Raw genomic sequence first — 272,545 nt, 5'->3', positions numbered from 1 at the left:
GAGAGTGGGGGTTTTCTTAAGATGTTGCTTTTAAATATCTTAAAATTTGTTTTTGTGATACAAAGTCCACCCAACAGACTGAAAGTTTTGTGATAGTGTCCATTACAACAATAAATGACCTCAAAGATGAGATGATGTCTTTCACTGAGAGGCATGTAAGGGAAAGGGAACCAGTGCCACCATTCTGACAGCAGGAGAGAAGATGAGGTTTCAGCAGTTCATTGAAAGAAAACTCTCCCCCTGTGCCCTCTTCTATCTATGTGCATTGAACACAGAAGGCAACAGAGCAGAGTTATCTGACACTTTATATAACTCCTGATGATACAGTCTAAAAAACATGGCCATTATTAATTTTGTTTAGTAGAGGATGAAAGTCACGTATACATGCTAGTGCACAATTTCCTTGGGAACTCATATCCTATTTCAATAGAGCAGAGCTTGGCTGCATGGGGATCCATGCTTGGCATTGTATTGTCTGGAATAGCTTCTTGAAGCTTCACTGTTGAAACTGTAGGAACTAGAAATCAAAGATCTGTGCAACAAAGGCACCTCTCATCAGATGCTTTCTGTAAATTATCCAGGATCAAAAATACATAGTTAAGCATGAAGATTTTGCTACCAAGGTGATGTGTGGTTTGGATTACATTTAATTGGGCAATGCTATGCACCCTCAGCAAGTCAGTTAACTATAATTATAGTACTTTCAGTAGATACAAAAATGGGATGTTAACTGAAATACCCCTCCTTAGTCTAACAGCTCTGTGATTGTATTGGCTACATTGCCACTTAACTGTGTTTAACATTATAAATGTACAGTCATGACATTTCAGTTTACCGTTTTGGTATGAAAGTGCTATTCATTAATGAAAGAATGAATTGAGAAGCGTTTGTGGTGAGTTCAGGGCAATTTTCTATTACCTTGTGAATGAATGAAACCTGCTGTTTCATTCATTGCAGGTTTAACCTGTTACTCCCCGTATATGTAAGTACCAAAGGAAATTGCTCAACTGGAGGTGCAATTCGTCTTTAATTTCTTGAGAGAGGACATCACACTAAAATGTTTGTCTGGATTCCTGCAGCCAGGAAGACCCTTGAAATCCAGGCCTACTTCTGCAGCTGCTAATGCAATGCGAGGCCGTGTGGTGCACCTGCCTCAGGATCCTCTCATTTAGGCTTCTGTAGAAACTTCATGAATACTCCCTGCTTGAAGAAGGTAAGCCTCCAGAAAAGCAAAGCAAGATGCATTCAGAAAATTTGTATGTAAAAGGATGTGTATTTAGCACATACGATTAAGATTGAAGAGAGACATTGATAAACTGGAGTGAGTCTAATGGAGATCCACCATGATGGTTAGGGCTGAAGCACACTCCTGTGAGGAGAGGCTGAGGGAATGGGGCTGGTTTAGCCTGGGGAAGAGAAGGCTTTTAGGGCAACCCAATAGCTGCCCTCCAATACCTGTGAGGAGGCTATAAAAATATGGAACTAGGCTCTTTGACTTGTGTGATAGGAGACAAAGAGATAGTCATAAATTGATACAGGTGAGGTTCTGACCTGGCATGAGGAAAAACATTCATTGTGAGAAAGGGAGCAGGTTTCCCAGAGAGGCTGTGCAACCTCTCTCCTTGGAGTTCTTCAAGACCAATTAGACAAAGTCTAAGCAACATCGTCTGAATTCACCATGACCCTGCTTTGAACAGGAGGCTGGACTTCAAACCTCTTGTGGTGTATGTTTTTATTTAGCTTGATTTTGACCCCAGAGAAAATCACCAAGGGATTCAGGTATTAAGGAATACCAAACATCCAATCTGTTTGACTTAAAATCAATTATCTGAAACTAAGGAGATGCTCATTTGCGGTGTATGGGTCATTTGTGCTGAAGTAGACCAAACCACACCTCAATAATGTTGTTCCTCAGTCTGCCTGTAGATTATCTTAACTATGCAGTAGTGCACTCTGGTGTTTTCTGAGAGAATTGTTTTGTTTGCTTTGGTCATTCTTGTGTCGTTTGTAGTCGTATGTTTTGCATTGTTGATTTTTCAGTGTCTTGGTTGATATGGCATGGATTTTAGGGAACAAGATATTCCACAAGAATAAGAAGATAAAGGAAATACTAAAAATTTCCCAGAAATGCCTGTTGCCATTTCTGCTTCTTTAGGAACTTAATGGCTACTGATCTCATTGTTGTTGTTTCTCCTGCTGTGTTACTTCTAGTCTCTCCTTTTTTGCTCTGAAGATGAGTCAGATGCAGTATGAGAGATTTCATTTGGCTGCTTCTGCCTTTACAAACAAGAAGATTACTCTCATCAGACTTCGCAGATCATTTTACAGTGACAAAAAGTCTGTGATATGCATATAAAAACAAGAATAAAAAAATAAATCAGAAGAGCTGCAGTCAGTTTGATGACAAGACATTATCTCATGAACATATATCCGACATCCTGAGGATTTATTTATTTAGTTTTCACGTCTTGTGTACAAAGTTGACTCCATAAATACTTGGCAGGAGGCCAGTGACTGAATTTTCAGGATAGCTCCACTGCAGTACTTCCAAGAGCAAGAAAAAAATGAAGCCGATGCCTGAGCTACAGCGGAAGTTCAGGTTCCCCTCCCTGCTTCCCTCTCCTCAACCATGTTATAAAAGTGTTTGCACAGCCAGCTACTTGCCATGGGTGTCTGTGCTGCGGTATGCTTCCAGTGCCTGCAGGCTTACAATGATTGTAGTCAGGAGAGAAAACAGAGGCGTCCTGTTAGGTCTGCTGGCTGCTGAGCTGAAGGAACTGCATTACTCTGTCACTGCTGCTGCCACCCCTAAAAATTAATGTGCAAATTGTGAAATTTGTTACCCCCTTTATTTGTCTTACTGGCCTACGTGGTGTGAGGAGGCCCTCTCCAGAAACGTGGTGGTAATAAAATTAGGAATTCACCTAGGACCTGAAGTGGGCTGGAAACTTCCCGCTGAAGGAAATGGTTAGCAAAACCCAGGCTCAGTCTTGCAGACTGCTCTGTCGAAACAGCCCAGCAGTGGGGCAGGAGAGCAGCCGACCACCCTTTTCTCTCGCCCTGCTCTTAGAGCAGATGCAGACCACACGGGTGCCGTCAGTGAGGTACTGAGCTTATCCCCTGTCTTGTGTATCCCAGAAACTTAATGTGAGAATCCCAATATTAGTGTTTGCAGGCTCGAAATGTTATTTGATGCCCATACAATTGCGCAGGAGGCTTGGTCAGTGTTGGAAGATCACAGGAGGGAAGCACAAAGTAGGGTTTCCATACGTATGTGAAGGAAGCATTACCTAAGACCAAAACTGCTCTCAGACACAAGAGAAGCTGGAGCTCAGGTGTTGAACAGCACCCATTCTTGTGTGGGCAAGAAGTGGCATGGCCTCCATGAGGGTCATCTCCTGACTGAACCCTCCATGGCATGGGTCTGAGGCCTCTGTGGTGCTGTGGGGCCATGTTGCCAATTTGTGGGGTTGAGGGCTAGGCTGGGGCTCTGGGGTCCCAAGCACCAGTGAGAACGATGGTTTGCCTGCTGATGAAGCCATTTGGGCTGTTCTGCAGGGTCTGGCTGGGAGCAGTGGTGCTTGGGGCAGGTCTGGCTCGTGGGACCCTGCCAGGGGCTGGAGGCCAGAGCAGATGTGCTGATGAACTTGGGTTGTGAGGTGAGTGGTGGTTTACCCTGAGGGTATGTGCCTGAGCAGGCTGTGGAGATGTGGTATGTCAGGACAAGGTCTCTATCTTCCCCTGAGCCTGCCTCAAGCTCCCCTATGCCCCATGACCCATCCTGCACTGCTTTCCCTCTTCAGAAAGATGTCTCAAGACCAGCCATTGAAACTCCTCTGTAGAAATCCATACCACATCTGCTGTGCTGGTAAGCTACACCAGGGCGGCAGGTGATGTTTTCTACAATAAGATAAGAGGTAAGAGCCATTCATGAGTACTGACAATGAACATCATCTGTAGCCATCTGCTTTCCCCTGCCTTCTTGGGCCTGAAATCTTTTAAATAGTCAGAATCAATTCAATAGCTTTGGGTTTTGCTTTATACTAATCGCATGATCTTTATTCAGAGTGAGCCAGCAACAGAAAGAAATCAAAAACACTGTTTTCCTTCAGTGGAGATAACTTTTTATATAGCACTTATTTCACCTCAGCAGCAGCAGTGTCCTTTGGCAGGACACACTTCATCTGAATTACGATAAACCAATCACAGTGATTTGATGCAGTGGGCAAACTCATTTTTCTTCCTCGCTATTAATGATTTTTTTTTTTTTTTTTTTTTTTTGTAGAGGATTGCAATGTTAATGTTTCTGGCTCAGGGAAAACCCAGGATCCAAAATGGAAGATCACCTTATATCCTTATCATCAGACACATTATTCTTCTGCATATATAATGGTCCTTCTTAAACATCCACATACTTGGTTGAACTCAGATAGCAAAGAGCAGAGTTCAACTACTTTACAGTTTCCACAGGATTTCAATAACCAGAGAAAATATACTGTCAAGGACTAGAAACCTGTGTAGAAGTGTGCTTTGAGTATCTGTGAGAAGAAAGGCACACTGTAAACATCTCAGAGAAAGAAATCCATCGGAAAAGGAAATTCTCAGGTAATTAATTTTCTGTCATCATCGTTCCTGTGTTTTCCCCTGTATTGTCTGAAGTTATTCAAAACTAAAATAATTGTGGCTATTTAAAGAGACATATAACAATATAATTACTAGGGTGCTATCTGCAACTCTCTATAAGCATATCACTTATTGGCCTGTAGACCTGGGAAGGGAAACAACACAGCAGGATACTGAATTCAACAAGAAGTTAGTTTCTCAGTTGTATAAATTGTTTAAAATTGTAATGCATTTTATTTCTGCATTGCCTGCTATTCATATATTTCAGGATATTAAAAAAAAAAAAAAAAAAAAAAAAAAAAAAAAAAAAAGAAAAGAAAAGAAAGAAATACAAAATTAACTTCCTTACATCTCTCTGACGTAGACAAGTATTATTATCCACCTTTACAAGGTTAGGAAACACAGAGACATATAAGGGGGCCTCTGAGAGCCGGCATTTAGACAGAAGCTAGTATATTAAATAGTACTGCATGTGTATTTAAGCAAAAATGAAAATTTAACACATTTTTGTAATTCTGCTAGCTGGGTGTACATAGGAAAATAAAGTCAATCCGTCACAGGCCCCAGCTTCAGAACTTGAACGTGTTCTCAAGCAGAGCCACCCTTTACCTGTATGTGTGTGCCTGTGTCAGTATTCAACAAATAAATTAATACACACACATGTTTTTGCTGGATAAAGTTGGCCATAGATAGAGTGAGCTCTTAACTTCTATGTGGATAGGATAGATGCTGTCTGGTGGCAGATAGGGCCCTGGGTGATGCCAACGTGAAGCATCAGGTCTGTTCGTTCCCAGAGTCCTGAGAGTTCATGAGGGAGCTGAAAGCGATCTGTGTTGGCGAAGGGGACAGGCTGATAGGAGAGGCCAGCAAAGCACAGCTGAGTCCTGGTGCTTTGTGAAGATCCTGAGGGGGTGCGAAGAGGGATGGAAAATGAACAGTGCAAGCCCAATACGTCTATACCCTCCCTCAGCTCCACCAACAGCAAAAGCAACATAGTCAGTCTGCTAATTTTGCACCTGAGTTAGCTCTTAAAGCAACTAGGATCACAGCAGTGCCTAAAGCCTCTTCTCATTGCACAGTGGCAGTTTTGCCACTATGTTTGGCCTGGATCAAGTTTTTGCCAGTGGAACCTTTGGAAGAACCATAAACAATCTAATTCTGATCTGTAGTTAAGACAGGGAACAGATTTCCTCATTTCAACATATCGGTCTTTGACCTGGACCTTCTGAGGCATTAGGTGTCAGGCATTGGCAAGCTGGGGAGATTGTCAAACTGAGATAGAAGGGCAAGTCTTCTATCAGGTATCCCTCTGCAGTTCTCCCCTGGAAAAGTTATTTCTGATTGTCTCCTTAATACACTTCCACTGCTTTCAAAGATACCTTGCTGCTGTTCTGTGGGAACACTCTGGAAATGAATAAGCTTTCACAGTTTTACTGTTTTTGTAATCAATAGGCTAAGTGTATTAGATAATATAATCAAATTCTGCACCACAGGCTCCTTCTCTTTCTCAGGTCTTGCTGCTTATAATTGTATCTGCATGCATATCTGTTTGTCTGCATCTCATTAATTCTTCCAGCTGTAAAACAGTCATGCTGCTAAGTACAGATTAATATATACAGTGTGCCCAGTGAATTCAGACTGGCCGATGTGTGCCAGCACAGTTTAATGTAAATCTCCCATCTGAATGCAGCAGTGTTTCTCTGGTGTGGTTATGTTTATATTTAATTAAAACCATTACTCCTTTAGCTTAATGCTGGAGTGAAAGAAGCCTGTCTGATGCACCCTATCTCACTCCCTACCATACTGATGGAGCAACCATAGAGCCCTTTTGTTCAATAGACCATAGTTATGGAGAATGTTTCAGTGAGCATCTTACCCTGCTTTGGGGCAGCTTTGGGTTTTTAATGGTGCTGAAATGTGGAAGGACTAGGGTTTCTTTGCTGAGCTCAGCTGTACCTCAGAAGGCTATAAAATTCTGTTCTCAGAAGGAATTGGCTAGCTCCGTTTGTTTTAAAATCTGTGGTCAAAACATGACCACAGTTAACAGCATGAATCCTAACACCTACCTATTCTGAGGACTAGCTTAAAGAAAAAAATTTGCAAAAGCACCAGGAAAGACACTTTTACCATCAGTAGTGGAAGTGAGTTCAGACCATCAGACATTAATAAGGTGGCTTTCAGGCCAAATCTAGCAGTATCTGAAGTCTGTCTTCTTTCTATATTTTATTCTATTTTCTACTGAGCCTCAAACATTCAGTCAAAATTGTTAAAAGATAACCTTTTCTGAGTTACAGGCACGTGCCAGATGTTCTTGTGAGGAATGAGAGATATCTGGAGTCTCTTTGAGAACACTGCTGGTTTCCAGTTCAGCTGTGAGAATGGACAGGGGACAAACAGTTTCTCTTCATGTTGCACTTGTTCCTCCTGAAAAGATGAGAGGATGGTGTCATAAATAATTGTTTTAAATATTGCATGAAATAATATCGGACTCAGTATATGAAAGCTGTGGATAGGCAGTGTGGGAAGCAGTTATATGAAGACTGTTCTCTACTAGATACAGCCGTCAGCCCTCTTCCCACCCAGGTTAGCTAACTAGGATAACGATCCTCTTCACCAACACAGAGGAGAAAATCACCAAATTCCCTGACAGCATGAGGTAAAATGTAGATGTGAGATTCCCATGCAGCCACACAAGAACAAATAGAATTAAGCATGGGTAAAAAGTTAATTCCAGTATTTCATATGACAACAGGGGGGAAAAGGGTAGTTTTAATGTTAATTGGAATTGTAACACTATAATTGTAACACCACGGCATTAGCTTTGGTATTCTGATGTCCTGTCATCTGTTTTCAGAAAATGGTTTGACTTCAGTCTGGCTAAAAGTGTTAAATTTCTCTTTAAAATGTCCTAAATATTTAGAATACTGCTAATCCTTTGCAAAACCAATTAATAATAATAATAAAGTATTAATAATACCTAGTATTTAGGATTATTCATTTCTTGTTTGTAAATGATCTCCACATGGAGGAGCTGTAGAGTTAAAAATGATCCAAGAAAAACAAGCTTTTCAAGAACAGCATCATCAGAGATGTCATATCTTCTCTCAGTTAACTGAGCAAGCCCTAAATCTATCAAAAATGCTGAGGGATGTGTCCTTTTAGCTTTTGCTAACCATACAGGTTACACTAGACCTTGGAAAAATGGGTAAAAAAAATAAATAAATTATTTGTTGTTAGCCTCTATTTGCTATATATCCAAACATCCTGATCTCAGTATGAAGAAACAGAAAGATTTAAAAGAAGACTTGTCCATTCCCTTTTTCCCTTATATATGCTTTCAGAGAGATGTGTTTGTGGAGGCATTGCTTGTGTTAGCCCAAGAACACTTTCTCCACATAGCTAAAATAATTTCTTCAAATACAGTAATCTAAATCAAAAAAGGAATTGTCACAACTGCAACTGTGACTGTATCTTATCACTGTCCCTGCTGATGTAACTGTGGTGGTTTAGAGGCATGGAGCCAGGGCACTATCAGCATGACTTTACCATCATATTTTTAGTCAGGAGAAGTTCTGCACTTGGAGTGAACTCTTTGTCAATTCCTTTCCAGCTGAAATCAAAAATTTTGTTATGTATTTGCAGGATTGAAGTCTCTGTGGTGGACGGAGACCCAGCCAGGAGCTAAGCACCTACTGCTACCAGCCTCCTTTCCTTACCGCAGTGGGATGGGGAGAGAAATGAAAGAGCAAAAGCAAGAAAAACTTGAGGGGCAAGATAAGCACAATGTAATGAAGGAAAGAGGAAAAGAAAACCACCAAGTAATGCAAAGACAGTCACTCTCTACCCCTCAGAAGCAGGCTGATGCCCAGACGCTTTCCAAGCAGTAGCTACGCTGGAAAGAACCCTCTCCAGTTTTATGGCATAGGATGGCATTTAAATGGTATGGAATATCAGTGGGTCAGTTGGGGTCAGCTGTCCTGGCCGTGTCCTCTCCTGATGTCTTGTGCACCACCAGCCTCCTCGTGGCTGGGGGCAGAATGAGAAACAGCTAAACCTTAACGCTGTGCAAGCACTGCTCACTAGTAGCTAAAACTGGTGTGTTATCAGCCTTGCTGTGGTCACAGATCTAAAGCACAGCACCACATGGGCTGCTACAAAAAAATGACTTCCATCCCAGACAGACCCAGCACCGTTTCATACACCTCAAAGTCCCTGGTTTCCATTCCTGCTTTCCTATTCACAGAACAATTTCCTAGTTCCTGATTTCTGTTTCCCCACTATATTTAAAAGATGTACTTGAAATAAATGCTTATTCCTTATCAAGTGCTAGAAATGTCTTATTGTACTTGGAACCAGTGCTAAAGACCACAAAATTGCCAGGCACTGATAAGCTCATAGGAGTTTATGCAATATATTTTCTCAGTTAGGGTAAGTTCATCTATTCTTCTCACTCCACACACAAATAAATACACCCTTTATTTGAACAAATATATAAATATAATTACTAATATTAATGGACTACAATGAAAGGGAGAAAACTATTCAATGTTATTGTATATTGTATATAATATTGTATATTATATATATGTTTGTGTGTATGCACAAATATACAAATTTACGGATACAACTTACTTTATTCACAGACCAGCTTAAAGCTTTATGGAAGGGATCTAGAGAGCAGCCAAAGCCTGGAGCTATCCCTGATAGCAAAAATACACTATTGAAAGCCCAGCTGTTCTGACCAGGGCTGTGATAGAGAAAAACTGGGAAGGAAGTCCAAATCACTTTGATTTCTTGAAGTCAGTGCTAGAAAAGATAATTGCTCCAGCTTGCTTGAAAACAAACAAACAAAACCCCACTGTTGATTGTATCAGTTCAGATCACAGATGGTTTATAGAAGCCTAAGGACAACCTTGAAAAAGTGGTCAGCAGCTAGGAAAGACTTCTTTCTAATGTACCATGTCCTGGCGTGTACACACTCTAACTCCATTCACGTTCATTCTGTATCATGCTGCAAGCATGCCGAGGTGCAGGTGAATTTCACTGCCGATCTGGTCAATACTTGAAATGTTCCAAACCACACCGTAGCCCTCACCTGATCTTGGCTTACTTCATCTGTGCAGGATCGATTAACAGCTTTGCTGCCTGTAAAAAAGTAATTCAGTAGAGACTGCTGTGTGTACCAGAGAAAAAAAATAAAACAAGTGCTTAATTCAAATGTCAAGGACTAAGAAAAAATCTTACTTTTACGAGTGGGTGGATTACAACTAGAAGAGGTTGAATGTCATTTCTTACCCTTGTCTTCCTTTAGCAACACCACCAGCATTGCCATTGCCTTAGTGCAAAGGCTTTTTTTGGCCATTCAGTTGGATAATATTTTCCTGCAATGCTTTAAAGAGAGATCAGGATTCATGACAGCTGAAAGATTTTTTTTGGTTGTTGGAATGTTAAATTCAGTGCTTATGGTAAAGAGAACTGCTCGTAAAACAGTCCCTTGTGTCCCAGTCAGACCTGTGTGATGATTTCATCTGAGCCCAGTTCTTTCTTCTTGTTGACGTGCTTGGCTCACCATTACCCTGGGTAGACTCCCATCTGCTGGCAGACAGTAATTTACAATGGCATCTTTTTATTATTTTACTCATTTTATGGTTCTTAAGAGAATAATCCTTTGTCTGATTGTATCTCTGAAGCTGTTTTGGTCAGACAGACAGGCTCTTGCATTGCTCTAAGCTATAAAAATCTTACTAGACAAAAGTTCACATGGCAAGCAGTCAATAGTTGTTTTCCCTGGCTGCCAAGACAACTTGAGTGTGCCCTGAATATGGTGAATCAGTGCTAACAAATCAAGCAGCCAGCTCACTCAAATAAAAACACAGAGAATTGTATGATTGCGCTTGGCGAATCCTTAGCCATGATTGAGATAATGGAAGTGTTAACTTCCATTAAAGCCAAAATTAAACAAAAATATGTAAAATTCAGTGTTTGAGGTTAAGTTCTTTCTGACTTCAGAAAAATCAGTATGAAGAACACATTTCTATATAGTATCACTCCATTTTAAATGATTTTTTTTTTTTTTTAATCAAGTATAGCCTTAGTATTCTATGAAAGCTAAATTTAAAGAAGAGGAAAAACTTTTTTTTTTTTTTCTTTTGTAGTAAAGGACACTTAAATTCTGTGATTATGTCAGAATAAGAGAGAGTAGCCTAAGAACTCCAGGATTTGTATCAATCTAATCCTATCTCTTCTTTGGTGACCCTGTAGCATTATCAGAAGCAGGGATCAAAATTTTAGGACCTGCTTATTTCGGGATATGTTTTTCACTAACCTTTGTATAGTAGCAATTATCTTTATTAAAGAGTATTTAACAAATGTGTAGATGAGAGTAGTTAGCTAGTAATTGCAATTATTTATAAATATTGGTTTGTCTTTGAATTGTCTCAAAGGAAAACTTTCTTGAAGTTCAGTTCAACATACATTTATAGTAAAATAATGGAGAGCAGGCACCTCAGCTTTTACTATCCTTTTTTGAATTTGGGCAGCCTCCTCCTGACAAAACTAAAAGTATCTGTCAACTCCATTTGGCAGCAAACTATTCCATCCTATGTGTGCATGTGGTTCTCAGAATTTTCCTCCATGTTATCTGATGAAATTTCCTCAACATCTCTGAAGCACATTCCTAACAGCCATGCTCCATCCTTGGCATCCTTGGCTCAAATTCATCAAAACCATTTATATTTTTTCAAACAGCCACCCTAGCCTAAGAGATAAAGCAATTCTCTGTGGATCTGAAAACAAACTCACCCTTCTCTCACTGTGCATGAGTTCATGTGAACACTCAGTGGGTAGTTGGTGACCAGCACTGGTGGCCAGGGGTGAGCTGGGAGCCCATGGGGGCCAGGCTGAAGAGAAACAGCACCTTGGCAGTAATGAATTTCAGGATACTTTAATCAAAATCTTGCCAAGATGACGCAGCAAATAAACAGAGACTAACCCTGTTTAAAATGGTAGTGGGAACCTTTGTGTGAATGTATGCTGTGCTGTTTTGCTATAAAAGAACTTTGCCTTTTAGTGTTGCAAGGTGCTCTGCTTTTATTGTCTTATAATTATTATACAACTCTCATACAGTTTCTGCTGTTCTCTCAGTAACTTAAAGCTAACATTTGTTTGAATCAGCTAGTTTTTGTTTATTCATCATTTGGGTTTTATGATATCAGTTTTCACCAGGATGTTCCTCTTCCGATTAAGATTTTAGTTTGAGCCAGTTTGTGAAATAATTGGGCACTGTTGCACCAAAGAGTGAATCTAAGCCTTTTTATATAGTTATTTTACTAATAGGAATTTAACTCTAGGTGAGAAGTGGATGAAAATTATTGTTAGCTGATGAGTTTGCTTCTGCTTCCTTTCAAATAGTTACGCCTCCATGTAAAATAGTGAGCAGATCTCAAAGCACTGAAGCTGTCAATGTGTTTGTGATGAAATAGTATCTTCCAGAGGTGTGCCAATAAGCTGTGGATTATTCCGACCTGTTGGGCATGGACGGTGAAATGCAAAAAAGCTGTCATTGATGCCACTGCCTGTGTGACAACTTTCTTGCTGCTATGTAAGAGAGCTTCAGTGTTTAGGGCTGCTGTCTTCCTGTCTTTTGTAGATACTACATTCACATAATGAAAAAGGAAGTAAAGTTATACCTGAATTTTTTCAGCTGGGAATGGAAGTGAGGAGCCAGAGAGCAACCCACCATCATGCTGAACGGGATATTGCACTTGGAGGTATGGGTATGATTGTCACATTTGTTAACATACTGAGTCTTTCAGCAGATATTTTCAGCAATATGATGTACCCCTACAGGCTGTGAATGATGAAATGTCATTAATAAACTGTGCAGGAGCAGACTAGTCTGTTTTAATTATAGTAAGAAGTGCGTGTTCATAACTTGTGTGCCTATACACTGAAACTCTCTGATTTACATGTATTGATGGTGTTCCTTTACTCAAAGGGAAAACCTTGAATGCTAGTCACATAAAAAGATAAAATTAAAAATAAGTAATAAAAAATAATAGTAATAATAATAAAACCACTGAAAGTAACTGCAGCTTACCATCATCCACATGGTCAGGTTGGTAATTTTTAAAAGAACTCTAGCCTGTAGAGTGCTTAATGTCATTCTTTCTTCAGGTCATGCACAAAATATATACTCACTTCTAGTCTATATTTAAAAGCGTGAAGTGAGGTTTGTAATACACATGCCTGATCCCGTCCTTTTAACAAAGTTTGCAACGTACTGCAGGGAACTGCTGCGGGGCACATTGTGCCAGGTGACACAGTTTTCAAGGAAGCCTGTGCACTAAAAGGAAAGTTGTGACAAAGGGATTGATCCTTCAGATGTCCCTTGAGCACCATTGAAATAAATTATTCCTTTTATATCCTTGGAACATTACCTGGTGCTGTGAGTCACTCTCCATCACCAGAATTGCTTCAATGCTGCCGAACCATACTCACAAGCATTAATTTGAAGTGTAAGCAACTGTTCCCTTGCTGAATCTATTTTAATTCATTCTGTCTGAGCATTTGCATGGAGAACAAAATCCTAGTGCCCACAAGTGTGACTGGCAAATAGCTAATATTCTGTATCAGGTAGATGCGATACATCTAAATATAGCTAATAATTATAGCTGTATTTTCACATGGTCAAGGAAATTCATCAACTATTTACTGTTTGTAAGCAACCTTTTATTCTTTGGGGAAAAGTGTCTCTATATGAGCAGGAGCCTCACAATGGTACACAGATGACACCACAAGCAAATTGCACTTTGCAATTAATGCACCAGCACAAATAACAAATGGTTTAAACAATAACAATTTCTTATGTAAGACCTGTATTTATTTGTGGATAATATATGAGCAATGTTAGGACTAAATAGAAAATACTGTGCATCTTCCAAGCCTATGAATCACAATCAAGAATATGGATAAAACCTTTTTGCTTGAACAGCAGAAAGACACCAGCTAGATTTAATCCTATCAGTTCTAATGAAAATAAAATGCTGATTAACTACCCTGATTCTCAGTCAAAAAGGCAGCAGGGATACAAGTGGTTGAAGATTCTTCAATATAAAACTCACATTGGGATTTCAGCATCCACAATTGTAGTTTTCAGTTACTGCTTTTATTTCCTACTACTGCCAAATGTTTTATGTGCCCGTCTTTTGATTTTAGTAAGTAAACAGGTACCCATAAATCTGACCTTGGCAAATCAGCTGTTCAGATTTGCCATATGTTGCATGGATCGAGCAGTTTTCCAGTTATTAGTCTGCACTGTTTGTTCCATGGCAGAACTGTGCTTGCAGCTTACAAGCAAACAGCATTTCAGCTCAGCAGAGGGCAAGATAAAGACATACTTTAAAATGTGCATGGATGAAAGAAAAAAATACTTTCATTGAAAATCATGTTGCAAACAAGTTTTTTAGCAGGTTTTTTTATTGTTGTTGTTGTTGACAGTTAGGTGCTGATTAAGCATAATTAATTAGGAAATGAAAATCCTATTTTAATTTTGTGTACTTTCTTTTCCTGATGAAAGCCGAGGAAATCAAATATTCTGATCACCTGAAAGTGGTGATGAGGCAGCTCCCAGCAGGATAACTGGGGTGAAATGTGAGTAGATACTACATGGTCAGGTAAGTTAAAGCAGCCATAAAACACCAGTCCATGCCTAATTTAAAAAGTAAAGAGCAATATTCTGGGGACATATCAATGAAACTGGAGGGTATCCAGGCCAGCCTCCACAGAATGAGGCTACATTTCATGCACCACAATAAATAAATCTTCTTTTACTGGGATTTTGAAATCATCTAAGCAGGTTAGGCAAGAAGTCCATCTGTCCAGGACAGATCATCTCGAAGATGTAATCACCCATATCAACAAGCACTTGGCTGCAAAACTATCTAAAGACATTTCCCCATGCTGGAGGAGCAAACGTGTCCAGAATGCCATGACCTCAGGGAGGGAATATTAAAGCAGCAGAAAGGCAAATGTGCCTCTGCCCAGCCTTTTCTCTCCCCATCTTCCCCATTATTTATGAAGCAGGAAGATATGTACCATCAACAATGGGGCAGCTAACAATGACTGACAATTTGGCTAGGCAAAAACTGTCAAAATAGGCAGTTTTCAAAGTGACGAGTGGTGGAAGGCTCCAGTATTTTCAATACATTGTGATTAGTTTCTCCAGTAAACAATATTTTATGAATATCAGAAAAAAAATGATAATGATATTGTAACATCATGTACAAGATTAAGCATCATATTTCCTTTCCAGGTAAGGAACATCTGGTGGACAGGCGTTTCCTGATAGACATCTCAGAGAAAGCCTGTGGCAGAGCCAGAGCAGGAAAGCATAATTCCTCATTTTAACAGTGCCTGAGCTTCCTTACATACTTCTTTGTAACATTCCTCTCCTCTGTCTATAGAAGTTGTTTAGCCAAAGTAGATTCAGACAACTATTTTAGATACATCCTAATTATACCATTGCTCTTAAGGACGAAGGTAGGCAATACCTTTGGAAGAAACAGAAAGAACATCTCCAGTATTGATTACATTTCACATTGTTTTCCAGGTTCTCATGAAGGGAGAGAGAGAAATGAAGGAAGGAGAGGCTGGAGGCAGAGATTAGAAACAAAGAAACTAGAAAGAAGTTAAAAACTGAGGCCATATCTGTCATGTCAGATCATTCAAAGAAATGGATTTGCTGATAAGGGCATAGAGATTGCAGGCTTCAAAGGTTAATGCTTTATTGGTTTGTTTTGTGGTTTATTTTTGGTGATATGCCCAAACCAGCTCCTGAATCTGTCACCCAAAAATCAATTTGTACTGTGCTTACACAAGGCAATGGAGCATGATAAAGACATACCTGAATTCATGCCAGAACCTGAGGTAGTGTATGTAGCCACTTTGGCTTGATGCTGTCCCTTGAGTAGTTAGCCCTGGTTTGGGCACTTGGCCACACTAATGCAGCTGCACTGTTTGATGATCCAAGCTAAAGCCTGCAGACACTACTGTGCATGCTGTGTGGTGTCAGTTTGGGACTCCTGAGCAGGATAGTCCCACCCTGTCTTCTCTCCTACATTATCTTTGTTCTCTGATTCCCATCCAATCTGGCTTGCTGTCAAATATCTTCTGATCTCCGAGTCACCCCTGCCCCCATTCATTAGCCCTTGGCAGTGCTAATCACAAATCTTCCACATTTAGTGGACTTTGCAAATAGTTTCATACCACCTCATGCCAGTCAAAGGAGCACACAGCAGGTCCAGTGCCTCAACTTGATGAGAAGCACCCCAGGGAGCTGAACATATACAGAAGGCTCAGCAGATAGTTGTGGCACACAGGTCAGACCCTTAGTATTTCAAGTACATGAATCCTCTTCCCCACTTTTCTGTCACTCACACATTGCAGAGCTACCCATTTTCTTCCTTTTTTGGCTTCTGATTTTTTTTTTTTTTTCCAGAATATGAACAGTCTCCTCATTGCCAGACCAGCTCAGACAACGCCGTCCCTATAGCTTAGTCCCTTTGTCTCATTCTATTTGTACCCTACGGGAGAGCTGAAGAGTAAGACCTGCTTATCTTACACCAGTTTCTACTTTCACCTCTTCTGGCATCCCACCTTTTAGTCTTGGAACTATTTCCACAGCATACATAACAAATGTCAATGCTTGCTACTCTATCCATTCTTTAAGGGAAGCCAATTCCCAGTTTTGAATGCATATTTATACGGATTTGTATATTTGCCTAATATTCGCTTTTTCACTGTCATATTCATTTTCAAATTAATATATTAGACATGATCCAATAATGAAATTTCATCAATAACCTATTTCTTTGCATACAGAAATGCTGGCAGAGAGAGAAGCATGTGGATCAGTGCTGTGCAATTGGTCCCAGCTCTCAGACCCCATAACAGTCACTGAGGGAGTTTCAATCAGTTTCTGAACTTCATGCTAATGATCATCTTGCTATGATGAATGCTGTACTTAATGGAGAATAGTTACTTATTTTAAAACATTCCCCAATACTTTGTGTGTCTGTGACAGTAGGTAATGAAATGTTCTAAAAACAACTTTGAAGTGCTTTGTGGAATGATTTTCATTTTGCAAAGACTCACCAAACACTGCTACCCAAATTCTGCTAAGCACAGTGGAAGTGCAACTCATTGAGGGTGTTGCAGGATACATCTCTCAATGCCTGGGAAAAGCTTTTTTAGAGAAGCTCATGATCTAATAAAGTTCTTATCGTTGTGCATGAAAAGGGAAGGACTTGGCTAAAGTAACATCTAATTTACGCAAACACACCTTGTCACCCCACCATAGCTGATTTTTGTGTGTGCTGAGAATGAGAACTGGCATTTTTCCAAGGAGGTGTGTCAGAGGTAAACGAACAAGGCACTGAAGTATCCTATTGTGTTGTAATAGTCTTGCTGGAGACCTGAAGGTGTGTCTCTGCCTTTATAAATACCACACTGCTTTTACAAGTAGCTCCAATCCTTCTGAGAGAGACAGGTTGCATCTTGAGTTATATTTGGCTAGCTCCACATCCTGTGCAAGGTATGTCTTTTAGTTATCTTGCTTTTGCTCTGTTCCACTTACAACAGAAAGTTATTGTCATGTCAGTATTTATATTAATCTTATTAGCTGCCATATTTCCGACAGAACTGTAAATACCACATTTCATGCAATGAAAATCTCTGCATGTATAATAAGGCATGAACCAAGTCAGGTAGGAACTATGCAAAAATGGGAGCTGCTTCTATACTGCTGCCTATGTGTTCTAGATTAATACACATATGTAACTAAAGGTATTTGCAGAGAGTTGAATGTTGAAATAAGTTCCTTCTAACATGCCTGCACATGGATTTCTGCTTTCTAACATGATTACAGAAATGTCTGTGATGGAAACATCTGAACAGTACATTTGGGGATCCAATCCACTAAATGTGGCATTTAAACCCTCTACTATTATGGTATGCTCTGCCAGAGCTTTGATCCTGACAGCTGCTTTATACAGAGAAACACCTACAGAAATAAATATACTCTGTGCCCAGTAGCTTTAGACACAGCCAAGTATACTGCAGGTGCTTTCAAAAGTAAAAAGTAGTTCTGTTTGTTTAACAGTCAAGGCAGTAAAGAATGCAGCTGAAGTTGCTTCTTGGGTGTATGAAAAAGCTACTTTTTTCTTTTTCAATAAAAAACTTAAATGCTGGCATAACTAGTGAATTAAGTCAATTTGAAGGACGCCTAGGAAATAATTATGCTCAACTTAAAACACATGGTTTCCTTTCTATTTGGCACATTTTTGAAGAAAAGCCAAAGGTTGAAGTCAAAATCGTTTATGTGACATTCACAACATAGGAGATCATGGGCACAAGAACTGCTTTATACGGTATAACATAAGATCTGAGACTGACAAGTCCCCTGGTCAAATTTGTTCTGTGACTGCAGGAGGGACTTTAGGGTACCTCAGTCACTGGGTAGGGGCATGTCCTGGGAAAGAGTCTCTTCTGTTCCACACTGTTTAGGTAATTACGAAATTGGATCAGAAGGACATACCCCATAGCCAGCTATGTTTCTCAAAAAATATATATAATTGTTATAGAAACCAAGTATCAAGCACACAAAGGGCAGAGGATCTTGTCAGTAACATCATTTTCATAGGTATCAAGGAGCAGTGCAATAGCACGTCTGAAATACTGCATGCATTTGACATACGGAGTCCAGTATAAAGTGAAAATATTTTAATACTTGTATGCTTTTCTGTTTTGAAAGCAGATAACAGGCAAAACAGAAACCATGAGAATCAAAAACTTTGGACTTCTTTGTGTGTTGATTCTGGTCTCCCAGATGCTACTAACCACCTGTGAAAGACAGAAGGAAAGAAAAAAGGGAAGACAAGGCATAGAAAACGGTGGAAAAAAACAGACTGAATCAAACCAAGAGAAAGAAAAAGGGCGGAAGCCAAAAGGAGGAAAAGCATCTCCTAAAGGCAAATTTAAAACCAAAGAAAATGCTGAGTGCACCTGGGCAGTGACCAGCATGGATGCTGCTACCATACGAGTCGAGTGCACGAGCAGTGACAGCAAGTTCTGGTGTGAGTTCTCTGGAGACCCTTCCACCTGTCCACACTACGCAGCAAACCAGAAATCCTACTGGAAGCAAGTCTCCCGATCCTTAAAGAAGCAGAAGCAGATCTGTCAGGACCCCAGAAGCATCCTCAAATCCAAAGTGTGCAGGAAAGGCCCACAAAGTGCTCACCTCATACTGACACGCTCAAGCCTCCTCGCATCAGTGGGTCCTGCAAAAGGGGATGCAACCCACCACAAAAAAGAAGTGGCACAGGTCCCAGCTGCTGCCTCTGAGCCTGGAAAACAGCTAGAGCACAGCTCCCAAGACTGTGTCGAAGACGTCGATTACATTGATCAGAAGAAGGTGGCTGAGGAATACTGTCCAGAGAGTCTGCTTTCCTTCTGCAACTTTTTTATAACAATGGTGCAAGACAAAAAATGCTGAGGACATGTTTGTAAAGCCCTGTGTCATGAAATTCTTATCTCAACTAAGCGACTGCAAACTCATCCACATCTTACACTTATGTAATATAGTGTATATAGGAAAAAAAGTCACACAGCTGTATATTTATATATTTTTCTGATTTTGTTTTTACACAGCAGACTACACTTGGCATAGTTGAAGATGTATAGACTTTATTTGAACACACATTTCTACACAAGTGTTACCAATAGATGTTACGTACTCTGCACAGAGGTGTCTCAATAGTCTCTTTGCCCCTTTTTGAGCTGTGCTAGCCAAAGGGCTGAATTCAGTGCTATGCACTTCTTGGTTATGTACTATACTTTTAACCTAAAAATTATTAAGTAAAATAAACTTCAAAATGTATTCAAAATATTCTCTCTCTCTCTGTATTTAACTAGATTTTTCTATAAATGCTAAGCTTTTATCAAAGACTGACCATTCACAGGATCTAGGCAGTCTCGCCTATGAAGCAGTTTTAACAAAACTGCAGAGTTGCAGAATTCAGCTTTCTCAGCCAGAGCATGCAACATTTTGATCTGAGGGAAATACATCATCAGCAGGTTTTCATCAATGTGATAATGATGGGCAGCAAGATTTCCAGATTTTCATTATTTTACAAAGCTTCAGCTTTCCAATCTCATCAAGGGATGTCAGAATACTTTGCAAACTTCAATCCTCTCATTTCTCCTGTAGTATGAAGCACATTTTACTCTTTTTAGTGTAGGTAAACTGAGACATAGAGACAAAATGGCTTGTCCAAGTTTGTATGCATGCCCAGGACTGGACTCCTTCCTCAAGCAGCTAAAACACTTATGCTCAGCGCTGCCTGTACTTTCTTTTGAAGTTCCATTGTCTGTTCTCTTTATGTACAGACAACACCAATAAATACTTTTCCTTGTGTTAGACTTCATCTGTATTAAAAAATAATAATAATCCAACCTCTGAAAGTAAGAACAGAGATTTTAGAAAATAATGATGATCCTTGGTAATATTTGAAACTTCAGCTGGAAGAAATGTAATATGCAAGTTTTTATATGTTTAATATGCCTCGCTTTTCCAGTGGCACTGGTCTAGGAAGGATAATCTGCCACAGTGATCCACCTGAAGAAACGTGAGCTTTCATGAAATATGATTTCCCTGATCATTGCTAGCAAATCAAAATAGTATTTCTGTCTCTTGAGAAAATATAGTCTCTTCCCTTCTGTAATTACCTCACTGCTGCCTCCTGGGTTGACCTCAACCTTTAAAGAACATTCGTAAGATGGGTAGTTATGAGTAACTTTTTGTTTAAATCAAAATGTCTGGGGAGGACATTTTAATGTTACTCAGACTTGTTGCTGCAGTAATAGAGGCCCAGGCTGTTATTTAGCATCAGTTAGTTTTTTCTTTACAATGAAAAATTAACTTAGCAAAAATATTTAAATTCAGATGGGAGGATTCCTCAATAGGAGAGTAAAGGAAAGTGCTACTAAACACACAGCTTTTCATTTTTAGCTTGCTAGTAGGGACTGTGCCTTCTCACATAGGGTTGAAATGATTTTGGTGGGATCAGGAAGAAGGCATGGTACTGGCTTTGGCATTAGCCAGTGTTTTAAAGAGGACTTCTGGTTTTCTGGAGGCTCATGTAAGTATGTCATATTATATTAATTTACTTTTTTTTTTTTTGCTAGTTAAGATACAGCTAGTGGCAAACTAATCTCTGTGACTAATGTCTCAAATGTAGGATGCTGCTGTTAGTCAGGCAAACTGTAGTCTCAGAAGCGTTCAACAGATCCCTCTTACTGGATTTCCAGCTCCTGCATGCCCTATGGATACAGTGGGTGTTACCAGTGTAAGCTCTGTCAGACTGATGCCCACAGCAAAGCCAAATTCCAGTAAAGGGGCATTAGCACTAACTCCTGAGCAGGCTGGAAGACACAGCCAACCTGGTACTGAGAAGGGCAGAAACACAGCTATCGGTTTCTTATTAATGTAGATCTGTAGGCAAGAGGTTTCAGCTTCTAGAGACCTTGTGTTTTGGCCTACACCACTTTGCATTGGGAGAATGCTGAGATAAGAAGGTCAGAAGATGCAGAGGAAGGATGAGCACACCTATGGCTCAAGCAATCATATGCTGTAGCAATTAGTTATGAACATCTAACATGATCTCCAGACTCCTATATATTAGTCCCAGATCACAACCAGAGTACTAGACAAGGCCAGATTAAAAGGCTTAATTGTTACAGACATTTTGGAAAATGCTGAATCCCAGCTGCCATTAGCTGCTGGAGTACTAATGTGAGTAGTTGGTTGCCTGATATGTGATCCGCCCCTCTGCACTGCCAGGAGGCACTGCTCTCCTCTCTGTGGCTGCTGGCAGCCACACACAAGGAGCCAGTGACATATCCCAGAGCAAATTCCAACCGGGGATTCCAGAGCTGTGAGTTGCATCGCTGCGTGCAGGACTGTCAGCACCCAGAGCTATCTTTGGGACCTGCACTTTCTTTGTCAGGGATGTATTACATTTCTTCATCTGTGTCCTTTTTTTTTTTTTTTTTTTTTTTTTTTTTTCCAGGACTGACTTTTATCTTCATACGCGCCTCTTTCCAAGAGGAAAATGCCCAATCTTAGTATTTCCAGGATACATTTCAGCTGCCATGTATGGGGTTGTTCCAGCATCCTACAAGGACAGTGTGGAGCACCAGGGAAGAGTTCACCATGTGAGAGTGAACATATCAAAACTGTCTCAATCAAAGGACTGGATTTTTAGAATTCCTTGTACATGTAGGTTGTTCATTAGAAGGGCACGTCTAAGAAACTTCAGGGAGTTTCCCTGTTTTTGCAGCGTAGAATGCTAATACATTTGGTAATCCCTTTAGATTATGGATCATTTTTAGGTGGATACAAGCCCTACATACTCCTACAGACTCTCAAACTCTCACCAAATTTCAGAGAAGCTAAAAACTGTTAAATGAAGAAGAGAGAAAATTTTCAAAGTTAAATATTTTTCTGAAGTTAGTTGTCACTCAGTGACTCTTATCTAGAAAATTTTATTCTCTGTATTCACTAGGAAGTGGGGAAGTATTTTTAGTGTCTAACAAACAGCTCTGGCAATGTACTGTAACTTAAGAATCTGTAAAATTTTGGCTCCTTTAATTTTATTATTATCATTTTTTTATTCTTCTATTATTTTCTGTAGTACGGCTTCCACTCACTTTCACACATAATTTCATCCTAATGAGTTTCCGTTTCTTTTGCAACCTCCTTTATTCGTTTACCACGTTGGCAGCAGTACAGATTGCACATCTAATCTCTTGTGTTGCATGACTGCTTGTAGGAGAACAGAGCCCAGTGACTCAACCTTCTTGCTTCCAAGAGGGCCCTGCCCTCCTCTTTCCCCGAGGGCGCCAATGAGTACCCACCACCTGATATCACCTCACCTGCATTTGGCCAACCGTTGCAGAGGCTGAATGTTCAGACACGACACATTTTACACGGCTGTGCTCAAGCCATGTAGACATAGTTGAACCTAGATAAAAAATTCCACTCCCTTTTCCACCTTTACCTTATTTTTTTTTTTTCTGATGCTGCCCTGAGCAAGGCAGCTCAATACTTGTTGGTAGCTGCTGCACCTCAGCCATGCCTGTGCCTGGATTTTGTTCCATTTCTATATAATATATTGTGTGTTCCTCTAGGCTACCTCCAAGAGTGACACCAATTTTTTAGCACACTGGGGCTCAATCAAATGGGAAAACCCAGCTTTGAGGCCATTCCAGCCCAATCTCATCACTAGGGCAGTGGTACTCTCTCATCCCTTGCTGGAGCACACATGGCTTCTTGCCCACTAGCACCACAGATGATCAAACAAATCCTACAGATCTCAATACCACCCTAGGTACTCCTGTGTTTTAATGTCTTTGAGTTTCTTTCTGCTCCCTCCCTTGAAACAGCAGGGGAACTTTGAACTGAACTTGCAGTCATCACATCCCTTCAAAGAACTAGAGAGAAGTCAGAGTACAAGAAGCCTGGCAGGGTTCAGACACTAAACACGGAGCAGAAGTCAGAGTACAAGAACCCTGGCAGGGTTTCAGTTATTAGACTGTGGACACATGGTGGTTTTAAAAGGACATTTTAGTCCATCTTCTGAAGTTCCTTACTGGTTCCCCTTGAAATAGCTGTTTTAAGACAAAGTGATAAGGAAGAAGTGGAAAAACCATGAGGACTTCCCACCAGGCTGCAGCCACCTGGCTGCCTGAGTCACTGATCATACCTGGCACCATGTAGAAACGATAAACTTAATTAATCTGAGGCTCCCTGGGACCATGGAAGTCTGACACTGATTTCCAGGCAACAAACATACACATCAAAGGGATTTGGTTATATAATGAGAGGCTGCAACATGTCCAAAACTGCCTGTGAGCATGCACATATAAGCACTTGGTGGTGCTTCGTGTATGCCAGGGGAGGGGAGCACTGCTCCAGTCAGCCAGTGTTTGATGTTAAAATGGATCTTAAAATCCAGGAATTACAGTGTTATCTGTAACAGTAATGTATTCTCTATATCCGTAATATGTGCACTAATTATATGTACTAAGTGTGCTTAGATAACAGGATATTTTTTAAATAACATGAGCTACCTTTGCATGTGTTGCCTAAAGGTGATGTGGTTTCCAGAGTCACTCCAGAGGTGGTGTGATTCCCTGGAAAGCCTTGGACTGCTTTTTACTCCACGGTGGCTGAATCCCAACAGATACATGTGCTGTGGCAGCTCTGTTCCTATTCCTTGTTCTGAAGAGCCCTATAAAGGACAACTGCAGTTCTCTGCAGTACAAGCTTCCCGCAATGTTGTGCCTTGTCTCATACGTCTCTGGGCATGAGCATGGGCTTTGTTCTGTACGTGTGGCAGCCTACAGACCTCAGTGTCCTACAGGGAGGACTCCAGCTAAGCGTTGATCTCAGAGATTCTGCAATCCTCACGTACATTTGCAAGCACAGACGTGAGCTAAAGAGGCCAGTTTGTGGGCAGAGAAAAGCTGGGGCATTAAGGGATATTGGTTTGTGTATGACTTCAGATTGTCTCAGAAACAATCCTTGAGCTCACTAGGGGTTGCATGTGTTGCTGCAGACAGGGTGTTTGGGTTAAAAGAACCCCATTTGTGTTAACAATCAGACTGCTGGCTGTACGGGGGTGTCTGAGCTCCCAGGTCACTGTCACTATAAGAGGGAAGATGTTAGTTGACAGTGTCCTGGCCAGAGTCCAGCTAGGTAACTCCACTCTGCTGTCCAAACCCTTCTTAGAGTTTCAATCCAGTGCAGCTTTGGCAATATGCAGTGAGAGACTCTGGGCCATGGAACTGGAGCAGTATTAATAGAAATGGCATGTGGAAACTTGATGTGGTTTTTCAAAGTAAAAAGAAAAAAATATGTGTACAAAAGAAATGCTAAGAAATGATCACATGAGATTCTGGAGGAGTGGTGCTTAGTAATGAATAAAGTTATAATTCATGGGAAAAAAATATGGTAATTTATGTCTATTTTGATTTCAGCATACTACTGTATTTTATTCACAGTATAGTGGACAGTCGTTAAAAAAAAATAAATAAATAAAATCCCATAAATAAAAGAAAGAAAAAAAAAGAGAAGACCTATTTTAGACAGTAATGTTATCATCAGAAGTAAACCAAAATGTTGTCATGGTTTTACAAACAATTCTTAGACTTTGAACATGTAGTTTTTCCTTATCCAGATGGAGTATGTTTCCAAGAAAAGCTGGCAAAGTTTAGCTGAATGCCACTGCTATCAAATGTAATATTTCTTTCTTGACTTTATGAGCCTACCCCATATCGTCATTCAAGTAGCAACTAGTTTTACAGGCTTTTGTGGGAATGAAAGAACCAAAGAAGACCTGTCATATACCAGGATCACTCCAGAAGAATATCACATGAATTCATGTCTGTTTCTTCTCTAAGAAGAACACGTGAAATATGCCAGGAATATATGGAAAAAGAAAAATTGTATTACAGCAAGTTTAGTTAGGGTTGGTGAGTCATCACAAGCTCCTGAACTTCAATAGCTTTTTGAGCCTTTCTCCCTAAAAACTGTAGACAATCAATTTTCCTAACTTTTTGGTACCTATTATTGCAGTACTGAGGTTAACTTAATACCTTGATTTAGGTTTTTAGTAGTAGATGTTGATACAGGATCATGCTTGCATGGCTCTTCTGATTTTGCCCCTTGCTTGCACCTGTAGCTTAGTTCTGGCAAGGGTATAGCTGACATTTCCAGTACTTAGTATACTGTCTTCAGTCTTTGGAAGCAGCACGAGATTTACTTAGAGATGAAAAGTGACTCACATTCCTATGGAGCACCAGTCTTCACATAACCCTTCCTATCTCTAGCCAAATGAGTGTTGAATTTGGCTTCTCCTTTGCATTTGAAAACATTCTACTGTTATTCCGTGAGGCTCCCTGTGTTTTACTTTTTGTTCACTCATTTACATAAAAACACTGCTTTTGGGGATATGTGTCAGTATTAATGGAGCTCCTCTGGGCTTATGTAACTACTTCCTAGAAGTAAATTTGGCTAATAACCTGTCATTAGGGTTAATTTTATTCTTTGAAATAGCTACTGTAATTTATTACTGACCAGTAAGTCAGAGGTGCCCAAATAAATAACTGTTTTCAAATAGAAGTAATCAAACAACTGAAAACAAGACCAAAGGAGAAAGTCACAAAGGTCCAAGTGAAGACTGTCAATAGCTCTCTCTTAGAGTCATATCTTTTAGATTTCTTCATGAATACAAGACACAGGAGCTACATGAGCTCAGCAAACACGTCGGGCAGTATGACCTGATGGGTAAGGAAGTTCTTCAGTTCCCCAAAACGTGCAGCTCTGGTCTCTTCACGGCTGTGAGCAGCATACTGAACTGTATGTCCAGGCAATAAATCTTTCACTTTGACAATGGGATATCAAATGATGATGGTGTTGGATCATGCCTTTCTCCTTATGTTTGACTGAAATATCTGATTTGAAAAGATTGATAGTTTTTGCAGTACATAATATTTGACTTCCTAATGTTTGCTTGTTAGCTATTTACATGACAAAAGGAGTTGTTCTCAGGTTTTTCATCAAGGGAGCTTGTGGAATTAATTCAGAGTAGTATTTGTATAGTTGCTAGATTTGTTCTGCTCAGATAAATACCAAGCTGTTACTTTTTTTTTTTTTTTTTTTTTTTTTTTTTACTGGCAGTAGATATGACAGGAAATTTTAGAGAATGTTACAGGTTATGAATTCAAACAGCAAGATGAGAGGAGAAAGACAAAATGAGTGTTGCTGTGGGTACAATAGAAGCTTCCCTTCTGCTCAAGTTTGGATAATTGGAACAATCTGGGGAATATTTAGGGAAAAAAGGTACACTCGGTAGAATTGACCAATATCCCCCTTTTACGTCTCTTGATTATGAAACTACAACTTCTGAATCTGCCATGTATGACAGGATTAGATATGCCTCTTAGAAGATGTTACACAAAAATCAGCAGCATTTCATACATCTGCAGAATGCTAGCCAGGTGCTGTAATTAAACCATTTTCTGCACTACTGCCATCAGTCAAAGTCAGCAGAAAGCAAAAGAAACAACAAAATATCAAAGACTTTCATCTATGCAGAGAGAAATTCACCTCTGTGCAGGCAAAGAACAAAAGGCCCAGCTCAATGAACCCACCTTGACACCTTCAAAATGATTCAAAACTTCTTTTGTCTGGGTATTTTGCAGCTTTCTGTTCTGTGGATAGTTTAAGTCTGAAGCACAGAAATACCCACAACCAAGTCAGGTAGATGAGAACTCAAACTCTGTCTAGACATGAAAATTCATGACTAGCAACATTCAATAATCAATGAAAAAAAAAATAAATGTACTAAGTTGTACAAGCAAAAGAAATGACAGACATTTATTTCCTGCTGGCAATCTTTGACTTTTTCAAGTGCAGGAGTCGAGATGCATATACATATGTGTGTGTATGCAGGAGTGCATGTGCGAGTAGACAGATTCAGAGGGAAAAAACATGCAATTTAAGTATTTATGGTGTCATGCTTCTTGTAAAAATGAAATGCCAGAACTCGTTTACTCAGAAGACAGATTTTTCTGATTCTAATAGCTGCAGGGTTCAGAAAGTAGACTTCATGTCTTTGGGGAACAGAGGGCAGAGCCAATCAACGAATGGCTACCTTCATATTACCGAGATTATTTCTGTTTTCCAAATAGGAGAACAGAGTCAGAAGACTGAAATAACTTCCCTAAGATCATTTATCAACAGAGCGTATCTGTAGGTTAAATCTGTTCTTATTCTGAGGGCATTAAATTTTCTGGGCTTACATTAAGTGTTAACTTGGCTCCAGAATTTACTGTTTGAGTGTTCATTTCTTCGGGTCACAATGGAATGGCACTTGGGAACATCATGAAGCCAATTGTCCAGGAGCAATCAATTTCACTGCAGCTTCTGATTTGCCTGTCTGAATGTACCAGTGCTCTCCTTGTAAAGCCCTCAAGACTTCCACCAGCACCTAAACCACCTACACTATCTGAGTTCAAAATGTCAACAGTTGTATTGACCTTGCAGTTCCTCCAGAAGCTAGAAGTGCTTATGTGGGTGTATGGCTGCAACCATAGAGTGGGAATCCAAACAGATCTGGATTCTGGAAGAACTCAGACCTAATGCAGAGTCAATCTATAAAAGTAATCCAACAGCCTTATTAAAATTATCAGTCTAGCGGGCCATCCACTCTATTACTTAAATCAACCAAATAGCTTTAATTTATAAGCAAAAGAAATCAGCTTAAAATTCTTGGCAACTTAAAGTCATAAAGCAGATTATATAACCAGGCAAGTGAACAGAAATGTATGAAAAAAAGGCAATTTAAGATTGTATGAACATGTAAACCATATAAATCATGTAAAATAGTTGTGTGCCTAAAATTCCAAGCATATTTAATCTGGGTGGTATTGCGACTGGGATGTGCAGTTATCAGGGAGTGCTATTCCCACTCTTGGGCTGGTTGCTTCTGGTCTTTGTTGATGACAGGAAGTTCTTAAAAGTGTCATTTCCTTGCAGCCCAGAACTCACACTGATCGTTGGCAGTGAGCAATAGTCTCATCCAGTGACTCCTATTATGTCACAATATTCTTCCTCGTTTATCTACAGAAATAAACAGACTTCAGTGTTTGCAGCAACATGTGAAATGTTTGTTTTCTATAGGCATGTTCCCACTAGTTTAAATGTTCTCGTTTCTGCAACCAGCAAGTAGTCATATCCAATTGCAAGCTGCTGATCACAGTCACCTCAGATTACATCTACCAATTACAGGCGTGCAGGAGGCTACAACATACCTCCTGTATGCTAGAAATGCCTTTGGGACTAGATGACCTTGTGGTCCTGTTTTCTCTTCTGTATTTGGGATGATAGCCATGGGAACAATGGAAAGACACATTTAAAAAAAAAAAAATGTTCTGAAACTAAGAGAATGTGAACTTGGCTTAGACCAATAGTTTTTGCATACATCTATGTATTTCCAAATATGCATCTTGTCCTCAGAAGTCAACCAGTAGGGTCAAAAACTTGAACTCTGAATGTTATAAGAAAAGATATTTTTTATAGACTCTGCGAGTCTTTGGATTTGGCCCATCAGTTGATGAGTTAAAGGTAGGTGAATTATGCTTCAGAGCTCCAATGGGGGAAGTGCAAGTGCTCCTTGTCATTTTGTTACCTGGCACTAAATCACCAAAGACATACTGCTGTTGCATAGGAAACCATGAATAATGGGCACAATCCGAGCAGTGCATTATAGTGCAGACCATTCAGGGGCCTCAGAGGCTCCAGGCTAGAGCATTAAAAGAAATCTCCTTTTAATATCATTGTGGAAAAACAATTACCAGTGTTCCTCTTATTCCAAGTTGATTTATTGCATGTTGCATACACATCTGTCTGGCATTGAGCAGCACATATGAACAACGCTTTTCTTTACTCTTTCCAGAAACCAGGTTGCTTCACTGAACTTTGAGACCTCCCACTGAGATGCTAGCCACCGTGTGAGTGAAGTCTGCTTGATGAAGGCATCATTGCTGGTGAGCTGCCAGGTAGGGAAAAGGGTTTGAAAAATACTCTTTTTCACCCACAAGGAAACTCATGGGCCTTCTTTATGGTCAGCACCTCACGATCTATGAACAATGGATGTAGCAGATGAAGCAAGCTGGCAATTCAGGTCACCACTATGTGCGTTTTTAAAATGCACGCACATTGACTTCATTTTTCTGCACAATTCAAAAAGTTTCATGCCTTCTACAGCCACATATAAATCACTCCAGTCCATATGTTACAATAAATAACTATTGGCCTTGTCATTCCTGTTGCTTTAGACTTCTAGGTGACACTGACAGCTGAGCAGGTCTGCACTATCCATCCTGCCTTAGAGACAAAACAACATGCTCCATGAAGGCTCTCATAGATGGAGGCATGGTCTTTTTGATAATACCTGTAGGTGAACCTTGCTGGTGGCTCCTACTATAGGGAAGACATGAGTTAAGCTTAAATGCTGCCTGAATAGGCCCACAGTTAGCACAGTGGTGTACAAATAATTAATTCAAACCCCAAAATTGGAAAAAGCAAAGAGCAGTGATAATATAAGTTCAACCAGTGGTACCCACTGCTAGATATTTTGTTTAATGGCCATCCATATGGAGAGATGGATCAAACATAGAATGATAAAATTCAAACAGCCATGTCTGAGATGATCCATCCATATGGAGAGATGGATCAAACATAAAATGACAGAATTCAAACAGCCATGTCTGAGATTTCAGTTTAGTCAAAAGCCTACAGTTATTCATTATTTATTCAATATATATCATCTGGTAATTAAGAAAGATGAAGTGCCTCAGGATACATTAGGGACGTGTTTGACTGCATGTAACATACTACCAAAATCTTTGTAGTGCTTAATGGCAAGCAACAGAAATAGAGTCCCCTGACAAGGAAAGCTATTGGCATTTTGGATCAGCAATTGTAAGGCCTGGGACAGGAATTACATGCAAAACAAAGAGCAAACTGCTCCAGCACGGATCCCCCACAGGTGGCAGCTCCCCCCAGACCCCTGCTCCTGCATGGGCTCCTCTCCACGGGCTGCAGCTCTGGCCCGGGGCCTGCTCCTGTGGGGGCTCTCCATGGGCTGCAGCCTCCTCCAGGCCACATCCACCTGCTCCACTGCTGCAGCCTGGAGATCTGCTCCATGTGGGACCCAGGGGCTGCAGGGGGACAGCCTGCTCCACCAGGGGCCTCTCCACAGGCCACAGGGGAACAGCTGCTGCGTTCCTGGAGCACCTCCTGCTGTCCTGCTGCGCTGACCTTGTGGCCTGCAGGGCTGGTTTGCACTCCTCACTCTTCCAGCTGCTGTATCGCAGCAGTTTTCCTTTTCTGAAATACTGAGGCACAAACAACATCACTTTTTGGCTCTGCTCTGGGCAGCAGTGGGTCCCTTTGGAGCTGGCTGAAACTGACCTTTATCTAACATAGGGCAGCCGCTGGACTCTTCTCACAGAAGCCACTCCTGCAGCCTCTGCTACCAAAACCTTGCTACATAAACCCAATACATAATTGTATCTAAAATAATAATTGCATTTATAATAATAATCTGGAAAAGCAATATGCATGGCCTTGCCTGAACTTCATCTTTTTCCATCAAGAAGTGTTGTCCTGGACTTCTCTGAGAACTTCATGCATTTACCTAGGATTCTGGACATCCAGTAGTTTGTACAGAGCAGGAAGAAAACAGTACACATATAGTACGTTAATAGATTCTGGACATATTGACCTCATTTCACATGCTGCCTGCATCCAGAGGCAAGTGTAATAGCCCTGTTAAAGGAAATGGAGCACTTAAAAGTCTGCAGCAGCTTTATGATACTGTGACACAAATGCTAATCTTATCCATGCTACTTGCAACACATGCATTTGATGTATGCTATAGTCTAAGGTGACATAGGTCACACATGGAGTTTTTGTTATTTCTGTGCTATTTCCACTAAGACTTACTCAAAACATAAAAAATAGCCCCTTGACTTACAAGCAGCACGTTGTCCACAGAACCTGCTGATGGTGATTCTGTCTATAGTAAATTAAAATGTTAAAGCTGAGGCTGACAGGTCAAATATCCAATGTTACTCACATGTCATTATAACTGCCAGAAAGTTACAAATAGTACTGGCCAGTAAAAGATCTTTTACCTGAGGCTATCTCATGAATTTTATAGGCAAGAGCATCCCAAGAAGACCTGTTTACTACAGTGGACAGCTGGTTCTGTTTCTGTTGGTAGCAAGAGCTTGTAACTTTGCAGAGACCTGTTTTGAGTCAGTATATCCATGGCAGAGAAAACTAATTACAATAATATAAGATCTTTAGACCTTTAGTATGCTACTCTGTCACCCTATTTAATAATGCATGCACATTGCCAATAAATCTGAAATGTTTCCTTCAAGCACTGAATTTGGATTTAAATTCCCTGCATCTGCCAGTATGCTAAGCATCTCAGAAATGTGTCTCTTTGAAGGGCATTGAGGGGTGCTGAATGGGAAAGTAGTCAGAGAGGCTGGCTAATCCCACTCTATTCTCCAGAAGCTTCCTTAGTGCACTTATGGACGCAGTGTCAATGGTGAAACCTTCTTTTCTCCAGGCATTGACCTCTACTAAGGCTTTCTTGGGGACAACCAAAAATACTAACAATTACACCAAGAAGAAAAAGTCACAATGCATGTTTCTTCACTCCTCTTCCAGGTTTTTATTTCTAGGTCTCTGATGATGGATCTCCTATCCGGCCCTTGGTTGACGTTTTCCTGCAGTAGTTCCTCTTTTCCCTTCCTCAGGTCTGAGATGCTCAAGCGGGGCTAGGCAATGGCTGATGCCCTTCTCCTCTGAGTACTCTTCCACTGCCAGAACTGCTCCTTGGAATGGTGTCCAACATGAATCCTAGAATGCCACGGACCACTGTCACTACATGAAGAGTGCCACTCCATCCACACGTGTGGGAGCTGTGCTGCTTCCTATTTGGTCAGGAACAACCCAATGCACCAGTACATACTGAAGGCCACCCAGCTGGAAAACAGCTTGTCAGAAAAGGACCTTAGGTCCTGGTGGACATCACATTGAACTAATGTTCCCTTGCCACAAAGAAGGCTAATGGTATCCTGGGCTGCATTAGGCCAAGCATCACCAGCAGGTTGAGGGAGGTGATCCTGCTCCTCTACTCAGCACTGGTGAGGCCATACTTGGAGTGCTGGGTCCAGTTCTGGGCTCCCAGAACAAGAGGGACATGAAGCTGCTGGAGAAAGTACAATGAATTGCCATGAAGATGGTGATGGGACTGGAGCACTTCTCCTATGAGGAAAGGCTGAGAGAGCTGGGGCTATTCAGCATGGAGAAGATGAGGCTCAGGGGGATCTCATTAAAGTCATTAAATACCTGCAGGGAGGGTGCAAAGAAGATGGAGTCAGCTTCTTTCCAGTTGTGCCCAGTTCCAGGACAGGAGGCTGGAACACAAAGAACACAAACTGGAACACAAGAGGTTTCTCCTGAACACCAGGCAGCACTCCTGTGCTGTGCAGGTGATAGAGCCCCAGCACAGGTTGTCCAGAGGCTGTGGGGTCTCCTCCTTGGAGATCTTCAAAAGCCCCCTGGATGTGCTTCTGGGCTGCCTGCTCTGGGGGCCCTGCTGGAGCAGGGGTTGGATGCCCAGAGGTCCCTTCCCTCCTGAGCCATTCTGTGAGTCTGTGAAAGGCTGGGTTCTGTCCCAGTGATCATTAACTGAAATATTCCTGTCAATACTAAAAGGAGTTTGTCAATACTAAAAGGAGTTTTAACTGAATTCAGGTAATGATGGTAACAAGATTCTTACCTCTGGCTAGAAATATTCTGCAATGGACTCTATTCTGCATGTATTTACCACTAAGTTCCTAGGAACTCATGGGACAGCCCAGGCATTTTCTACTTTCACTGTCATTGGTATTTAGTACAACTCACACACTGCTGAAAATAGTACTGGAGGAGATATATAAATAATTTCCTACCCATTTTTAATTTACTACATCAAGCTTTATCATGCCAAGGCTCAGCCAAAGTAACCTTGCCTGAGCTAATTGAACGTAATGTCAGTGAACAGAGTGGCAATTTTAGAAATGCAGAATAGAATATTTCTGCTAGGGAGCTGTATAATTTTTGACATTTAAATTAGAAAGCAATTACTTTTGCACTGACGTAATTTGTCGTTCTGTACATTCCCAGATCAAAATCAGTCATCTTCCAATAAATTATTGCTATTTCATTTACTTTCAGATAATATTGTGAGACTGTGAGCACAAGCAATGCAAACCAAAAAGACAGCAGATATTAAGTGATTTTTCTCATCTTCTTTGAAGTGTTGATTATCTTTTTTTTGGCTTCAGTGTTCAGTTATATTCCACAGCCCATGTGCTTGTGCCTTCCATCTCATTAATGTATGAGTATCTCTGTTTTCCTGGGGGACTGAGTGTAAACTAGACATAAACAGGAAAGAAGAATAGAATTATGGTCATATGGCACATATGTGGCATTGGGGCAGGGCTGGGGAGTTAAAGAGGACTCTATAGCATCAGCAGGTCTACAACTAGGTTTCCTTGACTTTGTGTGCTTCAGTTTAGTACTTACATTAGGAGACATCTCAGACGTTGTTAAGGATGTCTTTAACTTGCCAGGATTGTTGTTATTCTCTTGGTGTAATGAGATAGTGATATGTTGATGCTGGTGAGGTCTTTTTGGTTTTCAGAAAAGCTAATGAATACCTTTTGATACACATAATCTGTATTGCAAGTATATTGCTGTGTAGAAATGCTCTTTCTCAAAAAGTTTGGAGTGATAAAATGACTGGATTAGAAAAGAAAAATCAACTTGCTCTAGTTCTGTTAAGCTAGAATGTTTGGACTAATAATTAACCAAGGTAGTACGGTAAGAATGTGTTTGGTATGAGATTGAAAAAAGTCTTGTCTACCCTAATGTGTTAACTGATGTTGTGTCATGAAAGAATGTGTAAAACAGATGAAATCAAAGGCACACTTGAAAGAGAGGCTGCCTTTCCTGTAGCCTTTCCTGAGTATTTTGACCACAGAGTCCCCCCACTTCTGCTGGGGCATATTAGAGTAACAACTGATTTTGTTTTCAGTAGTAAAGAATCTGCCTCTCAACTTTGCTCCAATCAACCTGTGACTTTCTGTCATCATTTTGCTATGACTCATTAGCAATAAACCCAGCAAAAGGAAGGACTGAATTTCAATCTAGCTATGTCAATCCAGCCCAATAATCAGCATGCCACAGGGGATATAAGATGATGTCTCTTTGCACTGCGAGAAGAATAACAAAGAATGTGAGAGGGTGAAGTAAAAAGTCACTAATTCTAACAAACATATCATGTTTAAAAAGTTTGATCTCTTTAATTCACCAGAAAAGAGTGAGAAGTGTCTGGATGGAGAATTCCTTTCACCAGGAGAAGCTACCATTCCCCAGAACACTAATTCCCCAGAGTCTTCAACACAGAATACAAAAAGAAGTTGTTGGAACATGAATATTGGCAAAGTTTAGATTAATTTTCAATAATGAGGCTGAGTAACAAGCTACCATGGGAAGAGTGGGTACTTCATTGACTGACGTTATCAGCAAGCACGAGGCTACTGGCCTTCCTGGAAAGGATGCATCAGCCTAGTGCGCAATTCCAGGGCAGAACAGAGGCACGATAGGATGAAACTAAAAAGCTGTAGCATTTGTAAGATCAGCCGAGAGACTATGATGACCATCGTGACTGTAAAATTTAAAAATATGATCTCATCATTCCTCCCATTCAGGCAGGAAATCTCAAATCTGGAGGTTAAATTGTTTGCCCCATGCCAAACAATTCCCTAATAGGCGTAGAAATGAATCACTATCTGCACGGTGCATTCGATATAGCTCAGAGGAAAAGGCAGTTCATTAATGAAAAAAGGATCGTCATTCCCAGAACTTGGTTAAACTTATCAAGACATTTGTTATTCTTTTATTTCTTCATGTATGAAATGTCTGTTATTACTCATGAAAATTATGAGCCTCTGACAAGAAATTGTGGAAACTGGCACTGTTTTCCTGGTTCCTGTTTTTAGCAATATTTTAGTGCAGGAACTGTTACCCATATTGGTGTTTTGTTTATTTCTGTAGTCTGTGTTTGCCTAAACCACTTCTCAGTCTTTTCACAGTTTGCCTGCCGTACACCAAGCGCACAGCCACACACTGATGTTACTGAATGTCTGTCCTCAGGGGAAGCAAGGCTGATCCTTCTGGTCACCTGCCTTTGTATGCAGCACATTATAGCACAAAAATATGGCTCTATACAAAGCATCATGATGAATAAATATTTTAACTATCCCAGTAATTGTTAGCCAATTATACATCCCCTTTGTGCCTGACCCACAGTGTGATTTTGCTGATAGACAGGAGACCTTTAGCTCTAATTCCTAGGGCCTCAGCAGCAGAAGTCCCAGGTCTGGTTGCAGCACAGTACCATTGCTTTGGCTAGCATTTCAAGAAGAGTAGGAATGGAAAAAAGCTGTTCTCTGGATTCTCCCAGCGCTGCGAGAGCTATTGGTGTAGCTCTCCTACCATGTATTTTCTGTGGTTTTGCTCCTGTCATACAGACTCACTATTGTTTTTACCTTGTCACCCATCTTTGTGTTCTACATGCAAAGTGATTTTGTTGGATTAGCCAGTGCATCACTGCTTTCAAACTACTTAATAGGAAAGATCAGTCCGTTAGCACATTTAATTGCCATCTTAAGCCTGTGATATTGTTATTAAGAGTTTCTGAGATGCAGCCTCTTCTCATTACCTTCCTGGCAGGCTTTCCCAACTGAAGGCTGATCTCACTTTTCTGCTCCTGCTATGGGACTCTTTTACGTAAGAAAATGCTTTTGAGTATCAGGGAGTCTTCCCAGGCACATGCATGAAGGGCAGCCCAGGTCAGTGGAGGTGAAGGTTCTGCCTCTGGCTGATAGTCCCTGCAGTGCTGCAGCTATGCCCAGAGTCCCATCAAAACCGGTCCCTTATTGCCAGTGTCTATGGGAACCCAGATCTACTGCACTATACACTGCCAACACACACATAAACAAAATCAAAAACCCCTCTTCAAAGACTATAGATTAGGTTACAGGTACTGCAGTAAGAATTTTGGACTCCAAGAAAGCAGGATAATAGCTTTAAAAATAAATAAATAAATAAATAAATAAATAAATAAATAAATAAATAAAAGGCTTTGGGGCTTTGAGGGTAAGATTTATTACCTTTCATGTTTAAATCTTTGTTTCCAGGCTTTAGCTCTTCCTCTAGACCTGTAAGGGTTGTTGTTGTAAGGGAAAGTCAGCTTAATTTCACTTATGTCCCTATATATGGGTCTTGGAGAGAGCTGGTGGCCCTGCAGGGTGACTGTGTGGAGACTGAGACCCAAGTGAAGGGTGGGGGAGCTACCTGGGGTCAGCCAAGAAGAAACACGAGAGGTAAGGACCCAAGAGGAATTCAGGCTATTTGCATTTGCTCCTATTGAGCCTTCTGACCCTATGAGAGGCCAAAATGTTTTAAATCAAACACCATGATTCGTGGTAAATACCCATGGCCAAGTAATGACTGGCAAAGAGAACAGATCTTTCGGTGTTTCATTAGCTTCCTAATCTCAAAAATAAGTGCAGGAATAGCAGGCTCTACTCAGGTTAAGTACATCAAAGGCTGAGGGAGCACAAATACAGGGGTAATGGGGTCACAGAAGTAGCTTTCATGGCACTGTGCGGTTCTGGGAGGGCACAGTGCTGATACCACCTTATCACACAATGACTTGGGTGCCTCTTGGGTTTCCGAGCAGTGCTCTTGGCAGTGTTTGCTATGAGCCTGGGGCACCATCTAGCCCATTTATCTTGAACAAGTTGTGACAGAGGTTCACTTCATCAGGTTGAAAGCATTTTTTTCAAAATTGGACATGTTTCAAACTAAATTAGGAAACATTTCTTCCATGCTGTGGAAAAGAATGCATGCTTGATTTTTCCTTTTATTTAGGTGTCTGTGAATTTGGGCCTTTGTATTACTTTGGGAGTGTTTTGGTTTACATGTTTTCAGTGGAGCAATTGGTTTTGGAATGATACTTGCCTGGCAGGGCATGTCTGCAGGGCATGCCAGCCATGTGAGTGTGGATAAAAAAAAAAACCTTCTCCCTTCATGAGTGCAAGTGCACCACTGGGGTTCTGCCCCCTCCACCCTGTCCCTCCACCTACAAATCCACAACATTTGCAGCTCCTTTTGGCAGCAGAATAACCAATCCAAATGAAACCAGGCGATCATCAGGTCAGTTATTCTCCTAATGGTAACTGTGGTTTATTGCCAGGTTTCCCTATGAAAGTGTGGCATTTTGCACGCTTTGCAATGTGCACTGCCTTTTTCAAAAGCACAGATTTGCTTTTTAACGTTTTATTATGCAATCCCTGATAAGAACAGTAACCTTTCTCCACTAACATGGCTGAGAACAGCATATATATATATGGATATCTCTGTTCAAGATAACAACAGGATGTTTCACTTTCCAGTGCCTACAAATTAAATAACTTCTCTGTACATGATGGAGGAGGGAGCAAGGGTGCAGCCTGGGGAGGGTATGTCCTGAGGCCTTTCTCTACTTTCCTTTGCGGAGTTTCATATTTTAAGTGAATTTCTGAGTTATTTTTCCTGTGCATTTCTGGCTGCTGGGAGACATTTAGCTGGTAGTCATGGGGTTATGTTTACTCTATCTGAGCATACGTCTAACAGGTCTGTGCTGCAGACAGTTGAATGAAACTTGATCAAACCAAGACAAACCCAAGTTATTTGTTAATCATCTCCCCTTGCAGCACACCATGCTTGTCTCCTGGCTTGACATGTATCTCCTGTTCTTTGGTCACACCCAGATAGGAACAAACTGCTTTCAGATAGCCAGAGGCACGGGAGGGCCTCCCTCTCAACTCAGATCATCCCCAAGTGAGAGGCAATCACCAGAGGCTGTGCTGTCCCTGTGCCTCATCCTCGTGCCTTGCCCCTCTGGTCCCATCCCCACTCCCTGCTGGCAGGCATTAAACACCTTCTGACAGTAAATATTGCTGCAAGTTTCCATACATCCTCAATTCAGGCTAAGCCCCCACACCACCCCCGTGGAGATGGCAGGGCCATACTCTTTCATTAATGCCTGGAGGCAGCTTCAAAAAGAAAAAAAAAAAAAAAAAAAAGTAAAAAGTAATAAGTAATAAGTTTGGGAAGGAAGAAGAACAGAATGAAAGATTAATTCTCTTTGGTTTGCTTAGTTCTTACGCTCACAGTTAAACATTCTGCAGAAATCCTTGTAAAATTATTCCATTTATTCTTGACTTCCACTTCATACAGAAATACCCCTCTCTTTTAGGAAGCAGCTTATTTTCATGTCCAGTCTGAGGTTAACTAGAACGTGAAACTGAATTAACAGCATTTGCCATTAGCGATTTTATTAGAGATCTTGATTTGACAGTCAACGTTTTATAGTACATCAGAAAAGGTACAAAAGTGAGGTTGAAGACAGACTCTTGACTTATAGTCAGAAATAGCCTATTTACAAGTATTAACGTATGTCTGAGTCAATGCATCTAAGCAGTTACATTGCAGAGTGCAAATAAAAATCATTTCAATTCATGTAAACATTATGGGCAAGGGCTTGGGTATGGTCAAGCTATGCCCAGTGCAGGCTCCTGTATTATAGAGCAAAGGTTTATCTAGAGGTGCTCCAAGTTATACTAGCTTGCGTGGTCACTAAAATACACGGTATCACAACCTTCTGCTTGTGAGTCACACACTGCAAGGCCTCACCTTTCACCTCAGCACCTGAGGTCAGGAGAGACTCCTTACTGCGGCAGCCTCTGGATGTTTGTGTCTATCCCAGTGGATGGCCAAGCTCTGGCCTGAGGGGCCCTTTATGAAAGCTGGGAGGTTCACACTTACTGCTATATTAAGAAAAGAATGCAACCTGAACCACAACTATGCTTCCAGTAGGGTTTCAATGGGAATGCCTGAGTCAGTCTTGCTATTTTCTCTCCCCAGCTACCCACCAGATGTGTTCTTACAGATGCTGGCAATGCTCTGAGCAGCTTCTGGTCTCCTCTTGGCTCAGCTCTGCTGTTTCCTCACCAGCCACTTAGTGTGGTGCCCATTAGAAGGTAAGAATTGCTTTCTCTCTTCCATCATCTGCTTTGCCTGATCAGAGGTGCCACAGTCCCTGGGAGGAAGGGTCAGAGCCCTGCCTGGCTCTGCCTGGCTCCAGGGCATTGCCCAATAAATGAAACCTCCAACCTCCAGAGGCAGCTACAGGAGAAATCCCAGGCCTCCCTTATTGATTCCCCCGACCTGTACAAATCATTGGTGTCTATAACGCGTGCCACTGGGCAATAAATATTCCCTACTGGGGGATATTCCATGTGCTCCTGGCATTTCCCTTCCAGCCTTTCTGAGGCAGCACACTGATCACAGCAAGTTGTGTCTCCACTGGAAACTCTCTTTGTGCACTTCCCAGGGAGCCCTGCCCCGATGCTCTGCACACAATGGGAGCTGGACAAGAGGGAAGAAACCAGAACAAAGCTTCAGCCCTCAACCATCATACAAGTCCCTGGCCCTCCTGCAACAGTACGTTTGTTTGCTCATGTGTGTACAGGAATCACACGTAAGGTACCACCTCCTGCTACTTGGCTGTTAGTATCACAGCAAGGACTGCTGGTTATTGGCTCTGTACACCATAGCACTATTTGTCCCTCTAAGCTATGTAGCCACGTCTTTTCCAGTTTTACACACAGATAATAAAAAAATCAAATAGCGTGGAGCACACTGTTTCACGGAGTTTCCATGCTGCTGGGGCAAAGCCTGCAGTCCTCGTGGTCAGGATTACGTACACACTGAAGGAGCTGGACCGGCCTGGGATAAAACATAAAAATAAATATGTAGTCACCACATGCAAGTACTGTTATGTACTATATGCAACATGAAAGTCAAAGTGCATGTTACCTCTGTGTGTTATCAAGTAGATTCCTTAAGGTAACTTGTTTTAGACACTGCTGCAGAAAGGTAACTTTGTTTATAGTCATCGGGACAAGAGAAAGTGGCTATGAGGTGTAGTGAACTCACTGCATGCCAGCAGTGCTCTCATAGCAAAAATATATGATAAAGAAGATACCTTTCACCGGCTACGGAGTTGCTGCCATGCTGGAAGTTCATCATCCTGCTTACCCTGCAGTAGCCCCTGCTGATACCATGTACAGCTGTTGCTAAAAATATTATTTAGGATTAGATGTTTTGTTACAAGTACATCCAGGTTTTTGAGTTACTTGTGGAAAACACTGCTGACGCTGACAAAAACAAGAGGTAATTATCAGCATCAATTTCTATGTGGCACGAAATACCAGATGCTGAGCTGATACAGATGCACACAGTTCTGCCTGCAGAGATTTCAGAGGAATTATGCTAACTTGTCCTGTCCATCCTGAAGAGTTTTACTGCACATGTAAATTGCTTATTTTATTATTGCTCTCTATGCGAAATAATAATTTAAAAATTGTCCATGTTGCTCTACATAGTTGTTTATGCATCTGTTAGTTAAGTGCTGCCTAAAAGCTCTACTGCTTATTCTATCTTCAAAAGCGAGTTGTGAGTCTCAGCAACATACTCTTCATGAAGTGCTGAAGGTTTCTTTGTGTGCTGCGCCATGGGGGATCTAAGTTACCAAATATTTCTTCTTTCTCCCTGGTCCCTTAGCTTCTTTGAACTTAGGCTGAGATAGTTTGCATTTGCTTGCAAGTCCTGGAAGTATTTGTTAAAGACTGCAGTTACCCAAAGAGAAAGCAAGTCCATGAGCATCATGATTTGGCAGAAGTACATGCTACACCAGTGTTAGTTTTTTCACAATGTGCAAGAACCCATTAACCAGGTTCGGCAGTACATAAAAAAACAGGGATCTATCACTGCCTTCAAGAGAAAAATCCTAGCACCACGTAAGGTATTTGTAGGGCAAATGTCTCTTCCACATACAAACTTTCCCTTATTTAAAACCAATGTCATGAACTCACTTATTTATAGAAATGTTTGTTTACTTTGGAAGGGTTCTTATCGAAGTATGACTTCTTCATTCTGAAAAGCCGTTCTTAGCAGATAAGATTATAGAGCTTTATGAGTAAAACTGAACCCTGGCTGCTTTTTTAATGTCACTAAAGAACATTCTTTCTCTGTGTGAAGGTCTCTGAACCGACACAGAAGGATAAAGGTCCTCAGGCTTTTGTAACTCCTCAGCAGGCAGAGATTTCAGTCAGGTCAGAACTTGGACTGTTCTGCTTCCTGGACTCCTGTTTTTATCTCCTGACAGTGGGGAATCATACTATTTTATAATGCTTATCATGTCCCGTGTCTCACTCCCTGACAAAGTATCTGGATGGAAAGGAAGCTCCAACTATAGCAAAGGAAGTAAGGAAGGACCATCCTTGACACAGTGTGTTATCTGCATGCAGCCAGGAGGAAAGCTGCCTGCTTGGTTTTGATTATCCTAGGTAAAAGCCTGGTCAGATGACGATCTGTTGAAGGAGGCTGGATTGCTTCTTTTCTGAAGGCAGCTGAGCGTGCCCAACAGCAGTGACCTTCTGGAGTGCAGGGCAGAGAGCAAGCTCCAGCCGCAGCCAACAGGAGCTCTGCAGCACGAGTGGAAGGCCCTGAGAAGCACACAGCACACTGAAGAGGTGTGGTGGAAGCAAGAGGGGAGTCTGCTCTAGTTTGCTGTAAACCAGGAAACTGATATCAAGCAGAGATGGAGATGCAATATTAGTTTTATGTTAGCAAGCAGACACCAATGAGAATTACCTGTAATCGTCTTCACAGGTGATCGTGAAGTTTCTCTCTTCTAAGATGCGTTTTAACCTCTGTATGGAATGACCTGAGCATGACTCACTGGAGAGAAAAGTCTTCGTTACTTGTGTTCCTCAAGTGTGCAAGAAGCTCAGCTGAATTCAGTGCCAAGTCACTTTATTTCAGATAAGATTCTTAAAAAGCAGATATTAATCTTATTTGCTAATGTGCTGTGAAGCCCATATTGGTGTGTGGTGCTTTGACTGCCATTGGGCATTTGCCTGTAGGAACTATTTGACGTTCAGTTGTGTAACTTATACAAAAAGATTTTTCAGGAAGCTATCTATGGGAAGTAATTCAGAACCATTCACAAGTTCAGTGTACTCTGGAACTGCTCCAGAGGTGCTGGTGGCCTCCATCAACAGGAACGTGCCATAAGGCTCATTCAAATCTGTGGAAGGACAAAGGGATCGAGTCCTCTGTGCAATAGAGACAAAGCCAATCACAAAATCCAGAAGCTATTTCCTGAGTAGGACATAAGATCAGTGGAAACAGACAAAAAACGTGGGAGGAAGCAGGATATGGTCTCCTGTTTGTTTGGCTCAGTGCGCTGGATACTGCTACTCCGTTTAGAGAAGCGTCTGTTTCAACTCCTTTTCCATTTGTAGGAACCCAGATTTGGTTATTTCTGTTTTGCCCAGCTAATGGTGTTTTGTGAAGCTTCTAGCAATGTCATACCTTGGAGATCTTTATCTTAATTTGCTTGCAATAGCCCAAGGGGCCCTCAAGTTGCAGGGAGAGGATTGCCAAATGTCAGAGACATAGAGAGCTACTGCAAAAGGCTTGTTACCCTGGGCAAAAAATCATCTCTTGCTCCAGAGTATGGGACACAAACATATTAGGACAATAATACAATACTGGGACAAATCAAGGACTGTTCCTAACACATGGCATCAGTGGAAAGCAGAGCCAGCTTTTTCCTTGTTCACAAGACTTAGCATATCTTATCAGTGATTCAACACGAGATACAATCTGAAGATAAGAGGAATAAAATATTCTTGGAGTTACCCTTCCTCTTCCTTGGAAGTAAGTTGACAATAAACTGTTGTGAACTTGGCACAGGAGGAGGATGTGTCAGGAGGGCTGGCAGGGCACCAGCTTGTTGAAGCTGTTGAGAAGCAGGAATGTGATAGCTTTGCTGACGCTGGGAAATCATGGCAAAAAGGATCAAGTGCCATGTACAGGGGAACTCATGCACAGATTACATATACTTTTCTTCAGCAAAACTCTGTGCAGGGGGTCATCAGAATGGGACACCAGAATATGTCTGGCATGCTGAGCACATGGTAGACGCGAGCCTCTGACAGACACATCAGGTTGTTTGGCAGAGAAACAATCCTGGTGTCTGTGCTTTTATTAGGGGAGGGCTTTCAACGCTGGAGCTGGCACTGTCTGAGAGTGAGACTGCCTGAGCATGGGGCTCTGCGGGGTCCATACTCGTTCCTGAGACCACCACAGGCTCCTTCCTGAAAACATTTTCTCAAAACTGGTGCCTCTGGCATGTGGGGTTAACAGGAGAAACCATAGCAGTGCATTATAACCATGTGAACCACAGAACCATGAAGACAGTCAAAGGCACTGAACCTCATGCTCAGTGCTTGAAATGTGACAGCTCTGCAAGGAATCTGAACAGGATGAAAAAGGTCACTCAGAAAGGCTCAGATGTGATTTGAGGTCATTGGTCTGGTATCAGTAATTCGATAATAAGTGTTTCAACTACAGATTTATTATTAAAAATGACAATCACAGAATCATTTAGGTTGGAGGGGATGACTTGAGATCATCTAGTGCAACCACTGTCAGCTCGAACAAGTTGCCCAGGACCCAGCTGGGTTTTGAGTATGTCCACGGATGGAGACTCTGTAACCTCTCTGGGCAAGCTGTTCCAGTGTTTGAAATTACTTTGTCAAAATGGCTCTGGTCACCTGATTAGCATATTTATACTATTTCTGTGGGGAAAAAAAAAAAAAAGTAGGAAAAAAAAAGGTATCTTCCAGCTGTTCACCCTTGTAAATTTAACCTGCTCCATGCCTTAAGTGCTGCACCTATAATAATGGTCTGTAGAGCTCAGTGGATTTGGAGTAATATGGAGTTATGGAACTTAAATGTCATGGAACTGTTTTAAAGCAAGAATATAATTGTATCTTAGATGTAAGCGACCAGCTGTAACTGTGAAAATACAAAAGAAAACAACACTAAAAGTTTTATTCTTTCCTGTAAAGCAAGCAGCTAGGAGACTGAATGCAAAGCAGTTTTTCTGAGCAGGTTTAAGACAGTGTCACTGTTAGACAGACAGTCACTCACCCCTAGTCATTTTGTATTAGTGTGGTTTACCTTTGGGGTCCACCGATGTCATGCATAAGCCAAATCTGTATTTCAGAGACTTTATCTGGATTTAAGTTAAAGATCTCAATACTTCCAAAAATGCTGTAAGAATGGGACATGAAACATTCTTAGTTAGCTAAGTAAGAAGTTCAGAGTATGTTCCCCAACTACCACCACTTAGTGCTGCTGTCATCCCCAGTGAAAGAATGTTGTATTTTTACTGGATTTTCATAAACTATTTAATTGTTTTCCCCAATTTCTCCCCATTTTTATTTCACTTTCATGAGATCTTCTGAAACTGTCTGCAGACAGAAACAAGCTAAAGTTTTTCTGTCTTCAGTGTCTTTTCTCCTGTTAGTTTTATTGACTACGGGTTTGGTTTGGTGCATGGAAAATAAATGTGGCTGTTGTCCTGACCAGCATAGCCTTCATCTTTCTATATTATTCAAGACTACACTTCCTTCAGCTAACACGAGGAAGCAGTCTGGAGAGGAAAATCCCAGTCAGATCACAAGCAGCTAGAAGTGTGTCACTCCTATGAGTGTACAAACTCAGATTTAAAATGTAATAAAACTACTTTGTGCAGTAAGATCATACTGGAGATCTGACCCATATATCCTCAGAAGGATTTTGGTTAGAGACATTGTATAGAAGGAGTTAAGTGAATAAGCTCTACAACCAATGGCTTAGATCCCTATATAAATTCACCAAAATCCCACCTGCACTAGGACTTACTGACAAAGATCTGCTGACCAGCATGCACGCCCAAGAGAAATGTGGATGCCGAGTAACTACCTGCTGCTTCTGAAAGCTCCGGCTTCTATCGATCCATTAAGCATCACCTGAACCACACCACATGCTGCTTCTGCAAACTAAACAGAACAAATGGATATTACAATCTGGCATTGCAGGCAGTGCCACATCAAAATTCTTAGCTAGTAGAGAGTAGTCTAACTTCTTCGATGTCATCAGAACGAACTGACACGAGTAGAGGATCTGGCCAAGGTTCTTACATATGTCCATGCAAACACAAGCCTCTAAACACTACGGCAATACTGCCATAAAGCTGCATTAACCAGGCATAAATTGGCAATCCAAGCTTGCATGGGACGGTACAACAACTTGCTGCCACGATTTTCAGTTTTCAAGGAGGGATGCAGTTTTCCAGACCACCGGCAGCTGCAGCTGTCTGACGGGGCTGCTTTTTCCCTCAGCAATGTGCAGAAAGCCTCAGGCTGCCTTAACTTGAGCATTGAGGATGAGCCAGAACAGAGCTACCGCAAGTTTAAGGACATGCAAAGCATGCAGTACTTGTTGCTCTGTGACTCACACTCTGTGTGCTTTTGCGGCTTGGGATTTTTCCCTACAGTGGTTTTAGTAAAGCTCATCACCAAGGTTTGTTTGATTTTTAAATTACTGGATCATCTAATCACTGTTCTTTCATTCTTTAAAACTTGTGTCCAAATATTTTAAGACTATTAGATTACAACATAAAGAACCCACAGTACTCCAGATACATAATCCATTGATGGAATAAATTAATTTTTAAAAGCTTAATATAGAATGACTGTTCTTATCAAATCCTCCAATTCTTCTTACTTATAAACAATGTGGCTCAAACCCAGCTCTCAAGAGTTACAGAAGAGTTTAATTATGTGTACTTTTCCAATGTAATAAGTATGAGTTTCAGCAGATCTTAAATTTATTTGGAGTAGAAAGCTTGTAGTTGAGCAAGCCTGACTCTGTATGGTGGTTTTTCCCTCCCAGACTCTGGAACTGTACATCAAAACTGTTTTGAGCTTGGAAAATTTAAGTACACTAGTTTACCTAGAAAACAATATTTTACAGTGAGTAGACTTTTTCTTATGTACATGAGAGCTGAAGAATACATTGAGCTTGTTCTGCACCTGGAAAGTCAGCTATTAATAGTCATATCAAGGCTAAAATCTTCTGAGACATGTAAAATTAAACTGATCCAGGAGAATATTCTTTTTTCTGGCAGGTGTGAAATGAGCACTCTGTAAAGTGCTGATTCAACAAAGCCAGGCAAACTGCTTAACTCAGACTAGCAAGGTCTCATGCATGTGACTGGAGCTGGCACGTGCATATGGATGGGCACAGTACAGGAACCTTGGACAGTAACACTGTGGGAAGATGTCCTCTTCAGGCTTATGCTGGGAAAGTGCAAGGGGACTCTTGGCCACTTGGCATACTCCTGTGCCAATCTGGGAGCTGCTCTCAACACTAACAAGCTCTAAGATATTGTATTTTAGCAGTTTGGGCCCTGTGATTTAATTGAGAGGGTTAGCATTATTACCGTAAGTCTTATTTGTAAAGCTCCAGCTGTCTGCCACGCATTGTTCCAGACACTGGCATACAGCCTCTGTCCACAATAAGAATGCCCAAACTCTGATGACAACTCCGGTCCAACTTATATAAAATATGGGACCTTGGAAATACAGATTTCCAAACCTACACTTTCTGGCACCTAATGCTAAAGTTCCTTTGAACTTTTAGTATTCCACTTTTTAAGTCCAATCTGCAAACTCAGATTTTTGACAGTGCCAGCAAGTTAGTGCCTTTCAACATCCTCAGGCTAGGGGAGGTTTATTCTAGATCTTACCCTCTTGGAAGCTGTTTTCCAGAATACAGAGCCAGGGTTGCTCTCACATTCACTCCGTTTTGGACAAGATTCGTAGTTGATTCCTGAGAAAAAGTACAATTATTTATAGAATAGCTAAGACTAGAGTGAGTATTGTTATGACATTAATACAGCTTTGAAAGTTTTGCCCCTGGTCAAAGCAAGATGGCTATATGAGGAAATGGCTTTAGAAGGAAAGAAAATTTGCATGTGTCCGACGGTCTTCCTCTTTACTCACACATGTCTCAGTGAGACAGCTGGAGGCCCGGTATGCAAATAATTCTCAGAAATCTGAGCAAGGAAAACAATTTCTACACATGACAAACAGGTTGGCTCTTGGCAAATACTTTCCGATCATGTTGAAAAATTAAAATTTGCCCAACTTTTCCTGTAATTCCAGCCCAGTTTAGACCTTGCTAGCCTTAAGCACTGAACCAGGAATCGCGTGGGCAGCAGAAACCCAGGGTCCCTCCATACTACCCCATCACTGTGACTAGCCTATGGCCAGGGCCCCTTTGAATGGGATTCTTATTTTGCAGTTTGTCCTATTGAATTTTAAAATAAAATTAAAAAAAAAATAAAAAGCTTTTAAAATAAATTATAAGAAAAGACAATGTGAAAAGGGACTGTGTCTAAGTCTAGATATACAAGAGAAAAGAATAATCTAGAATTCTAGTACTCATATTAGGTTTGCAAAAAATAGGACTTGTTACCTGGGGCTGAAGGGTCTCCACACCACGAAACACCATCAAACATATAACCCAGCAAGGTGTCCTCCAAGGTTAGGAAACCGTGACTGGATTTTGTGTAACGATGCGCGAGGTCGTTTGTCTTGCTCCAAAACAGTGACTGTGAAATAAGGTACAATGAGCAATGAGTGATATTTATACTAGAGCTGGTCAGGACAATTTCCTGGAGAAAAACAAGAAGTTTTCATGTTAGTGATGGAGTTTTATTTTTTTACTGAAATGCTGCAAGTTCCCATTAGTGGGTCAGTTCTTCTTTCTGCACTCCTTGCTCCCATTTCCAAAATTTTGGGGGTAGTTATTTTTCATGGAAATGGATGTGCTCGACTTCAAAAGTATTCTGAAATAGAAGTTCTGAGTAGTTCACATAGCATATATATGCAATTTGTTGTGGGCTTCTGAACTACAGATGGAAGAGCAGATTTTTGGAAGCAGCATCTCTCTACCAGCAGGGTTGTGTGCTCCTTACAGAGAACACGGATTAAGCTCTGTAGCCTAACCGGGATGACCCTGGCAAAAATATCAGTCTTGTCAACCTACAAACATCCCCAGTTACTACAGAAAAGATCCATTGCTCGGAGCACTGAGCAGACATGTTGTTTCACAGCAATCCCCCTTGTGTAGCCTGCCCAGAGCCGTGTCATTACCTTGTTGCAGGGTATGGGATGACTTGCCAACTCCATTAAAGGCTGATAATCTTCTGCGGTAGTGTTACAGGGATTCTTGTAAATGAACGCATATTTTAACGATTCCCATATTTTTAGGCAATCCGTATCTCTGCTGAAATATAAAAACATGGTTAATTAGTATTTATGAGTATTTATGATCGTGAAAGGATCTCCTGTTGCATTTAAACACTATGGATAGATTTTAAAAGAGTTCTGATCATGCTCAGGCATCACCATATATATTATGCATTAAAAAGTAGAGTATCTTCAGTGAATTGAATGTAAACCGAGGAATAAGCAGTTGTAAAACATCTCTCCCCTGCATTTTGTATTACTGATTATTGCAATACCTGAATGCTTTCTGTGTTTTTGCCCCTTAAGAGAGTGGTGCTAACAACTAGGAGATCAAATTTCTTGATTATTCATACTAAATCATGAGACGAATGTGGCAGAATATAGCAAAATGTGCCTATGAGCTTCCCTGCTGAGTATTTGACCCTACCAAAACAGTATCTAAAGTTTTATCTAAAACATAAGAAGAGGTCTGGGTATTTTGGACCTGGTATTTTCAGTCATGGGGAGCTTGCACCTATGGACTCTACTGGAACCACTGGTGATTTGCACACGTATAGGTGAGATCTGCTAGATCCTCCAGTGGATTTTTTTCAGTCTCTTTGTGATGTTCCATAGTGTTACCAGCTCTGCTCTTTCTGTTCTCCCTGGTGTGAACCAGGAATCCCCCTGAATTTACATGGGAAGAACCAGTGCATGCCAGGACACAACCACCACACCTCGGTCTACATTAACTTCTTAGCATGTTGTTTCACCAGCCCTGGAAATAAAGCGTGTCTCTGCGATGGAAACAGAGCTCATTTTGTAACACTGAGAGGAAATTGGCTGTACACTGCTGACAAGAAGTCCCCTCTCTGCACTGAAGTAGCTCCACACTCCCTTGAAGCTGTAGCATCTAAGGCGTGGGACTGCTCAGGACATCTGCTTTCTTGTGCTTGTAGGAATGAATGAAAACTTTAGTTTAAGATTTTTAGGTAATTTCTAACTATTGTCTGCCTACTATGTGTTTTCCAGGCTGTGCCCATGGGTACAGGTCGTGCTGCTGCAAATTCAGGCCCATTTTGAAAGCCAGCCCCTGGGATTGACAGCCACCCAGCCATTCTGCAGCTCTCTTCCCTGTTCTTACTGTAAATTCCAGAAGTTGACTGCATAATCCTGCTGTCAGCATGCTTGAATGGAGCTGTTCTGGCTACCCGAGACTCATCCTCTCTTTCTTCACTATTTGTACCCAGCTCCCAGGGTGTTCCCACTGAAAGCTGGCTGCACAATGGCCTTTGTCTGTTGTGCAGACACAGATGTCTTGCAAAAGTAGCAGGGATCAGTTAGTAGGTGACACACAGCTGCAGGCTTCATTTCCTGCTGGCATTCGGGTAACAGGTAGGATGTGGAATTTGATTAGTCTTATAAATAGTCCTGAAGGGATTAAAAGAATAGTTTGGTGGCGGTTCATTGAGGATTTCAGAGTATTTTACAAGTTAATCGTCACTACAGTTGTGTGAACTCATTCCCACTGCGTAACTTGATCCCGATTGCCACTGAGTGCCTGTTTGAGCATCGGAGGGGTGAAGGAAAGCAGGCAGCTGAGCCCAGCCTGTGGGACCCAGAACCCCTTCTCAGCTCCCAGCCCTTTCCTTGCTGTGCTGCGATGTGTCTGCATGTCAACGCTCTTCCTCCCTAAACCTTATGGAGAAGAAACATCACACACACAGAAGGTCAGAGGCTTTTTGGATGTGTCCAGAAGAGCTACAGCACCACCTCGCAGTGGCAATGCCTCTCCTAGACATGCAGCGGGGGCCTGGGCCAGTATCACACCAGCAAGGACCACAAGGGACCCACAAGGATCCACAGCAAGGTGTGAAATCTGACAGATAAAGCAGTGCTACGAGCCACAGCTGGTCACCTGGCCATTTATTCTTTCATACAGCAAAGTTTTGCAAGCTGTGTTTCAGTAGACAAAATATTTCTCAAGGAACCACCAGAAACCCTGGGTTTGATCCTAAAGGCAGAGAGGCAAATGACAGATACATTACAGAGCATTTCTGCTCCTGGCTCTAGTGATGACCATGAGAAGCACGAAGCAATAACCATGGAGGTGATGCTCGATCCAGCCCAGACAGCTTGCTGAGCCCCGAGCCTGAAGCACGGCTTTCCCAGCACTGCAGCCCCCCGAGCTCAGCACTCGGTGCTGTGCGTGGCTGCCTCAATGGCTGGGAGAAGGGCGTAACAACAAACCTGGCAGAGCTGAGTGAAGATAGATGTAACGGCACAGCGGTGGCAGGGCTCAGCCTTCACATGAGGGAAGCTCTTCTGCAGCTGGTAGTAAACGGTAAGGCATGAAAGGGACTTTTATATAAACTCAACCAGTTCAGCTTTGCTTTGCAAGTCACACCATGCAACTCCCAAGTAAAAAAAAAAAAAAAAAAAAAAACACACACAAAACTACAAAACCTAAAGAGTATTTCGTTTTCACTACCCTTGCACATCACCGTATGTATTTTTACATCTGAATAAAAATAAGTGATTGGTTTGCTTTTGGAAGGCCATTTCTCATACAAAATACATAGAACCTGTATGTAAACATGTATACCAAATACAGGTTTTACCTCGCATCTCAAGAGTTTTGACTACACAGAGTTTTGGCTTTGTCTGATACACAACAGGCACTGAGAGAACTTTATGATTTGTTAATCCCAGCTCCAGGAAGAGATGGAATTCCTTCCAGCCTCACTGCTGATAGAGATGAGAGAAATAATAGACAGAAAATGTGTGCCTGGAGTATGGTACTTAACTCCACTTAACTGAGAAAAGAGGCGGGCACGTGTTCAGGCTTGACACAGCAAAAGATGTTGAGATGCTCCTGTGATGCCTGGTGTTGTGGGGAACTGGCACGTACCTGGCTGAAATCTACTGAACTTGAACTTTCAGGTGGAGCAGAAAAAGGAAAACCTCAGAAAGTGATGGCTGTGATAGGATGTGATAGGGCTGCTTAGGAATTTTCTAAGCATTTTCTTTATCAGGGAAGTCCTGATCCAGCATATCTAAGACTATCACGTCAGTGATACCCTCACTGGGAAGCTCTCTCAATGGATTCATTTCCTTTTCTGTCTGCTAAAGAAGAAAGGAAGGGTGAGTGCGAGTACCAGGAGCCCGTGGGGAACGTGCTCATGTACCACCCTGCTGCAGGACTCACGTGCTTTTTCTGTTTTGGGAGGTTTTTTGTGTGTTTTGGATTGCATTTTTATTAATTCTGCATCAAGCAAATATCCTATCTTCATGTATTTATGTTTGTGTAATGAATTTCTTCCCTCAAGGCCAAATTTGTTTATACTGAATTTTTTAAGGCCTTTATTCTGTTACAGAATCCGAAAAATTTAAGCTGAGTTCAGTAACAGATAAAATAAATATACAATAATTGTATGTGTATTTTTCCCCAAATTTTTAAAATGAATATAGCTTGGGAAATGCTGGTAAATGTGAAATAAAAATAATTAACAGGGAACACCATGAAAGCTGCTGTGAGCTCAGGAACTGCCCCTGTAGCCCTTTCTCTGGAAAGCAGGGACTGCAGAACTGGGCCTTGGGAGCTTTTGCAGGCGAGGGTCTGCATCCTGTACTGAGTACAGCAAGAAACGAGAGCTGAGGTACCAATGCACAACACCATTATAGCTCCATTTCCTTCTAAAATCCTAATGTTATGTATATGGCAAAGCATATCCTGCATTTTCCTTGTATTTGGGTAGAAGCTGCATTTTCTTCCAATGAATTTGAGTATTTCTATCCATTTACTTTTTTTATGAACACCATATTAATTTATCAAAAGGAAGCTGGGGCCAAGAATATTTCCATTAGCAGCTGTCCCAGCAGCCAAACTTTAATGTGTGTATTATAAAACTGGACAGCTTCTGCATCACTGTCTCCTGCATGTAAGTACATCGGCCTGGCTAACCTTGAGAGAGCACTCTTGCACTTAAAGGAATAGGATGGCATCAAGAAATCTCAATTAATATAGAACTTTTATTTTCTTTACTGTGCAATTGTATTTTACATTGTTTTTTAACTGGATATGACAGAGCAAATTCATCTGCAATTGAAATTGATTTAACTGGTGTAATAACAGGGGTGAGTTTCATCCCTGGTGACTTCAGTTAGAGCACGAACAACATCTCGTTTTCAGTTCAGCACTGGATGCTAAAAACATCCTATGAAGGGCAGTGTTTCCTTGAGCTGTGTTGCCCCCAGTTTTTCACTCAAAAATTTGAGAGAGGTGCTTAAAGTGCAAGACCCATATTAAATTTCCAAGTGGAAATGATTCGCAGGCATTGCTCTGGAGAACTCAGTCAGTTCAGCCCACATTCTCCAAACCTCCTACCAAGCATGAGCAGCTTCCCTGGTGGGACACGGTCTCCCATGTGGTCAGAGGTGCCTCCCTAAGGTCCTGAGCTTCCTTTCTAACACAGAACGATGTCCTCAGGCCATAAACTGAGATTTTAATTGTGGTCTCTGTGGTGAGGCTCTGAAGGTAGAGCTGGAAAATGTCCCCAGCGGTCCTTTCTATTACCGGTCTTTGCAGGAATGACACCTCACAGGCCAGGTAATTGGTGGTTGCAATTTGCAAAGCTGGTCTGGGAGGCTCTGGCGAGTCCAGCTGGGTCTCACCTCTGGCTCCGTGTGGCCTTGTGTGTGCCCTCACCCCAGAGCCCTCCTCATTTGCTACCACTGCCAGCTAAAATAATAATGCGGGTATGCACCTGAGTGCTTAGAAACTTGGCTCTTTAACAAGTCAGTGAGAAGTTGTGGTTGTAACAAAGCTCCTGAACTCCATCAGAACGGTCCACACCGTGCTCCAAGTGTAAGGTATCATCTTCACCTGTGAAAGACTGAAACCCAGGTGTTTCAGAAGGAGACTGCACACCTATGGAACTAAATGCAGTATTTCTGCATCAGACTTTGCCTACTTATCTGTTTCCCTGCCTCTTTTAGGTGACTTGCAGCAGCTGGAGACGGCATGCAATTTATATGTTTATATTCAGTTTATTTTATCATGTGAGCTTATGAGTAGCTATGCCTACGTGGTCAGAAATCATGCAAAATATGCCTTTGTCATGTATGTCAGGCCTGTGTAACCCCGAATCCTTTTGCTTCTTTTTTTTTTTTTTTTGCCCTAAATGTTTTAGGGCTGCCCCTTCCCTTCCTGCAGCCTCACCGTGTCCCACTTTTTTGGAGTCGCTGCAAATCCCAGCCCAGGCAGCTGTGGTTGGACTCTCCTGCACACAGCCTCCTGCAGACAAGGAGCTGAGGCAGGGTGCACACTGCCATCCAGCGGGAGAACTCGGTGGACTCTCCGGAGCAGCTCCATCCAACTGGGCACATCTGCAGATGCCTGAGCCAGAAAACAGGTACGTGCATACATCGGATCAGATTCCTTACTGCTGTTCGAGCATCTAAAGTCTCCCAGCAGATATCTTGGTGCTAAAAATTAGGCAAATGGGAATTGAGAGGTCAGCCCATGTGCTGTCAGAGCTGGGGATGTGAGGAGGCTACCACCTGCTGCTTTTCGCACTGGGATAACACCAAAGGGGAAAAATTACCACAGGAAAGAATGAAGGAAAAAATCACGGCAGAGCTACCAACCTCAAAGCTTTCAATGACCACTAGCATCCCACTGCCCACTCAGCTTAATTATAATTGGCTGTCACCAAAATGTTGACAGTAATTGCTGTTTTTTAATATGAGAATGACAAAAGGTGTGGTTTTCTTTGTTTGTTTGTTTGTTTTGGCAGCTTGGTTTTGTAAGTATTGCTCTCTGTTAATTAAACAGCCCAAAAGCTGGTAAAGAAAGCAATGCAGAAACTGCCTGGAGATAGAGACAGGCATCCAAAACCTTGTCTTAGAAAGACGACACCTGGAAAGGCTGCCTCGAGGCAGAGCAACTGTCCCCACAGCAAAGGTGGGGAGCCGAGAGGTCTGGAAGAAGAAGTGCAAGCTGAGATCTCTCCTGGGCGTACCTCAGGGCTGGGTACGTGCATGGACACGCATGGACACGGACTGGGAACAAACGAGGGCTCCTTGTCATCCCAGCCCTTCCTTCTGGCAGGAAAGAGAAGGCTGCAAGGGCAGCTGAAGGTGTGGCTTTGGTTTGTAACTCCTGCATTGTTTTATGTGTGGTGGGAACTGGTGCTCCTGGACAACACAGCGCCTTGCAACCCTTCCTGAAAGTGCTGGGTCAAGAGGTGGCAGCTATAACTAATGAAAAGTTCATCTACACATACATATATATTTTTTTACCAGTCAGATTTCAGCCTTCCCAGGTGAAAAAACAGACTGTTTAAGCAGGTGATGTTTTCAGCGATGCTTAATAAGCTGGATGCAGTCTCTAGAAAAACTGAAGTCTTACCTGGCCTGCATTTTGTCAGAGGGCTGCAGTTACTCTACAGTTTCCATTTGATGACTATGCCATCAACAGATACAGAACCAACAAATTTAAGCTAGCAGCTTACCTCTTGATTAGAAAACATATTTTCATTATTGCTTTAATATTAACCTTAGAAAAACACTTTTATAAGGATCTAAATAAAAGTAAGTGACAGCAGGGAAACACTCAATGGTTTAACGCAGCTGCAGAACTGTTTCCTGTGACGTGTATTTGCAGTACATTGGGGTTTTTATAGCCCTAAAACTGCTGGGATGTGGCATAAATGCAGTAAGTCAGGAGAATTCCCTGCCTGAAGGGTGGCAAGCGTCAGCAGGACAAGGACAAGGGCACAAACCAGACTTATTATAACACTGAGTAAGCTCTTTGGTAATACCTTACTTTGATGTCATCTCCCAGGAAGACAGACTGCACAGCCAGCATCTCTTTTTACTCTTAGACACTTGAGGAAGCTCTCCACTTGACCCCAGAAAGGAAAAGGATGTAATCCTCTTATCTCAACATATATAAACAAACGGGTGTTTCCCCGCAGTGCTCTGAGATGTCCGACAGCTCTGCACCACACCTTGGCAGTGACAGCTCAACTGCGCCATCAGGAAGCCACCCCCAGGCTTGGCTCTTCCCACTGGCAGCTCTACAGGTGTACAGATCCCAAATACAGTGCTGGGAGGGAACAAGGTTTCCCCTCCCAAACACCCGTTTGTGCCTGCTACATGATAGATCCCAGTCCCCCAGAAAAGCTCAGCATGCCGTTGAAACACGGCCACTGTAAGCACACCTCTGACCAAGATTTGAGCAGTTGCTAACCTTTGTAATGATTTCATCTCAGTTCCCCAGAAAGGGTCAAAGTCACTCCCCTACAAGTTTGGGAAAAGCAAGTGTAGCAGATCTTGTTATAAATACTGAGGGCTGGAAGAAATGAAATGGAAGAAATTAAAAACCAAACTACAACAACAGCTAACAGAGAGCAGGTATTAAAGGCAACACATTTGCATACGAAATAGGAAGGGAAATACTAAAAGCATATGCCAAAGCACTGTAAGAAATCTTCCTACTTATCCATTTTCATGTTGGCCACCTTAACACTGAGGGACAAAGCAAAAGTACCAACAGATACCAACACCACTGCTGCTACAGACAAGCCAAGCTGTTTCTTTTCCTATTTACGTCGCTGACCTCTTGAAAGCCTAAAAGCATTATCAAAGAAATCAAAGAATAGGAGGGCACCCCTTAACATAAGGCATGTTTTCTTAACAAAAACAAACAAAAAAAAACAACAACAACAACAAAAACAAATCTCAGGTGAGTTTGAATGTAATGTCATGGCTACATAAAATAAAGCTCAGAATATTTATGACATTGAACCAAATCATAGCTGTTGTGAAGTGCCATGCTCAACATAGAAGTGTTAAAAGTCAGCAAGCAAATGCAAGGAAATTAAATTAAAAATGCTGAGCAAGATGTGAAGGCATAACACAAAAGTAAGCATACAAAAAAAAACCTGCTCTCGAGAAGAAAGGATGGTGCCAGTGCAATAGTATCTCACACAAAATCATGGTGCCATGTGTTTTTTTTTTACAAAATATATCAGCATCTCCACAGCCTGCAAAGGAATGGAAAGGAACAATGCATCCATGCTCATGCAGTCAGAAGGCAAAGCTCTCCTGAGCATGTGCCAGCTTCTACTAAATTTAATGAAACTACAGACTGAAAATTTGTTATAAGGGGGATTTGTGGCCAAGTTTAGGAACATTATTTTTCCAACTGTATGTGAGGGGGATGCCTATGCTGTATGTTCACACAGCATTTCATGAAACTTTCTATTTGCACCTTCATCACAGGGCTTTGCATCTCAGGCGTGCAGAGATGGCTGGGTCTGCACAGCCACATGCGCTACCTACATGGCTCCTGGTCCATGTCCCTGCTGCTCTCTCACTGGCAGAGGTCAGACAAGAAATGAGCTGGCTTGTCTCTAGCCATTTTGAAGTAGTAGGTGCTTGCAGGCTTGGCTTAGCTTGGTTGAATCAGAGATGGGTAAGTGACGGCAGATCTGGAAGTGAGGTAGCGCTATCTGGGAATGACAAATCTCCTGAACTGCAGATGTAAGGCGAGTGTACTTATAAACTGAAAAAGAAGCATTGCTTGTGTCTCCCAGATCACGACCCCCTCACAGCTAATGTTTCTTAGCCCTTCCTTCACAAGGTCACAAAGTGCTAATTGCATCTGAACTCAGCCTGCCAATTCAAAGGGGCAAATCAAACCGGTGGGCTTCACAGCAAAAGGTTTTACGCTACCCCTGTAACTGCCTGTTCTCCCCCAGCAAGCAAAAAGGTGCAAAGCTCCTCAAGAACATCTGCTGAGCTCAGGGTGATGCTGCTCTGCCCAGCTGTGAGAGCCAGGCTGCAGAGCACAGTGCCACAATGCAGGATCTGCACCAGCTGCTTGAAAACCACTCTGATTTCACCAGAGCTGCATCCCTGGCAATTTAGATGTGTATGCTGTGAGAACTGGAGTTTGAGAATTGCGTGTAGGTAGCCAGAAGAGGGAGCCTGTCTTCCTGGGAAAGAGGACACGAAGCAACTTGAGGTCAAATCCTTCCCTCAGCCAGAACTGCCTTTGGCTGTTGCTCAGACGAAACTACAATGCATACCAGCGGCCGTGGCGGATGAGCATGGGAACTCTGCAAGAGTTGTGGAAACAGAGTTCGCATCTGTTGTCAGTGCTGAAAAAAACAGGACTACCAAGCTGTGACAGACTATTGCTTTAGCTGTGCCTTTTGGCAGCAGCCAGTATTTTCAGGGAAGCTGAAGAGAAATACTGCTCTTTAACGGGAACACCTAAATGCGCAGCTCTGTGTGCAGGGAGTGAAACCCCTAAAAGCTGCCCCTGTACCCCTAGCACTGTTTCCTAGAATTGGACCACACGCACGACGAGGAGCATTTGGTATTCCCTGCCTGTTTCTCCCAAACTTTGGCACAACAGCAGTGGTACTCTGGAAGAATAGCTGAGGAAACTGTAAACAAATGACTCTTAAGCATGATGTACACATGTGCTAGGTGAGCATCATCACGACAGCAGCAGCAGAAATACCAAGGATTTTATCACACACAGGCAGTTACACAGCCTTATCACTGAGAGGTGCTGTATGAAGCACTTAGGAGTGGCTCTTTAGCAAGCAACTGCAATAAATACAGTCCCTGAACGTTTTTATGTTTCTGGAGAATATAAAAATCAATGGGATAAAATCTGATTGCACAAGAGATGCTTATAAACCCATACCACAGACAGCAACAGTCCTTCCAGGAACCTCACTGCCGGTGGCTCCAGGCCCTGTTTCTAATCAGAAAAGACAAGAACATGAAAGGAGCCAGCTGTCTGTGTTGTGTCCAGAGCTCCACCAACGTGAGGGGGTGTGCAAAAGGCACCTGGAGGATTAAAGCAACCCCAATGGTGCAGGTGTCATTCCTTGGTGGCATGTCCATGGCCCTGCCATAAGATTTATAGTACAAGGTTGCAAAAGCAGAGCTAAGTGGTGACTATAGACTCACGGCCCCCATCTGTGATGCCTAGAAGTTAGAAATCCCATATTAATGTCAACAATCCCCTCCTTTTCCCAAAACCAGACAGCTCTTCCAGTTTCAAAATACAGCATTCTAAAAGACAGCAGTAGCCACGCTTGCTAACTACTCCGATGAACAGACTGCTACTTTCAAAAAACTGAAAACGCTGTCAAAGACGTAACATAGATGTCAATGGCTCCGGTATAAAAAAGTTAAAGCATGAAAACATGTACACGGGTTTACTAAAAGCAGAGCTTTTTAAAGAAATGTGCATGTTGGTGTTAGATTAAAAGGGCATGAGCAGACTATGGACAGATTTATGAGGAAAACAGATTTCTAACCATGGCAGTAAGGTTTCCGTAGCAGAAGTAGCCTAAGGCTACAAAACGCCTCGCTGAGTATAGGACACAGCTTGAGCAGCTTACAAGTGTGCCTGAGCTTCTTCAGTTCCATGTTCCTACTCCGTTTCTTTGATTAAGTGCACCAAAGATCCCATGCAAGGAAAGATCCAAGGCCTACATTAGTGATGAAAGAGCACAGGATGAAAGACAGAGGGTTCTCTGATGTGTACTAAAGGCACTGGCTTTGTTATCAGGAAGTGACAGTGATAAAAGCAGTTACATTACAACATACACCGACCTCAGTAGGATCAGAAATGGGGAATCTGAGGTTAGGTACCCAGAAAAGGCAGCACCTAGGTTTTACTTCTCTGTGCAGGAACCTCCTGAACATTTTGGGTGCATGTAAATGAACATATTTTTTTTCCATTTTCAGTGCTCTCTCAGATTTTACGTTGTTTATTTAATAAAGTGAAAGAAAAAAATCCTACCCTAGAGATGCCACTGGAATTATTTAGCATTGCTGGATTAAGCACAGCACAAAATCTTATACCTTGAAAAAACAACCTTTTAGAAAGCTTATAATCGTGTGTTTGCAATTATTTCAAAAACATTATTGAAAAAAATTAAGCTTATGATTCCCTTATGGTTCAGATTCAGATGGTTTTGTGAAGGAAAACACAATAATTTCACATTTAGATGTTGAGTCTACCCTTTAATAAGCTGATATGAACTTCTATAAACCTGTATGTGATTTTGCAAAGGCTTCGTGAGCTTTTTTAATTTTATTTTAAAAGAGAAGCTGCCTCACTTACACTGCAGCCACTCACGTGTTTAACATGAAGTGGGTGCTTAAATCTCTGCGTGCTCAGGCTATGATTTTCCATCTGCCCCTTCCCCTCCAAATGCTGAAAATCATTTTTTTTCGTACAGCCCTGAACAGAGGAACTGAAGAGGAGACCAAATCCAAGTAAGTTATGTAGAGCTTTGTTTCCATCAGCGCAGTGTCACAAACATGAGAGGTGACATTGTCTTTTTGGAGCCCAAGAGCAGGATGGCTCTGTCACTGGGCTCACAGTGGTGGAAGTATCTACCAGAGGCTTACTGAGGACACAGACAGGGTGGCTGGTGCCCCAAGAAACGATGAGAAACCCTGGCTGCTCTGAAACCGGCCTGAGCTGTTTGGCATCACCATTGCCCACAAGGAACCCAGGAATCTCCTTACTTTGTGTTCTGCCTTTTCCTGCAGGGCTGGTGAGCAGAACATCAGCTCTCAGCCCTAAATGCTGGCTGGGACCAAGGAATCCTCCTCCCTGAGCAGCTCAGGGCGTGAGGGCACCTGGGGCTGCTCACGTTGGCCATCACACTCCTGGCACTTCTCCTGAAGCTGTGCCGGAGGCTTTGCCCCGTGCTAAAAGCATCTGTTTCAAATAACTCTAATACATTTCCCAACACTCTTCTAACATCTCTGTCCATCCCAGAAGTGTGTCACAATCCTTCTCCTCCTTCCTGGGTAGCGGTGGCTGTGTGAACACAGCGTTACACACTACAGGACGTTGGGCAGGTCGGATGTACGGCGAATTAATTGCCTTCCCTTCCATACTCCGACCTGTTACAACTCAGCTTCTGTTTCAGCTGCCTTTAAAGGGGCTCCCATCTGTGTCCGTGGGCGCCTCTGGACCCGCGATAATTACAAATATTGTCCCTTCTTTAGCTCCCCACCGCCCCAAGCCCATCGGGTTTGGCTCCACGCCGCCACCACTCACCCCAGCGCCGGGTGCCGCTCGGCCAGGTAGCTGTAGCACCTCCCCAGCACGATCTCCCGCAGGTTCCTGGTGGTGCCCCTGTCCTGCCACCTCAGGGGCCGCCCGCCGGCCGCCTCCCTCCCCGGCATGAAGACGGAGGCCAGCACCACGGCCAGGACGAGGGCGGCCAGCAGCAGGGCGATGCCCGCCAGCAGCACCCCGCGCTGCCGCCTCCGCGACCCCGGCATGGCGGCGGGAGGCAGGCCCTGAGGGGCAGCGGCTCGGAGGTCCCGAGGGACAGCGGCAGCTGCGGGAAGCCGCCGGCCAGCACCTCCCCTCCCGGCCAGGTCCCTCCGGGAGGCGAGGCTGGAGCCCCCCCGGCCCCGTCCCGCTGGTTTTAAGGGCGTTGTTGCCGGCCCCCGCCTCGCCTTTCACCGCCCTCTGCGCGGCTCCCACCCGGAGATCGCCGGGGTGCGGGGCCCAAAATCGTCCCCCGAGCCCTTGTGGCGGTGCAGAGCCCCTTGAGGCCACCCGCCCTGGGCTGGTGTGCGAGTTAAAAGTGAAATAAACGTGTTTCTAAACGCTCGGCGTTTACAGCAGGCGATTACTGACTTTGTGGTTGTCTTACAAGTACGGGGAAACTCATCAGCAACCAGCGGGGCACTTTCTGTCTGTCCCTGCAAAGAGCCAGGGCTCAGCTGGCACACGAATTTCTGGCAGTGTGTAAGCTGGGGTGTCCGAGGTTTAGGGAATAATCCGCCAGTTCAGTCAGCACTCAGTCCTTATTCTCCTCTCCACACAGCACAACTCTGCTTCTCTAGTCAAAAGCCAACATAGAAAGGCTAAAATCTCGACATCTAAACAAAGTAAAGCACTGGATGTCAGCATAAGGTTAACTACAAACCCTTCATCATTGCTTACAAAGCATCAGCTTTAATGCAAGAAAGGGCTTTTGGGACACAGCTCAGGACCAGGCAGTTCCGAAAGACCTGAGAAATGCTCTGACCAAGCCCTTCAGTCTTAAACGGTATTTAAATATATCAGCTGATCTTGTATTTTTTATTATTTTCTATTTTTTACCCATCCAGTTTTCAGAGAAACCATGCAAACTGTGGGAGGGTTTTTCTTAGAACTGAAATTTCAGTTTTGGGGCTGCATACCTCTTCCTAACATGTGTGCCATCCTAACTCCTAGTGATGGCTAGATAAGAAGTGGACAAGAAAATGCCTCCAGTCGGACACACACCTTCCCTCATCTGAAAACAAGATTGCCAGCTGATAATTAGGGAGAAAAGTTAAATAGCTATTGTGAATGTTTATTTTGGTAACTTTATAAAAACATACGAACAATCGGATTTATGAATAGGAAAATTGAATTTAATTATCTGTAGAATAATAGCTGAAGTTGCCAGGATATGACCCATGGCCCATCCACCAACTGCTTGTGTGCCCCCAGTGGATCCTATTGCAGGTTCTGGAAAAAGGGCAGGAAGCTCTATAGTAGCCAATTAAGTACAAACAAGCTCATAAAGGAAGTTTTTTTCTCCATAATCCTTTCAGTAAGCATATGGCTTTTGCTTTGGCAGTCTCAAGTTATTGTTCTTTTTTGCTCCTTGTTTACATTGATGATAATGGAAACACGAATGCCAGATATTCACATTTGAACTTTCTGACTTTTGAATAAATTATTATACACAAGAGAGGTTATTCAACTGCTTTTATTTTCCCCTTAATGTTTCTGTGCATATGTTTCCAGCTTGCTGCTCTTCAATTTCATTAGCTAAGGAAATGCCACACTGGAAAAACAAAACAGAGCAGAACAACTAGTTTAAAAAAACAGTTTATGCAATAAAATTGCAATCTGTGCTTGTTCAGGGTATTAAAGATACTCATCTTCAGGAAGTCTAAAATCAGAATATTTTTTAGGGTAGAAAAAATGGGACAGATAAAAAAGTTTAAAACTTTTTAAAAGCACCCGATCTGAAAAAACTTTTACTTCCATTCAGATGTGATGCTGATTCATTAATAAATAAATAAATAAAGTGGAGGCCCAGTCTCTCTGGAAGCTGTTCTTGCTGTTGGTTTTGTGACACCTCGAGCTACAGGAGGGATGGAACAGACGAGGAAATGTCAAGCCTCCTTTCAGCAAGCCTTTGCAGCCTGATCAGCCTGAGTAAAGCGACAAACAGAGATGAGGGGGCAGCAGGAAGGCCAGCAAAGTGCTTGTGGTGTTTCAGAAAATGGGAGCTTCTTTCTCTGTATGAACGTGAGAATGTACTCGCACCTTGCAGATGTCCTGGCACAAAAGGGTTTCCACAGTAAGTAAGACGATAACGGTGCCTTAGCAAAGAAGGGATAAAATGGTATTTACTGAACGGGATGGCATGAGAGGAGCACAGAGAATGTGAGATGAGGGAGGATGAAGGGACGTGAACAGCAGTGTGTTTTACGAGGGTCTTGCATCCCCTCAGGTTTGTGGGTACCCACCTGGAGCTCAAAAATCTCAAAACAGCTTCCTCAAGACAACCACCTTAACCTGCCTTTATCCCACCAGGGCATCAGGAGGTCAGCACCCCAACACAACAGTAAGGAAATGTACATTTAGGATTTTCCCTGAGATTGCAGCAAAGTGCTCACTGCATCCTTCTTGAACTGCCGTGCTAATGGCTATTTGTGCCTTCTATACAGAAAATGACATTTTTTAAAAGTGCCATGTCTGATAAACTCCAATATTTGGGGCCCTCCAAGCTATGTGAATTTCCAAGGTAAGCCTAAATTAATACTAAGTTAAGGTGTGTCCACTTCTCTGCCAGTTTACACTGAATCCCTGGGAGGATTAAAAAGTGAGTGTAAAAGATGAGAAGACAGAACTTCAGGCACATGAATGCCAGCCTCTGCTTTGATACCGTGTATAGCAGCAGGAGACTTCTCTAAGAATGGAATTGTATTATATATAATTTATTAGCTTGAATTAGCACAGCTAAGTATATAATAAGAAAAAGCAGGTAGCTTCCACTGCTACCTGGAAGTACTATTTTTGACCCAGCAAGGGATAACAAACCACCCCCCAGCCGTTCTTAAGATCTGGTCATTCAACAGCTTGATTTATCCTTTTTTATTTAGTTATGTATTTATTTATTTATTAAACAAAACAAACAGACAAACAGTTTTTATTACAACTGTAGATAGTCCTAGCACCCAAAACATGGCTGAGGACACAAATAATCTTTCACAGCAGAAATACCCCTTGCTGATAAGAGGTGGTATGCAGTAAGTGGACAGAACCAGTCCAAAGCAACATTAGCCTGCAAACATCGGTAAGAAAAAATATGTTGTGCATCTTTTTGGTACCCGAGGTTAAAACCTGCTTCTAGAAGATGTTTCTTCCACAGTGAGTAAAAAGTTTGATAGAAATATTTTATGACTGTGTGGTTTGCCTGTGTCCTGGTTGTTCTTCAATTGATTCCATTTCTTGTCTAAGTGTGCTCAGGTAGAAATAGAAACAATGCCACTGCCTTTAGTGGGATTGAGCTTAGTTATGCTAGCAGTAATTTTTTCCATATGATAGAAGAAAGGCTCCTTCAAAGGCTACACAGTTTATGAATCATGAAGAATCATTTCAACATAATGCACTGGATGAGGATGATAGCATGGTATGCGGTGCCACTAATCACTGTGGACACCTGTAATTGCTAGCTGCCAGTGCTTAGCACAAATTAGGAATAAGGGAATTTGAACTGAAAAGAGCAGAAGCTGTTACAATAATTAAAGAAATCATTCCTTTCACGGCTTTTGTTGGAATAGCAATGATTAGTCTGCTCATAGCTTCCCGGTTTCACAGGGTAACTGTTGTCATAACATTTAGAGAAGGTTTGAGATGAACACTGAAAATAAAATGATAAATGGGCTGGGACACGAAGAACAGCGAGTACAAAGTGACAGCTGTGAAGAGCGGCGTGCCATCCAACCACACACCCGCTGCTGCAAAAAAGGCATTTGTAACTCAGTGTCTCAGCACCCAGATGTCTCAGTCATTTCTTCTGCAAAAGCCGTATCCACTACCAGGAATGACTCATGAGCTTGTTCATTGGGTGAGCAGTCTGAAGATGCTTTGAACACCAGCACTTTCTTATCCCAAATCTTTTTTTCTCAGCTGGTTGCCATTATCCAGCTGCCTTGTTCAGCCTGCTGTTATTGTCTTGCTCAGTTTGTTGTTACTTGACACAAATTTCTACTGATTGCATTTGTTTCTGCTGAAAATTCTTTAAGATTAGTTATGATGACAAAATACTTTTTTTTGTATGTTAAAATCTGAGTATCAGACAGTAGGGAGTTAATCTCCTCTGAACAGGATGGTGTAGCTCCCATTCACAGCAACACATACCTTATCTGTGCAGGGAAAAAAATAATAAAAAATAAAAAAAAGCAAAACCCCAAACCATCCAAACTAGATGAATGTGCATGAGTAAAATAACAAGAACAGAAGTTCTGCAGCCCACTCCATTAGACTTTGGTTGAAGTTGGCCCATAAATTCACAAGTCTTTGGGAGGGAAGGGACTGACAGATGGAGGAATGGACAAGCAAACTAAGTGATTGCACAGGCCTCTTTTCATTTGTAAACCAGGCTCAAGATAAATTATTTTCCCACTTCCCACTTGCAACGTTGCAAAACTGTTCTGCAGTAGCATCTTTGCACCTTTACAAGTGATGCAAAGTTCAGTGTGGAGGTACAGAACAGTGTCCTGACATTGCTAACTCTGCAGGTCAGTTCACTACAGCAAGGCTCCTCCTGAAGTGCAATATAAAATCTAGCTGATGAACCAGGTAACTGGATAATTTAGTCAGCTAACCTGATATTGCAATGGTTCATCACCTTGGTTTTTTGTCTTCGGCATTTTTTCAATTATTGGAAAACAAATTGCATGCATTTATCTACCTACTTTGTTGCACACAAAAGCTATTTGAAAATTCTTAAGCCCTTTCTGGGTTTTCCTGTGTAGTCTGCATGCAGAATGCAGGGCTCTGAGGACATACAGCAACGACACCGTCCTACTTTAAATAGTGCAGTGAGTGCAGAGATAGACTTTGCTTCCTCTAAGCAATTGGAGCTGAGGGTTTGATGCATTTATCTTATGACCTTGTTCCAATGTGTTAAATAGCTGTCTTCTTTGAATGGTGATTTAATTTGTACCTGACCTATGCCTAGGTAGATCACTTGAACAACTGCTAATACAGATGGACGACTGACCTCTGCATTTAAAGATGTGTGAATTTAGTTGCATTTCCACCTTTTTATTTTAGACACTTGTAGCTTTTCAAATCTATAAAGTTTCGGTGACTCTTATTCTGATCATCCTGAAAAATCCTACAGAAATTAGTAGGCCTGGGAAGTGACAGTGTTGTGTGTATGGGTGGGTTCATTCATTGCTACTGAATTTTGTTTGAGGAGGTCCCCCTGAATTAATTAATTAATTAATTGAAAAAATCAGTAATGTCTTAATTGTCACCTTCTCTGAGTTGCTAATGGATGCTTGAATTCATCAATTCAGTCCTGTTTAAGCACCCAGGGGACATTTCAGTTCAAATGGAAACACCCTTGGATCTTAAGCATCCTTATGTTTAAAAAATATAGGACAGAAAGCACTCTGAAGTTGCTTTCCCAAGCCCAGACACCTGCATTTTTCATAAAACTGACTTTGTACTTTGTGGGTGTTCTGAATATGGCCACTTCATTCTCATTTTTGCTGTAAATAAGGATACAATCTCACGATCAGTACACCCTCAAGCACTTTTCCTACAAAGGCCGAGAGGTGTGCAGGGAGACCACTGGCATCACCTGCTGTGGTACGTGTTTTCACTGGGGGGAAAGAAATATCATATCCCATCGCTGTAACAGCTGTGGATATGTACACATTCTTCCATACTGATGGCATGTTTTGGGGTTAGTCCCCCTGCAACATGTAGGTTTGAACCTGCAAAGTCACCTGGCCTGCTTCAAACACAAGTCATACCCTGGGTTCTGCGAGCCCATCGGTGCAGGCTGCTGTACCTGGAGTGTGATAAATTACCCTGTAAAAAGACATCATCCAGTAATTATTTGCACTCTGCACACTGAGGGCTTTCTGTCTCTTTCATCTCCATCACTTCTAAGCAGCCTGTTTTTTCCACATGGAAGTTACTCGTTTTGTTTCATACGCTGCTGAGGGCTTTAAATGGGGGAAATGAGAATAGTAGATCAGCCATGCTGACAAGCACGATGCCTGCCTCTCCTCAATAAAGCATTCTGCTCTCTCGACCGGAATGTACTATTTTTTTCCTATGTGTTCTCACGCATCGAGAGAGTGTGGGAGGACCAAATGTCACCACTTTGTCTTATTTTGCCAGTGACCTTTTCATCACCCTACACACACACTTGACTAGACGTAGTGTGGCTTCTTCTAATCTCAAGACGCATGTGGGAAGTTGAGGGGAGAAAAGGAAGGAAGGAAGAGAAATAAAGAGAAGGAAAGAGGGAAAGCAGTATCAATAAAATCTATCAAATCAGCTTCTGCTTTTTGTGTAAATAAACATGAGGACACACACACATGAGGGGTTCAATGCTGGACAGGATCTCAGGACAAATGTTCTGGTTTTGAACTGCAGAGCATGAAAGGGCCAACACAACAGCCCAGGACAGAGCAACATCTAAAAGGAGAGATCTTTGAGACAAAATATTATTGTGTTTGCACAGCCTCCCAGTCATTTGTCCCTCCTCCCTACCTCTTGTCTCTCAGATAAAATACTCTAGGTGGGCACAGGACCTATTTGGGTTGCTCGGGGAGATCTTCCCTCCCTCGCCCCTGTTTCCCACTGGCTCTTGCCACCTTCCCCCAGTCCCTCCCTCATCCCCACTTGTACATTTTGTCTCTGTCCATGCAAAATCCACCTCCCAGGATATGTATTAGTCAAATGTTCTAGTGTTGGGCACCAGCATGTGTCCTTCAGTAACCTGGTGCAGTTGGGGAGTGGAGCTTCGCCGTGTTTTGTTAGGGATGAATTGGCCCTGACGGAGTCAGAGGCCTGTTTCTAGATGTTAATCAGCAAAGTGGGGAAATTTGTCATCGGAACTGGCAGATAGTCAGAAATGACTACTTAGGAAATGTTGAAAAACAGTCTTGTGAAGAAAGAAAGATTCAGAACTGGAGATGTGCGGGAAGTTGAAGCTGTGGCAGGAGTCCGGCTTGGCCAAATTGGGAACTCCTAACTGAGCTCAAATCTTGGAAGAAAGTGTGTAGAGGGCAGACGGACTGTCTGTGAGGAATGTAAAATAATTAATTGCCCACGCTGTTAGGTTATGTGATAAGGCTCAACTGCATGGCCATTGTCTGGGCAGAGAGACAATGGTGGGAGGGGAAGCGCAAATAATTCCCTGCCCAGCTCCTCCCAAGCCTATCAGCTCATGAAAGCTTCACACGCCTGGAGAAGCACAGGGACACAAAGACAGTCAGGAACACAAAGCAAGGACTCCTGAGGATCAACCCCCTTGTCTGGGCTCCTTCCAGGGCTGTCCCAGCAAAGCCATCAGCCCTGATGTTGAGGTGGGATACCCATTGTGCTACGAGTAGGCCTGCAGCCCTGGGGACTCCTATGCCCAGGTGCCAGCAAATGGGGAGACTGGGATCCAAGGGCCAGCTACTGGTTAGCCTTCTGAGGCCTGCTGCTGAAGGAATCCATGTCACACATATGTACATGTACACATATTCTCACTAGCAGGCCTCCATCCTGCACACACAGACACGAAGTTGCTGCAGCCTCACCTTTTTGGGGCTGCTGGATCCAGCATGACATACTCACCTCTGACATGGACATGCAGGGACGGCATTAAGAGAGACAAACCTGAACTGAAGTTAAAACTAGTGAGATGTTCAAGGGTGATGCAAGGTCTTCCACAAGCACATCTACAGTGGGAGAAACACCAAGGAAAATAGGACCTGCTGCTCAGTGAGGCAGGGGACCTAGCCTCAAAGTAAGGGCAAGCTGCCTTATGTCACTGCAAAGCTGCTGTTGCCTTTGAGAGGTCACTTACAACCTGTAGGAGTCTCTGATTTTGTGATAATGACTTGCAGAATACAGCCAGTCCTTCTTGCTTTCTAATGAATATGTAAAGAAAACAAAGAAATTTAGCAGACAGGTTTCCAAAGATACTAGGATTTAGGGAACAGGACAGATGGAAATCTAGCTAATCTTTCCTTGAAGACAATACCTGAAATCAATTATCTATAAAGGCAGATCTTCAGGTAGCTTAAGGTTGACTGTGAGTGCAACATGTTGTAGAATATTATTTGTGCTGCTTAAATTAGAATTTGAAGTGTCCTTGATAAATACGTTAGCTGTCAGGTTTTGAAATGAACACACCCAGCATGAGTGATTGCTAAAAATCTATGGACAGCTAAATATGTTATAAAAATAAAGCGGTCTTGCCAGTTGGGCATTTGTATTATGAAAACAAAAAGGGGATAGTACCATGTATGACAGGCCTTTCCAGAAAGAAAACATCCAGTGTTTGCTGTTTTTTGGAAAACTCACAGCATCATTGAACAATGTGGGTGGGAGGGGACTTCTGAGGTCATCTGGTCCCACCATTTGTGCAACTCACATGCAACTTCAGGCTTGTATTAGGTTGCTCGGGGCATTTTCTAGTGAAGCTTTGAAAGCCCCCAGAGATGGAGAATCCAGAACCTCTCTTGGCAAGCTGTTTGACCATCTTCACAGTGATTATTTTTTTTTTCTGATGTTTAAACAGAATTTCGCTTGTGCATTTTAACAATCATCCTTAGTTTTTGCATTGTGCATTCCTGAAAAAGAGTTTTGCTTTGTCTTCTTTAAAATGCCCCTTTACATAGTGGAAAAAACTATTCTTTCTGAATAGTTTCATGAATCTTCTTTTGGAAGATTTGTTGCTATAGCACACAGAATTGTCTCATGGACAGTCATGGCATTCAGGCTTTTACAGTAAAGTTTCTGACATCCATCCATCAGTCATTTCAAAAATATTTTATGAAATGTGTCCTCTTAGATAACTATTTTTGGAAGAAATAGGGTGAGATTAAACAGCTACAGCATGGCTGTGACAGGATCAATTCCTGTCTTATTTTTTTCAAATGATTTCCATTTAAACTGATTTATTAAAGCAGGAATGGTTGTGGGCTCTTCAGTTCCCTTTGAGTCCGAGGATACAATCTCCATCTCACCTTATTCCATCCTTCCAAATGTCCTTAATCTCAGATGGAAGGTAAAAGAGCAATAACGGAGCCAAATATCTTCCCCTCATCAAGCAAGGAAGATAGGAAGATATTAGTAAGGAAGAAAAAACTTTTATCAGTAAGTGATAAATTTTCCTTATTAGCAAATAAGTTTTCCAAACCTTTCTGATTGCCCACATAGGTAAGGTTTGTTTGTCTCTGTATGGGCAATTATTGCTGTTTGTTTTCCTGTGAAGTTCTGCAGTCCAAAGTAATAATTCAGGGATTTTTTTTTAAAGGCTCTTCTAGTTGTAGTTTTGTTAATTTTTAAAAATCCTTTCTAATAAGGAAACTCCTACTAAACACTGCATAGAAAACTAGCTCTGATCTTTTCATGTTATTGTTTCGAAAGAGACTACAGAGATAGCATGAGGGATGAGTGCTTTTCAGGCCTCATAACAGAGCTTAAGATCCTAAAATTAGTGGCTTGCTTTTTCCCTTAGTGTTGTACTCTACCAAAATGGCACTGGAACTACTCAGTTTTAAGCTGCTTCTTCCTAGGAGGTGATTTATGGACTTTCAGATTTATTCAGGAGCATCAAATATCCAGTGAGATAGGCTGACAAGAATGTAGATGCACTCTGATCTTTCTCAGAAGTCACGGCGTCTGTTCTGCAGCTCCATGTTTCAAACCTTGCTACAGTTTTGACTGCCTTACAAATTAACATCCTTATGATGGGAAGTGCATTTAAAGCTGACATTCTGGGGAGGAATGTTTGGGGATAGCTATTCTTTAATAACTCGTCATACTCTATTTCCTTTCCCAGTGTGTGATTAGCACTCCTTTCTTTACTTGTTGCTGCGTGAGTTCACCTGTAGCTGGTTGGAGTCACAGCAGCTGGGGCTGTATGTTCAGGGTGAGGCAGGGTAACAGACACTAATGACCAACATTTTTCCTTGTCTATTGCAATCAAAGGTTTCAAATGGTCTAAAATGTTCTCCCCCTTCAGACCAAGCTTCTTCCTCCCATGTCTGTGCTGGTTTCCCTTGCCAGCTCTCCTGAGTGTCAGGCCATCTGCTCCTTCCCCTTCACTTTGAAAGCTTGGCACTTTTACAGGTGCTTCATAAGCTTTTCTGCTGCCTGAAGAATTTCCTGCTGTCACCAGTGCCGCTTTTCACATTTTTCAGTTTTACAATTTCTTTTGCAGCCAAAATGGCAGGTTTTTAACAAAACAAATTCATTGCTAGGGCTTGTGCAATGCACTAAGAAATCCCCTGCATACATACACATTGCTGGTGGAGTGGACACACAAGCCATGGTAGCTCCAGAACAGCAAGGGAAACAAGTCACTTCATTCTTCTGCATCATCTTCACCTTTTTTTAATAGGGCTTTCTACTTAGCCATGTCAGAAAATAATGGCCTAGATGAATTTTTAAAAAATACATTCAAGAATATAGTGTTTAAAGCACTGATCTGCAGAGTGGGAGACGTAAGTTTAATGAATTGTGCATTCAGCATGAATCAAGCTATCGAGAAAATATTTTTTACCCAATAAATGTTTAATTTATACAAAATGGAACAGCTGCAATATAAGGGATTGCAAGAAAGGGAGAGCTATACTGAAGCTATCATCCAGGAGTTAGGGATCTTCTGATTGCATGAGCAGGCATCAAGCTTGGGGCTACTTAACAGTCTGATGAGCTTGCTGTACTTTTTTTTACTGCTTTTACTTTTCAAAGATTAGGTTAGTGCAGACTGAAGACAAATGCAGTAATCCCACCGACTTTCAAGTGTTTCTTTTCTGGCCAGTACCAATTATTATGCTGCTCACACGCTCTGGCACAAAGTACCCAGCTGGCCACCATCCCACTGAGGCGGCCAACAAAACAAAGCTGATCTAAAGGTATGGTAGGCAGGCACAGGATTGTACACATTGCAGAATTCTCCTAAAAGAACTATAGGGAGTAGGTCTGCCACTTGGAAGGGGTCCATGTGAAAGAAAAACATGAAACCTGAAAAACAAGATCTTTATTGGTTGCCAGCTATTTCATAAAATATGCTTTTGTATATATGTGTTTAAATATTTGTCCAGGATTTGATGCTGTGCCTTCCATGTTTATTAGTTATTCTTACTGTGTCTTACTGTAGATTCTTTTTGTATGATGCATGCCACACACTTTGCTTTTAATCACTCTTTCCTTCTTTTATTGAACCTCATGCTTATGGGCAGTGGTGACAAAATGTTCAAGGTGACAGTCAAGTGACTTTATTCTCCTCCAAGGAAATACCAGCTCTTGATTTTCTTGCATCTTTCATTAAACTAGAGGGAAAAGTAAGAAGGAAGCATGACATACATAGTCCAGCATGTCTTACAGTTGTGATTTGAGACCACACGACTAAAATTTGGTAGGAACAGCTACTTCTGCTCAAAACAGCGGAGTGTGACCTAAGGAGCTTTTCTACATCATTACCATAACTTAGTTAAGAATATGCAACGCCTGCCATTTTCTTAGCACAGCTCTCTTGACTACCTGTTGCAAACAGGAAAAAGTCTTCCTACAATTTGGTGGTCCAGTGTTTGCCAAATTCTTGACTTATCATCCTGGTTTATACCTACAATACCTGACATTCCTTGTTAATTATTAATGGAAGCACTTGTTAGTATCTGATACCAGACCATATCATGTATATTCACTAACAGACACCCAGGAAAACACAATTACTTTGTTAGTTATTGTAACTTATGCTATATAACTCAAGTTACTCCAGACATATGGTTTGGGAAGATCCCTTCTGTCTGCACTTTGGGAGCTTACCAAAGCATTGTGTGGAGGTATTCCTAGTCACGAGTAAAGGACTAATACTTTGGTAGCTATTAGCTAAAGGAAATGCATATTATTGAATATAATTTCCTGGTTCTTTTTCCTTTTATAAAATGTCCATTGTCATACATTTTCAGTCATATTCTGCTAAAAATATGAAATAACTCATCTGAACTGAGACCAGATTCACCTTTGCTGCAGATGGCAGGAAAGAGAGCAGAAGGCAGGTGACAAGGGGGCTGCCTGGACAAGGTGGGTGCTCTGGCACGGTGTGAGGGCAGTGTCTGTGCTGGGCTCCGAGGCCACAGTTTCCTCAGCCCCTCTGCCTGCCAGCTTGGGCTGCACTTGAGCTGTAGTGGGGTGACAGAGTTTATTGTGAGCTTGCCTTTGTGATTCACAGGGAACTACAGGAACTCAGCTACCTGCAAAAATTAGCAAATTATATTCTTCATCTCTTAAATACAATGACAAGTACGTTTAGATTGGGCAGAAACTGGAATTAGGAAAAACCTGAATATCAGAAAAACCCCTGCAAGCTGCTTGAACCACCCTAGTATTTGCCTAAATTAAGATGCCGTGCCTCCCTATACTGAGCTATTTTAAACCAAATTTCTTGCCTCTGTTAAAAGCACCCTTCTTCCAACATACACTCCATTGTTGAAGCAGAATACATCAGAATTATTTCTAGCAAATCCAGTTTTAAAGAAAATTATCATAGAAGTTCCCTTCCTCTGAACAACTGAGTACTATGCAACTTCTTGAGGTTTCGGTGGAAGTTTCACTACATTTGAGATTGCTGATTGGAAACACAGATGTGTCAGCTGCATATCTCGTCAGGCCAATACGACAAAAATAAACACCAGCAGTATTAAAAGGGCAGAGAGGTGAACAAGTTGTCCTTGTTTTATTCTCATTAGCACTTACTCCAAAGCACTCAAGAGTTTGTATTTAAAAGTAGTCAGAGCGGGCATGAGCAGATGTATATGTGTGCATGCACATACATGCTGAAAAAATAAGTTATTCTGAATTAGAGTTCTGCATTTGTCAGATACAGTGACACGAACACATGCAGCAGAAACAAAAATAGGTTAGTGGAAGGGAGATTATATTTACTTGCATATAGGAATGAAGAGCGTGACATAACTGAGTTTTTGTGGTCCACAAAATGGGTGAAGATATGCAATATTTGTATCAGTAGCTTCCACAGGTCTGTCTGTGTAAGTGCAAAGCACCCCGTAATGCTATGGTGCATGATGCTTTCGTTTGCCAGGAGTAGTTGGGTATTGACAGATCTACACAGAATTGTGGTATCAAATTGTGTTCAAAATGAAATGATACAAATAATGTTTTCCTATGAAACATTTCCCCCTTGAATCATTTTCCCCCTTGAAGCATTTTCCCCCTTGAAATTCAGTTCCAGACCTGAATTCATGTCTGCAGACAGCTGTATTTGCAGTACTGCTAGTACAAATATGAATGATCAAAACATTTTGAATCCATTTTTGATCCACCCTGTTGAGCATTAGCAGGCATTTAGACATGATGCCTCCACATGTGCCACAGCTTTTACAGGAGACATTGCTAATCACAGCATTTACCAAGTGTTAAGGCAGAGCACAGGCAGGGCTCATTCTCACCACATACATGTAAAATATACATGTAAATAGCACTATTTGCATGCTGTGTAGTTGTAGAAATATAAGAGAAAGAAGGGATTCTCTTGCTCACTTTTGTTAGGAAATGACCTTACTGTTTCTCACTTTGCTTTTTGCCCTGCTAGATGCTAGATGCACTGTTCTTTCACACTAATTAAAACAATTTAAGTTAACTCAGAACTGATCCATACTCAGCTTGATATTTGCTGCCTTTGAGATCTTAAGAAGACTACGTATCTAAAATTCTGCCTTCTTTTCCCAGCTATATTAGTTGGTGAGCTAAAAAACTTTACAGATCTTCCTAAGCTTTTCCTTCAAGCTTGAAGCACTTTATTCAAAAGGTATTGGGAAAAATAAAATGCTGGTTTTGCTGCTGAGTCGACATAATGGGAATAGAGGCAAGAATATTAGAAATAAGAAAATTCTGCAAGAGGTTTCTGGGTATGTTGGTCTCGATATAAGGTTAAACAGTAAATAACCTCAAGTCATTTGCATTGAATCTATCCTGCTGTGCCTCCTGCAAGTTTTAAAATGGAATTATTTATCACTTCCTGCAGTGTGTTCGGTACCATGCATAACTGCCAGTCATGATTGCACTGCTGAAATTGATAGCGTCCGGAGGCTGAAAAGCTCACATGGGCCAGAAAGCAAAAGTAGGCCAGTGGGGACACTTGGCTTGTGGGTGGCAGTTGCCTGAGAGGCATATGCCTTGCTGATGATATTTAGTTACCCTCTGAATCCCCCCCACACCGTGGTACACTGGTCAGTGGGCAGGACAACACTAGACCCAAAGGTGGCTCAGGCACCTATCTGTGAGCCTGACGTCAGTCATTTTGCAAGTTTCTGAAACACACAAGAATCCTTTGAGCTGGAGCCCTAATCCAACTCTGACACAGGCAAATGCAGCTCTGTACGTTGTACAAATGAATTTGCACAGGAACTGATTTAAAGATTATTATGGGAATGGAAACCAGACAAATAAGCAACAACAACATATTTTAAATATTATCTTTCAAACATTTAACCTGATATAGTTGTAACAAAGACCGAAAGGATGCAAATCAACTACAAAGTCCTGAATCAGAAACACTCACATAACAGGAACATTCCATCCAAATTTCTTAGCAATCAGCTAACACAAACACAAATAAATAACACAGAAGCTAACAGAGAAAGTGCAACAAAATTCCAATTATTTTCTAAAATAACAACTATTTTTTTTCCGAAGATTTATGTGTCATCTTAGTAGCTGTATGTCCTGCTAGTTTAGATGAACATCCATCTAGAACACTTCGATAACTCGCAGAAGTAACTCAAGAGACCTTCAAGATTACAGCTGCTTTCTTCTCCATATATTCTCAAACACACTGAGTCCACTGAAAGCAGACAAATATCTGACTTGTCAGGTTCTTGTCTGAATTTGATATGCTAACCACATTGTGTTAGAAAACCTGTGGAGCCTTCTAGACCCAGTAATACTGACCGTATTATCCATTATCCAGTGGTAGGGAGATAGCCAGCTGAGGAACAGCTGTGGGGATGATGAAGCAATTGCCAGTCCATGGTAAATATACATGGCTTGTGTATTCTGTAACTATTACGTGTATAACAGTTTCAGTTAAGTTTGGCTCAAGTACTAGACTATGAAAATGAGTTGAAATTTTCCACTGTCTCGCTTATTGTATTTTGCACCAAGCGAGCATCTGAACTCGTACTTCCTGCTCCCACTTCCCCTTCTCAAAGCATAGTTTTCAAGGCCAAAATAGTAGGATTTAGTTGTTTGGGAGATGTATGGTGGGCATTGTTTAGGTTTTCTTTGTGAACTCTATGAACAGAGAGAAAGTATTATTCTCAGTTTCATTCTGGAGGATTTGGATAAGATAAAATAGCAATGGATTTCTTCTGCTCAAGAAAAGGAAATGAAGGGTGAGGCTTTCTAGCAGCAGATTTTTTATGCTATTAGTAGCTGATATCTAGATAGAATTATGCAGGGTTTTAATACGCAAGTTTGCCAGTCCCAGAACTAGGGTGAAATTGTAGTTAGAAATTAATTAAAGCCAAATTTAGAGCCAGCTAAGACAATAGAGAATATGGATTCAGTTGATTATCTCAGTACTCTGAAGCAGATCTGAATAAAAAGCCTACAAGAGAAACAAACATGAGCTTGTTCCAGCTGCCTCCTCTGTCTGAAGATATGGGTCTTCTTTGTGCTGGTGGTGCAGATCTGAAGAAAAGAAAACAAACAGGATGTTCACAGCACAAGGCTGAGTTAGGATTCTTTCAAATACCAGAGGTTTGTTGCCAAAGATGAAGTTTGCAGTCCAAGTGCTAAGCTAGAAGTTTCTTTATAAGCGCTTGCCACCAGATTCCCTTTAGCTGTCATGACTTTATAAATAGGGCATCTGTGTGCAGAACCCTGAGAAATTTCTTTCTACGTTGTTTGTCCATACTACCTCAGCCTCCTTATTGCTCCATGTCCATGTACCAGCTCTGGCTTATACCTGAGAAAAGTATAGAGCTCTTCTAGAGAGCAGCAGTCCTAGAAGTCTATATTTTTAAAGTGCTTGATACAACAGTATCTGGAACCATTTCTAAGACTCCCTGACATTGCAAAAATGCAAGTAATAAATACCGCCACTAATAGGTTGCATTAGGCTGCCTCTCTGCTTATGTTTGTAAACCATCTCTGCCATCTAGTGGGCAGTTTTTTATTTGCATGTTTTCTTCAAACCTGGTGTCAAAGTCAAAAAAGGAGTCTGAATTTTGGCTCAGCAGGAATACAGTTCCTGGAGAGGAGTTAAGGGGCACTATCACTACCCAAGAAGCTCCAAGTAAACCACAGCACCTTCTGGGCTATCCCACTGCCACAGGCCTCTCCTTTGGAGCGCCGAGGTAACAGGAGCTGTGGTGACAAAAGTCTTCTGTACAACTGATGCTTCTGAGCTCGGGACATTAAGCTCTAGGGGATGACAAGCCAGCTATCAGCATTGTAACAAACAGCCATAGTGAAAGGGGATGCAATGAAGCCCGCATGCCTGTGGTCAGTATTTATTGCTGAAGTATGAAAATGTCCTATGTGTACACACAATGCAAAGGAAGCCTCTCCTTAACAGATGTCATAGAACCATAGGATCATAAAGTGATTTGGGTTGGAAAGGACCTTAAAGATCATCAAGTTCCAACCCCTTGCCATGGGCAGGGACAGCTCCCACCAGACGAGGTTGCCCAAAGCCCCATCCAGCCTGGCCTTGAGCACCTCTGGGCAGCCTGTTCCAGGGCCTCACTGCCCTAAGAGTGAAGAATTTCTTCCTAATACCTTATCTAAACCTACCCCCTTTTAGTTTAAAGCCATTACCCCTTGTCCTATCACTACACTCCCTGACCACGAGTCCCTCCCCAACTTTCCTGTAGGCCCTCTTTAGGTACTGGCAGGCCACTATAAAGTCTCCCCGGAGCCTTCTCTTCTCCAGGCTGAACAACCCCAACTCCCTCAGAGAGGTGCTCCAGGCCCTTGGTCATCTTTGTGGCCCTCCTCTGAACTCATTCTCATATGTCCATGTCCTTCTTGTGCTGGGGGCCCAAGAGCTGAATGCAGGGCTCCAGGTGGGTTCCCACGAGAGCAGGGCAGAGGGGGAGAATCACCTCCCTTGACCTGCTGGTCACACCACATTTAATGCAGCCAAGGATACAGCTGGCTTTCTAAGCTGCAAGCGCACATTGCCAGCTCATATTGAGTTTGTCATCAACCAACATCCCCAGGTCCTTCTCCTCAGCATGGTACCTTAGCATAGTTTCCAGAAGGATCTGCTCCATGATCTTGCCAAGTACAGAGGTGAGACTGACTGTCCTAGTAGTTCCCTGGGTCTTCCTTTTTTTCCCCATTTAAAAATGGGGGTTGTTTTACCCCTCTTCCAGTCAGTGGGAACTTCACTGGATTGCCACAACCTATCACTTAGGATGGATAGTGGCTTAGCAACCACATTCACCAGTTCCTTCAGGGCCTGCAGATGTACCTCATCAGGTGCCATGGATTTGTGCACCTTCAGATCCCTTAAACATCCTTGTGCTGAGATACATGCTCTTAATAGTAACACCACTACTGACCAAACTGTTCCCATGTCAGCTAACTGAGCATCGGAGAGGGAGAATCCATCTACAGAGAAAACAGATCTAGAAGATAGTCATCAAATAATTTATCTAACACCTGCTTAAGGCTCTTTTGGAAAGGGCAGCTAATTTCAATGAAGATGTTATTTGTTGCAGAGAAGTGATTTGGGGAAGAGTGTAAGTATTCATTCGTGTTAAGTGTTTCAGATACTTAAATTTCAGAGAGCTGCAATAATTTTTAGCATGCAGATTGGGAAGCTCTGTCTTGATCAGGGATAGCATAGATACGAAGTGTATTAAACCTATTGCATTGCCATGCACACGAGAGGGAATGTAAAGCTCAGGAAGAAAAGAAGCAGGGAAACTTTTCCTGATGAGGATGAAAACAGCCAAGTCCATGACATCTATGAGCAAAAGCCTTATAATTCACTGACAGGACAAGGAGACCCTGTTTAATCCACTATGCAAGTGGTATCCACTAAAAAACAAATGCCTCAACAAGCCAGGAACAGGTTGATTTTAATATCTACTACCTAAAAGGAGTCTAGAGCTCTCAGTGATTTCTAAAATGCTGCTGTTTTCATTGCATGTTTATAGGTTGGTGCTGGGATATAATTTGGATGTAAATGTTGTCACGTGACAAGACGAGTAAAAATTTTCAGTGACCCACAGAAACAGAAGAGTACTCCTTTTCTGTAGGAGTGTATTAAAAACTGAACGCATTCTATGGGAAGCGATATACATCTCCTTTTTTGTACTAAGTGAAGCACTACTGCCACACAACGTCCATTCAGAGGCAGGCAGAACATATCCAAACCTGAGCACAGGAGTCATGTGCTGCCATAACCAGGGACAGCAAATCAGGTTTTTGATAGCAGAGATAATCATCGCAGTATTACAAGGGTTTTAACATACAAAAGATTTGCAAGTGCTTGAATTAGGGTAGAAAGGGCAGTAGAAAAGATGTGGACAAATGTATGGACTGTGAATAAAAATAATACAACTAGAGAACAACTTTTACACATTTATGTATCCTGCAAGTTTCCAAATTGTGAGGAAGTTTTCATATTCAGATGTTCAAGTATCTTATGTGCACCTATACATGTAACAACATACAGTTTAAAACACAAGTGAAAACAGACCTCTTTCCTGTAAAATTAAATGAAATACATAATAAATTAATTTAATGCTTTTTACACAATATATATATATTATACACAATATATATATTGTATATATATATATTATACACAATATATATATTGTATATATTGTATATATATATATATAGGAAGGGTAACAATTAAACCTAGTGGGGGAGTGACGCTTGCTAATTAAAAAAGGTTTATCTTGGATTTAAGCTGCATTTTCTGCAGATAACCTACTGGACCAAAGTAAATGTATTAAAATGTAGAAACTAAGCTTGCATGCAAAATGGAAGATTTAAAAAACTTTCTCAAAATCTGGAACCAAATGTTCCAGTAGCTGGAGAAGTGTTCTTTAGTTCTATTGTCATTTGACATACAATTTCATTATTTTTGGATGAATATTAATGAAAATAATTCAAAATTTTGAGTATTTTGCATTAGAACACTGATATTTACAAACTTCATTCATACCATTAGTGATACGCAGTGTGATTGTGTGATCAAAGAGAAATGATTAACACCTAATTTGCAACAGCAGGAACTCACTGAGATTTGTGCACAATTTCTAGATAGAAATTATTTACTTAATACAAAGTAAGTAATAAACTTAATAATGCATATTGCTTATGGATGCTATATAGATGGTTGAGATGGAATCTGTTAATTGTTGACTTCTGCATTATTCACTTGGCTGCAATGACACTGGTGATGGATTGAACTTCTTTTACTTACGATGACAGAATACAGTTAGAGTCATCAGGATAATCCACACAGAGCAAGAACAGTACAGGCCTGTGAAGAGATTGTTTTATTTGCATCTTTCAGACAGAACACCAAGGAAAACAAATGAAGAAAGGAAACAAATTCCAAAATATTATCATGTATAAAGCTTCCCTTCAATGATACTCTGAATAACTAGAGCTGTGAATACTGCTGTTAATAATTAGTAATTCTGCAGACATTTAACACTTTTTCAACTATTGCTTAGATTTTTGGTTCAAATACACATTCACTATGAATTGATACATGAGGACATCTTCTGTGTCTAATACTGGGTAAGTATAATGTTTCTCTTAATTATGCAATTCTGCAATAAGATGTAGTGTTTTGCTTAATTCATTGCTGGAAAATGTTAAGTCTGTTGTACTTAGACACTTGTACTTAAGTCTAGCACTTAGACATTTGAAGCTAAGCAATAATTTAATATAGATCATTTGCTTCTGCAGATACACTGTATTTATGAAGGATTTTCACTTACTTGTAATTGTCAGTGCAGGTGACATCATAGCCAAGGGCTTTCAGTCGGTCTTCTAATATCTTTACAGTATTTTTTCCACAGGAATCTCTGTGAGAAAAGATTGTAATATTATTGCATGTCTCTCATCATGCAATTTCTTTTCATTGGACTTGATGGAATTAGTAATATAAATCCCCATTACTTTGTCTCTTCTACGCTCCTTAACATACATAGAAAACTGATGCACATTGCTATTTATAATGCTTCATTTGCTTATAGTTGTTTAACATTTTATATTCAGTTTGCAGAGACTGGAGATTGGTTTCAGCTTCTACAGCATTTGCAGATTCCATTAACCAACACTCCTATGTTTCTGAGATTTCACTACAGAAACAAGAAAAAAAAATAATAAAAAATAATAAAGACTTTAATTTTTAATATTCTTTGTCAGGTGTTTAGCTGGTGATGGAGTCGATGCTGTCTTTACAGAATAAGCTGGTTATAACAAATTTGAATTATTCTTGTTGTTAGAAGCTTGTCCTCTTTCTTGAATACAAAGCAATACTAAAACAGGAGACAGAAAAAAAAAAAAACAAACACAAAACAACCCACAAACAGAAATAATCCTAAATGCTGCTTCTATATCTAGCATCATTTTTTTTTTTTTAATTTGGTCAAATTAGCAAAGAAAGCTTGGCATAGTATAGAACCTACTGAGACCTCTAAAAAGTGAACCAATGTCAAGTAGTAAGGTTTGTCACTTACCCATTGGTCAGTAAATACTCATTACTAAAGAAATCATAGGTTGATCAACAAAATCACTGTGAAAAGCAAAACTGCATGTGCTAAGTCATCACTTAAGGTTTGAGATCCACACATACGTATCTCAAACTAACTGAGTGGACTCCAGAACTAATATGACAATTTATTTTTATTTTCTCTAATTCTCCTATTAATACAGTCTTTGTGAATGTCGGATTGTTCATTCTGTGTTAGTGAGATCATCTAAAATATTTTTAGTTTAATTGCTATGCAATTGTAATGAAAGAGAAAACTAGGGTAAAATTTTAAAGACTGGTTGAAAAAGGAGAAGTGAGTTGTTTTTAGATGATACAACTTACCTATCTGGTCCTTGAATATCATCCACAACCCAGATGACAATTTTTGAGATCTTATCTTTCTGGAGATTAGGTATTTCATAATCTGCAAAAAATCTGATTCAAAAAAAAAACCAAATTATTAGAACTATATGGAACAGGAAAAAAAAAAAATCCCTTTGCAGTCAAATCTCTTTTGCAATCAAGCCCCTGATCCTGCTGTAGCATATGAGCTTCCTTGATTTTACATTTATATCTTCTGATTACAACCAGACTCAACACAGAGTTGAAAAAATCTGATTCACATTCTGAATGTCCAAAAAGTCAAACACTTAATCAGAGGTTTTGTTTTTATATTCTTATTCTTAGAGGGTCTCAGCTGATTAAAGTTGTAACTTAAAGGAGAACCAGAGTGAACTGAACTTTAAAGTGCAAAACCAAACAAAAAAGCATTTGATATTTAGTCAGGAAAGATCATTCTTGTAGTTAATGCTCTTAGAGACAACACAATTCTGTTTAAAATAAAATATAACAACAGCCACGAGACAAATATATTTTTAGATATGAAATCACAGAAAAAAATAACGAGGTATTTGGTCTAGGAATACATAACACTGTAAGGGAGAAACTTCTAGATATGTCTGTCCCTGGCAGGAAGAATCTTCCACTTTATTGCCTTATGTAAATTTACTTTCCTATGTAGTTGTATAACAATTAAAACAGGATAATAAAATGACAACTAAATCTTCTGACATCAAATGGGAGATGCCAAGTCCAGTGGATTATTTTAATGTCTGTAACTGATTTTCTTGTGAGATGCAGGTATTTTAAAGCCACAGATTTCTAACCCTTCCAGCAAGGATGTATTGTAATGTTTGCTGACCCTTTCATTGTTTTCTTTCCTTCCTCTCACGGAGCTTGTAAGGGCTGTGTTTTCATTGCACATTTGGTGCGAGGCTGAGCCTAGGTGTGTGCCTTTTTTTGCCTACCATTTTAGCATGTTAATTTAAACTTTCAGAGAAGTGGGAGGTGGTTACCAACAGTTGCCAACTTTGGTCACATCTGTGTATGGCTTTGGCTAACCAGAGGTCAGTAGCACCAACAGGAGGTTTGCCCGTCCAAGGTATTCAAGCCTGTCTAAAATACAGAGGGAAAATGTCTCTCTCCCCCCCCCAAACAAAACAAAACAAAACAAAACAAAACAAAACAAAACAAAACAAAACAAAACAAAACAAACTTTACAGTTATTTTTTAACTCTTTTGCTCGTTCATGCATATGTGATTGACAGCCAAAAATGCATCTAATGAAGTGAGAAACACATCTTAATTTAAAATGGTTACAGGTGACTTAATGGTGACCTAAAATGATTTAAGAAATGATTTAAGTGTACAAACTAATACAGCATGAACTATTGAAGTTCCTTTGAAATAACTGATGGAAAATAGCCCAGAGTGATATTTAGCAAGACAGGCAGATTTATTTTTATTTTTTTTTTTTCGAATTACCACCTGCTATTAGTTATTCAACTTTAAGCCTCTTTCAAAAAACACATCTTAAAGAAATTCAGTTATAAATGGTCTGGATAATACATAGCGAAGAACACAGATGGAGTAACTGGCTGTTTGTTATTTTTTTTCTTGGCAGGCTGTGTTCCAGAGGTGGAGATTTCACTGGCCAGAATACCACCAGGTAGGTAACTCAGGGAAATGATGGGAAGAATTAATGCACGTGTAAGAGATTTCTGAAATAGGGTCAGCATCTATAATGGAATCTGGGCATTGGCCTGCTGCCAACTAATATCATCTGCAGAAGATTCAGTTCTGGCTGACCACTTGACCAACTCTAGGGAACCATACAAGTCTTCTTGATTAGCTGAAAGCTGTGTACAGAGGTGGAGCCTTTGGGGGAATGGGATAAGTACACAGTAGGTGTTCTGGAACAGGTGGTAGCTTTAAGAACTTCTTGTTTCCTCCTACCTGGAAATAAAATTAACTTTGCAATGATTATCAGTCTTCAGGGACATGGTGGAGTCACCATCCCTGGAGGTATTTAAGGAAAGGTTGGACATGTTTCTTAGGGACATGGTTTAGTGAGTGCCATTAGTGGTATGGGGATGGTTGGACCAGATGATCTTGAATGTCTCTTCCAGCCTTAGTGATTCTATGATTCACTTAGTAAACAGGAGTAGGATATGTTCTGTGCTTTAAGATATTTTTTTTTGATCAGCCTTGAACAGGATGGCTGCTGAGGTAAGGAAGGATCTATATTTCACCAAAGACAGGCAGCCATTACAGCCACATACTCAGTTAAAGTTCTTAGGGACTTATTTACAATAGATCTCAAATACAAGCTTAGATGAACTTCTGCATAGTGATAAACTTGCAAATCAGGTAAAATACATCAATTCTTAATATAAGCAGGGAATAAGAAGAGGGAGTTAATGCTTTCCATTATCCTTCTTATTTTTTCTTACTTCAATGATAAGGAATCTCAAACTACTTTATCTCTGTCACAGAGAAACAGCAGGACCAAGCACTTTCCCTATAGAACTTACCCAGTTTGCTCCTAGACCTGGCAATGGCTACACTCCCTATAACAATGTCCTCTCCTAGAAGATATCCCTGATTAAAAAATTTGTAATGCTCATTTTTCTGAAGACACGCAGATGCTATAATTTTGCTGCAGTATGTTGCTTGACTTGAATGAATGTGGCTTTCAAAGAGACTTTATCCTACTTGCCATAGCAGCTTCTAAAATGCAAGAGGATTGCTTTCATCCATTTCATGTTGATTCCTACAGCTGGGGATAATTAACAGGTGTCCCCACAACTTAACAGACTTCTAATCCTTGTGGCAGAAGACCCAGACAACTGGGTCAACGAAGGTTGACCTTTCTTTGCATGCATCAGACCTTGAATACATTATTTTGGGTTCACACACAGTTTTCTTACCCTTTGACTGGATAAGCTCCTCCTTCTGCAGAACCATTCAACAAGACATGTATCACCCCAGAACTGTGCTGTGCATACTGCAATACAAAATATTTTTTTTTCACAACTCAGCTTACTGATTTGCTATATGACTTGGTATTGTCTTGCAAGCAAATGATGACCAAGGAGAGCATTTTACCAAGGAGAATACAAGAATTGTGAATATAATATCAAACTAGCATCCTAGGCTGCTCACTTCAGTAGAGAAGACAAGAACTAAACAGCCAATGCCTTAATTCAATGTATCTTCTCAAACTATTTTTTTCAAACCTATAGACAGCTTCTTCAGTATAAGAATAAAGCATTTTGGCACTCCTTGTTGGGTTTGACCTATGAATAAAGGGTTTTCCTCAAAGCTGTCAAATGCCACTTCAGACCTGTATTCTTTAGATATTTAGCATGCTTATTGTGCTTAGTATATGCTTAATATACATTAAGACAGCTGACAGTGAATGTGAACACATTAGCTAGGTAAGATGAAAGAGTTGGATTCCTCTTGCTAAATTATACCCAGCCTAGAAAGGATTATTTATACCAGAGGGAAAAATCTACCCCTATTATAACTTTAAATCTTTTTTTTGATCCAGCAATTTTTCTTGAACTTCCCAGAACATACTCACTAATGCACAAAGTGAGCATTAATGCACTATTTACAGTGATTGAAGCCATCCTCCAGAAAGAATCCACTGCATTGTTTTCACATTCTTCCATGGTAGGGCAAGATTCATAGTCCAGTCCTGTAGGAAGGCACGTGATATGTACTGTTAAAGAGATGATAATGGCCATAAAAAGTGACCTTAGAAAGCAACTACTAATAGTCCTGCATTACTCACTGAACATACAAGATGGTCTGACATAACACAGGAAACTGACAACAGTATTTTTTCTAGCATTTTCCATCCTCTGCAGTTTACACAAACTATGACTCAATAATTTGGTTAAAGCAACTAATCCATACCTAGGATGCAATGAGCTCCACCAAAGGACCAACGTTTATCTCCTGTGCAGCACTGCTTAGATTTCTTTGTGTTAAATATTCAAACCAAATAGGCAAGAATGAGACAGTGAAGCTACCCTGATTTTTCGTGGGGTAAAATTGCCTCCTCCAAAACACAGCAGTCAGTCTCCATTATGGTTACATGGAAAGACGTTTAATATAATATTAATTGTCTTACCAGTGCTGTTGGCCTGCCCACACCAGATTAGAAAATCTGCAACGAAGCCAAAGAGAGCATCACTCAGAGACATGTAGCGACGAGCTCCGCTGGTAAAGCTCTTGACTAGCAGCTGATTATTTTCCCAGAAGAGAGACTAAATAACAAAGGAATACAAAATGCAGAAGAAATGAACCATCACTTGGGTGTGGAAACAATGAGATTATGGGGTGCTGAAAACATTTTAAAACATATTTTGGCATTTCTTTCAAAATCAAGCTACTAATTGGAAATGTTAGCTATCTCTTTACAGGAATGAAGTTTGTTTTTACAGTGGTGTAAGTTCTGATCATTAGAGGCTTGAGGGATATTTTCACCATGCTGAGAATGGAAATAGACCCATATTAAATATAATTAGGCCCAGCTTTGCCCTCCTCGGCAGACATTTAGGAAAATGAAGAAAAGGAGGAAACATTCATAATCCAGATATATCTTAGAGAATTCTCTCATATTACTATGCTGAATTATGATCTGAAGAAAAATCAATGTCTAGCTGTTATTCTTGTGTTTGCAAAATGAGCTCATGAATGAAGTTATGTTGACAGGAACATTTGTTAGGTTAGCTTGTATCACTTAGAGATAAGGAATAATTGTGTGCACAGAAAAACTGCTTTGAAATACAATCTTTTAGAGGAGGCTAAAGCACACATTTAGATGGGATATGATGGCACTGTATCTCAATTCTAGTTATGCTAGTTTTAATATGTTCAACATGTCAAAGTTGAACATTCAGTGCCCTGAGACCTGGTGTGGGAGGACTGGGAGGAGAAGGAAGCAGCCAGCAGAGCTCCTAGCTTGAGGAAAAGTAGCCGTGCAAGTTCAGGGACTGAGACAGAGCTCCTGGCATGGCAGGAAAAACAGGGGACCTTTGTAGCATGAGAAGAAAGTAACACCAGTAAGAAAGGCATACAAATGCCAAGTTTTCACTGCAAAAGGAGTGAGGATGAAGAAATGGTAACATGCATACAGAACCAACGTGCACCAATGTGGAGCTGCTGGTACAGGGGCAGGAAGAGACAAAAACCATCCAGAACACCTGAGGACAGAACTGACACGGGAACAGGGTCTTCTGCACAAAGGCAGTTGTAAAGCAGTACAGAAGGTTACAAAGATTACTGCATGAGCTACTGCACAAAATAAATGAAGAGATACACATTGAAAAGTGCCATCCAGCTTGAGCTTAGTTTGTAAAGTGCAGATGGGCCAAAATAATGAATTGTTATTCAGCCACAGAATGACTCTTGGTCCATTTTGAGCTACTATGTGATAGAAGATCTGCAGGATGTCACAGAACTGTTAACGTTAATAATCATTACCTTGTTAGCTGGAATTGTGTGAAATGCCAGTTTGATAAATAATTCATAGTCCTTAGGTAGAATGTTGCAAGGATCCTTGTTAATAAAAGCATTTCTGAAAGCTTCCCATAACTCCGAGCAATTCTTCTCCCTGCAATCATTGAAACGAACAAATAGCAGAACTGTTTTTTATTTTTTTTTTTCAAAGCAGAGCAAGAAACTCATTTGTTGACAATCTCTTTCAATTCAGTCCCCAAATGAAAAACCTCACAAGGCTAAGACAGAAAATTCACAACTCAGGAAGAGCCTATATCTCTTTTCTTTTCCCTGTTTCTTACAGCAGCACCTATCCAAAGAGATTAGGAAGAAGTGAAATGCAATGAAAATACTATGATTTACAGTGTGGGATTAGAATTATATGCAAGTCGTAAAAACTTTTATAAGGTATTTATAGTGAGGTCTGATATCCAGCACTGTAGAAATGCAGCGTTCTTAGAAATTTGGGGGATTTGAAAAGCCATTTCAATTAAAACATAGCTGAACATGCAGAGCTATTGGAATGTAAATTTACTCTTAAAATGTCAGATTTGAGGCAGAAGGAAATACCAAAAAGTTTTGATGGCAGAATAATGGTTTTGATGAACAAATGCCTTCCGTGTATGCAGGCCCTTGGATTATGGAGCTGTAACTTGCTGGAGTGAGTACAGTGGTTGTATGGGACAAGTACTGTCACTGTGTAGTAGCTGCAAGAATACTGTAAGGATTCAACATTTAAACTGCTCATCAAGACGTGGTGTGAAATGAGATGCTAGGTTGTGCACTTAGTTCTCTTCTGCCGCTTCTGCCTTGGGGACAGTCATCTGCAGAAGGACAGGACTGGTCATCGAGGGATGGAAGTGTCCTAAATCTCTGGATTGGCAGGAGCTCATCTGCGAAAGCTCTGAGCCTGCCTGGAGGAATTAAAAAGTGAACTGCTACTTTCATCACTTTCCCACAGTGCCTTCCCCACTTACACTGTGACAACATCTACGCTGGGAACACTCTGCAGAACAGAATAATGTGTTTTATTTGCATAAAGCATTCCTTGTGTGAGTGGTTGTAATTACAAAGCCGTAGCTTGAACAGGTTATAGTAGTCCCTGTAAGTAAACTAAACCTTGCAATTAGCATTTTGTGCATTGAATGTCATGCATACACAGCAGGCTTTCTGCTGGCACTTCTCCTCATGAGATTCTTTAAGCAGCTGTTTTGCGATGCTGCATGTCCCAGATCATTTAATGCTACAGGACCCCTAATGATGAGCTAAACAGCTCCCATGCAGGAAAGAAACCGCTGAACTTCTCACAGTAATCTCTGCTCATGCTTCTGACACCTAGTTAAAAAATAGCTTTCCAACACCTGTTTAAAAAACAATTTATCTTAAGCAAATACGGGTTCTTGATCTGATAATATTCAGTGGTGCAATATGACCCTTGATCAGCAGTTCCAATATTTAAATAGTCTTACCTGATAACAAGATTTGCACACTATTTCTAATTTCAAGCTCTTTAAATTCTCAAACTTTAAGCTCTCAAACTTTAGCTTCTGACACCTGTATATATTTATGTCTTGTTCTGCTAAAGAGCTGTTTACTGTAAGCACACTCTTCATGTTAGTACTTGTAAATTATCATCAGCTGAAATCTTTGTTGACAGTTGAAACCAGCAGTAATTTTCTGGCTAATTCACTAGCATTTTTTTCCTCATATCATCTCATCTCAGGTTTGAACAGCTAGTAAATCAAAAGGATTATTTCTTAGCTTGCAAAATACTTCTTAAACTACTGAGTGGGAAAGGACTGTAGTTCAGGACAATTCCTTCCAATCTTAATAGACGCTAGTAAGTTGTATTAGATTTATTTCATAGTAGTCAGTTATTTTCCCCCCAAAACTGCCATTATATACTACCTGTAAAAAATATAGAAGAAATGCACTATAGGAACAGTTGTGTTTGTGTAATACAGCATAGTCCTATTAAAAAACTTAAAACATGATTTTCATTCAAATCCCTCACTTTTGTAAAACACCTCTTTTGCAACTTAGTATGTTCTGTTTTAATGTAAGGTTTTCCTTATGTTTATATAAACATTTTTAGGTTTTAATGTTATTGCAGTGTAAAGAGGTGTTTTGCCAGCTTCTTTTTTTGTTAGTAAAGTTTTTTATTTTATTTTATTTTATTTGCTCATAAATTCAAAAGAAAAAACTATCCAGGTGGCTATGCCTCTCTAAAAGCTAGCCTGGGAGCAATTAAGAAACAGACAGTGAACAGAAAGGATAATAAATAATTAGAGTATCTGTATTGCACCTGTGCTATATGAAATTTCAATATTGTTTAGATTACAGTATTTGCTTATAGACCTAAGGGAAAGAGAGTAAAAACACATAATATGAAATTAATTGTGCAGCTGTTCTTTTTATAAAGCCAATCTGGACCTTAACTCAGGAAAGCAGTGCTAAGGTCCTGCCTTGCTTTATGCTGTTCTAAGTAAGAATATTTCGATGAATGTGTTCAGACTCCTCAACTTTACAATTTACAATAACTATCCTTTAGGTTGCTCATTTTAGAGTATTCTGTATTATTAGTTATGCCTTTCTTCTGATAAAAATGAAACGACATCTATTAACTGTAATGGGAACTTTACCTATCTAGAGTATACTGCAAGATAAGACTTTAGATATGTAAACAACTGTTAACTGACTTAAGTTTTTGTAGTTTATATTATATTCTAGGTGTGTAGAGATGTACAGTTAAAGTTTACTGGCACCTTCTGCTCTGACGTGTTTATATATTTGCCAAGCTTGAGTTGTTTAGATGAACTTTTAGTACTGTGTTATTTGCATTAGGATGATGGATTCTTTCATGCAGAACTTTGAGCAAAAGGGTTCTGATAGGGTAAGAATGTTATTAGGAGGAAACGTGTCATTTTGCCTTCATTAAAGGTCATAAACCTGTTCTCATGACAAGTCTACATCTTCCGGTTTTGCAGGAGGAACTGAAAATGGGAGGTTGGGGGAAGGTGGTGGCATTTGCTACTATTATGCAACATAATCTAACTTTATATAAGACTACAAATTAACACTGCAGAGACCCAGCCATTCCCCTTCTCCAAATACCTTCAAACTATCAGAAAAAATTTCGGTGACAGAAAAAAGGACTGACCCCAGTGAGACCGCTCTTAGACTTCTCCTTTTTACCAAAGCCAAAACAATGTAAAGAAGAATTAAAAAGTGGTCATTTTAGCATAGTGTGTTACCTCCAATTCTGTGCAGTTGATGAAAAATATGACTATGACAAGATGATGAACAGGTAATAACACTTCACCAGTTGATTTCTACTTGATTTCTCAAGTGGATAAACTAAACAGTTTCTTTCAGTAGCACACGACAGCTATGAAGTGTGGTCCTTTCCCTCTTACTTGACCTGACCTACAACACATGCAAAGTGAAGCTGGTATTCCCAGGAGTATTCCCAGATTTGGTGTTTCAGAAGTAACATCCCCACAGTTTCTGTGCAGCACCTTCCTCACAGAACACTGTATTATTAGGGTAAAAATGCGCAATATGAAGTTGAAACATTAAAAATCTTGCCTTATTTACACCGCTTGTTATTACGACATCTATCAAAGTTCAATTTTTGTTTCTAGAAAGCTACATGAATGTTGGCTTCAATACTTTCATGGCTAGGAATGAAACATCAGACTTTTGATTACTGATCGTTTCATACAGAACATAAAAACTAATCCAGAGACATGCCAAAACTTACCCAACAGCAGGATTCACAATTCTGATATAGTCATAACACCTTCCAATGAAAATACTTTCCAAGTTCTGTGTTGTACCTTCACCTTTCCATTTCCTTCCTCGCACTTCTGAAAAGCTGTTCATAAACAGAATAGAGACTAGTAAGAGAGACAAAAAAAGGCTCTTCATCGTGAATTCTTGACAACCCAAGTTCTTACAAAAAATAAATTAAAAAAATAAAAAGGAGAGTTAAATGATACAAATTCAGTGGAAACCAGGAGGCTTGACATTTAATGTCTTCAGTAGCAGCTGTAGTTCTCTATACAAATGACAAAGTTGGGCAGAAATCTGAACCTTGTCAGAGAATGTAATTGCACTGTTTCCTGGAATGAATGCAGCAACGGGATACATCACTTCCTTATATCTAAATGTTCTCTACTTCAGAAAAAAACAACTTTTAGGGTTATGATGTTGCCACCTGGTGGTAACTGGGGAGAATTAAATTATACTTCTGAATTCAGGATACATTTATTACATTTTGTATTTACAATGCCTTAGGTTTGCTTTATTGCCATGCTTCAGCTTCCTAAAACACCACAAGTGCTTGCAATTTCATTTATTTCTAAGAAAGGTCTACACTTTTTTTGCATAGATTTCTGTAAAGGCAGAAAATAAATGTTGAAATATGTATCAAGAACAAAGAAATTGAAATACCTAGGTGCTGATCTCCTAAGAACCCAAATTCCAATGTGATCTTGTGTCACACACATGGGTAACATTAGTCACCTCTTTTTCTCCTTCTGCCCAGGGTACTTACAGCAAATTTTTTGATGTGATAATAGTTGTTTTTGAGTCTTCTTTGCGAAGAAAAATGTCTTGCAGGAACAAATATGACAGCCAGGAAGGATTAAGACACTTCCTGTGCCCTGAAGAAATATCTTCAACTTCCGTTTACTTTTATTCTGCCTCCCATTTCTTCTTGCACGAGTACTTTGTTAGAACATCAAGTGGTGTACATGAAAGCACTTTCCATTGTAAATATCCTGTGGTATACACTGCTGTAAATAGAGCCAAATACTTTTTCCTCTCTTTAAAACAATTATTATTATTATTTTTAACTTGAGAGCAATTTTTGTTTTGCAGATTCATGTTTCTGAGAAACGTACCCGTTCTTTTTCTGTTGAGCAGTCTCCATGCCTCAGTGAATACACACACCTTTATTATTTCTGTACTTATTTATATAGTGCTATAGATATATGCTAGTTAAATGTTGATGCACCAGTTCTCACTTAATGTATATTGCTGAAGGCAAAATCTTTCTAATTGTTGAGTAAATTGCTGATGATGGATTTCTCCTGCAAATGTGATAGAGAGATAACAAGTTGGCTTGTTATCTGCAGGAGATTCTTTAGGAAAGCAAGACTTGCCCAGAAATAGATTTGCAATGTTGGGCTTACTATGGTGGAGACACACCAAATGCCGTACTTCACTCCGGTTACTTCTTCAGTGCTTTTCCTCCCTATTTCCCTTCATAACCTCTCTGAAACATGGCCATACTGATGGGGCATGTTAGTCAAATGGTTTAAAGTCTACTGCTTTGGATTCAGGATTAGAGAGAATCCATGGAAGTCAAGGAAATTTTTTATTTTTTTTTTTACCATTGATTTCACTGAAGACAAGTTTTGCCCAATAATTTCAGGAGAGGTACCAGAGGCATCACTGATGGGAACTTCTATATAGAAACAAGCTGAAATTCTCAGTAATTTTTCATTAAGACTAAAATTTCTGCTTAGAAATACACAGGTTGACTTGAAAAGATGGATACAGGGTTTTACAGTGGCTCTTCTGCAAGGACACACGAGGTTAGGGCTCAACAACTTCCCTAAGAAAACCTGGGGGCTGCTCAGTGGTGGTGTAAAAAAGAACGTGAACTGTCATAATGTGCCAGAGGGAATGGAAGTGGGTTCAGTAATTGCTGGGATCCCCACCTCATCCCCTGCCAAGCTTCCTTTCTTCACTGGCCACTTGCAGGAATACAACATCCAGCCAGATGGACTTCTGATCTGCGTCAGCACAGCCATTTCTAATTTATGTTAGCTTTGATTTAAATACTTCATGTGATGGCTGATCTAACACACCTCCAGGGAAATTTTTCCCACAGTTAGATAGCCTTAAGAGTCATACCTTAGCTCTGGCCTGAACTTGTTTACCTTTAGCTTCCAGTCACTGGATCTCATGATGTCTTTTTCTATTATGTTAATGAAGAATCTAACCTCAGAAGTCGTCTCTCCATGTAAAGTCTTGTAGAAAATGACCAAGTCTCCCCTTAAGCTCATCCATGAAAAATACACATTTTTAATCTTGCCTCCCACACTCTGGCAGTGCACACTGGATGGAGATCACTGTCCCCTGCTCTCCGTCCCTCTCTCCTAGAAGAGAAGTCTGCCCATGAACCAGAGTCAGCAAAATTTACAGCACATCTGCCTTGGAGATAGTCTAGTTCACAAACCAAATATTAACTCAAACTACCATGAAATTCAGCAAATATTTATGTTCTGAATCCCTGGAAGATGAGGAATAGACACGTTCTCTCTTGTTATTTCTGCCACATGGGAGTGGTAGCTTCCAGCAGAAGGGAGGCAAACAGGTGGGAGCGTTAATCCCCTACTATTACTCAGGCATTAACTGCTGGCAGAATAACCCCAATTCTGTGTGATTTCCTGTTTTAGGCTTTGAAATACTACCTTGAAATTGCCCACATTGCAAGCTCCTCTAAGCAACAAAGTTCACAAGCCTCTGTTTCTTGAGGGCTTGCATCTTTGGTTCATAAATTCTACCTACAGCAGTAACCCAAGTCTCTCCCTGCTTTCTTGTGTGCTATGACATGCTTTGCAAGAAACTCACACACCATCTCAAAATCAGAGCTGTGTTTACTAGCCGAGAAGGAAATGCAACCATCTGCTGGCTGGCCAGCTGTACAATGCCTCTGTTTTGCCTTACTTTCTTTCTCTTGTGTAACCGCTATTTTTTTTTTTCCCAGAGTTGCACAAATTTAATCTTCCAAGATTTGTGCACCTTTGTCAAATGTGACTAAGTAGGTCAACATGCTCAAAAGTTCTTGGAAGCGGAAAGGATGAATGGAAAAGGAAACACCCAGTGCTGCAATTGCTTAAGCATCGTTTCCGTAGATAAAGAGATAAAAGGATTATGTGTGCTGTGTGATCTAGATAATCCTGAACACGTGATCTCTCCTCATCATCTACGAGTTTTACCAATGATTTCACATTTTATTCCTGAGCATTAGTACAGTGAGGAGTACTGGGCTAAGATGTATGTGTGCCTTTGCTCAAAGTGTTTCAATTTGTTTACAAATAGTTGCTTAGATTTTTAACCTAGCCAGCTTTCAGTCTATCAAACATACGCCACTGACTTTGTATGGAGGAGGTTTCAGCCAGGAAGTTGTGCTGCATGTACTGTACGGCTGAAAATGCATTTTGGGGACGTTGGTTACACGCTGGCAGGTCGTTCAACAGTTATGAACACCTTTTGCTAAATTAACGTGTAATCTCAATTCTGCCCAGCATTCCTGCTTCTTTTGTTTTGATAGCAGTGAACAAGCACCTAAGGCCGGTGCTCCCGCTCCTTTTGCCTCCGACACGAAGCAAGGAGAAGCAAGGACAGCATGGAGGGCTGCGAGCTGGCACCACTGCCAGGGGCTGGGAGAAGCTCCCCACAGCAGCCTGGAGGGGGATACGTCCATCATCTCCCAAAACACCGATTCCTTTGTGGACACTTTTCCTTTCCTTACATACGGACATCTGGTCACCCACTCCATTTTGGGGGGGGGGAAAGACGGGGGGGACATTTTTATTCATCGCATGTCAACGCAGAGTGAAATTTCTCCTGCTCCCCAGTTTAACACAGTGTTTAGCAGGCACTGTGCCTCCAGCACAGGCACCCTTGGGGTGAGGGACAGCCGTGCTGTGCACACAGCTCCCCACACCCCACGCACGAGGACCCCTCCTCAGCCCCCACCACCCCCCATGAAGGGGCCAGGCTGCGCTCCCCGCCTCACACCGCCGCGCCACCACCACTGCGCATGCGCGCCTCCCACCCCCGAGCAGAGGCAGCAGCGGGGCGGTGGCGGCGGTCACGTGGCACCGGGCCGCTCCCGCCTCTCCCCCCCCTTCACCCTCCCTCCCCGCGCATGCGCGCTGGGGGGGGTGTCGCCGCCGCCGCCGTTAGCGCCGCCGGTGCCGGCGGGGCTCTATGGGGAGAACATGGCTCCTTTCCCCGAGGAGGTGGACGTCTTCTCGGCGCCGCACTGGCGGATGAAGCAGCTCGTCGGGCTCTACTGCGACAAGGTAACGGCGGCGGCGACCGGGCGGGGCCGGCCTCTGCCCCGCTCCGCTCCCGGAGGGGTTTTTGGAGAGTGCGCAGCTGTCAGCGCGCCGCCTCCCCTCAGCGCCCCCCCTCAGCCCCGTCACGGGGGGTCGGTGCGCGCCCTCAGCGCCTCCGGGGTGCTGCTGGGGTGTGTGGGGGGGGAGAAATAAAAGAGTTTTCCCCCGGGTTTGTTGGTGTTTGTGCGCTTCGTGCTGGGCAGCGCGGGCTGGGGTGGTGCTGGGAGGAGAAGTTTGGTGCTGTGAGGAGCTGGGGGTGTGTGGTGTGGGGAGGAGGGGGCTGAGGGGAGGCCTTGCTGCGCCCGAGGGGAAGGTGTTGGAGCTGGGGTCGGCCCCTTCTCGCAGGTACCCAGTGACAGGACCAGAGGGAATGGCCTCAAGTTGTGCCAGGGGAGGTTCAGGTTGGAAATGAGGGGATATTTCCTCTCAGAAAGAGCAGTCAGGCGTTGGGACGGGTTGCCCAGGGAGGTGGCGGAGTCACCGTCCCAGGGGGTGTTTAGGGGAAGGTTGGACCTGGTGCTTGGGGACGTGGGTTAGTGGGTGCTAGTGGTAGAGGGGTGGTTGGACCAGATCATCTTGGAGGGCTTTTCCAACCCTAAAAATTCGATGAAAGGCTATAGGCAAATACTTCAGAGCCAACACCCCAAGGAAAGAAGTAGTGCCTCCCATCTGTGAGTATAAGTGGCTGTTTGCACACCCAGGTGGGCTAGCAGGCACTTGAAAAGGAGGCAGCAGTTACACAAGAAGCAGTGCAGCAGTTTACTGCTGCAGGCAGGACGTGGGAGCCCTCCCTTCCCTTTCCCGTGCCCCCCTGTCCTGCCCCGGGGCTCAGCGGGCCCCCCTTTGGGCCTGTTTAGGTTGCTAACTCCGAAGGTGTTTGTGGTCAGGGTTGTTTTGTTGGTTTTGGTTTTAATCTGTGGCTGCACAGAAGTCTGATATCTTAACAGAGGGGACTTTGCACGAAGGGAAGTGAACACATGGGACTCTTCTCCCCTTGCCCCCTGCTGCAGTATTGAGCATGGTGCTCACAGTGGCTGAACAGGGTTTGCTTGAAGCACCAGGTACTGTAGTCACTTGCTGATACTCTTGGATTTCTGATCCCTAGAGAGGCTTGTCTGCTACTTTGAACCTCCCACAAAGTTTTGATCAAATTTACCATGACGTTTTACTACATTTTACTTGCTGAAAGTAAAACTACCTGGGCAAGAATTCTAGCTTTCTTAAATATTAGCAAATTTGATAAAACTACCCAGTCTGCAGTAAACATAATCTCTCATCTTTCTAATTTTTTTTAACGTACAGGAGTCTGCTTGCTTCCTTTTTCTTTTCAAGAAACGTAGCCATGGGGATTTATGTGTGTATGTATATTTTTGAAGTGTTCAATCTTGCATCCTTTAACCCCGTTTCAGAGCTTGAAGGCCGTGCCTGGCCCATGACCTCTGTGTTTGAGTAACGCTAGCTTTGCATCAGAAAAAAATCTGTGATCTGTTTGACTTCCCTCGTGTGATTGAGATGATGTAATTAGATGAGACATTAGTTCTGCTTACATGTCAATTATAATCTGTAAAGCCATGCGCTTTGTAAATTTAGTTTGCCCTTGAGTGGTCTTTAATTTCGTGAATTATATATTACCTACCGATCCTCATGTGCCCTGTGTGGTGTTAAATAGTGGCTGTCAGGTTAGTTCTTCAGTGTAGTAAATTCCCCCAAATGTTAGTGAGGGTGAGATGGGTGCATCTGTGCTTATCAGGGCATCAACTCTAAGGTTTTTGATGGGTAGAGTAACCAGGTACCTTAAATACTAGGTGAGGAGTGAGAGCTGCAGTTTATTTTGTTCTTCCAGAACTTGGTGTGAGGCAGAAGAGGGAATCAGACACGTTAAGAAGTTTGATGTGTCTCTTTAAAAGTTATCCTTGTCTCTTTACTGGTGCTAGCAATGATTTCTTCCTGCTTTTGCTGCATTCCTACATGCCATTTCAGCTGCATTGAACACAGCGCCCGGGACTTGCGTAGTAAGAATAACCAAAATTCTGTTTTGTAAGGAAACCCACAAAGCTCTCGCGTCTGTCACGTGGCCTGGTAGGTCCTTGGGGAAGCACGCCCCTACAGGGAGAGGAGTGCTAGGGTAACAGTCCCTACAGTGAAAATGGTTTTCGTAACGCCTGACATCATCTTTGCTACAAATAGAGCTGATAGTGTTTGCCTATCTCTAGTGAACTGCTCTTTGCTGTCAGGAAGGTAGTTATAAATCGTAGCCACGGCCCCCATCGGAGTTACCTGCTCTCTGGACAGCAAACCGAGGCACCCAGCCGTATGTGGGGCTCACGCTGGCTGCCCCTCAGCGAACTTGTTGCTTTTGTCAGCTCTCCTCGCTGCTGCCCGCGACACTGCAAGCTATCTGGCTGCTGCTGAGGCCGTGCCTCCCTTGCTCCCATCGGCGCTTAGTGACTCACAAAGGCTCTAAGCTGGCAGAAAACATTTTTTTTTTTTTTTAAGCGGGGTAATTTTTCTGCTGATGTTGTGTTGCCAGTGAGAGCTTGTCAGATGAGCACTGAAGCCAACGCAAGGCAGAGAGGGTGGGACCGTGGCAGGCAGCAGCTAGATTGGCGTGAGCTACTGGGAAACCTCAGCCTAATTACGTCTACATCTGCCTGAAATGTGTTGTGCAAAATGAGTTGCTGCTGGTGTTGAGTAGAGCTGATGCGTGTTGAATATGGTGCTCTGCAGTCTTTTCTAATAGCTGCATGCCTGCTTTGGCCTTCCCTGTAACCCCATGCCTGTCTGAGAACTCTCAGATCCGTAGCAGTTTGCAGTTATCCCCATCAGCATGTTGGTGTCCAGCAGAAACCATTTCTGTGGCTGTGTTATGACCTTGTGGATGCACCACTTGCAGATCGTGTTTTTAGCAGCTTTCTCCCTTTCCACGCCGTGGCTGAAAGTGTCCTGTCACGAGGCAGCAGAGATCGCTGCCGATTAGGTGTTAAAAATCCCATTCTGCTTTAGCTGTAAACATCGGTCGCTGTTTTCAGAGCACTACTGCCAGGTGCTTGAGCTGCCATGCGGTTTCCTGTGCGCTGTGTTAGTTTGCTGAAAGGCTGTAAAGCAAAACAAGCTGCGAAAAATAGAGAAATCATGGCCTGTAATGTGTATCGTATCATCTTCCTCCTGAGAAGATTGGTTATCTTACCAAAAGGAAATCAGATTCCGTACTGAAAAAGAATCTGGTTGTTAATTCAAGTTCCAGGCTACTGAAATAGTGACTGCTCTAGATGCACACTTGGAATAAAATTTTGGCTGAGCCTACCCCAGATGAGACACCTGGTATCGCTGGGTGGGATTTCAAACTGTTGTCTCCTGGTGGTTTTGCAGCTGGAGCATGTTTTCTAAGCAGAGGGTGCGTTCAGGCTTTCCTGAGATGAACCTGATAAATAACCCAGCAAACTCAGGCTGTATTAGTGAAAGGAAGCATAGTCATGGCCTGAATGCTGTAATGCCGTGGCGCTGATGGGTAACTTGCTCTGAAATCTTTCTCACTGCCTCACAAAATTAGTGTGAGATTCAGTACAGTGAGCAAATGGAGGTGACGGCTAGCTGCTTTGGGAAGGGTTAATTATTGCTTGTCTGGCCCCTTGATGAGCAGCGAGCTCACCCAAGCGAAAGGCAGCTCAGTAAAACTGGCTCGCTAAGAGGTCAGACGAGCTCCAGAGCCAGGTTGGCGGTATGGGAGGAGAGAACAGGGCTCGCCCTTGCAGGAGTAAACATCTGCTCCAGCAGCTCCGCTGCGTTGTGCAACCTTTGGGTGTTGGAGCAGAAACATCTAGGGTTTTTCCTAGGTTTGCCTGACTTCGGTCTTCTGCGATCTGCCCTCTCTGCAGAAGATCTCAGCTGTTACTTCTAATGGTTCAGTAATTGCTTTGGCTGGTTCTTCTGGGAAATTTGGGTCTATTGTTTTGTTCTGCTGAGTTGAATACATAGAACTTATTTCAAGATTTAACTAGTCTTTTTGTTTTCTAGCCTACATTTCTGACCGTTTCTTAAAAGTTAGTTCCTGTCAATATAAATATTGTCTGATCTTCCTTCTGAAGGCTACAGCTAAGATGACAGTTTTTCTGTTGTCATCTTTCTGCCTTTCCTGTTAAATCGTATATTTAAGTGTATAGATGGTATTAATTTTTTAAAATCTGTCTGTATTGACATTTTTGCTGTTCTTTTTGTGCCCTCTGCTACTTGTGAGTCCTTATTTATATTGTAAATCCTGTTCTGTTACCAGCGGTGTTATGTTCTTGGCTGGTTTTGTAGGATTCTTTTCTAAACGTCTCTATAGCTAAAAGTTCCTCTCTTCATTTCCTAATAATTATTCCTTTTGATAACTCCAATTTCTTTCACCTTTTGTGTGTGTTTCAATAGCTTTCTACCATGCTTCAGTCACTTCTCTACTTCGCAAGTTTGGGGCTCTGCTGAAGGGAACAAACCGTTTTTAAATGTTGTATTTGTGATGTTCTTACAGTAAGAATATTACAGATAAACCATTTGGGGAGAGGAAAAATACTCCTGGATTAAGTTGAATTGATGTTGTAAAGCATTGATGGGGGAATTAGGTGACCACACAAGACTGTGCTTTTTATGGCAGCAGGGGGGCTGAAACATTAAACAATTAACATTTTGACTTTCCATTTCAAAGCCAGAAAAGTATTTCTGCCAGATATCCCTAAGAACAGAATGACTGTTCTGTGAAGATAAGTCTGTTTCTAATAAAATAATAATAATAGTAAAGCTTTTGGTTTTTCTGAAACACTGAAAAGGGATTTGGATACATTGAAGGAGTGGTGGAAAATGAATGGCAATTAGCGTGTGTTGATTTAGAAATTCACAGTATTCAGTTATTACCAATTAACGTTGTGATGCACTGGGAACCTGCTTTCATTCTTACCTAGATTTAGAACAAGTAAATGGCTAATTAGGATGGTTAGTGTTAATAAGTTGCAAATGGTCAGTTAGCTGGGCCTTGCAGGCAGGTGGAAGGGAATTAAGCCTCCATGTTAGCGTCCAGAGATGTGTGAAAAATTTGCTGTCCATGCCTCGAACTATTTCATCAGACTCCCCCAGCCCTCTTTCTGTCCTAGCTGTTAGATGCTGAATAGTTCGGTAACTTCGTGCTGTGTCTACTGGGAAATAACAGCCTCGGTCTAATTCTTCATGCAGAAGAACATTTTGAAGATGGATCTGAAAATGACAATATGTTTTAAATAACTGCTTTTAAAGCAAATGCATTTTAAGTAAAGTGCCAAAGGAGATTTAAATGAGGGACATCTGTGTTTGGAGTTGAAGTGAGTCTTTTCAGGCCTGAATAATTTTACTCCTCTTTTAGATCCTGCTGCTTCATCAAGCCCTTCTATCTCTATTATTTCTTTAGTGAAAAGTTTTTTCTTACCTCTTGGATGCTTCTCCTCTTTATCTCTCTCTTTCGCTATTATAAGCTATCCCCAGATGTTTTCTTATGCCAGACGCAGTAGCAGGTTTTTTCCCCGGGTAATTGCTTAGCACCTATTTTTGCCCTCAAATTGTAAAAGAAAGTTTTCTGTTCACCCTTCATGTGTAGCTCTGATCTTTTGTCCTGTGTTCTAGCCTGCTGTGGAGAACAGCAACAACTCACCTTTGCCCTTCTCTGTTTTAAGCAACAACAATTTTTTCCTTTTCTATTCCGTGGCATCAAAAAAAGAAAAACAAACAAACAAAAACACACAACAAAAAAAAAAAACAGGAAAAAAAACCACAGAAAACCTCAAACTGATGCCTTAAAAAAGCTAGAAACTGTAATTAGTATGTGCCGGTGTTCATACAGGTGGCATGCACTTACCTGAGGGTATGCTTTATAATTTCTGAAATAGTTGATTAAATATAGTGTAAGCTGTAATTCTTCAGAGAGGGATGGCTCTCCTTGTTTTTGCAGTGCATACCTAAAATGATTTTTTTTTCAGTGCCAATGTTCGATTGTGTTAGGACATTGCAGTGAGGCTGGTGCAGAGAAGCAAAGGTATTTTTGCTGTGCCTGTGGTTTGAGTTACTGCAGTGAGGGCATGGAGGGGAGCCTTGAGGCTAGCTTTGTTTCACCCTTGGGAGTATCTGAAGTCCCAGACAGACGGACAAAAGGCTGTGGCTAAGTAGGAATCTACCTGTGTGAGAATACAAAAAAGGAAAAATCTTGCAAGGAATATTAAATGTGCATGAGAAATGCTGCTACACAACTGAATAACATCATTGCAGGTGTTGATTGTACTTTCATATGAGGCACATGTGTTTCATGTCTTCACTAGACTTTTCTTTGGTGTTTCTTTGGGTTCATCTCTGCAACCTTGATGAATACGTGAATATCTCATTGTGCCTGGTAGAGCTTCTCTTGCGGAAATTGCTCAGATGATCTTACCTCTGCTTCCCTGGCCATGTGTTCTGCTCAAGTCCCTGAGGAGGTCTGACACTCATAGCAGCTGCCTCATTGAAAATTCTGGTGCAGTGCTGCACAGTTGCTTAGGTCTTTGTGAAAAGTCCTTCATGAGCCCAAAACTTTCCTACAGGTATTCAGTGGCAGAAATGGATTGTGTCTGTAACATGAGAGAGAGGTAGAAGACCTCAATAAAAGTGAAAATATTTCAGTTTATTTTTTCTAGATCCACTGTTCTCTCATGCTTGGCATTTATCAGCTTGACCACAGCCTTTCAAAATACAGAATATAAGACTTTACCTGTGCCATTGCTAGTGCTCTTGGAGGGGAAAATTATCCATAAAATGACCCTTAATGTTTGTGGTAATGCAGTGGGTCCCCCAAATGCTATTTTAAGGTTTTCTTTAAGCCACAAAACAACTGATGAGATTGCATGGAGGACAGGATTACCTAGAAAACAAGTTAGGAGCTTTTGGAAGTTTTAAATTTCTTCATGAGTCCCTCCACGGGCTGGGCCAGGTCCTGGTCCTGTCCTGCCGTACTGATTACTCTTAATTTGGGTAGACCCACAGCTAAGAAAAGCACCCAGAGTTTAAAAAACAGCAACAAAACCTGTATGAGTCTTCTGAATTAAGTCTTTATACATCAAAAAAGCTGGATTGTGAAGTAGTTTAGCTAAGTTCAAGAACCAAACTCCTTGTGGTCTCAGACAGATGTTGATGTACCTGGATGTCATTGCAGGCTGTCGCTCAGCCTAGAGCCCTGACCAGGTGAGAAAGGAACCTGCTGAAGAGGCACCGTGTGCTGCTGATGGGTAAAGTGATCAGGTTCATCCTGCAGCTGTGTAATTGCTGGAGCACATTCCAGGTAAAGGGTAGGGAGGTACAGCTGGAAGCATGGACAAGGCTGCTGCTTCTGGGTGTTTCTTCCTCCATCCCACCCCCTAATTTGTGGTGGATTAAGTATAACCTGAAACCACGTGCTCTGTGTATTGATACAGGCACACCTTGTTCTGGTCTTTGACCCTTCATTTTCTTCCTCATAAAACAGAGATAATATCTCCGCAGAGTCCAAGTTCCTGTCCTTTCAGTTTTAGTGCTATTGCATATGTGAAATGGTAATACCTAAAAATGCAGGAGTGAAAACTTGTGGCTGCCTGGTAATGCTGTGCTGCTCTTTTTTCCCCTATGACTTTTCTGTTTTAAAAATGTTAGCTTTTATATCAGTGGTCTGTCTGCTGAACAATGAAAATTTTACTATATTTAGTGAGTTTTTAAATCTGAGTGGTAGAAATCTGCTCTGCTTTGATCATCAGGAATATTTACTATTTTTGTATTTCAACACCAGAGCCAATCGGCTGTTTCTATAAGTCTTAAGCACAGCGATTACGCATGAAAATAAAAATGTATGGGAATGGGCTATTAAAAATGCTACTGTGGTGATGCATGAAAAAGGGGAAAAAGACTAAATTATCTTTTTGTTGTTATTCCCAACTGAATTGTTAAGGTTAAAGGTTGTTGAGGAGTTTTGGGTACTGATGGGGAAAGCCTTTGTATGAAACTGTGTTTGGTGAACTTTTAGTTTTAATCTTAGAAGTTCTACCTCAAATGTGTAAAACCTTTGGGCAGAGTAGAAAGGCAATTTGACCTTTCCTGTTCTTTCTTCAGTTTTGTTTTTTTTTTTTTTAATTTTCCAGCCTGTAGTTGAGAATATAGCAAGATACTTGTAACTTGAAAAGTTTGCACAGAATATAGGCTTTGCTTATCATTGGGCTAGTCCGGTAAGAGCAGCATACTTCTTACTTCTTCCTGTTTGCTACTTTTCTCCTTACCTGTTGATCGTGTGCGTGGATGTTCTTAAGGAAGCAAACCTCTGCTCATTAAACATATTTTTGGCATAAATATTAGGAAATCACTGTTTTAGCTAACTTGCAGTAAATTCACTTCTCAGAAATGTGAATTTTCTTATAGGAAGACACCTTTGTGTATTTATTGATGAATATGTAAAATGCTTTCAGGAGGAAACTAAATACGGTGTTTTGTTCAGTGACAGTTACTGTGCAAATGGAGTGGTTCTGAGCCTATTTATTCCCAAGATCCATCCATTGTGGCTGGAAGTACCTTTGTTTTCATTTGACAAAGTGTTTTTTAGTGAAAACCCTCGAGATACAAAAGAGGTGCAAGAGTTGATTGTTGAATTCCCTTCAGTTGAGTGTCGTGAACATGAAGCTCTGTATAAATAGCAATCACAGTTAAGCTTGCTGGTATCGTCATCTTGTTCTTGGAGCACAAACACGAGATGGCAGCTTACTGCAAGGAAGGGCGCTTGTTTGCTGTGTCTCTGTGTGCTCATCTTGAGTGTGTTAGTGGCTCTGTGGGCTCAGGGAGTCGGACTCTTGCCTAAAATGTGTGCCTGAGGTACAAGGATCTCTACCACGTGTGCGATTCTTTGAGTAATTTAAGGTTTAAAAAATTAGGTTAATTAAGTGATCACCTAATTTAGTGTTAATGTCTTCCTGCAAAGGGAGGATGGAGTTACCTGGTCTTGAGTTGATGGCAGGAAGTTTTACATTCTACTTTTTCGTAATCTTAGTACACATCTTTTTCAGCATCGCTGGAAAGCCTGCGTTTCTGATTTTATTTCAGTCATTGTTTTAAGTATCTTACATTGTAAAAAAAACATAAATTGACAATTTAGATACAAAGAACTTTAGAGGAGAATACCGCTCTTATGTTAGCATGTCTGTCTCCGTGCTGTGCTGGGATTTGGAAGTCCGTTTTGTGACCCCATGCTTCCTCTCACTGCTGGCACTGCAGCTGCCCTTGATTTACTGATGCATCTTCCACAGTATTCAGGAAGCAGAGGTGATAACTTGACAGATCTCTTTTTAAGAGCTTGAAATTAAAAATCAAGTTTGCACTTAGTTTTTAGAGCTGCTGGCTGCTCGTACACTTAGAGCAGAGTGAACTGTAGCAGAGGTGGCAGTGACTGGCACTGTCCCTTGCTTGTCCCAGTGCTCTGTCTGGTGGCTGTCTTCTGGAGCTCCAGGACGAGGCCTTGGGAGGCACCAGGAATTTCTCTTTGGTGTCTGTGATACTGCTCCTGAACTAGCTTGTGTTGCAAACCCCATATCAGACGTGCTGTTGGCTCAGTCTAAGACTTACAAACGTGGACTTGTTTAAATGTAATGTGTTTGGAAGGACAGCAAGCTCCCAGATAACCCTAATACCTGCAGCAGCGCTAATCAGTTTAGTGGTGCAAGTCAGCTCAGGGATCTCACACGTACTGTGCTTTGTATCTTTATCCAGTCAGCAAATATAATACAGGCCATGTCCTCCGCCCTGCTGCTCCCTTAGGATTGTCTGCCTGAGCCTGGGGAGGCAGTTTCCTTCTTGCACTGCACAACTTCTGCACCGCTTTTCCCTCGCCTAGAGCTGGCGAAATGCGGGCCTTGGGGAGGAGCAGCTGCCCTCTGCTAATGCTCTTGGTGCCCCTCGTAAGACTTCATCAGGCCTGGTAATGAAATTGCAGATCTGACCGAGTGACTTTGTTGCTAGGCTACCTGGCCTCTGAAAAGCCAGCTTTCTTCAGCTCCAGCTGACCTTTTTAATGTACCAGTTGCTGATTCAAGTAGAGTCATTAAGCTTTCGACATCCTCTCCATAGTTCTTAATCTCTTGGCTATCTGCTGGAAGTCCCGGTAGCAGAGGAGCAGGGTATGCAGGTATTTCACGTTACAGCGGCTTCTCTAACAAGACACTTATGATAGGAACTCTTAAATTGAATGCACAAGTGGATTCTTTGTTTATTCTGAGTTTGCTGATGATGGTGAATAGGTACAGCAGAAGTATTTCTGTTGAAAACGTTTGAGTCAGGAGTACAAGAAGATAACTATTTTGTATCAGAACCAAACTTGTGATTTTTTTTTTTCCTGTACCCACCAGCAAAATCCATTTATCTCTAATCCTCCTGCTGCACACTTCATCAGTCTTGTCTCAGTGTTTACATCAGTCAAAAGGCTAAGCTTTTGGGAATGAGTAAGATTCTTGGGGAAAAGGGTGCTTGGGACTGACTGCAGGTATTGTGCATCCTTAAGGGGTGAATGAACAGTTTGAGACAGTCCTTAGTGAAGGGAAATACTGTATCAGAAAGCAAGCTGCACCATCACTTAAGTCAGAGTGAAAAAATGGCTGAAGGTGAGGAATATATCCAGACACAGCATCACAAACAGAAAGGTCAATTGTGACCTGTTGGTAGCTGGTCTGAAAGATACTGAAAAAGATTTAATTTTACCCTATTTTTGATCTCAGCTGAGGCTAAGTCAGTGCATTTTCCTAATGGCTGTTGCTTTGCTTGTGTGCAAGTAGAGCACGCAGCAGTGTACGGGCAGCACGACTGCTGGGGCGTTGTGTAAGCACTGGCGGGTTTCCAGCTCTTCCCTGCCACTGCTGTGGCTGCCCGGAGGTGACGCTGTGCTGCCAGAACGGGTCAGTGCCTTCGTTTGGTCTGTTTCCTGAGTGATTGGTGTTTGGGGAGTCACAGCTCATGGTTAGCATTGAGGTATGAAGGTAGTATATGAAAATGTGTGTCTGTTTCCCATTTCCAACAAAAATCTTAATTTTGGGATTTTTTTCTTTTTGTGACCAAAACACTTCTGGAATACTTCAGTTGGTTGTTTTCTGAATTGAATTAAAATATTTTTGCTTGTAGAATGCTTGCTCTGTGTACTGCTCTGGGCTGTGGTTCTTGAAGCCACACACAGAATAAGACATAAGAATGGAAAAATACCATATATTTTTTTTTTTAACTTTCACCAAAGGAAAACGCAGTTTGAAAATGCAGTTTATGATGACTGTGTCTGCATGTGCGTATGTAAAAACGGCTACCGTGTAACTTAGGTCTTTGTGCTGTCTTGATCTGTCGGCTCTCAGTCCATGGGAAACCTGTACAAACAGCTAATGCAGTTTTTATGCCCCGGCTAAAACTCAGTCTTCCTTCTGTGCCATACGTAAGGTGAACTCCAGGGCTGATAACAGCCTTATCAGCGAGCACCTGCACACAGACCTCGGGAAGTGGCTGGGCCTTTTGGTTAGCTGCCAGGCTGGGGAGGTTGCCTTGATTTCTGCCAGGAAATCTTCCTACATCTGTTTATTTCAGGGTTTCCCAAGGTTGGTTTATGTTCCTTAAATACAACTCTTGCTTCCTAAAATTAATGCTATAATAACATCGCTCTTTCAAGGATAATCTTCCCTTTTTAAAAGTTACCCTGCTACTTAACTGCAGTCTTAAGCTTTCTGTATCCCTGTGGAATGAGAGGGTTGCCTTCAGCGTTTTTCTGGTTAAATGTAATCTGCTTTTTGGCAATTAGAAACTCTTCTCAAAGTGTACATTATTGCATACATTATGCCTTGTGAAACTTCTGCAGTTATCTTGTAATTAGTTCCTTGTAATGTTTCTGAAGTTTATAGCTTCGTTTTTTTTTTTCAGAGCCTGTAGTGGGAAATACAATTATGTAGTTGCTGCTGGAAATCAAAGAATTGCACAATTAAATCCCTTAGTTTACTTAACCTTATTCACAGAGCACAACATGGTAGTAAAACCGTTTGGGTAGCTTACTTTGGGAGTTAAGAATTGACTGTGGATGGCTTACTGTTTTAATGAACTGTAAGAAGAAACCTATATGTGAAACAACCATGTGTAATGAGTTTTTGAGTTTTAAAAAAAAAAAAAAACGAGTTTGAGGGTTTTGCATGAAAATCTTGTCAGTTCTTGTTAAAAAATAAAAATGACAAGTCAGCCATAAAGTTTAAAATACTTAATTCTCTAAATAGTTCCCAAAGTCATATTAATACATGGATGTTAGAAATCTTTGCTAATCTATTCAAGTACCAGTATTAATTCTGCCTGTGTCTGGAAGAAGTTGTCTTAAATTACATTCTGTTGCAACAATTAGCTAAATTATGGGGAAGTTTTTATTAAAAACGATGTGTTCCTATATATGTACTTGAATATGTGATCTTTATCTCTTGTGCTTGAAGATTGGAAGCTTCAAGAGCATTAATTACCCTAATTTTTGATGTCTTTGAAGTGACTTGCTTGAACTGCTCACTCAAATCTCATTTTTGACATTTTCTTTATAACAGAAGGTTTTCAGCTTTTATGTTGAAAGTAATGGGAGCAATGAATAACAGGATCTAATACCTGTTCTAATGGTTTAACTTGACCTTGATATGTTCTTGTTTGTTGATTTTTATGAGCTCTTCTTTCTCCTAGCTGTCCAAGACCAACTTCTCCAACAACAATGACTTCCGGGCTCTTCTGCAATCCCTCTATGCCACGTTCAAGGAATTCAAAATGCATGAGCAGATTGAAAATGAGTGTATCATTGGCTTGCTTCAGCAACGGAGCCGGACAGTGTACAACGTGCACTCGGACAACAAACTCTCTGAGATGCTCAGCTTGTTTGAGAAAGGGTTAAAGAATGTAAAGGTAAGCAGACTCTAAGAAGGATTTGTCCTAAGGAAAAATGTGCTGTGATTACATGTTAGTTTGCCTCAACTTTTCTTAATTTTCTCTAAAAATAAATTAGGAAGAAATGAAACACCTGTTATTACTTGATTTTCCACTTGCTAACTGAAATTCTTTTGCCATTTACTGCAGTTACTAAACCTCTAGTAAAAACTATTCTCAGGGATCTATTTTGTGGCATAGAGATAAGTCCATCACTGCATAACTGGAGATACCTTGGAGACAGAGTGAGAGTTTCAGATATGAAGACTGCTCTGCTACTTGGTGCAACAGTTTGACTAGAAACTCTAGTTTTTATTAACTTGTTAGGAAAGCCTGGGTATTTTTTCTGGGGGGCACGTAGAACTGTATTATTGTCACAAGTGGAGATCATTACAGGACCTAGGGAGAAAAAAGTGCATTGTTTTATTCTGTTGGCAAGTAATGCACTCCTGCCAGTAATTTGTTGCTCCGTAATGCTGCTGGAGTTCCAGTCCTCGAGTAACTCCACATGTTCCTTCTCCAGCTGGCTTTTTCATGTTGGAATCTGCTGGAGAGGAATTCATCTTGATCATGTTGTATCATTTCTCTAGGGTACACAATTCAACTCCCCCTTCCTTAACTCTTAAGAACTACAGTCGCCATTAATAATGTGGTGTTTAGAAATGTATAGATGTTCTGTATTTCAGTAAGCAAAATAGTAAAATGTAATCAATCAACAGCATATTTGATATCCAGAGTGGTTTTTGAACTAGAATCTTGCACATAATTTTTTTCCTTGAATATCAAACGTTAAAATTTGTTTTGTTTCCGTTAATGAATTAGAACATGAAGGAATGTGAAGGAGAAAGAAAATGAACATTTGGATTTGTGTTATAGCCTCTATAATAGGGTGTTAGTGTTATTCTGTTGCTTGTATTGACTTCTTATATGGAAAAAAAGACTTTTTCTAACTTCCTTTAGATATGTTAATTGTTTAACTTTTTTTTCTGCGATTAGTTTGATTTAAACTCATAGCTTAGGATTTTCCTGTAATAGGGTTTCTTAATGTTGTAGAAGCTTGAAAAGAAAAACTTACAACATTTACTGTAAGAACTATGAGGAACTTCTGTATGTTGCAATTATGGGACAGGCTAAAGAACCAACTTATTGCTGGCACAAAGAACAAGCTAATAAATTGATAGATGAGGTTGGAAGAAATTTAATATTAAAGTCACATCTCTATTTTGAAGTTCTTTCCACTTCAAAAGTAAATACATGTACATGTATTTACAAAGTAAATACATGGAAAACCCATAGGACTATAATTTATGATTATAATTTTGAAGCTTGATAGTAGAGTAGCTTATGTAAAATATATGCAGTTAGAAGATGAAATGGAATTACTATATTCTGGAAGAATTCTTGGGCAAAATATGCAAATATTTAAATTAGTCTAACTACTTTGAACTTCGGGTTTGACTGTAGATTGGCAGGCTTCAGGTCTTTGCTCTAAAGTGAAAATATGATTAGACAAGCTAATTCATATCTGATAAGAAAATAAACTGGAATCGGGCAGGAAAGGAATACTTTGTTCTGCCTAGAAGCAGATCAATACAGACTGCCAGCTTGTCAAGAAACTTAAAGTTAACGCATTCTTACCACTAAATACAGCAAACAGCATCACAGAACGTACTGCATACATGGTCTTTGTGTTGAAATACCAGTTTGTCTAATAGTTCAACCCCTGAATGGATGGACAGAGTTAGATAAGTCTTTTCTTTCTTTTCAGAATGAATATGAACAGCTAAACTATGCGAAACAGCTGAAGGAAAGATTGGAAGCCTTTACCAGGGATTTCCTTCCTCATATGAAAGAGGAAGAGGAGGTATGTAGTTCTCAAATAGTACGCTGATCTTCCTTGTGGTTTGAAATGACTGTGCGGAGACAAAGGCCTTAAGAGACTGGCATAATAATTAAAACAGAATTGTGGAGAAAAAAAAAAAACAACTCAATTTGCATTCAGAACTGTGGTGTCATTGTTGTGTTCTGTAAATGGTATGTGACACATTCTAGAACAGTGAATATATTGAAAGTTTATGGTGAAATCCTGGTCCTTCTGAAAGTTGGTAACAAGTCCACTGGGGCTGGAATTTGTTCACAGCAGGTGTAGCTGCTTACCAGGAAGTTACTTGACACATGGTATGCTATTGCCTCCTTTTGACTGATGGTGGTGGATTAAAATACTGCTGAAAAGTTGAAATGATTATATAATGAGAGGGATAATCAAGGTTTGTGTTACATACATATGTGTACATGCAATTGTTTTTGTTACAAATAACCTTTAAGCAGGGGTTTGGTTACATGAAGTATCCAGAATATCACAGTAGGGCTCAGGTAAAGAGGAACAGCATCAGTATTAAACATGATATTGCGCTTAATTTGTTTCATGATGTTGTCATACAGATGGTTTAACAGTATAAAACAATCCATTTATAAGAACAGATGATGTAGTATTAAGGTGCCTGAAAATTGTAAAACTGTGGGAACAATAAGTAAGAGAAACAGAATGCATTATTGTAAGTTTGGTACCATTATTATGACTTGCTAGACCTGTGAAAATATTAAAAAGAAAAAAAGTCTTCCTTCCCTTTTCTTTAAAAAAAAGGAAAAAAGCTTTAAAATACTATTCGCTCTTAAAATTATGGTACGTGTTTTATAACTTCTAAATGTGAAAGAGTATAAGTCCAAAAGAAAGTGCAATTGTCATATGGCCTAGCAAAACTTAAAAGAAGTCCTATAAACCAGTGCTTCATGACTCAAACTGACACTCCCAAACAGCCTCTGACCTATATTTGAGACATAAAGACTAGTACTGCCAGTCTGATGATTTATGGGTATCCAAAAAGTGGGAAGCATCTTCTGGAGAGAACAAATCTTCCGAGGTCTAAGAGAAATCTTCCCTCATGTTTTTTCTGCCTTGCCACTTTGCATTGCGTGTGAGTACATTGATAAGTTGCTTAGTTTAGTCACTTCCCTTTTCTGTTGGGGAAAACAGGTAAACAGCATGCCTGAGGCTCTTTAGGGACCCATTGGCAAGCACAGGGTTAGAACTTAAAACTGGAATGAACCTAAGGACAGGACCATCTACGTACGCCATGTTTTGCTTGGGGAGGAATGGAAACAGGAAATTTCTGTCTTGGTAGATCTGTGTCAGCACGGCACTTGTTTTTTTTTTTTTTTGCTTTAGGTTTTTCAGCCAATGTTGATGGAATACTTTACTTATGAAGAACTGAAAGATATTAAGAAGAAAGTAATTGCACAACACTGCTCACAAAAGGAGGCTGCAGAATTCAGAGGTCTTAGTAAGTGGAATCAAGCTGAAGAGCTTCAGAAGGTCTTTAAGTATTCTGTGGATGAGAAGGCAGATCAAGGTGAAGCATTTAATTAAAGTGAAAGCAGTTTTTGCCTAAAAAGCCACACCAGTGGCATATCTACCAGTACAGTACTTTAGTTAAAATAATTTTTGTAAAATAGAAATTTCTTCAAAACAGTTTTGAAACGTGAAGACTTATTGTATCATACAGGCTTTTGGCAAACATCACTGTATCTGATACTGTTTATCTTTTCTCAGACTTCTTCCCCTTTCCTCCCTCCCGTGATAATACTTGATACAATAAACAGGTAGAAACAATACTTGAATTTTAATTTCATGCTCTCATAAAAATTATGTTTTCTGTTTGCAGACCCAGCCTTTAATAGTTGTTTTTCAGGCCTGTTTTGTAAGCTTTTTTTTACTGATGGTTTAGTAACAGAGAATAGTTAGTCAACTAACGATATTTACAGTTAATCTGGGGAATCGGAAAGGAAGGAGCTGTGTTTGTGGAGTTAGTGCAAGGGTATGAATCTGTACAGTGTGTGAGTAGGTCAGATGGAATGTGCATTCTGAAAGTGGATGTTTAATTTGCATTCATCTAACTCTACCTTTCCTGATGAAACTTAGAATAAATGCTACTGATGTGCACTTCAGGCTTGTATTCTGACTGTTGAAACAGCCTGCATCCTCCATGCTTACTGTTCTCACTCTTAACAAATGAAGAAGAGTTAATGTACCAAGGAAGAAGGATTAATGTACCAGAAGTGTAATACTGGGGTGAGACTGACAAATAGCTTACTCTTTGGTTTTGATAAGGTGTGGCGCTCTCATCAGAAAAACTCTGTTCTGGAACCATTTCTTTGATGAAACTTGACTTTTGAACTACTGAACCGGTTATTTTCTACCCTTCAGGTCAAGCCTTCAGAAAACGTTGCTGTTTATGGTGTGAAATACTGTTTGAGTCTGAACAACTGAATAGGACAAAAGTAGCTTTATGGCTTTGCTTGCTATTATGTCTAGCTGGAATTGCAGTTTTGGGACAGTACCAACTCTGCAACAGCTGTGTTCTAGACTTTAGGGAAAGTGGAATGTATTTTTCCTTCTTAGAAAAGGAAGAAAATATCACAGCTGTAGTGTGCAGTTGTAGTGGAATTTTAGTGTGAAATACCCTGTAGTGTCTGCAATGACTTGCCAGGTATCCAGATGAATACATTGATTCATCAATTGAAACTGGAGTTACACATCTTTGTTTTTGAAGTAGTAACAGATTACGATAGGGCAAATTATTTTTGTTATGGTTACCTTTGAAGCTTTTCTGCAAAGAAGAGAAACCTGATCCGTGTCTCACAGTAAAGTCTTACAAATTAGGACACAAAGTACGTGAAATCTGCTATTTCTAAGGACTCCTAAAAACATTTTGGAAATATTTTTTTTTTCTCAAGTAATTTGACTTTGTACAAGGCATTGAAAAATCTCTAAAACAGCAAAAAGAAACAAAAACACATATCTAGCCAAAGCACTAAATATGTTAGTTTACAGATCTTTAGGTACCGTGGCAATACAGGAGAGCTATTGGAGATGGTTCCTGCTGTTGTCCATTAAAGTATAGGTTATAGTAGTTGATTTTTAGTGTCTGACCTAATATTTAGTGCCACCTTAATTGCTTATATTTCCAGTTAAAGCTTGAAATAAAAAAGACAGCTACAAACAGCTAAGTATGGATTTCTTGCTGTGTCCCAGTCAAGAGGTTGAGTGCTTTCAGTGAGAGTGGGCCCAGCTGGCAGACTTTGTGTGCTGATACTATTTATTGGGAATCTGGCAAAGCAGGTATATATATCATGTATGACATAAGGCATATTTTTAAAGCTTTCCAGTTATGAAAGCAGTATTTGCTATCTTGCTGTGGTAGAGTATGAGCAGTTTATTTTTGTCTAGGGCTTTCTTGGAGTCTTGTGGGATCAGAGTTGCGGGGCGGGGGAAGAACTAGCCAGTTGGGAAAATGGCAAACAGAAAACTAAGCTTTTTTTTTTTTTTTTGAAGGTGGTATTAAAGAGGAAGCTTTTTAAAGACAAAACAACACCTGTTTTCTTCTTTTCTTTTATCAAACAATTGTTTTAAACACTTTAATACGTTTTTCATTGATGTAGTCAAAATGTAGTTACATCGTTATTATTTAAAGCTATGAGGATTTACTTAACACAAACTTTCTATATTTCAGAAACTGAAGTAACAGGGCACACCACAAATATTACTAATCTTCCTCCTGAAGTAATGGTGACCATTTTCAGTTACCTTAACCCCCAAGAGTTATGTCAGTGTAGTCAAGTAAGCACTGAATGGTCACAGTTGGCTAAAACTGGATCTCTTTGGAAGCATCTTTATCCTGTTCGCTGGGCCAGAGGTAAGTTAAATTTAATTATTTCTTTGAAAGCATGTCAATTACAGAGTTTGAGGCAATAGCAAATAATGTTTTATCAGCTGTCATGTCATACAATGATCCTGAAAGCTGAGCATTTCGGAAAGGTTGTACGCTTTTTGCAGGGGGGCTGTCTTGAAACTTGGTTGAATTAAAAAAAACAAACAAGCAGCATCAATAAAAAACAACAACAACAAAAAAACCAGCAAGATGGAGGCATGAAGAAAAGAAACACTGAGTTGGTCATCGCTTATGAATAGCTCTTACATACAAACTGTTTATTAGTTTTACTGAGGGTTGTTGTCTTCAGTTAATGTTAACAAGCATGCTCACTAGTACCACATCTTAATTATAGTGTAAGGGGTTTTGAGTTTTAAATACTGCTACTATTTCAGTAATATTTTCATATTATTGTGTTACTAGGTAGAGATAAAATATATTTTTGTCGGTTCCTGACTAGTATGTTTTCCTTGGGGATGTATGCCTTGTGACTCACACCTAACTGCAGAGTTGAAGTTCAGAACAACAGAGTTGTAGCACTTCATTGTAACCTATTCTTGCTTTTTATATACAAACTTCAAAGAAACTGCATATGCTAGCTTTATTATTGGTTCTTTAAATATCTTACCTTGTACTGCAGTAAGGACTAAGAGGTGGTGTGCTCCAGCTTCTGTTCGTCAGACTTGTGTTCTTTAAAATTTTCCGCTGAGAAACATAATGTTTGCAAAAGCTCCTGTTCAAACAGACAAAATACTCTGTATTCTGTTAAGGCCAGTTATGAGAGACATCGGGGTGTATCTGTAGCTTAAAATATAAATATTAGTATTTGTCCAGACGTGTGTGAATATTAAACAATCACTGGAGTATAGCATTGCAGGCTACACAATTGATGCTGTGCCTGTGTTTGAGCTGAATGTGTTTTTTAATAAGCAGTATTTCATGTCTTTTAAGATATTAATAAAGTTAGTTTAAAACTTAAATTATTGACCTAAGAGCTAAGAACTCTTTTTTTCTCTTTGTACCTTTATGGCTTCTAAAGTCTGTACAGGGCAGAGAGGAGTTAAATGACTTTCTGTTCGGAATTAATTTTTTTGGCTGAATGAATCTGACTTAGAATAATAGATTGGTCCCAGAGCTGGAGCGGGTATGTGGGGGGGGTTTCAGAGTTCTAATTCGTTGAATTTTCACCTGAATCCTAGTTAACTTTATACTTACATGCCACACAGAAGAGATAATTGGCATCTGCTTAAATTGGCCTGTTCCTGAACCTGGTTTTGGCACAACAGGAAGCCATTCCCATGACGTACTGTCTATACTTGCTAATGCAGTCGTTTGTGGAGAAGTGCTCTAAACTGGGTGGAAGCTTCTCAGATAGGAATTACTGCTGGGAGGGGAGGGGGGTGTTTAAAAAAATATATATTTACAGGCTTGGTTTAATTTTTAACTTTTTTCTCACACAGGCAGGGTTTTTGAGGCTTTCTCTGTATTTATTATGAAGGTGGGATAAAGCAGATGAGAAATGTCACCAAAGCCTTTTCCTTCAGTTGGTTGACAAATAGTTAGGATTTTGTTGTCTGTGTTGTTCGAATAAGAAACTATTTAACAGGGGTTGCTCTTTTTTGTGGGATAATAGGGTTTCCCACTACCTCACTAGTGGGATAAGCTCTTCCTGTCTCAAGTATACCTGCACTAAGGGAGGCAGCAGACATACTTATCCCGAGCCCAACACTACAGCATACCCATAGCTTGTGCCTGTGCAGTAGCTCTTGGTGATAATGGGATTCCCTCACAGCTAAAACAGAGCTGTCCTGATACTTGTGTTCATCCAGATGTTCTAGAAAATGATTATCTCTTGATTAGTCATATAGATTATAATTGAGTTGTACAGCTGTTGTAGGTAGGCTCCTTCTGGGATTTGGGGTTTGTGCTCATGGAGTTGTCATGTGCAGTGACTAAAAACGGGCTAATAAAATACATTCTGATGGGCTATATGGTTGTGAGTTTCCCAAGGAAAACAGAAATGCCTCAAACCCAGTGCTAAACAAGAAGCTTGTGGTTAATTTAGTGACCATAAAGAACTTAGCACTTGCACAATCCAGATACTCCATAATCATTTTTGTTATTTCTGCAATCGTTGGTCCCTACTAAGGAAATAAGGATAGAAGGCATGTCTCAGGAATAGCATGATAGGCAATGATCTGTGTAATGGTACTGCAGTTGTTTCAGGGATCTCTAGCTTTAAAATATCAACCAAACATGACTTATGTCCAGGGTCAGGCCAACCTTAGTTGAGACAAATGCAAAATTTTTTTATTTCATATGGTTAGATAAGTCACAGTATACTGAGAAGTTATTGCTGTTTTCTGCTCTAATGAGAAAAGTTTGTGTTCATCTCTCTCTCTTGGTGAGTAGGTGATTGGTATAGTGGTCCTGCAGCAGATACTGAGACAGAACCTGATGAGGAATGGGTGAAAAATAGAAAAGATGAAAGTCGTGCTTTCCAGGAATGGGATGAAGATGCTGACATAGATGAATCTGGTAAGTAAATTCTGATTTTTAAGTTCTGAAGTTCTTAGACCTTAGTTTTTTTCTGAAGTTCTTTTTTTCTACAGATTACATAGCTATAATAAACTCATAAAATGGAGTCTCCTCGTATAAAATCAATTCCAACTACCATTTTTTTGTAGTTGCTTCTATGTACATGGAATCAATGACAGATACAGCAACACTTACTTTCTTATCTAGATTAAATGCTTTCTAAGCCAAGTAGATTTATACGGTAAAAAAGAACTTGAAGTTTTGTCTAGGAACTACTTAGTGTTCCTGAAAGGAGTACACTTTTTCCCTATTTTCATCCTGACTCTCAGATTGATGAGAATACAGGGGAGACATTGACAACAAAAAGGCAGCTGGTATTGATGTGCTGAAATAGCTCATCTAGGAGGTAGCAACCATGAGCACAGGTGAAAGAAGAGTTATGGGGATACTTCTGGAGTTAGGAAGGAGGTAAAAGACTTTATCTTCTAGAAAGTTTGGGTGAATCATACTGCATCCTAATGTGTTCTAGATTGAAAGTAAAACTTGTCATAAGCTTTTACATCATGGGATGTGAAATGCCCAATGATGTTGTATTTCAATTCATTAATCAAGTCAGTGGAAATAGCTGCCCCAGACTGCTTTGAATAGTTCATAATCTGTAGTAAATGTTTCTCAGAGTCCTTAAATGTTAATTTTCTGTTAAGTCTTTTACTATTTTTACTTGCTGTTGGTGTTAAAATCTTCAGGATTGTTGGAAGGACCAACAAGATTTTAAAGATGGGGCTGACATATGGAACTAGAATTCAGCAGAAGTTTTGATGTAGGGTACTTTCTGAAACCTAAGCCCTAAGCTTTGTTAGGCTTTCTTTGGTTTTCTGGTAACTTCTGTAACGTAAGCTGACAGTGTAGATTCCAAATGACTTACAATATTAAGTCTTCCTCTTTTTTTTTCTAATTTTTCAGAAGAAGCAGCTGAAGATTCACTTGCCATTAATATAGCACAAATGGAAAAACGTTTGCTTCATGGCTTAATTCAAAATGTCCTCCCACATGTAGGCTCCTCAGTGAAGACATTAGTACTAGCCTACAGTTCTGCAGTGTCTAGCAAAATGGTATGTAACTTGAAACCAGCATTTAATAATTGTGGCTGTGCAGCCTGGAATTAATAACCGTTGTGCCCGAGTTTAAAGCACACTGGTTGTGAAAACAAGTTGCAATTCAAAAGAATGTAAATTCATATGTTGTCTCTGATATTGTTTGCAACCTTGGCTAGACTTTGCTGATTATTCTTCCTTTTCCAGGTTAGACAGATCCTGGAGCTTTGTCCCAACTTGGAGTATTTGGATCTCACTCAAACTGATATTTCAGACTCTGCATTTGAAAGGTTAGCTAATGGTGTTTTTTTAAAAATAAATAAAAAGGGGGAAGACATTCAAGTGTGTCCTTACTCCATTGCCAACATGAGACCGAAATAAATCGGTCAGGGTTCACACAGAACAAAGGACTAGACCAGAGCAACAAATGAATGAAATGACCATTACAAAGTTCTGCTTTGCTATTTACTATCTTGTCTTAACTATTACAAATTTATCAAAGTATAGATAACACAAAATTAAATTGTTATGTATAACATTAACAACTTTAATTTTTTCATAGATTTAATTTTGGGAGTTAATTACTGTAGTTTTTGGTCCGATACAGCCAATAGCATTTGGAATACTGCTTTTTAAGTTGCTGATCAAATGGTGGGGAAAGTTCTAGGGCCTAGGTGTATTACTGTGGACTCCTGAGTTTTACAAAAGTCTGCGGAAATTTCATTAAAACCAGTGGGATGATGCATAAATATGGAGCCAGCACAAACGGGTCTTAACGTGATACTGCAACTCAGTGGCTGTTTATGTGCAGCAATTTAATCATACAGTGCTCTCAAGTTGTGTGTGCTAACAACACAAAATGTTACCGGCATGGTAGCTTGTAGAAGATTTAACTGAAATAAAGACCTTTATAGAATTTGCATGCTTCAGAACTTGATCTTTTTGTGTCAGTCTCCCGTGAAATTTAGATTCTCGGTCCCTCCTTATATCTGTATTTCCAGCCTTAAAATGTGTAATTTGAGAAAATGGATTTGGTTTGCTGTAAATGAAAATAATCATATATGGAAAACATTAACTGTGAATAGGCAAAGGTTAAATCAGCTATATACTGTTATAGTTAATAATGCAGCAATGGTACTGCAGATCTAATTTCAGTTTCAGTTGAAAAATACAAGGCTGAAGGGGTGAGTTTGCATTAATGTCAAGGTCTGTTTCCATAGCAATCTAGGAGTAATCACCTCTATGGGATAATTAATAGCATACACAAAGCATGCTTCAGGAATTCAGCTATTCTTTCTGAAACAAGTGGAAAGTTCTTGAGAGAAAGACATAGGGTCTAAGTGCACTGATACTTGAGTATGGATAAACAGGCAATCTTAAACTCAAATAGGAAAGAAGTATTAAAATACTTTGAACTGAATATTACACCTCACGTTTCTTTTCTTTGTGGATTTTACTAATTCAGTAAGTTAACTTCTTGGAAAGCGGAAAAAAGTGAACTGTATGATTTCTCTAAGTTACTTGGCTCTTGGTACCAGCATTATGCATGGCAGAAACTGCTTTTTGAAGTTGTTGTCCCATATGTGTTTGGTCTGCTGTATTTAAAAAATTACTACATGTTGAACAAATACGGACTTCTTTATCTAATCTGTGAATTAATAAATTATCTCCCTTATTTAATCTTTTTTTGTATATTTATCCATAACAGCTGTTTCTGAGCAAACATAAGTCATTCGTTTCTTCTGATTTCAGTTGGTCTTCACTTGGTTGTTGTCAAAATCTTCGCCACCTTGATCTGTCTGGATGTGAAAAAATCACGGACGTGGCAATAGAGAGGATTTCCAGAGCTCTGGGCATCATATCAACTCACCATAACAGGGGTTTTCTGAAAGGCTGCAGAAACAGGAATGCTAAGACCTTGTGGAAAAACAGAGAGATTACTCTGCAGTCCAGCAAGAAGTATAATTGTTTGCATGAAATCAACAACGAAGACTTTATTGAAGGGAGAGACAGTGAGCATCATTGGACTGACCCTGACAGCTCAGAAAACTTCAGTTCTGCGTATGTGTGGATGCTAGATGCAGATGATTTAGCTGACATTGAAGATGCTGCAGAGTGGAGACACAGAAATGTTGAAGGGTTTTGCCTCATGGAACCAACATCCCCCATTAATTGTTCTGCATCTTGCTGCAGTAGAGACATTTATGGCTTAAGGACTAGAGGGTGGCAGCAGCACTGTGCTTCTACTGACTTGATTTACTGCGGTCACTCATTTTGTTGTGCTGGGACAGCACTAAGAACTATTCAAGCACTTCCAGAGTCCTCTGCACTGTGTAGGAAAACAGTAAGGACTAAACAGTCAGAGAAAAAAGACTTAGCATACTCTGGGAGTGAAAAACCAGATGAAGAGACTGCACGAGTTCTTCAGTTTCTCAGTCTGTCTGGGTGTTACCAGATCACAGACCGTGCTCTCAGGTGAAAAGACATTTCTGAGCTATTTCGCTGCAGTAGGGTTTTTATTGGTACTTGTTGCAGTTGGGTTGCTCTGGGTTATATTGGCCTAGTTTCAGTATAAATATTTTTACTGAAAGAATCTGGTAAGTCTTAAGTGATCTTTGCATCCATTTCAAAATATTTATGGTACCAGACTTGAAAGCTTTCTCCAACTTTTCCCTTGAGTAAAAGGATTCTAAAAAGCTTTTTTTGACATCTTCCCTGGAATAAAGTACTTTGGTAAATTCATTTGCAGTAGGCAAATGGACAGTATTTATTTATACTTCTGTATTTGATTTGTGGTAATTTCTTGTTAGGAAATTCAGCGTTGGTTCACTCTTTTTCCATTATGTCTGCTAAACTTTTTAATACTCTTGAAACTTTAAAAACAAACCGTAGTAACATCTCATTTAACGTGTATGACTGGTGACATAACTTTTTATGTGCATAAGAACACATAAAACATAACTTCATATAACGTATAAAGCATAGAAATTAGTTGAAGTTAGCTTGAACGTTGAGCCAGCTTCACAAGTCACAAAATTTGCAATGTGTGATATGTAATTGATATTTTACATTGTGTCAGCAAAGTGCAGTTATTGCTTCATAATGAAAATGGGACAAGACTGAAATACTTGAAGTCACTCGCTCAGATGTGCGGTAAATAGCTCTGGGGACTAATTAGAGCTGCTTGGAATGTGAAGGCTTTATGCCTACCTGTACCGTATGCCGTAGTCAACAGAGAATACATGGGGCGCTGCTGGCATTGATTTGCCTCTCCAGAGGCTTCATCCCCATTTGATGAAGACCTCAGAAGTACCAACTGTTCAAATGTCTCTTTGCAGCTCTTTTGGTAGTTAAGCTTTCACTTCAGTTAGCTGTGCTTTGTCTTTGAGCCTGATGCTGTCCGAGCACTGGAGCAGCCTGGTGCTGCTGAGTGTGGCTCACTTGGTGAGGAGTAGGCAGTGCTGCATGTGGCTGGCCTTCTTTTATGGCTGCATCCTCTTGCACCAAAGGAATACTTGATCCTTGAGTCACAGGAAGGGTTTAGTTGTGGTGCTGGCTTCTCAGTGCTTTTTGGATATGAGGGAATACCAAGAATTGAGACTGTATTCTGCAGTAAGTGTTTGTTGCACTTACCAGGATAATGACATCTCCTAATATTATATTTGCCAGTTCATTTCATATAAACTGCTAGTTGGTTCTGCTATTAGCAGTTCTGTTTCCATCTTCTGATGGGAGAAGGTTGTACACCCGTGCTCTTAGGATGTGAAACTGAAAATGCCTCGGCTTGAATCTGATGCATGTTGGTTCAAGCTTGTGGTGTGGTGGTATTTTTTTTTCAGATTAACTTGCTTAGCTGTCCCGTGAACTCCCAATGAAACAAGCAGGCTGGCACAAAGTGTTTGGTCAGATGTAATATATCTGTGAGGCTGCTTTATCAGCAACCAGTAATTCTTCTTTACTTGGAGGAAGAATAGCAAACTTCGTCAGAGTAACGTGGTGGTGTGTTGGCAGAGAGGCTCTGCTGGTAAAGATTTGGCAGACTTAAGAAAATACAAATTTGGTTTCCAAAATCACTTGAACCAAAAAGTTATACTTAAGCTTTCGGAAGTGTTATGCACCAAAAATTGCGAACATCAATTCTCTATTTCCATTTTCAGGATGGGTTGAGAAATACACCTCACCTTGGAAGACTCACCAGAAATCAGTAGTGTTTTGGAGAAGCTTGTCATGCCAGTTCTTTGAAATAAGTGGTCATCTCTGGAGTCATTAATGAACAATGAACAAAGTGATTTCCCACTTCAGTCCATTTCTGTCAAAGGAAATTGTTACTTTCTGTAGGGAGTGGTTCATTTTTCAGGCCTGTTGCGCAGCTGCAAGGGTGATGCACCTCATAGAGTGCCAGACTGCCAGATCTAAAGCTAAATCATTCATTAGAGGTGTGCTTTTGTTACAAGCTGCTAGTAAATTGGTGACTGGTGACATAGTGGAGTACAAGTCAGTCTAGTGCTGTGCAAACTCTTAATGCCTCTCTTCTGTCTGTTAACAGGGCGCTGACTCTGGGAGGAGGACTGCCACACTTGGAACACCTCAACCTCTCGGGTTGTCTCACTGTCACTGGGGCAGGCCTGCAGGATTTAGTTGCTGCATGCCCTTCGCTAAACGATGAACACTTTTACTACTGTGACAACATTAACGGTAATGTTTTTCGTGAAGATGTGAGGTTTTTCTGGGGGGTGACCTTTGGTTTAGGGACACTTGAACAGACAAATTCATAGAATCATGGAATTATAGAATGGCCTGGGTTGAAAAGGACCTTAAAGACCATCTAGTTTCAACCCCCACCCCTGCTCTGGGCAGGGTTGCCAACCCACTAGATCAGGCTGCCCAGAGCCGCATCCAGCCTGGCCTTGAATGCCTCCAGGGATGGGGCATCCACAACCTCACTGGGCAAATTAGAAAATGAGACAAAACAAAGAAAAACATGCAAGAAAAACTTAAAAAAAAAAAAAAAAACAAAAAAAACAAAACAAAAACAAAAAAACTTTTTTCTTGGCTGCGTAGCACTGAATTTCAAATATTGATTACAAAATCACAACTGTTAAGTCAGTTTTTTGCTCAAGTCTTTCTAGTACAGTTCTGTATTACCTAGGAAGACACTTCTAGTCCATATATCTCTTAATTCAGGTCAGCATAAGTAACAGAGACTAGAAAGTAAGTCTCTTTATAGACCCTCTTCCTCTCTGTCTTTTTCCTGTAAATCATGTAGTTGTATGTTTTCTTTGTGGCAGTAACTTGAGAAAGAGGCTTAGAATGGCACTAAAATTACTGTTTTTGGGAAAAAATGATGTGTTTTATGTAAACCTCACAAGTTACAGTGGGTTTGGTGTAGAATACCATCATGTGTCCTTGTAGATAATGTAATTTAGTTGTTCTGGTTTTGCTTAACTTACTAACTTAGGGTTGGATCTCAGCTGGAGAAGGATCTGGATAAATGCATAAAATACAGTTATGGTGGAAGGCTTTTCAGTGTTTCCCACACTGGAATTTGGTCTGTTATGTCAGGTCCAGTAAACATTCATAGTGTTAGAGATGGAACCATGGTGTGATTTGTATTCCGTGTGTGAATTTATGACAGGTAAGTGCAACAGAATGGAAAGGAAAAAAAGGATAACTGAGGTGACAGAGTTTTAAGAACTACAAGAACTAATTGTGTGTAAAACAAAATTATATTTCCCTGATAGTTCATGGTGCTTATCTCAATTTGCATCTATATTGAGCTACAAGCACAGCAGGGTATCCCTGCTATATTAGGATGCTGGAGCTTTGGAACTGCAAAAAATAAAACTTCACTGACATTTGGGAATTCAGTACATTGAAATTGATGTAGGATGACGTGCTTTATTGGATTGGATCCTAACGTTAGAAGTTAAAGTATTAAATCACTTCTGCTTCCATAATTTTTGGACTTCTCTGTGTACTTTTTGGCAGATTTTTATTTCAATGCATTTGTTTTTTTGTTACCTACTTCCATTCTGTTTGGACTCTAGCTTTTTAAAACCTCCTTGCAAACCTCCTTGCATTTCAATATGAAAATTAAGGTTCCTTTTTAAAGTCCTTCTCTGACTCTCCTTCCTGCACCGTGTTGAACTTAACGATGTCTTCAAAGACCAGTTAAAAGCCTTTCGCTTTTACATCTTTATTCTTTGCTATTTTTCTTCTGTTTCCACTTGTCCGTAATACCAGACTCAATATTCTGGTTTGTCTTTAGCTGTTTCTGTCTCTCCCCATTGTTCTAGTCCCTAAAACAGTGTCATCTTAGTTCACAAAGTCAGAATCTCTTGTGCAAGTCCTCCACCACTTTAAAGCTTGTCTGTTCTGTAATATCCCAAAGAAATTATTTGTATTTAAATAGAATAATTTCTGGAATAACTCTGTAAAGGTGTCCTGATCCTCTTCCTGTTTATTTCCTTTCTTTTACTGACTGTTGGAAGCTGTGAGGCTATAAGCTCTGCTCTGTAAAGCATCTTGCATACTTTTGGATGAATGATTCTTCTAGAGAGAAGTCAACAGGAGAGAGAGGATGTAATGGTCCAACTTCCTGTATCTGTTGAGAAGTAGCATCTTTTTTTTTTTTTTTTTTTTTTTATGAAAGCCAATAAAAACTTAGAGGTGTCCTAGCAAAATTTGGAAGTGGGAAATACCCTTTCATAACTGAATTCTTTGCAGCTTTATCAGGATACCGTTCTGTGTATTTTCACCCAGGCCTCATGGTGATAGTGCTAAACAAATGCCTTGTTCTCCTCTGTCGGCAAAAGGATTCTCCTTGAACATTTTCTATATTATGTGAAGTATCTAAAGTTATCTGTAGGGAAAGTAAAAGCCATTTTATTTATATCAACCCATATCTGAATCTGTTTACATTTCTTTGCTCATACATGGATTGTATTATTAAGTGCTGTAAAAGATTTGTAAGGATGTGGAGAATAATTGCATAATTTTCTTTGCCCACCAGCTTATCAGGGATTGTTTTCGGGAAAGCATATTCTGGGATCATGTTGGAAAACCATCAGTCTTGCGGAACATAAATGGAGCCAACAGCATGGAATTTAGCAGTCTTTGATTTAATAAACATACCATTTTGTTGTCTTTGACATAGAAGGGCTTTACCTTCACCTACAGCCTGTGTTCAGATTTCTTGTTGTATAAACCCAGAGCCTAACGTGCGTGGCTTCACTGGATATTCTTTGTGGAGATCTGGCTGGACTTGTTTGGTAGGCATGTTGGTGACTTTCAGATGTTCAAGTTGGGTCAGTCACAGCTGTAGTAAAGCAATAACATGCTACAGATGGTATCTGAGCCCACAAACCTGCACACACCTCCAAATTCATTTTCTATTTGTTTATTGTTAGTATGAGTCCAGTTCTTGGTTTGTGTAGTAATGCTTAGTTCCAAATCTCTGCCTGCTTTGCCCTGCACTGCAGGCTTGAGTTAGGCAACCCTCAGCTGCAGGTGACAGCTCTGGTATACTCCCCTCCTAGTTGCTGGTCTTGTGCAATGGCTGAAACATTTGATGGAAGAACACTAAACTCAGTAAGAAAGTTTAAAGTTTAAACTTTTTAAAGTTTAAACATTAAACTAAATTCTTAAGAGTTACAAACTTAAGTTGCAACAGGTATTTCCCCACAGGCAGCTTAGTCCAACTGTGCTCAGTCTCCTTACTGCACTGCCAGTTTAAAGTCCTGCAATACAGACAGCTCCAGCCTCCCTGCTTCCTGGAGCAGCACATCTTCGCAGCTTTTTAGTATCAATTCAATTTCTAGATTTTTATTTTTTTAAGAGTAGTCCTCAGGTGCGGTAACTAAAGGAATAGGGCATTAATAAAATGAAGTTGTGATCCTGCTTCACTCTTTTCTTCTGAGGTTGGGAACTCATTGTTTACGGTTTGATCTGTCTTCCAGCAATGGAGTTGAGAACTTTGAAATTTTTGGTTAGAGTATGGACTCCCGTGTGCAGATTTATATGGGAGCACCTTGTTGCTTTAAGGGTTTGGACTCTCCCTAGGTTCTCCAGATACACAACAGCCACTCTTTATGAGAGTGTCTTGGTTAACTTCATCAAAGGTTAATAGAGGGTAACACTCAAACAGAGATTTGAAATGAATGTTGGCTTTACATGTTTTCAAAGGCAGTGCTTAATTTGATCACTTCTTTGTAATTCCCCTGTAAAGTGCTGCTTTTGCTATGTGGCCATCCAATGTGGTATGTGCTGTTGGGAGTGAAGGAGCCTCTCGCTGAGCTGGAATCCTCAACCTTTACAACTCATTTTCCTTGCTTTGGGCTGTGCCTTCACAGTGGTGGCTATGAAAATGAGCAGTCCTTCCTTCCCTGCTGTCCTTCCTGGTGTCGGTGTTAGCCTTTCTGTTCCTACTTGATAAACCAAACCAACAACTGGGGGAGCTGAAGGCTTTTTTCATCTCAGATGGGTTGGGGATCCGTTTTGCTGTATATCCACGCGTATTTCTGCTGCCACAGGTGAGAGCTTGAACAAGTGGCTAAAGGGACATGGTGGCAGCAGGCAGGTGTACCGGGCTGAGGGGGCTCTTTCATCATGGTCCTGGTCTTGGTTGGCATGGGTGAAATGCTTAACTGCCTCTGGGAGATCTGTTACGTGTATTAGTGAAACAAAAACTAATGGAGTTATCAAATAGCTGTGCTCCTTGCTTAGATTGCCAGCCATGGTTGTATTAATATTTGAAAACCTTGGAGCTGTTCAGCAGGAGTAAGCAGACCTCTCCTGTGGGTCACCTGAAGTGCCTGAGTAATCAGAACTAGATTTAAAGAGCATTACCGTAATCCAGTTTAGAGGTAACCAAGCCAGCAGCGCAGCCTGCGGCAGGTTAGATGAGAATCCGATTAACTCTGCTTCCCCAGGTGAACGACCCCAACACTCACTGAACCCACTTCACTGCCAGCACTGAGCTGTCAGGAGAACAAGAGGGGCCCTTCTGAAAACGTCAGCCCTGCTGTAGGACCTAAAAAGATGATGGCACTCACTGGACTGTATGCAGCTCCCTTGTTACGGTCTCTGTATTGCTTAACCTGGTGCTTCAGCGAGGTGGAATGAATGGGAGCCCTTGAATGTGGAGTCTAAAAAAAGATAATATTTTCTGGCATTTCCTCTCATTTAACGGCCTCTTTAAATAGAGACTGTTTGAAAACAGAGTCCAGTCTGAGATCAGCAGCAAAAAGTGGAGAAAACAGAAATTGGGAAGTCAAAGAGTTGTAAGGACAGTCAGATGTAACAACATTCGGAGAACAAAAATGGTCCCGTGACTGCCAAAAGGAAAGGTAGCGAATGTTGCTGTCTGTGTCAAATGCAAAAAGAACAAGCTAAGGAGGACTGGGATACCTACAGAGGAGATGCATGACCAGTGATGGAGGAGATCGATTAACCTTTCAAAACCTAAGAATGAAATGACAGTCTTAACCAAACAGACTTGCTGTTAAAACAGTTATTGCAAGAAGGTAGTAAATATTATTAATAAGCAGAAATATCTTCAAACTGCAGGAATTGCCTGGATGTGCTCAGAAGCAACACAAAGCAGCAGATCTCAGCTGTGCTTTGAAACCCGAGCATTGTTTCGTCAGAGCTCTTTGTTAGAGGCTCTAAAGGAAATGCAGAGTTGTCAGGAGGTTTAGATGTGGGACAGGAAATGCAGCACAGGAGGAAGCTTTCACTGTGATGTGGTTAATGTAACTTGTAAGTCAGTGCCTAATAATTTAGGAGATCGTAAATTTTTGAGATGATGCAGTTTACTTACAAGTTTCAATGTTCTTAAAGCAGTCTTAAAATCATAAACTTGAAGACTGAAAGGACAGGAAGAAGGGGTAAGGCTTAATGGTCACTGGACAGGATCTGGGAGCCGATGCCTCTCCCTTGCCCCCAGGAGCTCTGTGCTGGGTAAGTTCTGTTCAGCACTTTGGTCATTTGGTGCGAGAAATGGAATTACTTCCAAGTTTCGAATGGTACTCAGCTGCCTCTAATATTGATGCTGGTGCTGAAGATTTCCACAAGGACTTCCTGAGATCTTTGGTAGAGCTTTATGTGTGGCCGTATGTCTGGGAGCAGTGCAGTAATCAAACTGATTGCATGGAACTGAATTCAGAGCCGGCAGCTGCAACTGGACGATGATTGCAGAGAGCTGTCAGCGCTAATTCTGAGATCTTTCCTGTTTGCAGCAGCAGCCAGAAGAGCCAACGATGTTTTCAACTCTGTGAGATCACAGGGGTGTTGAGAACAAGATAGAGGGTGTCGCTGCTTGTTCCTGGAAGCCTCGGGGCACCCACACTTGGAGCTGCTGCGTGCAGTGTTGATCTTCCTGTCTGGTAAAGTGTAGGGACTGGAGTTTCAGACAATGTGGAAGAGGTCTACTAAGAAGAGTTAGGGGATGGAGCAGTCTTGCAGGGAGATGCTTGAAAGGCTGGAACACTTCAGAACACTTCAGTCCATGAATGAGAAGGCTGAAAGGGAGATGAAGGTCTGTGAAGGCAGTGGATGACGTGAACGTGCAGCAGCTTACTGAACTCTGCAGTACTGCAGCTCAGCGACAATTGTTACAATGAGTAGGTGGTTGATTTAAAACAGATGCACGATGCAGTGTATTTCTAGAACTTGGTCCTGTGGGGAACTGTGAAAGCAGTTTGTATCAAAGCATTAAAAAGGGGTTAAACAAATTCCTGCACTGAGAGCCAAAAACAAATACTGAAGGAAATGAGCTTCAACATCTCGTAACCCAGTACTGAATGCTGTGGGCAATGGGAAAGGTCTGTACAGGGGCTTCTGTGACTGCCCTGGACAATACTTGCTGTTGGCAGTGCCAAGTTGGCGCTGGGTTGGATGGACTGCTGGCCAGCTCTTCTGTTCAGTTACTAGCACGAGGAGAGCATTCTTGAGGTGAGCAATGAAGTGATGGAAAGCATTATTAGAAGTATAGTGAGTGACGCTGTGCCTTGGGAAGTTGTGGTTCTGTAAGTTTTGTCACGAGCGTTGTTCCTAGAAGTGGGAGTTGCTTCAGGACTGCTGATGCGCTGCTTAGCTGTGGCAGGGGTGAGGAGATTCAGCCACGGCTTGGGAAGCGCTGCTGCCCACAACGTGCTCTGCGGTGTGCTAAACCACCTTTTCAGAAGCACCAAGTCTCCTATTTGAAGGACTGTGGAAGAAGCTTTCAAACAAAAGTTTCGAACTCTAGTTCGTAAGCGATGTGGAAGAGCGAAATGTAGCTCAGGTGAATAAAAAGACTTGAAAGGGAAAATAAGTTTTTCACCAAATGAAGACATTGCTGATTTGCATATTGTAACCATTGTCCTCCATTATAGCTTCAGGTTTGTTTTATTCAGTCTCATGCATGTTAATTTAATTATCTTGGAGAATATTGCTCACCGGTATGCAGCACGAAGCAAAAAAACTGATTTCCAGAGAGAAAGTCCTGGGGAATTAATTGAATTATGACTTCAAGCTACTATTCAAGGGGGAAAATCAAGCCAGACGTAGCATGGTGCCCTTACTCATTACATTGTTTTGGTAATCTTTTCTAAATGTATTAAAAACACCTTCAGTAGTCTCCGATTTACTTGAAGTACAAAGGGAAAAAGATGGCTTGTCCTGGTTAGCTCCTGACCAGCTTGCTGTGGGCAACTGAAAGTGTGCTGCTGAGTTACATTGGGTGCCAGAGCTCGGCCAACCTAATGTAAATGTTTGTGTCTCTGAAGCAGGCCTGTGGCTGCAGGAAATAAAATCCTGTACTAATAAATCCAGTAGTTTCTTGTCTTACGATCACTTTAACATTTCAATTGAAAGGGATAACAATGTGAAGGTAAGTGGAGGTGGGTAGAACCACAGCATTGGTTTGTACTGTCTGTGCCTCACAGCTTTCTGTTTTGGATGTCTCCTTTTTAGCCTTACAGCTTCGGGTAATTGTAGGGATAGTAAAGGTGCTTTTCTTTTCAGACTGGATTTCCAGTCAGAGTACAGGAGGTCCAGCCAACTATGAAATGTTCCTGGAAAAAACACTTTACAGGCTAAGAATTGTTTCTACATAAATAGAAATAAATTTAGAGCTTGTGGCTTTTTTGGTAATACCGTGATGTCATCCTCTAAATTTGGAAAATGGGACATAAGTGTGCATTGTGAAAATACACCTCGGTTGTGAAAGGTATCTGTGAGAGCTTTTTAAATCTTGCTGATTTAGTGTTGCTTATCCTACATCTGTGTCATTTTGAACGTTACATTCATGGGACAAAACTATCAAAAAACCACAAAACCTCTCAAAATAGCTGTTTGAAGTGAGGTGTTAATACAGTGACGTTACCAGCAGCCTTTCAGACTTTCACAGTGCTGAATGAAGCTTTGTGTTTAAAAAAAGACACTTTCTTCTAACCTGGTAATTCATAATTCTGCACCTAAGCGGCCTATTTTCTTCTTTTCACATTTGTTCTGTTTTTGTGCAGGTCCTCATGCTGAAACCGCCAGTGGATGCCAGAATTTGCAGTGTGGTTTTCGGGCCTGCTGCCGCTCTGGCGAATGACCGCTGACTTCTGATCTTTCAGTCTACTTCATTTAGCTGAGCAGGCTTCCTTTCATGCACTTTACTTACAGTCCGCATCTTGTGTTAACAATCCTTGGAGTGAGATTTGTTATACTAGCCTGACCCTCCCCACGACTTCAACATCTTAATTATGAGTGTACTGTACAGTGTTGTAACAATCTCACAAAATCTCATCTGGTTTGAAGGGTGTTGGGTTTTATCTTACTTAATTTGGGAAGATGGGAAAACATTCAGATTTTTTTTAATGCCACTTTCTTCCAAGTTTGGCACTTAAATATACTTTACTGGATTATTTTGCGTTAAGTGGATGTTTTTTTGTTTTTAATCCATAAGTACAATATAAAGCTCTGCAGGTAATTTCAAATGTATTGTTTGCATTTGGGTAACAGTAAGACATCTTTAGGAGCCTTGTTTCTCCCCCTTTCCTCTCACCCCAAGTTCTTTATCTGGCAAAATTAGGGTAATTCCCACCTTCCTTTTGCATTTGGTTTTGTATTTGGGCTTGAAAGACGTACTCAAATAAAACATTCCCACCAACAAAGCTTGCTGTAGCAGTTGAGTATATATATATATATGCTTGTAAGGTGTACACAGCTTGTATCTGTGTACAATAGCAGCAGGCTGCAGAGGTTCAGTGGGGGTTGTATGGTGGTGGCAGAATCTCCCATGTATGGTGTATTTCCCTTCCCTCAACAACTCAATGACTGCGTTAAGATGTATTTTGGAGCAGCTTCCAGGGGAACGAATGATGGTGCTGACTGCAAAAGTGGGCAGTGGGCGAGGAGACCATCGCAAAAGGGAGGCAGCACTGCAGCCCATGGGGAGTGGGGGACTTGGTGGTCGCATGCTCCAAGTGTTGTGGCTGTAGGGTTTTCTCTCAGGTGAGTGAAGGGGTGTAGCTGGCAGCCTTGTAGAAGTCAGGCATGTTTTACCCCACCCTGCCTAGTTTTCTAGGCTGTTAAGTCAAACTAGTAATTTTTACCAGTTTTACCACTTAGATATATTCTTTATGTTAAGATTTATTTCAGAGGACAGCAGTCATGGTGTATGTTGCTTTCAAGATTCTTGAGTGGAGGGAGTGAGCTTGTAGGCTTAGCTGGAGATAACTTGCAGTTTGTTGATTACCAGCTTGGCTACCAACTCTTGCAGGGTTTGAGAGCATTTTCTTGTTCCCACCAATACTGACAAGGTAAGGAAAATGGAAAACTCTTGAATTTATATTAGCGCAGATTTGGTTGTTCATGGTCAAAATCTGAACACAGGATCGAGGAAGGATGCGTAATGCTCAGTTGGAAGCCTACAAGAGATGTATGAAAGAATACTGTTGTTTATAGTAATTGTTGCTTCAAGTGAGCTGCATTAAATTTACTTTGGTGCCCAGTGTTTAGGTTATTTATACGTGGCCACTCATGCAGTGCTGGCTAAGGCAAGACGAAAGCAGTAACAAGGTTGGTAGTGGGCTTTTTTCTTGCATTTGTCTTGTTCCAGAACTCTTGTTCCTCAGGAGGTGCAGCAGAGTTTCATCTCCTTGCTAGTAGAAACAATTTTCTGTGTAGACTGATAGAGGGTTGAATGAGCTGCAGAAAAATGTTTATTTATACCATGTTCTTTTCTACTCCTCCCTGAAAGGATGGTGGCCTTGTGAGATGTCAATGTTGAGCAACACATCATGTAATGACAGTGCAGTTACTTGTCGCTTCATAACAGTTCTGTAGAGGTGCTGTTTTGTTGATTATAGAGGGGAGTGCTGATTATACCTGTGGCAACCCCTGGCACTAAACCAAAGGTTTTGTCTAGCATTTATTAGATGGAGTGAATCTCCTTTGAGTGAAGCTTAAGAGCCTGAACTTTGATATATGTTCTAGTGAAATATATATATATATTAAAAAAAAAAATCACATCACTATTACTTAAACTTAAATTAGCAAGGTATCTGCAGAAGATGACATCAGTATTAACAGTTAACACCACTACTTACATATTAATGAGCTAGTTTGATTTTATAGTAAACCAGTTTTTGAATCATCATCTAGCATGATTACTTGCTTAAAGATTTCACACTCCAAAGTGATTTAATCAAATTCTTACATAAAATAAGTGAAAGCTCATTTAAGTTTTTGGTATAAGTATTTATTACATACTTAGTGTTGAATCTATAAAGAAAATGTCTAAAGGCTCCTGGTGTGATACAGACCTGAAATACAAAGTAACATAGCCTTTAAAAAAATAAAAGGTCTTCAATGGTAGCTCTTTGGTACCTGAAGTGTATTCAAGGTCTTTATGCAGGAACTTGGGTACTAACAAACTAACTATTTTGCATGACTGTGACTGTCTGAGTGACAGCCTCTTTAAAGAGGAAGAAGGGCTGTTGATAAACCAGAGCAACTGGAAAGTTGAAAAGTCAGTCTTTAAGGCATAATTCCGGGAACCAGATTTCACCTCAAACTAAGAACAAACTCTATGCTTTTAACCTGGTCACTACAGGTGTGCATTTATAATGCTTTTAAAAGTAGAACATCCCTCTGGGAGCTATAAAATACTGTACAAAAATAACAGCTGCTAGAATTTTATAGTGTTGTCTCCTCTTCTGCTGTATCCAGTTTACAACCACTGAAGGTAACTTATTACAGCTAATGCATTTGCAGTTACTAAAAATGAGGTTCTCCCTCAGTTTTTGAGCTATGTGAGATAGCTCACATCAGCAGTGTGAGAAAGCTTTCTCCTACACCAGCAACTTCCTTGAGGTATTGAGAAAATTCTGTGCTACCTATTCCGTACAAGTGAAGCAACGTAAATCCACACAGAGAGAACACTTTGGGGGTAAGGATGAATATACACGGCTAGAGCAAATTCAACATTGGAGACATCAATGGTGTGAACTCCAGTGCTGTGTACAGCTTCTACTAAAGGTCTGACTTCAGAAAAAGGCATGTGAATAGGAAATCCAGAGACCTGGGAAAAGAAGGAAAGAAAAAAACACAGTAAGGCAAGAAGGAAAGATAAAGGCAGCTCAATAAATGCATCTTAATGTTTTATTGTGCCTGTAACTTCATCTCCACTGATGACCTGAGGAGATGCAATGCAATAGCCCCCTTTCCCTTCAGGTAGGTTTCTGCCATTTTTCTCATTAGTTTGGGTTAAGTTCCAAGTGAGGATGTTTAGAAATCCACTAGGAAAAAAAAAAAAGTATATTATTGAACACTTAGAGCATAATCTTGCAGCCTTTCTACACTTATGTAGTTGCAATTCATTGTGTTCTCCTCTCTGTGTTATCTGGGGAGTTGAGGTGGATGTAACCTGTCCATAAATACATTTCAGGTCCAATAGAAACTGGAATCTCAACTCCTTATGAAGATTGCCCTATTTGGGTGTAGTATCATTGCTATGTATGTTTTACATGAAGGGCAGAAGGACTTAATTTTGAAAACAGCCTTGAGGAAGAATGCCTGGGTCCACTGCTGGCCATGCTCTTAATGACAAGACCTGAGAGCGAATGTCCCAGTCAGCCCATGAGCAGCTGCTGTTAAAGTGTCAAACTTTCTGTTGAAAGCTAAGTGGGGTATATTGTTCTTATAGTACTGCTGTACCCCACCAGTCACTACCTCCACAACAGGAGATTACACTTGTGTTTATATCCATCTCCAACACTTTCACATGAACTGGAACAGACCATTGCTACTTCACCCTGTAAACATTACAGGGGTTCAACATTGGTATAAGATTTACCTTGACTTTTGGGGGGCAGAAGGCATACAGTTCTATGCCAGTGGGGATGATACTAAAAACGTGTGTGTGACTTAAAGGTCCCTCCAGCTCACTACTATTTCCACTCACTACCGTCACAGCACAAGCCATTTATGTTAAAAACTTTACCCTGTAGTCTCCAAGCTGTTTTTGCAGCTCTGCCTGATGGTCATCTTCTACATCTTTGCCTTGGTTTTGTTCCAGCAGGGGCAGGAAGTTACGCAGGGTAGAGGTACAGTATCGGTTCCAACGAGTTAGGTGCCTGGGTCTCCATTCCATAATCTTTTCTTTTAGTATTTTTTCAATCCTGCAATATAGTACATCCAGTATTTAATGGGCTTCTGACCTGATCTCCCTCAACCCACTTCTTATCACAGCTTATAGGGAACATAAATGACCTCAGTGAAACTCACCATACCTAAAAGCACAAAATCAATGCCGATGTAGCTATATTGTCTGCACGTTCAGTACCAATGGAAGGCCAGGGGTTTGCACATACTTTTTAAGTTTACATTCACTCAGCCCCCTTGACCCCAACACTGTTTTGGCTTACTAGAAAACCATACAGCCATGCTTGATCAGTTAGAGATTGTCTCACAGAAGGAACTGTTAAAAGAGAAACAAAGATTCTTCAAACTACCAGTTCTGGTTTAGGCTGTTCTCAATTCCTAGCATTCAAGGCGTGTTTTGGGACCATAGATAAGAATACACTGGAAAAACACAAGAAAGTGCTCCCCCTGTAGTGAGCAATCTTTTCATGTTGACAGCATTTGTTTTAGCGATAGAATTACCTGCCCTGTAGTTCCACTGCAGCAGCCTTGTCTGAATGTTGATACACTAATTCTTCAGGCTAGAATTAAGCAAAACATTTCCATATTAAAAAGCATGATCTCTTCTAGCTATACAGCAATATAACTGCAGGCATTACTACTTTGGTAGTATACAAAAAATCATAATTACGCTAAAAAGATTAGGTAGATCTTTGTGTGTAATGCTGCTGGTTTTTTGTTGGTTGGCCTTTTTTTTTTAGTAAGCTACAACTGTTGTCTACAAATTTGATTAACTGTAGAGGATTTCCTACTTGTTTACTAAGAATATGCACAGCTTGAAATGCCACCTTTCTAGCTGTAAGACAAAAGTTGATATTTTCTTTATAATGTCAAGCTGATTTTTGGAGATGGCTGCATTAAAGATTTGTCCCAAGTACTTCACCATTGTCCTGAGATCTTAAACAGATACTCAGAGGACCATGGATGTGCATCGTTCTGTATAAAAAAACAAGTACTTTTCAGTATTCCTGATCTATTTTTTTTTTTTAAGGCATGTCTGGGAAGGTTTTTAAAACCAGGCCTATTACAGAAATATATGTAATCCTACTTAATACTACATTAGATAGTCCAAAGAACTTAGTCGCTGTTCCTCTCTACTAGGTCAGTGATCTCTCAACCCCTTAAATTGATTATATATATATATATATATGTGAGTACCTGAACACTGCTGAGACCGGGGTATGGCAAACTTCTTGAGAAGAATGGCTTCCAAAGTTTTGGTTTGCTGATATCAAAACTTATCCTTACTGGGGAGTCGTGCTCTTGGATATTAAACCAAATCTGTAAGAAAGCAAGTTCATTTTAACATATAAACGAAGTTATAAACACATTTTACTTACATGGCAATAAAATACTACAGAACCTGGACCTCCATCTACGCCAATTACCAGTACGCAGCCATGTGAATCAAGGCACTCCTGTAGCGTTACAGCTAACCTAGGCCATTTTTGCATTCTTGCACCAAAAGGGAGGTTGTTGGGCTATCATGTTTTATGCTTTTAAGTATGTGCAGCAATCAGTGTATGCCACAATTACTGTCTGCAGCTGGCACCTTTTCCTGCTGAACTGAACCCACTGCCCACCATGGCAATTTTTCTGCCTTCACCAGCTTTCTGCCTTCACCATCACTCCAGCACCGCACGATGCTGCGTTACAATACAGGCAGTTTCTCCTGCCCTGAGCTGCAATCCCACTCCTTTGGATTACCACACAAGTCTCTGCTGAATTCTGATGAAGTTCTTCCAACAGCACCATGCAGCTGTGGCTGGGGTTGCTGGTAGCCTCCTGCACCCCAGCACCGTGGGCATTTCAAGCTTATGATGCAGAATTTAAGTAGGTTGTGCAGCCACTTCACTACTAAATATTAACAAACCTACTTCAGGTTTAGTACTAAATATTAACAAACCAACTTCACCAAGCTCTGAAACACTTTCAATGAGAGAATGAACTGACACTTTCAAAATTAAATATTAAATGTTAAATTTTCTTCCAAATTCATTGTGTTTAGAATTAAACCACAGAAGATAAAACAAATCAACACAACAAAACACACATACAATGCATAACACTTCAAAGGACCTCTCCAGGTATGTTTTTGATACAGAAATAAAAACAAGCATTTACTATATTTTAGTATGTAACGGAAACCTGACTCACTGTTTTCTTATAACAGTTTCAAAAACCTGACAAGCAAGCTTTTAAAATCCTCTAGTTTCAATTCAAATAAAAAAGTTTTTTTTTTTTTTTTTTTAAAGCTTGTGTTATGTTTCCTCAGTCTGAGAGTTTTGCACATCTCACCTCTCTGCTGTCCCTGCGAGTGTCAGCTTTCAGCCAACCCAGGGAGTGACACTGGCAGCAAAGTGCCCTGGGGTTTCTGTTCCTTCCAACGCAGGCTGAGCCCTGTGTCATTCTGCAACCTTTGGTTCACCTTCCCTGAGCTGAGCAGCAATTCCTGCTGCCTTCTCTCCCCCACTGCTCTCTCCCAGAGTGTTCCCAGTCACACAAGAAATAATGCACTGTGAACATGCACTAGTATTACTCGTAACTTAGACAAAAAATAGACAGGAGGGCTTGATGCCAGGCAGAATATCAATACAGTTGTTAGACCTTGTAGTGCCAGCTCTGTGTTAGGCATGTTGGACCACTGAGGGCTGTACCCACCCTCATGTATGCAATCCAAATGACTCCTGGTATGCTTTACTTTTTCATTTTTAAATTACATTTCAGCTGGAAACCATTAGCTTTGCTGACTTACTGCCCCTCAGCTAAGCAGTAGTAAACTGAACACAGGCTATCCAAGATGGAAAGTAAAACCCCGTTAGTTTCAACACGCTTTTGGTAACTAAAACACAGTAACGAATTTTCTATGGACAGATGTCATGATCTACCTAAATCATGATTTAAGAAAAAGGTAAAATCTTTCTATATGTATTTAATTAAAATGGCTGAAAAACCTAACTAAGCTTGAATAGAATCATTAATAACATGACTGCATAAATGTAGTTAAACTGATGAACAAGTGATGCAAAAGGCCAAGAAAAATGTCAAATTATGAACTTTCATGAGTACAGAAATATGAAAAGCCCAGGCACACTTACGTTATCACAGCTGATGAGGCAGTACACATTTTGTAGCGGGCAAAAAGTATCATACTGCCTGTAAAAACTTCCAGTGCTGGGATTCCAAATTACATACTGACTTTGCTCCAAAGTTAATACGTATGCAGTCTGTCCCTATAAAGAAAAAATAGGAGAGAGATGTTTTAAAATGGGCTTCAATGACAGTAGACATTATATTGTTTGAAATTTTGCATTTTTAGTATTGAGATTAGCAGTACATTTTTGGAAAACTGGAAGAATGTACAGGTTCATTGCAATTCAGTCACCTAATGCTTACCTAATAATGTGTGCTCTTCTGTGGCAGAGACATGTTAGACATGCAGCTTTGAGCCATTTTTAAACACAGACCGTGGAAGTCCTCTTAGTTCAGCCAAGAGCTGATGTTAAAGTCCATACACAGGAATGTTTAACATTTGCCACCTCAGTATCAGCGTGTGCTACCTGGTGACTGCCATCTAGGCAGCACACCTGGCTCATCCATCAGCCTTCCCTCAGACACACAGAACATAAAAAGATTGCTGGGAAATCCCTAAACTTCTCTTCAACGTGTTATCCCCCCTGTTCTCCAGGTACTTTAACAAATAATCTTTCTCTTCACAGCATGAATAAGCTGAATGCATTGTTAAGGACCACCCCCACCATCAGCTGTGGAGTGGAAGGTGCGTAACCGAGTGCCTGCTGCTGCAGCTGCACTGTCTGAGAACGTGTTAAGGAAATTAGTCTTGACAGGGGTTTTTACTGAAATTCTCTTCAGCAAAACTTTCCCATGTGCTTGTTAATTGGAGATGCTAATGGTGAAAATTTGCATTATAAACAGTCTTACCCTCTCAAAACAGCAGCATTGATTACTTGGAAATACAAGTGCTTTAATGAGGAAAAAATACAAGCATCTCCTAATGGGCAAAAGAGTCTCAAAGGTTTAGTTCTTAGCCAGATTACTGCTACAGGGGGCTCACACAGTAGCCTACAGCAATGCATTACTCTTGTAGCTTTGCCATCAACTGGACAGAGAATTTACTTGCTTCAGCAAGCCTCCAACCCTCCCCTGCCACCTCTCAACCTGTGCCAATCCCACCCTAATGCTGCCACAGGCTAAGAATGGACTTTCCCCATGACCTGTTTCCAGGACACCCCATTTATACATGCCCAAGTCCAATCAAGGCTTACACATATTTTGTAACTCATAGGAACCAAAGACTTATACTATACTTATACTGTACCACTGATAGGAACCAAAGACTTCAGAGAATGAAAGTCGATATTCAGACCAAAAGAAAAAATCCTCTTACCTCAGGAATAGCATTCCCAATGATAAGCCAGGCTTTTTTCCCCATACCAAGGAAATAATTACACAAGAGCACGGCATGTTCTTCCTCATCTCCCGCCAGAAGATCAAGAAATTGCTAATTGAGGGACAAAAAAAGTTTGCATTAGTAAAAAGTTTCCATTTCTAACATTTAATAATATTTTCTAACACTTCTGAAGCAAAAGAATCCTCTTGGATCTTTGTAACTGACCTTTATTGTTTATTAGGCACTGCTTCAACATGCAGAAAGCACATAGCAAGAATGAATGCTGTGAAAATCCATGAAGCAGACCTGAGATTTTTCCCTAAGAACCACGTTTTTTTGAGTTATTCTGATTTTTCCACTGTGCTGGAATAGAGCTTATTTTCTTCCTTGTAGCTGGTATGGTGCCGTGTTTTGGATTTAGTGAGAATACTGCTGATAACACACCGATGTTTTTGTTGTTGCAGAGCAGTGCTTACACGCAGCCAAGGACTTTTCAGCTTCTGATACTGCCCTGGGTGTAAGGAGGCTGGGGGTGCACCAGGAGCTGGGAGGGGACACAGCCAGGACAGCTGGCCCAGGCTGCCCAAAGCGATGTCCTACAACATGTGGTGTGGTCCCATACCATAAAACTGGGGAGGAGGCAGCCACTGCTCAGGGGCATCAGTTGGCTGGTGGTAAGAAATAGCAATACGTATCTTCCCCTCCAGCCCCGCTTCTTATTCTTTCTTTCCCCCCCCTCATTAAGCTGTCTTTATCTCACCCACCAGTTCTCACATGTTTACCTTTTATGATTCTCTCCCATCCCACTGAGGGGGAGCGAGCGAACAGCTGCGTGGTGCTGAGCTGCCTGCTGGTTGCACCACAGCGTGCACAAAGGCTCCGAGATGGTGCAAACATCATCTGGGATTAACCTGATACCTGCTCCTATTCCATGGATCGTATTCGCATCGGGCAGAATGCTACATCTCCCATTACTGCTGACAATTACAAGCAGTGTTTTTCTGTGGTTTCTTACAGTGATCAATTTTAAGTGTAGTTTTAAAGTCTCCATCAGTCAGCATTCTGCCACTTGTGCATGACTAGCTATTTTGGATTGTTTTGTAACTGAAAAAAATGGGAAAAGTTTCAAGGCCTCAGTATTCTTAGGCTCAATTGCAACCTATCAAAGATAAAAGTTTTGGCTCACATTACTATGAGCAACTTTTTTCAAGCACTGGTTGTCCTCTGATAAAGGAATTTTGCATTTTTTGAAATAAATGACTTACAAAAAAAAAAAACAGTCCTCGCAATAATAGAATCACAGAATAATTCAGGTTGGAAGGGACCTCAAGAGCTCATCTAATCTGAACTTCCACCAAAAGCAGGGGCTGGCTGGATGTTGCATCATATACAAGAAGATAAAAAACCCCTCACATTTAATACATTACTTACATCTGATGTACTCCACAAATCACAAATTCCAGCAAATGACACACTATCTGGTAAAAAAGGAATCAAAGCAACATATCGAGCCACCAATTCCTGCAAGGAAACAAAATATAGCCAGTCATCCCTTCAGTTCTCTACACAGGCATATAATGAAGGCATTATTATACTAGACTTGCAGCACAGTGCTGTTTCCAAGACACCAATGACAAAACACTGACTAACCCTGTTATAGCAGCAGCTAGCTCGTTATAGAACTTACACCACAGACTGATACAATTTACTCTCACGAGGCTTGATATAACTTGATATTAATGAGTATTGGCTATCAAAAGACACTTATTTTTCCAGAGAGGACAAATACCCTTTTCCAGCATCACTAAGGGTTCACTTATTGTGTATCACACATAGTCACTACCACTTTATTTCATATCTCCTTAAATAAACAAAGCATAGCTATACAGCAAACACATAAAATGTTACATGCCTACGTGCACGTGCATGAACACACATTCCGAAATCTACATCCCAGAAACTTCGTTATCTTTTTTAAGTACTTACTGCCGTTGTCTGAGAGCTATCAGGGCAGGCATCAAGGAGCTCCTGTGGTGGGTTCAGAGGTTTGACATATCTGGTAATAAAAACTGTTTTCCCATTGAGGTCAATTACAGTTGTTAGGCACTGGCGGCTTGGAAACTTTGATGTACATTCAGCTTCATACTTTTCTGCTGCCTGGAGCAATTTCTCATCTTCCTGGGTATCAAACTTCAAAAGACAGTAGAACTTATATAAAAATAGCTTTATTTATAATTTAGGGTTAAGTCTTTACTATGTTTGGCCTTATTTCACCATTTGCTGAAGCATAAAAGGAGTGTAAAATTCCTTCCTAATAGCCCTTTGCACTTTCCTTGCATTATGTACTTTGGCTCAAGGTAATAAAAGCTCAGGGTAATGGAAAAGCAGGCAATTAGATTTACTTATGAATGCACACGGTGACCTGTATCTATAGTTGGCTTTATTAAAGCACTAAAAATGTAGCGAAAGCTATGCCAAACAAAGTGCAGGGATGCCTGTGTAACATCACACATTAAATCAAAGGTGAACAATTATGGTTAGGTACCAAAAGAGTAATCCTACACGCTACTCATGTAACACTCACTCCATTAAAACCACAATCGAGGTTATGCACAAAATCCCAGCAATGTTTATATAAACATTACTGGGACAACCCCGTACAATGCCAAAATATTTGCAGAGAAGGTCCAAGACATTTTTTCAGTGGGTTCTTATTTTTCAGACTTCTCTAAAATTTTAAAGCTTTTAGATGAGCTTTTCCAGATGCAAATCTCGGACTGAAAAGCATATGTTATGTAGGAATGACAATTATTTGCTCCTCTGTCACCTAAGATGTCATCCTTTAAAGGTCTTAGGATCAAAGTAATTTGCATCTACTTAGAATCCCTCGTGTAATTCTAGTGGTGCTGAGAATTAAAGCTCATACTTCATAACACTTATTTCAAACTAAACCACTTCATCATTTGTAATCCTTCTTCTTGAAGTAACCAGAGATAGAATGGCAGCACCTTGTAGCTAGACCTCCAAGTCAGAAGAGAACACTCATAATGGTGACTCTTCTTAACCACAATTAATGGCTGAAATACGAAGCCCCTGGCACTTTTTAAATTTTGTTGTAATAATTCACTGCAAATATTATGGAGAAATAAACAAATATGATGTTAGTCAAAAAGCATAAAGTGCAAAAAGATTGCTGAACCAAGCTAAATCTTAAAACATGGAACAACAAGAATCTCTCAGTTAGCTTTATTAATATTTTACCTTCTTAAGCATTTCATTCATCTATATAGAGATTCAGGAAGGACAGGATGAAAGAGAGGAAAAATAGATAAAGAAAAAAAGATATTGTAACATTAAAATAAAATTACGCTTAGCATCCTGAAACAGTACACAAATATTTCAAATCACTTCGCTACAGCAGGACTGGCTAGGAATAGGAAAAAAGGACAGAAAAAAAAATTTAGTTAATTTTTTTTGTCATTTTATGTTGATCAATTTCTACAATAAGTATTTATGCTACACTTGGGGAAGTGCAGCATAGAGTTATTACTTTTCAGCCAAGGTTAGAACACAAGCACTTGCCACTTTAGTACAGATCTCCTTAGAGATACCACCTAAAATAGGACAGCCTCTTAATTAATTTGGTTCTGCTTTACTGAACTTCTAATATGAAATTCTATTTTGTTTTCAATTTATATTGATTTGAAAAAGTGATTATTTGAAAATCCTATACAGTGTTTACTAAAACAATAACTTGGTTTGTCTTAGTATCGAAGGTAAACAAATCGTCTGCTGCTAAGTATAATTTCTAGAAGATACAGAAAAATCTCTAATGTAAAGAGAACGAGAATCAGGCAAAACTCCTACTGATGAACTCACCCCAACTGTTTTTTCACTGTTCCTCAAATTTTATATGAGGAATCATCTGTACCAATAGTTTTCCTACCTCAGTAAGATTTTCCTCATTTTTGGTTTTACTTTTAAGGTACTTCAGTGACAATGCATGCTTTGTTCCAGTTCAGCTTTGGTATGCAGTATTTCGTGCTACTTAGAAGAGGACTCATTTCCCATGTTGTGATTTACTGCACTATGATTCTTTCCTGCATCTTCAGAATGGAAAACACTTTGGTCTCTTTCTAGTTCTTTATGTCTGAATTTTGGTAAGGGGCAGCTACCTACTCCTGTTGTATTTCAAGTGAAATAGAACTTATGACAGATCTATGACTTATGAATAAAATAAGATCTATGACTTTAATAAAATACACTTTTTTTTTCCCCTACCAAACTGTTCAATTCTAAATATAGCTACCAAACTGCATAACTTTACTAAGCATTAATACAATACATAACATTTTGGTAACCAAGCATCAAATTGCATCTAAAAAAATACCTGAATATTTGTTCATTGTTTAAAGAAGTCAAGTTTCGCAACATCCAGTCCATAACACTTCACAGGAATCTTCCCCTTGTTTGAATTTCTATGACTGGTCTTCCAAAGCAGTACATGTCTGTTTCCTTTCAAGTTCAGTACATTTTTTTTCCTAGCAACTAAGTATTGTATGTGAAGGTCGTGAACCTCTTGAATAATGTCTTGTCTACTAAAGATGCTTCAAAGGCTGTTATATGCGTTTTTGTTACTTAAAACCCTAGTGATAATCTTATCATTCAAACTAATTAACTTTAAAAGACATCCATGAATCCACACTGCTCATTTTCTTTGTTTTCAACAGTACTCAGTTGTAAAAACTCCCACAGTATTGCATAAGAGCAGAAAAACCCACCCATATGACTGGGTAATTTCCAAATGACCAATGTAGCACTGATCTGCAAAAACAACTGCTGCTGTTTGTGCATGAAAAACATCCTTACTGAGTAGATCTCAAAATCACTGCAAAATGTGACATAAAATGGCAAGTGGCGTATTCATTTTAACTATACATTGCTGTTAGTGCAAGGCGCTTCTGGTTTAGTAAAATAATTGAAAAAAAATAACAGTTGCTGCTTAGAAGTAATTATCTTCAAGATCTGGAGACATGCACAAAGCACTAAATAATGAATGCTATATTTGAACACTGTAAACATAAAGGCAAGAATACTGTGGATGCACCTGCCAGCTTCTTTTTTCCTCTGTTCACAAATACTCAAATGAACACTTCATTGTTTACAGAAGTAAATGAGAAAATGATATGCTCATAGGCATTAAATACAAATTTGCTTTGTACTAACCTTAGAACTAGATACCTGGCAGAAATTATTTTTCGAGCATTAAGTGTCCATCTCACTTAATGGTGAATCTAGTTCAATTGAACTGAGCTACATAATGTGAAGTGGAACACTCAGGATGTTATTAATGCCCTTCAGTACTTGTATTTGTGTCCTTCAGTGCAGTAAGCCCAAGTATTTGTATGCATATCAGGAACTGCACCACGGGAAACAAACAGCAAGAACATGATTAATTACTGGTAGTTACCTTTTCTCTGACAGACTCTCCAGGAACGAGCTGCGGCTCAATGGTAATGAACAGTGTTATATAGGAGCCCTCGCTCAGATTGCGCACAGAATCGTAACCTCTCTCCATTCCCAGGTTCTTCTCTTTGCTGTAGCCAAGCAGCACTGGAGGAATATCCACCTTGAATGTACCATCAATCTACAACACACAGTAGCCCACACATATCAACTGTCTATGATAAAAAAAACACCAATGAAACAATTCTCATAAAAGCAAGACTTCCTTCTCAGATACGTTTGGTATTGGTATTCAGGTACTTTATTCCTTCGCTTTCTGTATTATTCTGAGCTCCAGAACAGTAATACAAGAGTATGTGACATGTACTTATTGCCTGCGGGGAACCCATGAGACATTTCGTTGTCAAAGGTATTAGTTACTATTTGATTTCAGTCTCTTTTGCTTATTATGGGCATTAATATTCAATGTAATGGAAATCATACACCCTAGTTCTTAGAGAAAAAGACTGCCAGCCTTTCACTGTTTTGCTTTGAAATATGCATTATTTTATGCATACACACCCCAGAACTCCCCGTGGAACAAGTACTTTAAAAGAAATAAAACATGCAATTTTTTACTTTATTTTTATTTTATTTTTATTTTTTTTTTTTAAGACTAACACCATACAGGAAGGATAATGTGTACTGTCATACTGCACTACCCACAAGAAACACTTATCCACAAGCTCCTTCCTCACCAACAGCTAATACATATATTGATGAGGAGGAGTCAACATCTGGTCTCTGTACTGCAATCCTCATTCTTTAAGTCTTTCAAAGCTGCTGAGTGGGGAAATAGAGGACAATAAGGTATGAATGAACATGGCTGTAAACTGTTCTCAAAGAAGACTGACAGGCATGCAATTTTTCAGCTTCAAGTGCTTTTCTCTGTGTATTTTCAGACTGTTGGTAAGACTAAGCAGCAATCTCCACATGGCACTATTGACCTGGAAAACGTGACAAAATGGCAAAATACAGGTTGCAGGACAACCCTTCTGAAGGCAGCATCACACCAATGTGCCTTTGCCTCTGAGCAGGATGTATCTGTGAGATGCTGGAGCACCTTCCATGTAGAAACTGCTGATGTTTCTTGAGTGCAATCGGAACCAGGCCCATTCAGCCAGCTTCTCCATGGAAGAGAGCTCTGGCAGACTCATCATCCCTTTGCACCTCCTTCTGTCACCACAAACAGGAGAAAGCTCTTCCTGAAAGGTCATATCAGAAAAGAGATGGCATGCCCTCCACTTGCTAGAACAAGGCTCAAAAAGTACACAGCTCTGAAAGAAAAGCAAGAAGATTAACCTGATTTGGGCAGAATTCAGATATGGCTTTAGGTAAAATTTAATGCTGTTTAGGTTATCACAGAATCACAGAATTTTCTAGGTTGGAAGAGACCTCAAGGTCATCGAGTCCAACCTCCAACCTAACGCTAACAGCCCTCCACTAAACCATATCCCTAAGCTCTACATCTAAGCGTCTTTTGAAGACTTCCAGGGATGGAAGTCTTCAAAACAGGGTTATGCTGTATATGAAGAATTGGCCATAAAGACCTGAGTCTTCCATCCTCCTGGACAGGATGACTGCTGACAGGAAGGACATCTTCCTGATGAAGATGAAGAGATGACTCACTGGGCTGGCTCATCAAACATTTAAGAGCAAAATTAAGTTTTCATGAGGAGAAGACTAAATAAATCACACAATTTCTGCTGCAATATAGCAGAACAGGATGAAGAAATGCTTCATTGGCCACTGCAATTTAATTGCTAGAGGCACCTTGATATAACTGCGGGACTGATCACACTTTTTCAACTTCAGTAAGAAATCCTGCTCATGTGGAAACAATGCTGAGAAGATCTGTGCAGCCATTCACACTGTGCCTCAGGACTCTCAACCAGTAACACCTCCTCCAAAAGAGAGTCAGGAGTGCATCTGACAGCAATCCTGGAGCTAGTCTGGTCCTACAACGGAAAGGCTGACACAACAAGAAGTACCATTATTGTCAGTCAAAGATGGATTATGGGTTGTCTTTCACTACATATTGGTATGCAGTCTGTAAAAATGTCTAAGTCTGTCAGGGCTGTGAGTAGACACACTTCTCAGGTGAACTTCATCCATTTGGTATAGAACATTTTCCTGAGAAGAGTAAAGGATCTTGTTCTTTCCTGTTTGTTGACCTATAACAATAGCGGTCACGTTAAATGACATTGTTTGCACAGGATGTCCCAAGCCTTATGAAAAGGAGGCTGGAAGTTCTTACTACTTACCTTTTCTTTAAGTCAATGAGAACTTCATTCTTTCTACAGGGCAGCACAACCCTCAAGCACACATACTCATTGATTTGCCTCACAAGTTGATGAAAGCATATTATTAGTGATCTAACAGAAGGAAGTGGACAAACACTACTTAGATATGCACTGTCCAAAACTTGTCAGCAATGAGAAGAATGCCACGCTTTCTTGAATCCCATGACAGTTATGTTCTGTTATGCCTTGCAAGAGGATGGCCCAAGAAAACCCCTTTGAACTCCAAGATTAAATTGAGACCCCTCTACCCAAAGAATCCAAGAGGCTCACAAGATGTTTTAAAGCCTTTATAGTTCTGACAAGTTGTCCATATAGCAAACTAATCTCTGTCATTAGGTATGTAACTGATGCCAGAATCTTCATGAAGTAAGCAACTGAGACTTGTGGCATGACAGCTTGATCTACACATGAAAGCAACTGCCCTGCAGAACAAGAATTCTAAAGCAGGATTATGAAACAAAAAGGCTATTGATGTGAAAAATTAGCTGCTTTAATCTAAGTTCAGGATGGGTGGCTGGACAAATAAAATAATTAAAAAAAGCCTGTCCTCTATGAAGAAATGCATGTTATCCTAACACTCCCATGACTAAGTGCTGATATCTCCTGAAGAAAGCTTCTCTTGAAGTATTCTAAATACAGAGGAAAGAAGGGACTGGGAAAGGCAAAGGTGAAAACATGGTGATTCATCAGACGTCTGAAAAAAGAGTCAGGTCAAATTTCTTTAACAACTATCTAAGCAATGCAGTATCAGAAATCTCAAAAGCCACTGTCAAAACCACCTAAAGAATCTGTGTTAACTTCATTACTGAAGGAAACCAGGCTGTGTTATTAGTGCACAAGTATGCTTGTCTATCTTTTCTCCCTTTGAAATGCTGAACGAACTTACTAACAAATACACACCAAATGTGACAAAGGACAACACTTTCAAAGATATTTTTAGTCAGATCCATAAAAATAGACTGAGAAGTACAGAGAACATAATTAAATCTGACTACCCTAACCCTAATTCCTTCCCACTTTCCATCTTTTATTTTAGGAGATATCCTCCAAGTTATTGATGCTTACCTTTGCTTGAAAATATATGGTAGTAAATGGAATTTTAACACATCCCAGCCAGCGTCTCTCAACACAAGTGTGGATACCACTTCTTCTGTCACAATCATCCTATTAAGAAGTTGGCCAACATAAGAATTTGTAAGACAATTTCATTTTATTTAAATTCAATCAACGGTTTCATGAAGACAATTATTAAAACAATACAGGATTTTTATCATTTAACTTACTCTAAATGTAAATTCAATTACTACTATGACAATTATTCTGCATGCTTTTCAAGAACACCAGATGCTGAACAAAAATGTCATGGTCCTTGACATGATGAGCTTGCATTTCAGGGTGCAAGTCCTGTATGACTTGTGATGGAGATCTCAAAAATCTGACAAAGAATCTACAGGAGTCTTCCCAGACTAAGTAAATTAAGTGCTCGTCTTCTCATAAAATGTTTTACTCGAATTTCAAAAAAGCCTTTGAAGGTAAAATTGTATGAAAATCTAATAGCTGTGGGATGGAAGCGTTGTTTTCACATGTATTGCCTCAGTGATTTCCAAATCTAGCATGATCAGCCTACAAGCTTAAAAACCAGAAGACTTCTCCAAATGCTTGAGTGACATCTGAGTTTCAAGACTGTGCCTTTTTTCTTCTTTTTGCTTCATCAAATACCATTTCAGTTCTGAAGGCAGAATTCTGTTCTCAATGAAATGTGTGCATTATTTACTTTTTGGTAAAAAAAAAAAAGTAAATACTTTTTATTTTTATATTTTTATTTTTTTTATTAGTAAACACCGAGGGCTGCTATTTTTATGCATACTGAGTTAACTGGGAAAGCGTTCATTGACTTGAACAGGGAAAGGACTTATGCCAACACAAAGAGCCTACTTTTCACCAAACAGCTTGTAAAACAGGGTAAGACAGAGCATAAAAAGGTTAATAAAAGAATACAGGAACTGGGATAAGTCACCTGGAATTTAGTGCAAAAAAAAAAAAAAAAAAAAAAAGAAAAAGAAGCTGATTAAGTTTAGGAGTAGAATTCAGACTACTATTCATGTGTTGCCTCTCAATTTTATTACCTCAAGTATCATTAAATATCAGTAAAAGATTACATAGACATGTTGAACTCTAGTAGCAGACTATATACTACAACCTTAATTTGTACAAACAAAGGTTAACATTGTAAAGACTGCTCCTTTTTTTGCAACAGTATTGCAATATTGACTAGACATAACAAATGACAAGGTAGAGAAAAGAGAGGCTCAGGAGGGTGAGCCAAAACCAGGACAACTATTACACTGAGAAGTCTTACTCTGACAATTTCAAAAAGTTCACAATATTCTGTAAAGCACACTGACTTTCAATTATGAACTCACCTCTGTAACATCATGAAGTACTTCATCAAAAACATTAATGAACACTTCATCCTTCACTGACTGCAAACTGTGGGTGCTGTAGTCACCATTAGGAGCTCTGAAATTTTGAATAAACACAAAAAACTGTGATTTGAATAGAACCGGGGAAACTGAATAGATCTGTATCCTCAAACTGATTTCTTACTACTCAGAAATAATTTGGTTTCGTATTGCTATACCTAAATGGAAGCTCAAGTTCCTCATTCCAGTTGGGGTTTGGACCTTCTGCTGTTGTTGTCCGGCAGACTGTTCGCTGAAAAGAAACTTCTACAAAAGGACGGACTAAAACCTGTAAAAAAGATATCAAAAGAAAGAAAACAGGCCTCTATAAAATGCCTCATCAGAACATACTAAATTGCATATTTTCATGTATTTAAAGAAAATAAGCATATGCTTCGTGAAGGTCACACTGGTCCAGTCCAGACAAACACTTTTAATATAGCTCAAATATTGCACTTTCCAAGCTTCTCTAAGCATTTAAAAAGCTTTTTTGTTTTGTGTGTTAACATTTCAAAAAGGTGATGTGTACCCAGAATATGTCATATATTGTATACACTAGGAAAGCCACATTTTCCCCCAAGTCTGTAAAAACTCCTGGCTAACTAATCAAAGAAGGAAATGGAAACAGGTGATCCAGTCACTAGTGCCCTTGTATTCTCTTATCTGTAATCCAAGAATCCTACTGCCACAGCCCTGGCTGTCTCTGAAAATGGTCTCTATTGCAGATAATCAACTTTTACTAGACACAGCAAACCCCTAACGTAATTTAAAATGCATTAACAGAGCATTTCATTAGCATTCAAATGCTCATGTCAGAACCATTTCTACATTTCAAGGAGCTATAATTTTGAAGGAAATCCTAAACAAATAAACAACCCTTCCATACACCACCACAGAATCACAGAATTTTCTAGGTTGGAAGAGACCTCAAGGTCATCGAGTCCAACCTCCAACCTAACGCTAACAGCCCTCCACTAAACCATATCCCTAAGCTCTACATCTAAGCGTCTTTTAAAGACTTCCAGGGATGGTGACTCCACCACTTCCCTGGGCAGCCTGTTCCAGTGCCTCACAACCCTTTCAGTGAAGAAGTTCTTCCTAACATCTAACCTAAAACTCCCCTGGCTCAACTTAAGCCCATTCCCCCTCGTCCTGTCACCAGGCACGTGGGAGAACAGGCCAACCCCCACCTCGCTACAGCCTCCCTTGAGGTACCTAAAAAGAGCGATAAGGTCACCCCTGAGCCTCCTCTTCTCCAGGCTGAACAAGCCCAGCTCCCTCAGCCGCTCCTCGTAGGACTTGTTCTCCAGGCCCCTCACCAGCTTCGTCGCCCTTCTCTGCACCCGCTCAAGCACCTCGATGTCCTTCTTGTAGCGAGGGGCCCAAAACTGAACACAGTACTCGAGGTGCGGCCTCACCAGAGCTGAGTACAGGGGGACGATCACCTCCCTAGCCCTGCTGGTCACGCTGTTCCTGATACAAGCCAGGATGCCGTTGGCCTTCTTGGCCACCTGAGCACACTGCTGGCTCATATTCAGCCGACTATCCACCATCACTCCCAGGTCCTTTTCTGCCTGGCAGCTTTCCAACCATTCCTCTCCCAGCCTGTAGCTCTGCTTGGGGTTATTGCGCCCCAGGTGCAGGACCCGGCACTTGGCCTTGTTAAACTTCATGCAGTTGACCTCAGCCCATCGGTGCAGCCTATCCAGATCCTCCTGCAGAGCCTTCCTACCCTCAAGCAGACTGACACACGTGCATAGCTTGGTGTCATCTGCAAACTTACTGAGGGTGCACTCGATGCCCTCGTCCAGATCATCGATGAAGATATTAAAGAGGACCGGCCCCAGCACCGAGCCCTGGGGGACGCCACTAGTGACTGGCCTCCAACTGGACTTGGCTCCATTCACCACGACTCTTTGGGCCCGGCTATCCAGCCAGTTTCTAACCCAACGAAGCGTGCGCCAGTCCAAGCCAAGAGCAGCCAGTTTCTTGAGGAGAATGCTGTGGGAGACGGTGTCAAAAGCCTTGCTGAAGTCAAGGTAGACCACATCCACAGCCTTTCCCTCATCCACCCAGCGCGTCACTCTGTCATAGAAGGAGATCAGGTTCGTCAGGCATGACCTGCCTTTCATAAAGCCATGCTGACTGGGCCTGATCGCCTGCTTGCCCTGCAAGTGCTGCATGATGGCTCTCAGGAGGATCTGCTCCATGAGCTTTCCTGGCACTGAGGTCAAACTGACAGGCCTGTCGTTTCCCGGGTCTGCCCTCCGGCCCTTCTTGTAGATGGGCGTCACGTTTGCTAGCCGCCAGTCAATTGGGACCTCCCCTGATAGCCAGGACTGTTGATAAATGATGGATAGTGGCTTGGCCAGCTCCCTCAGTACCCTTGGGTGGATCCCATCCGGCCCCATTGACTTGTGCACATCTAAGTGCCGTAGCAGGTCACCAACCAGTTCTTCATGGATAATGAGGGCCACATCCTGCTCCCCATCCCCTTCCACCAGCTCAGGGTACTGAGTATCCAGAGAACAACCGGTATTGCCGCTAAAGACTGAGGCAAAGAAGGCATTGAGCACCTCCGCCTTTTCCTCATCTCTTGTAACTAAGTTTCCCCCCGCATCCAGTAAAGGATGGAGATTCTCCTTACTCCTCCTTTTTGTGTTGATGTATTTATAGAAACGTTTTTTGTTATCTTTAACGGCAGTAGCCAGATTGAGCTCCAGATGAGCTTTGGCCTTCCTAATTTTGTCCCTGCACAGCCTCGCTACTTCTTTAAAGTCCTCCTTAGTGGCCTGCCCACTTTTCCAAAGCTTATAAACCCTCTTTTTCCTCCTAAGATCAAGCCACAATTCTCTGTTGAGCCAGGCCGGTCTTCTTCCCCGCCAGCTCGTCTTTGGGCACGTGGGGACAGACCGTTCCTGCGCCATTAAGACTTCCCTCTTGAAGAGCGCCCAGCCTTCCTGGACCCCTCTGCCCTTCAGAACCACCTCACAAGGGACTCCACCAACTAGTGTCCTGAGCAGCTCAAAGTCAGCCCTTCGAAAGTCCACCACCACACAAAAATACCCAGAACAAACAAAAACCCAAACCCAGTGGATTTCCATCTTCATTCAGAAGGATGCTGAACTTAGTTTTCAATAGCAAGCAAATGTAGTTTCAGTATCAGTCATAAGAAAGGCTCTGCTGGTTTAGACAGAGAACACAAGGCCCAAAATTCAGACTGTGAAAATGGCCACGAACAGTCATACAGAAGAGTAAGAACACAGCAGCAGGTGCCTATATTTTCTCCTGTTACTCTTTCAGGCTTCAGCTGTCTTCAGACGGAGGGACTTTCCTAAGCCTGTAACAATTTTTCTATTTGACAACTCCCAATAGATCATTCTTCCAAATAATTGTTCAATGTCCACTTCAATGCAAGCAAATCAGTTTTGTCCACAATACATACAGGCAACTTCTCTGAGCACATAGGAACTGCCATATCAAGAATTACAAGCTTCTTTTTTGAACCTAGCTTCTACCAGCTTAGTTTGATGACCCCTCATACTACTGAACGAACCAGTGAACAGTCAACTGTTATCCATATCACTCATTGTTTTATGTTTCTCTATCATATTCTTCCTTCTCCCTTACTCCCAGTGACTGCCATTTTGGCAGAAAAGTCCAAACATTTTTCACTGTGCAGTAGCCAGTCTAGATTTCTGACATCTTTATCATCCTTCTCTGAATCTTTTGCAGCTCAACTATCATTTTGGAGATCCAGGAGTGGGCAAGCTAATGTTACTAGTAAGATATCTTTCTGACATGTATGTGAAAAGGGAGAATGCTCATTATTTCATGTTAACAAATGATTGCTATAATTTTCATGAGTTTTACAACATACCTGGTCAAATGCCCAATCTGCGCTATCGGTTGGGCTCTGGGCTGATGGAGAGGCTGCAAACATCTCGTTAAATGACCTTGAAGATTTGGATGGCTGTTGAGGTTTGCTATGAGAAGAAACAGACAACATCATCATGAAAAGACAGAGAACCTATTATCAAATATGAATCCTTCACATCATACATTAACCACACAAAGTTCTCAAAATGCTTCTGGTATCTTTATATTATGACTTTAACCTAGGAAGGATAACTTCTCAGTCAAATAACAAGAAAAAACGTGTGAGAGTGGGGTAGCAAGTGTATTGATCTTGTAAGCTTCATTGCAAAAGTGCTGTGTGCCTTGAGGTTCTTCCTTCTGAAGAATTTATAGACCCCATATTTTTATTTTATTTATTTTTTTAAAACTTCCCCTGGACAATCTATTGAGACACAGCCTTTTCAGTTTAAGGAGATGAATCCCCAAAGAATTCATGAACTGTGTAGACTTCATGGTATCTAGGCAAAGCCTCTCTGACAAAATTAAACCCACATGAAGTTTACACTGTCAGCAACTCATCAGTGAAATAAAATAAATGATAAATATGCTTATTTTTATAATGTTTCCAAATAACTTTTTCAGTACTAAGCAACGGTAGATATTATAAAAGGAAAACTATTCACAGAAAAAGCAGCTCAAAATAAGATATCAGATTATCCAAAATATTGGGAGGGTTTTCAGCTATTTTTGTTCTACTGACAGTAAATTCAAATTCTCATCTTTTCCTTCCTGTCAACATATTTCTTATATGAATTGTTTCTTTCTCCATTTGAGCTTATTTACAAAAATCCAATAGAACTTTTTCTTTTTCATTTAAACAATAACTAAAACAAGCAGAAGATCCTAGCAGGATGAAGATATCTCTGATTTAAATGTAATGTATATTCATTTTGGAAGAGCAAGAGCGAGAATGCTGCTGCAATACACCACTTATGAAAGTGCACCAGACTGCTCAGGACACAGCATCATGCAGCACAGGCATTGCCTTAATACGCCTGAAGATCTCACCTTCAAAGTTAGTAAAAGCCAAATAAGGCTCACTCCATTCCCTTAAATGTCCAGTTCACAGAGTGCTTGAGAAGGCCAACAGGCAACGCTCAGGAGATACAGTAGGAATAACTGGAATTTTGTAATATATATGTACTTTTTTTTTATATTTAAGATATTATGAATTTAAATTGCCTTGAGTATAACTAGAAGGCTTGTTTAAGATGCAATTAATCCAATATTAACATTGTTATAATGTTGTCAAAGCTACAAGTTATCTTCCAGGCAGCTTTTTCCTCAAGCAGATGTGTAGTTAATAAAAAACTTTTTGAATTTAGCAGGTATTAATAAATGGTTATATTATTCTAAAAGCTTGAAAATAGCATTTTTTATTATTAAATAACAAGATAAATCTATACATGCTTTAAACATGAGGATCAAAACAACACACGACTGAATTTCAACATCAGTTGTTTCAGCTATCCTCAAAACAGTTGAAACTCCAACATGAATCTGGATTGAAAACAAGCATTTAAACATACCTCATCACTGGTTTTCTCACTGGAATATCAAAAGCTCTAATGACGTTCACCAACAGTTTTATGTCTCCATCTGATAAATTCTGTGCTGTGACCTTCTTCCTTTCTTTTCTTCTTGGCTTTAATGGTCGTTTTGGTTCTGCCAGTTTAAAGAGGCCAAGTCCCAGAATACTAATAATCAGAAAACACACATTCAGTCATTTTTGCACAGAATCCAGAATTCCAGTGTCTCCATGACACACATGCTAGTTATGCACTAACAGAAAAAGGAAATACACACTGCTACTGTCATACAAACCTCTATGAAATGTCAAAATGTTATTACCATTTAGTACTATGCAATCCAGTTGTCTTATATTTCATAAATTCTAACTTCAATGTGCAAAATATTTTTATTTTCTTCCCTCCCTCCCCCCCCCAAAAAATACCTAAGATTTAAATAAGACAACTCAAGATAGATCTATAACTACAGTGCTATAAACAAAGGATCTAGTAGATGACAACCTCTCTATGAAATACGTAAGAGATTACACAGCTATGTACAATTACACAGCTAATTACACAGCTATGTACAATAAACAATAGGCTATAGAAAGAAAGAATAAATATGCCACGACATACCCTGGACCCTCAGAACTTATAACCCAAGGCAAAGCAGAACCAAAGCAAAAAAAAACAAAACAGGAAAAGAATAAAAAAGATACATATTTTTGCATATTACTGATATTAACTGCAAAAATACCTTGGTGACAGAAGACATTCCAAAATCTACTTTAAAAACTGATAGCCAATAGCATTACTTCCTTATATATAAAAAACAAATAACCCCTTTAATTACTTTTAAGATAAATCTGAGTTACTGAAATCTCAGTAAGTAGATACCTTATTGGTGTTATTTTAAATTCACTAACTATATTAATTAGCAAATTGTATCCAATTTGAATCCGTATTCATGATAAACAAAAAGCAAACCAAGCATTTAATCTTAAACAATTTCAAAAGCTGATTATAGTCACAACTGGATTTTTCCCATTCTGAGATGTGAAAACAAACTGAAAACCAGGATGAACCCTGTTTAAGAGAGCAAGTCTCTGTATCTCCAGCAGATGGGACTGTTTAGATTTATACCATTGACTCAGAAAGTGTTAGCTGTACTTCAAGTGTGTCACACTTAGAATGAAGACAAGCAAATTTCTTTTAAAAGAAAGAAAAATATCTACCATTCACAACCTGTTTACTTACACAGATTTCCAGTGAGCAACACTAATTAAGAATCATCTATGTGGTGATGACTCAAATGTCAAAATCAAGAAGTACGAGATTTGGAACAAAAATTCAAAGAAGGTACATAAGGAATAAAACAAATAATAACTGTACAAAAAAAGAGAAAATATTTCCCAAATCAGCAACATTTCTGAAAGTAAACAGCATAGATATTTAGCAACAGCATACAGAAACAGATGAAATGTAAGGTAAACAGAATCATGAAAATATACCATGCTAAAACTTATTTACATGCTATCACGTTATTTCTAGCAAACTTAGCTGTTTTCCTCAAAAAAGTTTTTATATGCTTTGTGTATCAATGCTCTGTCTACACTGGCAGAGGGGTATATGGCGACAGGAAAACAATATATTACACTGAACATCTCCTTGGCTGCTCACATCAGTACAATTTGCAAAAAAGGATCAGAGACAAATTTACACAAATTAACTTTGAATCAATAAAGATAACTGCCTTACCCCAGGCTAGGAATCTCCTCTTCATTGACAAGATCAGAGAGAAGGAAATGGTGTTTTGCTATTAGGAAACGGTTTATTACCGATTCTCGAACCTGTGAATGTGGAGAAAGGGAGGGAGAAGAGACAAAATTACACTTCTAATCCCAAACCACTGCAAACACTTGCATTTTGTCTATTAAACACAAACAAAAATTTCAAATATAGATTCTTCATTTTATCCCTCTTTTATATGTCATATCAATGTTCTTTCCACCAGATATTTATTTGGAACATAATATAAATTTATGTTATGAATACAATGATTTTCTAGAAACATATAAGCTAGCCAGATGTAAACATATGAAAACATACATCACAAGAACAGAAAATCAAGTCTTATCTAATTACAGCCCACCATCAGAAACAATCACTACAATAAATGACCCTGACAGATATTTCTTTTGGGCATCTAAATGAAGTTACAGAAAGGACTGTACAGAAATGTATATAGTATTAACTACAGGGACTAAAGGCAACGCTTTGTACTGCAGGACAATCAGCAAGGCCTGTGTTACTAATACCATGATTTAAAACAAATATTTAAAAATCCTTGGTTTCTTTCATTTCTATGTTGAGGTCACAAACTGATGAAAGACTTCCCTCTTCTCTCAACAGCTATATAAAAGTATAGAAGCAGACTGACTGAGAGCATTGTCTTTTTTTTTTTTTTTTTTAATATTTCTTTTTTGTCTACTACTCAGGCTAGTGATGCCTTTATATGTGCTGTTCTATTACAAGATCAGCTGCAGAAGAGCAATAACAAAGTTTTATACCATACATCTCCTTTCATTATTTGTAAAAGTTTTCATTTAAGTTATGAAATCTTTCACTGTGCTGAGGTGCTCATCATATAAAGATGACATTTCAGAGTGAAATGAATTGCAGCCCTGATGTGAGCAATCTAATTTTCAAGCACATCTGACAATTTATAGAAGTGTAAAATATCCAAGTGTTATTTTAAAAAAGACTACTTTTATTTCCTGTACAAGAGTGACAAGCAGTTAAATACCATAAGGTATTTAACTCTGTACTACAATTCAGCGCACTGCATAAACTGTATGTTTGCATATGCACATGAATATTATGCAAAGCATATAGGGCCGACACAGATGTGATAGATCTGTTCAAAATAGTTTTTGATATTATCATACTGAATCTGGGTTTTGGTACTTACCAAGACTTGCCTGGAGGATTCAAATATTCTCCATTGTCTTTAATTCTTTTACAAAACATTACTGCTAGCAAGCAAGTTTTGTCCTACATCATATCAACCTAATAATCATCCCAGATGTTTTGCTGGCTGGCTGGGATTTTATCTACCTTTGATATTTCCAGTACTAGTAATAAACTGGCAGACATGTGTCTCATTTGTTACTTGCCAAAATACTCCAAAATTGCTAACTTTTATTCCATATTCAACCAATGTGTGTGTCACATACACACACCAAGGATTAAAGAGAATGACACACTAACATTAACAAATAAATAAATAAATCAAGGTAAGGGAATATTACTCTAATGCAACAATGAAGGTAATGTCATATGCCTGCTACCTTTGGCTGCAGGACAAGACTTTTTGTGTATCACATTAAATGATTTTTAACAGTGGTTAGGAACACTTTCATGGAGATAAATTCTTAGTAACACAACTTACAAGAAGGAAAATGGGGAGAAGGAAAATCAATGAATACTTGGGACACAACAGTACAGATCTCTGGGACACTGGACCAGAAAAGGATTTATAGTACTCCTCGAAAAATCTGTTTTTGTGGTCATTTTCTATAATGCATCTTTTTGAGGAAATACATCTTTTCAATTAACATTTTATCAGTCATTTACAAATCTCTACTTGTTTTATTAGACCTGTTTCAGGCCTAACTTGGAATTATAAAAACATCTGTAGGTCAAGTTTAGTGCTGAATCATTTTTTAGTATGCCTGGAAACCAAGCATCCAAGTGCAGCAGCAACAAACGGCTTAGAGAAATACGATGGATCCGCATATTTTGCCACTTACCTTTTGTAGATAGTTGGCAACAACTGCTCTGCGTGCATCTAGGTAATGTTTGCTGTCAATCACATTCCTCTCATGTAGTCTTTTCTCATAGTCCTAAAATATTTACTAGAGTTTGTGATTTGATATATAGCCAATGCTTTACTACATACAAGAAAAATGGTAAATATTTCATTAATATTAATGTATGGATCAAAGTAAACCAAAACAGATGTCAGAAGTTCATAAAACTATTTTTAATGCTAATGTACACAGCAACAGCACTGCACAACTTCCCTGAATAGAGAAAAGAATTCCATTAAGTTCAGGTTCATGTGGTTTAAATTACTACGAATAACTTTATTTCCCTCTCTTCTTTTTAAAGCAGGACTCTGACCTGCTGTTGTAAACTGAAATTCCATTTCTACTGGAATTGGTTTGTGTTGCTGCAGCTGCAATAGGATGAATCCTTTATAAAAAGGAGTGATATGTTATTCATGGAAGACGACCTGATATTTGAACTGCATTTTAAAATATAACTAGTTTTCTTAGTGTCTAACACCAGATGAGCCTATCCTTACTTGTAGGTAATTTTGTGAGAAACTATTACTGAGCTATTTTGAATTTGCATTCAAGAAATAAAGTAATTTAATAGTATAATAAAGTCACCAGTTGCACAGTGAGAAAGTGGATGCACTGTTTAAGCATCCAGAGTGTGGAGATTTTGCTTTGCCTGATATTTGATTAAAAAAAAAAAAAAAGAAAAAAAAAAAGAAAAAAGCCTGTAACCCAACTGATGGGCTGAAATGAATACGAGTTGCCCTGTAGACGTTCTGGGAGTTCTTTGCTGGAGTTCTTGGTCCAGTATTTCAGTGTCTTTCTTGCACTGGACAAGAGGTTCAACTTAGTCTGGTGAGGAAAAGATTAATGGGCAATCCATTATCTGCCCACACCTAGCTGAGGGACAGTTACAGAGAAGATAGAGCCAAACTCTTTGTAGTGCCAGACAATATCACAAGGGAGAACAGCCATTAAGAACAACTTGGAAGGTTTGGGTTAGACATGAAAAAACAAACCAACCAAGAAAATAAATCAATCACTGGAAAGGCAGTGCAGGACTGGAACAGGTTATCCAGAATGGGTGTGTAATCTCCTACTTTTCAAGACTTGGCCAGACAAACAACATAGCTGGCCTCACCTAGTTCTGACAACAGCCCCATCACTTCAGTGGAAAGCAGGATCTCAGGAAAGCAGGAAAACATTTCACCTCCAGACAATGTTTTCTGAACAATATTTCCACAATTCTATGAGTTTTCTGATTTCTTTGCCAAATAGCTAGTAAACCAACTATGAAAAATACCACTTTTAAACTTAGTTTTGAAGACCATGTCTTGTAACATGAACTTGGAACAAGCAATTGTGGGTTTATCCAAGTTACCCTTAATGGAGGGAGGAAAAGAAAAGAAAAAAAACAGAAAAAAAAAACAAACAAACAGAAAAAACATTTCTTAAACTGTGTTTTTTTGGCTGATAACATGAAATGAACAAAGTTAGTCCATAAAATCAACTGGATCAAAAGCATATATTTAAAGCTCTGGTACATCTTTGATAGCAGATAAAAAAACTAATCTAATATTTGAAAAGGATAAATGTTTACTATGAAGAGCCAGATCTGAGTTAATAAGTATCTTTTAAAAAGATATAACCCAAAAGGAATGGAAGGAAGGAATTGCTCAAAGAAATTTATACAAGGCATAAAGCAGCAGTTGCCAAAATCTGACATGATTCTGATCCTGAGAAGGCAATGAACACACTGAAATGCTCCTTAAATACACAAATTGCTAAAGAACAAAAGAATGTGTGACTTAACAGTAAGAGTGGAATTGAATATAACTAAAGTATGAACCAAATAACAAATGCACACATTGCATTTTGGTAGGGTAATTAACAGACAAGGACTGGGTAAGCTAACTGGAATATTGTACAGAAATAGAAATAACATAGGCTGTAGTAAAACACTAAAAGGTTTTAATACTCATTAGTGTCATTCCTCCTACCACTCATCACAGAAAAGGTTCAAAAGTTAATAAGCCTAAGCCTTTGCATTACCCTCTGTATTTTAAATCACCTATAAAAAAAATCTCTTAGAAAATTCACATCTACAGCAGCTGTTGTGTTGTATTTTTCCACTTCCATGGCATAGCTGCATAACTGTTTCCTTGCGGGGAAGCTACCTTAATTATACTAAAATAACATCAGAAAAGACTGATGGAAAAATTCTATTTTTTTTTTTTTAATGTCAGTAAACCTGTATGTTCTTGATGAGACTAACTGACTTTACTGCAAGTCAAATATTATCAGCACAACTAGAAAAGAAATATGATGTTTTACTAGAGCATGCACTCCAAATAATTTCAGATAACAATCTACCTGGAATAGTTTCTCACTGATTTCTCGTTCATGCAAAGGGACTTGCTTGTAGTTTCGGAACTCTGCCACCTCCTCGTTTCTGAGCTGCAAGAGTCGGAATCTCTTTGATCTATTAAATTCTTCATCAGAAACAAAATTAAATTCTTGCTGCAACTGTTCCAATCTGAAGAAATCAGGAACATGTGCCTCGCCACTAGTGGCAACCTAAATTAGATAAAAATTATTAAACTTTTCATACCAAGGAAGAGAAGTCTACAAAGTAACTTTTGTTAAGTCTTAACGGCACATTGCAAGAATGTTCATTTTAGTTCATTTTAAGCAGAAGCAGTTAAAATGGATCAAATTATGATTGAAACATTAAATGTTTTAAAGCAGATTCATGTTGAGCAAAGCGCATGAGAACACTGAATTTTACTGTATTCTTAAGTGTATTCTATCTCCCCTAAACATAAACAAAACATTGAAGAGCAGAAAAATGTGATTCTTTTATGTAACTTCAACTATCTGAATAGCATCTCAATTTGATGTCTAGAAAAGTCCCAACAACAAACTACTTTGTGCAGACATCACTAATGAGCATCTTCCTATTTAATACCATAGGAGTACACTGGGAATAAGCCTGAATTTTAAGGAAAAAAAGAAGTTCAAACTTGTGATTTTTTAATACGTAATTTAATCAGTTTGCATATTCCCTAATACTTTTTTTTTTTTTTTTTTTTTACCACTAGAATACTACTGAACTAATGGATTAATGAATTTTACTTTTTAGTAGACATTTACTTCTTAACATTCACCCAAGCATATCCGTGATAAAACACAGCTCCATTAGCCCTACAGCTCTGAAAATAACACTTACCATAATCATCTGCATCAGAGCTGCATTGTTTGGGTCATTTGGATCAAGTTTTGTTTCTGCTGCCCACTTGGCTAGTTTCTTCATGTCATTTAAGCCTGATGTGCCAATGGATGCAATAGCATCAATATTTTTTAAAGCACTAAAGAGACAATAGAAATAACTGATAGCAGATGGTTCTACCAAAAAGAGATTTGTTGTAGCAACATAAAAGAAATTCAAACAATTTTGGAAAAAAAAAAAATAAATAAAAACAAAAAAATCTGTAACATGGAAAGTAAATTCCACTACACAATTCTCAGTACAAACCTTTTGTTGCAGGAAATATTGCCATCTGCCCCCTCTCTGCTCTTTTCCACCCTTATGCCATTTTTGCCCTCAAAATTAAGCCATTCTTTCTGTCAGCGCACTGCAAAACTGTGGGCTGAACTGAAGTTAATTTAAAAACAAAACCAAACCAAACCACTCTCTTCAAACAGCTGTTATATGGAAGAAGTTAACCTCTCTAAAACCTGCCTGACTTCTGTGATTCTTCTTACAACACATGCATCTCTCCAAATTGCAGTTATGTAACAAAGGAATGATGAATTGCAAAGGAAAGCTGGGGGAAATACAAAGGAACTGCTGAAAGCAAACTCTTATGCAAGCTTTCTCATTGCAGAAAACATGCAGTTACAGACTTCTCTGAAACACTGAATTTGACCATGTTCCTACAAAGAGAAAACAAGGTTTTGCACGCCTTCCATGAATTAAGTGCTTATTGATTCAAACGTTTATCATACACCTACTCTATATCCCATGTTTCTGATTATTAAAAGTATGATTTTTACGTTAAATTGCCTCACAGAAAGCAAATTATAGTTTTAACAATACATACTGGAAGGAATTTCCCAGATCCTTACTTGAGCTATGTCTTAAGTCCTGTCTTCAGTCTGTCTCCTGGGTACTGTTTCTGGATGGACTCTGGACCTGACTCATCCTCTCACCCTGTCTGGAACTGCTGCCAGTGCCCTGCTGTGCCTGTTATGTTTGGATCCTGTAGGACTGCGTGCTGGTTGGCACTGAGTGAACTGTGCTGGTTCACTCTTGGCTTCTTCTGTCTTCCATAGCAGCCCTGAAACCCTGGGAGGCCCAGCTCCTAGTCCCATTCCTTATCCTTTGGATGCTCTCACTTATTTGTATTCACAGCAGTCAAATTATGGTAGGTGGTCAGGAGGACATTTGTGCAATGATTTGCTGGCCTGAATATGCAATTTCATTACCCATGTACCACAGACTGTGGATGGTGCCCCTTCTCTCCTTAGGGGTCTGTTCTCTACTTAGAATCTGAGTATTTTCAAGAAAGCTTTAAGAACTCCTGGATATTTCTCAAGCTTGATTAGAACCAGGCAACATATCCAGCAGTTACTGGAGCAGCAGATAAAGCAGTGATATCAAGGCTGTATCTTTAGGCAGTCTTGAACAAACACATATGGAATCACAGTTATGCTGAAAAGCTCATGGGAAAAGACTAACTTTAGGCACAAAAATCATGTCTCGGGCTTTCACAATAGACAACGGAAAGTCACAGATGGTTGTTCATCTCTGGAGGGAGATTCAAAGAAGAGTTTTACATTGGACACCCTTTTGGAATTCCCCATTTTTCCATTTGCTACAGCGAGAGACTACTGTAAGATTAGTCTCCTGAGTCTGAAGTTAACCTTTGGGATTTGCATCCTTATGTTTTTATCTGATGCTATTCTAGTCTCATGGAAGTCAGCAAGTTACTCCTATGCTGATCAGCAAATTACTCTAACGGCTGCAGCTGGAGACAAAAATACTAAAAGGGTGATGTGGGTGCCAATATTTAGTCTCTAAATAAATAAAAATCCAATGAATCCAATCAGTTGGAAGAAGTACTGGCTCTATTTAGTAAGTATGGGGAAACTCTTAAGACTTTACAGTGAAATTACCTGAGGTCATTACAAAAGCAGACTTTGACTTTACTGGAATTATACAAAAGTGACAAATGGACAAATGATCTACAATGTCCAACATGCAGTCACAGGACAAATTAGATCTTTTTTTAATGGAATGATAATGGAATGGAATTTCTTTGGCTCAACAGGCTTCTGATGGAAAAATAATCATTAAAGAATATTATCTCGGAATGATGTCACATATCTTTTTTACTTCTCAATTCACAAACAGCATTAAGCTCCCATATACGCTTCTAATGTTTTCATACTGTAATTTTTGTCATTAGTTACAGAAAATGTAACAAAAAAGCATATGTCCCAGTAGCACTTCCCATATGCACTTTGGATAAGAAAAAGCTGAAGCTTCTGTTCTTAGCAAAACAATTACAGAAAAGTTCCTTGCCAATATAAAGCAAAATCTGGACCGTACCTACGTCTTCTATTGGAGTACCATAAAAATGAGTTAATCAGCTTGAGCTCTGTTTAACTTCAATATTGTTTATAAATAATAAATAATGTACTAAAAGATTTTCATTAGAAATTCTAAGTTTATGAAAAGTGCATACTCTAAGATACCTGCAGAGGGTTAAAATGCAAAATAAAGTATCTAAACTTAAGGAAAAACAGTACAGTAATTCTTGATTATGAAAGTCATCTACTCTTTTAAATACTGGTATAATCACTTTCCCAGGAATCACTGAGAATTCGTATCATATTACCTTGGAATGCCTGTGGTTTGCTGAGATACTGGAGGAATTAGGGGGATTCCTTTTTCTCCAACTGCCCAGGAGACACTGTTGGATACTTTCCCAGAGGTCATTAAAGTCATTTGGTTGCTACCATCAACTTCAAAGGAAAAGGACACATCTATCAGGGGGAAAAAAACAAATTAGTATATTTTTCCATTCAAGCACAGTGTCCAAACCACTTTAAAAATGCTTCCCAAAAGTAAGTAGTCAAATTACCCCTTTAATATAAATGGACAGGTTACACAAAACAAGCTGACTCTGCTGCATGCTGCAGGGAAGGACTTTGCTCTACAACAGAAGTGAAAGATTTTATTCCAACTAAAAAAAGCTTTCCATTTGGGACAAATAAGAAAGGCTACATCTTAAAGGCTATGCCAAGACTTTTTTTTCCCTTCACAGGAGCATACTATTTAACATTTCCAGTAATTTTCAGATTCTGCATATTGCTAATGAGACAGAAAATCAGAGTCAGAATTATGCATGATTGAAAAGTCGGTCTTAAAGCTGTGATACACAACTGGATATACAGTCATCATGGTCAATGACATTTACACACGAAATGTGTTGTAATGATTTTTGTTCCACATTATCTTCCTCATCAACTTTTTATCTGTTCTGCTCTATCTGTATTTTACATACTGAAAACTCATGCAAATCAGTTATCTCATAATGCAATTCAAATATTATATAGACTTAAAATATAGACTGTATGCTACAATATATTATTCTTGTTCTCCTTTCCCTACCTCTCTCTCATTTTATTTTTCTGTTTGTAAGTCCCAGGGATAAAATTTTTGACAGAATTTCATCAAAACAAAGACGAGGACAAAAAATTAGTCTGCATATGCATTTATACAGCCAGTTCTTCAGTGGTTTGAAATGTTAAAATCACTGGAACTATACTGATTAATACCATCTGCTTACTCTGCACTATAAGAGCCCTGATAAAGTACAAAACAAAAGAAAAAAAAAAAAAACCAACAAAAAACGAAACTCATGACTTCTATAGTTAGTAGAGCTCCAGTAACACTATAAGCCCACTAGTAAATATACTCATTGCTGTTAATTGAATTTACTCTGAAACTTATGCCAGCCTGTTACTTCTACATGGTTTCAGCAAAATAAAAAGCATTGAAGCATTGAATTTAGAGTCCTTACCACTCCCAACTCCTTCGTGGTCCAGTACCACACGCTGATTGCTGCTGAACTCTATTTCTTCCATAGGAGCGCTGCCTGTCAGAACTGTAGTCTCAGGTACAGGTATGAACACTTCAGCCAACAAGGTGGTACTGCTCATACCCGTTGTTTCATAGATCTAGAAAAATCCATGGTAACAGACAGTTAAAAAAAATTAGTTCTTCACAATGTATTGATAAGAAGTTGAAAGCATATTGTAGGGTATTTGGACTAATGGTTTTAAGATGACTTAAGAAATAATTAATTTAGAGCAATTATATTGATTTCCTTTTTAAAATATCTAATTAGCAGACATTTCACCTACTAGCAGATCAGTCTGAGTTCTTAAAAGTAAATCCCCCTCACCCTTCTAATACAGCTATATTAGAATAGTATGACAAACTTCAGGCTTTAAAGAGTACAACATGCAGCTGCTTGTCACAGTGACTGGTGTCGGTGAAGATGCTGGAGGGATTCTGGCTCACTAATTCCCCCTTACCATGAAAGACTGCAAGGCACAGTCCCAGTTCTGGCAGTACAGCCTGCTGCTTTCCTCGTGCCCAGCTAGTTTCAGGCACAAAGTGATTTAAGCAACTTCTCCTCTTAGTCCCTGTTCAAGTGTTTATAATGAAAGCAGATGGTATTTCTTGTGACTTTCAGTTATGTGTTTTGTAAGTGGAGCAGGTTGAGGGGCGTACACCCTCCTCTGAGCTATCTGTGTCATCTAACAGGAAAAGTCAGCTAACAGGAGAAGCAGGATCATGACCATGTTTTCCTCCTAAAAATTTATCTTATTAGCTCTATAAATTTGTCACTCATTCATTAATTCAGATTTTTTTTTTTTAATTATTTTTTTTTCTCCCTTTTGGGCTTACTGCACTTGATTTGATCAACAGTGCAACAATGGAAATTACTAGCACTAAATTTCTTTCCTCTCTCTCCCAACAAACATTATGATGCTATTACTCTGTGGACAAGAACGTTTTAAGAAGAGTATTCTGGCAAGTTTATCTGCAATATAAATCAGTTATTCTAAAATTAAGAGGCTGCCCTACTAAAAAAATTAATCACATCTCAATTAAATAGTCACCCCCATGCAGCTTGTAGTTGTGTTATAGGCTTGTTATAGGCATGTATATTATTTGTAAAATGTGCATATGTTAGAACTTTAAGAATAAATGAAAGCAGTATCAGTAAGATAAAATAAAATCTTAGCACAAGTACCAGAGATGTAGCAGCAATGTTGAAAGTTTGCAAACAGAGAAGCAAGGAAGGGGTATAAGATAGTTTGTACAGGGTCCTTCACAGGTTTTTCAGTCTTTACAACGCCAATGTAAAGCAAAATATAAGCATTCTGGGAGGAACCACATTTCACATTATCTTTTTTTTAAATAAAACTATGATAAATCATTATTTACCTGTAACTTCAAGCTCTCTGGCCAATTGAATATTTGTAAATTGAAAATCTGTCCAAAGTGCACTCTGAAATCTGAGCTTATTGGTCGGGTAACGGTCCTTGATACTTCCTTGGAGTTAAAAAGGACTTTTATAAATACCGAGCGTTTCTTCACGTCTTCCCGTCGCAAAACCTCTGCCCTGCAAATATGTTAAACAAGTGGTCATATCAGTTTTAATAACATTTGTAGTTTTTGGTTATTTTTAATACGAATCTGATTCCGCAATAGGAAACAAAGGTCAAACAACAAAAGATATTATTCTAAAAATGTCACTATATAGGAGTGACTTAAGAACTATTATTTAGCAGCTATTTTTATCTTCTCATGAATATAAAATTATTTAAAAACAGGTCAACATGTCCACCTCCATATGAAAGGAACTATTTAGGGAAACAAAATTTCTTTCTATTCCCTTCCACCAAGATACAGGAAATGATACACTGAGTTAAGATTCTTAAGATTTCAGTCATTGGTAATAGAACAGTCAAGCACTATCCTTTGATGAGGCTATTGGCTAAGTAAAGATGAAAGGGAGTTTCTGAATGACTCAAACTTGCTAGATGTACATTAAATTGTGTGTGTAAGTGTGGGAAGTAACACAAAAGAGTATTGACTTTATCCACAGCGAAATCTCCAGTTAACTATGATTTCTTTATTTTCCCTTTCTTTGTTGACTATACCACTTGGTGCAAAGAACTAGCTAGCGAGAGCAGTACCACCAGAAGTGGCCCAGATTTCACCCTAAAACCAGTTTCTTTACATATACTGCTGTCCTATGAATATGCTCAAGATGGTCTATAGTGAATATGTAGTTATGCATTCCCCAAGCCCAGTACATACAAGGTTACATGTGACTTGAAAAAGAATTAAGTTATGTCAGCTTCAGAAGCAGAAGTTTAACATTCTATTACTAAGAATGATGAGTGCACACTTTTGAAGTTGTGCAGGTAAGAATCAAATCATAAATAACAGCAGAAGATCACAACAGAAGTGTGTTACAACAAAACAATTACAACATTTATCTTACCGAGGACACAGCTCACTTGGAGTTATGCTGCCTGACAGGACTAGTTCAGGAATTAAAGCAGGCTCTCCAGGTTTCCTTCTGAGGTTGTCAGCTTTTTCTCTAACCTGCCGCTCTATTTCCAGGTTATTGACCATTTTAGGTGGGATAGGCTTTACAGGTTCCTCGCCAAGATCACAATCTTCTACTGAATCTTCTTCTTCTTGAAGGTCTTTTTTCTTCTTTTTCTTTCTGGACTTCTGTATATAAAAATAACAATGCACTATTTCAATCAGTACAGCTTTTTTCCCTTGTTCACTTACAAGTGATAAATGGGTATGGGTAATGACTGTACAATTTTAAAAATCAACATTGAAAGAGTAGATTTTTTCTCATTTTATAGCACTACTTGAGATTGAGAATTTAGCAATGCATTCCATTGATAGGCTTCAAGAATATGATGTGCTTCAAACAAAACATTTATTTAACCTTCCCAACCAACTTACAAAGCAACTGTTAATTGAACATTTTGGCTAGCAGCTGATTCCTCATTCAGAGTTACCACGTGCATTCTCTTAGGACTGATGGAAGATTACTCAACCAGTAGCTACAGTTTTTCAAGATGTATTGTCTGCATGCATGGACAAAGTGAATCCACATGTGCTACAAACTTTTTAGCTTAGCAGTGTCTTTATCAGGACCAGAATGATCCCATCCCTTCCTTTATGCCAAACACAAAAATAAACAAACAACATACAACATGGTTTTCAGTAGTTTCAGTAGACAACTGCAAACAAGTTCCTCCTTCTGCAGACTTACAGATTACTTGAGTGTATTTTGTATTTTAATTCTTACAGATTACTTGGGTGTAGATCTTACTTGGAAGCACCAACCATTCATGAACCACGACATCATTAGCAAAACAGAAGATGAGGAAAGCATACTTTATTCTAACAGAAGTACTTAGCCAAACAACTTGATAACGTATTTTTATTAAGAAACATATTTTCTTGGCTTAACTTTGTTAACTTTTTTGATTGTCTAATTCTTTTAAAATTTATCTACTCTCCTCTACCTCTACCGTCTTCCATATATTGATGTACTCTCTGCTAGTGAGACACCAATAGCAGTGATTAACCGACAAAGAACTTTGAGTAAAATAAAGGAAAGTACTTCTGGGCATGAAATGAAGGTCTGTGCATGATATTTCACTCTAAAAGGGAATAGCCACAGTAACCTCAACTACTTTGTGATTACCACAGCAGAAAGATGCTTTGAGCACCTTTGGATGGAACATGGAACATGCTTTTGGAGCACCATGGTATTTGTGAAGGCATAATAGTTAGAGGTAGATCAACAGTTCCCATATGGACCAATGCCCCAAACTACCTACCTTCACTTTAAACCTTACGTTTATTCATCTTAGCATACAAATGAATTGGCATGATACTCATGAGTCACATGCCTACCTACGTTCTGTTAACAGGAACTTCCAATACCTGCAGATCAACTTCCCCTCAAACATCATGTCTTCCACAGTTGCTGCATGTGCATGAAACACTTTCTATAAAAGTATCAGCAGATGCACTAGATTCTTGAAAACTGTATTTTAAGATTTTCTTTGAACTTTATTTTGCTATGATACCTAAAATGACTAATGTTTAAACAGTGCAGTGATTACATTCAAGTAACCATTATCCTGAGGCATGCAGGATGAAGCAACTCTCCGATGATTTTGCTGGCACTGCCACAGGCTATTTCAAAGGTCACAGAATCACAGAATTTCTAGGTTGGAAGAGACCTCAAGATCATCGAGTCCAACCTCTGACCTAACACTAACAAGTCCTCCACTAAAACATATCACTAAGCTAGGTCATCCTGCTGAATTCCATATCACTAAGGTCATCACTAAGGTCATATTCCATATCACTAAGGTCATCCTGCTGAAGTGTATTATTCTAGCTCCTGTTTGTCAATATCTTCTTGAAGCACAACTGGGACCTTAATGGCAGTCCAGATTATTAGTAATAAAGCCTTTCAGAGGTTAAAGGTTCATACATTAACTGTGTTTTTCCGTTTTGGGACATTTCTGAACATAAATTTACAGGAGACATCAACTGCTTGTTCGTCAGAAACAGTCCATAACTATTTAGCTTTACCACTCACACAAACACAAAAGTTAAACTTAACAAAAAAAAAAGGGAACTGAAGAAAATAAATAGCAGAAAGATAACTGCTCCATAAAAAGAAAACCAACAGATTTGTTAATTAATAATTAATTTACTAACACATTCTAAGTAGACAGAATATATCCAAGTACATTACAAAATTTATTCATGCCTACCCTGAAATTGATTATTCTGTACTACAAGGACAAACTTTGAATATACTTAGTAATAATGTACTTTTTGTGAAACAATGATTCAAACAAACCTGTGCCTTCCTCCAGGATTTCCACTTTTGTAGCTCAGTTCTGTACTCCTCCATTTTCTTATCATATTCTTCCATATATTCTTCTATTAATTCACTTATCTCAGCCTGGATTTCTGCTTCATATGCTTTTTCATCTGACCTCTGATCAACTTCTTCCCTTCAAAACAATTGTATAAATGTGTTGTATTAATGTGTTAGAATTAAGTTTATAAAATATAGCATACGTCCACTTTTCTATTAATTTATAGCAAAATTAGCATTTGCTATAGCAAAAGCACATCCTTTTGAAAAATATTAACATAGTTGACAGCAGATAGCTACCATCCAAAATTAATATTATTACTTTTTATTTACTCATTAGACTTCAGAAATTTCCTTCTGCTACAGTAATTATTTATTTTATCTTTCCTTCCTCCTCATAGTCTGGCAGACTCAACTAGTGCCAGACATTACTCAAATCCTTACGTTTGCACCCTTCATATCCCAAATTGACTAATCTCATTAAAGCTCCCCTACTGGCAAATGAAGTACAAAGAGTTATCAAAACATACTTTCTCAAATAAAGCTTCATGGGTGTGTTGGTAAACTTCTGAAAGTCACGGAGGGATTTCATTTGTTTCCAAACTTTTATAATAGTTTTAAGCAACATTCTGTCTTTCTCTTGTTCAGCATCACGAAGTCTTCTGGTTTGCCTAGAAATATATATATGTATGTACAAAGTCAGAGTTATATAACTCAGTGGAACAATACAGTGAAAAGTTGGGATACCAAAAGCCAGTGATGTGGTTTTCAATTTGATTGACGGCTGCAGTGGCTTAAATCCAAGGCACATAAAACCCAGATGAACTTGAAGATGACAGGATTTGGTCTCCTTCACTATCTGTATTCTAGTCTCTTGAATTTCAGACAATCTGACTTGAATTACGGTTCATTCTCTAGAGATCTAAGTCTTCTGAAATGCTTATTACAGCTGTACATCATTAAAACATTTTAAAGTCAATGCATGTAAACAACAGCCCAGGAAACCGACACGGCTGCTATGAAGTAATGGTTATTACAATCATACATTACAAAATATGTTTTAAACCTAACATGCTTTTAGCTCCACTAAACAAAACTTGTGAAGATGAAGTAATGTAGTAAAGTATGAAGTAATGCAAGAATTTTGTAGGGTTGTGAAAGGACTTAAACAAAATTAGCAGGGCTCTTTTGCCTCAGAATTAGTATTTCACATTTCTAGTCTCTAATCTGTTTGTAAAACAGATATTCATTAGCACCTTTAATGACCAACACAGACTTTGATGTCTCGGAGGCAACAACACAGACTGCTTTCAGCACTGTCCTGGTAGCTAAACATGTCTAGTGAAAATAATGCTATTTAAAAAAAGGAAAGATGAAAACAAAAATATTATTCCTTGTAATATTCAGAGCATGGAAAAAAGGAACATCAAATTACAGCTCAGAGAAGCAATACTTCACACATTGTTTAAAAACACAAGCAGAAGTAGTAAAAACAATAAAGAAAGTTGAAATACAGGCTTTCCAGAAAGTAAGATGAGTAACTTCTTCACTTCATTAGCTAACAGTCTGAATATTAGTTAGCTTAAAAACCTTTTCTTCGTTGCCAAATGAAGCTACAAGATGAGAAGTTTAAATGCAAGAGAAACACGCAGGTCAGTAATTATGCTCATTCAATGCATTCTACTTGGAAGCAAGACCTTTTAGTAGAGAATCACCTCTGCTGAAATACATCACCCAGAAGAGCTAGAAACCTGAAATCCTCAGCATGCATTGATTTCCTCTTCAGCAAATAGGGACAGAAGGTCTGAAATTGCAAATTTACAAAGGTTTTCTGCATTTAGATGACATTCCTTCCTCAAACCAATAGAAAACTACTGCTCTGATATTTAGCAAAGAGAACACAACAATTATGTTATTGGAGGGTGGAGGAAGTAATTAGAAATATTATTTTCCATGCTACACTTCCCTCACATCTGTAATTTCTCATGAGTGTGATACATTGACCATAAGGGAAATGCAATGTTAAAACAGAGACAAGGCAGGTCAGATGTTTTTACCCATATACATGGTCCAAGTTAGGATTAGACACCATGACAGTAAAAATTCTTGCACCTATCTGAGCCTGATATGTAACAGCTTCCAACAACAGAGTTGTAGCCAAGAAGAATTATAGATATGAAAAGCCCTTGAGTAATCCCAGCCAAGCTCATCTCACATTACTTATGCAACACTGATCCCACTGATTTCAGCCAAGTTTCTCCCGATTTGTAACAGTATGACACTAAATTAAAGTATACAAGACCTAGAAAAACACTTAAGATATCCAGGATAACAAAGCAGGCCTTAGCAAAGCAGGCCTTAGGGTTGGTGCCAGAATCCAAGAACCTCCCTTCCACCGTGAGTCCTCTCATTACTATTTATGCTTTCCCTGGTGACAACTCCTGTCTCTGAAGCACTGCATGGTAACTGCACACCTCCTCCATCTAATCCTCCACTAGATGTGTTAAAACATTAATAAAAGTTACTCCTCCTTTGATGGAAGGAAGACACTGTCCTTCAGTAGAAATACCACCTTATAGACATAGCCTAATATGTCCTGCATAGACACCAATACTTGACAAGACAGCATACGTGAAGGATGAAAACCTGAAGAAGCAACTCTCCAACAAGAGCAGTGAGTGAATGTGTAAGTGTAAGCTCCCACAGGTTCCAAGGTTGAGAGTAGAATTTGGATTTTTTTTTTAATTGTATTATAAACTACTGATGTTACACAGGTTTTCATAAATGACTTGAATAGAGAACTAGAGGGAGTTTTTTGTAAGTTTGCAGATTCCACTACATTGGGAAGAGCTGTTGACTCTCTCAAAGGTGGAAAGGCTGTGCAGAGAGATGTTGACAAATTAGAGAGCTGGACAGCCCCCAAGAATATGTTTAACAAGAGCAAGGGAACCGGGAAAGGGGCAACTCTGGCTACATGTACAGACTGGGGATAGAAGGTTGGAGAGCAGCCCAACAGAAAGGGATCTGGGGGTTTTGGTTAAGAGCAAGTTGAACATGAGCCAGCAGTGTGCCCTGGCAGCCAGAAGGGCCAACAGTAGCCTGGGGTGCATCAGACACGACGTGGCTAGTCAGCCAAGGGAAGGGATTGTCCTGCTCTGCACTGGTGCAGCCTCACCTCAAGCACTGTGTGCAGGTTTGGGCACCAGAATATAAGGACATAAAACTATCAGAGAGTGTCCAAAGGAGGGCTACAAAGATGGCGAAGGGTTTACAATAAAGATGCATGGGGAACAGCTGAGGGGAGGCCTGATGACAGTCTGCAGCTCCCTCACGAGGGGAGCGGAGGGGCAGGCACTGAGCTCTGCTCTCTGGGGACAGCGACAGGACCTGAGGGAACAGCATGGAGCTGGGACAGGGCAGGGTCAGGCTGGGTGTTGGGAAAGGTTCTGCACCCAGAGGGTGGTTGGGCACTGGGACAGGCTCCCTAGGGCAGTGGTCATGGTCCTGAGCCTGCCAGAGTTCAAGATGCATTTGGACAACACTTTCAACCATGGGGTCTGATTTTTGGGTGGTCCTGTGCATAGCCAGGTATAGTTGATGATCCCTGTAGGTCCCTTCCAACTTGGGATATTCTATGATTCTATGACCTAGTACATAACTACAGAAGTTAAACCAATTCTCTGTTTATTTAATATACATTACCCAGTTTCACAGTAAGTATAAACTAGCTAAAAGGCTGTTCAGCTTAGTTTTTATTATACTACTTATACACTTATATTTACAGATCACCATGGTCCATCTGCCAAAATTAATACTAACCTTCTCTACCAAGCCAAAAACAGGAAGATACTTTTACTATCCAGTTACTGTCCAAGAACAATAATGGTAATCTTGTAAAAGAAAATTCTACCATTTTGTATGTATTATCCCATTGGCAAAAACATGACCATCATACCTAAGAATGGGAAGTGAATCAAGACTTCTGATGCCAAGTGTCTTGTGTAATGAGGAAGAGGAGGATAGAAAAAACAAACTTTGTTCAAAAAACTATAACTTGCAGTGTTATGTCAGTTGACATTTATTAAAACAGTGTTTTATTTAAGCTTTAAGTGTTCAAAAACATACAGTTACTAAGCAATAAGTAATCAAATTAGAGGTTGGGGAGAAATATTAATTCAAAATTGGTCTATTTTCTTCCTTTTTTTTTTTTTTTTTTTTTATTACTCCACTTATCAGGAGAAATTCTTCTATGCCTTCAAAATCCAGAGCCATTTACAGCAGAATTTAAAAGCCTGACATGATTTATACGTTGTACCTGCACAGAAAGGAATACAGTTTTTAAAAGCACTGTGTCAATGAATCTGTACCTACCTGATTTCAAACTTGTACTCAGGTATGCTCTGTTGTGCTATAGGACCAGGAGCACCAGCATTACCACCGCCTACTCTACGTTGCACAGCATTCCTCAAAGCATGCAGCTTAAATTAACAGGCAAATAGTTAACAGATAGTGTAGCATTTATAAAGCATACAGTTTAATGCACCTCAATATGAACAAATTAGTTACTACATAACTGAAAAACTCTGAATTGTCTCGCTTCTGTCTTCGCAGGATTATGGTTTTGCCATGTCTGCAAGGGCCACTAGAGATAAGGAAATAAAGGAACAACCAAAATGAGTGGATTTGATGAGTGTGTTCCAGAAGCTAGGCACCTGCACCAACAAATTTAAGCATAACATATAGCATGTTACAACTGGAAGAGAAGGTCTAAGGACACGACAGAGTTCAAATGCACTTCTGAAACCATACTGTAGAGATGAGAGGCCACAGCTTCAACTAACATTAGATGATATACATCAAATGAGTACAAAGATGGACAACTAGTTTAGGAGAATGAAAAAGATATACATGACTGTGAAGGCAAGAGGATAAAAAAGAGCAGTATGAAAGGAAACTAAAATGTTAATTATGTTGCTGTGGTTTCTCTAAAGGACAATACTGAATGTAAAATCAGAATAGCTAATGGATCTGCAGGAAATGAAAGCAGCTATATACTAGAAGCAATGAAGTCACAAATCAAGGAATTTAAAAAAAAAAAAACAAAAAAAACAATAAAGCTAGTGTTACCATATAACTGGAGAGCACTGAGAATATAGTTGAAAACATACATGAGCAACTACAAAATGAATCTCACTGGTATTTAAAAAAAAAAGATTTTGAAAGAATAATTGTTTTAAGATACCAAGAGCAAGCATCAGAAGTAGATGACAAGGAGTCCACCAGAGAATGCCAGGGAAGAGAGTGGGAGGAAGAATTGTTAAGGCTAAAGAGCAATCTGGTCACAACAATCTAAATAACATCTGTTAGAAGAGACAGGTTTTAAAATTGCTTGTCAATAGCAGAATGGTGGATAAAAAATATCATTAAAATCACTATGAAAAATGTATCATGCAGTTGCCTACAATATTGTCAAAGTATTCTGGAAACACTCATGAAATCCCTTCCAGGCCTAGTTCCTGTGATGCAGACAGAACACGAATGTCCTATGCCACTGCTTCATGGAAGACTCAAGCCAATCCTTCAAATAACTCCAGACTGGGTATACCAAGGAATTATTTTTATACACTTGTCCAGCATTAAAACTGAAACCTAACACTATATACCAAAATTCATATATATGTATATGTACAACTACAGACCCTAATTACAATATAATAATAATACGAGGATTATTTTTCATTACAATAGCCCTTAAGGTGGAGAATCATCATCACCTTTAAATTATGAAACTCTGAATTTATATCCATGTACTTAACTTCTTAATAGTTAAGAAACTAATTCTTAACAAAGGAACATGGAAATGGTTTGTCAGTTTTTGTAGAATTCTGCAAGTCAAACTGCTTCATCTCACTTTTAACCAACAGCTGAAAATTAAACTTCAGTAACTTCCCTCAAACCTTGAATACAGCTTGCCTGTCAGAACCCCTGTACACGATCCTGTAAAGTCTTATCTGTCATTCACTGGAAAACAGTTTGGATATTCTGCAGAAGTAATAATATATAAAAGTTTTGTTTTCTCTAGTTATTACATTCCCCTTACCTCAAAGCCTATATTGAGTTAATTTTACATAGATTAAAGAAATCCATAATCTTATAGACAGTTCTGCACTGAGCACACAGCAACATAGATGAAATAATTAAGTTTCTCCTATTCTGACAAAACACTGTACATTACAATTAAAATCTCATCACTCTAAAAAAACAAATTCAGCTTTTACCTTAGACTGTCTTATTATCTCAACGACTTATGATGAAGCAATAGAAATACCTTGTCTGTGAGAAGTTTGGTAAGATTCTTCTGTTTTCTTGCTAAATACTGATCATATAACTGAGCCAGTTTAGCTGCTAACACATGCTCACGGCTAAAACAGGGATGATGGGTGAATATTAGTCCAGAAATATCAATATCCAATTGAAATGGCCCCTGAAAATCTCCAGGTCCAACAAGATACTGATTGGCAGCTGTCATTTTTATTGCCTGAAAGAAAAAAAAGAATAAAATGGATTTATTAGCTCCAATAAAGCTATCATGCAAACAAACCCTGTGACAGAAAGTGAACCATTTCGCATTTTCTACATCTAACTACTGAGTCTTGAACTGTAAAGACTTCTGTAGTAACCTCCTTTGCTTTATTGACAAGTGGATGGCATTATACCTCCATAGGCATTCTGCAAAACAGAATTTCTATAGCCCATATGAGACTGATATAGAAAATCATCTGCCTTGCTGAAGATTTTACTTATGCTGAGCAAAGATGACATTGCTGTATTGGAACAGGAAAAGCATGCTAGTTGTCTTTTTACTTGTTGCATTGGAATTGCTTTATTATTTCTGAGAATTCAGCTGTAAGAGAAACAGAACAGCTCTCTAAGAACAGCTTTTGTTATAGATAAATCGGACAGCACAGAAGAGGGAATCTGTTCTTTGTTTCTCCATTCTAATGTCAGGGAAATTCACATCAATAAGGCCCCAAAAGAGCTTTTAACGACAAATCTTAGAGACCCTACTTCAACTCTGCAACCTAAAGGCCATCATGGCTCATATCCTCAGGTAACTGCCATCAGGAGGGAGTTTGCCATGCTAGTAGACTGCTCCCTGCCTGATGACTGCTGATCCCTTCTTAGGGCTCTTCAGAACAGGTTTAAATATTCTTATAATGTGAAAAATGAAGTTGTTAGGAATGTGCCGACTGCTGCCCCTTTGTAAGACCTTGAAAAAGGAAGACTGAGTGGGGAGTTCAGCTATTGTATCGCTCTCTTACAGGACTGGTATAAATGCCCATGAAAAACATTCCATCTGATCCTTCAGCAGTTTCTCATCAGATTTTTTTAATGACTTTAATATGACTTTTATGGAGGACTTTCACCAGGATAAAATAACTATCACTCACATGCTCTTCTATTTTAGTAATGCTGCAGAGAACACATCTGTCCTGATCATTAAGTCTGCCAGCTCATACCATGAGGAACTGTACAGATATGCTAACACAGGGACTACCCTACTTTGGCATGACAATATCCAAGGCTGCTTCACAGTGGCCTTAGCGATTCACAGACTTGAAGCAGTTCATCATGCACTGTAACCTCACTATTTCACTAAGAGGCTAAACTCTTCATTCTTCTGTATGTGTTATTTTTATGGAAAAATACAGGTGGAATATGCCTTAAAAAGTGGAACATGTTTAAGGAGCAGTTGTAGAGCCCAAGAAAGCAGCACACACGGCTCTTGCTACAAAGCTCTTCAGCTCATCAGTGCAGAATGGACATACAGTGTCCCAGTAATAACATATTAAATACACCTACCTTTCTATACACTGTTTCAAGTTCTGGTGCAATGCCTTCTTCCAGTGAAAATATTGGAGGCCTAGTAGAAGATTGTTTAATTGGATTAGGCAATGCTAAGATTTTGCCATCATCACCAAACCACTCTTTCCCCTACAAATAAACACAACATTTTATATCGTTTCTTACTTGATACAGAAATGATTTGCAAAATCATAACTCTTATGAGAAACAACTACAAAAGAAAAGGTGACTATGAATTGTTTGTGACTAAACTAAAACTTTAAGACAAAGTGAAATCTTTAAATATATTATAAGTTTTGAAACCACAGGACCACAAGCTTGCTTAAGCTTTAAATACACTTATTACTATAATTGCAAGAATTGTAGTTTTACACTAGACTGCCACCCATATCTTCAAATTAGATTATAAAAATCATAAAGGAAAGAATTCTAGAGCTAAATGGCAGCTCAGAGAGATCATCTATCTCAACTTAAGTAGTCCACAACCTGAACCAACTAAGAAGATATCTTTGAAAGCAAATGAGGTGTCTTACACACTGATTGCCATCCATGCTTCACAGGTTAAACATTGACTAATTCATCCCTGTGCTCCCATGAACAGGATTTAAGAGTAGCTTAAGCCAGCGCAGCTGCTGAAAGATGCTGGGCTGCCCTCTTATGCCAAGACCTGTTTTAAACTAATCCTAGAACCAGAGATGCAGATGTGGTAACACCGAAGAGTAACTGGGTTGAAACCGGCCAGTTGAAAATTTTAGACCCAATCTGATTCACAAAAGTGCCTTTCCCAGCACAGGAGGAAGTCAAAGAACTTCATGAAGAAGTGGTCAGGGCACCAAGCCTGCCAGAATTCAAGCAGCGTTAGGATGATGCTCTCAGACATATGGTTTGAATTTTGGGTGGTCCAATGTGGAGCCAGGAATTGGACTTAATTCTTGTCAGTTCCTTCCAACTTGTGATATTCTAGGAACCATAATATAAAGGGCAACTGCTGTATACTAGCTGAAATGTATACTAAACATTACAACTACACACCTTATCGTATGCAGGACAAGAGCATGGTAAAAATATAACCAGAGCACCCTCTCAGCTGTTTCCATAAGCTACTCCTGTAAAGCTGAAAGGATTCTACAAGATCTCCAAATAATTTGTTTCAATATTTAATTATGCCTACATTCTGATCACTACATCTCTGTAAGTACATTACTTCACATTATCTTCATGGACAGAGATGTCATTTCACATTGCTTACTTTTGTTACAATCCTCTAGTATATGACAGTGCCCAACTCTTATTTTCAGTTTTTACACATGTCACAAGCTCTCTTCTTATAAACAAAGGAGTTATTATTACCCCTATTCTACTGGAAAATAAACTGTGGCACGGAGAAGTGATTTGTTCCCCAGCAGGCTATGAGTACAGCCAGGAAGAAACACCAGTTTTCTAAGCCCCTGTTTGGTGCTCTAATTATTGGGATACACTAAAACACACACCTATGAAAATACACAGATCTTCAAGTCCAATACTGTTAAACATTTTAAAGACAAAAGACTCATATTACCATGACTGTCCACCTACTTAACTGTAACAAAGTACTAATAAATAAGGAGTGAGAAAGAGACAGCCAAGAACATAGGAGTAACTTACTTGCTCCTGTCTGAGAATTCTGTTTTCTACAATATTTTGATTAGATGGTGATACAAAAGGCCTTTCTCCTGTGTAAAGACCCTCATCCTCAAGGTACCTAGGCTGCACATTTCCAGGCATCTTCTGAGAAGTGGGCACTAATGAGAAATAAATATAAAAGCACATAAAATATCTTAAAACTGCAGTTTTAATTTATTAATTCTGTAGTAGCCTATGCTATTCTTGAAACGAAAGGTATTCCGTTTTAAGCATGCTGTCAGCAATATTTTCCAGAAAAGAGAAATTACAAAGTCAGAACAAGTCCTTTTCTTTATCAGGACATATCCTGAGTTTAATTCTATCCTAAGTGTCTCAGATCTTCTAAACAATTAATATTTCCTTACCAAAATAAATAAATTTTTAAATAATTTAGCAGAGTTCAGTATTAATGCTTGCTTGCATAACAGAGTAAAATCCTTGTGATCCTTTAGCAACAACAACTGACTAAATGAATGTTTCTAAGCAAAGCCCATATAAAGCACAACTTCAGTTACCATTACGAGTTTGCTTAAGGCAGTCACGTACAAAATACGGAAACGTATAAAAAGTTATGTTAGTCCAATAACAGTAGATGGGATTCTTTTTTTCCCCCCACTGGCACATAGGGGCTCAGTACTTTTTAGGGAACGCTCTCCTCCTACATTCAGAGAGTGATTGTACTAATAAATACAGTAACAGTGATCCCCCTGAATCAGAACACAGTGGACCACACTAGAACGAGTAAGAACTCAATTGCAAGATGTAAAAAAGGAGAGGAACCAAACATCAATATTTTGGTATTCCATCCTAAGCTGTCCTGATATCATTCTGGTAACATACCACTACAAAATTTATTTCTGTTTCTTCCACTTCAAATATTAAATATCAAGTGATATGATAAAGCTTTTATTTTATTTGTATTTATTTTTAAGGGCTTTGCAGTTCTATGGGAAGAAGGCAAAAAAGTCAGAGACATGATCCATGCTGACTACTTCCAATTAAACAAAATGAGTTTTGGGAGAATGGCCCCTTACATCACAGAAATCCTAATGCTACTTATATGACTTTGGCAAACTTGCCATATGGAAAAAATTACAGCTGTGGCCAAGTGAAGAAACATACGTTATATAGTGCATGAATCACTCAATACCTAAATATGTGTATGCTATAACCTGTTGCATAGGCTAAACAATGTAAGAACTAAATTCCAGTGAAAAGGGGGCCAGCCACCTTGCATTTGCTGCAGAAGGCACTAAGATATACTCCAGAGCAACCAATGTGCCCTGAGTTCACTTGCTAGCATACCAGACTGTGACCTGCTAAGGTATGCATATTGCTACTTAATCCATTTTGTAAGACTTTTTCGGACACAGCCTTAACTGGATGATAAGTGTTGGAGCACAGCAATTAAGTATCTCTGTATTGCCAACCTGATACAAGATTTTTCAAAAGATCAAAGGGTGGCATGCTATGCAAAATCCAGGAAGAAAATGGTTAAGCACAACCTTCATACCTGTTAGCCTGCTGGGGATGAAGAGAAATTCCTTTTCTTTTTGCACTTGTTCAGAGTAGCTTTCACAGTCAGCAGGCTTCATAACTATAAGATCTTCAGCTGTTTGCCCTATATTGAATAAATCATCTTTAACTAGGCGTACATCTTCATCCTATAGTTCAAATGAAAACATCTCTATTAGTTCATCTGTTTCTTAAAGTAGAGATCTCTAGAAAGCATACTTCAAGAAATTTTAAGGGAACAAAAGCTGTCATTTCATATTAGATGGTTAAAATTAATTCAAGAAGTCTGACTACAAGTATTAAAATTTTTTCTACAGCTCACACCGTTTCATCTTCCTCTTGTTCTTCCTCATGGGCTTCTACATATTCTTCTGCCTCCTCTTCTTCGTTTAATTCACTTATTTTTTGTGCTCCAGCACCATTCTCTGGTTCAGAATCAAAATTGAAGGTAAAGAAATTATATGCTTCTTCAGTGGAAGGAAAATCATTCTGGACCTATAAAAAGACACAGATACTTTTATATGACATTTATAATAAATTTAGGGCAAGTCAAAGTATCTTTCCATTAATAATAGGAATAACAGTTATCCAGTGACAAGTGTTTGTACATGCTATTTCATCTCAAATAGAGCTCACAAATGCTGAAATTAACTGAAACATTTTTAAATTATATAGCAACAAAAAATCTCATATCATTTCATGAAATATTTCTTGCAATGCTTTATAGAAAAGAGTCTAGTTCAACTTTAACCAGCTTATTATTTTAAATAAACAATTTGTGAATGAGAAATGCCAAGGTTTAAGTTCTGGCTGTAATACAAATATAATTATATAACAATAATGCAGATGAATCATATGAGAAGAAATTTATAATGGCATATTATAAATGTGCCTGGTCCCTGAAGGACTTAGGCTCCTTTGAGTGTTAGGATCAATGTTCTAATAGGAGAATTAACAGTAGCATTTTGTGACTCTAAGCATCTTATGCTCCTTTAACTTCCAACTGGTGACATCCAGCTGAGAGGAATTAAATAGAAGGAGCAAGTGTCCTTCTTCAAGTTCCATTAATTGTGTACAGATGGGCTTACATTTGACTTTTTTTAAAAAAAGTCACTTATATTTGATGAAGGTTTAATTTTCACATTTCAACTGTAGACATATTCTGTTTATGAATTTTTAAATTAAACAAAACCCTCTTCACTGCTCAAGACTGAAGCCTGCTTGCTTATTCAAGCAGAATCATGAAACCATATAAAGTTTAAATAAAACTACTATCAGTTACTGAAATGATGGAATTGGTACTTACTGGTGACTTTTGTTTCATTTTTTTGACAGAATCACGAAACTTTACTTTTGATAGTAGGCGGGATTCATCCTCTTGCATCTCTCTAAATTTATCACTATCAGACTGCACAAAAATATATGAGTCCATCAAAAAATAAAGACAAAAGACACAGAGATTAGATGTTGCACTTCCATATTGAAAACTTAAGAAAAAAAGAAAACAATCACTGTGATGACAATTATACTGATTTTGTATTTATGTTAAAAGGATACATTTATTAGTTAATGCCTTTCTCCTTTAATATCGGTCAAGAAATAGACTGCAGAGCATCAAGAAACAGTTCATTGCATAAATGCATACATTCTTCACTACTGATGAGCTCATTTCTGCACTTCTGAAAACAGGCACCACATTCTTATCTCCACAAGGGGGAGAAATGGGGCAGCAATGAGAAATCTTCCAGTCCCAGAAATGAGACAGATGAGAGACTGGCAGACAGCACCAGCCTGGCAGCAGTGACAAGGGTGCTGCTGGCAGACAGTACTGACTGGGAAGGGAATCAAGGAGCCAAGAACAGCTACTTCTATAGTCCCTGCTGAAAACAGGGCAATTATATTTGTATTATTCAAAAAAGGTACTCTCCATTGCTTGGGTGCCTAAATACAGACTTATTTGTTTTGATCTCTCTCAAGCAGTTACTGCTAGGCTGCTCTGAAGTTCCATGGATGATGAAGAAAGGAAATAGCGTGGTTATCCTCTTCCTGTTTTCTGAAGCCTTATCTGTCCCCACAAACAGATAAGACAGATCACTGGTTGAGGTTAAGTGCTTCAGATTGATTTGCATCAGGCTCAGCCAACATAAAGAAACCTAACATTTTGTTTTTGCTCTTTGTAGCACGAATTCTTAAATTAAAGGAAGATTTTTCTCTAGTCAAAGTTTACCTCTAGTCAATTTGAACTTCAAAATATAACAATAAGAAAATCTGGCAAATCCAGCAAAATAAGAAATTCTGTCAATCTGACAGCCACTTATTTAACAAAACAATACTTTATACATGTGTAAATAAGTACAGGAAACAAAACCAGCACGTGGAAGGGTGTAGGTATGCCTTATATGAAATATCCACCTCATTTAAGGACATCCCTTCCATGATTTCCTAATAAAAATGTATTAAAACAATACTACTTAACTGACCACTATGACAACTACTTTTTATAAGAAAATACTGGCAAAAAGCCTCCCCAAAACCAACGTAGATAGGTACTTCTAGCCCAAACAAGTAATTTAACCAGGCTTAATTCACATTGTTTGCAATTCCAGACAGAGGTGTTACTGCTACATGTTATTTTCTGGGCATACAAGTTCTTTTGAACACATTTGCTAGAGGCAAGCAGTCTCTGTGAATTCTGAAGAATATCCATGCACTAATTCTACGGGCATAGCCCTTGTTATTTATTCAATACAGAATTAATTTTCTAACAAAGAATATGCTTATATTAAAAAAATGAATATAAAATAGTGTCAAGGAAATATAAATACAGTGCAATGAAAAGTTAATATACAGCATTTAGCAATTACACTGTGCAAATTTATATAGAGCAGTCCTTTCTGTTACAGTAACTTAAATGCTCCAGGCATCTTAAACAACACAAGTCATGAACCTGAAAATGATGAGTTTCACATAATGTCTATACTGTAGGTAAAGAAAATGACTGTTGTTAAATATGTACATTAAAAGCAATAATTGGGGAGGTTCCTGATAACTAAATCAAACAATTATATCATTCTGATCACATTAAAATAAATGAAGCTGATCTTCTGTAGTCTTTGATTTATTTGATGTTTCATATTCAGTCTCACTACCAGGATAGCAAGACCTAGAGTACTTTCTTACCACTTTATCCAGGCTGACTTCTGTTTTTCTTTCTCTGATGTTTTTCAAACGCCTTGGTCGTGGACTGTGGTCATCTTGAGATAAAGTGACTTCTGCTTTTGCCTAGGCAAACAAAAAAAATAATGCTCAACTGTAACATAAATGTAATAGGGCCAAAGCTACAGTAAGTCCCAGGAACTCAACATCTTATGTGTGCTTGTATTAAGGACAGAATCTTTTAACTATGTAATCAGCTTAAGTGCTTTTACAGACCTAGATGTTAATACCCCTTATTAAACTGCACAGTTAACTTAATAGCAAATCAATTGATTTCAAAACAGCATGGTAATTTTTTTTGACGAAAACAGAAACATCTTGTAATGATTTTAAATTTTTCTTATAAAAAAGATAAATTTTATAGTACAACACAACTGAAATGTAAACTTCAGGAAAATACAGCATGAGAAAGACACTTGAAAATAACTGTACTGATGAACTGAATTCTGGCATTAGAATTAAAAAAGCAAATATCCCAATCAGGTACACACACCACCAGGAAAACAAAATCAAGCTGTCGGTACTTCTAAGAGTACAGTCAAATGAACAGTATTTTTGAAGGACTCTCACCCTCGCTGCTTTTATTTTCTCTCTCATTCGCTCCCTGACAGAACGTTCTGCAAAGCCTGCCCTTGATGTAGATGGAGCAGGCGGCAAGCCTGAAACAGAGAGAACACAGCAACATGTTTAAATTGTATTGTAAAAGAAACTTAATTATGTAAAATAAGACTATCCCACACAGAATCCCACGTCCTAAGAGAATGCATGAGGAACTGTGAAGGAATCAAATTTTTTTTTTTCCTCTTTTGCACAGTTTGAACTTAACATACTATTATTTAAATGCCTTTAGTTGCAGTGGATCTGGCTTTCACAATGAACTCTGAACCACCATAAGTAACGCACACACATTTTTTTGCTATTAAAATAGAAAAATAATTACCTGGCCTTTAACAAGCACTTAGAGCTTCCAGACCAAATTTTGAGTGGTGATGTGCAATAAATCCTGATACAGATCCTGACTGTAAGAGTACTCACAAACTTGCTTCCTTTTCCAGTTTAGGGCTATCTGCTTTTTGTGGTGACAAACTATTAACTTCACCAGTGGCATTTTTGTGCTATCGTTCTAGCACAACCAAGAGAATGAGGTGAATTTTACCCAGCCCCACGTATGACTGACAGCATCAACTAACCTTCACTAAAAACCATTTCACACACAAGCTACTTGCAGCTCTGCTGGTGCCAACCTTGAATCAACAGATCACCAGCTCTCCAAGCAAAGGAACATGTTGTCCCCAGCTGCAGCAAATCAAGAAAGGAGGCTACATGGATGAACGAGCTGACCCCAGGAATAAAAAGTTAACTTACAGGAGCTGGAAGCAGTCACAGGTGACCAGAGAGGACCACAGCACTGTCCAAGCACACAGGGTTTAGAAAAGCCAAAACCCACCTGGACTTGAATGAATATGATGTGCAACAAGATGAGAGCTTTTACAGGTGTATTAGCAGCAAAAGGAAGACTAAGAAAATCAGAGACCCACCTCTGAATGGGGCAGAGGACATAGTGACAGGGGCCACAGTGAAAAAGAAACACAAGTAATCAGTGCCTTCTTTATCTCAGCTTTACTGATAAGATTTGCTACCAGGAATACCAGGCTCCAGAGAGTCTGAAATTTACCCTTCGTAGAGGAAGATCAACTAAGGCCACATTAAACAAACTGGGTGTACACAAATCCATGGAATGTAAAGGGATGCTCCCATCAGTGCCAAAGGAGCTGATGTCACCTCAAGGCCACTCTCAATTAAAAGACTATAGTGATTCAGGGAGGTTCCTGGGGACTGGAGTGAACACCACTCCCGTCTTCAGGAAGAATGGAAGCTGGTCAGCCTCACCTTAATGCCTGAGAAAGCAATGGAACAAATAATCCTGAAAAACATTACCAAAAGTATTAAGGACAAGAGGATAGTTAGGAGTCATTATGGATTTTATGAAGGGAAAAACCAACCAGACAAAACACCTTACACCTGACCTACACAACAACTTTATACGATGAGATAATTGGGTTAGTTGATGAAGGAAAAAATCATTGGATGTTGTTTATCTTGACTTTGAGACTTCCAGCAGTTTCCTCTTAGTAGTGCTAAGCCCAGCTAGAGGTCATCACCAGAGGGCTATACCCCAGGGGATGATTTAAAGCAACCAAACAAAATCACAACCCTACTTCCATTCCCAAGAACTCACCAAAACCCTACATTCTTCAGGATCAAGTATTCTCTGCTGATCCTGTGAAATCTACAAAATCGAGTTTTAAACGACTGGCATACATTTAGATTTCTGAATAGTAACTACCCAGGTTGGGACACCAACCTGGGACTGTGTGGTCATGGACAAGGACAACTACTGCTTGTTGCAGCCTTTAAATTGGTGTTCCCAAAAAGCCCAGGCTTTCTTTTTTTTTTTTTCCAAAATTAAAAGTGAATGAGAATTCATATTTAATAATCAGAGTTATCATGATCTCCTTTTCATTTGTTGGATTGATGGCATTCCTTCCCCTTATATCCCAAATTCTCTCAGATTATGATTTCTTCAGGTAGATTCAAACAAATAATGGTAGTGTGACCCCATACACTATTGCATTCCCCAATTCCAAAATAAAAAGGATGAAAATTATTCAGTTCTTCACAAAGAAGCTACAGCATTGGGGGCAAAAACGTAAAGGAGTGGATACCTACAACCTACCTTCCTCTCATAAATTGAAATAAAAAACATTGTGTATATTATGAGTGAGATTGTACATGTAAGAAAATGGCAAAACTTCCTCCAGTTTTATGTATTAAACACAATTACATTTGTATTCTGCATAGTACTGTGAGTTGGTACCCATCTTTCTTCTACTGGATTGCATGATCATTGTAAAAGAGTCAAGTTTATCCTCTTTACAAAAGCTTCCAGAAAAAGTTTATCTGAAAACATAGTTTTATATACACCTAGGAGCTTAGAAAGCAATCAGTTAGAATCTTTTCTTATTCAAAGACCTAACTAGTTGTCTCCCCATCTGCACAGATCTCTTCAGTCTCACTGGAGTCCTGGAGCTCACCTGGAAATTCTCAGGAGCTTGCTGAAACACTATTGCATGTATCAGCTATGCAACTTTTTAAAAATAAATGCTTTATATCCCTTCTCATACATGGAATACTCAAATCTCATTTTGATTTCTTTTCTTTAGAACTTGTTAAAGTGCCGTTTATTTCCAGAAGGAGCTGTATTGTTCCACATAGGACACATTGGCTCTTTTTACTGGAAAAACTGCAAGATATTTAGCAGGAGAAAACCAGCTCTCTTCACATTTGTGTTTTGCAGTGCATGGCTTTTTAATTATTTTTAATCTATGACCACATGACATTCTAAGCAAGTAAGTTTTTCTAGTTATCTCTGCTTATATAATTCTAACACTTGTCAGCTCCTTGAGCCAAGCACTGATTTGTTCTTTGTCCTTAGGAAAGAACACTGTTTGCCAAGGTCTAAGTAAAGGGTGATTTCAGGCTTATATAAGGCATTAAATTCATGAAAAGGAGATAAAACAGCAGAGGCTAAGGGCTTAGGAACGGTAATGTCACACAACATACATCACATTGCAGCTGATTTGATGTGATTCTGAGAGCTTTCCTGGTGGCAGAAAACACTGTATTTGGAACATACAACTTAAGCATTTAGAGGCTAGCAACTATACCAAAGTGCAATCTGATTTCTAGGACGACCACTAGGATAATTTCTAGGATAATCCACTGTCATTTAGAAATGAAAAATATTAAGATCAAACCATGCTATCACTGATTCTACTTAGAAACATCAATGGGCTTAGGTGTATCCTGATCTTTTCAAATCACACAATTTACTGCCTGTATCTGTACAAAGCTTTCATTGTATCTGGAAACTTTCAAAAGAAAGGAAAAAGCACAAAGTAAATATCAGTAGCATAAGACCAAGAGAAAAGAAAGCATCCAATGTCCATTTCCTTACTAAGGAGGAATACTAAAGAAAGAAATTAGTAAGCACTCAGCAGAGATGCTAAGAGATGACACACAGGAAAGCCTGCCTGAATTTTACCTTTTCTAAGAAGGAATGCAGTACCAGTAAAAACAGAATGAGAACTAAGAACAAAACAAGATCTACACAGATATTCATTAGACTCAGCTAACTGAAACTCATCATTCCAGAGCATCCAATGGAGTGGCTGAAGTAACATCAGAGCAGTCAGTGATTCTGAGAAATGATGGAGAATGGGCAAGTTCCAAAACCCTGGGCAACTGCCTTTTCTTAAAAAGGGGGAGATAGAAAGAACCACAGAAGCAAGCACAGGTCAGTCTAATTTCAATTCTCCTAATAAATAAAAATCCTATTTGTAAACGTTTAAAAGTCAGCAATAAACAACAGCAGGCCCAGTTTAGCCAAGTTTTCAAGACCTGTCAAGCCAATTTAATATTCTTCAGCATGTATTTCACACAGACTGTTAGTAGTCTGGAAAAGGTATAAGCTTGTGACCAAGTACTACAGGAAGTGTCTCATTAGGAAATATTTTGATGAAATTACAGGAAGGGATAGAAAAAAAAGAAAGCATGCAAGTCACTGGAAAGCCACATTTAGAAACGTAAGTAACAGTTAATACATTCAAAACAGATACTGTATAGGTATTTTCAGGCTCTGCCTTAATCTAATAGCTTTACAATACTTATTAATGGTTTGAATGATGATATAATGTATATCCGTGTACAAAATGTGCAAGCAAAGCCTATCAGAAGTCACATTTGGAGAAAGGCTAAGTTTGAAGAGTTTTTGGAATAGAGGAAAAAAATGCATTTCTAACAAATTCAAGCTCGCAAAAGGTCACTGCACAAAGAACAGCACCGTGGGCCTGCTGGAGATGGAAATGATGAACTTGAATTGCTATGAGGAAGGTGGTTACACATTGGAAAAGGCTTTTAATTTCTGGGATCTTCTAGCATTGGACTAGCCCCTGAAGTCAGCCATTCAGTCTTCATCAGTGCAAGCTTTTAAGTTTAAAAAGAAAAAAAAAAAGGAAAGGGTATCAAGATTTAAATTGAGTCGAACCTACTTTAGGGAAGAAGATAGAAGGGAAATCAAAAAGCAACTTATTCTATGACTTTTTTCCTGTCATTGTTTTCCATACAGTTGCTCTGTGAAAACATTCTACTTGACTGGAACATTCAATTTCATTCCAATTTTCTGAAAACTAGAGAACAGATAAGTGTCTGCTTTCAATCTTCTGGAATACTCGACAATTCCTTGTAAATGTTTCCAGACAAGCACAGTGAAAGCAAACTGCGTAAACATGCAAAATTAGCACAGAAAATCTTCCATCACTTTAAGCACCTCCAGAATTGATGCTCAGTATGCTGAAGAATTTTTTATGAATGAATTAATTCCTTGTGACATAGGAATGACGCTTTCTATACATAATGAAGAACATATTAAAGCTTTAATAGTTGTGGTAGAATTAATTCAATGCATCAATTACTGTGGGATCCTGTCATTACTTGAAAAGAAGGACCACTTAATTATTTTTTACTGCTTTACTTCTCTTCTGTTTATGCAGCCAAGTAATTTATGCTTAACTTCAAGATATATATATGGAGTAGAATACAAGAGACATCCCTGAGAGCACTACTTTGCAGGATCACCCCTTCAGGCCTGTATAAAAGCAGCTCACACCACATTTTATGTGGGAAGCATCATTATCCTGCAATGTCTCTGTAGTTTACTTCAGGCAGACACAATGAGCTATCTGGATAGTTAAAATGAAATTAAGCAGAACTGAGAACCTACAAACATCATCTAATAAATTTGTCCCTCAATTTCCTCTGAACCTGGTCTCTGCACTTACGCAGACCCTAAACTGCTGCAAGCATCTTGACACCCAACCCATACCTGAATGGGATGCAGAAGCCAGGCACGAGGTAAAGCACACAGACCAATGCTTATGCCATGACCAAGCACCAGTGGTACCTAAAATAGGGAATGACAACTTCCACCATGGGTGCTAGAAACACCTTTGTGTTTTTCATGGAAACTGCAACACTGTACTTGTCCTGGCATCTCACTGTAGTAAGTATCAGATGCAGGCTTTTTTTTTTTTTTTTTTTAAGAAAATCATTTTTTGCAATTCTTATTTGTTATTCTGACTGACACAGTGCCAAATCTTTGGATTTAAGTAAGGTCTAGAAGCATCTAAGCACACACGTACAGCTATCAAAGGAAAACAGTACTGTTCTGCTATCAGAGTGCATAAAAATGGGTAAAGACTGACCGAGCCTGACTGAACACTTGAAGACTAATGGGGAAAAGCAACATCTACTGTGATTATGAAGCGAAGAAATAGCTAATGGATGTGTTTCAGGATAAGCTTGCCATACTGGGACCAGAATGAGAAAGTGAACACAACGCGACATGAAAGAAACCAAGCATTTGAGGGACATCACAAACTGAAAATGCCAAAAATGTTACCTACTTCCCACTTGTATTTAAATAGTTCTCTTTTCATAGGTGTGTGCATGTGTCTGTGTGTATTTTTCACACCACATATTTGTTGTGAACAATGAACTAATACAGTGACAACCATGAGAAATTAAAGAGGCATAGGAATCGAGGCAATGTATTAGCACAGGTACTAAAACAAAACCCAAGCATGCTAGCTATGCAGAACTTCTTTACTGAAAGGGCTGTGAGGCATTGGAATGGGCTGCCCAGGGAAGTGGTGGAGTCACCATCCCTGGAGGTCTTTAAAAGACATTTAGATGTAGAGCTTAGGGATATGGTTTAGTGGAGGACTGGTTAGTGTTAGGTCAGAGGTTGGACTAGGTGATCTTGAGGTCTCTTCCAATCTAGACGATTCTGTGGTCCAAAAGTTTTGTATATACAAAATCGTATATATTGTTCTTTTCTCAAAGCACTGCATCACTGCCCTGTTTATCCTTGGGAAGGGAGCTGCTGTGAAGGAAACCTGACATCACTAGCGGGTGTCTCCTGATTTCCCCATGAGACCCCCTCTGAAAGGTGCTGGAGTCAGCCAAGTGCATATCACTCCGGAGCACGAGCAGGCACAGTAAGGCTCGAAAAAAAAGGAACAGAAAGGCACAAAGATCTTGTGAGCACTGGGAACATCTCTAAATTGTTGATGTCGAGAAAAAACAAGTAGTGTTTTGAGAAAACGAGATTACGGGCAATACAAATTTCGCTTGGATTCTGGTGAAAACCCGAGGGTGGTTATACCTGGTGTGTTTGGGGTTTATTGCCCGTTTAACCCTACAAATTCGCTCTTTTTCGCCCGGTGCAGCTGAGCCCCCGGAGCCGCGCAGCTGGGCCAGCGACCTCCTTCCCCCTAAACGTGCCGCTAGGCCTCTGCTTCCGACACCACACCCCCAGTAGCAAACCCACGCCCAGATTTCCCAAAAAAATGATAGTTTTGGGCAAAACCAGCCCGCAATTAGCTGCCAGGACCTCGCTCACTGCACCCCCCACCCTCCTCCTCAGGTCCCGCCCCCCGCCATGACACCCGCCCCCTCAGGCGGGCCCCGCCCCTTGGGGCCACTCACTGCGCGGCGGCCGGGGGGAGGCGGCGGCGGCGGGCAGCGGTTCCGCCATGCGGGGCCGGGTCCGTTCCTCCGTCCGGGAGGGCTCCGGCAGCCGGGGAGGGTCCGGGGGGCTCCGGGCAGGGCTCCGGGGGTGGCAGGGCGGCGGCGAGGCGATGCGGGGCCCGAATTTATCGTGGCGGGAGGGAGCGCGGATGCGCAGTGCTGCCCGCGGGGCTGTGCGCGCATGCGCGGTGCTGCTTAAGGGGGGGGGGGATTGTGAGGGGGCTGCCGTTGGGTGCGCGGATCTGGTCCTGTGAAGGGTCCGGTGAAGTGATGGCTCCTCACGATTTAAACACTGTTTCTGAAGTCGTTCTGCAGGTGGAAGAGAGGGCAACCGTGTTTTCCTAAGCTACTCGAGTCGAGCTGTTTTAGCTAGGAATTCGGAGAATGTAATCAGCTAACTCGCCTCAAAGTAAAATAGAATTAAAAAACATTTAAAGTACATACTTAACAACATACGGTATCTGTATGCAATGTATTTGCACAGAAATAATAACCATGCCCACCTGTGTTATCACAGAATCATTAAGGTTGGAAAAGCCCTCCAAGATCATCTGGTCCAGCCATCCCCAATGTCACCCACTGAACCATGTCCCCAAGCACCAGGTCCAGCCTTTCCTTGAACACCCCCAGGAACGGTGATGCCACCACCTCCCTGGGCAACCCGTCCCAATGCCTGACTGCTCTTTCTGAGAAGAAATGTCTTAACCACAGTGCCTATATGGATCTAGGGAATAACACAAGGGTACCAGACACTCCAGTTATTTATACTTTTCTGTTACACATAGGAGTAATTCCCATAATTCTGTGAAAAATGACAATAACTGTTTTCTTCTCCACTAAGTGGACACTGACCTTCATGATTATCATTTGGGGCTCCACACCAAAGTTCATCTGCTCAGAGGCTGGCATCTGGCTGTCACAGGCAATGCAGGAATTACTTTTAGGCAGTTACTGTACGAAGAGAAAGGTTTTAATATGTGCACACTGATCAGGAGATACATCCATGTAACCTTTGCACCCTGAATGCTCAAACAAGATACCCCTTAACGTAGAGTCCTATTATTATTTTTTATATTGAATGAGTCAAAATATATGTATCTGTTTAATTATTCCATGTAACTGAATGATGTAGGCCAGTATACACTGCATGAAGAATACATTGCATTTTAAATACATATATAAATAATCCACCCACAGTCCATAAAGTAAGCATCAAGGTTCGGATCACAAAGACACATTCAATCCCTTTTTTCACTCTCAGTGTTGGCTTTGGTTGGCTGGAATCTACCAAATCACTTCAGCTTTGTTTCCACTATGAGGTTGCAGTATTTTATTACAAATGTTTGGGGAATTTTCAGAGTTAAATGATTCATTTCTACTATTACTTCAGGTTCCTGCCTTTCTTTACCTTTAATTGTCAGGACAATAAATGCAGCTCTATGTGTTCCCTACAAAAAGCTTGCACCAGCAGTGCTGCACCAGTGCAAAGCACTCACAACAGCATAATTTGTTCTGGATTTTAAAATTCCTGTGAAGCAATTCACAGGAATAAAACGCTTTTCCACACCTTGCTACACCTCCTTTAGCAAGAGCGCTAACTGAGGCCTGCACAAATCATCCTATTTCCCCATCAGCTCTTTGTGCTGGGTAATGGCTCCTGTGTACTTGCCTTAAAGACTGCTTCCAGCCCAGGAAGGAGTGATCTCCACATCCCTCTTTAGCTCTTTGAAGACACCTATTGCAAAAACACAACAAGCAGAGGAGGAATAACTTTGTTATCGCCTGCCTAGGATTAGTCCTTACTCTCCCCAAAGGATTTTCAGGTTGCTGAACAGCTTCCTCAGGTTGCACAGAGAAGTGAACTTGCCCTAAACAAGTGGTTTTAGACAAACGTGACTGTCTCCCAAACCACCTTTGCATTCACCTCAGCACTTGTTCCCCAATTTCCTGCACTAGCCCTAAGGATGACGTGCCCGGGAACTGCAGCATTTCCTGGCTGCATGCAAGTTTCATCAAATACCAGCTTCATGACACACACACAAAAAAACATGCTGCAGCTTCTTGCAACGTTATATTACTCAGCACATAAAACTCTTTTTCATATTAAACTTTATGTATCACATTTCAACAGTCTTTCCTAAAGGCAAACGAAAATGGAGAGTGCTGGCAACAAACCAAACAGCCCTTATGGCCACTTTCTTTAACAATTTGCTAGCATTTCTTGAAATTAAGTAGTAGGGCAGGCACTAAAACAAGGTAATAAACAACTGAGCGCTAAAGCTCTCCATGAGCTCAGAGGCTGGCTGTTTCCAAAGCACTAAAACCCCAAAACAAACACAGGGAAGTTTCTTCCAACTCCTCTTCACAAAACAAATTATGTTAAAAATACATGGGACGTCATTTTAAGGGCCTTGGATTCTTAAATTTGTCTCATCCGTGAACACATGCAGAACACAGTGACATTTAAACAGGCCTGAAGGAAAATATTTGTTTCCTACCTGGGCTTTCTGTTGCAGCAGCTTTAGGACTGCAGGCAGCAGCCTCCCCTAGCAACAGGCTGCCCAGGGAGCCTCTGCCTCTGGGTGTTAAAGAGACAGATTCTCCTCCTTAAGCTGCTAAAGCTGTCCTGTAAGATTTTTTATTTATTTATTTTAACAGTTTCTTTTACATAACAGGGAAAGGAAAGTTGCGAATTATCTGCAGGAAAGATAAGAAGTGATTGCACCTCCTGCAGATAGCAACTTACCCCAAGTACTGCAGTGACTCGAGAAAGGAATATCCATTGCATATTCTTGCAGGATCATGAATGGTTATTTCAGATTGAAATACAATAAAGACAGTCACTCTCCCTAACTTTCAGTACTGAGCTTTGCTAAATAATCAGATCGATTTCTGTGTACTTCCTCTGTAACTAGAGGAGAGGCACAGATGCTCCTTGGGCCATGTAAGACTCAGAGCAGTGAAGTTATATTCCTGACTCCCTCCCTCTGAGGACTAAAGAGATATCCTAAACCTCTAATTTAGCCTATATGCCAACATTCAAACAAGTAAAACGTTTTTAGATGAATTCCACTCTTAAAAAATCCCCGACATTGGTCATGTAGGGATAAATCCTTTAAGTGAGCCAGTTATTTTCCAGGCTCTGTTCTCCAGTGCATGAAAGTTCTCAGAGTATTAACCAAAGCTATATCGATGGGATGACAATGTATTATCCTTTACAGATGGTCTTTACAAATAACAGAAGCTTCAGCAAACTTCTTAGCATGTAACTTTTGAGAAAAGTAGTGGGAAACAGCACAGTAAAAAATATAGTGTCACCTCTCAGTAGCTGTAATTTTCAGAAAGGCTTTTTATTTCATTTTTTGTTTTGTTTTATGGTTTTGTTTGTTTTGATTTTTTTTTTTTTTTTTTTTTTTTTTTTCACCAGTCCATGAATAGAATAGGCATCAGTTCCAAGTCTGGAGAAGGCAGATTGTGAAACTGCAGTAAGAACACAAACCATAACTTTATTTAAGAAGTTACCATTATACTTTAATACTTCTGTAGCAGAACAGAAGAGGCTGCATTATCAAGGCTGCATTAAGATTGTTCTAGAGACTGCTAGAAGGGAAATGCAGCCTTAACCCCTGGCTGGAGAGGCAGCAGAGGGATGACTTATCTGCTTGTTAAATGCTCACAACCAGCTTGTCTGGATAATTGGAATGGCAGAAATCTGTCAGCAATGCAGTCAGTTTGTAGAAATGTGGATTGTCTTATATACAGTTCGTAATTTTTATAGGAACGAGGCAATTTATAGTATTCCTATCAAATCTGAGGAGGTCTTTGCTGCTGCACCAAATTGCTAAAAAGTAATTTCGTATGTTAGCATTTGTATCAGTACCTTAAGTACAACCAGAATAAACAACATTGCTGGTACTAAATGGAGTTGTTACTAGACCAATTTATAATTGTTCCCGTATAAACAGCCCCTATAACATCTGAAGGTCTGTTACTGCAGCATTTTAATAGCTGGAATCACATGAAAAGAGATGGCTGAATTGTTTCCTATATCTGAACACTGTTATAAAAAGGAGATCATGGGAAGAAGTAAACAGTCACAGAAGATAAAAAGATTGGGAGTATGCATGTTTAATTAAATTAAGAGGAACTATCACGGATGGAAAGCACTGACACGACAACAGCTTTCAAGAACGGGGCAGAAGTGTTACCAGAAGCGAGTTTTCTGGAGGTGACACATAGGGTACACAGTCGCTGGTATCTGCTAAGTCTCATCGTATTTGCGACTGTGGAAATAAACGATTGGGCGGGTGAGCCTTCGTACATACTTTGGCAATGATTCAGGCTGAACATCTTGTTTTGCTAATAAGCCTGTGTCCCAGCAATCTCTCCCAGTCTCAGGAACAGTTGTGCAAACAGCTGAAATGATGGACAAATACGAGCTGCGTTATGGAAGGAGCGTTAGTATCGTACCCTAAAGGAGCAGTGGGGGGCCTCTGCTTAACAGGATGGAAAGCTGCAGGATGTGAAAACACAAGACTACACTCACAGGAGAGAGACAAAATTTAAGCCGTATATGTTTTCTGCAGCAGAAAGCAACACATTTGTCTCAGTCGGTGTTGTAAAAACAACTACAAGCCCAGTGTCTTTGAGTGCACTGGACAGCAGATAAGATGATATGAGAAACTCCCCTTCTGTAGGTGCCATGCTGTCACCGCTGGGCATCAGCTCTTATTTGGTCAAGGATGGCCTTTGGTGCAGGCAAGGTAGCTCCAAAACTCTGTATCTTACAAGATATGCACAACTTCTACAAAATAGAAGTACTTGTGTCTGTATGATTAGAATAACAATTTCAACTGCTTTATGCAGCTCTGCATTGATCTCAATTTCAGAGAGCTTAGAAAGAAGGGAGAACACACTCTGCTCAGCTTAATTATTTTAAACTGATTGCAACTACTCCAGCATGACAGAAATCACAAATAAAATCCCGTGAAATTTGTCACACATGGGGGGGAAATCAGTGTTCACTTACCAGAACATCTGCAAGAAGATGGGTAAATGTCGGTGGTGTGGAAAGGAGGAAAGCCTGCTGCTTCGACATCAGCATCAGTGATAGACACACTTTCAGATGATTAAAGAGGTTGTTTTTCAGCCCAGAGTTATAAATTCTTTCCACTGTCTTCCAAACCTAGGAATAACAGTTGATTGAAAGTACAGAATGAAAAAGCGCTGCTGGTAAATTTCCTTCATGCAATTCACTCAGTTCTAGAAATCTCATCTGCTTCTTGCTAAGAGTTCACATTTAAAGCCTCCTGAGAAACATAATTTGTTTGTGTCTTTCAAGAATTCAATATTTCTTGTGCCTTTGTTAACATGACAGAAGCAGGGCTATTATTTGACAGAAACAATTTTTTGAACATGGTGTTATGTCTTATATTGTGTTTAAGATTCTGACAGGTGCTTTAAAGTTCCAACAAATTTGTCATTTATTCGTAATTCTTAAAAATCCTTAAATATGTTGAATCTGGGGACATGTGTGAGTTATCTAGCCCACCTTCAGATACCGTAAAATCTTCTGGAGGGCAGCCAAGTTATTGCAGTGGAGGTTGTCCCAGGAGGACCTGGAGCAATACTTTAGGAAAGGTCTGACAGAAAGTCACCTGCATTATTTTATGAGTACTTCTATGTTCTTCTCATCAATCCGCACCTTCCAATTGTGAGGCATATAAATCTCCATATTAAATTACACCAATTCTTCGACTAACAGCAGAAGTCATACCTAGTTTTTGCCATCTCAAAGTTAAATGCTAACCTAAGTTAGTCACATAGTTACGGATAACGTGAAGAGACAGGTACCTCCGGATCTTCTTAAAGCAGGTGTCACATACATCGTCCAAACTGAAATTTACCCCACCTAATTTCTTTGTACTGATGGCAGAAAAGCTAACAACTAATTTAGGCTAGGCAATGAGCTTTTAGAGATTAATGTCAGGTAAGATAAATTTCACACTAATGCCTGCTGCTGCAGGAACAGTCTCCATATAGGAAAGACTTCTTTGCAGGTCTTCCAGCAAGTAGCTCCGCATTGTACCAAAATAATTACATGTGGAATTGAGGAATATATATCAAATGCCAAGTAATCCAAGGTACCTTTTTCTTTGTATGTATTTACTATTAAAATATGAATGTCATATATCTCCTTATTTTTTCTTTTGCTTTAGGTAGTAACTTTGATGAATTGATCCGATGTGTGCATCTGGACAAAACCAAGTGTCCGAGAAACCAAGAATTTCAGCAAAATGCTTTGATCTTTCTTTGTGCCAGTGTCAGGAAGAATCATGCCTCTGAAATTCAGAAATACTGACATAACCGTGGTTTGGACTGCTGACTTAAGGAGCTACATGGAAATGAATATAACCTCTAAAAGCTCCGTAAGCTGGAGTCTAAATGGTTTGCACTGAAATGAATAAATTGCTTCTTGAAAGCAGTGTATTACTCATTGAGAAAGATATACCTATTGAATGAAGCAGCAGCAGTGCAGCTCAGCAGGTGAAATATCATCAGGCTGTTGTGATACATTGCTTTCTCAACTCTATTTATCTTCTATTTACTCTCATGTATTATTTCTTGGATGGAATTCATCACCTACAGAAATAAATATATTAAATAAGCCGCATTTCCACATAAAACTAAAGTTCCTACTGACTAAATTGCCTAGTGTATCAGTGTGGTTATCCTGAGTATGAACTACGTGCCAGTGGATAAATTAAACAGATTAGTGAAAAGTGAATGTTTCAGTAAATGTCTTAGTGAATAAATATGATCTGAACCTAGCGGGTGACCTGTGGAAGGTAAATAAAAATAAAATATTATATGAACTGCACCAACAATGGAAACAGACTCAGTAGGGAATGAAATAAGCTGCTTTTCAGATTTTTGTATCTTTGCCTATCACCAAAACACAGAAATGCTTTTAGGCAGATTTATGAAGATCTGAGGAATGTAGATAATACTTTGAATCCTGACATCCATTAGTAACTTTTTCCTTTGTATTGTGTGAGAATTGTGAAAAATTATTTAGGACTAGTTTTACTTATTGCCTCTGAAATGAATTTATAGTAATGTAAACCATATGAAAACCAGTAATGAGAAAAGTGAAGGTATTTATTCAAAGAAACGTACTCATATCAGTTTGAAGATGAAGTTTTCAACACAATTAAAATATTTAGTTAGTTATCTTTGTTAAAAGTGTTCAACAGTGGAACATGAAACTGACTTTGTCACTCTACCAGGTCTAAAGAAATTTTGAGAGATTGTGGGGGCTATTTTGTTTCAAATAACTTTATTTTTATTTCTGTATATTTACATACATACATACCAAGTAATTTTATTTATTTATATATGTAAATATTTATATACATATTTATATATCTTATGAGTCTCATGAACACCAATCTTCTTAATGTTGTTTGAGGGCTTCCTTGTGGTATCAGGTTTGTATGAGTTCTTGCATCCTCCTTCAGAAAGCCCAAGAGCTGGTGCTGCAATAAAGACATGCTTTCTCCTGGCAATTTCTCCTGGTGATACTAATATCTCTCTGCTGACGGTAGACAAAGTGTAGCTGATTAACTTAGTCCAGATGCCTAACTTCATGTGCCACTATAGCATGTATGGAATGCCATATATACTGTATAGAAATCTGATTAATTTCAAATTTAATCCTAAAAAGATTCTGGTCTTTGTTATCCTACAACATCTTGAAACCAAACCAAAGCAACCCCCACCTTATGGTGTAAATACTGGAAAGACTTCAGCCCAAGATATTTTCACTATAAATTCAATTTTAGTCAGAGGGAATACACCTAATGAAACATCATGTCATCGAAGTTGATCTATTTTCAAGTAAAATAGCAGTAATAGCAATGATTTATTTAGGAAAAAGTCTTGAGATCCTGAATGAGGGCAGGGACATACGCTACTTGTATACATACATTGTCCATACATGTAGTAAAAAGATTCTTCTTGCCAAAACCTATAGAAATAATTCATCAGAATTATTTGTTTTTAACAGTTCCTGCCAAAATATTAAACTGTTCAAATTGCTACATAATCCAAATGGGAAAACTTAGGCAAGCTAAAATGACTTTTCTATGACTGTACAAAAATAAATCTAAAATTATTAAGTAGAGGGAGGCAATAACTCTTGGTTTACTTATTCCCATGATGTCATTTTCAACATAGGTGTGGTTAAAATATCTCTTTTATATTTCATTCATTTTTACTAAATTATTGCAGGGAAGCAGCTTGATTTAAGTTAGGATGGTAGCCAGTAACTTTTCATTACAATGCCCCATTTTTCTCTATTCAATGGTGAAAAATTAGTTTTGTCTGAAAATTTCCAGATTTATGATAAGCCACAAGTATGTTTCTCTAGAGCCTGAAGAAAATCAGTCATGCTGTTTTCTTAAGTATAGTTTATAGGAAATTTTCTAACTTGAAGACGTGAAATATTTATGAGTGTTGCCGTAATAAAAACTGATTTGTTAGTCCTAATATAAGCTCCAATATGAAGTCCAATGTTGTAAACCTATTTCTATGTTATTTTCTTAAATTAAATATGTAATGAAATACTTTTATTACTTGTGTTTGTTGCATAATGCATGTTATGGGCCCGATCCCACATCTATTGTGTGTCCTGGATGTTACGGGCCTGCTATGATCCTCTGCTCTCTCCTGTGGAAATTCCCTGCGGGTACCAGTGAGCACTGCTGAAGGCCTTCGTTTGTGCCTTGTGCTGTCACTGCTGGCTGTGAGGAACTGGAATAAATCATTGGTATAAAATGGTGATTGGGCAGAATTTTGCACTCATTTCGTGCTTGATTTGCAGATGTATAAATGGTTGTACAGCACAATGATGAACTGAATCTTTAAGTGTTTTCTTCCCTATTTTTCATGGGAAGCAGCCCTTGTATAAAACTAATAAATTTGATGTCTAGTTAGAAAAATAATCCCCTTTAGTCTTCCACCACACCATGAAATAAAGTGAGGGTTATACAGGCGTTGCCACTTTGATTTGTGGGCAGAACTGTACACCTGTTCACTGCATAAAGCAGCAATCACGTACTCAAAGGCACACGTTAATGCATGGGGAAATGAGGGATCAGATGCAGGGGATGTAGATTAATATTCCATATATAACTGTACTGCTAACATTTCTTCATTTTGCAATCTCAGCAGTATTTTTGTGAAATTTTGTTTGATTGTAACTTTCTTAACTAAATCAAGAAAACAAAAAAAAAAAAAACAAACCAAACCAAAACAGGACTGAAATTTCCCCCACTTTGTTCATCAAAGAAGTGGGAGTAGGGGTTGTGTAACACAGACCACTAGCATTTGAAATTCTTTGCGTAACTGCTAGAAATAACAGATTTCTGTGTATCTGGATCTAATAAAACCAGACTGTAATTTCTTGCAAAATAAGTGCATCTCTAAACGTGAAATAAAAGGTGGCCAGTCTTGACTTGAAGGTGTTGAATATTGAAGGAGGTACCCCTAGTTAATTTTTACAGTCCTTGATTACCACCATTGGTTAAAGGTGTTCCTCATTTCCAGTGGGAATTTTACAGTTTCTAAGTAGCGGGTCTTGCCATGCCCTTATCTGATGGAACAAAGTACCAGCTACTACCAGAAATTTGCAGACTGTGATCAGCTCACCTCTTAACCTTCCCATTGACAGGAAAACCAAACTGACATCGTTAGATCTCCTGTGGAAGAACTGCATCTCCATGGGTAGAACTGCAACCATTTTTTTTTTTAAAGAATTTTCCAGTATGCTTGTAAAACCTTGACATAAGTAGTAAGTTTCATAAGTAATAAGTTTCATAAGTAATGCTGCTCCTTATACCTACTTGTATTTCCAGTGGTCATACATCCAAAGCACTGTAGCAACAGCCTACTCTTATGACTCACATTAACTGATTATCCATGATGTCCCATGTATCTTTTCCAAGTTCTCTGATTTCCTGAATGCAATCTTCCATCTCGGATTTGACCTACATTTATTTTATTGCATTTGGCCATATTAGAATACAAGTAAGCCTACTTTAGTGATGTGACTCAGTTTGTTCCATATAATTTACTCTCATTACTGGTTACTGTTCTATCAGGCTTTTGGCATCCATAATTTTTCTAGCAAAAAGTTTTTATTTTCTTCCACATCTTTCACAAAGACATTGGATGGCATTGAAATAATAACAAAACCACTTGGAATTACATTGAAAATACCCAACAACATACTGATTCTTTATCTGCAAGTTTTCAGTTCTCTCAGTTTTCAATTATTTTATATGCTTAGCAACTTTGTTCTGTTCTTTTAAGACTGTGATCAGGCAGTCCTCAGCTAGTACAAATCTGCAGGCACTTTTTAGGAGGTTAATTGCTTAGGACTAGAGGGAATGGCCTCAAGTTGTGCCAGGGGAGCTTTGGGTTGGAAATCAGGAGACATTTCTTCTCAGAAGGAGCAGTCAGGCATTGGGACAGGTTGCCCAGGGAAGTGGTGGAGTCACTTTCAAGGAAAGGTTGGATGTGGTGCTTAAGGACATGGTTTAGTGGGTGACATTGGTGGTAGGGGGATAGTTGGAGCAGATGATCTTGGAGGGCTTTTCCAACCATAATGATTCTGTGATTCTATGAATGTCTTTTGTTGGTGTAAATATCAGATGAGAATGTGCTTGTGACCTGTTCAGCTGAATTCTGAAGCAGACATTCCTATTTTATTCCTTTAAAAAAAAAAAAAATATATATATATATTTATGTATATTTATAAAAAAAAATATATATTTTTTTTCTGTTTTTAATGCATTTTCTGTCTTAAAATGACCAAAGATGATATTGCTGTCAATTGTTCAATTTTATTTTAATATCATATACAAAATATCCATTCTACATTCCAACTTTATATATTTTATATAAAATCCAATGTACAGTATCTTAAATTTGTTTAAATATTATTATCAACTAACTTTTGAGAGCAGTCAGTCCTGGAGTGATGCAGTCTTTTATTAATTATTGTTCCTTTAGATATCCCTGCTGTTTGGTAAAGAATCCAGCTTAGATTCTAGAAACATCCATCTGAACTCAGATATGGTTCCTGTCAAAGCAAAAATCAACTCTCAGATTGGTCCTTCTCAGCTTTGTGTCCCACACCTGGCTAGATAAAATCCTGTGCTGGAGTGTCCAGTTTGCGTGTGATTCGATGTCATCTGATTCAGAGGTCGTCTTCGTCTGATAAAGCATCAAGATAATCTGTATCGACATATAAGAGAAATCCAGAAAACAAGCTGTCTGCCCATGTCGGGTCTGAAAAGAGACCGTTTTGGTCAGCATAGAAGATCTCGAGCCATACTTCATCTTCTGGCTGAAGGTAGATGACCGTAGATCCAGAAGCCACATCGTGGTTTCCTGTGTTGGCATCGAATGTCTTTATCCGGTACTTCCCATTGTGAACCAGCCCGATCGCAAGGTGCTTGTTTGCCAAGGTGATATCATAAGAAAAATAATAAATCCCTGGGATGGCACAAATAAACTTCCCCGTGGAAGGGTTGTAATGCTCACCCTCATTGAAGAGGACTTTATTGAACACGATCGGTAATCTTTCCTCGGGGTAGCTGGTGGTGATGCCAACAGAAAAGGCAGATTTCAGCACGATCTGTCCACACTTACAGACCCCCGGTGCACCTGGCTCTCCTCGGTCTCCTTTATCTCCCTTAGGTCCTGGTGGTCCAGCTGGACCTACTTCACCTTTGGCACCAGCCAGTCCTCCAGGTCCTTTTTTACCAGACTGGCCTTGGTCTCCTTTCTCTCCAGCTGGTCCTAATGGCCCAGTTTTTCCTCTTAAACCTTCAAAAACATTTCAAGTTAGTTAATCATTGCACATATCATCTCAGTAAGTGATTGTGTGGGCTACTGGGTTTGTCTGGACAAGCCAAAAAAACAGGGTCAGAATTTCAAAATACTCCAAAAATACTTTCAAAATCTTCTAATAAGTTTGTGAAAGGAACGACAGGTTGGAACAGAGCAATGGACCCCACAGCCCAGGAGCCCCTTTTTTTTCTATACACATCCTTCATTTTTCCCAATTTTGTTTTAGTATCCATGCATAGGAAAGTTATGCCTTTACATTTATTTGCACATATCTCACTATATGCATATTTGGCATATCTAAAATATATCTTTTCTTTCTCTCAACACATATACATGCATCACACTTAAGCCCACACAGGCACGTGCACCCACTCATCACATGCACATATAACAGTGATGGGGAAAGGGTTTATTTTGTTGTACTACGGTGGTAGTTTACACAAATATTCAATACCTGCGCTCCCTTTTTCACCTTTTTCTCCCTTCCTGCCATCTCTACCGTCTCTTCCAGGAAGACCAATGCGTCCGTGTGGCCCTGGGGATCCGTTAGCTCCGGGGGGACCCACGGGGCCTGGCAACCCGGGGATGCTACAAATGTATTTGGTGTAGTAATTCTCTCCTTTGAACTGGCTTTGAAGAGGTTGTTCGCTTGTGTAGATGGCAAAGCTTGTAACGTAAAGCAACACAAACATCCTTGGATCTGGAAAAAATGCATATGTGTAAGAGTTTGTGCACATCATGGCTCTCTGATCGCAGTCAGATGCTCTGAGTGTGCTAACAAGCATCACACAGTGATGCATTATGCGCATGTACATGCACAGGGAACAAACGGGCATTTCCAAGTCAGCAGGATCCATGTGCAAGGCAAGAGGGAAAGCCTGCCATGCTGAACATTTTTCTGCTCACAGTATATGCTACTCTATGTCTTCCAAGTAGCCTGTAGGCTGACATAGTGTAACTTGCAAACACCAGCTTTTTGGACCAAATTTTGACATTTACAAAAAAAGAATCTTGATTTTTCAATGCCAAGCCCTTTGCTGGCATGTTTTATTTTGTCTTTGTGTATTTTGACCTGTATGTTGTGTGTTTATATATTACAGAGAATATAAGTCGTGCCGGAGGGAGCTGTACCTATGCCAGGAGGATATGCCAGTGGGAGCAGCCTTTTCGAGTGAGGACAAAGCTTGCACCTTCACTTCATTTTGAAGCCCGTGAGATTATAAATGGATCTCCAGCCTGATTACCCATAGCAGAAACTCGCTAAGTCTGCAGAAGGGGCACCAGTAAGGGATTACAGCTTCAGTGCTTGGTTGTACACCCTGGTGCAGTCGGTCAGGCGGAACCAGACAGCTGCCCTGTGCAGAGCAGCTGCAAAGGGGATGCCAGCCAGGTTTTCTCTTTAAGCCTGGCTTGGGCTGTCACATGACACAAACTGAGTCACAATATCTTAAAATAAAATTCTTTGAAGTATTCCATATTGTGGTTGGATGTTTTCACAAATGACTCGGAGTAAATTGGATTTCTCTGTTGCACAGTATACACTGAGGGAATAAAGAAAAAGCTCTGTACATATAGGAATGTGCTGAGGAGTGGCAGTACCTGATACACAAAGGTGTTTGAAGTTAGTGTTGCACTAGCTGAGACTCAGTCATGGGTCAGGTGCGATTTTGTGAGTCAAGCTGTTTCTTCTAGCTCACTGTCTGGATTCTCAGAATGCGTCTGTGGGGGGTTTTGTTTGGGTTGTCCATTCCTTCAGAGCTAATTTACAGCACAGAAGCAAATCAGAGTCCACTGGTTTCTGTGGGATGAAAAAGAAGATAGAGAGTGGGGGACTCAGAAAAATATCTTTGTGAAATGCCACCTACCTTTATTTTACAGTGAAGATCAGATTCATTCTCAAACTCATTGTTTAAGAAATTACAAAATGATTCAATAAAGTAATTCTTCACAGCCCCTTCTCAGTTATATGATTGGCACTGACTGATTGATTTAAACAAAACAAAACAAAACAAAAACATAAACAGATAGATTTGCTTGCAGTTCATGATATTTCCTTGGCCATGACATAATATATGGCATGGCCAAATCTATTCAGCACAGCAAAAAAACAGCATATTCACACTCACAAGCACATACACACTCTTTACCAAGAATAGGAAATGTGAGGCTGCATCTTGATATTGAAGCAGAAAAAAAAGCATGAAAAGATTGTTGTTGAAGAGAAGTAAGTGATGCTCTGAAATTATCTTCAGTGGTTTATATTCTGCTTTTCATATTAAGCATCTTGTATCAAACTAGCAGAAACCAAACTATTAATTTTGCCGTCATTTGATAAAGGCTCACAATACAGGCAGGCACAACAGCTTCCAAGAGTGGATTAACATATGAATGTGTAACATTACAGGAGAAGAGCAAATGATAACTCCAAGGCAGTAGTTAGCTATAAGCACAAACTTCACAGCAACGTTTGCTCTGATGTTCTACTGAGGGTACCCAAATAAAGCTCATGGATTTTCATGGGACTTAAATTGGGGACAACAAAGCTCTTTGCAGAGAAGAGTAATTTAAAGCAGTTAGACAGGAGGGAGCAGCTTGGAGGGAGCTGATGCCTTAGGCTGCCTGTGGATTTTACACAGAGCTGATGGATAAGAAGCAGACACAACCTAAGGATCAAGGGCTGGAACAAAAATTGCCCTTTGCCAGATGAAAGTCTGAATCAACAGGCTTGATGTTCTCACATCGTGTTGTACATAAGCCAGGCAAAAATAATATCAACAGCTGCTGGGTTTGCCTAATTCCAGGGTATTCTACAAACCAGAATGAGAGCTTGCACACAGCTGCTTGTCCCTGGCTGGCCAGGAGCTTCCTGATGTGAGAAGCTGTCTCCAGCTCCCAGACCTTTCCACCTGTTCTTCTCATGTGGCTACAAGAAATTAATTAGTCTGGGACACATGTCTGCTAAGGCCATGGAAATAATGTACTTTGGGAAGGGTTTTGGAAAACCCCTCCCAGATCACTTTTTCAGGAGTCACCTATATTGCAACAAAGCACTTTATCACATAGAGTTAACTGATAGGCAGAAAATGAGTCAAATATTAGACTTTGCTTCTTGTTTCTGGTTGTTCTTTTCAAAAATAGACACTTTTGTCTGTAAGCTGGAATAGGAAACAATGTCATTTATATGTGCCAAATACTTTTTGTTCAAAGAAAAACAACTTTTTGAGGAGTTCATTCTTTTATCCAAATCACAAAGCCAGAATAAGCAGATGGTATTCTTGTTAACAGCAATAACAATCATCTTCGCTAGAGTCAGCACCAAAGATAATAATGATATGATTCTAACACAGGATTAGAACAATGTTCCTCCATGTTTAGAAAGTAGCATTTCAATAGGTACCAAATCCAGTAGGCAGAGTAAGAGTACACGCCGAAGCTTTCACTGGAAGACTATAGACATGCTCATCACTTTTAACATACAGCAATTTCTGGAACAGCTTTATTAAATGAAGGTGGCATGATCACAGCCCTTGTCCATGAACCTAAAAGATCATCTAATTTTTTTCAATATCAGAAAAATATTTTCAAAGTTATTCTGGACCTAATATGCTACAAATCTGTTGACATGACAGATCTACATTGGAAAGTTGCTCCATTCATTGCATTCCTATCAAAGCTACATACTGGGTAACAGGGTCGTTAGCATCAAGCCTCTAGAAAATCTCGCTGCATTTTCAACACACTCAGACTGTACTCATTAACATTTTTTTAAGCTTAAGAATTAAGGGGTATGTAGCAAATTCCCTGTTTTGAGACTTCCTGGTATATGACCTAATTGTCCTCCCTTGTCCAGCTATGCACATCTTAATTTTAAAATTTACTAATTGGCATTGTTATGAAACAATCACAAAAGATTTCCCATCAATCTTTTATAAATAAAAGCTGGGTCAAAAGCCAGTAATTGTTAGTCACAAGCTATCCTGGCTGTATTCCTGCAAGCTCTGAGTTCACTTCCAGCACATATGCACAAACATCTGAGAAGGAGGGGAAAATGTATTTAACTTCCTTGTGAAAAAAAGATGTAGATGAGAAGTATTAATACTCCTGGTCGCTTTCTATCTGCAGCACTGGTGATGGCAATGGCATTGGCAATGGCTTAGCAGTGCAGAACATAGTAGTGTGTACATATTGTGCCTCTCGAATAGCAAAGGCCCATACTGCTTCACATCACTGCACCTTGCATCCCCACTGGGGGATGTCCAGGCCTTCTCCAGCTCTCCATCCACAGGAGATCTGTGGTAGAAATGAGGCCGAGAAGGAGATAATAAGTCAGGATGTGAAGGAAAGAGAGATACTCTTGACAATTAGCTTGGATAGACAAGCAACTGTGCTTGTCTTCTTCTGGTCCACATTTCCCCCCAAGCCAGTTGTGTCTTCATGTTCAGACTACCCTATAACTGCCCTATATAGCTTCAGAAACCGTGTCATGGAGTCTAGGATGCCAAGCACTGCTTTTTTTTTGCATGGAATGATTTTTATGTTATCTAAAACAAAAGTCTTCCCTGTTTGTTTGTTTGTTTGTTTGTTTGTTTGTCTAGCCATTTTATGTTGGCCATTCACCTCCAGTTGAGCACAGGCTTAGGGATTTGCCAGTTTTGTTTTGTGTGACAGAGACTGTGCTGGACTTCCAGAGCTCCACGAGTGCCTTGCAAAACAAGAATCAAGCCCACAGGTGGCCATTGCCACGCTCGATGGGTTAGTTTCACAATCCAGCAATCCTCACGTAGTTTCACATTGTCTTTATTTCCCTTAAGGGGGATAGAGTGACCTGAAACTTTCTGAGCACTCTGAACTTTTGATTCCCAGTCCTAGAATGACTGATCATGCCCAAAGGGATCAGCTAGTGGAAAAGAACATTAGCTAAATATTTCTGAGAAAACAATCCATAAAGGCCTTATTAGCAGTGCTGACATTTAATGGTCTCATTTGCTTCAGTGTGCACTCAGTCATGTTTGAACAGCCTCCTTCATAACCACGTTGAGTGCAGTCAGATTCTTCAACCATGTCTTCACAAAAAAATAGAGAGTTTATAATCAAGACCAGAAGTTCAATGTGTTTGATTTTTAAAATATCAGAGCAGTGAGAGTCATTTCATTTCTCAGTCTCTGACTTGAAACATACTGTCCCTTTCTGGTTCCAGCATTTCTTATTATTTACAAGGTTGTTTTTGCTAAAAATGCCCTAGAATCTGATCAAGGCATGTATCAGTGAGATAGCCTGCCTCAGCTGGGGGGAATTTTCACATGAGGGCTGGCAAGCGAAGCAATTTTGCCACTAACTGCACCAGAACACAGAATGAGATAAATGAAACCTGACAGAATTTGTCTTGACAGGCAGCTGAGAAGTTAGGCCATTTGCTTACAGTTTGCAGTGTGGGGACAATAAGTTTGCTTGCAATTTCTTTCTTACTGAAAAATGATCAGTATTTCACTCTGGAAGACTCAGGATCCTTACACCTAGGCTACAGACCTTTTCAAAAGGTTCCTTTATTTCCCTAAAAAAAGTGAGAGAGAGAGAGAGAGAGAGAGGAGCCATAAATCACAGTAGGCTGGCTTCAGGGATCACTTGCAGTTTGCAGGTTTAATTATGAATCTGATCTGGAGTCAAGATGTGGATGTTTGTAGGCATCTGAAGATGTGGATGGAAGCCTAGAGCACTGTCCATTTCCTGGGGAGGTCCCTTCAGTTCAGGCAGGCTTCCTTGTACTGATTCCTCCCCAGTTTTGTCAGAGTTGATGACAATTTCCATTTCCTATCTTAGATCATTCAGATTTCCAACCTTGTGATGACAAAAGTGAAATGGAGAACAGACTGGGCAACCATTTTGAATGGCATGGAAGAGCTAAAATAGCCAAAAAAAAGAAAATGTCAGACTGCTGGGCACATAAGGACAAACAATGACAAAATTCATAGATTATTGCCACACATCATAGGGGACTTACTTCCACTGCCTTGTGCTCACTTTCCTTCACACCTGGCTTTTGTGAATGAAAAGTGCATAAAAAGTGCCCAGGGGTGAATGACAGCTGGCAAAGTGAGCTCAGGACACAGAGAGCAAGCCCAAGTTAGGGCACTTCACTGGATTTCTGGCTAAATGGTTTCTAGACCCTGGGCACAGCTTAATTCTCACCCACTCAGGTAAATGTCATTTGTTACACACAGGCACCTCTGAAGTCTACTTCTCCTTCACCCAGTTGCTCCCTCGGTGACAGCATATTGTACCAAAGAGCAGTGTTCACCGTCTCATCCAGAGAAGGAAGCTTCCAGACCCCAAAATGGACACTCCTCCCCCAGCACATCATTGCCTTCTGGAAGCCCATCAGATGATATCACCCAGGCACGGAGCCTTTCCGGGAACCCTGCGGAAAAGCAGGCACCCAGCCAGGGACATCTCTACATCAAGCCCAGCAAAGATTGAAGGAGCAATTTAATTGCTTGGTCAGGGCTAATCCAGCTGATTTGCCCTAAATTGGTCAGGGGAAGGCTCACACAAACTTGTCTGCTGGTGGAACAGTGGAAACCATGGTCTGGGGCAGAGAGCAGCCGAAAGTGGTGATCTCCTCCCCCTGTTGTGCTCTATATGGAAGAGGTCACCTGTACAGGGTTTGACAGGAATGATTTATTTTTTTCACACTGCAAACACTTACAGTTATGGTAGCAATATTTAAGTGTACAGAGGGTCCCTCTGTGCTGCTGTTATAACACAGCAAGGCATTCACTTTTCCAAGAGGAGAACTGGAAACTTTGCCAACATGGGCAAATCCCCAACTAATGATGGCATGGCAGAAATGGCTTGCTAAACACTATTTGTTGTGGTCCTTTGATTTCATGTGATATTGTAAATGGTCTCTAACACACTGGTAAGTGCAAAGGTATTACAAAGTCACCTTTCCCTTCTCTGTAGAATTAAATTGTGACACCTTAATTTTCTAACTCAAAAATTTGGATAAGTATGCATGTCTGACAAGACAATTGAAGACTGATTACTTTTTATTTATATGACACTTAGAAGATGGAAGACATTGCAAAGTTCCTACAGTCTCAAAATTTTATTCCTGAGAGTGTATGTGTAGCCACACAAAAGCAGGAATTTCTGGAGTGCTCCATGCTGGGATCCAAGGCGGGTGCTGCCAAGCTGTGCTCCCATGAATGCAGAATGGTGCATACCAGCAGGGCTCAGACAATACAAGGCCTGAAAAAATCTCATTACAGCTCCCAGGCTTCTGCTTGAGAACCTTCACAAGGTAACTACACCATCGTGTGTTTGAAAACAGATGTAGCAAACCTGTATTCTGGAATTAGATGTTCCTGAGTAAGAAGTAACTTCGAGGTGCTGAGACCTTTGGGCTCATTTATGAAAGTTCCCCGAAGTTCCAGTTTATAAAAAGCCTATGTCAGACCCAGGCTGCACAGGCTCACAGAGCTGAGTGCCTGAGCAATGTGTAGCCTCTGAATGCTGCTAGATTTCTTGCAGGACTAAGTCTGCAGGGCACTACATCATCCACTGCCCAGACTTAGCCGCACTGTCTCCATCTTCTGACCTTTGGTGCACCATTGTCATAGCGTCATAGAATCAGAACATCCCAAGTTGGAAGGGACCAAAAGGATCAACGAGTCCAACTCCTGGCTCTGCACAGGACCACCCAAAAGTCAGACCAGACGTCTGAGAGTGTTGTCCAAATGCTTCTTGAACTCAATGCTCAGGAACACCAAAGGGAGAGTCTCAACATGAAACTTACTTAAGCATGACTTTACGGAGAGGTGGTGGCTGTGAAGCTGAACCTCCCAAAGATGCTTGTCTCAGGAGGCCATGTCTCATCTACAGAAATGATAGATGCATTTAAAAGCTTAAGCCTTGCTCTAAACCAGTGGGGCTAGAACTTCTGAAAGACTGAGGAATTTTGAAAATGGCACCAGTGCTTTGTAACCTTAGGTGCTTTTCAAAACACCACCCTGCAACCTGAGTGAAATCTCCTGACATAGGATCATGTTAACAGGTGTCCAAGCCTCTGAGACTGCCAGGCTGCCACATTCTGTGCACCCTGAAGGTCTGACATGGGACTTGTCAATGTGTGAGATAAAATCCTGGCCTGGAGATCAGCATAGTTTCCTGACGATTAGTGGCTGTGTGCAGAAAAATCCTGGTCTCGTGGAGTGAGCCTACCTCAAAGCTATTACTTCAACAGCATTACTCCTATATTTACACTGGAAAAGAAAAAGGGGAACTTGGCCTGTTTCAGTCGCATTTGTGATTGTTATGGTTAATGTCAGATCCCAGAGATAGGAGCCAGGAAGATATAAAAATAGAATGAAATTTATGTAATGTCTGCTTTTGGGTAATAGCATGTTTTTTACACTTCTTCCTGATTAAATCAAATCTTTAAATAACAAGTTGATTTTCAGTGAGATTAACATCTTTGTCTGTGAGACTGAAGGACACGCATGTTAGAAAGATATCTCTAAACAGTTTTGAGCCATAAAATAAATTAAATGTCAACCCTATATGGCGTAGTGCATTCTATTGAAACAAAGGCTTGTGTTTCTGTACAAGAGCAGAGAGGATGATGCATCGTGCTTCCCATCACGCTTCACAGAAACACCAGCTCCAGCCAAGCCCACCCTCTGGCACCCACACAGCGCCTGCATTTCTAGTTTATGGGCCCAATTTTCAACAACCTCACATCCAGTGTAGGTGTGTGTATCAGGGGAGGGCTGGCTGCTCCCCTGGGAACACTGGGGGCTGCCCACAACCCCAGCAGGGAGCAGGCTGTCAGGAATCGCTGTGGGGTTGTGTGAGGCCTAACTGGGACATCAGCCCATGGGTAGTGGTCAGCTGGGCTGAACTGGGTCCTGGGCCATGGCAGGGTGGGGGACAATCCATCCCATTACTGCCCTCCTGGCTCTGGAAGCAAATTGGAAAAAAAATAAAGCGTTATGATCCTGATCTGGCAGCCTGAGCCCACTCTACACAGAGGGAAATTATAATTTTCAGCAGAAGGCACGTAGAGATCTGTTTAATTCCGTATGGATCCGTGCCCCTCTCCCTGCTGCGGCATTCACCGTGCTGCATGGCCGACTGCTGCCCTTCAAGGTTTGCTCTTTCTTTCATCAGCCTCCTGAGGAGAACCATTTTTGTGGGCTGTTTGGATTTCCAGGCCCTCAGTCTGAATTATTATTATTATTTCTGAATGTACAAACTGCTATGTAATGTGAAGATGTAAGTGTCAAGCTTGTTGATTTGAAGACATGTTTGGATTGTTCCTACAGCACATTGAAAATTTTCAAATCCATTAGAAGAGCTTTTTGCTTACTGTATTTCTAACACTGAAACTAATATTTTTCCCTCTGTATTTCTGACTTGGACATTTCAGGCAGGCAGTTTTAAATCTCCAAGAAAAAAATATTATGAAGAAAAAATTTGTATTATTTCATTTATGTGTTTTATAATTTACACAGATCTTGAAAGGGACAAACTAATGCTGTTGTATAGAGCATGAGTCTATCAATCTGTTTTGCCAACTATTATAATCTAATATAGATCCTAATTAAAAGATGTTCTAACAACCCTTTAGAAATATTTTTACAAGCAGAAGATACTGAAAAGGAGAAAAAAGGGGAGAAGAGGAGAGGAGAGCAGAGCAGAGCAGAGCAGAGCAGAGCAGAGGAATGATGAATGCACTTAAAAAAATGAAATTTTACTGTGAGATGACAACTTCAATTTGGTACACATAATCATTTGTCAGCCTGATTCTGTACACACTGAAATCAAATGGAAGTCTTACTGAAGGTGTTGGATCAGATTCACAGAGAGGAAGAAAGAAAACACACCACAGATTTTTCTTTCAGGAGATCTAATTTCTATTTCTTGATCAGCTGAATGTCTATTCTGTGGCAATTATTTAGGTTTATGTGCTTTTTTTTTTCTTCATCGGTAAAACAACAGCATCGATAATAACAGAGATAATATTGCTCTGGTGATGTAAAAGCAGGTTATTTCAAAAGCACTTTTCAGATTCTTCCTTTCCTAAGTAATTGGGAACTGACGTTTCATATTTCAGATTAGTTCTCTCATGGGAGATTAAAATGGATAAAATCCGCATAATTCTTGCGGTTTCTTCAGTGCTGTGGGATGAGGTCTAGTGTCTGAGAGTTGGTCAATTTTTACTTCATAACAGAGCATCAGCCGTACCCCTGCTTGTCACTAAGAACAAAATTCAGCCTCACGGAGCTAGGCATAGCTGCATCAAAACTGAGTGTCTTGTCTGGCCTCAAAAGTGTGTTCTCACTTAAGTTCTTACAGTAATAGTTTTACTGTTTTTTGACATTCATCCTATCTGAGAGGTGTTTGTTTCCCTAGGTTCTCCCCAGGGGATATCATGAAGATGGTGCAGCTGTCAGCCACCTTGACACTCGTTGGAAGGAAAGGCTGACCTTGGGCTGCTGAGCAGGGGGTTTTACCTCAGCTGTGTTCTTCATGTGAATGATGCCTGTGTGACCTCAACAGGTTCTATGTGGGACATAAGTGGGCATTCCTGGGTGGCCAGAGGTTCTCAGTGTTTGGCAACCAATTTCATTTCATTTTCACTTGAACTTGCCCTGATCTCAGCCTGCCAACAAAAGTCCCACCTAGCCCTGAGTCACAGGGTGTTAGAGCCATCCTAGGAAGACCCTGTTCCATCCTGTCTTCTCCACATTGATCAAGTTGCCACCATGTGGCAGCCAGCATGGATGGAGACTTCTTACTCAAATGAAGAATATTGAATATATTCTTCACATTGAATCTCCATATATTGAATGTAGATTTAGTGGACCAAAGTCTGTGTGGTACACTGTGCTCTGAGTGTACCAGCTGGATTGGCTGAAGACTGTGAGAAAAATCTCAAATAATTTTCTTCAGACAGGATCTTCTGTGAAGCTGTTATGACAGCTGTGTGCCATAAGCATTTTTGCATTTTAAATAGCAACATTGATTTAAATGTATTATTTATCTCATAAGGAATTCTTTTTACTCTAAAACAAACAGTATGCCAAAGTCACTTCTAGTGAACTGTCACCCAGAACTATCTTTACAATTCCATTATAAAAAGAAAGAAAGAGTCATCAAGTCTTAGAGCATATTCACTTCAAGTTTCCATGGGGGTAAAGAGTTCTGCAGTTTCCACTTAGATGACAACCTGTAAAGATCCAAAATGTATTTACTTGCAAGTAAAGCTGAAAATAGAAAAAGCATGGCCAAGATTTCTGTTGCCTTGATTAAAATGACCATTTCTTTCAGCAGTAAAAATTATTATGGAATGGAATTAAGATACACAGCTGAAAAAATTCTTAATTTTATTTATTTATTTCTAACTTAAGTTCTTTCAGATGAATTCAGGAAGTTATTATCCCTCAGCCAGGACATAATTTGATCTTAATCAAGTGTGTGTATGCATGCATGTGTGTGCCCATGCACACATAGACTCATATACCTTTACACAGCCAAAGATGTTCTGATTCTCACTTAGCTTTTCTTCAAGGCCCTGGAGCATGGTGGATGCATTTTGTGTCAGGTCTATTATTAAAGTTTTTTTTGCTGTTTGACTTTGACTGATAGAGTTAATTTTCTTTAATACAGATCTATTCTCTGATGGCCTGAATTAACGATCTCCTTAGATTTGTTTCCAGCTGATAAACAGCAGTAAGCTGGCATGTAATAAGCTGTTTTGTTATTTTTATCGTTGTGATAGGTATCTTCACTGGGCATTGCAGAGAGTCCTATTTTGATATTTGCAATTTTGTTTTTTGCTTAAAATACACATTATGCCTTGAACAGGATAATTGCAGCTGAAAAGCCTCCTATGTTCAAACATTGTGTCTTTCCTGCTTAAAATTCCCACTTTCTTTCTGTGAGATGCTCTGATGTGTTATGAGGCTTTTGGCTTTCCTCATTCTCTGGGAAAGTTTAAATTCATGTACGTGTACATATGCACACACACATTGAAAAATTAAAAAATATGTTTTATAAACTTATCAGCTTGTGGGGGAAAATGTGGAAAAACTATTTGGAGACAATTTTATCGATGCTGCTTCTGTCTTATAGATTTATTTTTTTATTCTCCTTACTATATTAATACATGAAAGTAGGTTACTGTAGAAGTTCATAAGCTACTGCTCTTCCTTCTCCATAAAATTAATTGGTGTCCCAGTTTGTTCTCTTGGGGCAATTAAGAAGTCATCCATAACAGTCATTTCATTATGTCTCTCTTTTTTTTTGGCTTAATATTACATCTGAATGACTCTGCTAACTATGATCACAAGGCTGTTTAGCCCAGTCCTTTGCCCTCTGGCAGCATCCTGTAGCAGGCTCTTGTGCTTCTTCCCGAGGAGATGGGCAGCATATGGTCATACTTGCCCACGGGCTGTCTTCCTGTTTCTGGTATGTAGCAAAGGTCTTGTGAACTGGAGATATTTTCTGAATCTTTGTTTTCTGTCAGCCTTGCTGGACTCTTTTCCATAACCTTGGAACTGGTTTAAACTCTGGCTTTCCACATCAGTAAATTTGTTGGATTAATTATGGACAGAACATATTTGTCTCCTTTCAACCTTTTTGACTGTAGATGTTTTTAACGGATATTCTCGTTTGATTCCCCGTATTTCTTGCATTACAACAGACAGTGATTAATCTGCTCTTTAGTATGTTATCTCAGAGAAGCAGTAACTTTGGACTCCTTATAGTTGCCACAAATGTTTGTGCTGAATATTTTAAATGTACAATTCGAAATTCTATTGGTTATGTGGTCAGCTGAATTGTAAGAGTCATCTGCTCTTTTTCTCTGGTGTATTAGCACTAGTAAGCAAGATTTTGAAAGACATACAAATTCAGCAGGTCTAACATCTTCACTGCTTTCATGTTACGTTCTTGGATCTGCATAGACTCATTGTCTCTAACAAAGATGCAGAAGTGCAGCTGCAAAAGTGCAGCTGCCTGATACTGTGGTATCTGGTCTTGGCCAACAATGTGCAACATGGGACAGAATCTCCCTGCTGCAGTGATCGTCATTCTGCAGTACTTAAAAGCCAAGAAAAGTAGTAAAAAAAAACAAATATAATATTTTCCAGGAGACATCAGTGGTTCTTATAGGAAAAACACTTTGAATACATCAAAGCTTCATAAACTCTCATGGGTTTGCTACAGGCAGCTGAAAGAACAGTTCTCCAGATACCCTGTAAAATATTGCTTGTGCTGACACACTTCTAACACAATAATTGTGGTTTCTTAATACAGATGTGTCTTGTTATTATTCAAAGTGAAGTATGTTTATTTATCTGTTTTAACCACACAACGTCAAATTTTGCCAACCCGTGCTTTGCTGTTTTGCCAACCCTTTACTTTTGCTAGAAGTATCCAGCTGGACGTAGTGTTGTCACGGATGACCACATGTCCTCACAGACGGCATTGGTGAGGTTATGGGGTGATTTTGGTCACCATCCCCTGTCAGGGGAGCTCCTTTCAGGAGCCGGAATCTGTCCTGTTCCCAGCAGGCATATGGTAGAAAGACCCTTTTCTCCTTTGTCTCCAGGCTATTGGATGTGGATTCCCCTAGCTTTTCTCTTTAATAGCCAGACACTGAGGATGAAGGTGAGAAGGAAGGAGAGATGGAGCAGCACGAAAAGCCCCGCAGCTGTGAGCAGCTGTATGTCCCTCCAGATTGCCACTACGTCCTCATGGGATAGAGAGGAAGGGGCACAGGTCTGGAGAGCAGCAGAGAGCTGTCCCCAGGCAGACCGCACGTGTCAATGAAAAGGCTCATCCACCCTGAGTCATGCTGCAGCTGGCCAAATTGGAAGAGAGAAGTCATCAAATGGACATCTCAGATGTGGAGCTCTATTTTCCTGCCAGATATCTAGCCAAAGTAGACTATTTGTTCTACTGGACATTCAAGCCGTGTTGAGCCTAGATATCACAGCCTCTCTTTTTGATGTCTATCTGCAGCCCACAATAGGGATGCAATTGTCCAACAGTTGCAGAGGATGAGTCTGTTGGTAAGTCACAGGGTGTATGGCATAGCCCTCAGCCCCCACACACTGGCTCTGCCCTCTTGTTTGTGGACCTTTAAAGACTGATCCTGTCTTCTAGACCATGGAAATACAGATTCTGTGCAGGTGGTACCACTTGTGCAGAAGTAATCACAGCCAAGGCAACCTCCTCTCTAGAGACCCTTGCCTGCAGAGAGTGGGCAACAATGACTCACAGTGTATTAGAAAAAGTAGTGGTTTTGGAAAAAAAAATCCTTTAAGTGAAGAGATTTTGGAGTTTCATCTGCAAGAGAAATGGAGGTAGCCAGAGGTTGATACCAGTTACCATAAACGTACCATAAAATCTCTGCATAAAGGCAACCAAAATTGTTTGAAGTGCATCTGTTCCCTTCTGCTCATTGTTTCACCCATGCTGCAGCCTATCTGTATAAGATAAAGCAGCTACAGACATCAGGAGGTTTTCAAGCTCATGGTCTTCCCTCATTCTTCTGATTTACTTTCACCACAGGCAAAAACTTATAGACCTTTGACTCTCGTTTATAAATAGACAGCCTGGATAACATTAGCAAACATAAACAGTACTCTCCCTGAAAATCCTATTTTAAACACAGATTTGTAAAGACCAGTTTTATCTTTCCCATCTGTAACTAGTTAAAATTCCAATTGTTTTTCTTAAGAAGAATTTTAACAGTGGGTAGTAAGAATGAGGTGGAGTAAAAGCAATTTAAATTGTAAGGTTTTTTTATTAAAGGTTTAGAAAAATCTATTAGAGACCTGGGTTATCTGCAGCTTCCAAATGGTGCTGAAAAAATGATGGTGCTCTCAGTTGTCATAGATGACTTTTTTTCATTTAATCTGTATGATATGTTTTTCTAACATTTATGCAAAAACTTGCACTGGTTTATCTTCAAATAACATAGTCAAATAAATGCCAGATCCTCAGTGGATGCTTTAATTGATCTAGAATCAACCAATTTATTTTTATTTGGCGCAAGCTGGAATAAAGAGCTATAAAATTAAAGATATAGCCAGGCACTTGCAGAAATGCATGTACCCATTTAAAAGGTAACTATTTCTCTGCAGTCTGTTACTGCTGCTCCTTTGGGCTCCCTTTCTTGGTGGACCAGCCTCTTCCACAGGCTCTTTAGTCCATCTGGCTCTGCATTCAGTCAGACAGGGAGCATCTGCATGCTCTGTGGTTCCATGCTGTCTGGTAGGGGAACACGAGAGCCAGCTGGGTGAGATTGGGAAGATTCCCCACATGGTAAATGGCTGACCAGGGCATAATGCAGTACAAGCCATTCTTATGCTCACTGTGCCCTCTGAAATCAGCTGTTTCAGCTACAACACGGGGCTTTGCATTGCCACAGACACATGGTCCTTCCACTGTGCTTGTGGCCACCTTGACCAGGAGACCTCAGTGGGTGGCAGCTTCTTAAAGCACCTCATCAGGATTCACCAGACTTATCTGTCACAAGTTAGCGATGCTTGAGTAGCCGATACGTCCTCATTTCCTTCTGGCCACTTTGCAACATGGGCAGGTGATGACAATTTTCAGCCACTGCTGTTGTTTGCTAGGTGAATGGGAGCCAAAGCACTAAAAGTGTCCAGATGGGTGCTTGCACTGGTCTAATTAAATCAGTTTTGAAACATATCTTTAGGCTGTGGACAGATGTTCATTTTGTAGAAAGCCATGCCAGATGAAGATTACAAGCCAAGCCACTGGAGGTTATTGCCCTCACAAGTCTGCTGGCAGAGCCACCCCAGATCCTCCTGAGCTTCAGCAAGGTGCAGACGTGATCTCTCACCGCTCAGGTGGTGACAGCTGGGGGGTCACCGCCTCCTGCCCGCACCTGCCTTCTTGGCACAGCACCAGGCCTGCTGGGCACTCCAACGTCTTTCTCCCAGCCTGTTCCAGTCAAAAGTAACCAGTAGGCACTGGGAACAACAGATCTTCCATTTGCTCGGGTTTGTTGTGTCTGAAAAGGAGCGGGGAGCCCTGTCTGGCTGGGGAACGGGGATAGCACAGGGGGTGAATTTGGGTTGGCACAGCTGGATCCAGAGGAAGCCGTCCATCCAAGGCCCTCCTGCGCTGGGGTGGGAGCAGAAACCTGTCCTGCTGCCAAAGCCGTGAGGGGCCATCTGTGGGCCAGGAGCTCTGGAGAGTGGCAGGGGATGGTGCTGCCTGTGGTGCTTCAGCTGGACCTCTCTGAGGACATCTCCTCGCAGCTCTACCCGTGGAAAACACGTGCCCAACACATGGAACTGCTCTGGGCTGCTCACCCACCAAGGTATTGGCACGGGCTTGAGCTGGGGCTGCAGGGTTTGAAGAAGGAGTGGAAAAGGCTGTCCAACCCAAACAATGAAGCTTTTCTCTTGCCGAAGATGTTAAATCTTTACCAAATGTGTTAATGTGTGTACAGACAAAGCATGACACAATGTTGACTGAGTCTGGTGAGCTGCTGGCTGCAGTTGGCTGATACTATCTTAGCAGGCAGTATTGAACTTTTAATGTAACAGCAGGGTCAACTGTGAAAAATTACCATGCTTTTCATGTCTTAAGCCCTATCTGCATTAGAAACTATCATATCTTTTCTCATGACAATTCTCAGGTAAAATGTATCCGCTTAAAGACAACTTAACTGTTTTGCACATGCAGCTATGGGGCCATGACACAGCTGCTGAGCTGGTGCATTTCCAGCCACTCTAAATTTATAGCTTCTTCCCATTGTTCAACAGTTTGGATTATCATTAAGGAAGGCAGGTAATGATGCTTTCATTGAAAAGAAGGAAAAATATCACTACAGCTGATGGTGCTGTCTGTTTTTCTTTCGTTTTCCAAGCAAGTTTCTAATTAAATGCATGTATTGCAGTCCTACCGTAATTCCTTTGTTAGGGTGGTATTTCTTCTAATTGCACTTTTTGAGAACATGTTTATGCACAGCTATTGGTCTCTCCCTGTGTTTTTCCAGAAGGGAATCAAAAAAAAGGTTCACCCATTCCCTGAGGCCCTACCTTCATGTTGTTTGTGCTCACAGCCTGGCAGAGCAGCTGGTGCATAACGGAGCAGAACCTGCCACGGCCCTGAAAGGCTTTAAGGTACAGCTGGAGGAAATCATTAATTTGTGGGCCTGTCTGCAGAAAGCAAAGGTTTCTGTGTCTGTTCATTTCTCATGATGGTAAGAAGGCGATCTGAGTCACCTTGGTCATCTCCATTACCCAGGACACCCAGCCACGTCAATCGTCTCAGGAAATAAATGACTAATCTGCTGTGTATTAATGTGCTTTTATTTCTTGGTCGTTTCACCAGTCCCCACAGTTTCCTTCATGCTCTCCAGGCAGTGAAGAAAACATGTTCCCTGTTCCACGGAAACACAGCATTTATGTAAGTTGAGAACGCTCCTGAGAATATCCATCTACTTAAGCCTGTTTGCAGGTCACTTCTTACTGAAGCTTTCCAAAGTTTCAGCAGCCCTGCTTACAGCCATCCAAGTGAAAGACCAGCAACAGGAGCAGCAGAAGAAAGGGAAGTGTAAACAGCTTGGATGGGGACAGGGATCATCAGAGCAGAAACAAAATTGGCTGCAGTGCCTTTCCTGGGTCATACACTTGTTTTGAGCTTGGCATTTGATAGTCTCTGACCACCAGATGGCATAGAGAATGCTGTTACAGGCAGCAGCTTGCTGCTGAAGCATTACGAAGTGTCGGGTTCACACTAGTTAAAGTGGATTCTTACATTGCTTTTATGCAGAGGTATATTTTATTGTTTCTCTTAGATGTAAAAATGTATCAGTAGGACTCATCCTATTGAAGGGAAATCAATTTTCACAGCAAAATTCGGTTTCAAATAGCAGGTGCTGCTTAAAGAAACGCCTTTCTCAGGTGCAGAGAAAATATAGCCGAAGATGAGGGGAAGAGAGGTTGCGTTGCTAATTGGATTACAGGACCAGGCACTAAAATAAATCATCAGTTCTCATCTTGGTTCTGATAATGATTCTCCTTGTAGCTTTGGGCAAATCACATAATCCGCTTCATTTCTCTATTTCCGTATGAAGGGCAATGATTTCCTGCCTTGCAGTGGTGCCAGAGGAGTTAATACTCATAAAGCACAAATGGAGAGAAGAAAAATACTAATGACACCTGAAAGCTACTTGCAAGAAAGAGCTCTCCTGGTTTGTCTGTTCTGCACCACCCAGCTGTTGCTGTGCCAATGTGATAGCTATAACGAGACTATAGAGTATGGAGAAATGCAAAGCATACTGAAAGAAATATTACTGAGTGCTACTCAAAAGAAGAGATACTACTGACAGCACTGGATTAACATTTTTTTGTTGTTGTTGTGTTTTCAGTGTAATATGTTACGGAAATCTCATGGTGAGTGGAAACAGCCTGCCTGCTGTTCTCCCAAACCCTTCCGAGCTGAAGAAACAGCCTGATGCCTGGCGGCTTGCACTGCTCTCTGATTTACACCCATGCTCCAGCTTCCCTGCCTCTGGTTGAATTGAACATTCAAGTTCAAACCCCAAACTTCGGTGCAGTCCCTGGTTCAGTTGCTTATTCATGATTAAAACTGTGAGTTATTCAGAGAACTTCGCAGCTGCTGTGGAAGGTAATGTTGCTTGTACATCCTCAGGAATCAAGCTTGATGATTTTACCGCTGAAATATGTGATCTGATTATAGCGGCTTGTGATATTGCCAGATCATAAACCTGTGCACTTCTGAACGGCCTTAGGAGATAAATTAAAAAGGTAGGGAACCCACTCTAAATTACCAGTGACTAGGAAAATCTCACAACAGCAGTTTGTATTACTGCTGTGGTCATGAGATGACGTATTTCTTTTTTATTCTTATCTTTATTGAGTGTAGCGGATGCGAATACCCTAAGAAGAGCCAAAGGGTTTTACAGGTATATCTGGAAATTTTCATCATTTGGAAAGAAAGGATTTACAGGTTCAGATAAGGACAGTACTGAAAAAAGAGAATTTGGCATGATGTCCCTGTGAAAAAAATACCGCAACAATGAACAATGATATTCAAGCATGCTTTATATGCTGATCTCACTGCCAATGAAAAGAGACTGACTGTATGTCTTCCCATAATCACTGAGGGTATTTATGGCATAAATGTAATTTCTGGTTTATCTGAAACTGAGTTTTATCAGCTGTCCTTTAGCAAACTGAAGAATCAGACTGTGAATGAGAGAGACATGAAAACTGTCAGACCAAAACGTACCCAGCAAAACAAATGGTTACTGATTGACCTTGAAGAAAACTGAGAAAAACAATTTTAATAACAAAAATAAGATACTGAAGTGCCATAACTGCAGTGCCAAAATGATTTCCAACTACTCACAAGAATATCAGCTTTGTTTTTCCAGCGATAAATTTAGTTTTTCCGCTTGTCCCCATTGCACATTTTAGCGATGATGTTGGAAATCTTTCAATTTCCATTTAAGATTTTTAAAAGCAAATAAAGTTATCTTGGCAGCCTCGGGGAGAGCTAATGCAGCAGATAGAAGATGTGCAGAAAATAGTTTATACAAAGGTTGAGTTCAGGCTCAACCCAGAGCCCATGCCACTCTCGCTGAAGCCACAGCACAGCCAAACGGCAAGAAGCACTGCGCAGCCTCAGGGGCATCCAGAGGTCCTTCACATGGACCAGAAATGCAATGAGATATGGCTTGTTTCCTTCTTCTACAACAGCTGTGGTATGCTCAGTCTCATGGGCTGTGTTGCACTACCCTGCATCGAGGAGAGACCATATGACAAAGCCCATCCCCTGTAGGGATGTGCCTGCTGTGTGCGTGCTGGACGAGCAGACCCAGTGCATGCTGCAAACCTGGCACACCCAAGCAACATGATCCCTGCTTTACTCATACACTGGGAGATTTCTAGGAGGGCTGGAGAAGGCCCTTTGGTCTTCAGCATGGGTGTGACAGGATAGAGAAGATGGAGCATGAAGAAGGGGCCAAGCAAGAAGGAGCACACGTGATCCCTCCAGCAGCCGGCCATGAGCCAGCCTAATTCATGTGTGCTGCTGTTGAGTTATCCCTAGTGCTGAATAAGCTGCGATGGAAAAATCTCTCTTAGATTCTTGTTTTGGATGCTAGCATCATGATCCTTTGGGACCCATGACATGTCCTTCCCTCATAGCCAACACTTGCACAAGTTCACGAAGTGGGTGCAGCACTCTCCTCCTGCCGAGAGAGGCAGTTACCTATAATGGCGACCTGCAGAAATTGCTCTGTGATCCTAAAAAGAATACCTTTCATATGTGAAATACAATAGCGTGCAGAGCAGTGGTACTAACTTTAAACCTTTAGCATCATTTTGTTCTAAATAATTAGTCTTCTGATGCTGTTTTTTCTAGATACTGGAATCTTGATATGTTGTTACGCCTCTGAATGGATCAACATGGACCTCATTAAGGCTATAATAAAGCAATAGCAAATTAGAGAAGATTTTATTATAAAAAAAAAAAATCAATGAGACTGAAAGTTGGAGAATTAAATGAAAAGGAAGAAAAACACCGTAAAGAAGTACAAGCATTTGAAAAATATCTAATAGACTCAAGAGATTCCTTTCTTGTTTCTACTTGGAGAATGTATTTATTTTCCCCATGTAGAACATGCACAATACCTTATTTAGTAATATTTCAAGAAGCTTTTTTAGCATCTGGCGTTGGACATAATTTTTGCAATGCTCTGGCAACATGTGAACACTGTAAAGCTAACACATTAGTTTGCCACTGAGATGGAAATAAATGGAGAAGGCTGAAGAAATTTTCAGTGCAGGGGGCAGCTCCTGTTACCTCCAGCTCCAGAGATGGTTCCTGCTCTGGACTCATTCTCCTGCTTTCTGCTCCTCTGGCTGAAACTATGGGCTTTTGGACCTCCTTATTTTTATTTTTATTTTATTTTATTTTATTTTTTATTTTTGGTCAAAGCATTGCCAAATTCAAGTATTCACTTGAATTTATAATATCCAGTAATGTGCTGCAACACATCAATATGTGAATAGTGATGTGAATTGAGTCAGGTATGTGTGCTCTGTTTTTACACCAGGTATAAGCAGAGGAGCTGACCTCGATCAGGCATACAGTATTTTCTGAAGCATGTTTAATGGCACAAGTAGAACTGGGGACAGCCTAATATCAGACCTAGAACATTTTTCAATTTGAGTTTGCTACAAAGGCTGTTATGCAACTGATCTTTAAGTAACACTGTTTTCATTATCAGTTGTTAAATACCACACTGAATGGCACTGGCAAGTTCAATGTAGAGGGCAAATAATTATTACCGTCATTTCTTATAACAGGCTAGAATTTTGTGGACACCCTTTTTGTTAAGGAGATAAAATAATTTTTGTTTCGTGATATCATTCCTGGATATTATAAATGCTTTTTATTTCACAATCTAAGTGAAGATCTACTACATTTCAAAATGTAGTGCATTATGGAGGTAAAAAGACAAGACAAAGAAACATAAGCTGACAACCTCTTACTGTAACCAGTATATTGAGAAGTGCCAAATACTTCCCCAAGTTCCCTGAAGACTTTGCAATTGCTGTTTGGTTTTACGGCCAAGGTGCTCAGAGACTATGGCGATAATAGCATAAGATAAAAGAGGGAGGATGGAAGTCATGAAGGAAGGAAATGCATTTTAGATAATCCTCAGAAAATTACATTATTATTATTGGACTCTTAATAAGCATTCAGATAAGTTTTAACATGCTGCATGTGCTGCCTATGTCCGCAGGGATGTAGAGTAAAATTAGTGGGCTAAATTATGTTCTCATTGGCACTGGTGTAAATCCAGAGTAAGCCATCTGACTACATTGGTTAATTCCAGTTTTCCAGTGAGTAACCAAACAGAAATTAGTCTGATGTTCCTGGATGCTCTCTTCCACTCTCATATACAGAAAATACTAATAAATAAATCAATGAGAACATTCTGCTGATTGTGTGCTCTCCACTTGTCAACAGCATGAAAAATAGCAGTGCCATGATTTTTTCCATCTGCCTTCTTGGTAGACCATCTCTCAGTATGGGAATACAGGAATTACTAAGTACAACCAACCTCAAGTAGCTCGTATGCTAAGAAAAATCAAACACAAAGGCAGTACTGAAGATTGAGAGGGAATCCCAGGTGTGACAGCAGAGAGAGGAAGGAGTGAGGGAGAACAGAGAGGAGCCAGGAAGAGTAGGTGAAAAAAGCCAAGAGTAAGGGAAAACATTTTGACAGTTTGAGTATCTGATTATCTGACCATAGTCAGCTGGAAAATGAGGAGGGTGATACAGAGTGATGCAAAATGAGCTGGTTTTGACATGAAAAGCTGGACAGGGCCATCTGATAGCACATGCTCCCAACCCCAGCAGGGGCAGGGGTCTCTACCCCATCCACTCTCCCTCTCTGCTGCCTGGCTGGTGTCACCCGTCTCGGCTGGAGCTCTGCAAGGCAGGGGCAGGGGCTGAGCCTGCCCAGTTGCTGTCATTGTGTGACCGCCGTGGCCAGCTCAAGCTGTGATTGCAGACTCCGTGTATAAATCTTTTAAACAAAACTCCGACCAGAGGCCTCCGAGCGCTGGGAACTGGGGTAAACAAAGGTTTCCATGCCAGAAGCAGGAACTATTATTATTACTGTTCAAAAATGCAAAGGCCAAGTCCTCTCCTGGCCAATAGGGGAAAAAAAAAAAAAAAAACAACACAAAAAAACAAACACAACAGAGCTGCTGTCTGCCTGGGGAGGGCTCTCGTCCAGCTCGCACCTTGCTGTGCTTTAGTCTGACACTGCATGTTGAGTGAACTGGCTGGAAATAACTAAACCATCCTACCCAGCCAACTAAACACCCATTTGATGTACAGGCTGTTCTTTCATCTTATTTCCCAGCACTTGGTCTCTGTGGGACTGTTTCACTACAGCCCTGCCGTGTAAGTGGACGTTCAGAGGTTCCTGGGACCATGGTGAGTAGGACACACAGGAAGGAAAGCATTTTGCCCTCAATCTTTAAAAATGGATGCTATAGCACTGGCCAGAGATGAATCAAGGCCTCTGGAAATAGTGTGGCCAAGTGGCTTGCAGGGAGATGTGGACCTTTGTAACTTCCTTACCACAGACCTGTTCCACCTTTGGCAGCAATCCAGCAAAGGAAAGGTGCTCTTAGAGCCCAGCCCCGATAGAAGGGCTTTGCATTCCTAAAGGACTGAATCCAAAAGCAGAGCATAAACCCCATAGGCAACACGCCTTGTGAGAGGTTTATTTTTACTGTGTGAATTCAAGTGCTGGAATGTCCTGTACTTATTCCAGGAGGGTTAACGCTTTCGTGCCTCACAGCCTGCCCAGGAGGGACACTCAAAGCCCTGGGCATGGGCTGTTAACCTCATTTTCCTTATACCTCAATGACCAAAACAGCCGTGCTCTCCCTGACTTTCTCAGATCACTGTTCTGGGGTCTTCTTGAATTATTGCACATTTTATTTCTCCTCTCCCCTTCCTTGTCCGCTTGTGTTCCAGGAAACATTCGCAAATGCCAGCCAACGGAGCAGTTTAATCTTTTCTCTCTAGTGGCAGTTTGTCTGGCATATGTCTGAAAGGGGCATGTAAGGGATGCACAGTGAAATTACTATTATATGGCATAGTTGCTAATCTAAGATGTGCCATCTTCGTGAACCCAGCTCCCAGGTTTAAAAGCAATGCCAGGCTGAAGGCGTTACTTCAGCAAGTGAAGATCCTTCACTGCTCGTTCCAGGATGCAGCTGGAAACAATGCATAAAGGAAGATGTTCTGTCATTTTGTAAGGGAAAATCCTCTCCCAGCTGGTGGCACAGGCAAGGGTGGATTATGAGAGCAGCCAGGCTGGCAGAGGTCTGGGATCCACCACGGCAGAGACCCACTGCCACCCAGCTAATGGGACCAACTGAGCTCCCTGGCCTGTTGCTGATAGGCATGTGTGAGCCTATTGTGTTCACAGGGTTTTTGTTGCTGTCTATTATTTTGTTGTTATTTTTACTTGAGGACACATTGCCTTGTGAGGCCTTAACAGCACAGACACCTTTTTAAAGCTTTTAAAAGATGGTAGGATATATGCTTTGGATCATGTTTTGTTTCATCCTGGGATTTCTTATGTTCCTTTCTGATGGAAAAACTACACAGGCCACTACTGGAAAGCTCCTTAAGTGATATGACTTTTCCAAGGTCTGCTGTCACATCATTTAGTTGGCTTTCTGTTTTCTCCAGTCAACGTCACTTTGGCAAATGAGCAGACTTAGAGAGCCCCGGTGCCATGTAGATTTCCACAATGTGTTTCCATCCCATAAGGAATTCTCTTCTCCAAAATGTTCCAGTTCTTTTTTTGTAATGATTTTTGCATCTCCAGGCTGGGCAGGTACTTAGCATGACTTCTATTTGAAGAGACAAGGCAGGTAAAAGGCAGAAGAGAAGAAGCATTTGTTCAGAAAGTGAGGCACAGTCCAAAACAGCTTGCTCCGGGGCTCAGAGGAGCTTTCCAGCAGATGAGAGGCTTGAACCCAGGTACCTGCCCTGCAGCTTTACTGTAAAACACCTCCCTCATCCAAAGAAGCAATAAAGCGCTACAACTGTGAACTCATCATAACCTCATTTTAATGTCTGAAAAGATGACTTCTAAAGGAAAAAAGAAAAAAAAAAGCATAAATGTCTTCTTCAACCACTCATTACCCATGGACTCTGTTCCCTTCTCATATGTTAGTGAGAATTAATTTCTGCAGTTCTAATGAGAGCCCATTACTTGATGGCATAACCCCATCTCAGACACCACCACTGATCTACACCAAGTGCAGAAAATTTATTCATTAGATTTATCCCATGTTTATTAACAGCTCAGCTCGGAAAAAGAGTCAGTGACAAAAACCATCTGGAATAAACATAATGGAATACAAACAATGTAATATATTCCATCGCTCCAGCCTAATTACACTGTTTGGTGCAAATACTATCAATCCAAGTGACAATTTACAAGCCGAACACTTATTAAAAGGAAAAATGAACTGTGCTGGGAAGCACAAATCAAAGTAACTAATCAACACAGACAACACATTCGTGGGATTTAAGAGGCAAGGTATGGTAGTCTTTTATTCCTCCTTGTTTTCAATTTGGGAGACCTGCTGTGATGTTGCAGTACATTATGCATTATGTCTACTTATGCAACACTGGAGACAAGCATGTGTCTGGCTGTTGTCTTATTTTTCAATGGCTATGGCCTTCAACTTTTAAGTTGAAACACTTTCCTTGCCCTATCATGTAAGCTAGGAACAAGGTACACTGTCCTGTTGCACAGGTTTTCTTTTACAGTGCCTTCATCATTTAGGATAGAGCAAAAGGCTGGAATTCAGGAAAAAATTAGAAAAGGTTGGAATTAGCTACAAGTGATGCCAATTTGATCTAAAACATGTTCTTATTGAGTGAATTGGTTCAATAAGGGAAAAAGGAAAAAGATCTCTCCCTCCCATGCAAGCATCTGAACAACACATGGCTGCTGTCCATGATCTGTTTCAGCTTGGAAGCTGGAACTGGAATCATTAGATGCATCTGGTGTCCCCAGGGAAGCCAGAGAAAACACTGGCAGCAGTGAAGAAAAGATGGTAGAAGCCATGTGAAGCAGAAATTAGACAACCAGCCTGTCTGCATTAGAGTGTGAACTTTAAGAGCTGCTTTAGGCACCTGCATGAAAGCTGAGCCCTCAAAGACAGTGAAGTGACACAAAGCTACAACATATAACACCCTGTCAGTTTAGGGAAAATATATCCACAGTCCGGAGAATACCACCTAAGCTAACATTACAGTGAAATCAATACGAACAAATACGCACACAGCCCTGACCACATAAATGTAGTCATAACTTCCATAATTGTTAGCAAAATACTACTTACATAAACCTACACTGAAAAAATCCCTGTTAGCGCTTAGGTACTAGAGGAGTGTTTTTTTTTTTTTTTTTTTTTTTTTTTTAACTCATTCTATGGGGAAAACAGTGAGAAAATGTTACGCTGAGTGGGCCACAGATGTCAAAATACCCTGCTTCATCTGCAACTGGGAGAGCACCAGTCACCACCACCCCATGCGCAGAAGTGTCTCTCCAGACCTTCACCTTCCTTCCCTGCCCACGAGACAAAATGGAGCCAGGGTCCCTTCGCATTTTGCAAAGGGCCATTTAGCTCAAAAACATTCTGTCATGGGATTGTCTTGAAAACAATGCTCATCTCGTGAAAACAAAAGCATTTTATATTTCCCCTTCAATTGATTTATTCTGGGACAGGATCTCCTGCTCTGTATCAGGGTCTGGTACTGTTGAACATAGGTCTATGCTCAACCAGCAGTCTGATAATAAGCCAGCTTTTGTCATATCTCATGTACATGAAAAATGTCCAAAGCTGTTTCTCCACCTGCTGTTTTCAGAGAAAAATAATGTGTGACATCCATTTCTCCTTGAAGAGTTGACATCATAGATGCGGCCACAATGGGATAGTTCTTCATTTAAGAGGCAAGGTGCAATGTTAGATAAATACACTCCTGAGAATTTTTGAAATTTCAGTGATTCATAAAAGCCAAAGATTTTATTGCCAGCTAACTGTGGATCCATCTCTCCAGAGCCTTCCTGCACCATCTGTATTAGCATGCAAATCGAGGTGACATAGCTGTTGCTAACTAATTTCAAGTGTGACATTCACAGCGTAGATAGACTATTGGGATGGTCTTTGGCAACACCTTCATCCAGCCACCTCTGCACGCTCTCTGACTGATGGCATCATTCCCTTCCACAGGGAAGACGAACATGAAGACTTTTTCTCACATGCTGACTTTTTTTTTTTTTTTTTTTTTTTTTTTTTTTTGTGTGTGTGTGTGTGTGTGTGTGTGTTTTCTTTCTTTTTTTTTCTTCTTCTCCCTCCCACCCCCTTTTATTTCCCTGATTCCCACCTGGGCTATGATATTTTCAGTAATGTTCAAAAGCATATATAAATAAAAGAAGAATATTCCCCATTTGCAAATTACAGAAATACAGTAGTATGCTGTCAATAATTATAATGATAAAATACCTTAATTTTCAGTTCATATGGATTTTTACCCTCTTGTTCTGCAACCTTTGGTGCTCACTTTTACTAGGGAATCTGAACAGTTTCCTTTCTAAACAAGGAATGGCCACAGAAACAGAGGATTTTCTTTAAGGAGCAGAACATAGGAGACATGATAGGGTCAACACAATATGCTTGCTTAATGTCTAAATCTTTAGTCTTGTAACTGGGAATTATTCTACCCTTTGGGGATGCTCAGACACTTGTGTTTTGGCTCTCTTGAATCTTGAAAGTTTTATGTAAACCTCCAGGATTCCCTAGTCTTGATTTTTTCCTCCGAGAAAGGAGACTCAGGGTACATGCTAATGCTGCTTTGCAGGTAGGTGGGCACTGAGGTAGAATAGAATAATTAAGGTTGGAAAAGACCTCCAAGATCATCTGATCCAACCATCCCCCTACCACCAATGTCACCCACTGAACCATGTCCATAAGCACCATGTGCAACCCGTAGTGATCAGGGTGTGCTGGCAGAGTCCTTGGTGTTGTAATAACGTGATGCTGAACCTGGTTCCCCGTTGTCACAAAAAATCCAAGCCAGTCGCAACCCTTTCTTGTGACTCTCTGTACTGTCATCTTTTCCCAAACATCAACCAATTGCCTTCTGTGCTGCCACAACTCTGAACTAATGATAACTGTCAAAGTCAATCTGTGGTGAATACTGATTCTTTTTCTATCAAGGGCCTTGGAGGGACAAGTTAGCTGAGGGAGTAAGCTATCTTAGGGAACTATCTATCAACAGCCCATCAAGGCAGAAACTACTTGCTGCAGCATCAGCTGATAAGCCAAAAGGGAGATGAAGTTCACAGAAAGAATTATTTTAATTACTGTGTAGTCTGCTTCACTGATATTTTAGAAAAAGCTGGAGGCAGATGTTACGTGAATGTAATTGGAGATTTCAGGAAACATCCTAAAAGCCACAGAGGAAATGTTAAAAATATAACGGAAGTAATTCCCTCTGGAATATAAGCCCAGGCAATTTCCCCCCCTCCCCATAACTACATTTAAGATATCAAGATATCTTAAGATATTTCAGATATGTTGCTAAGTTGACTGAGCTTCAGAAATTGGCAGTCACTCAAAGACAGGCTGCGTTAGCTATCAGTCGTTTTGATAACCTAGGGATGACAGTACCTATTCCAGCAGGCTGATTTTCCTACAGGCACAAAGGCCATGAAGCCACTGCAACCCTCTGTTGCTGTGGCTTGCTTTGAGCAGCCTCCAGACCAGCCTTCCATCTGCAAACTGTGATGCCCCAGCTGCCAAGAGCTTCTTGTAGAACAACAGTACTGGTAACTCTGGGCTCTCCATCTGGATGTTTTGCTCCTTTTGGTGTCTGCTTTCATGACTGTCTTGTTTGACATTTAGGTTGGGAGCTTTCTGGCTGTCTTGGAGGACTTGTTTCTGTTTCTGACCCTATGGAAAGACTATAGGCACACAGCAGCAAGGCACGGCAACAAAAGTTGTTCTCATTACCTCTTCACAGAGAATCTATTTATTTGTGGGTGACCATGAATGGATGCATATTTCCATAATTCAGGGAAAGTACCTTATCTTTTCTGCATCTTCACAGACTTCCGGGATGATCTCAGTTTAACAGCCATTGAATCTTGCCTCAGTACTAATGTCTGTAAACCCAAAAGGTGGCATTCAGACAAATACATGTGTACTAAGGTGCTGTACCAGACTCAGACAGTGAGAGAGAGATCCCGAGAGAGATACAAGAGAAGTCTGGTACACATCAAAATGCAGTATCTTCATATCATTAATTTAGGAGAGCCTCCCTCTGAGCTATATTGCTGTAAGGTAGCAGAGCACTGTCTGGCATTTTCAAGATATTTGAGTGTTTGCAGCCTATAAACAATTAGAATTGTTAAAAAGAAAGCCCATCAATCAGCAGTTTTCACAACTCCTCATTTGTATGTAGATTTCTAACCTCATATCATCAAGTAATAGTTATCAAGGCTATGGAATAGAACTCTTCATTGTTTTCCCTATTTTATTTTTATTTTTTAAGCCCGCAGTAATGGATACTGAAGAGATCTTAACAGTTTCGAATTGGAATGAAGGGAACTGCTGTCTTTGATTAAACTGTTGGTTCTGTTAGTCCAGTGTTGTCTTGGGTAATGACCAGTGCCACCAACTTAGCAGACAGCATCTGGATGAGGCAACCAGCAAGAAAAGCACAGCTAGTCAAGGCAGTAATGAAAATAGCTGTTAGCCTTGAGCAACAAACTGCAGGGGTTAGCAACCTGCACCTGTTGCTTACAAGTGGGCATACTTTGCTTATACATGTAAATGCATAGATGCTGCTCGAGTCCAAACCCTGGGCAGTTGGGACCACGAACTATGCTAGGGCATGGCGTCCCCACCAGGCCCTTTCTCCATCCCAAGACCTTTTTTCTCCAGTAAGGCTGAACTCCAGCCTCAGTACTGTAGAGCAATGAGGATGACCCGAGGTGTGTAAAGGGAAAAAATGTGTATTCTGGGACAGCCTGTCACTAGGGGTTTTACTACATGCTGGAGAAGTGAAAAAGAAGGTTCCCAGAGGGAGTGGAGAGACAGAGCATATCCTGCATCAACACGGAGCCCTTCTAGCACCCCTCCAGTACCATGAACCATCCAACAGCCCTGTTCTTTCTCAAATATGGAAGTAAAAACTCCAAAGATTGCTTGAAATGAGGCATTTCTCTTCTTTCAGGTCAGGCTGGTGCCTTCTGTACACACTAACTTGATGAAATAACATATCTTGTGCCATTATAATTAATAAAGCCTTTGATAAACTATGCAATAATCCATCCTTAAGATCAACTAATTCAAATTTAAACAGTGTTCTCACATGTCACAGGCTGCCTTAAGAGATTTCTTTGGAAAACAAACTGTTCAAATCTGAAAGTTAGGTGGAGAGGGAAAAAAGAACCATATATTTTTAGAGACATAAATGAATATCCAATAGCAAAATATTTGGATTAAATCAGTTTATCTGTCTTCTTTTTCTTGAAAGAAAATGAAAGTTATGTTCTTATTTAAGATTAATTCTTTCAATTTGTATTACCAAATTTATTCCTGGTCTAAGATCTTATGCTCTTAGACTCCCTACACATCAAATTTCATACCTCTTGAAAAATGAAATTTTAGTATAAGAAAGATTAAAAGATTTCTTCTCCGTTATTTTCATAGGCACTGCATTATTTCCTCTGGGAAATTTCACAAGAGGAAGATTTCAGCCTGCTCACAGTATACATTAAAGCAAGAACGCAATTCACAACCAGGGCAGCTCCTTCAACTCTTCTTGTTGCTCGTTTACTTTGACTGAGCTCACATCAGACTGGTGTATTTCACAGTTGGTTTGTAACTTGAAAACACGAGCTGAGTAATAGGGTGAGAATATCTCCCAACAAAAAATTCTGAAGAACATGTGGTTTATTGGTTTGCAAGCGAGGAAGTGACATCAAGCATCCAGACATGGATACTTTTCATTTAATGCATCAGTTCTGCATAGTTAGAGAGAGTACATTCCTCCCCATAAAACATACACAACAAAGTACTTAAAGATGTTCAAATTCAAAGCCATAACCATCTGCTTATCGCAAACATCTGTTGCTTCAAAGCAAAGGACTATATGAAAGGTTCAGAAAGCTTTAGAGCTAAAAAGATGCGTTTGCCAAGAGACTAATGGAACACATGAATATACATAAATTCCAAAAATATAACAAACTGCTATTTTCTCCCTGGAGTGCGGTTACACCAGCTAGTTATGTGAGAGTTGAGTTGCAAAGAAAATGAAAGAGTTGCCTCAGATCTCAATTACATTTTTTGTCACTCTCCAAACACTCTTGAAAAGCAACATCTCCCTCCTCCATCAGCAGAGGTGTCTGGCTTTCACACTGAACCCCGCGTCTTTGAGGAACTCCTGCCAGTGCACCTTCCAAACATGACTGTTTCCAGCCTGCAGCCTTCTCTCTGCGGAGCCTTTCCCCGTTTGCACTCAGGGAGGTGGCAGCCCTATTTCTCTGGGAGCAGCTCCACAGCGCTGCGTGTGTATTAATCTCCTCGCTATTTCAGCATCCAGGTCTGACTGCCTGGCTGAAGTCCAGGGGAGTCTTCCCTTTGCATCTCCCTTGATGCTGAGTGCCACTTTCCCCATGTGGCCCTTCCATTTCTGTGAAAACTAAGGTCAGCTGGAGGGCTGGGAGCAGCAGCAAGCTCTTTGGGACAGCGACTGTGCTCCTCTGAGCACCTGGGGTGATTATGGTGGCATATCTGCAATAAATAAAGTTGATATTGCCCTGTGGGTTTGTGCCTTCTGTGAGGGTTTGTGTGCAGAGTTGTGTGGGTCTGGAGGGAATTACCTGCTACAAGCTACTGGGAGCTAGGAAAAAGTATGAACCAAATAGCAGATGCAATGTCAGAGGGCTAAGGTACTTTTGGAAGGGCCACAAGGAATGTGAGGGGCTAGGAGCTCTCTGAGCAGAAGGATAGTGGGAGCCCTGAGTACATGCAGGTGGACCCATTACATTTCTCACTCAGGATAATACCAGCTGTACCCTGGCCAGTGGAGCTAATCAATCTTTCTTGGCACAAAATCCAGTTTTCTTTCACTTAACACACCACCAGCAAGTGGGCAGCCATCAAAGGGGCAGGGACTAAAAGCCACAGACTACAAGAGAAATCTGGGATTTCATTACCTGTCTCTTCTGATGCCAATGCATACATGAACTGAATAGAGAACAAGGAAATACTTCATGATCTTAAATCACACAGTGAAGATCAGGGAAAGTTGATCCATCCCCTGCAGTAAAATCCAAACAATCATACATAAAATGATTCACTTAAATATCAGCAATTTTTATAATTTTTATAAATTTTTATAAATGCATTTTTATAAAACAATTAAAATATTTCTAGTATCAGTTAATGTTCCCACTAACCATCACATAATCTGTGACCTCTTAAGCCTCACAGGAGAGGATATAAAGTCCCACAAGACCACAAGCTTGCCATGGGGGTTACACACCACGTTTGGGTTTACTGACGCTGCTTCATAAACTAGCATTGTGCTCATTGATTTCCTTTGCACAGGTTTTGCATTTTGCTGCCAGCTTCCCATTGTTCTTGAAATAACTGTGACAAGAACTGTAAAAAAACAGACTGTTTTCCATGCTGATCATAAACGGAGAACAGCAATTGTCAGTGATCATAAAAGCAAGCACAGCCTGCCCGAGCCACATACAGATCCTGCTTCTCACTCTACTCAGAGCAAAACATTTCTAGAAAGATAAGTTAGTAATTTATTGTGCCTGCATGCATGCATTATTCAGAAGAACACGGCAAGATAAAACAACACTACTAGTATAAGGAAACTCAGCTGAAGTTCAGATCATCTAAGAGTTTTTATGAGGCAAGAGACTACATAAAGTTTGCTTCTGCAAAGTAAAGCCCTTTACTTACATGACTTGCAAGAGCTTCCAGCAGCTGGAGTCTGAATTACAGTGCATGCAGATATTGTGCTCTGCAGAAAGCCCCCTAACTTCGGCACTGGACACAACACTGGTGCTTCTTATTGATAAATAGTTTCCTGATTTTTCCTTTAAAAATATTCTCCAATACTTTTGTATCAGTGGTGCACACTGACAGTAGACTGCAAAGCAGAAAGCCTTTCTGTTGTTACTGAAGAAAAAGTTCCCTCTCAGCTGAATCCAAAGGGGAAAAAAAAAAAAGGAGTCCTTGACCTCAACAACTAGAATAAATCTACTATATCTGTTGGCTCTTTTCTGAATGCATACTTGAGCAGTAACATAAGAGCGAACAATCTGAGTGCAGAACTGTGGCATGTCATGTTATATACCGGTAGGGTGTGTGAACAATGCGTCTAGCAGAGGCACAGCAAAATGAAAACACAACGCATGTTTTCAGCTTTTATTTTGCTCACATCTTTTAAAAATAAAAGAAGGATGACAGGCTTTTCTATTTCTTTTCACAACTCCCAAGTGGCAGCACTTTCAGTTCTGTCCCTTCCACTTAGGTTCATTGCATTCCAAATTAGGTTATTGCTGACTTTCTATTTCAAACCTTGATTTTCTGAGAATCTCTGTATCTCAGCCAGAAAATATAACCCAAAATAAAGTTTATAATTTACGACATCATAAGTGCACTGAATTGTTTGAAAGAAAAGTGAGCTTTTTTTTTTTTTTTCAGATTTTTTTCTCCTTTGAAAGATCTGTTTACTTCATTTTTTTTCTCCCTTTCGTTCATTCGACTTAAAATGATTGAACTTCATAAAGTAACAAGCATAACTTTTTGAACAAGTTCTCAGTAAAACAAATAGATGAATAAGAAAAGATAATGATGTAGCTTAAAAGAGGCAAATGCAAGGCTTCAGCTAAAAAGTGTCACCCTGTTCCATTGTAAAATTATATTTACAAAAATAAAGACATTATTTTAAACATAGTCATTCAATTCCCAGACAATGAGGACAGACGTTCTATGGAGAGGATGAAAAAAACAGTGTTTTAGGCATAATAAAAGGAGTTGCAAAAAGATAAGAAGGGAAGAAAATCTATGTCCTCATCTATTCTGTTGTATTCTGTTGCAAATGAGGGAAAAAAAGAAACAAACTTGTAGTCTAAAATAAAACTTCAAGATATTGTAAATGCCAAATTCCTGTTTTTATGAAATGTAAGGATAATAAATGATCTCAAAACTTTTAATTTGCATTTCTTGCTTAAGACAAAGATTTTGAATGAAAAATGACTTTTTTTTTTTTTTCTAGTGTGTCATGCTTTTTATATGTCCGTGGACTAGAGGAACCCCCTACACATCTTAAATTAGTGTTATAAAGGTTTTTCTTGAACCTCAGATGTGGGTTGGACTTTTGTTGTTGGTGGTGATTTTTTTTTTTCAACTTTATTAAGACACCAAAACACATGTACAACTTTACAGTTGTTTATTGGTAAATAAAATCTCTCACAGCTGTAGCTGACTAGTAGCAGAGATATATTGTGTCGATTGAAACATCAGTTTTAGTTTAGTTTCCATTTATATCCACTTCCTTTGTCAAATACTGATACCTTAAATATACAATACATTAATTTCAACTCTTATTTTGAACTTCTGCCTTTTCACCCTTTCCCTTCTCCACTTATGTTCTCAAAATATAAGGTATTATCAAACAATATATGTATTGTTTGTATATCTCAGCTTGGTCATGGTATGCTACCAAGGATCTGCAATATCTGGGTTGGAGCTAGAAGAGTATTCACTCATTTCATTTTTTGTCATGTGCTCGTGAACCCATGTCTCTACAGGACATTGTCAACTACCATGATAAACCTCTTTTGTCTCTGCTAAGCTGTCAGCAAGCACTTATTTTCTCCCCCTTTCCCAGCAAAACTTGTCTATTTTTAGAAAATAGCTGGGATTTCTATTTTTTTTTTTTTTAACATGGTTTTATGATGCAGAGGTCTCATGACCTGGTTTGTAGGAACAATGCTTTGCACACAGGACTGCTCACACATACCCAGGTTGCAGAAGGCAGCCCCATGAGTGAAGCATGTTGGGACCCCATCCAGCTTTCTGCCTGTAATTACAAGAGGCTAAACTTCAAAACCTGCTTGCGAGCTATTTGTGAAGTCTTTTGAGATAAGCAGAATATATACCTAACTTTTCAGAACCAAAGCTTGTGTTCATGATGATATTTTCAGTTCACACCGCAAATTTGACTGTAAGCTAATTATCCTCAGGCATGTTTCTGCTTCTGACCCTTGTATTGGGTTTACATGGTAAGGTTTTGGTAGCGGGGGACTACAGGGGTGGCCTCTGTGAGAAAAGTCTAGGAGCTGCCCCATGTTAGATAAGGGCCAATTTTAGCCAGCTCCAAAGGGACCTGCTGCTGGCCAGAGACAAGCCAATAAGCAATGTTGTTTGTGCCTCTGTATTTAAGCAAAGGGAAAAAGGCTGCTATGACACAGCAGCTGGGAGAGTGAGGAGTGCGAACCAACCCTGCAGCCCCCAAGGTCAGCACAGTAGGATGGCAGGAGGTGCTCCAGGCAGGCAGCAGCAGTTTCCCTGTGGCTTGTGGAGAGGCCCCTGGTGGAGCAGGCTGTCCCCCTGCAGCCCATGGGTCCCACATGGAGCAGATCTCCACACTGCAGCCCGTGGAGCAGCCCCCGGTGGAGCAGGTGGATGTGGCCTGGAGGAGGCTGCGGCCCATGGAGAGCCCCCACAGGAGCAGGCCCTGGGCCGGAGCTGCAGCCTGTGGAGAGGAGCCCATGCAGGAGCAGGGTGTCTGGGGGGAGCTGCCGCCTGTGGGGGACCCGTGCTGGAGCAGCTTGTTCCATGGGATGGACCCCATTGTACAGACCCATGGAGCAGTTCTTGAGGCAGCCTGTGGGAAGCCCCCACAGGATCAGTTTGGGAAGGACGGCATCCCATGGGAGGAACCCCTTGTGGAGCAGGGGTAGAGAGTGACTGTGAAGGAGCGGTGGAGACGAGGCATCATTGACTGACCACAGTCCACATTTCCTGTTCCCCTGTTCCGCTCAGGGGGAGGAGGTGGAAGAGGGTGGATTTGGGGACAGTGCTTTTAGTTTGCTTTTAGTTTGTCATTTTCTCTAGCTTGTTAGCAATAGGTAATAAATTACATTAATCTCCCCATGCTGAGTCTCTTTTGCCTGTGACAATAATTATCGAGTGATCTCCCTGTCCTTATCTCACCCCTTGAGCCCTTTATATCGTATTTTCTTCCCCTTTCCCTTTGAGGAAGGGGAGTGACAGAATGGTTGTGGTGGAGCTCAGCTGCCCAGCTGAGTAAAACCACCACAGCCCTGTGACCTGGCATTGCCCAGAGGACACGGCAAGCCATCAGGCAGTGCACTTGCAGCAATACATGCAGAGGCTGTAGCATTTCTCCAAGGCCACCAGCCCATTCCAGCCATAACACAACCGTGTAAGCTGAGGGAGTGTCAGGGCATCATGTTTTACTGCAGCCACGTGCAATTGTGTCTCACAGCTGGAGAGAGCAGCAGCCTCCGTGTGCTGTTCCCTCAATGAAAATGTCATCTGTTTTACAGCATATTGTATATGCATTCACAGACATGGATTTGTATAGGAGTTAGGAAAACAGTTTACAAACTAAGGGCCACAGTTATAATCGCAGTTGTAATATGGAATGTGAAACTGGAAGCTTGGCCAAGATCTCAGAAGTATTTGGTAATGAGTACAGAAATGTCTGAGACTTGTCAGGTGAAAGCTATGTCATGATGCCCCACATCAAACAGTTAAGAAATCACTTTTTTTTTTTTTTTTTTTTCCTGGTGTAACTGTAAAACCTTATATGTAAATTGAAGACCTATGTTGCCCATTCATTTTTTGAACACTCCTCAGAAGACTGAGTGGGCTGGTCAGCCTGCAGGCTCGGAGAGCTGCTCTGCTTTTGAGGAAAGGGCAAGAGAGGTGGGACTGCTCACCTGTAGAAGAGAAAGCTCAGTGGGGATCTCATCAATGTCTATAAAGGAGGAGGATGCAAAGATGTTGGAGCCAGGCTCTTTTCAGTGGTGCCCAGTGACAGGACCAGAGACAATGGGCACAAACATGAACACAGAAGGTTCCTCCTGAACATCAAGAAGCACTTCTCTACTGTGCTGGTGAGTCAGCACTGACACCGGTTGCCCCTAGAGGCTGTGGAATCTCCATCATTGGAGATATTCAAAAACCAGCTGGATGTGGCTTGGGCAACCTGCTTCAGGCCCCACAGTGGCTCTGCTTCAGCAGTGGAGATGGCCCAGATGACCACCAGAGGTTCCTTCCAACCTCAGCCATTCTGTGATTATGTCCAATGTCACTTCATGACATTTTGAAGAAGTCCACATCTGGCTACTTAGTGAGAGATGCAATGTGTGCAATCTATGGGAACCACTAGGCTCAGTTGCACTACTGCATGTAAAGGCTGGGCCAGAAGGACTGAAATGCTGCACTGATTCATGTAAGATAACATGGAAGGTAAATATGAACTAAAGAACTTATTTCCCAATGCAGTAAACTTTCATTACCTGTAGATGTTCATCTGGAGATTTACTGTGCCATTGATTCAGAGTTGCATCGGCTCCTTGGAGGTATAGTGCTACCTAAAGGTGTTTACATGTTTTTTAGGATCAGTCTGGGGCCACGTGTACTTGTTGTGGAAACACTGAGCTGCACTGCATCAGTTCAGTCCATCATGACTTGGTTGGTCTGTCTCTGATGGAGATAGGCTCTCTCCTGCAAGGCTACCTTAAGGGTGCACACTATGGTCTCCAGTGCTTCAAGAGGATATATTTGCTAAGGTACAGCACTAGTACAGAATCAGACAAGTAGTTTTGGTTGGAAGAGACCTTTGTAGTTCACCTAATTCAATGTCTGCTCAAACCAGGTTTAATCAAATCAGCTTGCTCAAAGCCACCTCCAGAGATGGAGAATCCACACTCCCTATGGGCAACTAGTTCCAATATTTGGTCACCTTCATGGTAAAAACAAACAAACAAAAACAACAAAATCCCACCTGCTTAGAACTATTGAGAATTTCCTTTGTTTCAGTTTGTGCCTGCATGCTAAGACACACAGCTGGTGGTGAGCCTGCAATACCCGCCTCAGGTCCAACAGATTTGCCTCTGGTCCAGAGCTAAAAAGCTCAAACAGCCCTTCACTGACTTCAGCTGGCAAATGTCTTTGCAGTATGTGCGCCATACCTCTGTTATTCAGGGTTTTCAGTTCCGTGCAGCACACCTGACCCACATTACCCCTGAGATCAAGGAGCTGGCTCAATGATTATGATTCAGGGGATTTTGCTCACCTTATTACAGGTAATCACAAACTCTAGTTCTGATCACAAAATCATTTGATTATACCTATCTGCCATGGAAGACAAAAAATAATTCCTTATTTTACAGATGTGGACAGGGGCGCAAAGGCAACATTATTTGCCAGAGATCACACAGTCAGTGCAGAGCAAGAAAGAGTAAAAGTATTCATCTCTCCAGACTTGCATCCTACCTGCTGGACTCTCCTCTCTGTTCATGTCTTAAATTTAGAAGCTAGAGGAAGACTATAAGCCAGCCTGCTATTATGGAGCATTTTCTGAGGGAAGGGTCAAAGAAACACAGCACTTGTAAGATGCCAGCTATGTAATGGGTTCCAGTGCTGAAGCTGAAAGTGGGGGAAAATTAAAAAGTGCTAATGCTGCTGCTGTACATGTGGTGGGCAGCTGCACTACGCATCATCAAATGAGTGATTCTCCTTAAAACACAGCCCTTCTGACAATCTGGAATGGAATCCAAATTAATAAAAGCTGGTTTTGAAAACCATGATGTCTACTGCTGTCAGTGAGAATTCATATTATAATGATCAAAAACTATATGAAGGTGAGTATTGCTGTAACTTGTTTAAATTGCAAGCCTGGAAAAATATACTGAAGACATCTGGAATCGATTTCTGTTTTGAAATTCAGTTCATACATAAGGAGGGCTTGTGAAGAACTGAAAGACAAGGTAGTCTTGTCTTGAAAGACATGAACTAAAATAAAAGCATTTAAATAAGTGCTTTATATGCATGTTCCTCTCACTTCAATCTCACATCTTGCTTTTGGCAAATAACACTGTCTACGGATGGTTCCCTCTAATACATAAATAAATGAAATGCAGATAGGCAACAATATATTACTTCTGGGGGAAATATATATGTATTTATATAGTGGGGGGTTCTGATCTATGCTAGACATGTTCTGCTTCCTGCAGCTATCCAGTTAAGCTTCTTTGCAACCCATATGTGGAAGTCCCATACTACCACCCCCTGTCTTCAGAACTGTGCTGCATGCATGCTCAGAGTTGCCAAGCCAGCAAAATCAGGACTGCAGCTATTTCTCAGTTAAGGTGAGATGCTAATGCCACTCATTCACTTGGTCTCAGCTAGTATATGAACTAGTGAATAATGGGCAAGAACTCAGGAACTGCAAGTTCCTGTTGAGGCTTCAAATTACACATTGAAAAGGAAGAATTTTGGCATCTACTTTTTAAAACCTCTAGTGTACACTATCTTGTGCATACGGCTTCTCAGTCTGGAAACCTGAATGGTCAGATCTTGAGCTGACATATATTGGTACAGCTGCATAGATTGCAAAGGCAGCATAATTAATTTATACCAGCTGAAGTTCTGGCTCAAAAATATGTAGAAGCATATATATAGTCCCTTCCTGGTCACATGGGTGCCACACAAAGAAGACTCAGAACCTGACAGCTACCATGGCTTTATTGCCACAACAAAGCTCATCCTCAGGGCTTTTACCAGACCCCGTGGGGGCTGAACATTTGTTTTTGGATGCTTTGCTGAGTATATAGTCTTGGAACATAAACAACATATGCCATTAAAACCTATCAGAAGCAAATCTTGAGCATGTACAAATGCCCTGAACTTGCATGTCAGGAACTGTGTGATCTTCCATCCAGTGGTCTGAAAGGATTCTGCAATAAATTGCCTTGCCTTTTAGAGGTCTGAAAACATGGATGAAGACTGTGGATGCTTGAAGGCAAAGAGAGTCTCACTCTTTCATTGTGGTGTATCTTCACCCAAAAGCAAAATTCATTTTAAATACTGCTACTTCATCAGAGGCTATTTTAGACCAAATGGTTAGACAAATCTAAGAGAAATGTTCCTTTATTGCTATGAGCTGAAACCAGTCTCCTTTCTATAAGCATGAGACATTCTTACACAAAGGTATTCCTGGTCATCCCCTCATAAGTACAGCATGAAGAAAGGCACCTCTTTAGCTATGTAGGGAAGAAGACACTTAGAGTGTATAGCAGCATTTGACATGCAGCCCAGTTTGCAGGAAATAAAGGACTACATTGCTAGTACAAACTAATGTAATGACATATGGCTTCTCCATTTGGGAAAATGCTGCAAAACTGAAAAGCAGATTGCAGCTTTTCAGAATAAACTGGTGCTGGAGCTCTCATTAATGTAACTTTAAACTGCTTGAGCAGCACAGACTTGTCTGGATTGAGTTAATTTTTTTTTTTTACTTGTTTAGTCCAAAAATAGAATTGCTTCAGCTCCATGCAAGCTCAATGTTGCTACAATTGTCTTCAGTAATCCTCTCAAACCCACTGTTTTCCCAGATCACTTTATGGATATTGTCTATGGGAGGGAAGGGAGTGTAGTAGCTGGAGCAGAGTGCTGAGGGATCTGATTCCTATTCTTAGCTCCACAGTTGGCTCCGTTTTCCTTCTGTTATTCTTATAGTCTCCTTCACTCTTCTGTTTGACCCAACTGAGATTCAGGCTTGATGAGAAGTACTTTGCAATTTTGGCACATTGTCTAATTCTACCATTTAATAGAATTAATGGAGGAGAAGGGTTTCCCAACTGTTCCAGCCATGGGAGATGCGACTCACAGCAGAAGAGATTGTTGAGAAGAGCACTGATCATTGCAACATCATCTCACAGCTTTACCACCATTCCAGTGTAAGGTTTAATTCCCCGTGCTCCCAGGAAAAGCTAAATAGCATTTGCTTTCAACTCACTCTCCTACTGGTTATTAAACCTGCAAAACAAAACATCTAAAAACAGAGTGCTGTGCCCTGACTGCAGAAAATGCACCCCCATGCATGGGACTGTAGGGGCTTACTCTGATATGCAGGAGTGCCAGAAGGGACAGCCTGTGTGACATTGCGTCCTTTGCTGCAGCACAGGCACTGGCATAACAGAAATGGGGATCACTGCAGCATCTACTGGGAAAAGGCGCTTAATTGAACAGTGTTCCTATGTTTTTAGAGGTGTTTGAGGTTGAAGAAATCAGTACAGTCATCCATTTCTAACATAAATGAGTTTCATTGAACACAGCAATTTTTGCAGACCTAAGGCACAGAGGCTTCTGGTAGCAACCCCCTAATAAAGAATTTCTGCAAAATTGGGCTGGTGCTGCTGTCGAGTCTCCAGGAACTTTTAAGGTCTTTTTAAGGCTACTGCATTGCTGCTACTTCAATGCTGCCTGTGAATGATAGACATGCTATGGCTAGGTGCCAAGCTGCTTGAAAAAGAGCCCTTTAAAATGAATAATAACACAACCTTTAAGCATTAGAAACTGATGGTGTGAAGTAGGTGTCAGGTAAATATATAGTTTGTTCAGTATAACTGCACATGCTCAGGCACTCTGAGGTTAGCCGCGGCCTCCAACACCAATACAGTATTATAGAACCATAGAATGGTTTGGGTTGGAAACAGCCTTTAGAGATCCCCTAGACCAAACCCCTTGCCATGGGCAGGGACACTTTCTGTTAGATCAGGCTGTGCAAAGCCCCATCCAGCCTGGCCTTGCACACTTCCAGGGATGGGGCATTCACAGTTTCTGTGGGCAACCTGTTCCAGTGCCTCACCACCCTCATAGTAAAGAATTTCTTCCTAATATCTAATCTAAACCTACCCTCTTTTAGTTTAAAACCACTACCCCTTGTCCTATCACTACAGGCCCTATGAAAATATCTCTCTCCATCTTTATTATGAGCCTCCTTTAAGTATTGAAGACTGACGTAAGGTCTCCCTGGAACCTTCTCCTCTCCTGGCTGAACAACCCCAACTCTCTCAGCCTTTCTTCACAGGAGAGGTGCTCCAGCCCTCTGATCATCTTTGGGGTCTTCCTCAGGACCTACTCCAACAGGTCCATGTCCTTCTTGTGCTGTGGGCCCCAGAGGTGAATGCAGTGCTCCAGGTGGGGTCTCATGAGGGCAGAGCAAAGCGGAGAATCACCTCCTTGACCTGTTGGCCATGCTTTTTACAGGCAATACCAATAAATTTATGGGTCTCACCTGGGCACCGTGCTCAGCTCTCAGACACTAGAGATGAAATAACACCTTCAGGAGCAGGAAGGGTGCGTGCTGGAGCTGCAGTGGGGCCTGTCTTTAGCATTCACGTGACAGAGGGCTGCAGTGTCTGTTATACACAAATAAAGCTCCAAAGGCCTAAATAGATAAATATTAGAGTCGCTGATTAAAGGAAGCAATGCCAGCCACTTTTGGCCAGCATAACAGGAAAGCATTTCATTACCTCAGGTTTAAAAAACCTTGGACATTTAGCGATTTCAATGACTTGCAAAAATTACAAGGAGGAAGCACCGGTAACGATATCAGACACACATTCACTTCATTCATGGCAAAATTAACCCTAATTATCCAATTTATAAATCAGCTTTAAGTGGAAGGCTCCCTCCAGTCCCCCTGCTGCTGCATATTTTTGGGATTAAGTTGTTTGTTTTTAGTGATAAATTAGAAACATCTGCTTCCGCTGACACACTGGGAAGGAGGCACATGCAGCAAACTTGCCCGGCGAGCTGCTGGGATGCTGGAGGGGATTTGGTGCCAGGGCCTGGGCATGGTGCTGCTGATTTCTGATCATGAGGACCCAAAGGATCTGTCCTCTCCCCACTGTGTGGGGCAGAGGAGGACCATGGCTGCTGCAGGGCCGGGCCAGGCTGGTTTCTGAGGCGGGCTGGAGCAGCGGTGAAGGCTTCCAGCAGCGTGAGCTAGGCAGATCCTGCCTTTTAAGGGTATCTTGGCAGCTCTTCCGTGCGAGTGAAGCTGTTTCTGCTATGGGATCATCTAGTCCTAATCGCAAGGAATCCAGACCGTGTTCCAGAAGAACCACAGAGGTCGTACAAGCATGAGCCATGATGGCAGTGAGCGCACGCAGAACGCGGGTCCACCATCTCTCCTGATGAAGGAAAGGGTGCTGGTTTAGGGGACTGAAATTTTTATAACCTGTCTGTATCTCTGGAGAAGTGATACAACTTCTTGACCACTGAGACAGGTTGAAAATGGCCAGGAGGTGCACCACATGAAAGCATCTGTATGGACATTTACCTTATGAGGGAGGTACAAAAACAACCTTCCTTGGTGTGAGCCACTCCTCACTGAAGTGCAAAGCTCAGGCTAAATCCTGCCAGATGTAGCAACCCAAAAAATATAACCTGGGTGTCCATGGAGCTGCACCCATGATGAACCTGCTCCTTGCACCCCTGTACGGGACCCCTTCGAAGAGGCCTGAGTCTCACCGCAGAGGTTAGCTAGGACTGTAGAACCAGACTTTTTGCACACACTGGCTGGGTTTTTGTTCCAGTTTTTGACAATCAAAACTCTCAAACTGCAGCCTCAGGCTGCGAGGACAGAACATGCCTGTAGAAAGGGAGAAAATGAGATGCCAGGTTTCTGACGGGTAACTTCTGCTCACAAGATAGCCAGGCAGAAAAAGAGGAAAACTTCTCCAGATAAGTTTGAGGATTATGTGCATTTATCCAGGGTTTTCAAATAATCCATTATCTCTTTCAGAGCAAGATAATTTCTCTGTCAGTGCAGGAAACACCCAGCAGAGTCACTGCATGTTGGCTGTACAGTAGGGGTATGATGATCTGGACAATTGCTGGAGGCGTGGGAGGCATCACTGTGGTGTGATGCAATGTAAATATATTTCTGTCTGAGAAATGCCAGGCACTGAAACTTTCAATCGCAGTTCTGCCTTAAGAAGGCTACAAAGCCATGGCTGAGCTGCATGGAGGGAGCTGTCCTATTCAGTCCTGCACAGGAAACTCTCCATTCTCCTTGGATCACTGAAGGCCACTTGTAGTCCTTTTCCTCCAAAAATGCAGCCTCCAAACCCCCACCGTGATGTAAAGCAGTACAACCCAGCTCTACAGCTTAAAATATGGTGAAATGCAGCTGATACACCCTCTTCCAGAGAAACCAAACCTCTCTGCTGGTGCAGTGCCCTCTCACAGTGCTGAAGGCATTGCTTACCCACCCGAGCCCCACAGGGGGACCTGGGGACCTGGGGATGCAGGAGGGACAGAGGGCAAAGGCAGGTATGATGGCATGTTTCACAGCTAGCCAGAACCATGTGCCCTGTTTGTTCTGCCTAAGCTGTTTTCCTCTATCTGACCTCTGATTCTGCTCTTTTAAATGCTGTAATATGCTCAGGGGAACATGATCTTTGCATTCTTATTAGGGCCATTCAGATGAATAGTGAAAAGAATACAAAGAATAGTGAAATGGAGTTGACTTGGATACTATTTTTACATGTATTTGTTTTCTTTTCCTTTTACCCATGCTGGGGACAGATGCGAACATTTCCTTCCTCCAGGAGAGGAGTGGGAGCTACAACCTGTACTTTATGCCTTTAAGGGAATTGCTTTTCCTGAGCGAAAACCATCCTGTTCCCACTCAAAAATCACCACCTCTCTCTGGAATGACATCTCCCTGCCCCACCTCAAAGCTGGTGCTCAAGAGGTCATCTGCTGACATGTGTGACCCCTTTCTAGCAGGAACGCTTGCACTGAATAATAGGAACTGTAACTCAGAGAGGCCGTAGTAGTTTGGGTCTTTCTCCCAGTCATCATGAAGTCAGCCATCTGGAAGATTTAGAGCAACACTGCAGAGCAACACTGCAGCCCCACATTATTTAAGCAGGGGTTACAGGATAGCCCAGCGACAACCATGGCTTCAGGGAGGAGTGGATGTTAGTAGGGTCCCCCCAAAGCCTCTTCAAGGAAGTGGTAAAGGGGGATCCCCTGGGTAAGCATGCAGATGCACCAGGAAAATGGGAGGACTACAGAAAGGAGAATACCAGATAGGTAATTTACAGGAGGAAAGGGGTAGAGGAACTGAAGAGACGTTGAAAACAAATGAAAACATTTGGGACAGGGAGAGTTTCTAAAGCTGAGCTGTGATCAAAGGCTGTTGTTGGGGTTTAGGGCCAAAAAAGGCCAGGCTCTGGCAGATAACCTGCAGAGCATATCTGTGCAGAGCTGGACCTCATAATGTCTCAAAGGAGCCAACAGCTCTGTAACAAAACACTGACATGGTGTCTGCAGCGAGCAATGGATGCAAAAAGTAACCTAGGTGTTTCTCTGATACATCGCCAAGGAGCCATTTCTGCTGCTAGTGACAGTGAAAAGAAATTTTATGAGAGAAAGGACATGAAACATAGCCTGGGATGTGTCAGGGGGGTGGGATCAGTCCCCAGGTGCTTTAAGGCACAGCAGACCAGAGCTGTGCAGGCACATCAGTGCAGGGCTAGCAAGACTGGCGTAACATCAAGTTTTTATGGACTGCTGAAAAGGGAAAAGACTTTTGGTCCTCAGTCCTAGCAGCTAGCGAGAACAGAAGACACGTGTTCCAGCAGGAGGGAGCTTCTCCCTCCAAGAAAAGGGAGAGTTTTCCTGGACCATTACAGAAAAAGTGAAGACTTTTCCCTCTTTCTCCCTCTCTCTCTCTCTCTCTCTCTCTTTCTTTTTTTTTTTTTTTTTTCCTGAAGGGTAAGGAAATGGGAGGTCCGTCTCCCAGCAGCTCCCAGACCAGGTCCCCCGTGCTGGCCTGGAGCCAGTGATGAGGCCCACTGGACAAAAGGAAAGAGGTGGGGAGAGCAGGCTGGACGCACACCTCTTTAGCCCTGCCCTTTGAGCCCTTCTTGCTTTCATTGCAGTGTCACTCCCTGTTTTGCTGCACATTTTTTAAACTACATTTCAGGTCCTGTTTCCTTATTAATATCCTCTCCATTCTCTCTCTCTCTCTCTTTTTATTTTTATTTTTTTTCCCCGAAAGAAAAATGTATTTATTAAAAGAATGTAGCAAACACTGAGAGAAATAAAGCAGAGTGCATGAATTACATTACATCCTAAAAAGCATCCCATAACGGAACAGTTTTCTTCCTTCCCCCTGCTTTAACCTCTGGCTTTTTCCAGATGTTCCTGTTTATAGCAGGGTGTCTGATTTTGGGTTTGGGGTCTCTCCAAAGGAGGAGGGGAGAGTGTAAGCTGAAAATAGGATGGGTGGCCTGCTGGTGTCCAAGCACAGCCAACTATCTCAATTAAATCTTGTTCGAGATTTGGCCTCCACTTCTGTAGGCTGCAACGCGCTTGGGGCTCAGAGACACAATACAGATGAGGAAGACAAATCCAGTAGATAGACTGAACGCAAGCCAATAAATTTAAGCCAGAACAACATATGGACTCTCACATCTCTCAGCCTAGGAAAGATTGCTCCCCACAGATTTCTTCGAGGTTTGCCCAGACGAAGTGCAACATCCCAGCCAGTGAGACTTTTCCCCCCTTTCCCTCAGATTGTTTTATAACCACATCTCTCTCCCTGCCAGGATTATTTTCCCATTGTGCACAGCCTAGTCTTTCCCCTTAAAACTGATCCCATTATTATTTGTGATAAAATCTGCTTTCATACGAAACAGTTCTGCCCTTCCCAGTGCTTACACCTGACAGACATGTGTAGACTGTTTTCTCATATGATCCTATCCCCTCTTGCTCAACATTTAGTGAAACTGTAAAACATCTCTGAAGGCTTGAGTCAGGTCCTTTGCAGTGCTGCCTTCATCACTTCGAGCTTTCCAATCCAGGATCAGGTGAGGTATGGGGCTTGACATCCTAAAGCAGATCCACACTGCTTGTCCAAAATAAAAAATAAAGCCTAATATATGGAGAACCTGAACAAGTTACTTCAGTGCTGTGAACTCGGACTAATTTGGATTTTTTCTTCCGCCCAACAGAAACTACACTACTGAGCTGCACCTCTTAATTTAGAGACTGTGAGCAGAAATGAAAACCTTTTGCTGACAGTTGCAGCCCGATGCATACCACTAAAATGTAAAGCTGCCCAGTAATTATCTCACTTGCAGCCTTTATTTTCCCTGTTTGATCACCAAGATGAACCTGCCAAGCCTCTAGAGTTTTCTGCCAAGTCAATCACATAACTGCTTTGCTGTCCTTTCGACTTACAAAAAACCCACACCAGCAGATAAAATGGAGTTTGACCTGTCTTGTATCTGTGACAAGCAGCCTTTAGGAATCAGAAACACTTTTTTCTTTTTTTTTCTTTTTTAAAATGCCTCTTAATTGAATAAAAGGTTGCAGCCTTCAGATTCTCACTCCTCTCAGAGGTCAAGTTTTTCTGGCCTCCTTAATCCACATTTTATCACCTGCAATGTGTGTCTTCAGGAATGTGGATGTTACTTGGCCATACAATGACAGCATGCGTAATGTTGCTGCAGCGTTGGTTTAAGGACCCTGACATTAGGCTTTGCAGCATAAGGGGCAGGCCCACAAGCAGACACCTCACAGAGAATTAAGGATACAAGTGAGCTCCAGCACAGTGAATGGGACAGAGGATCCTGCCCTGCAAGGATTCAGTCCAGCCCTCGGGATTTCCACCCCCCTTCTTGCCTTGCAACCGTTACCTGGGCCGGGCTGTACGGGAGTTCAGCAGGACAGCCCTGCATTTCCACCTGCTCTGAAAGGGAAAATCCACTCCAGCAGCACAGCTGAAGCTGTCCCAAGGCTGGGAAAACAAGGAGCAAGGGACTTCAGGAAGAAAGGAGTTTCACCATGGGTCGTGGGATTTCTGAAGCTGGTTGCTGTTTCTCCAGCAACGAGTAGAGCTGGTAATAGCAAATTTCCACAGCTTGCACAGCTCCAAGGGCTATGGGTAATGCTGTGCTCACACCCATATTTTCCTAAAGCTTCAGCTGAAAACCTTCATCATTTCCTTGAAAGTGAGTGGGTTAGAGGAATTAGGCACCGCTGTGAGTATCATGTTTTGGGCAGCTGGCATGCAAGCCAGCGCTGCCTCCGCCCCATCTGCACAACCCGGAGACCCAGGGGAAACAAGAGAGCAAGAAAGTGCTTATCCACTTACACCCTCACCTACCTACACCATGGCTGTGTTCAATCACTTGCACTCTATTCAACAACACCCACTCCCTCCCGTGTGTCTGCAGCACACAGCCACAAAGCATACTGCCAGTAGCAGTGGAAGCACGGAAAGCTAAATGACCTTGGGAAAGAAAACCCCCGCAGAATAAATGCCCCAACAAAATAACAAATGGGTATTTTTTGTTTGGTGAGAGTTTAATACGTAAAATTCAGGAGATTAATTTTGCGAGAACACAACCCTGAAGCAAAATGATTTATTTGGTATTTACAGATTTTATTTTATTTTAATTTTTTTTTTTGCAAAACAAGTTTCTATGAAACCATAGCAACAAAGGTTAAAGTGAATACTTGGAATGATTTTGGAATCATGCACAAGGGAAAAAAACCTATAATCTATTTTGGGTTGATGGAATGTAAGATTACAGCTAAATAAAAGAAATATTTCTAAATATTGTAAGCAATTAAATCACCCTAAAACTCGTGAAAGGTAGACATTTAAAATTATTTTTTTTTACCATCAAATTGTGTCTTTGATTTAAAAAAAAAGTCTGGTAACTTTCTGATAGGAAAGTTATATGCATACATGTCAAAATTTATTACTCTTTCTTACAAGATACATAAACAGATTTCACAGAAGTCCTACTACAGCGGATTTCTAATGGAATCATGTGTATCCCAGCAAAAATCTGATTTTTTTAAATTATTATTATTTTTTTTCTTTCTTTCTGAAAAGTCTCTGTATTGTGTTCCCTTCTTTAAAAGCATTTCAGTGAAGCCAGAATAGGAAAGTAGAATCAGTTACAACTTACCTTAACGTTTGAGTAGATAACACCAATTTTTTTTCGGGAAAAGCAACACGTTTCTTTTGGGTCGTGCTGTAGGAGTTGTAAATTCAAGCCACCAGGTAAATGGTGATCCAAGATCTGTTAAACCCACTTCGAGTGCCTTGATGACAAATAATAAACTTCACGAAAACTTGTTTGAAGCTTGATGCTCGTGCATTGAGTTTTGTAACTGTCTGTCTCAGCTAAATAAGCTCCCACTCCTTTCCTCGGACAGTTGCCAGCTTTTCTAATTTAAAGCAACTGTCAGCGTGCTATAAAACTCCTGCTGGAAGGAGCTCAATGTATACCATGGAGCAACGAGCAAGCGCGTGCTCCGGACTGAAGCGGTATGACAGCGTCCTAACGGGACGCGGGGCATAGCCTCCCCGAGGTAACGTTATATCATCTCTGGAAAGCATCATCGGCTAAGTTGTCTCCTGCTCGGTATAGACACAGAGACGAGGAAAAAATCATGCTCTTTCTGGCATGCCGTCCCCTCGGCGTGGGATTTGGGAGGAGCAGCATCTGCCTCAAAGTGAGGGAAGAGGCAACAGCCTCAAAGGCACAGAGTGCTGGGAGCTGCCAAAGGAGCCTGCTCCCCAAATCAGCCAGAGGATTCCCTGTATTTTTAGAGGTGCAACTCCTCAGTCTGAGGCTTCGCGGACAGGTCCAGGGGCTTTCTCCTGGGCTTCCTCCACTGCAGGGTTCTCCTCTCACAGCGGGGTGGGAGACCCAAGCTGAGGTTTGTGGCTAAGAACATCTCCAGACTTGTCCTTCATGGGGTTTTGGAGAGTTTCAAAAGAGATTCATGACAGGGATCCTGTCCTCTGAGACACTGTCAAGTTTTAAATAACACGGGCATGATCTGCAAAGACATCTACTTGCTGTGGATGGCTCTGTTCTGGTTTGCTCAATTTAAGATAGCAGAGCACATGAAATGCTGTTGCTGCAGGAGAGCTACAGGTGTTCCTGTGGAAGGAACATTATTCCTCCTCCTTGCAAGGAATGTATTTCAACCAGCCATGGCCGACCCACATGGTGTGAGTTAATGATTTGAGAAAGTTCCCATTTCGCAAATATGAGTTCTCTCCGCAGAATAGCTAAAAGCAAACAAACAAAAAGGCTTTGATGCTTAGGTCTAAATTATAAAACATTGTGATTTTTGAAATTTTAGTCTCTGAGCACCCAACTTCCACTTTTTCAGTACCAGAACAAACTTCCACGGATGCATATGATGAGTACCATCTGGAAAAGAGGATCGTCTACAGGTACCTCAAGGGAGGCTGTAGCGAGGTGGGGGTTGGTCTGTTCTCCCACGTGCCTGGTGACAGGACGAGGGGGAATGGGCTTAAGTTGAGCCAGGGGAGTTTTAGGTTAGATGTTAGGAAGAACTTCTTTACAGAAAGGGTTGTGAGGCATTGGAACAGGCTGCCCAGGGAAGTGGTGGAGTCACCATCCCTGGAAGTCTTCAAAAGACGCTTAGATGTAGAGCTTAGGGATATGGTTTAGTGGAGGGCTGTTAGCGTTAGGTTGGAGGTTGGACTCGATGACCTTGAGGTCTCTTCCAACCTAGAAAATTCTGTGATTCTGTGATTCTGTGATCTGGAAAAGCCCATCTCAGACTGTGCCCCACATCACTGAGCACTTTTGGAAATGCAGCCAATAGGCCAGCTGATGCTAACATGACAGACAATTTATTCTTGCTGCTTTTAGGTGACTTTAGCTTTGTCAGCCATATTTTCTCGCAAAATTAACATAAGCTAAGATGGAATCATTAGACGAAATTATACCGAAATTTTCAAAAGTGTTTGATGCACCTGAAAGAGGACATCAATTGTCTATGACAAAACCAGCCAAAGTGAAAATGCCCCCTGTTAAGTGGTTATTATAGAACATCTTGTTCGTTTGAATGTTCTAATGACATTACATGACATTGAAATATTAAGTATTTCATATTTTTAATTGAGAATTAAAAACCGGGATCCTGTGCATTCAATCAATGCAGATAAAACACTACTGCCAATGATGAGAGAAAGTCAATATTTTTTTTCGATGGAGTTTCATTTCAGTACTAAATGATCTGCTGGTGAACTTGGTTGCAGATGAAAGTATATTGAAAGCACAAATACCATCCTATCATGTCACTTTAATGTACTGTAGAAACTCAATGATGTCTGTATCTTAATTTTCACTTTGTAAGCAGGCATTAGGCATATCCTTTAAAGTACAGGGAACACTGGAAACTTGTATTTGTGTGTTTATGTTACCTTGAATTTTTAAAGATCATCCATTCTCTCAGTCTGCCTCTTTCTGCTCCTGTTTAGGAAAATGTGAGCTGCTGCATCCTATTTCTGTTCCTTTGTCAGGGAAACAGAGGATGCTGTTCCTGTCACATTAAAAAAGCAAACGAACAAACAAAACAAAACAAAAAAAAAACAACAAAACAACCAATGTTTTCTAATGATCTGTGGAGAAGACTGTCAGGAGTTACAAACCTGGGCTCTGCCACTGATTTCTGCCTTGCTGTGGACTGGTTTTATAAAGCGTCTTTCTCACTTCCATTCACCTACTTGTCTCACAGCAATGTGATTAAGGACTAACTAGCTATTTTGTATTTTGTAATTTTGTAGCATCAATAATACAAAGCAAGCATTTCTTCTGCTCTCTTAAACCATTATGCCATCTGAGACTACCTGGATAGTTTTCTGTGGTCCACAACACGAAGTTAAAGCATCAGCCAGCAGTTTGGCTCTATTGTTATTGAGAAGGTGGCTGAAGGAGGAAGATGCACTTAAAGCTTTGTCGGAGAGAAAGGAAGTGAGGACCAACAGAGCAAGACTTAAAAATAAGGAGATGAACTCAGTTCTTTCACCTACTAGGCTTTACAGGTTGGAGGTGAAAGGCAAAAGGGGAGGAGAAACTACACAAGGTTCTGCAAGCCTTGAAGCTTTAAGTGTTCAGCAGAAAATAATGGTTCATTTTTTTTTGGAAAGTGATATTTTCATAGGGTTGCTCACTGGTGCCTGTGATAGGCTTATTTCAAATCTCTCTAAAGTTACAGTTCTAGGCAACTGTTCCACATTTTGGCATTTCAGCAGCACGCTGATTTTCTTGCTTTTGGCTTTGCACGGGCACAGCTGTGGGAGGATCAAGCTGCTAGCCACAGGAGCTGGAACAGTGACAGGTATTTGGCATTCACGTCCACACAGGTACAGCACACCAGCTCAAAGGGCTTAGGAAACATGGAGCAGTTCATCTCTGAGAAATTTCAAAGGGAAAGAAAATGGACTTATCTTCTTGCCTTGCTACTGGGTGCAAGTCTTCATATGGCCATGTACGTGTGGACATTTGTTGTGTAACAGACTGTTGCATTGTGAATACAAAACCCAGAAATCCATGTAATAGATGCAAGAGAGTAATGTGCTCTAAAGAACACAGTCATCACACCCCTGATGGATTGTCATCTTTAATCCTCTCATGTGGTAAGCAGCTGGGATGTTTTCCCGATGACGTACTTAAGTCCCTTCTCTGCCTAAAGTGTTTTAAGATTCAGCAGGTTCTAATAGGAAGTTTCCAATACAAGTATCTAAACCAGGAATCAAGCAACATCTTTCATTTGCAGTGAACCACTAAGCAGTTGATTTGCTGGAAGGAACATGACTTTGTAGCATTAAAAAGTGAAGTATTCTTTGATGCTGGGATTTGAGATTTTCCTCTGTTATGGATGAATGCATTTACATCCAGATAATGCTCAACTCAATTGTCAAGATGCTAATGTAAGTCCTCAGGACTCATCTTGCTTCAGTACTGAGAGAATGAGCAGGTCTATAGGGCACAGTGCACTCTAGGAAGTCACAAAGTTGCTACAGGAGGCCTAATTATCTCCTCATGTGGAGCAATGGGGATGAAGATCAGCTTCACCCAGGTAAACAGAAATGTGTCAGTGTCCAATGGCCCTGAAGGAGAGAAGAAAATGATTGTAACGAGAAAATATGATGCCAAGACGCACAGAAATGTTGCTTCATTTTTAAAGGACATTGCTTTCATGACTTGCACCCATGTGGAGATGCCCAGCAAGTGAATGGCTGCAGGATGGGGTACATCCATGAGGAACAGCACACGTCATCCACGTCTGGGTGACTGAGCAACTACGGGGCTGCACACTTCAGGGGTACCTAGGTACCAATGGGTTAACTCCACGTGTATTTTTGCATTTATATGGGATGCAAAACGCAGCTCCAACAGGGCCTGTGATTTTTCAAACGAGAATAATTTATTCTCAGCCTAAATTTGCCAGAAAACACAGTCCAAAGTTCATTTGCGCAATGAGATTACCTAACTAAAGTCACTTCTGCTCTGCACCTCCATTCAATCATCAGTCACCAACGTAAAACCAACAAGCAGGATTTAAATTTTATCTGCTTGGAGCAGCTTGGAACAGCTCTGCTATATGTACTCCTCTGAAATGGAGTGCTGTTTGTTGCAAGCAGCACGGCACATTACATTTCTCCCCCTCCAGTGAATCAGATCACCTCAGAGTTAGGGCTTGGAGTCTTAATGGGGCAGAGCATTGTAGCTCCATTGCCTCCACTATATATCAGCAATTAAAATTTTAGTCGGAGTTTCACTTCACCTACCTACTCCACCATGTGATGAGGGGGGCTTTTCTCCTGCAATTTTTTTTTTTCTCTCCCTTTTCCTTCAATGCCACACTTTTCCAACAACATTTTTTGAGACCAGAGACCAGATTTGCAAAGATGTCTTAATGCCTCAAGCCATCGCTGGGAACTTTGTGAGACTTACAGATGGATTTACAAATAAGAAAGGGCTCCTGAAATGAGTGAGGTCTGCTGTAAACTAACATCAGCAAAAAGCAATGCTTTATCTAAATTATCTATCTCATTTTCTCTCCAGTAGTCTGTTTTCGCACAGCACAGTAAAGGGCCATTGTTCAATGCAGAACTAAACAACAGAAACAACACTTTTGCCCTGCTTTCAGTTTATAAAACTCTCTGCTTTGTGCTGATTCTTTTTCTTTTATTTATCTTAACACATTCCAAGATGAGCCCTGTGTATGCTGTCATGCTGCGGACCAATGTGGCTGTTTTCCAAACTCTGGGCATTTGTGTTACTCTGAAAATGCCATGTTCATATCATTGGGTACTTTGGAGCTAACAAAGCAAGGCCTACCTCCACATTACCTTGACTGCGAGCTACGAACCCATTTCTTTACAAGGGTTTCAGCAATCTCTGCAAGCATGTGTCTGTGTTGCATCAATCTGGCTCTGCTCTGGCAGAAGGGCAGGGAAGGGCTGGTTTTCTTTGTCCCTTCCCGTGTCATTCTTTGCATTTGGGGAAAGGCAAAACTGTCCTAGCAAGAGGATGAGCATGAGTGCATTGTGCAATCTACCCATTTGCACACGGTCTGAGGTGAAGCCCCTTCACTGGATATAGACATGTTTCACTAAATACCCAGTTTTCATTTCTTCCAAAACCGCACAAGTCCAATAAAGTGGAAATAAAATCCACATCTGTCAATTCACATCCCTTTCAGAGCAAGATTATTGCCTCTGCTTCAGAGCTGGCTATACAGATGTACCCTTCAGAGGCACCACAGCTTCCTCTCTGTGAGGTCTCAGCTTATCGCCACGAGGTTTCAGCTTATCACTCTCCTTTAATTTGAAAGAGAAAGAGGAAATAGGCCACCAGTTTATCTACTCATATTAGCTAGATGGAATGAAAACATACTTGGTATTCAAGTCAGCGTAATAAGAATAGCTTATATTTATTTTTCTTCTGCCAAGTGCAAGCCAAGCAGCAACTAAAGATAAGCCTGAAAGTAATGGAGATCCATTTAAAATTAGCTCACACACTAGTTTGGGAGTACTGGGAAACCAAACAGTTCCTCTGTGCATCATTAACAGCCTTCCACCCCTGGGCACGTGGAGTTTGTGCCCTTGGGAAAGCCAGCCCTGTTGTCCCCATGGTGCTGGCGTTTTGGCACCTCTGCCATCACTCCCCACCACGCACCGTGCCATGGTCAGTGCCCGTGGACTTGGCACCCTTAAGCTTTTCTATTTTGATTGCCCAGGATTAAAGAACACATTAGAGAGGCTATGCTTCTACAAGCCCCTCATTCAACCCCCTTATGAAGAAGAATGCTACAGACCTACACAAAGGTCTACAACATTTCACTGCTTGCCCACACCGATTTTAATTTATATGACACAAACCTATTCTGCCTCACATATGCAAACTACTTATTTTTGCTCATTTTTTCAAATAGATAGGGTAGGAAAGGACTTTTATGCTGTTCCACACTCCACAGGCCTATTCACGTAGCACTTCAAGTCATAAAGAAAACATCAGCTTGAACTACTTTCAAACTTCCTTATTTTGTTTGTTCAAACAGAAAGTTATCCAATTTATTATGCTTCATTTATCTGGAAGCAGCCTGCAACGTGCTAGCTGAGTGCTTTGACCTTTTGCATATTCTGAAGTTGATTGGTTTGGCCATCCATCTTCTCCACTTGTTGAAACCCTCGCTTAGCAGAGAAAGGCCAACAGCCAAGCCTGTGTGAAAAATGTGATGCAAAAGGAATCAATTAAGTACAGGGTATATTTCATTGCATTTCCCATAGTATATTAGACATTGAAAATTATGCAGAATCTGAAAAATTGCCTAAGGTGCCTGGACATCATGGCTGCTGACAAATTGTGACTATATTAGAGTTTTTGATAAATCTTTTTGGGAAAAAAAAGAGTCTTATGTGAATCTTATGTGCTCTCATCACTTTGGTAGAAAGCAGTTAATATTCCTATTTCTCACAGTGTTCTAAGCTCTACTGGTTAATGGAGTTTCTTTCTGGATATCTTGGCAACTTCTCTTATGTAACACAGCTAAAACCAAACTCTGTATTTTCCTTCTTGAGCCACCTCTAATTCCCTGTAACCTGTTACTTCTGATAATCCCATCCTTGTTTTTGACCAGGAATGTGAAGAGGGGAAAAAATGTCCTTCAGTGTATTGTGCCTACGCATGTGTTCATATCCTGCTAATTAGACAAGCAACCAGCCTTGGCCATCTCTCTGCCTGCCTCTTGTGAATGGTTCATCCCTTCAAAAGTCAAAGAGAATTGGATAAGAAAAAGCTGTATACCTCAAGTAAGGATAGGAGTCATTCTGAATTCATGTATTGTATAAACAGGAAGACAAAACCACAAAAAATGTATTTGTTTTACCCATGAGAGTGCTTTCTGTGAATGGAGTAGCTGAAAAAGTGCCCTTCCCTGAACACGGGCAGTCTTCCTCCACAATTCAGAATGTGTCCCATCTTCCAACCTACCCAGTGTGGTCCTTGACCAGTGCCTTCCCTGGGCAGAAGGGGCAGCTGCTGAGTGCAGCTCTGTGTTCATGCAACAAGACAGCCAGACAGCCTTCAGAGCTATCTTCCCAACCCAGTAGGATCAGCCTCGCACATAGAGCACCACGTGGCTCTCCCTGGCTGCACACACAGACAGCGTTATCTGACAACCTCCCGCAAATGATGCAAGGGTTGCTCCAAGATTAAATGGCAATTGCTCAGGGAAAGCAGGCAATATGAATGAACATACACACGTATATTAATTTCTGCTCTTCCTTCTTTGTCTGTCTGATAGGCTGACTTGCCAGCTGCTAAACTGCTATCAGAGGGTGGCAGTTCTTCTTTTAAATGGTCTTTAATTTAATGGGAAGAGGATTCTTTTAATAGCTAATTGATACCCCCTCCTCAAGCTGAGGCAAATAAATGCAGGATGGCTGAGGTGCCATTGATCACACACGGCGCCGTTACCCAGCAGTGGAGCAGGAGGCAGGGTGCATTAGCAGCAAAACGCCAAACTTCAAGGACTCAGCAGCAAAAACAATTTCAGTTCAGTCTCTCTGGAAAGTCTGGAAAGATCCATGCCATTAAATTTCTGTTCATAAAACTTTATTGTCTATGGGTGCTTTTCCAAGTGAGTAGGCTGTTGGCTATACACATTTCCTGACCTATACAAGTTCTCTGACACTAATGGTAACAAAATATAGCTGGTAACTTTCTGAAATGAAATGTCTGATTCAGAACAAACAAATCACTGCTGTCACAATTAGCTTGACTACTTAAAACTACCGAGGTAGCATAACAGCACTGACCAGCATGAGCAATTTGTCTTAAAAAGCTGGAACATTTATTTTCATTAGCAGAAAAGCCTTTTTTTTCAGTTGTTCAGAGACGAACAAAAAGGCCAGAACTTGAAATTAGGGACATAAAGCAGCATGTGCATAGAAGAGAGATCAAATGCATGCGCTCAGTGCTGTCATAGCATGGCACAGGAGTGGCACAGACACCCCAGCTCATGGTACTTCTAGTGAGCAGGCACAGCTGGTGGTTTTAGCACTCATCCTAGATCTCCAAGCTGGACTGCCTCAGTGGAGACCTACTGTTGTCTTTGAGCAACTGAACACTGCTACTAACAGAAGCTCACCCAGCAAAGAATTGCATCTTTCTTCTGCCAGAGTAACAAGCTGGAAGAGCCCACAGGAGGTGGTGCATCAAAGGTGGTGCAGAGGAGCACAGCTGGGAGGAGGGATGGAGAGGTTCCCTGCAGAAGGAGGGACCTGGCACGTGTGGGGCTGTGGCCAGCAGCCCAGAGGCTTTTAAGAAGATGGCTGGAGGGAGTGATGTTGCAGTTGTTTGCTAAGAGGGAACACATCAGCTCACCTGGATAGTGGGATTTGATCTAATTTTCTGTAAGAAAGCTTGGAGCACACCTGCATCCCTGCGAATGTGGATGGCCCAGGTTGGTTTAGGGACATGAGGGGCACTGAGCAGCCCAGGCTGCTGTAATGAACTCCAAGGACTCAATAAAGTTTGCTGGCAAAACCCAGTGCATATACAGCTTTCCCTAGGCTTCAGGGGCTCAACCAGCAGTTTTGTCAATCTGAGGGCTTCTGTGACTCCGGGCAAGCCTCACTCCCTGAGGCTTTGGTTCCAGGATGGGGATGAGAGAGCTGCGCAGGCTGCCCTGTGAGAGCTTCCCCCTCCATCCCCACCCAGCATCCTGCTCAGCTTCCACTGCTTGGAAACAGAGGTACAAATATAACAGGAAGAGCAGCAAGGAATTTGGAAAATCAGAAAGCAGGATTTGGAGCCGTAACAAACCCTGGAAAGCTGCAAAGACAATCACTGCTGTGATGCCGGCCAGCGAGGGCCTGCTGAAGTCGCTCACCACAGCAGGGAGGGGAACACACAGTCTTAGATGAAACGACATGCGTGTGTGTGTGCAGAGGGCCAAAAGGGAAAATACAGCCTTATATATCCTTACTTTTTACCCTGTGCTTTGCTCTGTGTGTTTCCTAACTGATTTCTAATTCACTCCATCTCCAGTGAATAAACAGGCCGGCACTCTGGAAGCTGTTTTTAATTACAGTGTTGTTTCTTTTTAATGATGAAAAATGAGGATATCCTTTTTCTGTCCCATGTGACCTGCTTTCTATAGGATTTCTGTTAAAAAAAAAAAAAAAAAATCCAAATATCTTTCTCTTCTGGTTCCAGAATTTCCCTGTTCTCCACCCCTTATATTTCCTGGACAGCACAACTCCACAGTAACTAACTGCACTGTGAATATTTATCCTCGCACACACCAGAGAGACCTCTAATTTCTGTAGGGCTGTTTTTCAAAGTTTCTTGAAGCTTCCCAAGTGGCTGCAGCCAAACAACCCAGGAGTAATAGCGCTGCAAGTCAGAAGAGTTACATCATTAGGAATTGCTAAGAAATAAAGGATTCAGTCTCTTTTATTGCACTAATGCCTCTTTGTGCCCCTTTGCAGCATTTAAGAGGGCTCTTTAAGTATTCCTCTGCCGGAGCAGAAGTGCCTGAGTGGGCTCACATGTATGAGGCTCACCTTGGAGAGACAAAAGTACCTTGGTTCCCAAATGGCCCTAGCTTGTAGAGAGCATGGCCGTGGTGTGAGTTGTCATTCCTTAGGTACCTCTCTCCATCTAAAAGGCTGTGCTCAGAGTGAGGATGGAGCACCTGGGAAATGGGCCCATTTGTATTGTTTTGTTTTGCTGTTTCTAAGCGGATATTTCACTGTGAGTACAACCATCTAAGGACACGGTGCCATAAAACTCAGAGAAAGCCAGCTGAAGCAGACACTGCCACAGAGCGTAGGATGTGGTGCTGCTGTGTCACACGTCTGGAGCCAGCTGGACATGGTGCCAGTCCCCATATCTAGACGCCCTCGCCTCGAGGGAGAGGTGTCCCCTCCTGATGTCAGTGCTGAGTGCAAGGAGAAATGGCATTTCTTAGAGGAGATGAGGTATCAAAGGCACTTGGACATCTCCTAAGATTATTTTTTTTTCTTATAATTTCTTGGTTAAATTAATGTTTTTCCCTCCAGCATGACAAAGGGCTGTGATTACAACTCAATGCACAGAGGAACTCTCCACATTTTGCTAGTCACACTAAGAAAGAGATCATGCATAGGCCATTATCCTTGCATTTAGGAGCTAACTCTCTATGCGAACACTTCTCTGTGTCTCCCACATGAGCTGAATTACTCTATGTTGGATTTGTGTGTGTACATGTGTGTGAATGAAGTTGCTACACAAACAAGGGATTTGCTATTTGACACCTTTCATTAGGTTATTAGGTTAAAGAGTCTAGATAATGGTTTTGTAGTTCATGGTTGGTTTGTTTGTTTATATATATATATATATATATATATAAATAAATATTTTTTATATATATATATTTATTTTGTTTTTGATTTGACTGCCAATCTAAATAATTAGGCTAGACAACTTTAAAGTACTTAATTTTAGTTTTCTCTCTCTTTTTACTCCTTTCCTTCCTTCCAGGAGAATTTCCTGATGTCCAGCCTCATCAATATTCTTGGGTGACTCCTCTGGGGCTTTCTGACACAAATTACAGCTTTACTCAAGCTGGGTAAATGCTTCCTGCACTGGTGATTATATTAGCATTGAGAGGGTAAGGGCACTCCCCTGTGGTGGGGGAGGCTCTAGGTCCTAAGCCACTCATGATTCAAAAGCAAATTCTTAGCATGACTTCACGAATTCTTATGTTTCAAAAAAGTTTTATTTCAAGAATAAGAAATGTGTTCCCTAGTCCCCTCCCCAAATACAAGGAGAAGCAAACAGAATACTATCCATTGCTGTATTCCAGATAATCTGTTAGTTTAGTGACTAATTTTAATCCTTTGGAAAGAAAAAACAAATACAGAAAAGATGACATAAGAGCAACACGTGCTATTATTACAGTTGAATTCCATGGGCAGAAATGATTGAATGAGTCCTCTTGAGTCACTCATTGAGGGGAGGGTCTGCTGCTGAGCCGGGAGGGAGACGTCCCTGCATGGGCAGATGTGCTGTGTTGGAGAGGGATGCTCCAGGGTCCTGTGCTCAGGGCAGAAGGGCTGTGGGGATGCAGAGATGTGGGGATATTCTGAGCTGGTGATGTGGAGATGCAGGGATGAGGAGAGGCTGGGATGTGGGGATGTAGTGAGGTGAGAGCCACAGACACATCTGCACTCTGAGAATAAGTAATCTACTTCCCTCTGCAGTATCAGTCCCCACTGTAGACATGAAGCCAACACCAACAGAAACAGGTTGTGCTTGTGGCAGCCAGTTTGCTGCTGCAGATAAGGGTGCAGGACCCTTTCTGGACTCTGTCCCTGAAGGCGCCTGCAGGGTCCCCATGGCGGTGGGCCTGCAGCCCCGCTGCCAGGCTCGGCCTTGGGGCTGAGAGTGTTCGGGGTGCCCGGGGGCACAGCACGCTCCCTGTGCTGCCTGCATCCAAGAGCAACATTATAAAGGCTCGACACGTGAAGTCCTCTCGCGCTCCTTTACAGGCTGAGCAAGGGGACTGAGGTGGGAAAAGTTTCCCAGAGTGAAGCCAGAAGCCCTGCCACCAGCTGGAGGTGAGAGGCAGCAGCTCCCGGCCCCTGACGGCCGGGGTTAGCTCGTTGTCTGCCTCGCATTGCCCTCTGCTGGCACTTCTTAAAACACCGTCATCGCTTCAGTTGATGACGGACCTCTAGTCCCCCATTACTTTTATCCTTTATAGTATATTTTTTTTTTTTTTGTTTTTGTTTTTGTTTTCCAGTGTCTCTGCGTAGCGCATCCCAGGAGACAGGCCTGAGTGTCCCCCTCACCCTGTGTACAAGCTGAGAGCATTTGTGGGTTTCTACTCAAAGACAAGGTTTTGTCCAAGAAAGGTCTTTTCTGAAGTCACGATAATGATGAACTGTTTGCTTCGTATGTCAGTGAATGTGGATGGCATTTATCTGCCCTACAACAAGCAGAGCATCACATTTTCTTGGCATTACTTCTGTGCATTGGAGAGGACCGAAAGTAGGAGCCAGCTCCACCATTTGCTGCAGGGAAAGAGCTGGGCATCTGTCTCTAGGTGTGTTGGCTAAAGTTTAGAAATCTTTCAAATAAACGAATGAACCCTCCTCATCCACCTTTTCATCTGAATTTGGAAAACAGTCACATTTTTTAGTCAACTTGACTAAACTTGGGAAATATTCCCCCAAAGACTGGGCTGCCCATGGCTTTTGTTTGTGCGAGGGTCTGCTGTAGGAAAGTTGTTTTCTGTGTGCTATGTGGGACATGTGCTGCTTGGGTATGGAATGGGGTGACAGCTACAGCATCTTGGTCCCACTGCCCACCCTGATGGTGCGTGGAGTGGGAGCACCTTTGCCTCCCGTTAAGACAGGTCTCTTGGCTCTCTAATCACCTCATCTTCTCTCCTGCTAGGCAGTGGCTTGGCCAGCCAAAATGTGAGGCTGGTGTTGCTTTTGCTCCTTCTGCACTCAGCTTTCGTCCTGCTGGAGGGGGGTGCAAAGCCTCCAGCAGGTTGTTGTGGGGAGACCTTGTCTTTGTAGCACAGGAAACCTTAGTGCTAGCTGCATTTAGCAGTAAGCCGAGTGAAAGGGCTGGCCTGGGTTTCTCTGCTCCTACAGCCGGACAGCAGCCAAGCCACCCTGATATCCTGTCCCCTGCTTTTGGGGCTGCACAGCATGTCTGCTCTGTCCATTAGACGAGATGCAAGAGCATGAAAGGAAGGTTTGTGTCTGGAGTTCAGACTGAACCTTTCAACTGAGCTATTCCCAAACTCTGTTTACCTCTTTCATAAAAGTATAAAAATAATAAAAATAATCATTGTTTTCTTTTCATGATGGCTGAGGACCTAATAACAAAATAAATCCAACCCCCTCCCCCCCCCCCAACAAAAAAAAAAAAAAAGGAAAGAAAAAAGAAAAAAAGAAACACAGAAAGAAAAGAAGATGAAGAATAAAAAAAAAAAAAAGAGCAGAGCTTAGATCTGAGCCCTGCTTTCTGCCAGCCCAGAGGGAAGAGGGAAAGCCAAAGCAGAGCCAGCCAGGCATTTCTAAGCCTGCTGTTCCTGGAGATGTCTTCTCAGCTTCCAGGCCTCTGGGGCTGCCTCAGGTCAGAGTGAAAAAAGCACATTATTGTACTTTTCTGGTGGGAGCCTTCAAGCAAAAGAGCTGAAGGAAATGTACTGCTCGGGGGCCTTTCTCCCTGGTCCCCCAAGTCAGGAGGAGAGCAGCAGGTCTGTGTGGATGTAGGGCATCCAGCCTGCGGGAGATGTGCAGAGGATAGGGAAAGGCCTGGGGAGCTCAAAAATCCCTGCAAGGATCAGGAGGCATCTGCTGGGCTGGAGAAGAAAACCAGGCAAAGCTGCAGAGGAAAGGGAAGAGAGTTCTTAAAGGGGATTTAACGTGCATGCAAAGCCGCAGATCCCAACTCGGGCTTCGAATCCTCTTCTGCCAGGAGAGAGCAGAAAATACCCCCATCCATATTCCTAAAGGTTGCAAGCTAGCCTAGGAAATTAATTGCTCATTACAGAGATGAATGTGCCAACAGCATGAGCTTTTCAACTCACAGAGATAAATGGCAGGGTTGGGTTCAAAGTTTGGAACCAGGAAACTCTACAGCTTTGTCTTCCAAAACAGGGGAGGAAGAAAGCCAGGATCCTCAGCCTGCTTTCAAAGCCCTGGTGCTCAAAGGAGCACATTCTTCTCGAATCTTGTTAACGTCTCCAATTTAACATTTGGAGAGCTGAGGTTTTAATCCCCCCTGGTATTTTCAGTAGCAGCAATGTGGCACATCTCTCTCCTGCTGATGAAGGTTAAGATGTAATTTGGCTTGTCATTTCACTCTAAGAATGGTCTTAGTGTATCACAGAGCTTTCTCTTCATTTTTGGATATTCAGTTATGTGAATTCAGTCGCTGTTCAAGGACCCTGCCAGCACCTGGAATTCTCCTGAGTAGGATCAAATGCACATTTTACTTCAGTAATATCAAGCTCCCAGTGCTCTGTTGCAGTTTCTTCTTACAAAAATTTAAATTAGTAACATAATACAGAAAATTCAATAATAAACTTATTTGTGGAAGTAGAATTTCAGGTTGCTATTATAGTTAACTGGTGAAAAAAACCAACAAAAAAAAAACACATCAATTTGACCTCAAGACACGTAATTTGAAAAAAAAAAAAAAAACCACACAACTCTCCAAATGCAGAATAACAATGTTATCTGCTTTGGGGGATGAAAGGAGTAAGATGGAAGAAGCAGTTGGGGTATCAGTTTACTGCCCATTTGCAGTAACCAAAAAATAAAAAAAACAACCACCAAACATTTTTAAGCTTCAAAATGCTGCCACTGTGAAGCTGAGTAGGACTTTGCTTTCACTACAAATAAGGTGAATTAGGGAAGCTGAGGTCAGGGTAAGACAGAGAGCACAGCATGGAGACTCGCCTTTGCCTGCGTGCCTCACTAAAGAAGCCATGTGCAGGCTGAGGAATAACAGCTTAGGTGCTGCAGGTCTTTAATCCATCTTTCCCCAGGACATTTCCTGTGCTTTTATCCTCAATTTATAAAAGCATCGGAGGCAAGAGATTTCACTGGTGTGGTCCAGCTTGTCCCCACATGGCCCTTGTAGTGCAGGTCTGATGGGTGATGGGCTGTCCTACCCAAAAGGCACCCAGTATAACTCAGAGAAGTCCCCAGGGCTCCAGGAGGGCTGAGCACGCAACCTGGCCTCCCACCTGCCCAGATCTGGGGATTTAGTAGAATTGCAGTTCTTATGTATTGAGACAACCTAAGCTGCTGAGAGACATCTAGGACAACCCAGAGGTATGAGCAATGTGAAGCTCACAACAGTTTGAATTGTGCTTACGCTCAGATTTTCTCCCTCTCTTCACTGTGGCCTGGCAGTGCGGCTGTCAGAAGCACTCTTTGCTGGCCAAATATCCCCAATTAATTGAGTCTCAGCGATGGCTCATCACTTCTAAGCGAGCTGCTGAGCTGGAGATCCCAAGTTCTGGAGGATACATTGGAGCTGATAGTTTTCAGGCTGGATTTGGCACGTTCCTGCCAGCACCAGAAGTAGAAAATGCAATCGGCGTAGAACTACTCTATGTTCTTTATTTGAAACAGCAGTGAAAAGTGTAGATTTTGTTAGAATACAGCTGTTTTAACATTTAGCATAAAAAAAAGCAATAGAATTAATTATTAATACATATAAGATTCATTCAGTTAGAAGGCATGAAAGATATATCCCAGGCACATCCTACATGACATCCCTGAAGGACTTTTTAATTACAGCAAAAGCAGAGTTCAAATACCTTTAATTTCTGCAGCTGACAGGTTATTTTATCTCCAAAATAAGTAAACCAAAGCTAGACCAGCACTGCGCACAGGAGAGAGCTCAGATTTTACAGCAGCAGCCTGAGCTGGCTGGTGTGCATGCAGGCATGTGGCATCTGCAGAGCTAAATGCAGCTCGGAGCCTCAGAAAATGTAAAGATGTTGTTTTTATCATGTATCACTTTTTGTTTTAGCCTTTGAAGCACAACAAAAAGACAGACCTTTGTCAAAAAGCACGTTTATTTTTTTGCATTGGATGTGCAGAGCTGTACTGTGTGTTTCGGCTTTGCATCCAGGGTTTATTGTAACTGCTTTGGTCGTACATGCCTGGAATATATGATCAAACTGTTTGCAGCCCCAACTGAAATTTATTTTGCGTCATTCTTCTCTCTCTGTCTCTCTGTCTTACTCATCTGGTCATTTGGAAAGCTCTCATTTGCACATTTAAAAGAAATTTCTTTTTTTTTTTTTCTTTGTCTACGAATTCCAGAAAACAGATCTGATTATTGCTACTTGCATTTGATTTAGTCTGTGATTATAACTACAGCACTTCCAAACATTCAAAATTCATGAATTCAGCTATTCCCAACCCTAAATGGTAAAATGTTAAATACAATAAATGTGGGAGTCTTCATTTTCCTTCTGCCTTTTGAATCTTTCAAATCATTTCAAATCAAATATTTTCAAGCTTTTCTTTATGGCCATGAAAGTTACAGGCTTTCTATCCCCCAGCCCAATTTGGTATCCAATTTTCAAACACAAATATGTGTGGTAAAGGATAGGCATAGAAAAAGTTGCTGAGAATCCTTGTGAGCTGTCTGCAATCCAAGTCCAAGTAGTATAGGCAAATAACCCTGTTATAATAACTGCTGCTAAATAACAGCAGATTAGAAGCTGTATAAAAATATTCACATCCCAAAGCCAAACACGCTAAACTCACTGTTTGGGCAGAGAAATTTTTGGCATCCTTACTGAAAAGCAGCTTTACTACACCAAAAAAAAAAAAAAAAAAAAAAAGGGGGAAAAAAAAAAGGAAAAAGAAAAAAGGAAACTCATTTCCCTACTGGATTCTCTCCTGCTTGTTGGAAAATTACACGAGGTTGTGCCTTGCAGGTGTTACAGCTAAAGCTTCAGTAAATTAAACAAACTATCTGGTTAAAGCAAATTCACTCGACAAAAACAGGAACTGCAGTGGATTGTGTTTCCATCTCTGAAACCCAAAATGGAAGGATAAAAAATATTGTCTCGGAAACCCAAAATGGGATCACAAAATAAGCTCGCATGAAAGCCTGGAAATGCTGCATCCCACGGAAAGATGTGAGCATCATGTGGGCTGGAGGAAGGAACAGGACAGGGGGAGGGATGAAATCTCCCAATTTATTCTTCTTGCTCCAAGCTGGCTTTTAATGTGAACATAATTTACAGGGACTGAGTATGAGTTTTGAAACAGACAGGCTGTTGAATCCTGAGACATTTCCACCCACTCTGTTTTCACTGCATAAATCGAAGCTTGCCTTTGCTTGGCAGCAGTATTGTAGAAACATCTAGGAGTTCAGGTCAGTGATTGAATTGTCTTTGAGCTGGCTGCCCAGCAAAAAACAAATCCTCCAGAGTGGAAAGTTGCTGTGCTGTGTACCTGGCCCAACAGGAATCATCCAAAGGTGCAGGCATGGCTGGAGCTGCCGTTCTGCCAGCCCAAAATATCACTGAGTACCAAGACTGCCGAGCTTCTCAGCTGAGCACATCCATCCTGTTAGCAAATAGGCAAGCAAAACTTGTCTCTCTGTATGCAACAAATTCAGCCCACTCTGAAATAGCTTATGTTGGCTCCTGGAGCACCTCACCTGCTGCTCGTGGACACAAGGTGCCCCAGCGCTGCACCAGCGTGATGCCTGCAGGTTCTGACCTGGCCTTCAGAGAGAAACTTTGCTGACAAATCCATATTTCTTCAAACAGATTAATTGCTCTGGCATAATTGTAACTTAGCCCAGAGACATCTTTCTCTGAATATTCTATAAGATGTACATCTGTGAACCCAGTATTAAAGCCTTCTGTACAAGAGGAGGAGTAACAAAATACATCAGAGCCAGCAGAAATGAGCTTAGACCTCTGAAATGTTTATGAATAGCTAAACAAATGAGGGCAAGAAAGTATTTTGTTTGCAAGGTCAAATAACCCAGGAACTGTAAAATGGATTACATGATGAACTAAGACAGCTGATATATTTGTAGTATTCATACTTGTGCTGTAACTGCATTAATTAGGGTAACTGCGTGATATGAGGGGGGTTTCAGGATTTAACATAATAATTGAGACGTGACCTCTCTCTGTAATGCTCAGAAATTAGCAATGCATCATTTGTGCTTTTAAGACCTGCAGTGTCTTCAGCTCTGCCCAGTGCTAACGAAAGCAATTGCAACTGTGCAAAATAAGCCAAAAGGACGGAAAGTGCTGATCGGATCAGAACTGCAGTGGCGTCACTTGGCTCTAAAGCTGCAGGCAGAAACTTTGGTGTAGCTGCAGAGGAGGGGAACTTTTCTTTTCTTCTATCTTTCTTAAAACCTGTCAGCTTCTCAGACCTGCTGGCACAACTGCATACATTCACCAGCTCTCCAAACAACATGCATGGGAAAAGATCCAGTGCCACCAGTCACCTCCCCAGACTGCTTTGCTGGGAGTGGATGGGTGTGCGGGGAGAGGAGAGGAGGAGCAGCCTCCTCGTGGCAAGCCTCAGCCGTGGCCTGGCCTCCGTGGTGCCTCCTCTGCTGCTCTGCAAGGCATGGGGACAGGCATATTGGGGCAGGCCCGTGCCTCCCCAGCAGTGGATGGGCCTCATGTGGCACCTGGGAGGTGTCAAATGGGGAAGGGATCCACAGGTAGTGGTGCTAGGCTGGAAGTGCTCCACCGCTGGGGCTGGACAGGGCCTCCTGCTGCAAAAGGCAGAGGCTGACATGCTGGGGTTCCCGAAGGACGACACTGTCCCCTGGGAGTGTGGGGATGTGGCCCAACCTGCCACAGCAGGCCGAAGGGAACTTGATTTTCCCCATGTGGGAGTTTTCCTGAGATGGAGATCTCAGTTTGGTTTTATAACCAGGCAGATATCAATAACCTACATCTCACTACAGAAAGGATTTTTCTTCTCGTTTAGAAGGCTCTCTATATTTTTATCCAAAGGCTAAAGTAGACAGGAGGGAAACACTGGAAGAGAGAGAGAAGGCAATTCTGGAAAAATGCTTTCAGAGATTTCCCCAAGCACAAATCCACTTTTCTTCTGCCCTTCTGCTTTCACACCTGGTCACCTGACTCCGTCTCTCTTTGCTGTATTTCACCAGAAATAAAAGCTGTCACAATATTTCCCCTCCAAGTGCCACTGGTTACGAGGTCTCAGATCTCGGCAGGTGGATGAAATGCCGGCTCTGTTAGAGGCACACGAAAACCGAAGGTGTAAAATGGCTCAGCATCATGCCGACACTGGAGCAGTGTCCTTCCAAAAGGTCACTTCCAGAAGGAGCGAGCGATCCCGGTACTGACGTGTTTAAAACTGCAGGGTGATCAGTTTTGGGGAGCCAGCAAAAGCTGCCTACGAGCTGCC

The 272,545-nt window shown here is 40.7% G+C and overlaps 6 protein-coding genes and 1 long non-coding RNA gene across 18 annotated transcripts; 4 read left to right on the top strand and 3 right to left on the bottom strand.

Annotated features, from left to right (window-relative positions):
* Window positions 1-17,131: 17,131 nt before the first annotated feature.
* Window positions 17,132-20,100, top strand: FGFBP1 (fibroblast growth factor binding protein 1). Of its 2 annotated transcripts, none has more exons than XM_084517969.1 (2): window positions 17,132-17,215; window positions 18,437-20,100. In XM_084517969.1, the coding sequence occupies exon 2, from the start codon at window positions 18,458-18,460 to the stop codon at window positions 19,172-19,174; it is 717 nt and encodes a 238-aa protein (XP_084374095.1). In that variant the 5' UTR covers window positions 17,132-17,215; window positions 18,437-18,457; the 3' UTR covers window positions 19,175-20,100. The 2 variants fall into 2 exon arrangements, with proteins under 2 accessions (XP_084374095.1, XP_084374094.1); XM_084517968.1 differs by having other exon boundaries at window positions 18,434-20,100.
* Window positions 20,101-38,734: 18,634 nt separating this feature from the next.
* LOC311436126 (ADP-ribosyl cyclase/cyclic ADP-ribose hydrolase 2-like) lies at window positions 38,735-91,625 on the bottom strand. Of its 2 annotated transcripts, XM_084517966.1 has the most exons (15): window positions 91,300-91,625; window positions 87,522-87,651; window positions 86,167-86,302; window positions 85,646-85,728; window positions 84,953-85,029; window positions 82,026-82,118; window positions 80,926-81,012; window positions 80,400-80,459; window positions 48,547-48,679; window positions 47,867-48,002; window positions 47,136-47,218; window positions 45,308-45,384; window positions 44,522-44,614; window positions 42,143-42,229; window positions 38,735-40,213 (listed from the first exon to the last, which is right to left on the bottom strand). In XM_084517966.1, the coding sequence occupies exons 1-15, from the start codon at window positions 91,464-91,466 to the stop codon at window positions 40,132-40,134; spliced, it is 1,524 nt and encodes a 507-aa protein (XP_084374092.1). In that variant the 5' UTR covers window positions 91,467-91,625; the 3' UTR covers window positions 38,735-40,131. The 2 variants fall into 2 exon arrangements, with proteins under 2 accessions (XP_084374092.1, XP_084374093.1); XM_084517967.1 differs by lacking the exon at window positions 42,143-42,229.
* On the top strand, window positions 39,350-40,729 carry LOC311436127. Its single transcript, XR_014692616.1, has 2 exons — window positions 39,350-39,465; window positions 39,819-40,729. It is a non-coding gene; the product is annotated as an uncharacterized lncRNA (long non-coding RNA).
* A 3,780-nt stretch (window positions 91,626-95,405) lies between the features above and the next one.
* Window positions 95,406-131,170, top strand: FBXL5 (F-box and leucine rich repeat protein 5). Of its 5 annotated transcripts, none has more exons than XM_084517112.1 (11): window positions 95,406-95,641; window positions 108,389-108,604; window positions 110,394-110,489; window positions 111,852-111,966; window positions 114,196-114,378; window positions 116,806-116,931; window positions 117,895-118,043; window positions 118,233-118,315; window positions 119,778-120,500; window positions 122,572-122,720; window positions 130,532-131,170. In XM_084517112.1, exons 1-11 carry the CDS (start codon window positions 95,558-95,560, stop codon window positions 130,606-130,608), a joined length of 2,001 nt encoding a protein of 666 aa, XP_084373238.1. In that variant the 5' UTR covers window positions 95,406-95,557; the 3' UTR covers window positions 130,609-131,170. The 5 variants fall into 5 exon arrangements, with proteins under 5 accessions (XP_084373238.1, XP_084373235.1, XP_084373236.1 ...); XM_084517109.1 differs by having other exon boundaries at window positions 111,852-112,035; XM_084517110.1 differs by lacking the exon at window positions 130,532-131,170 and adding an exon at window positions 126,956-127,413 and having other exon boundaries at window positions 111,852-112,035.
* On the bottom strand, window positions 130,585-195,129 carry CC2D2A (coiled-coil and C2 domain containing 2A). 4 transcript variants are annotated; one of them, XM_084517106.1, is made up of 37 exons: window positions 195,088-195,129; window positions 194,259-194,324; window positions 193,442-193,540; window positions 185,510-185,598; window positions 184,904-185,005; window positions 183,030-183,131; window positions 182,048-182,218; window positions 181,722-181,872; window positions 180,191-180,327; window positions 178,544-178,675; window positions 177,009-177,218; window positions 175,052-175,158; window positions 171,211-171,351; window positions 170,660-170,816; window positions 168,251-168,486; window positions 167,185-167,362; window positions 165,749-165,905; window positions 164,561-164,708; window positions 161,887-162,025; window positions 161,031-161,234; window positions 158,625-158,717; window positions 156,571-156,662; window positions 154,831-154,998; window positions 153,264-153,369; window positions 149,563-149,672; window positions 149,345-149,441; window positions 147,987-148,085; window positions 144,584-144,760; window positions 142,375-142,395; window positions 141,100-141,303; window positions 140,545-140,634; window positions 139,111-139,224; window positions 137,801-137,935; window positions 135,861-135,983; window positions 135,165-135,223; window positions 134,503-134,680; window positions 130,585-133,581 (listed from the first exon to the last, which is right to left on the bottom strand). In XM_084517106.1, exons 4-37 carry the CDS (start codon window positions 185,534-185,536, stop codon window positions 133,393-133,395), a joined length of 4,554 nt encoding a protein of 1,517 aa, XP_084373232.1. In that variant the 5' UTR covers window positions 185,537-185,598; window positions 193,442-193,540; window positions 194,259-194,324; window positions 195,088-195,129; the 3' UTR covers window positions 130,585-133,392. The 4 variants fall into 4 exon arrangements, with proteins under 4 accessions (XP_084373232.1, XP_084373233.1, XP_084373230.1 ...); XM_084517107.1 differs by lacking the exons at window positions 193,442-193,540; window positions 194,259-194,324; window positions 195,088-195,129 and adding an exon at window positions 192,548-192,748 and having other exon boundaries at window positions 161,031-161,114; XM_084517104.1 differs by lacking the exons at window positions 193,442-193,540; window positions 194,259-194,324; window positions 195,088-195,129 and adding an exon at window positions 192,548-192,747.
* An 8,347-nt stretch (window positions 195,130-203,476) lies between these two features.
* C1QTNF7 (C1q and TNF related 7) lies at window positions 203,477-253,694 on the bottom strand. Of its 3 annotated transcripts, XM_084517965.1 has the most exons (5): window positions 237,133-237,400; window positions 236,370-236,473; window positions 206,108-206,306; window positions 204,963-205,208; window positions 203,477-204,484 (listed from the first exon to the last, which is right to left on the bottom strand). In XM_084517965.1, the coding sequence occupies exons 4-5, from the start codon at window positions 205,198-205,200 to the stop codon at window positions 203,853-203,855; spliced, it is 870 nt and encodes a 289-aa protein (XP_084374091.1). In that variant the 5' UTR covers window positions 205,201-205,208; window positions 206,108-206,306; window positions 236,370-236,473; window positions 237,133-237,400; the 3' UTR covers window positions 203,477-203,852. The 3 variants fall into 3 exon arrangements, with proteins under 3 accessions (XP_084374091.1, XP_084374090.1, XP_084374089.1); XM_084517964.1 differs by lacking the exons at window positions 236,370-236,473; window positions 237,133-237,400 and adding an exon at window positions 253,224-253,694; XM_084517963.1 differs by lacking the exon at window positions 236,370-236,473 and having other exon boundaries at window positions 237,133-237,574.
* Window positions 219,686-223,169, top strand: LOC311436353 (uncharacterized protein). The gene is made up of 4 exons (XM_084518430.1): window positions 219,686-220,871; window positions 221,553-221,679; window positions 221,891-221,965; window positions 222,930-223,169. Exons 1-4 carry the CDS (start codon window positions 220,756-220,758, stop codon window positions 223,014-223,016), a joined length of 405 nt encoding a protein of 134 aa, XP_084374556.1. The 5' UTR covers window positions 219,686-220,755; the 3' UTR covers window positions 223,017-223,169.
* Window positions 253,695-272,545: the final 18,851 nt, after the last annotated feature.

This window comes from Aythya ferina (assembly GCF_964211825.1).
Source record: "Aythya ferina genome assembly, chromosome: 4".
Lineage (NCBI taxonomy): Eukaryota > Metazoa > Chordata > Aves > Anseriformes > Anatidae > Aythya > Aythya ferina.
Note: the sequence above shows the minus strand (reverse complement) of the source record. Positions and strands in the feature narration are given on the sequence as shown.

Coding starts and splice junctions, on each gene's coding strand:
- CC2D2A (XM_084517104.1), bottom strand. CDS start 192,596: ATGGCGGAACCGCTGCCCGCCGCCGCCGCCTCCCCCCGGCCGCCGCGC. Junction 148,086..149,344: donor TACTTCATGATGTTACAGAG/GTGAGTTCATAA, acceptor ACTTCTTAATAG/GATGATTGTGACAGAAGAAG. Junction 140,635..141,099: donor ATAGCTCTCAGACAACGGCA/GTAAGTACTTAA, acceptor GTTTCCTTGCAG/GAATTGGTGGCTCGATATGT.
- C1QTNF7 (XM_084517964.1), bottom strand. CDS start 205,200: ATGTTTGTGTTGCTTTACGTTACAAGCTTTGCCATCTACACAAGCGAA. Junction 204,485..204,962: donor AGGTGAAAAAGGGAGCGCAG/GTATTGAATATT, acceptor ATGTTTTTGAAG/GTTTAAGAGGAAAAACTGGG.
- LOC311436353 (XM_084518430.1), top strand. CDS start 220,756: ATGGTGCTGCCTGTGGTGCTTCAGCTGGACCTCTCTGAGGACATCTCC. Junction 220,872..221,552: donor TGGGCTGCTCACCCACCAAG/GTATTGGCACGG, acceptor GTGTTTTTCCAG/AAGGGAATCAAAAAAAAGGT. Junction 221,680..221,890: donor CGGCCCTGAAAGGCTTTAAG/GTACAGCTGGAG, acceptor TCGTTTCACCAG/TCCCCACAGTTTCCTTCATG.
- LOC311436126 (XM_084517966.1), bottom strand. CDS start 91,466: ATGAAGAGCCTTTTTTTGTCTCTCTTACTAGTCTCTATTCTGTTTATG. Junction 85,729..86,166: donor TGGGCAGGCCAACAGCACTG/GTAAGACAATTA, acceptor GCCTTCCTACAG/GACTGGACTATGAATCTTGC. Junction 85,030..85,645: donor GGAGGATGGCTTCAATCACT/GTAAATAGTGCA, acceptor TTTGTATTGCAG/TATGCACAGCACAGTTCTGG.
- FGFBP1 (XM_084517969.1), top strand. CDS start 18,458: ATGAGAATCAAAAACTTTGGACTTCTTTGTGTGTTGATTCTGGTCTCC.
- FBXL5 (XM_084517108.1), top strand. CDS start 95,558: ATGGCTCCTTTCCCCGAGGAGGTGGACGTCTTCTCGGCGCCGCACTGG. Junction 118,316..119,777: donor TCAGACTCTGCATTTGAAAG/GTTAGCTAATGG, acceptor TTCTGATTTCAG/TTGGTCTTCACTTGGTTGTT. Junction 122,721..125,037: donor CTACTGTGACAACATTAACG/GTAATGTTTTTC, acceptor TTTGCCCACCAG/CTTATCAGGGATTGTTTTCG.